Raw genomic sequence first — 288,358 nt, forward strand, 5'->3', positions numbered from 1 at the left:
TGCATTGTAATATTGTGTGTGAAGTGTGCACAGTAATACTGTGTGTGTGAAGAGTGCACAGTAATACTGTATGAAAAGTGTGCACAGTAATACTGTGTGTGGGAAGTGTGCACAGTAATACTGTGGGAAGTGTGCACACTAATACTGTGTGTGTGAAGTGTGCACAGCAATAATGTGTGTGAAGTGTGCACAGTAATACTGTTGTGAAGTGTGCACAGTAAAACTGTGTGTGAAATGTGCACAGTAACACTGTGTGTGTGAAGTGTGCACAGTAATAGTGTGTGTGAAGTGTGCATTGTAATATTGTGTGTGAAGTGTGCACAGTAATACTGTGTGTGTGAAGAGTGCACAGTAATACTGTGTGATAAGTGTGCACAGTAATACTGTGTGTGGGAAGTGTGCACAGTAATACTGTGTGTGTAAAGTGTGCACATTAATACAGTGTGTGAAGGTTACACAGTAATGCTACATATGTGAAGTGTGCACAGTAATACTGTGTGTGTGAAGTGTGCACAGTAATACTGTGTGTGTGAAGTGTGCATAGTAATATTGTGTGTGAAGTGTGCACAGTGATATTGTGTGTGTGATGTTTGCACAGTAATATTGTGTGTGTGAAGTGTGCACGGTAAAACTGTGTGTGCAGTGTGTAAAGTAATACTGTCTGTGTGAAGTGTGCACAGTAATACTGTGTGTGTGAAGTGTGCACAGTAATACTGTGTGTGAAGTGTGCACAGTAATACTGTGTGTGTGAAGTGTGCACTGTAACACTGTGTGTGGGAAGCGTGCACAGTAATACTGTGTGTGTGAAGTGTGCACCGTAATACTGTGTGTGTGAAGTGTGCACAATAATACTGTGTGTGTTAAGTGTGCACAGTAATACTGTGTGTGTGAAGTGTACTCAGTAATACTGTGTGTGAAGTCTGCACAGTAATACTGTGTGAGAAGTGTGCACAGTAATTGTGTGTGCAACGTGTGCACAGTAATACTGTGTGTGAAGTGTGCACAGTAATACTGTGTGTGGGAAGTGTGCACAGTAATACTGTGAGTGAAGTGTGCATAGTAATACTGTGTACGTGAAGTGTGCACAGTAATACTGTGTGTGAAGTGTGCATAGTAATAATGCGTGAGTGAAGTGTGCACATTAATTGTATGTATGAAGTGTGCTCAGTAAAACTGTGAGTGAAGTGTGCATAGTAATACTGTGTGTGTGAAGTATGCACAGTAATACTGTGTGTGAAGTGTGCACAGTAATACTGTGTGTGTGAAGTGTGCCCAGTAATACTGTGTGTGAAGTGTGCACAGTAATACTGTGTGTGTGAAGTGTGCACAATAATACTGTGTGTGGGAAGTATGCACAGCAATACTGAGTGTGTGCAGTGTGCACAGTAATACTGTGTGTGAAGTTTACACTGTAATACTGTGTGTGTGAAGTGAGCACAGTAATACTGTGTGTGGGAAGTGTGCACAGTATTACTGCATGTGTGAAGTGTGCACAGTAATTGTGTGTGTGAAGTGTGCACAATAATACTGTGTGTGGGAAGTGTGCACAGCAATACTGAGTGTGTGCAGTGTGCACAGTAATACTGTGTGTGAAGTGTGCACAGTAAAACTGTGTGTGAAATGTGCACAGTAACACTGTGTGTGTGAAGTGTGCACAGTAATAGTGTGTGTGAAGTGTGCATTGTAATATTGTGTGTGAAGTGTGCACAGTAATACTGTGTGTGGGAAGTGTGCACAGTAATACTGTGTGTGTAAAGTGTGCACATTAATACTGTGTGTGAAGTTTACACAGTAATACTACATATGTGAAGTGTGCACAGTAATACTGTGTGTGTGAAGTGTGCACAGTAATATTGTGTGTGTGAAGTGTGCATAGTAATATTGTGTGTGAAGTGTGCACAGTGATATTGTGTGTGTGATGTTTGCAGAGTAATATTGTGTGTGTGAAGTGTGCACGGTAAAACTGTGTGTGCAGTGTGTAAAGTAATACTGTCTGTGTGAAGTGTGCACAGTAATACTGTGTGTGTGAAGTGTGCACAGTAATACTGTGTGTGAAGTGTGCACAGTAATATTGTGTATGAGAAGTGTGCACTGTAACACTGTGTGTAGGAAGCGTGCACAGTAATACTGTGTGTGTGAAGTGTGCACCGTAATACTGTGTGTGTGAAGTGTGCACAATAATACTGTGTGTGTTAAGTGTGCACAGTAATACTGTGTGTGTGAAGTGTGCTCAGTAATACTGTGTGTGAAGTCTGCACAGTAATACTGTGTGAGAAGTGTGCACAGTAATTGTGCGTGCAACGTGTGCACAGTAATACTGTGTGTGAAGTGTGCACAGTAATACTGTGTGTGGGAAGTGTGCACAGTAATACTGTGAGTGAAGTGTGCATAGTAATACTGTGTACGTGAAGTGTGCACAGTAATACTGTGTGTGAAGTGTGCATAGTAATAATGTGTGAGTGAAGTGTGCACATTAATTGTATGTATGAAGTGTGCTCAGTAAAACTGTGTGTGAAGTGTGCATAGTAATACTGTGTGTATGAAGTATGCACAGTAATACTGTGTGTGAAGTGTGCACAGTAATACTGGGCCAGAAATTCCAGAACGGGGCTTGCAGCGCGTGCAAGCCCCATATTTGCACTTACCCCGCGCTCCTGCCGATCAGCTTCTGGGACGCCTGAACTTGGAGAAATAGAAAGCACATTCCCGGGCAGCGTATGACGTCACGCCGCCCAGGAGTGCAACCAGCGCGGACCCAGGAGTGTGCAGTGTAAGTGAGACACGCCCCTTGAGGTCTCAGTTTCACTGGACACGCCCCCAATGTTTCTGTCAAGCTGCTTTGCTTTTTTACATGCAAAGCAGCAGTTTAAATAGGTTTTTGGAAGTTTTTTGAAGATTTTGGTAACTTTTATAAACTTTTTGAAATGTTTACATTATTTTGAGTAATCTGAAGTAGTTTTAAAGAGAATTAAAGCAATTTAAAGACTTTTAAAAGCCCTAAAAGAATTTTTTTAATTCCATTTATTTATTTAGCAATGTCGTCGTCATACGTGTCTTCACACTGTTCCCTTTGGGGAACTGTATGAAGTGGTGGAAGGATTTATGGCCGTGATTAATGCTCATTCCGTGACCGTAACCATCTTTGAACCAGCCATTAGGGCGGTTAGTCCTATGGCGGGAGGGTTTTACGGGCTCCCACAAGCTATACAAGGAGGGGGGGCCACCCACACCCACGGACGCAAATATCCCACTGGATGTCAACCCAGAATTTAGAGCCGGAGCTCCGACTCCACTTGCCGGGACTGTCTGGAGCGGGGTTCGAAACCCTACCCTGATCTGGCCCAGCGGCGGGGATCCTACCGCTATGACAAACGCCCAATCCGATTAGCAACGTGAAATGGCAGCATAGGGCTCCAGTCACGGGGAGGGAAAAGGCGCAGGAAACGTATGGGTGTCACCTTTTGTGCGGAGTGGGCCTTTTGCGTAGCAGTAAGCATCCCCGCCGCTGGGCCAGAAGGAGTAGGGTTTTGAACCCCACTCCAGACAGTCCCGGCAAGTGGAGTCGGAGCTCCAACTTTAAATTCTGGGTGGACATCCAGCGGGATACTTGCGTCTGCGGGTGTTGGTGGCCCCCCCCACCCTCAGATGGGTTGTGGGAGCCCGTAAAACCCTCCCGCCATAGGACTAACCACCCTAATGGCTGGTTCAAAGATGGTTACGGTCACGGAATGAGCGTTAATCACGGCCATAAATCCTTCCACCACTTCATACAGTTCCCCAAAGGGAACAGTGTGAGGATACGTCCGATGATGACCTCTTGCGCAATGCACCTCCTTGGACCCTCAGTCGCAGATGCGAGGGGGCAAGTCGTGCAAGTGTTAAATTTTTTATTTTATTGACATGTAAAATGTTGGCCCAATAATTCCCTTCCAAATGCGCTAGTACGGTCGGGGTACTTACGCATCTGGCCGGATGAAATGCCGGTTTTCAGCATGCACAGTGCATGTGGGGAAAACCGGCATTTCCTGTCCTCTGAACGAAGGGGTTCAGAGGCAGAACGCATGCGACTGCACATGCAGCGCGTGCGCAGTATAATTCGCCGCTTTCATTAATGCTTTCAGTGAGGTCCAGTCATTACAACTTACACATGAAAAAAGCATGGGTACAGTTGCTACAGAGGCTGCGGAGGAAGATATTTCTTATCGTGGAGCTTCTGAAAGTATGTATGTCTGTATATATTCCTTTACTTATGTGTATGAATGTATTATTTAATTATGACTTTCAGAGAAAGTAACTTATTGGAAAATCATAATTAAAAACATACATTCATAGTAAAGGAATATAAAACATACATACATATACGTAAAGGAATATATGTGGACATACATACATAACTCATTCTCACATTCCATTCACACAGCCACAATTGCTCCTTCTACCTACCGTTCTGAAAACCCTTTAAAAAAAAACAAATTTTAACTTTAAAACTTACTTAAAATTTCTTAAAATAACTTCCCTCCCTTTCCCAAACAAAAATATTGCATTTCAAAAGCTCCACGATAAAAATATATCTTCCTCCGCAGCCAATGAACCACTTTACACTTGCTTTTTTTCAGTGTAACTTCTAAGGACTTAACCTCACGGATTTCATGAATGAAATCCACGAAGTTCACTGCGCAAGCGCTGCCTGTGCAGTCGCACGCGCTCGAGGTCTGGAAATGCCGGCGTTCCCCGCATGCGCTGTTCATGTTGAACGCCGGCATTTCCAACGGCCAGAAGCGTGAGTAAGCCAACCGTACTTAAGCTTCTGGCCTGGAATTTCTGGCCCACTGTGTGTGAAGTGTGCACAGTAATAGTGTGTGTGTGAAGTGTGCACAATAATACTGTGTGTGGGAAGTGTGCACAGCAATACTGAGTGTGTGCAGTGTGCACAGTAATACTGTGTGTGAAGTTTACACTGTAATACTGCGTATGTGAAGTGTGCACAGTAATACTGTGTGTGGGAAGTGTGCACAGTATTACTACATGTGTGAAGTGTGCACAGTAATTGTGTGTGTGAAGTGTGCACAATAATACTGTGTGTGGGAAGTGTGCACAGCAATAATGGGTGTGCGCAGTGTGCACAGTAATACTGTGTGTGAAGTTTACACTGTAATACTGCATATGTGAAGTGTGCACAGTAATACTGTGTGTGGGAAGTGTGCACAGTATTACTGCATGTGTGAAGTGTGCACAGTAATTGTGTGTGTGAAGTGTGCACAGTAATACTGTGTGTGTGAAGTGTGCACAATAATACTGTGTGTGAAGTTTACACAGTAACACTGCCTATGTGAAGTGTGCAAAGTAATACTGTGTGTGGGAAGTGTGCACAGTAATACTGTCTGTGTGAAGTGTGCACAGTAATATTGTTTGTGAAGTGTGCACAGTAATACTGTGTGCGAAGTGTGCACAGTAATACTGTGTGTGTGAAATGTGCACAGTAATACTGTGTGAAGTGTGCACACTAATACTGTGTGTTTGAAGTGTGCACAGTAATACTGTGTGTGAAGTGTGCACAGTAATACATAAGAACATAAGAAATAGGAGCAGGAGTAGGCCAATCGGCCCCTCGAGCCTGCTCCGCCATTCAATAAGAGCATGGCTGATCTGATCCTAACCGCCAATCTACTATCACAGAACCATCTCCTGAATCTAACAGATTTAGACACACGAAATAGGAGCAGGATCAGGCTACACGGCCCCTGGGCCCTCTCCGCTACCCACAGGGCCATGTCCGATCTGAACCTAGACTCATGTCCAAATTCCTGCCCGCTCCCCGTATTCCCTTTACTTCTAGGAAACTGTCTATTTCTGTTTTAAATTTATGTAATGATGTAGCTTCTACAGCTTTTTGGGGCAGCATATTCCATGGACCTACCACCCTCTGAGTGAAGTAGTTCCTCCTCATCTCAGTTTTGAAAGAGCAGCCCCTTATTCTAAGACTATGCTCCCTAGTTCTAGTTTCACCCATCATCGGGAACATCCTCCCCGCATCCACCTGATCCAACCCCTTCACAATCTTATATGTTTCAATAGGATCGCCTCTCATTCTTCTGAACTCCAATGAGTAGAGTCCCAATCTACTCTGTAGTGTATGTACCTTTAAGAGCCCCTGTGTACTGTAATACCGGTAGTGACCACTCGGGTATATAAACCTGTATAGTGTCTTGTATCTTTTAGTTCACCCCCAGACTTTGTTCAGTAAACACCTGTTAAACCAACTCCTGCATTCCGTGTCTCCATTAACACACGGATACAACAGTGGCGACGAATTGGAAACGGACTTACCTGCAATTCGGCAGCACCTCAAGGAGATCGAGTCCTCAGACGAAGGTCGAAGAAAAAAAAAAGAAAAAAAAAAGAAAAACTGTGGTTTCACCAGCTAGCCGGGCTGGTGGCAGGTACTGCACTAATCCTTCCTGGTCGGCGGGCTGGGGCTCGATCGGGTGGCTCTGCAGCGGGGCCGAGCAACAAGTTGGAAGGCGGAGGCAAACAGAGACGGAGGGTGGAGCACTCGGGAGACGGCCGGCGCTGCAAAGCAGGTCGGCGTTCGGACCAAGCAGAGGGAGGGAAACGTCCCAGAGAGTCCGGCGGGAATGAGTCTCCAACTATTAAAAATATCTGTGTAAATAAAAACTGCGGAGAACAGCGTTGTCAGCAGCGGCAGCGGCGGGAAAGCGCGGGAGGCGCCATTTTTTTCTCGGCAGGGAAGAAAGGAAAGCGCGGGAGGCGCCATTTTTGATTTTCAGGATGCCTAAGACTGGCAATATTACTGCTTTCGATAGTGATATAGAGGATTGGACCACATATGTGGAAAGAGTGGAGGTGTATTGCACAGTGAATGAAGTAGAGGATGATAAAAAGGCATCGGTACTTCTAAATCTGATGGGCGCAAGGACATACGGGCTGTTACGAAACTTAATCACTCCAACCAAACCGATGGACAAGAATTTTAAGGAGATTGTTGATACCCTACAGGAGCACTTAAACCCAACACCGCTGCTGATAGCGGAACGATTCAAATTCTTCTGGAGGAATCAGCACAAGAATGAAAGTAACGCTGATTACCTCACCGAATTAAGAAAGCTGTCAAAGCACTGCCAATTCGGGGCAGGACTGGCAGATTCTCTACGAGACAAATTCGTCTGCAGTCTCCTAAGTGAAGGAACACAGAAAAGGCTACTTTCTGAGAAAGATTTGACACTGGACAAGGCTTTCAGTGTGGCTGTATCATACGAAGCAGCAGCAAGAGGAGCTGCAGAGATACAGCAAAAGCCACAGGACTACGGCACCCATGAAATGACACGGGGTTTCGAGAGATGTTATCGCTGCAGCAGATCCACCCATGACCAGAGGGACTGCTGGTTCAAGGACAAAGCATGCAGGCAATGCGGAAAGATGGGACACATTGCACGTGTATGCCGATCTGGAAACAAAAAATCCACTGACAGAAAAAAATCAATAAGGAAAAGTACAGAAAGGTACAAATGATGACAGACAGTAGCTCCGAAGACCAGAAGAGCGATAGCGACTCCGGAAACAAGAGACTAAGCTGTCTCAAATTACATAATGTAATTGCCAAAGAAGATTACCAGACCATTTGGGTTATCCTCACGATAGCGGGGCCCCCAGTTAAAATGGAGCTAGATACAGGATCAGCTCTGACCGTCATAAGTCGACGGGATTACGAGCGGCTATTTCCGCACACACCTTTGAAAGACACATCCATTATCTTGAAGACATATACGGGGCAGAAAGTATACCCCAGAGGGAAAATAAGGGTGCCTGTTGTATACAACGGCAAGGAAATACAGAAGTTGTATTTATACGTTCTGCAAGATGGTGGTCCACCGCTGTTGGGACGTGAATGGATCAGGAAGATACGTTTAGACTGGCACTCCATTCAGGCACTGACGGTGACCAGTAAGAAAAAAAATGATGATGACGTCATACCTGAACGATTGAAAGACATCTTGGCCAACGCCAAAGAAGTGTTTCAACAGGAACTAGGAACCTTGAAAGGCGTCACCGCCTCAATAAAAGTGGAAGATGCGGCAATTCCCAAGTTTTTTAAGGCAAGGCCGGTGCCATACGCAATTCGTCCAGCAGTCGAGGCAGAGCTGGAGAATTTGGAAAAGGCAGGCGTGTTATCCAAGGTAGATTGGAGCGCGTGGGCAACACCCATCGTCACGGTCATGAAGAAAACATTGAATAATGATAAATCTGAAGAACAGAGAAAAATTCGCATCTGTGGGGACTTCAAGGTGACTGTAAACCCGGTCCTTCACACGGTACAGTATCCTCTTCTGAGGATAGAAGATATTTTCGCCTCACTATCCGGAGGGAAACGTTTCACCAAAATTGACTTGGCACAGGCTTATCTGCAGATGGAGGTTGAGGAGGCCTCTAAAAAGTATCTCACGATAAACACACACAAAGGCTTGTACCAGTACAATCGACTGGTTTTCGGAGTAGCATCAGCTCCAGCTATCTGGCAAAGAGCTATGGAGCAAGTCCTGCAAGGGATTCCGGGGGCTCAATGCTACCTAGACGACATCCTTGTAACAGGAGAAAAGGACAACGAGCACCTTGCCAATTTGGAGCAGCTGTTCAACTAGGCTGAGAGAACGGGGCCTACGAGCAAATCGCCCCAAGTGCGAATTTTTCCAGAAACAAATATCATATTGTGGCCATATAATTAATGAAGAAGGGTTGCATAAGTCACCTGAAAAAAATTGAAGCGGTCATAAAAGCCCCAGCACCTGAAAATGTCTCACAATTAAGGTCGTTCCTGGGATTGATAAATTACTATCATAAATTTTTACCGAACTTGTCAACTGTTCTGCACCCTCTTAACGCACTGCTACAAACGGGAGTAATTTGGAAATGGAGCGAAGACTGTAAACGTGCCTTCCATAAATGCAAAGGCTTGATCACGTCCAAGGAAGTGTTGGCTCATTACAACCCATCACTGCCAATCAGACTGGCGTGCGATGCATCCCCTTACGGCACAGGAGCGGTATTATTGCATAGATTTCCTGATGGCTCAGAGCGGCCGATAGCTTTTGCGTCACGCTCATTGAACTCAGCTGAGCGTAACTATGCCCAGATCGACAGGGAAGCACTCAGCCTGGTGTGGGGAGTGAAGAAATTCAACCATTACCTACACGGACAAAAATTTACCTTGTTGACTGACCATCAACCCCTCGTCTCCATATTCAACCCTAAAAAGGGCGTTCCCATTATGACAGCGCAAAGGCTACAGAGGTGGTCCCTTTTCCTAGGGGCACACCAATATGACATAGAATACAAAGGATCAAAACAGCATGGGAATGCTGACGGTTTATCGCGCCTACCATTGCCAACAGTAGAAGAGGCACCTACAGTGGACCCAGTGGAGATGTTCCACTCAACCATAGTGGAATGCCTACCAGTAACAAATTCTACCATTGAAAAGGAAACGAGAAATGACCCGACTCTCTCACGAGTCTACGATTTAACGGTGAAGGGATGGCCAGCACATGGTGAACCACTGTTGCCAGCATTCTCGCAAAGAAGAGAACAGCTGTCAGTGTGCCGAGGAACCTTGATGTGTGGATCCAGAGTGGTGATTCCACCCAAACTCCAGGATAAAGTACTAAAGGAGCTTCACGAGGGGCATCTGGGTGGAGTGAAAATGAAGAACCTAGCCAGAGCGTTTGTGTGGTGGCCAGGTATTGATGGAGACATCGAAGAAATGACTAAGAGCTGTCTAGGATGCCAGAAGGTCCAAAACGCCCCACCACAAGCCCCTCTACATCCATGGGAGTGGCCCTCATCTCCATGGCAAAGGGTACATATCGACTTTGCTGGTCCATTTATGGACTCAATGTTCTTAATCGCGGTTGATGCACACTCCAAGTGGCCGGAGGTAATAAAGATGTCCTCCACCACCACGGAAAAAACCATCACAGTATTAAGGACCATATTTGCCAGGAATGGGCTGCCTGAACAGATCTGTTCTGATAATGGACAGCAATTTGTGTCCGAAGAATTCAGGAAGTTCTTAAAAAAACAATGGGGTTAAGCACTACACGTCCGCCCCATACCATCCCGCCACCAATGGATTAGCTGAAAGGTTTGTCCAGACCTTCAAGAAGGCCATAAAGGCCATGGGTAATGAAGACATAAATCTACAACATAAGGTAGATAACTTCTTGTTTGCGTACAGGAATGCAACACATGTGGTTACAAACCAAACTCCCGCCATGATGTTTTTCAATAGAAGACTAAGATGCCGGCTGGATTTGATCAAGCCAAACATCAGAAGGGACGTAGAGAACCGGCAATTTCAAGGCATGAATGAAAGGCCAACTAGAACCTTCCAGATAGGTCAACAAGTTAAGGCCCGGGACTACCGTACCGAGAAATGGCAGCCTGGAACTATTTGCACACGACTAGGACCGCTGATGTATACCGTGGACATTGGAGAAAGTATAATAAGGCGCCATGCTGACCAGATCATAGAGTCATCCGAAAAGGGACAACCTACACCACAACTCTATACGCCTAATGATGAAGCAGAGATACCCATTGTATCTACCTCCAATCCGGTGATACTGGAACCAGATGAACCCGACACTGGCATTCAAGCCGAATCGACCTTGCCAAAAGAACCTACTACACCACCGAAAACAACTACACCACCGAGGCGTTATCCGGACTGAGTCAGGAAGCCTCCAGAGAGACTGACTTATAATTGATTAACTACAGCAAATATGTAGATTATTGTTCTTCTAAACATGTTAATTAATGATTACTTAAAATGTTATGTACCAATTATCTAAAAGGGGAGGAATTGTAGTGTATGTACCTTTAAGAGCCCCTGTGTACTGTAATACCGGTAGTGACCACTCGGGTATATAAGCCTGTATAGTGTCTTGTATCTTTTAGTTCACCTCCAGACTTTGTTCAGTAAACACCTGTTAAACCAACTCCTGCATTCCGTGTCTCCATTAACACATGGATACAACATACTCAACCTCTCCTCATATGTCCATCCCCTCATCCCCAGGATTAACCGAGTGAACCTTCTTTGTACTGACTCGAGAGCAAGTATGTCTTTTCTTAAGTATGGACACCAAAACTGTATGCAGTATTCCAGGTGCGGTCTCACCAATACCTTGTACAACTGAAGCAATACCTCCCTATTTTTATATTCTATCCTCCTAGCAATGAAAGCCAACATTCCATTGGCCTTCTTAATCACTTGCTGCACCTGCATACTAACTTTTTGAATTTCGTGCACCAGGACCCCCAGATCCCTTTGTACTTCAGTACTTTCCAGTTTCTTGCCATTAAGATAATAACTTGCTCAACGATTTTTCCTGCCAAAGTGCATAACCTCACACTTTCCAGTATTTTATTCCATCTGCCAAATCTCTGCCCACTTACTTAGCCTGTCTATGTCCCCTTGCATATTTTTTATGTCCTCCTCACTCACTACTCTCCCTCCCATCTTAGTACCATCTGCAAACTTTGATATGTTACACTCAGTCCCCTCCTCCAAATCGTTAATATAGATTGTAAAGAGTTGGGGACCCAGCACTGACCCCTGCGGAACACCACTAGTTACTGATTGCCAGTCTGAGAATGAACCATTTATCCCAACTCTCTGCCTTCTGTTAGATAGCCAATCCTCTATCCATGCCAGAATATTACCCCCAATCCTGTGATTTTTTATCTTAAGCAATAATCTTTTGTGTGGCACCTTGTCAAATGCCTTTTGGAAGTCTAAATACACTATGTCCACTGGTTCCCCTTTATCCACCCTATATGTTACTTCCTCAAAGAACTCCAGCAAATTTGTCAAACATGACTTCCCCTTCATAAAACCATGCTGACTTTGTCCTATTAAATTATGATTATCCAAATGTCCTGTTACTGTCTCCTTACTAATGGACTCCAGAATTTTACCTACCACAGATGTTAGGCTAACCGGTCTATAGTTTCCAGCCTTCTGTCTACTGCCCTTTTTAAATAAGGGTGTTACATTAGCAGTTTTCCGGGACCTTTGCTGAGTCCAGGGAGTTTTGGAAAATTATTACTAATGCATCCACAATCCCTACCGCCACTTCCCTGAAGACCCTAGGATGTAAGCCATCAGGTCCAGGTGATTTATCCGCCTTGAGTCCCATTATTTTACCGAGTACCACTTCCTTAGTGATTTTGATTGTGTTTAGCTCCTCCCCCCCTATAGCCCCCTGTTTGTCCAGTGTTGGGATATTCTTAGGCCTAGAAATTCAGTGGGCTTTGCGCCCAGTTACCGCCCAAATAGGGTTTCTGCGCCAGTGTCAGAGGGTGCGCTGATATTCAGTGCTGCGGTAATGGCGGTGGTAGCCGGTAGCGCTGCGCTGACACCGATGACGCCATCGGTGTGCGCAGTGCCCCGGTTCCGCCCCGCTTCCGGCCCAAACCCCATACTTAGTTGCGGCCGCCTCTTCTGCAGCGGCTGCAAACAGCGCTGGAAAAACGGGGCCGTACTGCTGCGCTACTGGGGCGCTTTAAGGTGGAGGTGCGGCCGGCCGCTTTTTCGGCGGCCGCCTGCCCGCACCTCCTTCCCCGGCCTCCTCCACCACCCCCCCCCGCGGCATTGCTGGCTGCTTTCCGCGAGCCCGGCACTTCTCCGTGGTGCCGGGCTCATTTACCGGCACAATCCAGCGGCGATCTCGCTGTTGCAGGCACCTCCCCCTTAAGAGAAGGAGGAGGCCTGCAGTACCGCAGCCTGCCGCTCCGCAGCGGGTGGCGCTGCGGCACCTAGCGCGCCGATATTCAGTTTCAGCGCCCCAAGCGGGGGCGCCAAAACCCTTGAATAGCGGCCGCCTTCGAGTTGGGGCGCTGAAACTGAATTTCTGGCGGGCGCAAGTGGCTCCGCGCGCAGTGCTAACTTTTGGGCGTTAGCCTGCTGGCGGGCCTTAACTGAATTTCTAGGCCTTAGTGTCTTCTACTGTAAAGACTGATACAAAATATTCATTCAGTGTTTTTGCCATCTCCATATTTCCCACCATTAATTTCCCGGTCTCATCCTCTAAGGGACCAACGTTTACTTTAGCCACCCTTTTTCTTTTTATATAAGTATAAAAACTCTTACTGTCTGTTTTTATATTTTTTGCTAATTTACTTTCATAATCTATCTTCCCTTTCTTAATCAATCTTTTTGTTATTTTTTGCTGTCTTTTAAAGTTTTCCCAATCCTCTATCCTCCCACTAGATTTGGCTACCTTATATGCCCTTGTTTTTAGTCGAATACTATCCTTAATTTCTTTACTTAGCCACGGATGGCTGTCTTTTCTTTTACACCCTTTTCTTCTCAGTGGAATATATTTTTTTTGGAAGTTGTAAAATAACTCCTTAAATGTACACCACTGATCATGTATCGTCTTACCCTTTAATCTATTTTCCCAATCCACTCTACTCAATTCCGCTCTCATACCTTCATAGTCTCCTTTATTCAAGCTTAGCACGCTTGTTTGAGATCCAACCTTCTCACCCTCTAATTGAATATGGAATTCAACCATGTTATGGTCACTCATTCCAAGGGGATCCTTTACTAGGACATTTTTAATTAATCCTGTCTAGTTACACAGGACCAGATCTAAGGTTGCTTGCCCCCTGGTCGGTTCAGTTACGTACTGCTCAATAAACCCATCCCTAATACACTCAATGAACTCATCCTCAAGGCAGCCCTGCCCAATTTGATTTGTCCAATTAATATGATTGTTAAAATCCCCCATAATTATAGATGTTCCCTTATTACAAGCCTCAACTATTTCCTGATTGATACTCCGTCCAACAGAGTTGCAACTGTTCGGAGGCCTATAGACTACGCCCACTTGTGTTTTTTTCCCCTTATTATTCCTTATCTCCACCCAAACTGTTTCATTATCCTAATCTTTTGACCCAATATCATTTATCTGTATTACAGTGATTCCTTCCTTTATTAACATAGCCACCCCACCTCCCCTTCCTTCCTGCCTGTCCTTCCTGATCGTTAAATAACCTGGTATGTTTAATTCCCAGGCATTGTCACCCTGCAGCCATGTTTCTGTAATGGCCACAAGATCATACCCATATGTAGTTATTTGTGCCATTAACTCGTCTATTTTGTTACGAATGCTACGTGCATTCAGATAGAGAACATTCAAATATGTTTTTTGACACTTAGTTCCTGCTTTTGCCCTTTTTATTACTTTACCTTTTACTCCATACCTTCTGCCCCTTCCTGACATGCTCTGGTTTTTAATTTCCCCACTGCTACCTAAGTCTATGACCTTCTCTGTTGTCATTTTTATTATTTGCTCTCTAGGAACCTCCCCCCCACTAGTTAGTTTAAAGCCCTCTCTACAGCCCTAGTTATATGATCTGCCAGGACTCTCGTCCCAGCACTGACCAAGTGAAGCCCGTCCCAACGGAACAGCTCCCTCCTGCCCCAGTACTGGTGCCAGTGTCCCAGGAAGCAAAACCCATTTCTCCCACACCAGTCTTTGAGCCACGCATTTAACTCTCTAATTTTATTTGTCCTAGCCAAATTCGCTCGTGGCTCAGGTAATAATCCAGAGATTATTACCCTTGAGGTTCTGTTTTTCAATTTGACCCCTAGCTGCTCATACTCCTTTAACAGAACCGGCTTCCTAGTCCTATCTACGTCGTTTGTACCAACATGGACCATGACAACTGGATCCACCCCCTCCCACTGCAAGTTTCTTTCCAGCCCAGAGGAGATGTCCTTAACCCTGGCACCGGGTAGGCAACACAGCTTTCGGGACTCTCGCTCTCAGCTGCAGAGAACTCTATCTATCCCCCTAATAATACTATCCCCTACCACTACATTTCTATTTACTCCCCCCTCTTGAATGTCCCCCCGTTCCACGGTGCTGTGGCCAGGTTGCTCATCCTCCCTGCAGTCCCTGCTCCCGTCCCCACAGGGAGTAAGAACCTCGAACCTGTTGGACATGAGCAAGGGCTGCGGCTCCTCCAACACTACCTCCTGGATCCCTGTACCTGCCTCACTCGTAGTCACACCGTCCTGTCCCTGACCATGGGCTACATCTGAATTAATTAACTTCATAGGTGTGACCACCTCCTGAAACACAGAGTCCAGGTACTTCTCCCCCTCCCTGATGTGTTGCAGTGTCTGAAGCTCAGACTCCAGCTCATCAACACGGAGCTGGTGTTCCTGTAGCAGCAGACACTTGTCACAGATGTAATCACCGTGAGCCTCAATGGGGTCCACCGGCTCCCACATCTCGCAACAGTAACACATCACCTGCTCCATTCTATGTAATTAATTAAATTTTTTATTGTTAGTTATGGACACCCTCTGCCCGATTTTAGATGCTAGTATCCCCTTTAATTAATTGGATTTAAATTAAATCAATCCCTCTAATTACACCAGTTAAATGGTTTACCAACAGTCACTCTGCACCAGAAAGGTCTTATTAACTACAACCCACAGAGTTAAAGTTTCAAAAGAGCACCTAACACAATGTGGTGATTATTTCCTATGTTTAATAAGAAGTATTGTGATTGGTGAATGGGGTGATTGTTCTCTGTGTTAGTAAGAAGTATTGTAATTGGTTGTTTGTTTCTACCTTGAGATGTATGTTGTAAACTCATTGGTAGTGGATGTCAGGTGATTTGTGGTGGCCATCGTAAATTCAGTTCTCTCCAGTTATGGTTGGAGACTGGTGTTGAAAGATGTGCTACTGGATTTTTAAAGTTAATAAAGCCTGGATTAGAAAGGCAAATCTATTCTTTATCTCAATTTATTAACTTTTTATCAGAATGGAGCGATATCTTCAACCGGAACGATTCAATGCTGACCCTAATTCTGCAGGAGTGGATGATAAATGGAAACATTGGTATTGTACATTTACAAACATTTTGGGTGTGTTGGAACAAGAGTCTCTGAATAAGCTGAATATGCTGATCAACTACATTGCTCCGGATGTGTATAAGTATATTTTGGACTGTAAAACTTACGAATTGGCTATTTCTACATTGGAGAAGATTTTTGTTAAACCAAAGAATGAGGTATTTGCACGTTATCTTCTATCTGCCCGTAGGCAGCAGGTGGGAGAATCTTTGGATACTTATTTACAAGCACTTCGGCACCTTAGTGCTAACTGTAATTATAAAGCCGTGACGGCCGAAGAATATAAGGAAGAATCAGTACGGGATGCTTTTATTAATGGACTACTGTCTAGATCAATTCATCAGCGGTTGTTAGAAAATAAGACTTTGGATCTCAAGAGTGCTTTTGAGCAAGCTTCTACATTGGATACGGCTCAAAGAAGTTCGGATTCTTATGCTCTTTCTAATCGGCCTGCGACTGTGGTTTCAGCAGTTCCGGACGAAAAGGAATTAGGTGGACTTAATGGGAGTGGTTTACTAGATTCTGAAACAGTTTCTACTTCGGCGGCTGTTGCCTCTAGGATTCAGAAGTGTTATTTTTGTGGGAACGTCCGGCATCCTCGTTTGAAGTGTCCTGCCCGGGAGGCTGTGTGTAGTAAATGCGGCAAGAGAGGTCATTATGCACGTGTTTGTAAATCATTAGGTTCAATTACCTCCTCTTCTGCAACTATTCAACCTGTAGAGAGGGCGTTTATTGCATCAATTTCTGCTGCATTTGCTCATGGCCTAAACAAAGCTATAGTTATGGCCCAAGTTAATGGGTTAGAAGTGAAGGCTCTCATAGATACGGGCAGTACCGAGAGTTTTATAAGTCTTCAGTTTGCGAAGGAAAAGTGTTTGAAAATCTTGCCTGTTACTTATCAGGTGTGTATGGCTCAGACGACCCTTACTTCACAAGTAGCTGGTTGTTGCCTTGTGAAATTGATTCTTCTAGGTAATACGTATACTGATATACGCCTATCTGTTTTGCCTAATCTTTGTGCGGATATTTTGATTGGTCATGATGTGCTTAAATTACACGAGTCTCTCAGTCTTTCGTTTGGAGGGACTAAGCCACCCTTATCCATTTGTGGATTAACTTCTTTATCCATTTCTCCATTATCACTTTTTTCCAATTTGATGCCGGATTGTAAGCCAATTGCTACCAAGTCAAGAAGGTATAGCAATCAGGATAGAGAATTTATTAATTCTGAAGTCCAACGTCTTTTATTGGAAGGAATCATTGAACCTAGTTGTTCGCCTTGGCGGGCTCAGGTAGTTGTCACCACTAACGAGAGGCCTAAGAAACGAATGGTGATAGACTACTCTCAAACTATTAATAGGTATACTCAATTAGATGCGTACCCTTTGCCTAAGATTGATGAGCTTATCAACAAAGTATCTCAGTATAAGTTTTTTAGCACTATTGATTTAAAGAGTGCTTATCATCAGATTCCTATTGTTAAGAGGGATCAACCATATACAGCCTTTGAGGCTGGTGGAAAGCTGTATCAGTTTTGCCAAATACCATTTGGTGTTACTAATGGTGTTGCTTGTTTTCAACGGGCGATGGATGCTTTTATAAGTGATAACTCTCTCTCTGACACCTTTTCATATTTAGATGATATCACGGTGTGTGGTCAATCAAGGGTGGAGCATGATTCTAATTTAGAAAGATTCCTTCAAGCTGCGGAAAAAGTTGGTTTAACTTTTAATAAAGAGAAGTGTATCTTTTCGACTACTGAGGTAAATCTACTGGGGTATATTATCTCGGGAAATAAGATTAAACCAGATCCAGAACGTCTGCGACCATTGATCGATTTACCTTATCCTACTAATTCTAAGGCTCTGCAACGAGTTGTTGGACTGTTTTCTTACTATTCTAATTGGATTGCAAACTTTTCGCAGAAGATCCGGCCCCTTATATGGGTTACAACATATCCTCTATCATGAGAGGCCAGGACATGTTTTGATAAATTTAAAAAGGATATCCTAGGAGCAGTTGTGCATTCTATTGATGAGCAGGTTCCCTTTGTGATTGAGACGGATGCTTCTGATTTTGCAATTGGGGCTACTCTGAACCAAAATGGAAGACCTGTGGCCTTTTTCTCACGTACTTTGAACAATAGTGAAAAAAGACATTCTTCAATAGAGAAAGAGGCATATGCAATAGTAGAAGCACTGCGTAAATGGAGACATTATTTATCGGGGCGACATTTCACGTTGGTAACCGATCAAAAATCTGTGTCCTTTATGTTTGATGTTAAACATTTTGGAAAGATCAAAAATGATAAAATAATGAGGTGGAGGATTGAGTTGGCATGTTACCATTTTGATATAGTTTATCGTCCGGGGAAGGATAATGTTGCTGCTGATGCACTGTCGAGGGCTTATTGTTCTGTGATTCACGGAGATACGCTTATTAATCTTCACAATGCCTTATGTCATCCTGGGGTTACGAGGATGATACACTTCATACGCAGTAAGAATTTGCCCTTTTCAGTTGAAGACGTCAAGCGGATGACTTCATCATGTTCTATCTGTGCTCGGTGTAAACCGAATTTCTTTAAGCCTCAACGAGCTCATCTTATAAAGGCTACTTCTCCTTTTGAACGTCTGAGCGTTGATTTTAAGGGGCCTCTTCCTTCAACGACTCAAAATCGAAACATATTTACTGTTGTGGATGAGTTTTCAAGGTTTCCTTTTGCTTTTCCTTGCGCAGATGTATCAGCTGCTACAGTTATCAAATGTCTGACTCAACTTTTTGGTCATCTTTGGGATGCCTGCGTATATCCATTCGGATCAGGGAAGTTCTTTTATGTCTTCCCAGTTGAAGGAATACCTTCAGAGTCAGGGAATTTCTACTAGTAGAACTACCCCGTATAACCCCCAGGGTAATGGACAGTGCGAACGATACAATGGGGTGATCTGGAAGGCAGTTATGTTGGCTTTGACATCCCGGAACCTTAAGAATACACAGTGGGAAATGGTACTGCCTGATGCCCTGCATTCCATTAGATCATTGCTTTCAACGGCTACTAATGTGACCCCCCATGAAAGGCTCTTTAATTACCCGTGGAGATCTACTACGGGATATTCGGTACCTTCATGGCTTACTATGCAGGGACCTGTGCTGCTTCGACGCCATGTTAGATTGTCAAAATATGATCCTTTAGTGGAGGAGGTGGAGCTGTTGGAGGCAAATTCCCAATATGCTCATATTCGATTCCAAGATGGGAAAGAAAGTACTGTTTCAATTAAAGACTTGGCTCCTTGTGGTGGCCAGCCCTCTTCTGAGGATACTAATAATAGTCATGATTCAGATAATGTGGATGTTGTTATAGATACTACGAATATTTCCAATCCTACTGCAGATAATTATACTTCTATTAGTCAGCCTTTGATGGATGTTCATGACCGTCCTAGTTTACTTCCTGATGGGATTTCCAATCCGGAAACCGTTGATAATCGGGATATGGATAGCCTTCCTGCAGAAGATACTTCGGTGTCTCCGGGTGTGGGAGGGCAAGGAATTTCACCAAGGTTAAGAAGGTCGACACGAACAAGATATCCGGTCAACCGATTGAAAATGGACTTTTAAATTGATAGTAATGTTTTAAAATTGTTGAAATATTATATTTGTATTTTAGTTGTAAATAAATTAATTATAAATTGTAAAGGTTGTTTTAGGTTGGAGCATGTTTTAAAAGGAGGGGTGAATGTGGTGATTATTTCCTATGTTTAATAAGAAGTATTGTGATTGGTGAATGGGGTGGTTGTTCTCTGTGTTAGTAAGAAGTATTGTAATTGGTTGTTTGTTTCTACCTTGAGATATATGTTGTAAACTCATTGGTAGTGGATGTCAGGTGCTTTGTGGTGGCCATCTTAAATTCAGTTCTCTCCAGTTATGGTTGGAGACTGGTGTTGAAAGATGTGCTACTGGATTTTTAAAGTTAATAAAGCCTAGATTAGAAAGGCAAATCTATTCTTTATTTCACACCCCACTTACCCTAACTCACACTTACCCAAACTCACAGCACTCTCTGCTGACTCGCACTCAGTGCTTGCTCACACTAGGACTGCTCTTTTTATACTGTTTGTTTGTTTACAGCCAAATGAGTCACCCCTGCTGATTGGTTAGAAAACTGGGCCTAGAAATTCACTATGGCCCCGCCAGCTGGCTAGCGCCCAAAAGTTAGCGCTGGGCGGGGAGCCATTTGCGATCGTCAGATATTCAGTTTTTGCGCCCCAATTCGGAACCGGGCGCTATTCCAGGGTGTGCCTGCCTCTGCTTGGGGCGCTGAAACTGAATTTCAGCGCTCTTGGTGCCGCTGCGCCAGCCACTGCGGAGCGGCGGGCTGCGGCACTGCAGGCCTCCTCCTTCTCTTAAGGGGGAGCTGCCTGCAATGGGGAGATCGCCGCTGGATAGTGCTGGCAAATGAGCCCGGCACCACGGAGAAGTGCCGGGTTCGTGGAAAGCAGCCGGCAATGCCACGGGGGGGGGGGTGGAGGAGGCCGGGGAAGGAGGTGCGGGCAGGCGGCCGCCGAAAAAGCGGCCGGCCGCACCTCCACCTTAAAGCGCCCCACTAAGGCTACAGTACGGCTCCGTTTTCTGGTCGCTGTTTGCGGCCGCTGCGGAGGAGGCGGCTGCAACTAAATATGGGGATCGGGCCGGTTTCGGGGCGGAACCGGGGCACTGCGCACACCGATGACGTCATCGGTGCCGGCGCAGCGCTAATGGCTACCGCCGCCAATACCGCTGCGCTGAATATCAGCGCAAACTCCTTTTTGGCGCAGAAGCCCTCTTTAGGCGGTAACTGGCCGCAAGGCTGACAGCGCCTTAATGAATTTCTAGGCCCTGGTTTCCACGGCCTGCTGTGCCAATTTACTCCTCCTGCAGTGTAACCTTGTTTTACTTTTCTTAAACCAACGGAATCCCAAATATTTAACTTTTCCCCTTTACTTAAACTGCTTAAGTAATCTTATCAACAATGATTTAAAGAGAAATAACAATTAAAGAACTCTCACACTTGCCCAAACTTACAGCACTCTCTGCTGACTCGCACTCAGTGCTTGCTCGCACTAGGACTGGTCTTTTTATACTGTTTGTTTGTTTACAGCCAAATGAGTCACCCCTGCTGATTGGTTGGAAAACTGGTTTCCACTGCCTGCTGTGCCAATTTACTCCTCCTACAGTGTAACCTTGTTTTACTCTTCTTAAACCAACAGAATCCCAAATATTTAACTTTTCCCCTTTACTTAAACTGCTTAAGTAATCTTATCAAGAATGATTTAAAGAGAAATAACAATTAAAGAACTCTCACACTTACCCAAACTCACAGCACTCTCTGCTGACTCGCACTCAGTGCTTGCTCGCACTAGGACTGGTCTTTTTATACTGATCGTTTGTTTACAGCCAAATGAGTCACCCCTGCTGGTTGGTTAGAAAACTGGATTCCACTGCCTGCTGTGCCAATTTACTCCTACTGCAGTGTAACCTTGTTTTACTCTTCTTAATCGAACAGAATCCCAAATATTTAACTTTTCCCCTTTACTTAAACTGCTCAAGTAATCATATCAAGAATGATTTAAAGAGAAATAACAATTAAAGAACTCTCACACTTACCCAAACTCACAGCACTCTCTGCTGACTCGCACTGTGTGTGTGAAGTGTGTACAGTAATACTGTGTGTGTGAAGTGTGCACAGTAATACTGTGTGTGTGAAGTTTGCACAGTAATACTGTGTTTGGGAAGTGTGCACTGTAACACTGTGTGTGTGAAGTGTGCACAGCAATACTGTGTGTGAAGTGTGCACAGTAATACTGTGTGAAGTTTACACAGTAATACAGCATATGTGAAGTGTGCACAGTAGTACTGTGTGTGTGAAGTGTGCACAATAATACTGTCTGTGGGAAGTGTGCACAATAATACTGTGTGTGTGCAGTGTGCACAGTATTACTGTGTGTGAAGTTTACACTGTAATACTGCATATGTGAAGTGTGCACCGTAATACTGTGTGTGGGAAGTGTGCACAGAAATACAGTGTGTGAAGTGTGCATATTAATACAGTGTGAGTGAAGTGTGCACAGTAATTGTGTGTGTGAAGTGTGCACATTAATACTGTGTGTGAAGTGTGCATAGTAATATTGTGTGTGAAGTGTGCACAGTAATAATGTGTGTGTGAAGAGTGCACAGTAATACTGTGTCTGATAAGTGTGCTCACTAATACTGTGAGTGGGCAGTGTGCACAGTAATACTGTGTGTGAAGTGTGCACAGTAATATTGTGTGAAGTGTGCACACTAATACTGTGTGTGCAAAGTGTGCACAGTAATACTGTGTGTGAAGTGTGCACAGTAATACTGTGCATGTGAAGTGTGCACAGTAATACTGTGTGTGTGAAGTGTGCACAGTAATACTGCGTGTGGGCAGTGTGCACAGTAATACTGTGTGTGTGAAGTGTGCACAGTAATATTGTGTGAAGTGTGTGCACTAATACTGTGTGTGCAAAGTGTGCACAGTAATACTGTGTGTGCAGTGTGCAAAGTAATACTGTGTGAGGGAAGTGTGCACAGTAATACTGTGTTTGAAGAGTGCACAGTAATACTGTGTGTGTGAAGTGTGCACAGTAATACTGTGTGAAGTTTACACAGTAATACTGCATATGTGAAGTGTGCAGAGTAATATTGTGTGTGGGAAGTGTGCACAGTAATACTGTGTGAGTGAAGTGTGCAGAGCAATACTATGTGTGAAGTGTGCACAGTAGTACAGTGTGTGAAGTGTGCATAGTAATACTGTGTGTGTGAAATGAGCACAGTAATACTGTGTGTGTGATGTGTGCACAGTAATACTGTGTGTGTGAGGTGTGCACAGTAATACTGTGTGTGAAGTGTGCACATTAATACTCTGTGTGTGAAATGTGCACAGTAATACTGTGTGTGTGAAGTGTGCACAGAAATACTTTGTGCGTGAAGTATTTATAGTAATACTGTGTGTGAAGTGTGCACAGTAATACTGTGTGTGATAAGTGTGCACAGTAATACCGTGTGTGTGAAGTGTGCACAGAAATACTGTGTGTGTGAAGTGTGCACTGTAATATTGTCTGTGTGAAGTGCGCACAGTAATACTGTGTGTGTGAAGTGTGCACAGTAATACTGTGTGTGTGTGAAGTGTGCACAGTAATACTGTGTGTGTGAAGTTTGCACAGTAATATTGTGTGTGGGAAGTGTGCACAGTAACACTGTGTGTGTGAAGTGTGCACAGCAATACTGTGTGTGATGTGTGCACAGTAGTGCTGTGTGTGAAGTGTGCACAGTAATTCTGTGTGTGGGAAGTGTGCACAGTAACATTTTTGTGTGTGTGAAGTGTGCACAGTAATACTGTGTGTGTGAAGTGTGCACAGTAACACTGTGTGTGGGAAGTGTGCACAGTAATACTGTGTGTGTGAAGTGTGCACAGTCATACTGTGTGTGAAGTGTACACAGTAATACTGTGTGTGTGAAACGTGCACAGTAATACTGTGTGTGAAGTGTGCACAGTAATACTGTGTGTGGGAAGTGTGCACAGTAATACTGTGTGTGTGAAGTGTGCATGGTAATACTGTATGTGAAGTGTGCACAGTAATACTGTGTGTGAAGTGTGCATATTAATACAGTGTGAGTGAAGTGTGCACATTAATACAGTGTGTGAAGTGTGCAAAGTAGTACTGTGTGAGTGAAGTGTGCACAGTAATTGTGTGTGTGAAGTGTGCAAGGCAATACTGTGTGATGTGTGCATAGTAATATTGTGTGTGTGAAGTGTGCACAGTAATACTGTGTGTGAGAAGTGTGCACAGTAATACTGTGTGTGTGTGAAGTGTGCACATTAATACTGTCTGTGAAGTGTGCATAGTAATATTGTGTGTGAAGTGTGCACAGTAATATTGTATGTGTGAAGAGTGCACAGTAATACTGTGTGTGGGAAGTGTGCACAGTAATACTGTGTGTGTGCAGTGTGCACAGTAATACTATGTGTGTGAAGTGTGCACATTAATACTGTGTGTGAAGTGTGCATAGTGATATTGTGTGTGAAGTGAGCACAGTAATACTGTGTGTGTGAAGAGTGCACAGTAATGCTGTGTGATAAGTGTGCACAGTAATACTTTGAGTCGGCAGTGTGCACAGTAATACTGTGTGTGTGAAGTGTGCACAGTAAATCTGTGTGAAGTGTGCTCACTAATACTGCATATGTGAAGTGCGCACAGTAATACTGTGTATGAAGTGAGCACAGTAATACTGCGTGTGAAGTGTGCACAGTAATTCTGTGTGTGAGAAGTGTGCACAGTAATACTGTGTGTGAAGTGCGCACAGTAATACTCTGTGTGAAGTGTGCACATTACTTGTGTGTGCGAAGTGTGGACAGTAATACTGTGTGTGAAGTGTGCACAGTAATATTGTATGTGTGAATTGTGCACAGTAATACTGTGTGTGTGAAGTGTGCACTGTGATATTGTGTGTGTGAAGTGTGCACACTAATACTGTGGGTGTGAAGTGTGCATAGTAATATTGTTTGTGAAGTGTCCACAGTAATACTGTGTGTGAAGTGTGCACAGTAATACTGTGTGTGAAGTGTGCACAGTAATACTGTGTGTGTGAAGTGTGCACAGTAATACTGTGTGTGTGAAGTGTGCACAGTAATATTGTGTGTGAAGTGTGCACAGTAATACAGTGTGTGTAAAGTGTACTCAATAATACTGTGTGTGGGATGTGTGCATAGTAATACTGTCTGTGTGAACTGTGCCCAGTAATACTGTGTGGGAAGTGTGCACAGTAATACTCTGTGTGTGAAGTGTGCACAGTAATATTGTGTGTGGGAAGTGTGCACAGTAATACTGTGTGTGGGAAGTTTGTACAGTAATACTGTGTGTTAAGATTACACAGTAATACTATGTGTGAAGTGTGCACAGTAATAATGTATGTGAGGTCTGCACAGTAATAATGTGTTTGGGAAGTGTGCACAGTAATATTGTGTGTGTGAAGTGTGCACAGTCCTACTGTGTGTGAAGTGTACACAGTAATACTGTGTGTGTGAATTGTGCACAGTAATACTGTGTGTGAAGCGTGCACAGTAATACTGTGTGTGGGAAGTGTGCACAGTAATACTGTGTGTGTGTGAAGTGTGCAGGGTAATACTGTGTGTGAAGTGTGCTCAGTAATACTGTGTGTGAAGTGTGCATATTAATAGTGTGAGTGAAGTGTGCACAGTAATATAGTGTGTGAAGTGTGCATAGTAATACTATGTGAGTGAAGTGTGCACAGTAATTGTGTGTGCGAAGTGTGCACAGTAATACTGTGTGTGCAAAGTGTGCACAGTAATAGAGTGTGAGTGAAGTGTGCACAGTAATATTGTGTGAGAAGTGTGCACAGTATTACTGTGTGTGTTAAATGTTCATAGTAATACTGGGTGTGAAGTGTGCACAGTAATACTGTATGTGAAGTGTGCACAGTAATAATGTGTTTGGGAAGTGTGCACAGTAATATTGTGTGTGTGAATTGTGCACAGTCCTACTGTGTGTGAAGTGTACACAGTAATACTGTGTGTGTGAATTGTGCACAGTAATACTGTGTGTGAAGTGTGCACAGTAATACTGTGTGTGGGAAGTGTGCGCAGTAATACTGTGTGTGTGTGAAGTGTGCAGGGTAATACTGTGTGTGAAGTGTGCTCAGTAATACTGTGTGTGAAGTGTGCATATTAATAGTTTGAGTGAAGTGTGCACAGTAATATAGTGTGTGAAGTGTGCATAGTAATACTATGTGAGTGAAGTGTGCACAGTAATTGTGTGTGTGAAGTGTGCACAGTAATACTGTGTGTGAGAAGTGTGCACAGTAATACTGTGTGTGAAGTGTGCACAGTAATTGTGTGTGTGAAGTGTGCACAGTAATACTGTGTGTGAAGTGTGCACAGTAATTGTGTGTGTGAAGTGTGCACATTAATGCTGTGTGTGTGAAGTGTGCACAGTTATTGTGTGTGAAATGTGCACAGTAATACTGTGTGTGTGAAGTGTGCACAGTAATACTGTGTGTGAAGTGTGCACCGTAATTGTGTGTGTGAAGTGTGCACAGTAATACTGTGTGTGAAGTGTGCACAGTAATTGTGTGTGTGAAGTGTGCACAGTAATACTGTGTGTGTGAATTGTGCACAGTAATACTGTGTGTGAAGTTTTCACAGTAATACTGTGTGTGGGAAGTGTGCGCAGTAATACTGTGTGTGTGTGAAGTGTGCAGGGTAATACTGTGTGTGAAGTGTGCTCAGTAATACTGTGTGTGAAGTGTGCATATTAATAGTTTGAGTGAAGTGTGCACATTAATATAGTGTGTGAAGTGTGCATAGTAATACTATGTGAGTGAAGTGTGCACAGTAATTGTGTGTGTGAAGTGTGCACAGTAATACTGTGTGTGAGAAGTGTGCACAGTAATACTGTGTGTGAAGTGTGCACATTAATGCTGTGTGTGTGAAGTGTGCACAGTTATTGTGTGTGAAATGTGCACAGTAATACTGTGTGTGTGAAGTGTGCACAGTAATACTGTGTGTGAAGTGTGCATAGTAATATTGTGTGTGAAGTGTGCACAGTAATACTGTGTGTGTGAAGAGTGCACAGTAATACTGTGTGATAAGTGTGCACAGTAATACTGCGAGTCGGCAGTGTGCACAGTAATACTGTGTGTGTGAAGTGTGCACAGTAAATCTGTATGAAGTGTGCTCACTAATACTGCGTATGTGAAGTGCGCACAGTAATACTGTGTATGAAGTGAGCACAGTAATACTGCGTGTGAAGTGTGCACAGTAATTCTGTGTGTGAGAAGTGTGCACAGTAATACTGTGTGTGTGAAGTGTGCAGAGTAATACTGTGTGTGATAAGTGTTCACAGTAGTACTGTGTGTGTGAAGTGTGCACAGTAATACTGTGAGTGAAGTGCGCACAGTAATACTCTGTGTGAAGTGTGCACATTAATTGTGTGTGCGAAGTGTGGACAGTAATACTGTGTGTGAAGTGTGCACTGTAATATTGTGTGTGTGAAGTGTGCACAGTAATACTGTGTGTGTGAAGTGTGCACAGTAATACTGTGTGTGTGAAGTGTGCACATTAATACTGTGTGTGTAGTGTGCACAGTAATACTGTGTGTGTGAAGTGAACACGGTATTCCTGTCTGTGTGAAGTGTGCACAGTAATACTGTGTGTATGAAGTTTGCACAGTAATTCTGTGTGTGAAGTGTGCACACTAATAATGTGTGTGTGAAATGTGCCCAGTAATACTGTGTGTGAAGTGTGCACAGTAATACTGTGTGTGTAAAGTGTGCACAATAATACTGTGTGTGGGAAGTGTGCACAATAATACTGTGTGTGTGCAGTGTGCACAGTAATACTGTGTGTGAAGTTTACACTGTAATACTGCATATCTGAAGTGTGCACAGTAATACTGTGTGTGGGAAGTGTGCACAGTAATACTGCGTGTGAAATGTGCACAGTAATACTGAGTGTGGGAAGTGTGCACAGTAATACTGTGTGTGTGAAGTGTGCACTGTAATACTTTGTGTGAAGTGTGCACGGTAATACTATGTGTGGGAAGTGTGCAGAGTAATACTGTGTGTGAAGTGTGCACAGTAATTGTGTGTGAAGTGTGCACAGTAATACTGTGTGTGAAGTGTGCACAGTAATACTGTGTGTGAAGTGTTCACAGTAATACTGTGTGTGGGAAGTGTGCGCAGTAATACTGTGTGTGTGTGAAGTGTGCAGGGTAATACTGTGTGTGAAGTGTGCTCAGTAATACTGTGTGTGAAGTGTGCATATTAATAGTTTGAGTGAAGTGTGCACAGTAATATAGTGTGTGAAGTGTGCATAGTAATACTATGTGAGTGAAGTGTGCACAGTAATTGTGTGTGTGAAGTGTGCACAGTAATACTGTGTGTGAGAAGTGTGCACAGTAATACTGTGTGTGAAGTGTGCACAGTAATTGTGTGTGAAGTGTGCACAGTAATACTGTGTGTGAAGTGTGCACAGTAATTGTGTGTGTGAAGTGTGCACATTAATGCTGTGTGTGTGAAGTGTGCACAGTTATTGTGTGTGAAATGTGCACAGTAATACTGTGTGTGTGAAGTGTGCACAGTAATACTGTGTGTGAAGTGTGCACCGTAATTGTGTGTGTGAAGTGTGCACAGTAATACTGTGTGTGAAGTGTGCACAGTAATTGTGTGTGTGAAGTGTGCACAGTAATACTGTGTGTGTGAATTGTGCACAGTAATACTGTGTGTGAAGTTTTCACAGTAATACTGTGTGTGGGAAGTGTGCGCAGTAATACTGTGTGTGTGTGAAGTGTGCAGGGTAATACTGTGTGTGAAGTGTGCTCAGTAATACTGTGTGTGAAGTGTGCATATTAATAGTTTGAGTGAAGTGTGCACAGTAATATAGTGTGTGAAGTGTGCATAGTAATACTATGTGAGTGAAGTGTGCACAGTAATTGTGTGTGTGAAGTGTGCACAGTAATACTGTGTGTGAGAAGTGTGCACAGTAATACTGTGTGTGAAGTGTGCACAGTAATTGTGTGTGTGTGAAGTGTGCACAGTAATACTGTGTGTGAAGTGTGCACAGTAATTGTGTGCGTGAAGTGTGCACATTAATGCTGTGTGTGTGAAGTGTGCACAGTTATTGTGTGTGAAATGTGCACAGTAATACTGTGTGTGTGAAGTGTGCGCAGTAATACTGTGTGTGAAGTGTGCATAGTAATATTGTGTGTGAAGTGTGCACAGTAATACTGTGTGTGTGAAGAGTGCACAGTAATACTGTGTGATAAGTGTGCACAGTAATACTGCGAGTCGGCAGTGTGCACAGTAATACTGTGTGTGTGAAGTGTGCACAGTAAATCTGTATGAAGTGTGCTCACTAATACTGCGTATGTGAAGTGCGCACAGTAATACTGTGTATGAAGTGAGCACAGTAATACTGCGTGTGAAGTGTGCACAGTAATTCTGTGTGTGAGAAGTGTGCACAGTAATACTGTGTGTGTGAAGTGTGCAGAGTAATACTGTGTGTGATAAGTGTTCACAGTAGTACTGTGTGTGTGAAGTGTGCACAGTAATACTGTGAGTGAAGTGCGCACAGTAATACTCTGTGTGAAGTGTGCACATTAATTGTGTGTGTGAATTGTGCACAGTAATACTGTGTGTGTGAAGTGTGCACTGTAATATTGTGTGTGTGAAGTGTGCACAGTAATACTGTGTGTGTGAAGTGTGCACAGTAATACTGTGTGTGTGAAGTGTGCACATTAATACTGTGTGTGTAGTGTGCACAGTAATACTGTGTGTGTGAAGTGAACACGGTATTCCTGTCTGTGTGAAGTGTGCACAGTAATACTGTGTGTATGAAGTTTGCACAGTAATTCTGTGTGTGAAGTGTGCACACTAATAATGTGTGTGTGAAATGTGCCCAGTAATACTGTGTGTGAAGTGTGCACAGTAATACTGTGTGTGTAAAGTGTGCACAATAATACTGTGTGTGGGAAGTGTGCACAATAATACTGTGTGTGTGCAGTGTGCACAGTAATACTGTGTGTGAAGTTTACACTGTAATACTGCATATGTGAAGTGTGCACAGTAATACTGTGTGTGGGAAGTGTGCACAGTAATACTGCATGTGAAATGTGCACAGTAATACTGAGTGTGGGAAGTGTGCACAGTAATACTGTGTGTGTGAAGTGTGCACTGTAATACTTTGTGTGAAGTGTGCACGGTAATACTATGTGTGGGAAGTGTGCAGAGTAATACTGTGTGTGTGTCGTGTGCACAGTAATGCTGTGTGTGTGAAGTGTGCATAGTAATACTGTGTGTGTGAAGTGTGCCCAGTAATACTGTGTGTGAAGTGTGCACTGTCATACTGTGTGTGTGAAGTGTGCACAGTAATTGTGTGTGTGAAGTGTGCACAGTAATACTGCATGTGTGAAGTGTGCACTGTAATATTGTGTGTGTGATGTGTGCACAGTAATATTGTGTGTGAAGTGTGCACAGTAATACTGTGTGTGTGAAGTGTGCACAGTAATAATGTGTGTGGGAAGTGTGCACAGTAATACTATGTGTGTGAAGTGTGCACAGTAATACTGTGTGTGAAGTGTGCACAGTAATACTGTGTGTGAAGTGTGCACTGTAATATTGTGTGTGTGATGTGTGCACAGTAATATTGTGTGTGAAGTGTGCACAGTAATACTGTGTGTGTGAAGTGTGCACACTAATAGTGTGGGTGTGAAGTGTGCATAGTAATATTGTTTGTGAAGTGTCCACAGTAATACTGTGTGTGAAGTGTGCACAGTAATACTGTGTGTGAAGTGTGCACAGTAATACTGTGTGTGTGAAGTGTGCACAGTAATACTGTGTGTGTGTGAAGTGTGCACAGTAATATTGTGTGTGAAGTGTGCACAGTAATACAGTGTGTGTAAAGTGTACTCAATAATACTGTGTGTGGGATGTGTGCATAGTAATACTGTCTGTGTGAACTGTGCCCAGTAATACTGTGTGAGAAGTGTGCACAGCAATACTCTGTGTGTGAAGTGTGCACAGTAATATTGTGTGTGGGAAGTGTGCACAGTAATACTGTGTGTGGGAAGTTTGTACAGTAATACTGTGTGTTAAGATTACACAGTAATACTATGTGTGAAGTGTGCACAGTAATAATGTATGTGAAGTCTGCACAGTAATAATGTGTTTGGGAAGTGTGCACAGTAATATTGTGTGTGTGAAGTGTGCACAGTCCTACTGTGTGTGAAGTGTACACAGTAATACTGTGTGTGTGAATTGTGCACAGTAATACTGTGTGTGAAGTGTGCACAGTAATACTGTGTGTGGGAAGTGTGCACAGTAATACTGTGTGTGTGTGAAGTGCGCAGGGTAATACTGTGTGTGAAGTGTGCTCAGTAATACTGTGTGTGAAGTGTGCATATTAATAGTGTGAGTGAAGTGTGCACAGTAATATAGTGTGTGAAGTGTGCATAGTAATACTATGTGAGTGAAGTGTGCACAGTAATTGTGTGTGTGAAGTGTGCACAGTAATACTGTGTGTGCGAAGTGTGCACAGTAATAGAGTGTGAGTGAAGTGTGCACAGTAATACTGTGTGTGAGAAGTGTGCACAGTATTACTGTGTGTGTTAAATGTTCATAGTAATACTGGGTGTGAAGTGTACATCGTAATATTGTGTGTGAAGTGTGCATAGTAACACTGTGTGTGTGAACAGTGCACAATAATACAGTGTGATAAGTGTGCACTGTAATACTGTGTGTGTGAAGTGTGCACAGTAATGCTGTGTGTTTGAAGTGTGCACAGTAATACTGTGTGGAGTGTGAACACTAATACTGTGAGTGTGAAGTGTGCACAGTAATTGTGTGTGCGAAGTGTGCACAGTAATACTGTGTGTGAAGTGCACACAGTATTACTGTCTGTGTGAAGTGTGCACAGTAATACTGTGTGTGTGAAGTGTGCACAGTAATACTGTGTGTATGAAGTTTGCACAGTAACACTGTGTGTGAAGTGTGCACACTAATACTGTGTGTGTGAAGTGTGCCCAGTAATACTGTGTGTGAAGTGTGCACAGTAATACTGTGTGTGTGAAGTTCACACAGTATTACTGTCTGTGTGAAGTGTGCACAGTAATACTGTGTGTGTGAACTGTGCCCAGTAATACTGTGTGAGAAGTGTGCACAGTAATACTCTGTGTGTGAAGTGTGCACAGTAATATTGTGTGTGGGAAGTGTGCACAGTAATACTGTGTGTGGGAAGTTTGTACAGTAATACTGTGTGTTAAGATTACACAGTAATACTATGTGTGAAGTGTGCACAGTAATAATGTATGTGAGGTCTGCACAGTAATAATGTGTTTGGGAAGTGTGCACAGTAATATTGTGTGTGTGAAGTGTGCACAGTCCTACTGTGTGTGAAGTGTGCACAGTAATACTGTGTGTGAAGTGTGCACAGTAATTGTGTGTGTGAAGTGTGCACAGTAATACTGTGTGTGAAGTGTGCACAGTAATTGTGTGTGTGAAGTGTGCACAGTAATACTGTGTGTGTGAATTGTGCACAGTAATACTGTGTGTGAAGTGTTCACAGTAATACTGTGTGTGGGAAGTGTGCGCAGTAATACTGTGTGTGTGTGAAGTGTGCAGGGTAATACTGTGTGTGTAGTGTGCTCAGTAATACTGTGTGTGAAGTGTGCATATTAATAGTTTGAGTGAAGTGTGTGATATACCTATCAATTCGTCCAATGAAAAGCGACGAGTTAAGAAAGTAACTATAGGTTTTTATTGACTAAATAACAGAGCCCACCCTCGTGGGTGATCGGATCCAAGAAGGAGGAATACCAGCCAGTCGACCACCTTTATACCCGGGCAGGTAGGTGGAGCCATGGGCGGAGTCGGCAGTGGTCAGCCCAGGTATAGCAGCGTGACAAGAGGCGACCTCGTACAGTGATACAACAATGTGAACAGTGATAACTATAGGGAAACGATCTAACAGTGATAACTATAGTGTAACGATAGTGAACGGTAAAAGTGGTTTACCACATTCACCCCTTGTTTAGATTTGAGTCCGGCGGGGTGAAGTGTACTACCAGTTCTGGTATGTCAGTCTGTCCGGAGGCCTCGTAAGCCTGTCTGATCGTCGCAGCGGCGGTGTTGCGTTCTCCGGTGTTAATGCTGGCGTCTGCGAGGTAGGCGAGGGCTCTTGGGGTTCCGGCGTACCGTCTACCTGGGCTGGAATTGGGGGGGTGGTGGGGGGGGGGTAGCGGTGGTGTCTCCGGAGTGCCCGAGGGTGCGAGGTCTCGTAAGGAGACTGTGTCCTCCCGCCCGTCTGGGTATGCCACGTAGGCGTACTGGGGGTTGGCGTGCAGGAGGTTCACCCTCTCGACCAGGGGGTCCGTTTTATGGGCCCTCACATGCTTTCGCAGCAAGACAGGCCCCGGAGAGGTCAGCCAGGTTGGTAGCGTGGTTCCCGTAGTCGACTTCCTGGGGAAAACAAACATTCGTTCATGGGGGGTGGCGTTAATGGCAGTGCAAAGTAGTGACCGGGTGGAATGCAGCGCCGCCGGGAGGACCTCCTGCCAGCGAGAGGTTGGGAGGCCCTTAGACTTTAAGGCTAAGAGGGCGGCCTTCCATACCGTCGCGTTCTCTCTTTCCACCTGGCCGTTCCCTCGGGGGTTGTAGCTGGTGGTCCTGCTAGTGGCGATGCCTCTCGCTAGTAGGAACTGACGGAGTTCCTCGCTCATGAAGGAGGTGCCCCGGTCACTATGTATATAGTTTGGGAACCCGAACAAGGCAAAGAGGTCGTTCAGGCATTTAACGACCGTGGTGCTGGTCATGTCTGGGCAGGGTATGGCAAAGGGGAAATGGGAGTACTCATCAACAATGTTGAGGAAGTACACATTACGGTCAGAGGACGGGAGGGGCCCCTTAAAATCGATGCTCAAGCGCTCGAAGGGGCGGGTGGCCTTGATCAGGCTTGCTCTGTCCGGCCTAAAGAAGTGCGGTTTGCACTCGGCACAGGTCTGGCAGTTCCTGGTCATGGTCCTGACCTCCTCGATGGAGTAGGGCAGGTTGCGGGCCTTAATGAAGTGGTAAAGCCTGGTGACCCCGGGGTGGCAGAGGTCGTTGTGGAGGGTCTGAAGTCTATCAATTTGCGCGTTGGCGCATGTAATTCGCGATAGAGCGTCAGGGGGTTCGTTCAGCTTACCAGGCCGGTACAAGATATCATAATCGTAGGTGGATAGCTCGATTCTCCACCTCAAGATCTTGTCGTTCTTGATTTTACCCCTCAGCTTGTTATTAAACATAAAAGCGACCGAACGCTGGTCGGTGAGGAGGGTAAATCGCTTGCCTGCGAGGTAATGCCTCCAGCGGCGTACCGCCTCCACAATCGCCTGGGCCTCCTTCTCGACCGAAGAGTGTCGGATCTCAGGGCCCTGTAGGGTCCTTGAGAAGAAGGCCACCGGTCTCCCCTCCTGGTTGAGGGTAGCGGCTAGGGCGAAGTCGGATGCATTGCTCTCCACTTGGAAGGGGATGGACTCATCCACTGCGTGCATAGTGGCCTTAGCAATGTCTCCCCTGATGAGGGAGAAGGCCGCGTGCGCTTCTTCCGTAAGGGGGAAGGAGGTGGACTTCATGAGGGGTCTGGCTTTGTCCGCATAATTCGGCACCCATTGGGCATAGTAGGCGAAGAGCCCCAGGGTTCTCTTCAGTGCCTTTGGACAGTGGGGAAGGGGTAGCTCCATGAGGGGACGCATTCTTTCGGGATCGGGGCCGATGATTCCGTTCTCTACTACGCAGCCGAGGATGGCAAGGCGCGAGGTGTTAAACACACATTTCTCCTTATTGTAGGTGAGGTTCAGCCGTTGGGCCGTACGGAGGAATCTTTCCAGATTAGCGTCATGGTCTTGCCGGTCGCGGCCGCAGATGGTGACATTATCTAGATAGGGGAACGTGGCTTGCAGCCCGTTCTGGTCAACCATCCGGTCCATCTCCCTTTGGAAGACCGAAACCCCGTTGGTGACGCCGAAGGGGACCCTAAGGAAGTGGTAGAGGCGGCCATTCGCCTCGAAGGCGGTATACTGGCGGTCCTCGGAGCGGATAGGGAGTTGGTGGTAGGCCGACTTAAGGTCGATGGTAGGGAATACCCGGTATTGAGCAATCTGATTGACCATATCAGATATGCGGGGAAGGGGGTATGCATCCAGCTGGGTGTACCGGTTTATGGTTTGGCTGTAGTCGATGACCAGGCGGTTTTTATTGCCGGTCTTAACGACTACAACCTGGGCACGCCAGGGGCTGCTGCTCCCCTTGATGATGCCCTCCTTCAGGAGACGCTGCACCTCAGAGCTAATGAAAGCTCTGTCCCCGGCGCTGTACCGCCTGCTCTTGGTAGCGACGGGTTTGCTGTCGGGGGTGAGGTTAGCGAACAGGGAAGGTGGCGGGACCTTGAGGGTGGATAGGCCGCAGGTGTTACGCGGTGGGCGATTTAAAGGCTGCTGGTTGTCGACTGTGAGTGGGGGGAGGGGTCCACCGTATGCTAGAGTGACGCTTTGGAGGTGGGATTGAAAATCCAGCCCTAGTAGGACGGCAGCGCATAGCTGGGGCAGGACGAGGAGTTTAAAGTTTTTATACTCCGTGCCCTTAACCGACAGGGTCACAACACAGTAGCCGCTGATGTCTGTGGCGTGGGACCTCGATGCCATCGAGATCCGGTTGCGCGTTGGCTGGACAGTGAGGGAGTAGTGGCTCACCGTGTCTGGATGTATGAAGCTCTCCGTGCTTCCGCTGTCGAACAGGCAGGTCGTGGCGTGGCCGTCTACTTTGATGTCCATCATTGACTTGGACAGCTGATGCGGGCGAGCTTGGTCTAGCGTGACGGAGGCTAGTGTGTGGCTGAGCGGGTCGCTGTAGTCTGTAGGTGAAGCGGTCGTCAGGTCTGGAGGTAAGGTGGCGGTCGAGCGTGGTGGGTAAAATGGAGGCGCCCACGAGGTGGGGCAAAATGGCGGAGAAGATGGCTGCCCCCACAACCCACATGAGGCACTGCTGGCGTCGGTTGCCTGGATCAAAGATGGCCACCCCCATTGCTCATCTGTGGCCTTGATAAAAGATGGCCGCCCCCACAGTTCGCATGAGGCACTGCTGGCCTCTGCTGCTCTCCCTCTGCAGGCCTTCGCGAAGTGGCCTTTCTTCAGGCAGCTGGAGCACGTCGCGTTTTTGGCTGGGCAGCGCGACCTCGGGTGTTTCGCCTGCCGACAGAAGAAGCAGCCGGCGGCCCGGTCGCGGGGGTCTGAAGTCGCAGCCGGTACCGGGGGTGGCGGTCCCGATCGGGTCCGGGACGCCGACGCTGAGGTAGGTCCCGGGGGCGGTGCTACGAGGGGTATTGCGGTCGGGGTCGGGCCCGAGTCCCAGAGTCGCGAACTGTACCTGGAATACACCTCGAGGTCCCGCTGGGTCACTTCTAGGGAGTAGGCCAAGGCTGCAGCTGTGTTCAGGTCGAGGTCCTTTGATTCCAGCAGTCTCTGCCATGAGTAGTCGGACCGAAGGCCTTTCATGAAGGCATCGCGGATGTTATCTTCAGTATTTTCTGCAGCCGATACTGCTTTAAAGTCACAGTCCCTGCCGAGTGTTCATAGCGCCCGTAAAAATTCAGCTACAGACTCTCCTGGCTGTTGCGGGCGGGATCTTAGGAGGTGTCTGGCATACATGGAATTTACCGGGCTCCGGTACTGCTGTTTCAGTAGGTTGATAGCGGCCTCGTAAGTAGTAATGTCCTGGATGAGTGCGTATACTTTAGGGCTCGCTTGGGCAGTCAGAACTCTTAGTTTGGATCTCTGAGGGACGCCGGATTCTTCCAGGTAGGATTCGAAGCAGCACAGCCAGTGTTTGAAGTCGAGGGCTGCGTTCGTTGCTTGTGGGTTTAGATCCAGGTACGGTGGTTTGAGGGCTCGCAGCCAAGCCGGCTGCTGTGGCTGTAGTAGCTGGGCGTCTGGCTGGTCGTTTGGCTGCTCCGTTGACTGGTTGTTTGGCTGCTCAAGTGACGACATTTTAAAATTTAGTCAATAAAATTGATATACCTATCAATTCGTCCAATGAAAAGCGACGAGTTAAGAAAGTAACTATAGGTTTTTATTGACTAAATAACAGAGCCCACCCTCGTGGGTGATCGGATCCAAGAAGGAGGAATACCAGCCAGTCGACCAACTTTATACCCGGGCAGGTAGGTGGAGCCATGGGTGGAGTCGGCAGTGGTCAGCCCAGGTATAGCAGCGTGACAAGAGGCGACCTCGTACAGTGATACAACAATGTGAACAGTGATAACTATAGGGAAACGATCTAACAGTGATAACTATAGTGTAACGATAGTGAACGGTAAAAGTGGTTTACCACAGTGTGCACAGTAATATAGTGTGTGAAGTGTGCATAGTAATACTATGTGAGTGAAGTGTGCACAGTAATTGTGTGTGTGAAGTGTGCACAGTAATACTGTGTGTGAGAAGTGTGCACAGTAATACTGTGTGTGAAGTGTGCACAGTAATTGTGTGTGTGAAGTGTGCACAGTAATACTGTGTGTGAAGTGTGCACAGTAATTGTGTGTGTGAAGTGTGCACATTAATGCTGTGTGTGTGAAGTGTGCACAGTTATTGTGTGTGAAATGTGCACAGTAATACTGTGTGTGTGAAGTGTGCACAGTAATACTGTGTGTGAAGTGTGCACAGTAATTGTGTGTGTGTAGTGTGCACAGTAATACTGTGTGTGAAGTGTGCACAGTAATTGTGTGTGTGAAGTGTGCACAGTAATACTGTGTGTGTGAAGTGTGCACAGTAATACTGTGTGTGAAGTGTGCACAGTAATTGTGTGTGTGAAGTGTGCACAGTAATACTGTGTGTGTGAAGTGTGCACAGTAATACTGTGTGTGAAGTGTGCACAGTAATACTGTGTGTGAAGTGTGCACAGTAATACTGTGTGTGTGAAGTGTGCACAGTAATACTGTGTGTGAGAAGTGTGCACAGTAATACTGTGTGTGAAGTGTGCACAGTAATTGTGTGTGTGAAGTGTGCACAGTAATACTGTGTGTGAAGTGTGCACAGTAATTGTGTGTGTGAAGTGTGCACATTAATGCTGTGTGTGTGAAGTGTGCACAGTTATTGTGTGTGAAATGTGCACAGTAATACTGTGTGTGTGAAGTGTGCACAGTAATACTGTGTGTGAAGTGTGCACAGTAATTGTGTGTGTGAAGTGTGCACAGTAATACTGTGTGTGAAGTGTGCACAGTAATACTGTGTGTGTGAAGTGTGCACAGTAATACTGTGTGTGTGAAGTGTGCACAGTAATACTGTGTGTGAAGTGTGCACAGTAATTGTGTGTGTGAAGTGTGCACAGTAATACTGTGTGTGTGAAGTGGGCACAGTAATACTGTGTGTGAAGTGTGCACAGTAATACTGTGTGTGAAGTGTGCACAGTAATTGTGTGTGTGAAGTGTGCACATTAATGCTGTGTGCGTGAAGTGTGCACAGTAATTGTGTGTGTGAAGTGTGCACAGTAATACTGTGTGTGTGAAGTGGGCACAGTAATACTGTGTGTGTGAAGTGTGCCCAGTAATACTGTGTGTGAATTGTGCACAGTAATACTGTGTGTGTGAAGTGTGCACAGTAATACTGTGTGTGAAGTGTGCACAGTAATACTGTCTGTGAAGTGTGCACAGTAATACTGTGTGTGGGAAGTGTGCACAGTAATACTGTGTGTGAAGTGTGCACAGTAATACTGCGTGTGAAATGTGCACAGTAATACTGTGTGTGTGAAGTGTGCACAGTAATACTGTGTGTCTGAAGTGTGCACAGTAATACTGTGTGTGAAGTGTGCACAGTAATATTGTGTGTGTGAAGTGTGCACAGTAATACTGTGTGTGTGAAGTGTACACATTTATTGTGTGTGAAATGTGCACAGTAATACTGTGTGTGTGAAGTGTGCACAGTAATACTGTGTGTGAAGTGTGCACAGTAATTGTGTGTGTGAAGTGTGCACAGTAATACTGTGTGTGAAGTGTGCACAGTAATTGTGTGTGTGAAGTGTGCACAGTAATACTGTGTGTGTGAAGTGGGCACAGTAATACTGTGTGTGAAGTGTGCACAGTAATACTGTGTGTGAAGTGTGCACAGTAATTGTGTGTGTGAAGTGTGCACATTAATGCTGTGTGCGTGAAGTGTGCACAGTAATTGTGTGTGTGAAGTGTGCACAGTAATACTGTGTGTGTGAAGTGGGCACAGTAATACTGTGTGTGTGAAGTGTGCACAGTAATACTGTGTGTGAAGTGTGCACAGTAATACTGTGTGTGTGAAGTGTGCACAGTAATACTGTGTGTGAAGTGTGCACAGTAATACTGTGTGTGAAGTGTGCACAGTAATACTGTGTGTGGGAAGTGTGCACAGTAATACTGTGTGTGAAGTGTGCACAGTAATACTGTGTGTGTGAAGTGTGCACAGTAATACTGTGTGTGAAGTGTGCACAGTAATACTGTGTGTGAAGTGTGCACAGTAATACTGTGTGTGGGAAGTGTGCACAGTAATACTGTGTGTGAAGTGTGCACAGTAATGCTGTGTGTGAAGTGTGCACAGTAATACTGTGTGTGGGAAGTGTGCACAGTAATACTGTGTGTGAAGTGTGCACAGTAATACTGTGTGTGAAGTGGGCACGGTAATACTGTGTGATGTGTGCATAAGACACTAATACAGTATTCTGTACAAGAAGTTCATTCTCACAGCTATATATAAAACTGGAAGCTGAATGTCGTGATGCAGATTGGCAGTCCTCCCTCCGCACACTGGTTAATCTAAGAAAGCAGCCAGGGTGTGTCGAGTCATTTTTTCTGCTTTCGCCGAGCTCTTTCCTCCTTCAAACTGCTGATAACCCGGACCAGTTGCTCGGCTGTCGGCGGCCGTGTGTGTGTGTCTGTCTGTGCAGGGGACCCTGCAGTTCAGCCACTGAACTCTTCTAAAAAAAAGAGTTGGCTGGGCTGCCTGTGCCTGGGCGTTTCTTCCCCGTGTAGTGTGCTGGCTGGCTGGGGGTTAACAGAAATGCTGCTGGGGGAACCAAGGCGGCTGAGTTCACTTTTTTTTAGAACTGAGTCGGATGGGGAGAGACGCAGGGAGGGTTTTGAGTGACTTGCGCCGTCATCACTTGGAGCGATTCCCCACCTCTCTCTCTCTCTCATCCCGAGTACACTTCCAGACCCGCTCCATTATACTGAAAGAGTCACGCCAATCTTCCTTCCCCTGTGAGAATACACTTAATAGGGAGCCTCAGCCACCAGAGTCAATTAATATCCATTTCTGAGTGCAGAACTGGCGACTGGAGAGCGACTAAGATCAGAGGTACAAGAGTGCATCATCACTGCTGAGGTTATTTCAACACTTCGCTTACCTTTACCGGGGCTAATCGCCTTCTGTTTTATTATTTATACTTTTTTTATGTATGCGAATGTGAGCAGAATGTTGTTTTGCTGTCTCGAACTTACAGAATGTTTCGGGTTAAGTGCTTTGTGGGTTTGACTCGTTTTTAATCTCTCTAAAATATTTAATGGGAACCTCCTGACTCTTGTTCTCCTCCCAGCAGAGAATCGTTGTGTTTTGCCGCTGTGATGGGCTGTTGTCTGTGAGGAGTCTCCCACTCTCTCTCTCTCTCGGTGTGGAGCCTGTGGAAAGCCTTTTATTGGCTCGGGACTTCTAGGAAATGGCAACGCCAGACATTGGAACAGGAACAGTGTATCCGCAAGCGGCGAGAGGAAATCGGAGCTAAATGCTTAGGATGCAGGTCGCTCAGATCCCCCAAAGTAACGAATTCCGCTAAGTCCGGGACTCCCTTTTTGATTCTGTCAGCCCTTCTCCTCTCTCTCTGCTCGCTGTTTTCCTAGGAGCTGCAGTGCCATGAGGAAGCACCGGGTCTCTCTGCTACACCTTCTGGCCGTGGTCGTCGGGCTGTCCCGGGCGCACAGGAGTGGTGAGTATCGCCGTTTCCACCCAAAATACAAGCGGGCGCAATGTTCGCGGGTGTGACTCCCTCCCCAGGACACCTCAGACCGGCGACCTGAGCCATGAGACAACAGCTTGCTGGCTGGGGAGGGGCGGTGGGGGTGGGGGGGGGGGGGAGCAGCGAATTAACATTAACACCGCTCTCCAGGGCGCACGGGACAGAGTAAACCTTGATAGAAAGCAGGCTAATCTCAGAGATGGCTGCACATGAGTGTTATTTCATTTTACAATGAAGAGAATTGACAAGCGCGGTGTGGGATTCCTGTGAGGCGCGCAGCAGAGAGAGGGAGTGAAGTGGGCGAGAGGTGTCCTTTCCACAAAGTGAAGTTTCTCACTGATCTGGACGGACACATTCTCACCTTAACACTCCCGAGTTTCGCGGGATTGCCGAGTGCGGGGTCTGAACACTCGGCAACCACACAACTCACCTCCAAGCCTGTAATCGGGGCGTGAGCCGGGAAACCTGAGCTCGGAAATGTGGGAAAATGTGGGATTCGCCGACAGTCCACACGAACTGTGTCGGGCGGACCTGTCGCGTTGTATTCGCTGCAGTCGAATCTCTCCATGGGCGACTCTAGTGCAGGTTTGCCCCAGTACATCGCTGGATATTGGAGAACGGGCCAGCGTTTCGCTCTTGCTGGAACGCGGTTATACTTCACGTTGGCCAAGGGCGAGAGTTACAACGTTGCCCCGACAGTTGCTAGTCTCGGGAAAGGCAATCGTTTCCCTTTGCCACTGGTTGCCCGGATCGGCGGGGGGTCACATCGACCAGCGGCTCTTTTTTAAACTTAAGCTGAGCGAACGTCTGCCTCGATCGCAGTAAACGATCGTGTGAGTGTGCCCAGGACTGGCCAAACAAGAACTCTACAAACACAGATCCAGAGGTGGGGGCTCGGTGCTGTTAAATTATCCCAGTCTACAGAAAGCGCTTGAGAATGAATGCATTATCCCCGCGCCTGGGCTGATATTCGCTTGTTTTTACAGCGGGGGAGGGGGAGAGATCTGTATCACCGCACTCAGCTGTTGGTGCGCGGTGCCGCTTTTAATTTGAAGGATAACCCAGGGTGCAAGTGAGGGGCGGCAGCCAGTGATCTGCGGCTGAAGACAAGCTGGTTCCCTCTTATCTCCAGCGCCCCTCAGACAGGCTTGGCCAGATCATAAACCGCTTGGGGTTTTTTTTTAAAGACGTGCCGCCAAATATATTAACCTTGTCTCGGATGCAAGGAAGCGAGCAGAGCCCTCTATCTCAGACTGACTTCATTCATTAACCTCGGGTCCACCATGAGGGGCTGCCCAGCATCCCCCCCCCCCCCTTGACTTGGTTTGAGATCGCTGCGATCGGAGTTGCCTGGTCTTGATAAATACAACTGGCAGCCCCGAAACTCGGCTGTCATTTAGCCCCCCCCCCCCCCTCCCTCGCCTGAAAAAGGAAGGGAAAGCCCAATAATCGGAGGGGAAAGAGACCTGACTATAACTGGAGAGGGGAAATAACACAGACATGGCATAAAATAATGAAGGGGGATTGGGGGGGGGGGGGCGTTAAAGACAGAGTGATGGCATAAAATTGTAAAATATAAATTAAAAGTTCTGAAAAGTTTTATAGCAAAATACTCCACCGTGCTTTAGTCGCATGGCAGGTCGTAAATGTAAACATCGAGACCCGAGAAAGTGAGAAGTATGGCATGGAAATTACTCACATTTATAAAAATCAAAACTTATCCGGAATGGAGACGCGGAATATTAGAGGAACGTTTGCATTGTATGGAGGGTGGAATAACACGGCACATGTCACAGATCCGCAATAATACGCTCCTTTCATCTTAACCATCGCTGCTCCAACGGTGACACCCCTTGGGTTTCGGTGCATTTGCCAAGAGGGAGAAGCGAAGAGCACCTCGACAGTCTGACCAGCCTCCTTAACGCTGCGCTCCATCCATGAGTAATTCCACTTAACTTATCAAGGGCCCATTAGTCTATTATTATTTTTTTACCTTTGTTATTGGAGACGAGTGAGCATGACCTGGAATCCCATTTTACACCATGGATGGATTGTGTAGGGGGGTTGAAGTGAATTGGGGGAAATACTGAAACAAGGCGACCTCTGATCACCCAGCCCGACCTGGTGCGATCCAGCACTCGCGGGGAAAAGGGGGGAAAAGGTTCAAAGAAAACCGCTTTCCTATCGCGACCCCAATCTGCTCAAATTGCCGATAGACCGAAATACTCGAAACACGTTAAGAGTCGCGTGACAAAGCTATTGTGTGAAATTAAAGATCTTTTATATGGCGCTGGGTGCGGCGCGATGTTAAAAAACCTTCAATCCTCAGAATCCGCTCCCCCACCATTCTCGCTCTGGTCACTGACGCCCCTCCTTAAGCAGCGAGTACAGACTGAAGAAAATCAGGTTTCCGAATCACACTACAGCCTAACGCAAACATGAATGTGTCATTCTCATTGTGTAACAGAAACGGCTATGTCTTTAGAAAACGAATGTTTGAATCAAATGTATGTATGAGATTTTCAAATGTCACCTAGTATTTTATAGAATAGAGTAAGATTTTGACCAAGTATTTTACAGAAAAGGGTAAAATTCTGACCAAATGTTTTATATAATAGAATAAGATTCTGACGAAGTATTTCACAGAATAGAGTAAGATTGGAGAACCTGTAACCCATGCGCAAAGCAGCTGCCTCCTTGCTGAGATTAAGATGTGAAATTTTAAAAATCCATTAGTTTGGTTTGAATGAATATATGTGCTTTTCCTGTGTAGATCGATGTGGGGATACTATACAAATCACGAGTCCTGGGTACCTGAACTCTCCTGGATATCCAAACTCTTACTACCCCCGGGAGAGCTGTGCCTGGGTGATCCAAGCGCCCGAAACTTACCAGCGAATAATGATCAATTTCAACCCTCACTTTGATCTGGAGGACAGAGACTGCAAGTAAGTCCGATAGATTGGAAACAGGTTCGACTTTATGTACAGTGACCTCTAGTGGTAACAAGACATTTACCGGCGAGGAGGAGAAATGATAAACCCTCCTTTACTGTAAGCAAAGGTCAAAATTCCACTTTACTGTAGAAATGCATGCATGACAAATATCGCACTTGCTACAAAATGTCAGCTACTTTACAACCTCTTTTTATCGGACGTATTTACCGCGCGTTTCTACTCGTAACAATCACTTGGGTATCAATGAGGATTGTTACCATTACAAAACGGTGATTCCTTTATCGATGAAAGCAACCGCACAACCAGGCGAAGAAATAATTTCCCAAGGAGGCAATAGGAGTGAATATTGTGTCATTGTTATTGGTGTATTTGTGATTCAAATAATGAGAACACGATTTTAGTAAAGCCTCATACCACAATTGATCATCATAAGTGTTACAAACATATCCATTATTACTGATATCTATGGAATGTGAAGCGAGTAACTTCCCACTTTGTCAATAAGATGCTGTTCAGGTATTTGAAATTTAATATAAACTATAATAACCTTCGACCTACAAAACATAGGGACAATGTGCCTCAGAGCTTAATTAGTATAGACAACCCTTTGCATAAATGTTGAACTCTATTTTCCTGTTGTTTATATTAATAATTCTACTGCTACACATTATTTAGAAGGAATGCCGTGACCTAATGTATAGCTAAATGTGTTGGATTGAGAATAGCAGTTTTCAAACCTTGACCAGTACAGTTGCCATGCATGTGTTGTGTTCAGTAGCACCAGCTATGGATCGAGTGAGTTGTGACAGACAATGTCTTGTGCAATACCTTAGCACAGGTTGTAAATAGCATTTTGACAGTTTATGCTTTTAAGTTTGAATGTCGTTTAATGCATTTATAATATGTTTGATACTAATGGAGAAAATGTTGTCTAATGGGCCACTTGAGAAGCTGACAACCCACTGATCAGTGTTTTGGTTTTTGCTGTAATTTGTCGCATAAATGACTGTTGTCTGAGATGTTTTGAGTTTTAGTCATTTTGTTATTCATTCTTTATTTAGCTCCTTTGTTGCAGTCATGTTTGTTGGTAAAATCTACATTGTTACTTGCCCCAAGCCTCACTGCTTTTACTGTTAGATGTGAATTGTGTGAATTCCTACTGTATTTCAAAATATACTTCACTTAAATACTTAAGCTTTCTCCATCCATAATAATAATAATTTAAAATGAGCCTTAAAATTAAAGTTAGGAATTTAATATTACAGACACAAATATTTCCTGCAAAATTTATTCTGGTTGCATTCTCCTAATTCCTAAGAATGGAATATCTAAATAAAGCTGGGTATCTGACGGTGAAATTCTAATTTATAACAATAAGAGTTTACACCACTATTCCTTCTGTGTCTTTCAAGGGGGAGTACCCCTGTCACAACAATGTTTTCCAATTTAGTTGAGAAGCCTTTAAGAAAATTTGGTTCAATTGATTTTCTTGCTTTTGATGGTATGTATTACTTATGTTGCTGATAGAAACAATTATATATTTTTCAAGGTGATCAGTCACAAAATGTACTGGACTGTCAGAAGGCAAATCAGAAAATTATTATTGCTGTATTATTTGTACTGTGCATTGTCCAAAGGAACTCACTGAAAGGAGGGACACTGGCTCTGAACAAGAAAGAGTAAAGTGATTTGTTTGGATGATGAATGTATACCTGAATGGCTGAGCAAGCAGGAATGGTCCAACACTGCCACTTTCTTATATGTTCTTAATGCCTTCTAAAAATATGTTTACAGCCATGTAATCTTATATATATCTACATAGTCTTGCTCCTCCTTGTATCCTCGCTATGTTGAAATTAAGTCTTATTACACAGTCTCCTACTCTTATTCTTTCACAGGTCTTCTAAACTGTGTAATACTTACCGTCAGCCCATCCCCAGTGTTTCCTCATGCTACAGTCCACAGGCTTTTAAAATCCAAGCTTGCCGTCATCTAATCACTACAGTACTTCCTGATTTACCTCACCTTCCATTTTACTCTTTTAGCCTAAGTAATATCCTGCAGGACTTGGCTGTTCACTTTGTGTAGTATTTAATACGAGCGCAGCAGGATTGCTGGTAGCCAAACCCACATGGTATTTCTTTGTTTCGCCGAATTTGGGAGCGGTTCAGGTTATACCCATACCACAAAGAAAATTCCTTGCATGCTTATACATGGAAAATATCTTGTGCAAAGTAAAAAGGAAATGCCTGAAAAGCACCAAACAAAATCTGAAATCAGTAACAGGTGCTGTAAAGTTCACGGGGGGGCGGGGGGGCGGCTGTTGTATATTTTACTTGCCGTTGGTAACCTTGATATCAAAATTTGAAAACGTCTATGGGAAAAACATATTGTGTCACTGTGGTTTATCTGATCAGAAAATAATTTTAAAACACAGTAACTGGAACATTGTCTGGTAAATTGGGTATCGTTACATTTTATTTTTGTGGAACACGGTTAAGAGGTTCAAAACCAACCTAACTGGAAATTTGCAATTGTAGAGTTTCTGTTGGGTCTGATATGGTGTGAACACCCCCTGGAAGAAATAATTCATTAAGTACAAAAAGCTAAGGCACAGGTTGACACGAGCCAAGGCTTAAAGAATCCTAATCCCGCGATTTCGCCAGACGTGGTGAATCCGATGTGACCGGAGTCGACAACGGCCTTAAACCCTGTACTCCTCTTCATCCCGCCTCCTCCAAGTGATTTTGCCCTGATTGGGCTTGTTAAGCCCACCCTGCGAGGTTCCCGGCCAATTAAAAGGAAGCGGGTCTGATGACGTCATCTGATGATGCATCATCAGCCGGTTTCCTTAAAGGGACCATGTCTACATTCATTTTGACATTTGTGCTCAGTGTTCTACAGCACTGAGGTGTTGCAAACACTGACAAACACTGCACAAAGATGCACGGCTGTACCAGGCTCTTCCACAGCTCCACACAGCACAGGGAGGTTCTTTTCCCTTCCAATGGACAGTAGAGACCTCCCCAAGACACCAACGCAGCCTGGTTGCACAGGAGGACACAAGCAGGGATGTTGTCAGGAGGACCAGGCTGCAGTAGCACAAACCTTTCAATGATCACAGTAGATCACGAAACGTTACTGCAAAGCCACACTCAACCTCATCCAGCTATGCCTCTCATCACATCCCCATCACTCTGCCTTCCCTACCCTACTCATCCTTACTCATGAGCACCAACTTAACTTGCACCTCCACCCATCCCTCTCTATCTATATTATCACTTCCCCATCTCATTAGCCACCCCTCACACTCACCCTCATCCTAGTCCAATCATACGAACTAACAACACACAAGGGTAGGCACTTGGGTGTTTTACCCAATGTTTGTGTAAACTTTCTGTTATTGTGTTGTCAAGCATTGAAATCCTTATTGTCACCACTTTGCCTTCTTGGACTGATTTGTGTGCACCTTTGAAAGTGTCTTAGTGAGTTCCAGTGAATGGTGAGACATAACATCACCCCCCCCCCCCCTCCACTCCCAATGGTGACGAGTGTGAAAGGAATGGCTTGGATATTGTAGGGATGCTTTATGGTGCTGGTGTGGGGTGGTGCCAACTTGGTGCATCATGTGGCAGCCAGGGTGTACAGTGTTAAGTGCAGCAAATCTGGACCATGGTGAGGCCATCGCTGGCATCCTGAGCAGCAATGTGCATGGGTGATGCTGCCCTGTGTCCAGTGCAGCATCAGTTGATTGCGTAGAAGGTTGGTGTGGATGTTGGTGCTGCTGGTGTGCCCGGTGATGCTGGTGTTGGGGCTGATCATGTTGGGATTCTGAGGACCAAGGTGAGATTTTTTCAAGGGCACCAATGCTGATGGAATAGATGACAGGTGAGGTTGAGATGACAAAAGTAATCTGTCAGTGTTGAGATAGGTTGTTCCAAAGAGTTGACAATGGATAGAGAGATTACTCCAAACACTTCAAAAGTGCATAAAGCTCAAAAGTGGGTTCTAAATCATTAATGCTCCAGCTTCTAAGATTGGGAAGTGAACAGCTGTGAAATGGTAGGTTTTATACCACTTTTGCAGCTTTCACCTATTCACAGCAATCCACAGTCATTGCGAACCCGACATACTTACCTGACGTGATAGCCGCTCTCCGGGAACCTCGTTGAAAACCTGGTAAAATGGTAAGTACATGGGCAAATGGTTCTTAACTACCTTTTAATAAGCTTTTAACTATCTAAATTGGCTGATCCACTGCTTGGTGTCAGGTCTGTTCAGGGATGACAGACCCAACACTTGGAAAACAGAGAAGGAGGCGGGTTTACAGCGGGATACCGATCTGCTGTCAACCTTTGTGATTTTGACAGCAGACCCACCTCCAAACCCGCACTCTGAGCGCTGGCAAAATTCAACCCTAAGGCCGCGAATTTAATACCGCTGAGGGGGGGGGGGGTTTGAAGGCGGGTCCACTGTCAAAATAGCAAAGATTGACAGTGGGTAGGAAACCCGCTGTCAACCCACCTCCACACGAGTCTCCCAGGTGTCGGGTCTATCAGCGGAGAACTGACTCGACACCAAGTGGCGGGGGATACAATTCAGCCACTTATATGGCTTGTTAAGAGCTAATTTAAGACCATTTTGAGGCTTACTTCTAATTTTACCTTCTCCCCCACTGGTTATCCGCTGTTCGGGGAACACGCCAGCTCACCCTGGCGTGTTTGGAGTCTGCTCTGATGTTTGTGAAAAGCTGACAGCTGCAGAAGTGGTGTCAAGGATGCCATGTTGCAGATGGTCAGTTTCAGAGTGCAGAAAATGTTGGTTACTGCATTTTTAATACATATAGAGATTTCTTTAGCTTACAAGGTTTTAGATCCAACTGTATGTCCAGTGCCACCTCATTGGGAGAACCTCTCTCGCCATTGACAGATCGCTTCTGTCATCTCACCTGCAGCTGCCATCTATTGCAGCAACTTCGGAGCCATTGAAACAATCAGACCTTGGTCCTCCGAATCCTTCCACGATCAGCCCCAACACCAACATCACCAGGCACACCAACAACATCACCAACCTTCTCCGCCATCACCTGATGCCGCACTGGATACAGGGCATCAGACACTGACAAAATTGCTGGCCGGGAGGCCAGTGATGGCATCACCATGGCCAGATTTTCTTCACTTGATGCTGTAAACCCTGGCTGCCACATGATGCACCAGGTTGACACCATCCCACACCAGCACCATGAAGCATCCCTTTAATGTCCGAGCCATTCCATGCACACTCATCACTATAGCTGGGAGAGGGAGTGGGGGGTGCGGGGGGGAATTATGACTGAACAATCACTGGAACTCAGTAAGACACTTCTCGAGGTGCGCTCAGATCTATCCAATAAGGGGCACCTTTGGAAAAAGAGATTTCACTGTATGACAACACATTACCAGAAACTTCACATGGACATTGGCTAAACCTCTCAAGTGCTTACCCTTGTGTGCTATTAGTTAGTATGCTTGCAGTAGGGTGAGTGTGAGGGGTGGCTAGTGAGATGGGGAAGTGATAAAATAGATAGAGAGGGTTGGGTGGAGGTGCAAGGTAAGTTGATGTCCTGGGGAGGGCTCTTCTGCCTTTGGAAGGGAAGAGAACCTCCCTGCGTACTGTGACTTATGGAGGGAGTCTGTGGAAGGTGCAAGCGTTCACCTTTGTGCAGTGATTGTCAGTGTTGGCAGCACCTCAATGCTGTCAAACACTGACAGAACAACTGTCAAACTCAATGTGGGCGTGGTCCCTTTAAGGAAACCAGCTGATGACGCATCATCAAATGACGTCATCAGACCCACTTCCTGTTAATTGGCCGGTAAGCCCACAGGGCGGGCTTAACAAGGCCAATCAAGGGAAAATCACGTCTGTAGAGCGGATGCAGCTGGGAGCGGGACCAGAACCCGGAAACCAGCTCTCCCGCCCTCATCCCACCTCCTCCATTAAATTTGTAGCCTAAGTGTGTGGAAGAGCACTGTTGAGTCTAGCCAGCTAAAATAGCACAGCTTATCAGTAGAAAGCACTGATAAGCTTCCTGTTGCTTATCTAGCAAGAACCACCCAACTCATTAGGACATTTATTTGCCTGCAGGGTTATCTGGACCTAAATGGGAAAAATCCCACCCCCCAGGGACAAGTCTACCCCTTCAGATGCCACTAATGATGCATGCTGGCTGGTCAATCATCAACAGTGCCCTGGAGTATTGTAGATCTTTGTGACTCCGCTATCTGGTTACTGTCACAGAGCATTGACTCCGTTTCAGCATTCCATTGTGAGGTAGAAGCCAACTTGATGCTAAAGTGACTGTTAATCGCCCCAAGAAGGTTAGCTTCAAGTTGGTCATAAAACAACTAACAAGGCAAGTTTGAGTCCTTGCTAGGCAGACAGTAGGAATTCCTCATCAACACCATAACCTTCCATTTAAAGCATGTGTTCATTGGTACATTCCTTCTGACCACAGTATGGACACACCATACCATATGGTTCAAGATGGTATGGTGTACCTACCAATCATGGTAGGTACTGAACCCTTGATATTTTACCATGGTTTCTAATGCCCAACCTCCAGGTAATATCTCTCAGAAGCTATTGTTAAATATCAAGTTTCTTCATTAGTGATACAACTTCAGTATCATGGAAGGTCCAATGCAGGACAGCTTGCTGTGTGCCAACCACTTTAATGTCCTGGATATACCAATCTTACCCAGCACTAACTGTTAATCCAGCTGCTCTTATGAGGGGCTTTGACAATGTGATAGGCCCATTTTGTGGCTGACTCCCCATCCAAGATACAGAGTAACAGGTCAATGTAAGCCAGAGTCCTCTCTCCAATTATATCCCCTTTTTGCCACAAATCCATCTCATAGATTGGTCCTGGAACTTGTACATGGGTTGAAGGAAGCCCTTCCATTACCTGCTTTGGAGTTCTGAACCACAAAGTTTTGTCACTCCTAGTATGCACGTATGAGGATATATTTGCCAGTTTAATCAGAAATAAAGAAAGAAAGAGAATAGAAAGAACTTACATTTATATAGCGACTTTCATGTCCTCAAGATGCCCCAAAGTGTTTCACAGCCAACAAATTATTTTTGAAGTATAGTATTCATTGTTACGTAGGAAAAGGAAGTGGCAAATTTTCACACAGGAAGGTCCCACAATCAACCATGTGTTAAATTATCAGTTAGTTGTTTTTTGGTGGTGTTGGTTGATATAGGCCAGGACATTATATTAACCAGAAATTTTTACTCAGCCATTCAGAAAAACTTTAGAAAAAGACATCATTCAGAGAAACATTAAAAAAGGCTTGGGTAAACAGATGTTTCAAAAACAACAACAATAACTTGTATTTATATAGCACGTTTTACATAGTAAAACGTCCCAAGGCACTTCGCAGGAGTGTTATAAAACAAAATTTGACACTGAGCCACATAAGGAAATATTAGGGCAGATAAAGAGGTAGGTTTTAAGGAGCGTGTTAAAGGAGGAAAGAGGTAGGGAGGCAGAGAGGTTTAGGAAGGCAATTCCAAAGCCTAGGGCCTTGGCAGCTGAAGGCACAGCCACCAATGGCGGAGCGATTAAAATCAGGATGCTCAAGAGGCCAGACTTGGAGAAGTGCAGATATCTCGGAGGGCTGTGGGTCTGAAGGAGATTACAGAGATAAGGAGGGGAAGGCCATGGAGGGAGTTAAAAACAAGGATGAGAATTTTTAAATTGAGGCATTGCTTAACCAGGTTAGCGAGCACAGGGGAGATGGGTGAACGGGACTTTGTGCGAGTTAGGACACGGGCAGCAGAGTTTTGGATGACCTCACATTTAGGGAGGGTAGAACGTGGAGGGTAGAACAAGAAGTCTAATCTTTCTTAAATTAACTTATTATTTGTGGCACCAAAAAAATGAGAGGATTCTGATGGAGTTAGTCAAAAAAGTGTTTTGCACTTGTAAGTTCATCTGAACTGAGATAACCCTGAACCATTGACGTCGCTGTTTCTCATTGCTGCTGAAACTGCTTTGATTTTGTGTCAACTATGGATTCCTATTATAATTTTAATTCATGTTCCATGGAATGCAATGAAAGACGCTGCAGACATTCAACCAGTTTTCTCAGTTTTGCAACAGGAGTTAGAATGTAATGTGCATTTTCAAATATAGTTTGCAAATTACCAAGCACTTTAAACACGGCTTAATCTACAGTTAGTTATAAAAGCCAGTGGTATACCTGAATTATTGATGCTGTTTAGAGCTCCATTGCTGTGGAGAACCTTTGTAATATTCTGGTTATACTACATTTCGGGAGTTGGATCAGATCCTAAGCTTTGTTCTAATCCACCACAATCAAACCTCCAATCAGGGTATACTTGGAATAATTTATGTGTTCCCAAATGGTGCTGATATAGACAAATGTTACCTTAAAAGCTGGTTTCAGACTAGTGCCAATTCTGATGTGTGCGGGTATAACCTTTTGCCAGACCCAAGGCCAAATCCCCTGCTCCCTGTTGCAACTGTTGAATCTTTCAGTCCCACTAGTTGCACCCCTTCCAATGCTCCGTAAAATGGTTCCGTGTTCTGCCCTCCATCTGCTGTTACTGCTGCTTAGTATTAAACAAAACTCTTAAATTTTAGGAATTATTTGTGCATGTAATTCATGCTGTAGAGGTGACGAGTGAGAGCACAGAGCATAACTCCATTCAACCAACCTCACACATTTGAAATACTGAATAAGACTGAACCACATGGGACTAAAGCACATGACTTATACTTGCCCTGCCAATTTATAGCAGACTTCCCTTGACTTTGACATGCACCTATCATAAATATTGTGATTTCCACTGGCTCAGAACAAGATAGCTGCGGAGACCTAGATGCACTGTTACAATTAGGATCAAATGTCTTCAGTTGGGGAGCGATAAAGCTAAAAAAAAAAGTCAAGACAAAAACTCATGGAAGAACTCAGTCCACATGTAGGGAATAGGTAAAAAGGTCAAAACAATTGAATATATTCTTTCTAAATTTATATCGAGAGGATGAATACTCACTTCAGTGAGTGAAGTTGATCATATAAGGTGAACTAATTTCAGTTCAAAAGAAACAGTCTCCAGTTTTGTAAATAAGTAAGGAAAATGGTTATTAATTTCACATTTTTTTAATGCTTATTTCTATTTTTTTTGAATATTTTTATTTAGTCAGTGAGTTACTGGGGATCCAGCTCAGTGGAGTGACTTAACCCAGCTGTGCAATAAAGCTAAATTCACAGCAATAGGGTTGTGGCGCAGAAGGATTGGGTACTTAAGTTCAATGTTTTCCTTCTACTTCTTAAATGTTTTTTAAGTCACATATTTTCAGCTGGCCCTCCACAATGTGGCTAAGGCAAGTGGAAGAAATATGATTGTGCAGTGGTATGACCTAGCAACAGGAGGGCAGAAGTAGTCAGGAAGGAGATGGCTATATCTAAAGGCACATTTGGTTCAGGAGTGAGGCCAGTCAAATGCCCCAAGTGCTTTCCATAGGGGAAAGAAAAAAAATAGAAGAAAGGAACACAGAAGCAGATGCTGATCTGCACTGCGAGGGTTCGGAGAGGTGGCTGAAAGCTTGATTGAAAATATGGGTTTTGAGAAGGTTTTTAGAGTGGGAGAGAGAATTGGAGAGACAGAGGGATTTTAAGAGGGAGCTTCAAAGTGTAGGGCTGAGGTATCCTGAAGGTTCTGCCACCAACATTGGTGCAAAGGGAGGGTCTGTACAAAAGACCAGAGGGCATCTAAGGCTGTAGATACAATGGGGTTTGGCCTCAGAGAATTTGATATCAAGGCTGAAGATTTTAAACTTAAAATAAGAAGTAAAATGCTGCAGATACTGGAAATATGGAACAAAAACAGAAAATGCTGGAAGCACACAGTAGGTCAGTCAGCCTCTGTGAAGAGAATAGACAAGTTAACAGACATGCTGTGTGTTTCCAGCGTTTTCAGTTTTTTGTTTTAAGTTTAATGTGTTGGGCGACAGGAAGCCAATGTACGTCAGCAAGGATGGGAGTAATGGGCGAGTGAAACGTAGTGCAGGCCAGTTGCTGAGTTTTGAACAAGTTTGAGTTTATGTAGAATGTAGGATGGGAGGTCAGAAAGGATAGCATTGGAGAAATTGGATAAAGGTTTCAGTGGTCGTGAGAGTGAGGTAGGGGCAGAGGCGGGCGGTATTTCAGAGGTGCAAATAACTGGTCTTGGTAAAGAATAGGATGTAGGGTTTCAAGCTCAGCTCTGGGTCAAACAGAACACTATGGCTTTGCATGGTTTGGTTCAACCTGAATCGGTGGCCAGGGAAGAGGATGCAATAAGTTTGAAGTGAACGGCGTTAATGGTGGGAACCAAAAATGATGGCTTCAGAATTCCCAATGTTCAGTTGGAATTTTTTTTTGGTTTATCCACAGCTTGATGTCAGAAAGGTAGTCTGACAGTGCAGAGGTGGTTGTGCGTCTGGGGAAGTGGCTGAGAGTACAGTCCTGATCTGACTCTAAAGTGCACCATTGGGAGACCTTCTTGAAGAGGTTGCGTCATAGAAACATAGAAACATAGAAGATAGGAGCAGGAGTAGGCCATTCGGCCCCTCGCGCCTGTTCCACCATTTAATGAGATCATGCCTGATCATCCAAATTCAGTACCCCGTCCCTGCTTTCTCCCCATATCCCTTGATCCCTTTAGCCTTAAGAAATATATCTAACTCCTTCTTGAATATATTTAATGAATTGGCCTCAACGGCCTTCTGTGGTAGAGAATTCCACAGGTTCACCACTCTCTGGGTGAAGAAATTCCTCCTCATCTCAGTCCTAAATGGCTTACCACTTATCCTTAGACTGTGATCTCTGGTTCTGGACTCCCCACCATCGAGAACATCCTTCCTGCATCTAGTCTGGCTAGTCCTGTTAGAATTTTATGAGTTTCAATGAGATCCCCTCTCATTCTTCTAAACTCTAGCGAATGCAAGCCCAATCGACCCAATCTCTCTTCATGGTCATTCCTGCCATCCCAGGTATCAGTCTGGTGAATCTTCGCTGCACTCCCTCCATGGCAAGAACATCCTTCCTCAGATAAGGCGACCAAAACTGCACACAATACTCAAGGTGTGGTCTCACCAAGGCCCTGTACAACTGCAGCAAGACATCCTTGCTCCTGTACTTGAATCCTCTCACTATGAAGGCCAACATACCATTTGCCTTCTTAACCGCCTGCTGCACCTGCATGCTTACCTTCAGCGACTGGTGCACAAGGACACCCAGGTCTCGTTGCACTTCCCCTTTTCCCAATCTATTGCCGTTCAGATAATAATCTGCCTTCCTGTTTTTGCCGCCAAAGTGGATAACCTCGCATTTATCCACATTATACTGCAACTGCCATGCATCTGCCCAATCATCCAACCTGTCCAAATTATACTGGAGTTTCTCGGCATCCTCCTCACAGCACACACGCCCACCCAGCTTTGTGTCATCTGCAAACTTGGAGATATTACATCTAGTTCCCTTGTCTAGATCATTAATATATATAGTGAATAGCTGGGGTCCTAGCACCGATCCCTTCGGTACCCCACCAGTCACTGCCTGCCACTCGGAAAAAGACCCGTTTATTCCAACTCTTTGCTTCCTGTCTGCCAACCAGTTCTCTATCCAAGTCAGTACCTTACCCCCAATCCCATGTGCTTTAACTTTACACGCTAATCTCTTATGCGGGACCTTATCGAAAGCCTTCTGAAAGTCCAACTACACCACATCCACTGGTTCTCCCTTATTATTCTACCAGTTACATCCTCAAAAAATTCCAGTAGATTAGTCAAGCACGATTTACCTTTTGTAAATCCATGTTGACTTTGATGGATCCTGTCACTGTTTTCCAAGTGCTCTGCTATTACATCTTTTATAATGGACTCTAGCATTTTTCCCCACTACCGATGTCAGGCTTACCTGTCTATAATTCCCCGTTTTCTCTCTACCACCTTTTTTGAATAGTGGGGTTTCATTAGTTACCCTCTAATCCATGGGAACTGTTCCAGAGCCTATAGACTTTTGGAAGATGATCAGCAATGCATCTACTATTTCTAGGGCCACTTCCTTAAGTACCCTAGGATGTAGATTATCAGGCCCTGGGGATTTATCGGCCTTCAATCCCGTCAATTTCCCTAACACCATTTCCCTACAAATACTGATTTCATTCAGTTCCTCCCTCTGATTAGTCCCTATGTTCCCTGACATCTCTGGGAGGTTATTTGTGTCCTCCTTTGTGAAGACAGAACCAAAGTATGTATTTAATTGGTCCGCCATTTCTCTTGTTCCTCATTATAAATTCCCCTGATTCTGACTGCAAGGGACCTACGCTTGACTTCACCAATCTTTTTCTCTTCACATATCTGTAGAAGCTTTTACAGTCAGACTGCCAAGGCTTGACTGCACGTTCAAAACATTTAAAACTTATCATTCATGAGTGTTGCTTTGTGCATGCATATAAGCATACATGTGCGGTGCTCTCTCATGGCGATGGGAATGGGATTTATTTGCACCCAACAGTATAAATTGGTTCTGCTAGTTGCAAACCATTCTTGGCAGCTATGACAGGTAGCATGATATAGCCTCAATCTCAAAGTACAAACAGAGCTATTGAATTTAATATTCCAAACTGACATTGGATTCAGCACCGTTACCATGCAAATCTAATGTGCATTTAGAATACTGCATGGGGTAATAGAGTCATTAACCTGGAGTGTTTCACTCTCAACTGAATATGTTAATTCAGCTCCTTTCACAGTCAGGTTCAGCAGTTCCTCTATGTCAGTTCCTTCAACAATGTCATTAATACTCGGCGTTTTTAAAACAAATATATAAAAACATTTGTACTTGACAAATGGCATACTCCTTGAAATTACACCACTGAACGCTTCATATGTTGGTGGCTTTCTGTTTAAAATAAATGGGTTAACAGCTCCACTGAAATAAAAGAGAGAAGAATTTCAGACAATTGTGTGCTAGTATCCCACACTATGATTTAGGGCCATAGTTTCTTTTTTTTCTAAAGATGGTTTAAGTTTGTCTGTGTTTAAATACTAGTGCTTTGTTTCCCAAAATACTCAAAGATAATGGTTTGTTACTTACATAATACTTGCAAGTAAAGCTGCCACTATATCAATATATACAGAAGAATTACAATTTAAAAAAAAACTTCCATAGATATGTTACTGTCTGATACCGCAGACCAAAAGTTAATATATTAACTATAAAGATTTACTAAGGACTGGGTTCTTCCAGCAAACACTAACCCAGGCTTTATAGGCTTTGCTAATTGGGTGTGACATTGGATTTAGCCATAAATCACATGAAAGTGCTACAGTTAGCATTCCGTAAGGTTTGCCTGGGATGTTGGCCTCTTGAAAGTAAACCGATGCATGACTGCACATCCTTCAAGGGAATCGTCCCCGTTCACCTGAAGTTAACAATTTATAGAGGCTGCATTTAGAATTTGACACTGTTATCTCCTTGAACCAAATTGGCCAAAACAGGACTCAAGCTCAGGACTGAGCTTGTGGCCCTTTGAGGTTCATCAGGTTAGGAAGGAATTTCACCATGTTAGTTCTGTTGAATAAATCATAGAGAAGGCAACCTTGACCTTCTGCAAACAAACGATTTAACCGAATGCACTCACAAAGCATTCTTTCCTAAGGTAATGTCATTGGAAGGCCCAATTCATTTAAGAAAAACTCTGAATTTAATTTAAAGCCAGATCATTTAGAAAGAATAAAATCAAAGATTAGGCTGCTAATATAGTTTTGTTAGTTACATCTTCCTCTCTACACACACACACACATTCTTTTCTCAAATCACAATTGTCCAGCTCCATGGATCCTTTCTTCACGTGAGTGTCTCCTCATTGTCTCAAATCATAGATCCACCCCTGAGCATAATACATGACCTCAGAAACATCAACTTGAATTTATATAGCGCCTTTGAGGTAGTAAAGCATCCCAAGGTGCTTCACAGGAACGTTACCAAACAAAATTTGAAACCGAGCCACAAAAGGAGATGTTAGGACAGATGGCAGAAAGGCTTGGTCAAAGAGGTAGGTTTTAAGGAGTGTCTTAAAGGAGGAGACAGAGGCAGAGAGGTGTGGGGAGGGAATTCCAGAGCTTAGGGTCTAGGCAGCTGAAGGCATGGTCGCCAATGCTGGAGCAATGAAAATCGGGGATGTACAAGAGGCCAGAATTGGAGGAGCGCAGAGATCTCGGCGGGTTGTAGGGCTGGCGGAGGTTCCAGTGATAGGGAGGGGTGAGGCCACGGTGGTATTTGAAAACAAGGTTGAGAATTTTAAAATCGAGGCGTTACCGGACCGGGAGCCAATGTAGGTTAGCGGGCACGGGGTGATGGTTGAATGGGACTTGGTGTGAGTTAGGATACAGGCAGCAGAATTTTGGATGAGCTCAGGCTTCTGATGCTAATACTACATTGTGGTTCAGTTGACATAAAATGTGCTTAACAAGGATGAGGTAGGTTAACTGTTGATCTTTTGGCTAAAGTGGAGATGTTACTTTGACTGACTCAGTTAAGAATTTGTACAACATGTATGGATGGTGAAATTGAGCAGCAGGCCTGCTAGTAATGAAATCCATGACCATATCCATTGGAAGAGTCTACAGTTTACTATCCAGTACACTACTCAGTTAACATTTATTTTTAATTCTTTCCCACTTAAAAGTTGTCTGAAACTGCTTGAATTGCCAATGAGATAGATAGAAATGACTTTTAACTAGATTATGTGGTCAAAGTATAATTTGGACTAATGCATCAATAAATCATTCTAGGGTCAATAATTAATTTAACTATGCACAATAAGCCAGTGATATGCTTCATGAGATCAAAGGATCTAATATATGTGAAATATGGGGAAGTAGCTGTAAAACAGAATCCTGAAAAGGAAGGCTGTGAGAAGGCGCATACTTCCAAAGAAACTTTGGTCCCACATAACAAAGCATGACAGAGCAGAGAAAATGACAAAGATAGTATTGAGAAGGATAATAAATAACATAATTTTCTTTGGCCATTATGGCATTTCCAGCCCTAAGGGGGTCGTTACTGCTCATCAGGTCAATAATAAACACTTCAGCACCGGTAATGGCTGTAATGTGCTCCAAAAATTAAGCTAGAGGTCTTCCAGAGAGACGGCACAATGGGGTGGAGATACCAGACTTCAAGTTGCTGAGAACAACATAAATCTTGCAAGAGTACAAAACACATATCATTTACTAAGGTTCTCAGGCACTCCATTTGTGAATGGGCTAGCTAACTGGTTCTTAACTGGCGAATCCTCTGGCTTTTGAGCCAACACTCTCCTTTGTTTCCCAGTTAGCGAACAGCTACCATTGTCAAAATATTAAGCACTCTAACAGCAGACATCTGTACTGCTGGCTATCCATGCACACCATCCATTAGAGTGTGTTTCAAATTTCGCTAGCAGTAGCGAATACAGGAAATCTTCACAAACAAATTTATGATGTTGCTACATACATACTTACGTTGAAGAATTTGGCAGTACAGGGAAAAAAAGGTCAATCAACTTCAACGAATGTGAACTGGAGAAAAAGGTGGATAATTTGGAAATGTTATGTTTTACCAAACCTTACGGCCAATAGCACCTAGTTCACCTGGTAACCCAACAATGTCATAATGCTACGCTTCTACTTATTGCTACTTCAGTTTAAGGAAAACAGATGGGAATTTCCTCAGAGCTGCTTACGATCCGCAGCCGTAACTTTGCTGGACGTGCGGCGGGAACCCTGCTTATGTCACACTTCCAGCGAAACTGCGGCGTTGGAGTGAGAGCAGCTCTGAGGAAATTCCTGGTATGGATGTGTTTTTTTGAGCATGGCCTCTGTGACCTCCTCTATTAACATGCCATTGCTGGCTTACGAATTCCTGCAGAGTTCTGGAAGGTGATTGGAAAAGGTAGTGGTATAGAAGTTAATGGCCACTGGTAAAGCGGTGCCAATTATACATTGACTATGCAACTTGGCATGGTTGACTTGCTAATTCCTGCATTGTTGTGGAAGGTGTTTAGAAAAAATGGTAGTGTAGAGTTAATGGCCACAATCAGTCTCCTGGCTAATGGTAAAGCAGTGCCAATTACACATTGAGCATACAATTCCTGACATAGGTCAGGGAGAAATTTCAGGCATTGCATTTACAAAAGAGGAAGATAATTGATTCTTATCTGGTACACCTCTACTCTTTATACAATACTACCGTCTTCTCCAGTTTTTCAATGGTTGCATTTTGAAAGCTGTTTGTAAAGTAATCGACACCACGTCAGCGAACATTTCAACAAACTGAATCGTTTCTTGTGAAAGCTGGCATCAAACTATCCCGTTCAAAAATACCTCCAGTGTCAATGTTGGAATTTGGCTGATTTTCAAGTTGCCTCAGCCTTTAATTATCAGTTGAATTGCCTCTTAATGACATTGACGGTGATCATTACTGCAAGCTATCAACCTGCTCAGCAAAATGCAAACAGCTGGTAATTCTACCCAAACACTATCACACATAAGAAAATCCAGCTCTAAACATTTCCAGGTTTTCATGTATTGAAGTCTGTCGAAGCATTCCTCTGATTAGATGATTTCTTTTTCTGTCACACTATTCTGGTAAAAGACTGCAAACAATGACGGAGAACAAAAAGGATATTTACAACTGTAGAGAAAGGGGAAAGAATATTCTGCCTTTTAAACAATTTTTTTTAGGTAAGGGGTAGGCAGCTGTAGAAAGAGAAATAACAACAGAAAATGCTGGAAAAACTCAGCAGGTCAGGCAACATCCGTGGAGAGAAATTTGAGTTGACGTTTCGGGTTTGACCCTTCTTCAAAACTGGAGAGAAAAGGAACTAGATCGAAGGCAGGGCTGCGATCGGACAAAAGAACAAAAGAACAAAAGAATAAAAGAAAGAGAAAACTATCTGAAGTTCATGAGCTTGTTTTGAGAATCACTAAAAGTGTCATAACTTGCAGCAGGTGTGTGCTGAAAAGGGGCCAAACTTGTCACCTGAGGCAGAGAAAGATACACATCTGATGTTCCATGATTTATTTTTACTAGTTTTTCAGAGACATTTCAAGCAGCTTTATTTACAAGTGCTAGACACTTGAGACTCGCAATTAATTATCCGAGGACAACAAATAACAACTTGCATTTATATAGCGCCTTTAATGTTGTAAAATGTCCCAAGACGCTTCACAGGAGCGTTATCGGACAAGAATTGGCACCGAGGCGAAGAAGGAGATATTAGGACGAGCGACTAATAGCTTTATCAAAGAGGCAGGTTTTAAGGCGAGATAGAGTAGGGGAAAGAAGAGGGGTGACAGTATTAACCACAAATCCAATTACTACTCAAGAATGTAAGGATGATATAGGGGATGGTGAAAAAGGTGAATCTATTAATGAAAAAGAGAATGGCTACTCTGTTAGAAGTTTATTATACACTGATGAACATTAGACTGGAGACAGAGGAAGTAATATGTAGACAAATTAGAGAAAAACACAGAAGCAATCACACTATAGTAATGGTTAATTATCAAAAGATAAACCCTGTGCCTGCTGACCTACATGGACTCCTGATCCAGCAACACCTTGATTTTAAAATTCTCACCCTCGTCTTCAAATCCGTCTATGGCCTCATCCCTCCATATCTCCGGAACCTCCTCCAGCCCTACAAGCCTCCAAGAACTCTCGTTCCTCCAATTCTGACCTCTTGCACATCCCTGATTTCCTTCACCCCACGATTGGCGGCCGTGCCTTCAACTGTCTAGGCCCCTAAACTCAGGAATTAACTCCCTAAACCTCTCCACCTCTCTACCTCATTGACCAAGCTTTTGGTCACTTGTCTTAATGGCCTAGAAATTGGCCTGAGGCGCCCAAGCGGCGCAAAGTTCGCCTGGGTGCTGGAATTTGCGCCGTGATCGCCGCATTAGCGATCGCCGCAAATTCAGTTGAAGTGCCCCTAGAGGGAGACGGGGCGCGGCTCGAGGCGCTCCGCGTCCCTCTTAGGGCACTGAAAGTGCTGCGGCATGGCACGCTACGGTACTGCAGGCCTTCCTCCCACTGTTAAGGGGGAGGGGCCTGCAACAGCGCGAGCCCCGATCGCGAGTGCCGGCAAAAGAGCCCGGCACCAAGGAGAAGTGCTGGACTCTCGGGAAACAGCCGGCAATGCCGCCGGAGGGGGGGGGGGGACCAGGAGGCCGGGGACGGAGGTGCTGGCAGGCGGCCGCCGAAAAAGCGGCCGCCCCGCACCTCCACCTTAACTTGCACCTCTGCCGGCGCAGCAAGGCCCCGTGAACCGGGCGCGGGTAGCAAACGGCGCTACAGTGGCGTTCGCTACCAAATATCGAGATCGGGGCGCGAATGGGGCGCTACGCACACCGATGACGTCATCAGTGGCGGCGCAGCGCAAAAGGCTAACGCCACCATTAGCGCCCCTGCTGAATATCGTGGGAGGCGCAGCCAGTGGCGCTACAGCCACTGACTGCCTCTTTAGGCGCTAACAGGTGGCGCTACTCACCCAATTTTTCCCCCAATATCTCCTTTTGTGGATCGGTGTCAAATTCTGTCCGGTAATGCTCCTATGGAACACCTTGGGATGTTTTATTATGTTAAAGGTGCTATATAAATTCAAGTTGTTGTTGATGCCTGAGCAAAAATAACACGCAGGCACGTAGTGCAAGGGCATTAAACATTCATCGTTGAAATTTGTCATTCAGAAGTTAACCCTATGATGCAATAAAATTTCAATTATTTGAACCTAGGACGGTATGTATTGAGATTAGTATTTGAACCTAGAATTGACAGTTTTTGAAGCTGATTACTGGAGCCATTGAGCTACAGTAGCTTTTATGAGCTCTATGTGCCAGAAACATGGTTGGGACTATGGGACTGTTACCTGTGGAATGCAGTTGTATCAGGGTGAATAGTGCAGGCTGGAATGCTGGTGTTTTTGCCCTATTATGGTGGTATAATGAATTTCACAGTCTCCAACTCCAGGAGGCGATAAGCTGTAGCTGTCCCTCTCCCTCGGGGCATTAAGGTGGAGAGTTTATGGCAGTGCAAGTTCGTGCATAGTCTGTCGGAAGAAATGAGCTCCCAGGCTGACTGACTTTTTCCTTGTTTCTGTTCTTCTGTTCTCAAGCATTGGCAGAAAATAATATCTTTCAGCATTTTGGTCCAACGTAGTGGCCTCAGCATTTCTCAGACCATACTGGAAGATGTTCTTAATACTCTACTGGCTTTTTTTTCACTCAATCCATTAATGTTTTTAATGAAAATGGATAAATAGAACCCAAGTCTTGCGGGGGGGAAATTTGTTTGCTTTGTGCCTCCTGTTAACGCCCTAAGAGGGCGTTAACGGAGTGCAAAGCAACTAGCGCCCGGGCGTGACACCGCCAACGCCTCCCGCGAAATTCAGCAGGAGGTTAGCGGCGGCGCTAACTGTTAGCACCCTGCAGCCCTGCGCCGCCGGCGATTACGTCATCGCCATGCGCAGCGCCCCGCTCGCGCCCCGGCCGCGATCTTCGGGAGCGCCCACTGACTTACCGCCGGATGCTATGTCCGAAGGGGTCAGGGGGGCCTACCTGTGGCCAGGGTGGCGCTATTTAAAGGCGAGGCGCCAGGCGGACATTTTTGTTGCTGGCCGCCTGCCAGCACCTGCCTCCGCTGCCGTCCCCGGCCTCCTGACCCGCCCCCCACTCCCCGCGGAGTGCCGGCTACGTTCCATGAGCCCGGCACTTCTCTTGAGTGCCGGGCTCTTTTGCCAGCACTCCGATCCCCGGTGGCCCAGCTGGGCCTCGGGTCATGCTACGCTAGGCCCATCCCCTTTAAGAAGGGGAGGAAGGCCTGCAATACTGCGGCTCGACATGCTGCAGCACATGGCACTGCGGCACGTAGCGCCACGATATTCCCTTGCAGCACCCCAGGAGGTTGGCGGGGCACTTCCAGTAGCGCCCACCTTCCCTCTTGGGGCGCTACCACTCAATTGCGGCCATGGGGGCGCTAGCGCCCCGGCGATGTTAGCGCCCCAAAGGGGGCTCGACTCAATTTTTCCCCCTTGGTCTCTGTGTAACAATAATGGTTTCTTTGCACAACCTGATTCTGTTGTGCCCTTGGAAGCCATTAATTTTCTGTTTGAAGATAAATATCTAAGGTTTCACATTGTGTATAAGCTGTTCTGAATTTTGTTTGTTGCTTTCCGGTTGATTTTTTACATAAACTAATGAAATAATTTGGAGAAGCAAAATACTGCGGATTCTGGAAGTCTGAAATAAAAACAGCAAATGCTGGAAATACTCAGCAGGTCAGGCAGTTTCTGTGGAGAGAGAAACAGAGTTAACGTTTCAGGTCTGTGAGTTCTGATATAAGGTCACTGACCTGTTTCTCTCTTCCCAGATGCTGCCTGACCTGCTGAGTATTTCCAGCATTTTCTGTTTTTATTTTTTTAATAATTTGGAGAAGTTGGAGTTCATGCAGGGTGGGGCTTGGGTGCTGAGTGAGGAGAATATTGGACAAATTAAGCTGGAAGAGACAAAGGCATGAATGACCATTTCAGGGTGGTAGGGCTGAGGTTTAGATTTCTCCGTGGCCTTGCCCCTCCCCCTCTCTGTACATCTTACAAACCCACACCTCCATCCCGTCCCCCAACCATTCTGTTCTTCTAATTCAGGTCGTTTGTGCATCCCCCTCTTCCTTTGCCCCACCATTGGTAGCTGTGCCTTCAGCTGCCAAAACCCCATGCATTGGAATGCTCATCCTGAACCCCTCCATTTCTGCAGCTCCCTCTTCTCCTTTAAGACCCTCCTTAAAACCAAGGTCTTTGACCATGCTTTTGGTTATCCCTCCCAACAACTCCTTCTTTGGCTTGGCATCCATTTTTATCCTTTCACTAGTGTAAAGTGCCTTTGGACATTTTACTATGTTAAATGTATGAGAGATGTATAAGTGCTATATCTATATGTGCTTTATAAATGCTTGTTGTTTTTGAGGTAGGGACAGAAATAGACCCCAATATTCTGTGATCTGGAGCAGAACAATGTGAGAACTAGCAGTTTCAATAATCAATGGGGATGTTAGGTAGAATTAATAATTGATTCAAAAGGACTGGAATGTAATCAATGCACTGATATAAGATCATGAAGCAGAAAACTATTGTTTATAATACTTAAGTAGCATAGAATGCATTGGAGAGCGGGAATTTAGGGATTATGCTCTCTGGTTTGAGAAAGGGGTGGGTAGCAGGATAGTTGGGCATTACAGAGTCATTTCCCTCTGGCTACCTCTGGCTGTCTGATGAACTTTGATGTTTGAGATTATCATCTATGTAATACTTCTATCTCTTCCACTTAGAAAATGATCTATGACGAATTATCGCTCTCCTCTAAGCCACTCATCTTGGGCACGCAATCCATTGTTATATTTGACTTTCTATGGGAATCAATCTTGCATCAAGCTGAAGCAGCTGGTTTTTACCAAGTGATAATTGTAGCATTATTATATTGTTACTTATTTAATTGCCCCTATTTATATTGCTGATGATGGCAGCCAGGAATTGCTAACAGTGTTGTATTACCTGATGTTAATCTTCAGTCTCCATCATCAGCAATAATTAAATAAAGTGCTGCTGAATGAGAATACTTTTATTACCAAATTCACTTCACTTGCGACCTGTCCCCGCCCCCCATTTATCTCCCCTCCTCTGTTCAGTCTCTGACTTGCGCTATCGAGTTGATTTGAGAGAGATGGTGGGAAAGTCCAACACAGGAACAACCTTCACAGACCCTGTTGATTGCATTCCTTGACTGATCCAGTTGGGGAAGTGACCTTTGAATAATAATATTGCAAAGGGTTGCACTGTTATGAGCAGATGTGAATTATCCCACTTCTTGGATGTTCACACATAAATAAATCTTGAAAAAGAATTGCATTTGGAATGTGATTTTGTTTTTTTCCATAGCTAACTTGGCTTAGCTAGTAGCAACGTATGAAAAAATAATTAAATGCCGATTATGGGGCAGTGCCTTTACAGTATCATTAATGCTATGGTTACAGTTTATCTTACAGCTGGGCTTAGCTTTCGGGTTCGGGTGCATTTTTACTTTGAGGATTTTCCTATTTTTTTGTCTCCATAGAGGTCCGTCAAGCTCTTTGTGTCGTTTCACCACGGGATTTTAACTGTAGCATAACTGGAATATTTGGCGGGCTTCACAGTAAAATCCCAAAATACAATCAGCCAAATCAACAGTTGCCCACTGTTCTAGCTGATAGCAGCATTGCTACTGTTCTACGGTGACATACCAGAAATAAGTTCCTATAGGACTCTGAGAGCCTTTGACTTCTTGGGCTGACTCTATGGATTAGGCCGCATCAATTAAAGACATTTTCAGTACTCTTTGTATTTCCATCAGCACCTGGGTCCCCCACTGACTTTTCATTTGAATGCCGTTGTGCAGGTTTAAAAACTATTAGCAGCAATGCCTGACCTTTACCCCGCGGGGCAGGGCACCCTGTGGAGGCAAAAAACACAAAAAATAGCAAAGAATAAGATCAAAAAGGTAGTAAAATGTCAAGTGACTGGGCCACGTTTAAATTATTAAGTGAAGCTTTCTGTCGCCATTTGAACAATGGCGTGGCATGCCAATAAATGTTCCTTCTCTTCCTGTTTTCTTTCATGTTTTTTTTGAATTATTTGGTGATATTTACAGCAATTGAGGTATTTTATAATAATACAGTCGTGTTTCAATCATGACATATTCACTTTTCAGTCTCTACAGGAGATACTCAGTGAGAACTCGTAGAATATGGAATTTAGCTCACATGCGAGTGAAACTGAGGCAATTCTGACTTGTGTAGTTCCCGCTTACCATTTTATAAATACTACTTTCAATGTCTTGCCATTAGGTACTCAGAATAGAGCACAAGCATGATATATATATCTTACGATTTTATATATATCTATATATGTATGTATATATTTATTTATAATGTATGTGTGTGTCGCTCTCCTGTGGTTTTCAACACAGGGAGTCAAGACTAATGCAGTATTCAGTTCAGGTAGGTTTAGAGGACGGGGGCATAATGGACCAAGGCAGAGAGAGGAGGAGGCAGATAGGAGGGGAGGGGAGAAAGCAGCGGGAAGAGACAAAGGGGGAGAAATTCAGTATCGCCCCATTTGGGGCGCAATTATCGGCCGGGCGCAAAGTTCAGCGCCTGGCGCTAATTATCACCTCCGACTGCAAACTTGGCTTCTGTCGCCCCTGGAGGTGATTTGAGCGCTAAATCAGGCGCTACACACCTCTCTTAAGGTGCTAACGCCGAGGAGTGAGGCATTAACTCAGAGTGCTGGTGAAGCTCATGTGATGTCAGTCAGCAATGGAACACAGACACACTGGTGTTGGCCAGTTCTTAAAGGGGAGGGTTGATCTTGCTCTCCATCCACACCCTGCTCATTGCAGCCTTGAATCTCGGCCTGGAGAGACCTGTACATCAATTCTGCTGGAAAGAACAATGGAGAGGCCCAGGGAAAGAGCACAGAGTGCAGCCCCCATAGTCTCTTCTAAATTGATGCAAGGAAGGTCAAATCAAAATGAACCTGCAAAGTGCTGCTCAGTACCCAAAACTCCTTCACACAGTGTTGAATCTCTCCAGAAATCTCTCTCTCTCTCAGAATGCGAGGTGCAATAATGTCGCTGACAAAAAAAGGCAGGAAATGGCCGCCTTTAAATAGCGCTCCCCCAGTCCCTTCCTGACTGCAAAACGTTCCCCTCTACCTGTCGCTGCTAGCGGCAGGCGGAAAGGCAGGGCGCGCCACTCAATATCTGGTCCGGGGCGCTACTGGGGCATTACACGCTCGACTGACGTCACGATCTGTGGGCGCAGGAGATCATGGCGGTAGTGTTTAGCGCCGCCGCAAAATATCTGGTCAATTTAGGGCACTAACAGGAGGCGCTAATCAACTGAATTTTTCCCCCTTAGAGTGGTGGGGAGGGAGGGTGAAAAAAGGGAGAGGAGTGGAGAGGGAGAGAAGGGGAAGTTGGGGAGAGGGAAAGAAGAGAGTGGGAAAAATGCAACAGGGTGTTCAGCGAAGTCAGGACAAAGTTTGGCAGGGATGTTGGGCGTGGCTGAATGGGACCATTAGGCCAAAGTGTGGCAGTGCCATTGGGATGCAGTTTGGCAGGACCATTGAACAGATATGATTCAGTTATGAAAATCAGAAAAATTAGGAGAGATTGAAGTCCCTAAGTTATTTTTGTGGGCAGGATAGATTGTAAGGGGAAGACAGATGCGGTTAAAGCAGAAAACGCTTAACTTTCCTTACTCTTATCAAAATGTCCGCCATGCTCCAACAAATTATTTGGCGCAGCACCACACAATGACAACTGTTAGGAATTGCAGTGAAAGTTCAATTAAACAAATTAACAGCAGTTGATTGACAGTTGTGTAATGTTAGGGGAGTCCCAATCAAGTTAATGAGTCACATAATGTCAAGCTCCAGTGCCACCTACAAAAGTGATACCATTAGAGTGTTACAACTACTCACCACCTTTAATATATAATAGACCTATATTGCTATATCAGTTGTGTTTTAGTTAGGGGCTATTCTAAAGAGAATTATTATAAATACCTCTCTAGCCTTTATGAGAAGTACCTTTCTTTTTCCAGATGGTATCAGCTACTGTCATGAAATCTTGTTAGCTGGGATCATGCTTTTTATCCAATTTTCTATCCCATTTCCCTGCCTCAGTGTTTTATGTTGGGAGCTGATTCTATGAGCAGTGGCAACCCTCCAGTACCTGACCCAGACACCCATCTGGCATTATAGTTAAAAATTATGGGCAGGTACAGGTCCAACATTCATGCGTTTTGATAATTTGCCATGAAGTTAGTTTAAAGTTCTAACTCTGACTTTTTGGCATTTATCAACATTACTAGAATATATAAATAAATGAATCCTGTCCTAGAAGGTGGCCTTGTTGCTAATCCCTGGTAATAGGGATACTCCTATTTCAGTTCGTTTCCAAACCTACTGACTTTAAGAGAAATTTACACTTACAATATTGATGAGTGAAATAGGCAGAAATTATTTTGGAGATTGATGGAGTTCTGTGCACCAGGTGGAGTTGCCATAGTTCCCCTATCCAAATAAATTGCCTAAATAAGCCTCAGTGCATCAAAAAATATTCAATGGTCTCTACCTCCAGCACAAGGGATAGAAATGTTTTTGTAATACTGTATATATTAATATTGCTTTCACAGTGTTAACCCATAAGTTTTTGCACAAAATAGAAATATTACACATGAGTAAAATGGTCAATTAATTGAATTAATTCAATTCAATTCAATTTTATTTGTCATATATGCAGCAGACGTGTGTACTGCACAATGAAATGTTGATTTTTACGAGTCCTCCCAACATTGGAATAAATATGGCATAACAATGATAAAAATACTAATAGAAATACTAATAGAAAGACAGTAATAATAAATAAAACAACAGTAATAAATAATAATAAATTAATCGTTCATGAGTCTTATGGCCTGGGGGTAGAAGCTGTTTCAAAACCTGTTGGTACGAGACCGTATGCTTTGGTATCTCTTACCGGACGGGAGCAGGGCGAAGAGGTTGTGGCTGGGGTGACTCGCCAGAAGGCAGACTGGGGAAATTTGAGCTTTTTATATTTGCATTAAGGGCAGGAAAGATACTTTGTAAAGGGATTAAATGAAATACAATAGGTAAATTTGGGGCAATCATTCAAGTAAAGCCAAGACAGTAGAACAGGAGGTAGAAGCGACAACTAATGAAAGGTCAATTTAAGACTGATGTCAGGAAAAACTGATGTCAGTGATCAACATTTGGAGTTGTCTTTAGGTAGGGAAAAGGAAAGCAAAATAGGGTTGACTAGACTTGACTATTCCAACGCACTCCTGGCAGACCTCCCACGTTCTACCCTCCATAAACTTGAGGTCATCCAAAACTCGGCTGCCCGTGTCCTAACTCGCACCAAGTCCCATTCACCCATCACCCCTGTGCTCACTGACCTACATTGGCTCCCGGTTAAGCAACGACTCGATATCAAAATTCTCATCCTTGTTTTCATATCCCTCCATGGCCTCGCCCCTCCCTAGCTCTAATCTCCTCCAGCCCCACAACCCCCCGCGATATTTGCACTCCTCTAATTCTGCCCTCTTGAGCGTCCCTGATTATAATCGCTCAACCATTGGTGGCTGTGCCTTCTGTTGCCAAGTCCTTTAGCTCTGGAATTCCCTGCCTAAACCTCTCCGCCTCTCTACCTCTCTTTCCTCCCATAAGACGCTCCTTAAAACCTACCTCTTTGACCAAGCTTTTGGTCATCTGCCCTAATTTCTCCTTATATGACTCGGTGTCAAATGTTTTGTCTTTTAATACTCCTGTGAAGCGCCTTGGCATGATTTACTATGTTAAAAGTGCTATATAAATACAAGTTGTTGTTGTTGTACAGTCAGGATCATATATGCCAACCCAGAAAAATAACAAAAGCTGACCAATGGCTTTGAAAAAGCTGACCCCCCTCCAAAAAAAGCTTCTGAATCGCCTGAATATAAGCCTGTAATTGCCAAAACAAGTAATTACATTGAAAGCACAACCTTATAACTCAAATTATAGGTATCCCAACATTCTTTAACTTGTATTAGAGGAAATAAACCTGTTGTGTTTGTACCGCTATACACAACTACATAAAATAATAAAGTAGCAGAGACTGAGAGTAACTTCAAGTGATCTTTACTGGGTAACTGGAACTTCGGCACTGACTACACAAATCGATACGCGTCTGTTATATACACTCGCAACTAAGGATGTACATCCACAAAACAATGTTGTATACATTACAAAACCAAAAGTATGTGAATATCAGAAGGGAATGGAAGTGTTGAAGTCACACAAATTATTTTCTCGGATAATGCTCCCCCAGAATATTTTGTATTTTACATAAAACATTATGCACTCTGGTTAATTTTAAACTCTGTTTTACTTCACAGTGAATAGATTTTTAATCTAAAAAAAAATAAAGTAAATGACAATTGGGTTTACAACAGACTAATCAGACTATCACCTCCACCAAAATCTATCTCACCAATGATACTCCACCTGCTCTTGAGGTGAGGTTATACAATCTCCAAGGTATGGGGTGTTGCAACTTACCCTTGAGAGTGATCTAAGATATCAGATCTGAAATAATCTAGGATAAGAAGGTTGAAAAAGACCCAAAACATCCTTGCCGCAGATGGCATAGCTCTGCATCTGCCTTTCTGCCATCACAGACCCTCAGAGCACAGCTAGTTACCCAGCGTCATTGCCAGGTGGGTGTGCCAAGGCCTGCAGAAATATTTGGTGCCATTTTAACAAGTGCAGCCAATCATACCATGCTGGTTGCTGATCACCCTTGCATGCCTTTTTATGTAGTACCACTGAAAGAATGGCATGGGATGTGTTCGCCTATCATAGTGGTGCTTTTGGGTCAGGAAGCTGAAGAAAATCCACACTTAAGTTTAGATTAAAATATAATCATTTTCAGCAATTACAAAGTTTATTCAGAAAATATTTTAGAACATAAGACGTAGGAGCAGGAGTATGGCATTTGGCCCCTCGAGCCTGCTCTGCCATTCAATAAGATCATGGCTGATCTGATCTTGGCCTCAACTCCACTTCCCTGCCCACTCCCCATAACCCTTGACTCCCTTACCATTCAAAAATCTGTCTATCTCCACCTTAAATATATTCCATGACCCAGCCTCCACAGCTCTCTGGGGAAGAGAATTCCAAAGATTCACGACCCTCTGAGAAAATAAATTCCTCCTCATTTCCGTTTTAAATGGGTGCCCCCTTATTCTGAAATTATGCCCCCTAGTTCTAGATTCCCCCACGAGGGGAAACATCCTCTCTGCATCTACCCTGTCAAGCCCCTTCAGAATCTTATATGTTTCAATAAGATCCCCTCTCATTCTTCTAAACTCCAACGAGTATAGGCCCAACCTGCTCAACCTTTCTTCATAAGATAACCCTTTCATCTCCAGAATCAACCTCGTGAACCTTCTCTGAACTGCCTCCAATGCAAGTATATCCTTCCTTAAATAAGGAGACCAAAACTGTACGCAGTACTCCAGGTGTGGTCTCACCAACACCCTGTACAGTTGTAACAGGACTTCCCTACTTTTATACTCCATTTCCTTTGCAATGAAGGCCAACATTCCATTTGCCTTCCTAATTACTTGCTGTACCTGCATACTAACTTTTTGTGATTCATGTACAAGGACCCCCAGATCCCTCTCTACCTCAGCATTTTGTAATCTCTCCCCATTTAAATAATAATTTGCTTTTTTATTTTTCCTACCAAAATGGATAACCTCACATTTTCCCACATTATACTCCATCTGCCAGATTCCTGCCCACACACTTAGCCTATCTATATCCTTTTGGAGATTCTTTGCGTCCTCCACACAATTTGCTTTCCCACATATCTTTGTATCATCAGCAAATTTGGCTACATTACACTCGGTCCCTTCATCCAAGTCGTTAATATAGATTGTAAATAGTTGAGGCCCCAGCACTGATCCCTGCGGCACCCCACTAGTTATAGTTTGTCAACCTGAAAATGACCCATTTATCCCGACTCTCTGTTAGTTAGCCAATCCTCTATCCATGCTAATATATTACCCCCAACTCGTGAGCTCTTATCTTTAGTGGCACCTTATCGAATGCCTTCTGGAAATCCAAATACACGACATCTACTGGTTCCCCTTTATCCACCATGCTCGTTACATCCTCAAAGAACTCAGCAAATTTGTCAAACATGATTTCCCTTTCATAAAACCATGCTGACTCTGCTTGACTATATTATGATTTTCTAAATGACCTGCTGCTACTTCCTTAATGATGGACTCCAGCATTTTCCCAATGACAGATGTTAGGCTAGCCATGACTTTCTAGGGTACATTCAAATTATGTAAATAAGGAGATGCATGGCAAAGGAACCAGAGGCGACACGAGGAAACATGCTTTCACGCAACAAGTTATGATCTGGAATGCACTGCCTGAAAGCGTGGTGGATGCAGATTCAATAGTAACTTTCTAAAGGGAATTGGATAAATACTTGAAGGGGAAAATCTGCAGGGCTATGGGGAAAGAGCAGGGGAGTGGGACTAATTGGATAGCTCTTTCAAAGAGCCAGCACAGACATGATGGGCCAAATGGCCTCCTTCTGTGCTGTATCATTCTATGATTCTATGAAGTTGAGGTAGCTAAGTTTCACTCTCTCATCTTCCTTCCCTACTGGTGAGAAAGCTCTTTAGTCAAGACAGCATGACTAAGATTAGGAGTCTATTGTGCATTCATTGCAATGGATCTGTATCCTACTACTTCTGGCATTTTGTGTTAATACACAGCGCTTTATGACTTTGGCCTATTTTTTATATATATTTTTATTTTTATTGTGGTATCTTGGTGATAAGCGAAGAAGTGATCTCCATAGCAACTCAGCAGGATGTGATACCAAACATGCCTGTTTACAACTGGGCTGTAAACGTTATATTAAGTAGGATTAGTCATCAGGAATGAATAAAGTAGCTGCAAGTTATTGTTTTCAACTTTCTGTTAACTTGAAGGTAAACTGCACCTTCATTTTATAATTGCAGTCAGCCTGAAAGTCCACTTTCCATTATAGTTAGTTTTGGCCACTTAATAAGTTAAGCTGCTGGAACCAGAAATTGTGCACAGTCACCCCAGTGTTGCACACAGGATAATAGATGGCTGGTACTGAGTTACAAGACAGTAATTCAATCAAGCAGTTCCGATGACATCATAAACCACGAGAGCAAAGCTCAAGCAATTTTATGAAAGTCAGTAAAAAGGCAGAGATTGAATTGCAGCCTTAAACAGACCAGAAGCTACTTGTTGTCATATATAACATACAGTGAATGGATTTTAGTAATTAAACTTTTTTGTTGTTGTTGTTGTTTTTATATGGGGCTAATATTAGTCAGTGTAGAAATCACTCAATTTTTCACTTAAGGCAGTGAACAACATTCACGTACCGGGCACACAGTAATTCTGATTCATTTCTTCATCTTTGATTAATCCGTAAATTTTATATTCTACTTTATTAAAAACTTTTTTTTGTTCTCAAGCAATGGGCACGCTGAGAGCAGTTTCTGATCGAGCCAGCATGACCTGGCTGAAAAGGGAATAAAGTGTATAGTCTGAAAATGTATGTTATCACAAGACAAGTACAAGTATTCGAAGGTTACTTTTGGAGAGTTTGTGAGTTATCAAATAAATTATGTTATTTAGATAAGCAGTTTCATATTCATGTGATATTTTACATAAAAAAGTGAGGGTACAGGATCAAGATTTGGCATTGCGTTTATGAAGATTAATACCAGATGTGCAATGCTGCAGACTGTCTGTTTGACATTAGTTTAAGGTCACTGTCACTGAAACCTGTGCAGTCTGTTAAGTAGCATATTTGTTCCTTATCTACTAAGTATGGAGGCCCAGTGAATGTGGCCATGGCAGTGGAAGACTTTGCCACCGATGATAGAGTGAAGGGCAAGAGGGAGTGGAGACCACACAGAAGGCCAGAGTCAAGGGACTAAAAGGTGCAGGGAGGAGATATAAAGCTGAAGGCAGTTGCAGTCATAAGGTGGGGCAAAGCCCATGTAGGGATTTGAAGATGATGACAAGGAGTTTAAATTGGGCTACAGGGAGCCAGTGTAGGTCAGCAAGGATTGGGTGGTGAGAAAGTAGGAAATAGGTGCAGGATCAGATACAGGTGGCTGCATTTTGGACAAGTTAGTGGTGGACATCCAGGTAACTAACAGGAGAAGGATGATCCATGAATGTCCCCATCCTCAGAAGATGAGTGCAAGAGATATGACTGAAGTGTTTGTAAGTGTCTTCAGCCAAAAGTACTGAGTGTATTATCCTACCATCCTACCAGTGTCTAGCCAATTCAGTCTACTCCACATGACATTAAAAAATGACTGACGGCACTGGACTCAGCAAAGACTATGGGGGAAAAATTCGGTGGCACTCCCTTTGGGGCGCTAACATCACCAGGGCACTAATTTTAGCACCCCGAAAAAGTTAGCGCCACTGTGCCGTAAATCCAGTAGAAGTGCCCCAATCAGGAGGCGGGGCGCTACTGGAAGCGCTCCCCCTCCTTCTTGGGGGCGCTACCAGTGAATTTTGCAGCGCTACATGCAACAGCACCACGCACGCCATTGCAGGCCTCCCTTGCCGATTAAAGGGGAAGGGCCTAGCGCGGCGCGCACCGGGGCCCTGCTGGACCATCGGGGAGCGGGGTGCTGGGAAAACAGTCCGGCACTCAAGAGGACTGCCAGGCTGAGCGATCGCGGCTAGCACCCCGAAGAAAAAAGGGGAAGGGGGCAAAAACACCACCTTGACCCTGTCGGACATATCGTCCGGCGAAAAGTCAAGGGGCACAACCCAAGTTTGCGGCTGGGGTGCTAGCGGGGCGCTGTGCATGGCGATGACGTCATTGCCGGCGGCACAGCGCGTGGGGCACTACCACCTACTGGCGCCACTAACCTCCCGCTGAATTTCGCGGGAGGCGTTAGCGGCACTGCACCCGGGTGCTAGGGGCAAAACAACCCAATTTCCCCCCTTAGGTCCCGACAGCATCCCATTGGTAGTGCTGAAGATCTGTGCATCAGAACTACCTGCTCCCTTCGCCAAGCTATTCTAATACAGCTATGACACTGGCATCTACATGATAATGTGAAAAATTGCCCAAGTATATCCTATCCACAAAAAACAGGATAAATCTAACTGGCAAATTACTGACCTCTTAGCATCCTCCCAGTCATCAGTAAAATGATGGAATGAATCATCAAAAGTGCCATCAAGTGACACCTACTCATCAATAACCTGCTCCTTGACACTCAGTGCAGCTTCTGCTAGAACCAGCCAGCTTCAGACCTCAGCCTTGATCCAGATATGAACACAAGAGCTGAATGGCAGAGAAGTGGTGAGAGCAGCTGGAGGATTCAACCGAGTTCAACACTAAGGAATTATGGCAAACCTAACGACATTGATATGATAGTTAAGGTTTTACACACCGCCTCATTATACACTCCATGGAGGCCAGAAAGTAGAGCATTTGAATAGTTGAGAGGTGACAAAAACATGGATAAGGCTTTTAGTAGTAGAGAGACTGAGGTATGGGTGGAGGGAGACAATTTTGCCTAGGTGGAAAGAGGCTATCTTGATGAAGGGCAGGATGTGGTGTTTGAAGTTCTCATCTTCAGATTTCGCTGGTGTTGTATGTTGCTCAATAACAGTCTGCTGAACATGCAGCATTTACCTCATGTCATTGTTCAATTGCTAAAATCAGCAACTATATCCAGAACAGCTTCTATCATCTCCTGAGACAAATGCTTTGTTCACCAGTTTCCGCTCAAAAAGTACCCTCAGTTTCATTGTTGGCCCCTCATGAAGCAGGATCCGTATCCTTGCTAAACCTTTACTCGCACAGCAGCCAGGTCTTCTTCATCGGTCACTATGCCTCATCCTCATCAGTTTCCTCCTCAAATTCATATATTCATGTGTAATATGGGTCTAGTGTTTGTTTCAGGTGGTGTGACTGATGCAAAGTGCTGCAGTGATCGTATCATTACTGAAGAAGCAGATTCATTCTTTTGGACTTCTGTGGTGTGAAATTAGACTTGGATGGGGACGCAAAATGGTGGAATTACTTTCGCCGGCCATTATACGCTCCGCCCGACATTCACTCCTATTGAAGCCAACGGAACTGAATATCAGGTGGAGCATATAACAGGCGACCAATGCGAAACAGCATAGAATTAGCTCATGGGCATTGTTAATACATATTATTGCTATGACAACAGCAGAGCATAAGCATTGTTTTTAGACAGCTGAAAATCAGAATCTTTGGCACTGCGTGAACATATGTGATTATCTGTGCATAAAGCGGGGGTATTGCAGTCTTCATAAACATCAGCATTCCCAGGCCCCTGCACAGTTTCTCATTTAGATTTCAGAAAGCACATATCACATACCACGATCAGTTCTATCCCATCGACGCCTGTTGAAAGCCATCTTCTTCAGCAAAGAAAAGAACTATGTATTGCTTGAGAGAATATTTTGCATGGAAGGCTGCCCCATGTACATCTTTCTGGCATAGCAAAATAAAATGTCAAATACCTTGCTAGCTGCAGCTCGAAAAGCAGAGTGAGTATTTTAAGATTTCAGGTCTTTGTACACATAAAGAATATTCATGAAATATATTTATCTGCCGTCACTTCGTGTATGTGATTTTGTAACCTATTGTAATATTCTGAAATATTCTCATTACCTGTCCTTTCATGTTCCATTTTCATCATGCTAGTAGATACAATTGGGTTTACAATAGTCCTTTGTAAAAGTATTCAGTCAAACACACTGACACTCACAACCTCCTTGGTTAGCCATCTGAAGCATTGTGAGATAGTTGCCAGTCAGACCGTATATAGCCCTTGTAAGAGAACTGACTGTCATCTCCATTGCTTAGCTTGGCACTTTCCTTCTTGCAATCATCTGCCATGGCTGTTGGACCAGTTATTTGTATTGGAGCCTACCCTTCAGAACTGTAGAAGGCATCTGTGCTTTTCACTGATACGATCAATAATCACATGAAGTGACTCGTCCGTGAAATGGGCCTTTCTGCACCTGATTCCTTCTACCAGTACTCCAACGTGTGCACTCCATAACTGGACAGATGCACTTACTTGTCCATTACGATAATTAACAAGTGATTCAGTGCCATTATTGCAGATGCATCCTGAGCAGCCGTTCACTTATGCATTGGTTATAATGCGTGCGACCTCCAACAATGCACATGGGGTAACCTTGTATATTCCTGCAAGTGCACCAAAATATGAACTGTCATTAATCAACACATAAGCAGTGCACTGAGTAAATTGACCCCCATGGAGTCATTATCAAACAAAATAATATAGTTCCATTCATGACCTTTGGCTTTTGCAGAACTTATATATGTTGCACTTCCAAATGACAGATTTTTAAATATCTATCATCATAAGGGAATAGCATTTTTTTTTAAAAGCACTTTTTATTGTTCTGAATTAAAACTTACTACTAATGTTGCTTTTAACTGCTTTGTAAATATTGCTGAGCATCTTCTCCACGGCTGGTATTATTTTGCTATTTATAAAATGGTTTGTATAAATGATATTAGAAAAGGTATTGGCAGGTTTTTTTTTGCATTATATATCTCTAATCTTCCTGGGTACTTGTCCTTGAGAAAGCATTCAAGCAACCTGCTCCCAGACTAATGTCATCAATGCCCCTGTGGTTAGCTACCAGGACACGTTATTCAGGTAGGTCTCTCCCTTCTGATTCCTAACTCCGCCACCTCCCCCCTCCCCACCACACTTTTGGTGGATTGAGAGGTACCACAGCCTCCACTAGACACAGGTCAGAAACTGAGAAGAACAGAGCAGGGGGGGGATTTTAACTCCAAAAAACAGGTGGGTTGGGGTCGGGCGGGAGGCTAAAGTGTTAAAAAATGGAATCCCGACCCCAATCTGCCTCCAACCCACCCACTTCCAGTTTTAACGGAGGCGGGACAGGGGGCGGGCAGCCAACTCACTCCCAGGAGGAGGATTGGCACTTTAAATATGTTAATGAGGCTGGAAGCCTCAGATTTAACCCACTGTGCAGATTTAACTGTGGCCGGATGGAGTCCCCGGGCCTGGGGATTCCCGGTAGCTGCAGCGAGAGGAGGATAGCTTCGGGGAGCACTCGATCGGGCTGGCTTCCGGGCGGGGAAACCGTCCGTGATGTCACACGCACGCTTCCACAGCTTGCAGGGAAACCCGGACTTCTGGGTTTTCCGTGCTCTATTGGCCCTCTCCTGCTCCCAGCGGGTCAAAACCTTAACATTTCAGCCCAAATCGCTGTTCATCTCACTTTGTGACATTGAGTGTTTATGTTCTAATCCGCAGTGACACCAACCCGCTGTGAAGGTGTACGTTGTAAATCCAGCTGATGTATTGAAGAACTGGTGTGACTTAACTTGTGTTGTTGGCAATGGAATTACCATTTCCACCGCCAACACTTTTCCAATTAAAAATAGATTAGAAATTGTTTAAAACACTGCAAGGTTGTAATGTTAAGCATGGGGAGGGGATTCTGAGATGACAGCTTAAGTGATTTATAGTCAAAGCTTTGGGATCACATGATAGTCTTAAAAAGTCTCATTGCAGCAGTTTTATATAAACATTCTTCCAGTATCTCCATATCTCTTATAGGTGTCAAAATTTGACATGCTGCTGGCTATCATCAGCTTTTGCCACTGAAAATTTGTGCTTCGCCTTTATATCTTTGACTTCCACCACACCTACCTCCACTGCCACAGTACTGCAGCATGAGTGCTTATTTCCCCTTGCCACGACCAATTACTGTCATTTTCAGCTGGTATCTCCTGCTTCTGTTGAGTTTACTCCTCCAGCTGTTGCTACTGAGTTTCCTCTGCACGTCTAACCTCATGTGACAGGAAGTGCCTGTTTATTTACAGCATTCAAATTCAATGACTGTCTTGCGAAACAATCCTGGGACAGTTTAACCAAAAAAGTTAAATATGTTTTGTTCAAAATTGTCTTGATCACGTACATAGTATTTACAGAATATATGTTGCACGGTTGTGATACGGTTGAGGGGTTGCAGACGATTGTGAGAGTACAGCTTGTGAGGTCTACCAGTCATCTGAACCCTGAGGTTGTGTTCTAGGCTTGTGGCAAACAATCAAGGATCTGTCATTTTATATAACACACTAAATCCTCACTACAGCACTCCCTGTTACACCATAACATCTGATGTAATGACTCCCCTCTATAACAGGAAACCACACCAAACACTGTGCAGCTCAGTCCTTGCACTCCCTGCTATAACATGCCTTTCGTATGATCTCTAAAAATGGCACGGTATAGATGATCTGCTGCTTTTGAAGTTCTGATCCTTTTTTGACTTTTTTTTTGTTCCATGCATTTCACATTTGATTTTCCATGTTATATTTCTGCTTTCATACTTCAAGATTACTGAGAAGATACTTGCAGAGACCTGAGGATGTTCCTCCATTTTTCTGAGGTCACCTTTACTTGCAGGGTGCAGTACTGTGCTGGCAACTTTTTAAATAGTTAACAATGTTCTAAGTCACCGGGGAGTGACAAAGCAAATCAAATCAGATAGCATCATGTGACAGTCACTAGGGTGCTACTTAACTATTTTTTCTGGTGCGATATCAGGCGTTTCACTCTGTTGTATATACATTGCAGTTCCTTCTGTCAATACACAGCAGTAATTGCTCAGAGCTGTTAGTATGTGACTGGAAAACATCAGCTTAATGCTTACACTCTATTACTAGCAAGCTGCAAAAGTCACTATTTCCTCGATGTATATTATAAGGCTGTATGTGTAAGGTTTTTCTCCCGGCAAGGAGCCTCGCCACCAGCATTGCATATCAGGAATTTGGGCAGCCCTCTCATAATATTCTCTTCATGAGCAGAACAAACATTCTCAAATACCACAAATGCACTCCCAGTAGGCGAGGCTGCATTCCAGCAGTACAATTGTAAGTTGGCTTATATAATTCATTATAAAAGTGACATTTCCTTTTCTTACGCGCACACACATACGCACATACATATACACACAGGTGCATCCACAAACCCGTCCACACCTAGTGAGCTTGGCTTATTTTAATGTGGCTGCTTATTGATTTGAGTGGACTAAATGTGAAAACATTGGTTTGTAGGACTAGAATAGCAACAGATGAGGCCTTCACAGTACAAGTGCAATAGCTGGTCAAATTTGATCTTGTAAAATATTCTTCTAATTATTTCAATTTCCATTAACATTGAAAAACCGGGTACAGAAATGTCCACAATAACACTCCTGCCCCATTGTCACTGCTGATCTGACGGATGGGAATTTAATAGTAACACAGAAAAAAGAAAGACTTATTAGCACCTTATCACATCTCTCAGAAAGTGTCTCACAATTAATTACATTGCAGTGCAGTGACTGTTATTATGTAGACACTTAGCAGCTGTTACAATAACAACATAAAATTATATTTATAGTGTGCCATTGAGGTAGGAAAATGTCTCAAGGCTCTTCACAGAACCATTACCAGGCACAAATTGACACCGACCCACAGAAGGAGATTAGGAGGGGTGACTAAAAGCTTGGTCAAAGAAATAGGTTTTAAGGAGGGTCTTTAAGGAAGAGAGAGCGATGGAGAGATGGTTTGGGGGAATTCCAGAGCTTAGGGCCTAAACAACTGAAGGCACAGCCATCGACGGCGGAGCAAAGGGAGTGGGGGATACAGAGAGGCCAGAGTTGGAGGAACGCAGAGTTCTCATAAGGATGTAGGACTGGAGGTGGTTACAGAGATAGGGAGGGGCCAGAACATGAAGGGATTTGAACATGAAATGCAAATTTTATATTTGAGGCATTGGGCGACCGGGAGCCAATGTAAGTTAGCGAGCATAGGGGTGATGGGTAAATGTGACTTGGTCTGAGTTAGGCTATTGGCAGCAGAGTTTTGGATGAACTGAAGTATATGGAAGGTGGAGGTTGGGAGGCCAGTCAGGGGAGCATTGGAATAGTTGAGGCTGGAGGTGACAAAGGCATGGATGAGTGTTTCAGCAACAGACGGTCTGATGCAGGAGCAGAGATGGTCGATGTTATGGATGGCCTGAATAGATGATCTCAATCAATGACAAAGAAGTCTGTAAGAAGATGTTGTCACCTTGGGCTCTCCCTCTGACATGCAATGTTTGGTGCAATACTGAACCATACAGACCTTGAACCATACAGTACCTTGATCTCTACTGAGATAGCTAATCTCAGCCAGGTGAAGGTGGGGGCTACAATTGCCCTCGGTGTCCCTGGGCTAAGGAAGGAAAAAACTATTCAAGGTCCCTGCTCCAGATTAGTGTCCAATGATATGACTCATCATCCTACTGATATTGCCTAACTCAGCACAGATGAAAAATCGAACATGGGACCTTCCAGGCCTGTATGACTCAGTACCCCAACACAGGCTGCATTTTCCCCTGCTATAATGTGTGTTCATAAGGATGCCAGGTGAGGATTGGATTAGGCTCAGTTGTGATGCCTGCAATGCTCAATGTCCAAGCTGACACATGAAGAGCAGCTGGAAGGCTGATGAATTTGCCATTCAACAGGTTGAAGTAAGGGAAGAAGAAAAAATGGAATTACTTTCAAATTCTGTTGTAATTTTGGTCTGTGGTAATTCAGGTATCCACATATCAGATGTATAGAACAAAAAGGAAAGAGAATAAAGGTTATTGAATGCATTAATAATAGAATGCTTCTAATTGAATTCCCTGTATTTTCCCTCAGGTACGATTATGTGGAGGTACGAGATGGTGGAGATGAGAAAGCAGCACTACTGGGAAAGTTCTGTGGGAAGATTGCACCTTCTCCGCAGATCTCCACAGGACCACTGCTGTTTGTGAAGTTTGTGTCCGATTATGAAACACATGGAGCTGGATTCTCCATCCGCTACGAAATCTTCAAAACAGGTTGGTTGCACTGACTTTGTGGCACTATTCCCATTGGTTTTACCCAGATTTTTTTCTCCCAAATTGGCCATTGGGTTTTTTATCTGGTTTTTCGCCTCTCCCGGGAGATCACATGGGTTCGGGTGGGCTGGAGAGTGATAGAAGATTTGAGGTTAGGATCAGATCAGCCATGATCTCGTTGAATGGCGGAGCAGGCTCGAAGGGCCGAATGGCCTACTCCTGCTCCTAACTTCTATGATCTTATTGAATGGTGGAGCAGGCTCGAGGGGCCGATTGGCCTACTCCTGCTCCTATTTCTTATGTTCTTATATTCTTATGTTCTTATATCTGAGTTTTGCAATTGGGCTGAAAGATTCAGAGTTATCACAAAATTAGTACCATCTATATATTGTCAAAAATCTTGCATAGAGTGCACACTTACTGTCAACAAACAGTTACTTCCTGTTGAACTGCAATGAACAAGCCTAACTCTAAGCAAGTACATTTTGACAGGCTTGCATTTGCACCAACAAATGTTAAATTGAAATGTAAAATAATGGATTTGTGAAGGACTTGGCTTTCAGTCTAACTTTTCAGTCTTTTGGCCCATCCGCACTTTGTTCAAACAGTAGAGTGATATGCTTTGATGCCAAAGCAAGAGCGAGATGAAAATGCTCTTAGTGGACCCTTTACAAGAACCTTGGGCCCATAGCCTTTCCTCATTCACATAACATCTGTGATTAATCAAAAGTACCAGAGGAATTTTTATGGGCACTCATGCAGCTAAACCTTCACTTCTTGGCGCAGTTCCTGCTTCAGTTTTCACATTCACCTTGGCAGGCCTCAAGAAACTGCCACCATTTCCTATAGACAGCAGCTCATTCTGGTAATAAGGTTAAAAATAATTCTTTACAAATCATGCATTTCTATTAAAGCAAGTGCAATTGTAACTAGCTAGTACCACACATTGGTCTTTTTAAGATAGTAATTGGTCAGTTTGAGGTTACAATTAGAGCTTACCACTCTGTTAAGTCCAACATAGATTACTTCTTGTGGTATTGTGAACCTTGCTTTAAATACATATACAAACAGTGTAGCTGAAAACAAAGCCAGAAAGGTCGCATTGTCATTACTCTCAGAATTACAAAGGCAATTATAACAATGATGCACTTACAGGAGTAATGGCCTTCTCCCTTTTCTAGCTTCTCATATTGCTCTGGAATTAGATCAATTGTACATAGATTGTATTTGAAAGATATAGAAAATATATCAACACAACAAACTTTTCCTCTTATCTGAATTTCCTGGTAAACATCTATGTACAGTACGTGCCAGTTAATCACTATCCAATAGGTAACAGTATTTGGTTAAAGGAACCTGTGTTTAGGCACTAATTCATTCCATTTATATAAGCTGCTGCTTTGTCGGAAATATTTAGGATACCTGGGAGCATTCAGAGTTGCATCATAATGTAGTGTCATGTGCAGCAAAAGCGAGTGAAATGATTCCCAATCTTTTGACATTCATTTTCTAAAGCACCAATCCCTTTCTGACTACTCAATTTCTGTGTCTTGCATGTGCCTTGTCCCTCTGAACTTCAAGTTGAGCGAAATACAGAAATCCTCAGGTCTGCCTCCAATATAGAGCCTGAGGGCACTGTTTTTAGTACAAATCTTGTTCACTGAGGGCAGAAACCTGAGGGCTGTTCAATTAACTCTAACCCCCAAAAACAATAGTCTGATTTCTGTTTGCAGGTCATTAACCCCGTGGTTTTGTCTCCTGGAGTTCCTCATAAACAGATGTATAAGTTGGCATGATCTCTGCTAAAATGTTGCTGTCCTTGCTGCTAATACAGTAGTTTCAGTCTTAATGAGTTCAGCAGGACAATTATACACCTCACTGCTGTCAGAGATGGGTTAATGACTTTAATTCCAGGACATTTATAGGACAGGTTTCTGAGAATTGGGTTTTGTACAGATATGTTTTAATGGTTTGCTTAATAGGATCATTTGGATAAAAGCACTGTTTTGGTTACCATGGAGGTGGCCCCATAAGAGGCCTGTACTGTACTGCTTGTAAAAGTTCATTGAAAACGATGATGTAAAAACCAACTCCAGCCATTTTTACTGCCTCATATAAATTACCTTGGAATGCTAGAACCGAACATGTGGTGGTGGCTTCCTAGCAATAGTGCTTCTCTTGTGCTTTTTCTTTGCCCTGGTTGCAAAGTCTGTAGTTTGTTTGTTAACCCTTTATGACTCAAACATCAATGGGGGATGATGCCAGGATCACAAATGATTTTAGAGAAAAAATTTTGTATCAAAATTTGATTGTGAGGCAATCATCCATATTGATGAGGATTCCATTTTCTTCAATATTCTGCCTGAGCCAAACATGGGTATTTGTGTAGTGTCCACAATCCATTTTGAATTATGGTCCATTGATTGGAGAGGAACAGACCAGTTTTCCAGGCACTCGACCCTCTCCATGCTGAAGTCCTAACGAGTGCATGGAGGCAAAAATAATGAATGAACTTGCATTTATGTAGCACCTTCTCATGTCCTCAGGGTATCCCAAGGCACTTCACAGCCAATGAATTATTTTTAAAGTGCAGACATTGGTTTTGTGTAGGCAAATGTGACAGCCAAATTGTGCGCAGCAAGGTCCCACCAACAGCAAATTCGATGAATATTCATAGTTGTGTTGTTGAAAGAGGAACATTAACCAGGGCACTGAGAGAACTGCTTCCTCTTCTTCGAGCGGTGGGATGGGATCTTTTATTTCCACTTAAACGGCAGATGGGGCCTCAGTTTAATGTCTCATCTAAAAGAAGGCACATCTGACAATACAGCAACCCTTCAGTGCAGCAGTGAAGTGTCAGCCTAGATGATATATTCAATTTGATATGAGGGATTTCTATTATAAAGCCATTTATCAACCTTTCCACAAGACTGCAGGGATTGAACAGATGTATAACTATCACACAGTCACGTTAGTTCCCATTAACCTATCAGAATCTGGGAAATGACTACAAAACACAACTACAAGCCCCCACCCTTACCACTACACTACCAAGGATCAGCTATAGGCCACCAGGTATTCAACATCCACATGTAGATTACTGGCTGCCAGATACTTTTAAATCACTCGATCACATTCCACTATTGTAGAACAGGAATAAATGACGAAGTGCAGAAAACGAAAATACCCACGGTCAAAGAGACATGTTGGGCTGGATTTTCATTGAGGAGTCGGGTAGGAGGCGGGACTACAACTTTTGGGGTTGTAGTCCTGCCTCCATCGAGTTCTAGCCAACCCACACGATTTAGACTTGATTGACCTTGTTGAGCCCGCCCAGCGGGCTCAGCAGGCCAATTAAGGGGCCACCCGGCAACAGATGACGTCACAGATTGAAATTTCATCTGTCAAGACCTTTTGACAGATGAAATATCAGCATTTCACAGCTGTTTGAAGCTGTCAAACGCTGACAATCTGTACTTCAGGTTAATTCCTTCCTCTCAGGATGATTTAGAGATCTCCCTGGAACAGAAAGCAGAGGCTGCAGATTTTGACAGCTGGCGGCCATTCTGCTTTCTGTGCCAGTGAGGTGAGGGACTCCCGAGACCTGAAGGAAGGAAGGCTGTAAAGGTAAGTAAAGGTTAGTAGAACTTCTTTAAATACTTTACACACACCAAACACACTTACCTCTGCACTCATGCACCCATCACTCACCTGAACTCCGGACATCTCGACCCCTCCAAGCCCTTCAGCCCGACGGCCCGCCTCACTAACTTGGCGTGGTTTGGAGCCGTCAGGAATTCCACATTTCAACAATGAAAATAGGGATTAGGCTAAAAACTGCCTGTTAACTACCTGTTAACAGGTAGTTAATTGACACTAATCCCCTTCCCGCCTCGGGGAGACAGGTCCCAGTGTGGGGCAGGTACCCGCCTCTTTTGAAACTGGCATGGAGGCGGGTTGGGGGCGGGATGGGGTCGGGACCCCCGATTTTGGGATTTTAAACCCCCACACACCTCCAATCCCGACTCCATGGCCCAATGAAAATCCAACCCGTTGTGTCCCTGTGAACGACAACCGACATTTTAAAGGGCGTGACTAAACAAGAGCTAAAATTTGGACATTCATAAAAAAGATCCATAATTAAGCAATTTGGGGCCCTTCACATTCTCAATTTGTTACAGATCTCACAGCTAGTCGTCAGGGACATTGAACTTCAGGCCTTCTGGTCATTGAAAAGGATCAGACGATCTGTTTTTTAATTATTTGCTTTTGTTTATGTGCTGTTGATTTAATATATGCGGCAAAGCAGCAATGTAAATGCAGCATTTGGATCTGGAACTGGCTCCTCTCGCACGTACAGAGTATGTGACTCTGACACATGGAGGAGAAAAACAGTTGATGCATCCTGTATGGGTTTGTAGATAGTAACACATCGACATTACAAGCAACAGCCATTTCCGCATGGTATTCGCTTACTAAGCGGAAACAGAATTTTACCTCCTGTTTACTGGTGGGGGCAGGGAAAGAACTGCTTCCAAAGCTGACATGCAGAATTTATTTATCCATGCATTATTAAAATTGCAATCTCCATATGAAGATTTTCGTGTTAGTTGCGTCCACACACCTGTCATGTCACATTTCCAGTAGGATTTTCCCATTAAAGTGACACCCTGTAATGCTGCAGTTTCTTGTCCCTCCCTCCCGCTCTTCAACATGACTCCCTCTCACACTCAACCCCCTCTCCCTTCCTCCCCTTCCCATAACTCCTCATAACTCGCCCCTCCCCCTCCCATTCCTCTCCTCATCCTCTCCCCCTTCTCCTCCTAGCCTCTCCCAGCACCCTTCTCCCTCTTCTCCTCTCTCTCCCTCCACCCAGCTTGAGCTAACGATTTTGAAGCTAAAGACTAATCGCTTAGTTTTGACTCCCATGCACAACAATATGGATCATCACCTAGTAGAGGAAAACAAATGTAGGAATCTCAAAATGGAGTTGGAAAGAAAATGCATAATAAACAGGAATTGGATATCGAAAGGCCTTGGTCTGGAAGAATTGCAGGTTAGCTCAGATCCATTTAAATAACCTTAATTCAGCTTTAATTAGTAGAGTTGACAGTTGGCAGTTATTCTTTGCTTTCTTCCCTCCCTCTAATTGGCTCCCCTCGTCTGAAGGTACTGACTCATGCTGGGGTACGGTTCCATTGGTGCTATGAAACCTCATCCAAGTGGCTATTCTTCATGTGTGAAGGACATGAGCATCAGAGCTGAGGCCAACCCCGTTCTTCCCCCAATGCCTAAACATGCGTTTTTCACCAGGGGGCCACTAAAAGAAAAGAAGGAACTTGCATTGATATAGCGGTGGAGAACTCCTCTGCTCTTCTTCGAAATAGTGCCATGGGATCTTTATGTCCACCTGAGAGGGAAGACGGGGTCTCGGTTTAACGTCTCATCCGAAAGACTTTGACAGTGCAGCACTCCCTCAGTGCAGCCCTCCTCAGTGCAGCCCTCCTCAGTGGAGCACTCCCTCAGTACTGCACTCTCTCAGTACTGCACTCCCTCCCTCAGTGCAGCACTCTCTCAGTGCAGCACTCCCTCAGTACTGCACTCCCTCAGTACTGCACTCCCTCAGTGCAGCACTCCCTCAGTGCAGCACTCCCTCAGTACTGCACTCCCTCAGTGCAGCACTCCCTCAGTGCAGCACTCCCGCAGTGCAGCACTCCCTCAGTACTGCACTCCCTCAGTGCAGCACTCCCTCAGTACTACACTCCCTCAGTGTAGCACTCCCTCAGTACTGCACTCCCTCAGTACTGCACTCCCTCAGTGCAGCACACCCTCAGTACTGCACTCCCTCAGTGCAGCACTCCCTCAGTACTACACTCCCTCAGTGCAGCACTCCCTCAGTACTGTACTCTCTCAGTACTGCACTCCATCAGTACTGCACTCCCTCAGTGCAGCACTCCCTCAGTACTGCACTCTCTCAGTACTGCACTCCATCAGTACTGCACTCCCTCAGTACTGCACTCCCTCCCTCAGTGCAGCACTCTCTCAGTGCAGCACTCCCTCAGTACTGAACTCCCTCCCTCCCTCAGTGCAGCACTCTCTCAATGCAGCACTCCCTCAGTACTGCACTCCCTCAGTACTGCACTCCCTCAGTGCAGCACTCCCTCAGTACTGCACTCCCTCAGTGCAGCACTCCCTCAGTGCAGCACTCCCTCAGTACTGCACTCTCTCAGTACTGCACTCTCTCAGTACTGCACTCCCTCCCTCAGTGCAGCACTCTCTCAGTGCAGCACTCCCTCAGTACTGCACTCCCTCAGTGCAGCACTCCCTCAGTGCAGCACTCCCTCAGTACTGCACTCTCTCAGTACTGCACTCCATCAGTACTGCACTCCCTCAGTACTGCACTCCCTCCCTCAGTGCAGCACTCTCTCAGTGCAGCACTCCCTCAGTACTGCACTCCCTCAGTACTGCACTCCCTCAGTGCAGCACTCCCTCAGTACTGCACTCCCTCAGTGCAGCACTCCCTCAGTACTGCACTCCCTCAGTGCAGCGCTCCCTCAGTGCAGCGCTCTCTCAGTACTGCACTCCATCAGTACTGCACTGGAGTGTCAGCCTCATGAACACATGAACATGTGTTCATGCTTCTGGAGTGGGTCTTGAACCCAGAACCTTCTGACTCCGAGGCGAGAGTGCTAACACTGAGTCACGGCTGACACTATGAAGTAATCACAAGATAGTGATCAAGAGTGGGAGCCTTGCTGATTTCCCCCCTCCCTTCTCCAGGAGCACTGAACACCATTGCAGTTTCCTACTGTCACACCAGCTGAAATCAGCTAGCTCAGCACAGACCAGGAATCAAACCTGGGACCTCCCTAGTCTAATGGTCTCTTGTGCTGTGTTGTTTTCCTAAGTTAACAGCTTTGATACTTCTTCTCACATGCTTAATCAAGAATTCCTCTGCATTTTTAACATTTTTAAATGAGGGAATGGTGTATTCCTTTCTTGACCGATCACCTCTACTAAAAATTAACGATGCAAAAAACCCTTTAATTTTCATATGCCTTCCCTTTAGTTATCTGTTTATTGGACTGTCAGCCATACATGACTGCACTCTTCCCATTGCTCCATACACACAGACACAACCATGCTAACTCGTTTGCATCAAAATACTTGATGTGCATATGAAAATTACATAATGACAAGGGCTATTTCCTGATGGGTGATTGACTGAGGTGATCATTATTAAATGACCTATGCACAGGGAGCAGGGCGGGAAATACAGCCTGCAGCTGAACATCATTCCATTTAAAGGGGCTATGGGTTAAGTGTAAAGGAGGGCAGACACATTTTGGAAGTCACACTGATTGTACACGCAGTTAACATCCAGACAAAAGCTCTTTGTGTTAGGGTATTACAGTTCAAAGTGCAAGATTGACTGTCAAGTTTTTGAAGGCTAAATGAAAGAAAGTACCCCTTAAGCATGCTAAAAGTTAATCTTAGTCTTAATTTGATTTTATGACACCTGGTGATATGATTACCATTGCAGTAATAACAATGCAGAGTGAGAGTACTGTCAATGAATATTACATGTCAGGATTCATTTAGTCAGAGTGCAAGTTGAAAGTTTAATATTAATTCAATAATAATACAAGCTTTCTCTTTGAGTATTGTCAATTAGAACAAATCACATTTGTTCTCTACGCAGCTAATCTCTATAATTTCTTCCTAATTATCTAAAATTACTGGTCAATAGTTCTGAATGCAATTTACTTACTTTGAGAATTATGCCACATACTTTGAAAATCTGTCAAAGTGTATAGTTATCACTTATACATACTTATGTCACTTTACATAGATAATCATTATCAATATACATCATTTTTTAAAAGTTCGTTTTTATGGGATGTGGGCATCGCTGACAAGGCCAGCAATTATTGCCTATCCCTAGTTGCCCTTGAGAGAAGGTGGTGGTGAGCCGCCTTCTTGAACCGCTGCAGTCCGTGTGGTGAAGGTACTCCCAGAGTGCTGTTAGGCAGCGAGTTCCAGGATTTTGACCCATAGTCTATGCATACGCCCTCATCTGTACATACATACCTTACTTTATATACACAACCAGTACCACAATACGGCCCGGAACTTGCGGTCCTGATGACGGCGAACTGGCAGCGTTCGCTGTCACTTCGCCGTTGAAACTGACCGTAACTTCAGGATTTAGCGCGTGCGCAGTCAAACGCGGAAATCCGGAAGTTGCGGTCTGTCAAACACTGCTCCTCCACAGGCTGTGCCCACCCGCCCCCAGAGCCAGAAATCGGTGAAATCACTGATCTGACAAAAGCTTCTCTTTTCTGAACAAATATCGCAGTTACAAACCCCAACTGAGTTCATCTGAGATTAACTGGGTTTTTAACAGCGATCCGAGTGATAACTACTGATAAACAACCATGCTGGCCCTGAAAAACTAATTTTATATTGGTGGAATGTCAAATTTCTCCATTAAGTAAAGAATTATTAGATTTTAAAATTAATTTAATTTTTTTTTTAAGGTTTGTTCATGATAGTTCAGTTTCTACCTTAACCCAATGTGTACGCCCCAATCTTTATTTCGCCCTCTGTAAAAAATGTTTTAAAAGTGATTGATTATTAGTGCTTTCTATTTCCTGGTTTCCTGTCTATGAGAATCCTGCATTGTGATTGGCTGCTTGGACAGGTTGTTGACGTCACAGCAACTCACACTATGGGATTCCCACGTTGCTTTCAACTGCACATCGGAAAAGCCGAACTTCTCGCCACAGAGATCGTGAGATCTTTGTGGGAACTTTACTTCAGAGCTAGCAGCGAATGCCTTTGCTTCGCCGTTGACTGCAAATTACGGGTCATTATCTATACAGACATGCCCTATATTTACATACTCACCTGACGTCCACAAATGTACATCACCTAAACCTACCTCACAGCTACATACATAACCTACACATTCACTGCCTATACATACAAGTATGCTTACATTACCTGTACCAACATACATCACTTATACATACATTCTCAATGAAAAATCACCCCTACATTCATCACCTCTGTGCACATTAACATATGCAATTCAGCTTGTGAACCTTGTACAGAAACCAGTATCAACATATGCTATGTCTCTAAAATTATACACAGGCTGTGTGTTAAAATACTATTTTCGAATAGCTCTTGTAATGCTGTAGATATACTGCATGCAGATTGTGTGGCAGCCCCTTTTATAGTGCGAGTAAATGATCTTCCATTTGTGGCCATTGGCTTGGAATTGAAATTGGAATAAAACATTTCCTGAAGCTTTATAGGAGGTGATTGAGGTGGCACTTCCCTCTTCGGTTTTTATTTTTTTTAAAGCAGAAGCTGGAGTATTATGGTCGCATCTATTTGCAACACCCGATTTCTGATTAGTCCCCTTGGAGGACAAGACCAGATTTCTGATTGGTCCCCTTGAAGGACAAGACACACCCAGCAGTTTATCTAGAACGTGCAATTAGATCCTGCCTAAGTAATCAAGTACTTTGCAATGTGTAATTCGAACCATTCATTCTGATTGCCAGGCTCCAGACAGAGCTCACAGAGAACAGACAGGGCTCACCCTCGCAGGTTCGGACCTTCTCCCCTCCCCCCCCGCAAACACGTTCCTGCCCCACCCAACAAATTCCTAACTTCCCCCCCGCCCCCCCGTGGTTTCTGACCTGTCCCCCTGCCCAAGTTCCTGACCTTAAACCCCTCACCCCCCCGCCCAAGTTCCTCAGCTTCCCCCCCCCCACCGCCCAAGTACCTGACCTTCTCCCCCTGCCCAAGTTCCCGACCTTCCCCCTGGGTTCCGACCTTCTCCCCAACAAGTTCCTGACCTTCTCTCTCCCATAGATGGGGCATTGTGTGTGGGTCATGGATCGTTAACAGGTGTATTGGGTATGAAGTGAATAGTGACAGTGTCATGACTTCTGTATTTCATCCAGTCCAATGATGTCACTTGCCACACATGCACCGAGCTTTCCGAGTAATCAACCAGGTCTGGGGGGAGGAGAGAGAGAACGTGGTGCGGGTGTAAAGGGGCTGGGGGTGGGTTTGGAAGAACGTGATCTGTCTTCCCATCTGGATCACGTTCTTCCCCCATCCCCACTGTGCTCTCCGTGCTCTTTACCTCACCCCGAGTTCTTGACTTTCTCTCCCCCCCCGAGTTCCTGATCTCTTCTCCCCCCCCCGCCCGAGTTCCTCTCTCCCCCTCTGATCCTCTCTCTTCCTCCCTTCAATCCTCTCTCTCCCTTCGATCCTCTCTTTCCCCCCTCTCTCCCCACCTTCGATCTCCTCTCTCTACCCCCTTCGATCCTCACCCTCCTCCGATCTCCTCTCTCTCTCTCCGATCTCTCTCTCCCCCTTTCGATCTCACCCCCCTCCGATCTCCTCTCTCTCTCCCTCCGATCTCTCTCTCCCCTTCGATCATCTCCCCACCTCCGATCTCTTCTCTCACTCTCCCCCTGATCTCTCTCTCTCCCCCTCCGATCTTCTCTCTCTTTCCCCTCCAATCGCCCCTCTCTCTCCCCTCCTCTCTCTTCCCCACCGATCTCCTCTCTCTCCCCTTCCTCTCTCTCTCCCTCCTCTCTCTCCCCTTCAATCTCCCCTCTTCCTCCCCATCATCTCCCTCTCCTCCTCCGATCTCTCTCTCTCCCCTCCTCTCTCTCTCCCCCTCCTCTCTCTCCTCCTCCTCTCCCTCTCCGCCTCCGATCTCCTCTCTCTCTCCCCTCCTTCTCTCTCTCTTCCCCCCTCTCCCCTCCTCTCTCTCTCCCTCCGATCTCCCCCTTCTCTCCCCTCCTCTCTCTCTCTCCCTCCGATCTCCTCTCTCCCCTTTAATTATCTCCCCACCTCCGATCTCCTCTCTCGCTCTCCCTCTGATCTCTCTCTCTCCCCCTCCGATCTTCTCTCTCTCTCCCCCTCCAATCTCCTCTCTCTCTCCATCTCCGATCTCCTCTCTCTTCCCCTCCTCTCTCTCTCTCCCCCCTCCTCTCTCTCCCCCTCCACTCTCTCCTCCTCCTCTCCCTCTCCGCCTCCGATCTCCTCTCTCTCTCCCCTCCTTCTCTCTCTCTTCCCCCCTCTCCCCTCCTCTCTCTCCCTCCGATCTCCCCCTTCTCTCCCCTCCTCTCTCTCTCTCCCTCCGATCTCCTCTCTCCCCTTTAATTATCTCCCCACCTCCGATCTCCTCTCTCGCTCTCCCTCTGATCTCTCTCTCTCCCCCTCCGATCTTCTCTCTCTCTCCCCCTCCAATCTCCTCTCTCTCTCCATCTCCGATCTCCTCTCTCTTCCCCTCCTCTCTCTCTCCCCCCTCCTCTCTCTTCCCCTCCTCTCTCTCTCTGACCTCTCTCTCTCCCTCCCCCTCCTCTCTCTTCCCCTCCTCTCTCTCTCTCTCCCCTTCCCCTCTCTCCTTGATCTCTCTTTCCCTCACCTTCCTCTCTCACTCCGCTGATCTTCTCTCTCTCTCCCACCTCCGATTCCTTCTTTCTCTCTGTCTCTCTCTCCCCCCCTTTCGATCCTCTCTCTTCCCTCCACCCCAGGCCACCAACGGATTCCCTGGCCTTCTCCACACAGAGCCGAGGAAAGCGTGGCCCACGGTGCAGGCCGCTGTTGGGTACTGCGCACGTGCGGCTCTAGTATACAGCGTGAATGTACAGCAGGGGATCGGGTGCGCGTGTGCGGCTCCAGTATACCATGCACATACGCAGAAGGCCACAAAGGTGTTCGTTCAAATAATCATAGCGGAGTATTATTGAACAACAGTATGGCAACATAGAGTGACCTACCTTCTCAACTAATAGGCCAACCATTCTACTTTAGGGTGAGACTGCATTTGTTTATTTCCCTTCTCCACTCTGGGGTTTCTCTTTAACACTCACCATCCCTGGCCGGAAGAACAGGCAAGCAGGTAACTGGGTTGCTCCTGGCCCCTGCAATAGTTGAGCCCATTTTATCTTTAGGTTCCAAGGGATCAGGTACAGGGCGTGCGACTTGTGTGCACCACTCCTCTCTGTTTGTACTGCTAGCTCAATTCCCTTAGCAGAGCACAAAAAAAGTTTGAAACCAAAACAGAAAATGCTGGAAAGTCTCAGGTCAGGTCAGGCAACATCTGTGAGAGAACAGACAAGTTAAAGTTCAGGTGCTGACCCTCGTTCTAAACAGCAAGAGTTTGTTATTCCAATGGAAGATCAGGTGCGGCCCTAAATAGTGCCATCAGCTGGTTTTATTTGTTCTCGTGATGTAGGCGACACAGCCAAGGTCGCATTACTTGCCCATCCTTAGTTGCCCTGAGAAGTTGGTGGCCTTTCCTCCTTCACCTGCTGCAGTCCGTTTTTTAAAATTCATTGATGGGATGTGGGCGTCACTGGCTAGGCCTGCATTTAGTGCCCATCCCTAATTGCCCTTGAGAAGATGGTGGTGAGCTGCCTTCTTGAACTGCTGCAGTCCATATGGTGTAGGTACACCCACAATGCTGTTAGGAAGGGAGTTCCAGGATTTTGGCCCAGCGACAGCGAAGGAACAGCGATACAGCTCCAAGTCAGGATGGTGTGTGGCTTGGAGGGGAACTTGTAGGTGGTGATGTTCCCATGCGTCTGCTGCCCTTGTCCTTCTAGGTGGTAGAGGTCGCGGATTTGGAAGGTGCTGTTGAAGGAGCTTTGACGAGTTGCTGCAGTGCATCTTGTAGATGGTACACACTGCAGCCACAGTGCACCGGTGGTGGAGGGAGTGAATGTTGAAGGTGGTGGATGGAGTGCCAATCAAGCGGGTTGCTTTATCCTGAATGGTGTTGAGCTTCTTGAGTGTTGTTGGAGCTGCACTCATCCAGCCAAGTGGAGAGTATTCCATCACACTCCTGACTTGTGCCTTGTAGATGGTGGAAAGGCTTTGGGGAGTCAGGAGGTGAGACACTCGCCGCAGAATTCCCAGCCTCTGGCCTGCTCTTGTAGCCACAGTATTTACATGGCTGGTCCAGTTCAGTTTCTGATCAATGGTAACCCCCAGGATGTTGATAGTGGGGGATTCAGCGATGGTAATGCCATTGAATGTCAAGGGGAGATGGTTAGAGTCTCGCTTGTTGGAGATGGTCATTGCCTGGCACTTGTGGGGTGCGAATGTTACTTGCCACTTGTCAGCCCAAGTCTGAATGTTGTCCAGGTCTTTCTGCATATGGACACGGACTGCGTCAGTATCTGACGAGTCTCGAATGGTGCTGAACAGTGTGCAATCATCAGCGAACATCCCCACTTCTGACCTTATGATGGAGGGAAGGTCATTGATGAAACAGCTGAAGATGGTTGGGCCTAGGACACTGCCCTGAGGAACTCCTGCAGTGATGTCATGTGATTGAGATGAATGACCTCCAACAACCACAGCCAACTTCCTTTGTGCTAGGTATGATTCCAACCAATGGAGAGTTTTCCCCTTGATTCCCATTGACTTCAGTTTTGCTAGGGCTCCTCGATGCCACACTTGATCAAATGCTGCCTTGATGTCAAGGGCAGTCACTCTCACCTCACCTCTTGAGTTCAGCTCTTTTGTCCATGTTTGGACCAAGGCTGTAATGAGGTCAGGAGCTGAGTGGCCCTGGCGGAACCCACCTGGGCCTTGTGGCAACAGTACCCCCACACTGGTGTTAGATAGGAAATTCCAAGATATTGACCCACCGACAATGATGGAACGACATTTAGGATGGTTTGTGACTCAGAGGGGAACTTGATGGTGTTCCCATGACATTACTGCTTGTCCTTCTTGATGGTAGAGCCCGCAAGGGAGGGAAGGTTGAAGTAACCTTGGTGAGTTACTGCAGTGCACCTTGTAGATCATACATACCACAGCCACCGTGCACCGGAGATGGAGTGGGTGGATACTGAATCTACTCATATGGGGGCTGTTCAAGTGAACTGCTCTGTCCTGGATAGTGTTGAGCTTCTTTAGTGTTGTAGTGGCTGCACCCAACCAGGCGAGTGGTGAGTATCACACTCGAGAAGCACCGTTGGCACACGATCAGCATGTCAGCAGTAGATAGGCACTTCAGTGAGGCAAAAGCATATCTGCCATGGTTGCCAGCACCTAAGAAATTAGCAAGACTGCCCTGTACTGATCCTTCTTCTGGTTTTCCCTTCCACGCTGCAAGAAAGCACTATTCCACCCTTCAGTGCCTCCTCACAATAACACAACTGAGTTCGGTGGCCAGGATGTGGAACATCGCGGGAGTACACCCTATATCCTTTCCTTCTGTGTCGCAGGGCGTCAGGGCTCCAATGGCCTGTGCCACCCTGCACAAAACTGATCTTCAGGTTTTAGGTTTTTCCCATGTTGATGGATGTTTTGTTGATAAAGTAATTTATTCTGTGGGTGTTCTTGCTCATTTCACAGCATCAGAACATGATAATTAACTCCAGCAAGAATGAAAAATGATAACCAACTGCATTTAATTATCACATTATGTTTGGCACCGTGCGATGCATCCAAACCATGTTTAAAAACAAATCTCAGCTCCCCGATAGTGCATCTGGCAAATATGCTGTCCAGTGTGGAACAGGGCCATCCAGACCAGGAGGTCCCGGGTTCAATCCGGCCCTTTATTTAGCCAGAGTGCCCCTGGGCGGAGAGGGGGGAAAATTCAGGAAAAGTTCCCTCCCCGCTCCTGATTGCTATCCAGTGACTTCAGCTGTGAAAGTAAGCATGTGCGACATCAGGTGAGAATAGAATCATCTCCAGCTGTGATGTCCCTCATGCCCAAGAAACCTGTTGACACTCCCTTTGTGGGCCCATGTGTGAAGAATGGCCGCTTGGGTGAGGTGTCATAGGTCGGCTAGCACTTCCGGAACTGTGCCCGGCAAGCGTCAACATTTTCAGGAGAGAAGGGAAGGAAATTGGTGGAAACTGGCAAAGCAATTGTAAATCCATAGAATAGATAAAGCATTGCACCATGGCCAATCCTTGGTTAATGTGAAAGGCCAGCATTAGTTGGGATTGCTCTCGTGTACCCTCGCAAAAGCCCTCTGACGCCATATTGCTGCTGCTGGTCTTTATACTTGAAATGGAAATGGCTGTCGTCACTCTCTGGAATTTTTAATTTTTAATTCCTCCTTTCAAGCTTCAGAGATTTAATGATTCTTTGAGCTATTTCTGAGAAAAGTGATGAGGCTTTATATAAATACCAGTGCTTTTTTTTTTCAATGCTGCTTAGGATAAGGAGGAAAAAAATTAATGCATGTGTGCAAAACTTGCACTAACTAGTGCTATTTATCATTTCATTTCATTACAACACTTTATAGCAACACCTGTGTCAACACTGTTCGACCTGGATCCCAATGGCAGGCACACGCTGTATGCATTAACTCTTATACCCTGTGTGTCAGCGCATGATAGGTCGCATCTGGTGTGCAAGCAGAATCACTCCCTGTGGAAACATACGCCAGGACTCCCTCAGCTCGCAGAGACTTGTGCATCCCACTGGTGTTAGTAAAATACTGCCATTCTCACATAAAACCTTCTTTAAAATTTAAATTAACAACAGGAAAGGTGCAATTACTGTTTCTCCAGTGGGCAGCTGAAATTCCTAAACCATGCACATGCCTATCCCTTACACTGTGCAGTATCAGGAATGCCATTATATTTAGTGCTGGAAGTCACATAAAGCAAAGCTATTAAACCTTAAAAAACAGGCTTTTATGTCAAAGGCCACAATTATTGTTAAGCAAGAAGGCTGCATTGGTCTCTATTTGATCATAATGTGCTCCAATTAATGATGGGTTGCCACAATTACCAGGTGTGATTATTACAGCTACCCCATGGACTTGCACAAGGCCAATGTTGACAGCGATAGCGTCTCCTGTCTCACCTATTTTCATCTGCACTACCCCACTGATAAAGTGCTGCAGGTCATCGCTTGGTGCCTGTTTTCCAGCAGGGTTGTTAATGTTTACATGTGGCAACAGTTAAGTGAATGAAAACTTTGCCAGTAGTTACTCTTTTTAAGCTATCGGTAGGAATGCTGATGATATTCAAGACTGTAATTGTGCATCATCAGAGGCAACAAAATAATTGCAGAGACGCACAACGCACATGTATCAAGTAATCATAGCTTTTGGGATGAAAGCCAACACCAACTGACATATATATTTACTACAACTGATGTTACTCCCAGAGACACACTTGCGTTCACAGAGCCGGAAATCCACGGCCCTTCCAGAGCATTTCCGCTGTATGTCTGGTGGGACTGCAGTGGAAGGGCTGCAAATTAGGACAGGACCTGGCAATGTCAGGTCCTGGCATTCCATGGCGGTTTCTGCAGGGCCTTGTCTGGGGCAGAGCTGTGAGGTAGAGTCCAAAGCGCTCATTCCTTTTCTAAATTTAGTCTTGACTTGCTCTGACTGATGTACGTCTCAGAGGTGCTTCGGTGATGTTTTCGGTGGAGAGAGTGGGCTTTGCTGTAGTAGGGAGTACAGCTCCTTACCAAGAGCCACAAAAATTGTTACAGTGTATTCATTGATTTTTTTGGGGGGTGGGGGGAGTGGAATGTGGTGGCTCATTTCATGGGTTAACTCCAACAGACAAGAGAGCTGGACAGAGGAGATTATGGGGTAGAAATTCGTCTTGGTCAATATACATAGGATTACATAGGATATACGGCACAGAAACAGGCCATTCGGCCCAACCAGCCCATGCTGGCGTTTATGCTCTACTCGACATATCGCATGGGCTGCTTATTATACACCCCACACAGTATTCAGTTCCTACCCCTATATGTTTTATTGATTAATAATTCATTGTTCTGTATTTCAGGGCCAGAATGTTCCAAAAATTTCACTGCACAAAGTGCAGAGATAAAGTCGCCTGGATTTCCTGAGAAATATCCAAATAATTTGGAATGCACCTACATGATCTTTGCACCAGCGATGGCAGAGATCCTTCTGGAGTTTGAAAGCTTTGACTTGGAACCAGATAGTAATCCACGGGAGGGAATGTTATGTCGCTTTGACAGATTGGAAGTCTGGGATGGTTTTCCAGGAGGTAAGAAGAGATCAGTAATTTATCCTGAAATTGAATGTTTTATAGCAGTTTTTATTTGAGAAGCTGTTGAAGCCACATACTTAACAATGCACCGATTAACCATTAAACTGAAGTATGTAACTCATTTTCATTATATACTGCAAGTTATAATTATAAAGTTGTTGTTAAGCAGAATAACGCACAGGATATTAAACTGAATGTTACAGAGTTCATTCATAATCTGCTGGAACATCTAGACGGGAAAACTTACTACATTTTATAAGTTATCGCTTTAATCCAACAAATACTTTTAAACAAAAGCTTGTAGTTAGTTATTATTGTGCTGGACCTTTGGGTACTGTCTGGAGCTGATATAATTCCACAGAATTTTAATGGTTGTTTAAATGAATGGAAATTTTGAATCGCAACAACATTTATCTGTAGTTAAAATCAACTGTGCTTTTCATCGTAAGGCAGTGAACCCATTGCCACTAAATCATTCTGTGTTTTGATATCAAGAAACCGAAGTGAGAGGCCAAGGCCCTTCTTGCAGACATGAACAAGGTTGCAACAACAACAACACCACCACTAACCTCCATTCATATAGCGCCTTTAAAATAGTAAAACATCCCAAGGCACTTCAATGGAGTATAATCAGACAAATATTGACACTGAGCCAAAGCAGGAGACATTAGAACAGGTCACCAAACACGGTCAAAGAGTGGTTTTAAGTTGAGTCTTAAAAGAGTAGAGTGATGGAGAGGCGAAGAGGTTTGGGGGAGGAATTTCAGAGCTTAGGGCCTAGACAGCCGAAGGTACAGCCACCAATGGTGGGGCGAAGGAAGTAGGGGATACACAAGAGACCAGAGTTGGAAGAACGTAGAGTAAAGAGTAAAAGGGAAGAGGTGAATCAGGTAGTAGTAATTCAGTGATACCAAGTTTGGTTTTAAAACCTGAATATTCTAGGATGGGAAAGTAGTTTCATAGTTTTGGGGCCCTGCGAAAGAGTTAAAGTAGGAGACTGTGGGGGTGAATTTCTGCGGAGAATCTCCCGCTTGTCTGGCATAGCTTTGGAAACCATCGAAACCAGTATGAACGGGTTTCCACGGCGCATCCGCCAAAGTTACGGTGGACAAGCAGGAGAACCCCCGCAGAAATTCACCCCCTATGTGTGATGAGTATTAATTTCATCACAGTGAGAACGTAGGGAGGGGCAAAGGCTTTTAGGATGGTAATTTGAATTTGGAAGGCTTTAATCTTGGTAGCATTGATAAAGTAGAGAGTTTTGAGATGATATTATGAGATGCAGACTGTTCATTAATTTTAAAATAATAGTTCTCTTTTGGGTGTCTGGTACAGTGATTTAGAGTATTATAGAAATTAGAATTTGGCTCAACGCTCCTGTGCTGCTGCTAACTCTTCATCTGAAGCTATCTACTCTAATCTGCCATTTCTCTGTCCTTTCCCCATATCCTTCAACATGCTTCCTTTTCAAGAATGTATTCAATTGCCTTTTAAATGATGTTAGAATCTTGGCCTCAATAGCCACTTGTTCATGTTCTAATAATGTGTCAAATAATTGCTTCTAACTTCCCTTTGTTCATCTAGTAGAAATCTTTGTTATCAATTCACCAACCAGTGGAAAAAAATTTCAACTATTTACCCACTCAAATCTTTCATTATTTTGAACACCTTCCCCCATATCCTTCTCGGTTCAAGAGAAGAAAGCTACAATATTTCAAGTCTTTTCCATAACTATAACTTTTCATTCCTGGTATCATTCTAGTAAATCTTCACTGTACTCTTTCCATGGCTCCAATATCCTTGCTTTAATGGAATGCACACAATAATTGAAAGTGGCCCAGCCACATTCACCATCACTTCCGTGCTTTTCTATTTAACGCCCCTATGTATTAAATCCAGAATCCCATTATTCCTTTTTATGATATTGCTATCTGCACCCTCATTTTTAAAGATCTATGCACCTGCACCCCTAGATTTCGCTGTTTCCCTACTTTGTTAAGCATCTTGCCATTTAGGGTATACTTACTTTCACTATTATTTGGCCCAAAATGTATAACTGCATATCTCTTTGCATTGACCCGCATCTGTCACCTATCCAGGTCATCCTGCAGTCTCCTGCATTCATTTGCCATGCCCCTTAATTTGATATCAGCAAACTTTGATAGCTTTCCTCTTGTACCTATGTCCAAATCATTTATATAAATGGAAAACAAAAGAGGTCCCAGCCAATGTTCCCGCTAATATTTTTTTTGGGTGCGCGGCCCATTCAAATTTCCGCACATGTGTGGTTTTTCTATTTAAAAGCCACTGAGTGTCCTGCACAGGACCTCCAGACTGCACAGTTTAACGGGAACATTGGTCCCAGCACAAATCCCTGGGACACACCACTACTCGCAAGCTGCCAATCCGAGAAACATTCATTCACCCCTACTTTCTGCTTTCTATCCCGCAACCATAGAATGTGTTAATCGTCTAAAATTACTATATAATAAAGAGCAGTAACTTTGGGAGACACCAAAGAAAATGAAGGTCAGAATACCATTATTCAGGGATGCCAATCAGATATATTTTCCAGAGCTTCTCTTTGTGGATATTTCTAGGATTAGCACAATTGCAATAAACATATGGGGGGAGAAATTGAGTCGCGCCCCCTTTGGGGCACTAACTTCGCCGGGATGCTACTCTTAGCGTGCTAACAGGAGGCGCAAAGCAACCAAATTTTCCCCCCATGGTCCATTGTAGGAGATAAGCAATGAATCAAACAATTTTGTAAAATTGCCTTTCTAAAATAACTGTGAAATAATTTATTTTGCTTACAACAATTATTTGTAGTTACTAAATTATGAAGATTCCTGTATCTTTATCTGAAAGTGCCAGAATCTGCAGCAATTGGCAGCAAAATAATCTATTTCTCATACGACTTAGAAATCTTTCAAACATGTGCCTATACTTTGGCATAGTAATTAGCCTCCAAATTGAGCTGAGTAAGTAATTTAAACTGCAACACAAGGCAGTGTTTGATAACATTAGACCTGGTCGTCTACTAAATTACAATCACTTGACTTGTGTGTAGAATGGAAGCAAAGGCAATCTGACCATAACTGGGACACCTCCCAAGTCAAATGTTTCCCACCAGCTGGCACTAGGACTTTCAAACCAGTTTGTTACACAGCCCTGCTCAACCCTGATGTTAAGGCCAAGGACAGTTGGTTATGAGAAAAATTGCTATTTAGTTTTGTTTGGAGAGTCAATTGGATTTTGCATTTTAATAATTGTCTGAACCCAAAATAAATGATTTCACAGTTAGTTTCAGAAAGGTAATTTTACAAAAGTGTTTGATTCATTGCTTATCTCCTACAGTGTGCCACATGTTTATTGAAATCCTGGTTACCCTGGAAATATATTCAGGAAATATTACCTGATTGGCATCCCTAAACACAACCACTTTGACCTTATTTTCTTTACTGTCTCTTATATTACACATCCTGGCACTATAACAGACTGACTGGTCTCAGACCTCAACTCTTTGCTATCTCCTGAGGTATCATACCATTTTTGTATTGATGTGCACCCAAACTGTTTTCCATCGAATAGCCAGGGCTGTAGATAGGGATTTAAATTAAATAGTGCGGTTGGGGGGGGGGGGAGCGGTTCAAGCGAGGGTAAATTTAGAAAGTTAAAGAGAAAGGACAGAGCAATAGTACAGGGTAGTGATATGGGCAATGAAAACCAGAGTGTGACAGGAAGGGACAGAGCATACAAACATAAGAGTGCACCAGCAAATAGGGTCAGAGTAGGGAAAAATGATAAAAAGACAAAATTAAAGACTCTTTATCTGAATGCACGCAGCATTCATATAACAAGATAAATGAATTGATGGCACAAATAGAAATAAATGGATATGATCCAATAGCCATCACAGAGACGTGGTTGCAATGTGACCAAGGCTGGGAACTGAATATTCAGGGGTATTTGACATTTTGGAAGGATAGACAGAAAGAAAAAGGAGGTGGGGTATTTCTGTTAATAAAGGATGAGATCAGTACAATAGTGAGAAATGATCTTGGCTCGGAAGTTCCAGATATAGAATCAATTTGGGTGGAGGTAAGAAATAGTAAGGGAAAGAAGGCACTGGTGGGAGTAGTCCATAAGTCCCCGAACAGTAGATACACTATAGGACAGTGTATAAATCAAGAAATAATGGGGGCTTGTAAGAAAGGTACTGCAATAATCATGGGCGATTTTAATCTTCATATAGATTGGACAAATCAGATTGGCAAAAGCAGCCTTGAGGATGAGTTCATAGAGTGTATTCAGGACAGTTTCTTGGAACAATACCTTGTGGAACTGACCAGGGAACAGGCTATTTTAGATCTGGTAATGTGTAATGAAACAGGACTAATTAATGATCTCATAGTAAAGGATCCTCTAGGGAAGAGTGATCATAGCATGATAGAATTCCACATTCAGTTTGAAGGTGAGAAACTTGAGCCTGAAACTAGAGTATTAAACTTAAATAAAGGCAATTACAAAGGTTTGAGGAGAGAGTTGGCTAAAGTGGACTGGGAAAATAGATTAGAAGGTAAAACGGTTGAAAAGCAGTGGCAGACATTTAAAGAGACATTTCATGACTCTCAACAAAGATATATTTCAGTGAGAAAGACAGACTCAAAGAGAAGGATGAACCAACCATGGCTAACCAAGGAAGTTAAGGATGGTATCATATTGAAAGATATTTCATGACTCTCAACAAAGACATATTTCAGTGAGAAAGACAGACTCAAAGAGAAGGATGAACCAACCATGGCTAACCAAGGAAGTTAAGGATGGTATCAAATTGAAAGAAAAGGCATATAATGCTGCAAAGATTAGTGGTAGGCCAGAAGATTGGGAACATTTTAGAAATCAGCAAAGGATGACTAAAAAAATAATAAAGAGGGAGAAAATAGCTTATGAGAGTAAACTAGCAATAAATATAAAAACTGACAGTAAGAGCTTCTACAAGTATATAAAAAGGAAGAGAGTAGCTAAAATAAATGTTGGTCCATTAGAGGACGAGACTGGGGAAATAATAATGGGAAACAATGAAATGGTAGAGGCTGTGGTAAACCACTGTTTGTATTCCTGTTTGTCCTGTTTGTATTCCACTGTGTACATGCCTGGACATGCCTCGGCTGACTCCTCCCACAGGTCCTAGTATAAAGGTGACTGCTCCCCAGCCCTTGGTATCCTGGACCGGTCGACCACTCGAGGCAGACCTCCATTCTGTTGTTAATAAAAGCCTTTAGTTACTCTTCTAACTCTCAGTCTTTTATGAGTAATTGATAGCGCATCAATTTTATTAACAACATTTTTATAATGGAGAAGATCCTCACACCAGCATGCCTGGACTTAGATCATCGGGAGGCGGACTCATCCACCAAGTTTACTCACTGGCTTAAGTGTTTCGAAAAATTCCTGACCGCCTCCGAAGCAATCAAATCGGACGAGGACAAACTGGATGTCCTGACCTCCAAAGTGAACCACCGAGTGTACTCGGTCATCCAAGACGCGACCTCGTACGCGGATGCTATCAAGCTCCTCAAGGACCAGTACACGCGCCCAATGAACGAAGTGTACGCCAGGCACCTCCTGGGGAGTCGTAAACAACAACCTGGGGAATCGACCGTGGAATACCTTCAGGCACTGTCTGTGCTTGGCCGGGCCTGTGGTTGTAAGGATGTAAAGGCCGCCGTGTACACAGAGGAACTTATCCGGGACGCTTTTGAAGCGGGCCACAGATCCAATTACACACGACAGCGACTGTTGGAGCAGAGTAACCTCGACCTCAACAAGGCCTCTGAACTCGCACTATCGTTGGATGCAGCCTACCAGGGCATGGATGCCTACTCCTCTGCACCGTGGACGCCGTGGGGAATGACAGCCTGGGACACGGTAGGACCGCCTCATAGCGCCGTGCCACCCCAGCCACACCCCAACAACGGCCCAACTACCGCAGCAGTGTCCCAAGGCCAGACAGCAGTGCCCCAAGGCCAGAAATGCTACTTCTGTGGCCAGGCAAAACACCCCAGAGCGCGCTGCCCGGCGAAAAACGCGATCTGCTCGGGCTGCGGGAAGAAGGGACACTACGCTAGCGTCTGCAGGGCCAAAGCCACCCCGAACCCCAGCAGCGCCGCGTGTGGGCCATGCGGGCCGCCATTTTGGACCTCCCCGGCCGTGTGCGAATCACCGGTACAGCAGCCATTTTGGACGCCTCCAGCCACATGGGGATCATGGACGCCGCCATCTTGGACGACAGCCGGGACGCAGCAGGCCCCCGACACCGCCTCATCTGATACCCGCAGCGACACACCGACCCCTACGCTGGCATCCGTTACACTGGACCAAGCGAGACCGCACCAACTGGCCAGTTCCACAATGGACATTAAGGTAAATGGTCACGATACAATCTGCCTTTTTGACTCTGGGAGCACGGAGAGCTTCATCCACCCCGACACGGTGCGGCGTTGCTCTCTCCCAGTCCTGCCTGCGCAACAGCGGATTTCTATGGTCTCCGAGTCCCAGTCGGCGGACATCGGCGGCTACTGCGTGGTGACACTCGTAGTAGATGGGACCGTGTACGATCATTTTAAACTTCTGGTCCTGCCTGACCTCTGCGCTGCCGTCCTGCTGGGGTTAGATTTTCAGTGCCACCTTAAAAGTGTTACGATGGCGTACGGTGGACCCCTACCCCCACTCACAGTCCGCAGCCAGCAGCTTCCAAATTGCCCGCCGCGCACCAGGTGCAACCTCTCCACACTCAGAGTCACCCCCCCACCACTGTTTGCTAACCTCACCCCCGACTGTAAGCCCATCGCCACAAAGAGCAGGCCATGATCTTATTGAATGGTGGAGCAGGCTCGAGGGGCCGATTGGCCTACTCCTGCTCCTATTTCTTATGTTCTTATGTTCTTATACAGTGCCGGGGACAGGGTTTTCATTAAAACCGAAGTGGAGCGGCTCCTGAAAGAAGGGATTATTGAGGGCAGCACCAGCCCCTGGCGAGCCCAGGTTGTGGTTGTTAAGACCAGCGAGAAGCAGCGCCTGGTCATCGACTACAGCCAGACAATAAATCGCTACACCCTGCTGGACGCCTACCCACTCCCCCGTATAGCTGATATGGTCAACCAGATCGCGCAGTACCGCGTCTTCTCGACCATTGACCTGAAATCAGCGTACCACCAGCTCCCCATCCGCCCTGAGGACCGCCAGTACACTGCCTTTGAGGCAAACGGCCGCCTCTACCACTTCCTTAGGGTTCCCTTTGGCGTCACCAACGGGGTCTCCATCTTCCAAAGGGAGATGGACCGGATGGTAGATCAAAATGCGTTGCAGGCCACTTTCCCATATCTGGACAATGTGACCATCTGCGGCCGTGACTTGCAGGACCATGACGCAAACCTCGAAAAATTCCTCCGCACCGCCCAACTCCTAAACCTGACATATAACAAGGAGAAGTGCATATTCCGCACAAACCGCCTCGCCATCCTTGGCTGTGTTGTGGAACACGGAGTCATCGGCCCCGACCCCGACCGGATGCGTCCCCTTATGGAACTTCCACTGCCCCACTGCCTCAAGGCCCTGAAGAGGTGCCTAGGGTTTTTCTCCTATTACGCCCAGTGGGTCCCCTACTATGCGGACAAGGCCCGTCCGCTGATCAAGTCCACCTCTTTTCCCTTGACGGCAGAGGCCCGCTTAGCCTTCCACCGTATCAAGGAGGACATTGCCAAAGCCACCATGCACGCAGTGGACGAATCCATCCCCTTCCAGGTGGAAAGCGACGCGTCCGACTTTGCCCTGGCCGCTACCCTCAATCAGGCGGGGAGACCCGTGGCCTTCTTTTCACGAACCCTCCAAGGCCCGGAGACCAGACACTCCGCTGTTGAGAAGGAGGCCCAGGCGATTGTGGAGGCTGTGCGTCATTGGAGGCACTACCTGGCCGGAAAACGATTTACCCTGCTCACTGACCAGCGTTCAGTTGCTTTTATGTTTAACAACAAGCAGAGGGGCAAAATCAAAAATGACAAGATCTTGAGGTGGAGAATCGAACTTTCCACCTACAACTACGAGATCTTGTACCGGCCCGGGAAGCTAAATGAACCCCCGGATGCGCTATCGCGTGGCACCTGCGCCAGCGCGCAGATCGATAGACTACGGGTCCTCCACAATGACCTCTGCCACCCGGGGGTCACCAGGTTCTTCCACCTCATCAAGGCCCGCAACCTGCCTTACTCTATTGAGGAGGTCAGGACCATGACCAGGAACTGCCAAGTCTGCGCTGAGTGCAAACCACACTTTTATAGACCAGACAGGGCCCACCTGATAAAAGCCACTCGCCCCTTCGAGCGCCTGAGCGTTGATTTTAAAGGGCCTCTCCCCTCCTCCGACCGCAATGTGTACTTCCTCAATATTATTGATGAGTACTCCCGTTTCCCGTTCGCCTTCCCCTGCCCGGACATGACCAGTGCCACGGTCATTAAATGTCTGAACAACCTCTTCACCCTGTTCGGCTTCCCCAGCTATATCCATAGCGACCGGGGCTCATCGTTTATGAGCGACGAACTCCGTCAGTACCTGCTAACTAGGGGTATTGCCACAAGCAGGACCACCAGTTACAACCCCCGGGGGAACGGACAGGTGGAAAGAGAAAATGCGACAGTTTGGAAGGCCGTCCTGCTAGCCTTAAAGTCTAGGGGCCTTCCAACCTCCCGCTGGCAGGATGTGCTCCCCGATGCGCTCCACTCTATTCGGTCACTGCTCTGCACTGCCACTAACGCCACCCCTCATGAGAAAATGTTCGTCTTCCCAAGGAAGTCCACATCAGGGACATCGCTACCGCCATGGCTGACGTCCCCAGGGCCGGTCCTACTGAGAAGACACGTGAGGACCCATAAAACGGACCCCCTGGTCGAGAGGGTCGACCTCCTCCACGCCAACCCCCAGTATGCTTACATCGCATACCCGGACGGGCGGGAGGACACAGTCTCCATAAGAGACCTTGCACCCTCGGGGACCACAGTAACCCACTACCCACTACCACCCCCCCCCACGATCCGATATCCAGCCCCAGCAGACGGCAGGCCTGGGCCCCGCGACCCGCTCGACATCTACGAGGACGACACGCCTGTGCCACAGCCTACGCTGGACTCGACGCCGGAAGCTTCACTACCCCTGCCGTCGCCACGCCGATCACAGCGGCAGACAAGACCTCCGGAGAGACTCCAATACACTAACTTTTAATACACTTCACCCCGCCGGACTCAATTTTAAACAAGGGGTGAATGTGGTAAACCACTGTTTGTATTCCTGTTTGTCCTGTTTGTATTCCACTGTGTACATGCCTGGACATGCCTCGGCTGACTCCTCCCACAGGTCCTAGTATAAAGGTGACTGCTCCCCAGCCCTTGGTATCCTGGACCGGTCGACCACTCGAGGCAGACCTCCATTCTGTTGTTAATAAAAGCCTTTAGTTACTCTTCTAACTCTCAGTCTTTTATGAGTAATTGATAGCGCATCAGAGGCATTGAACAAATATTTTGTATCTGTCTTCACAGTAGAGGACACTAAAAACATCCCAGTAATAGTAGAAAATCAAGGGGCAAAAGGGAGGGAGGAACTTAAAACAATCACTATCACTAGAGAAAAGTGCTAGGCAAACTTATGGGTCGAAAGGCTGACAAGTCCCCTGGACCTGATGGCCTGCATCCTAGGGTCTTAAAAGAAGTGGCTACAGAGATAGTGGATGCATTGATTGTAATCTTCCAAAACTCCCTTGTCTCTGGAAAAGTCCCTGCGGATTGGAAAACCGCACATGTAACGGTTATTCAAAAAAGGAGGGAGACAGAAAGCAGGAAACTATAGGCCAGTTAGCCTAACATCTTCATTGGCAAAATGCTTGAATCCATTATTAAGGAAGTAATAGCAGGACATTTAGAAAATCATAATACAATCAAACAGAGTCAACATGGTTTTATGAAAGGGAAATCGTGTATGACAAATCTATTAGAGTTCTTTGAGGAGGTAACAAGCAGGGTGGATAAAGGGGAACCAGTAGATGTAGTGTATTTGGATTTCTAAAAGGCATTCGACAAGGTGCCACATAAAAGGTTACTGCATAAGATAAGAGCTCATGATGTTGGGGGTAATATATTAGATTGGATAGAGGATTGGCTAACTGACAGAAAACAGTGAGCCAGGATAAATAATTTTCAGGATGGCAATCTGTCACTAGTGGGGTGCCACAGGGATCAGTGCTGGGGCCTCAACTATTTTCAATCTATGTTAATGACTTGGATGAAGGAAGCGAGTGTATTGTAGCCAAATTTGCGGACGATACAAAGATAGGTGGGAAAGCAAGTTGTGAGGAGGACATAATGGGCTGGATTTTGATACTGGAGGCGTGATGGAGGCGGGACTACAACTTTCGGGGTTGTAGTCCCACCTCCATCGAGTTGAGGCCAACCCACGCGATTTTCACTTGATTGACCTTGTTGAGCCCACCCAGTGGGCTCAGCAGGCCAATTAAGGGCCGCCTGGCAACAGGTGATGTCACAGATTGATATTTCATCTGTCAAGAGCTTTTGACAGATGAAATATCAGCGTTTGACAGCTCTTTGAAGCTGTCAAACACTGACAATCTGTACTCCAAGTTAATTCCTTCCTCTCGGGCTGATTTAGAGATCTCTCCAGAACAGAAAGCAGAATGCTGCAGATTTTGACAGCTCGCGGCCATTCTGCTTTCTGTGCTGGTGAGATGAGGGACTCCCGAGACCTGAAGGAAGGAAGGCTGTAAAGGTAAGAAAAGGTAAGTAAAACTTCTTTAAACACTTTATACACACCAAACACACTTACCTTTGCACTCATGAACCCATCACTCACCTGAACACCGGACATCTTGAACCCTCCAAGCCCTTCAGCCCGACGGTCCGCCTCGCTAACTTGGCGTGGTTTGGAACCGTCGGGAATCCCATACTTCAGCAATAAAAATAGGGATTAGGCTAAAAACTGCCTGTTAACTACCTATTAGCAAGCAGTTAATTGGCACTAATCCCCTTCCCGCCTCGGGGAGGCGGGTCCCAGCACAGGTCAGGTATCCGCCTCCTTTGAAACTGGCATGGAGGCGGGTTGGAGGCGGGATGGATTCGTGCCTCCCGATTTCGAGATTTTAACCCCCCACATGCCTCCAATCCCGCCTCCACGGCCCAATGAAAATCCTGCCCAAAGTGTCTGCAAAGGGATATAGATAGGTTAATTGAGTGGACGAGAATTTGGCAGATGGAGTATAATGTGGGAAAATGTGAAGTTATCCACTTTGGTAGGAAGAATAGAAAAGAAAAATATTATTTAAATGGAGAAAGACTACAGAATGCAGCGGTACAGGGGTATTTGGGTGTCCTCATACATGAAACACAAAAGGTTAACATGCAGGTGCAGCAAGTAATTAGGAAGGCAAATGGAATGTTGGCCTTTATTTCAAGGGGAATAGAGTCTAAAAGTAGGGAAGTCTTGCTACAACTGTATAGGGCGCTGGTGAGACCACACCTAGAGCACTGTGTACAGTTTTGGTCCCCTTATTTAAGGAGGGATATACAGTACTTGTATTGGAGGCAGTTCAGAGAAGGTTCACTAGGTTGATTCCTGGAATGGAAGGGTTGTCTTATGAGGAAAGGTTGAGCAGGTTGGGCCTATACTCATTGGAGTTTAGAAGAATGAAAGTTGATCTTATTGAAACATATAAGATTTTGAGGGGGTTGGACAGGGTAGATGCTGAGAGGATGTTTCCGCTCGTCAGGGAATCTAGAATGAGGGGGGCATAGTCTCAGAATAAGGGGTCGCCCATTTAAGACAGAGATGAGGAGGAATTTCTTCTCTCAGAGGGTCGTGAATCTTTGGAATTCTTTACCCCAGAGAGCTTTGCAAGCTGAGTCATTGAGTCAAGGCTGAGATGGACAGATTTTTGAGCAACAGGGGAGTCAAGGGTTATGGGGAGCAGGCAGGAAAGTGGAGTTGAGGCCAAAATCAGATCAGCCATGATCTCATTAAATGGCGGAGCAGGTTCGAGGGGCTGAATGGCCTGCTCCTGCTCCTATTTCTTATGTTCTTATCAAAGCGAAGTTGGAAGTTTAACTGGACCCAACGTAAAAATTCTTCATTAACAGCACTATAGTGTTACATTTAACAAGAGCTGAGTGTGTTAGAAAGACAGGGAGGTAGAGAAAGAGAAAATGTTAACGAATGGTTACTTGAAGCAGCTGGTCACATGATGCATCCATTGTAAAGGCAGCTTATTCACATTATCCCTCACAGCACTGAAGCCTGATTAAACATTCACAAAAGTAAACTACAATTTATTGTACATACTAACAGCTGGTTTAGATCATGGATTTACACGTGTGTAACACAATCTCAGCATCTAGATGACTTTTTAAACTGCTTGAGCGATTGTTTTCATAGTTTATGAGGTAATCTAAACTCTTCAATAGAGCTACATCTACAGCCTTGTTAATACATTCCAAGCCAGCAATTATAGAAAGCGTAGAAAATATTATGTCTTTGTCACATTTGGGTTTGCTGTTGCAATCATAATCCTTTTTGGAAGTCATATTGCCCTGTGTATCTGAAGAAATAAGTATGGAAAGCAGTGGAGATTTTTTTTTTAAATGATCTGTCTGAAAGCAGCCCTCTGAGGCACAAATGTTTCTATGCATCTGAGAGCGTGGAAATGTCATCCCAAGGAAAGCAACCAGTCTCAGATTAATGATGAATAATGTAGGATGTAAGGTAGAATGGATATTCTGTAGTTCTTTTCATTTACTTTTGGAGCCAGGGAAAACCTTTACAGAGTCTTTTCTCAGGAGATGAAATGGATTGGGTAGAATCCATGATAGAACACATTGTGCATGGTCTGTGATGGGATTGGGATTGAAGAGTTGAACGGTCCTTTCTCTTTCTATGTTTTATGTTGCTTTTAGTGGCATCAAATGGATTACATCAATTCTATTGTATTCTTTGTTGTTCTATCACCATGATTTAATGCTCTATTGCTGAGGCAGAGGTGGGAGCAGTGTAATGAATGACATCGCCAGTTGATAAGTGATTTGACCCTAGGAACATTCCTGGAGCTGTCCCGTCACAGTGAAATTGCTCCCCAAGTACTAGCAAAGAAAGAAAGGAGACATGCAGAATTAAAAAAAAAGAGAAATGAGATATAGAAACAGAAGGATACAGAGACAGAAAGGATATTGGAAAACTGAGAGGAACTAGACGCACACACAAAAGAAACACAGCAATGAAAAGAGAAAAGAAATACAGAAAGGACATGGAGAGGGCTAAGATAAAGTAAGGAGATACATAAGAACAATCAAGGACAGGGACAGGTTATTCGGCCTATCAAAGCTGGTTTCTCTAGTTCACCCATTCTAATATCCCACTGCGTTTTGCATGCCACCTGCCTTATCTCTACTATCTTCTCTGGCAGAATATTTCAAACATTGATCACACTTACTATATTGATAAATATCTATTACTTTTTTGAATAGCTGCTATTACACAGAGAGAAGTGAAATGGAGAAAAACAGAAGGCACTGACACACACAGAGAAACGAAAATAGAAAGAGAAAGAAAAAGAAATGTAGAAGGGCAAAGTAAGGAGACAGAAAGTGAAATAAAGGAAAGAAATGAGACATGAGTGTTTCTCTCATAAAAAATATTTGTTACCCTCCAAAAAGTTTATCAGATACCAAAAGCTTATTATCCGTCTCAATTTGTTTTTTGTAATAGTACCACTTTCTCTTCAGTAAAGTGGTTTTGGGCGCACATCGATTTGAATGGAAGAATAATTTAGGACTCTGACTCCATTCTGAGTCCTGAACGCACTAAAACCAAGCAGTCCTTTGGATTTCTTGAACTTTTGAAACTTTGTCCAGAATCTTTTTAATGTTAGGAGAAAGTGGGCATTCCTCTCTGTGCTCTTTTAATATTAAAAGCTAACCACCTGGGGAATTAAGCCCTGTGCATGGCCAAGCATGCATGTGTGGAGGTCCCTTTGTGACTGACTCAGTGTGACCTGCAGAAAGGCGCACTCAATAATACAACTCTAATAGTGGGCCTGGACCAACAGCGGCCCATAGCATTATCGTGGAACACTCCTGCTCCTCCTGGCTCCACAGAAACAAAAGTATAAAAAAAGTACCTTTCTGTTTACAGTCTCCATTTATGGACTCGAAAAAAGTGAGCAGACTGCCTCAGTTGATGACGAATTTAGGGCAGGGTCCTGAGACAGGCTCTAAGACCCTGATTTGCATATTCAGGGTGCCTAACGCCTATTTCAGATGGGCATCATGGACACTTGGAAGTCACTGGCTTCCAATTTTGGCAGCTGGCACAATTCTGGGGGAGATTGGCCGCGAGAGATCGCGATCCAAAATTGTCCCCTTCCCTCTCCACATGTTTAGGCCAAAACTGGGCATGACGAGGACCAATTTCTCCCCTTGGATACTACTGTACTACTATTCGCCTCCAATTAGCATTCAATCTTCTTAACTTAATACATTCCTATTACAATCCCCTATTCCATTTGATAACCTGTGGGAACCTTCTAAATACTCACAGGGGACATCACATATCTGCCAGACTTCCTTCCATAGATTCATAATAAGTCCTTCAATTTCCCCAGTGTATAAACAGTCATCAGTCTTATGACACACGCTATCTAATATTCGTCAGTGCTGCATCTCAACTCCCATTTATCCCCTTCCTTTCTTCTAATGAGCCATTATATGAGACAACAGTAAGAACATTTTTGGACGCAGAACTACTTAAGTGGTGCCAGATATTTATTCCCTGTATAAATGTTTTGTGCGTGTGAACTGACTGTCATGTATCATTGTGCTTCCCTTTTCTGAAAATATAACAATTTATGTGCTCTCGAACCTAATCTGCCATTCCGCCTATGTGCTCCCAGCAGTGGCTTAAGTCAGTGACGTGTCTGTTTTTGAGTGTCAGTTGAAGATCCTTGGGGCTGAGGTGGCCCACTGCCTCCTTGAGCTGGGTCTTGAGGTGACCCAGCTCTTGGCCGCACTGTGCCCACTGCTGCTAGGGCAGTCTGGTAGTGCCCATTTTCTGGCACGTGTAGAGTAATGAAGAGGGATGCTGGGTGGTTAGAGTCATAGGCCTAGAAATTGGGCTGGTAGCGCCGGCGCTGAGCGCCTAAAGAGACCTAGAATTGGGGCGAAGCCCTATGTTGGGGCGGACGCTATGAAGATAGCGACAACTCAGATATTGACTATACATTTAGCGCCTGCGCTAAGTGTTTGCGCGCACCCGCGAGCGCAAGCAGTTCATGACGTCATTTCAGTGTGCAACGCCTTCTAGGATCGCCTGAGCGCATAGTGGGTGGCGCCCGGAGCCTTAGCACCCAGCGCTATTAGTGACAGTTCGAAGGAGGGCTAACAGGCCCTTCTCGGAGTAGAGGGGCGCTATTTAAAGGGGACAGCTTTAGTGCAGAATCTTCTGCCACTTGGCCTGCTCATTGCGATCGTTGCTAGAGAGAGTTGGCGAGCTAATGTGGAGCGGAGTTCTGGGAATTTAGCTTTAGAGTACTTGGGTCCTTCAAACCTGTCCGAAGCACTTGCAGCACTACACCTAAAAGCCTTTTGACCAACTGGCATCGGAATGAGAGTTTGTTTGGAGGGCGACGGCCTCATCGCCCAACACTGTGAAGGGGCAGAGAGACGGCGGGAGAGAGGGCCGGGATTGGCCAGAAGGAGGAGGGGCAATGGAGGTCGGCCAATCCGACGGGAAGCTGCGAGTGTCTTTAGGCAGCAGGTGACAAGCCTTGACATGTCGGAGGAGCAGTGTTTGGGAAGGCTCCGATTCTGGAGGGACATTGTTACTGATCTGTGCCACCTGTTTGGTCAGGATCTGCAGCCGCGTGAACGCTGCAGAACCTCTCTGTCTGTGATGGCTAAACTGACTGATGGCCTCCATTTTTATGCCAACGGATCCTTTCAGTCAGCCATTGGGGACATTGCAACTGTCGCTCAGGTTGCAGTCCACTGTTGCATCCGACAAGTTACAGAAGCCCTTTTTTGCGAAGGCGTCAAATCATGACCTTCCCTCGGACCCTGCACAAGCAGGCGGAGGGCACGCAGGGTGTCGCTTCTATTGCGGACTTCCCCATGGTGCAGGGGACGACTGACAGCACACACGTGGCTTTGAGGGCGCCATGCCATCATCCTTAGGACTTCCGCAACCGCAAGGGGTTGCACTCCCTCAACATGCAGCTGGTCTATGACCACCGCCAAATCATCATGGCAGTCACCGCGCATTTCCCAGGGTGCAGCCACGATGCCTTTATCCTGCGGTTGACCTCAGTTTGTAACCTTTTTGAGGGGCTGCCTCGAAGACGAGGCTGGCTTACTGGGGACAAGGGCTATCCTCTCTGGCCATGGCTGATGACAACACTCCGTGTGGCCGACACCCCAGCAGAAGAGCTGATCAACAGCGGCTATCAGGCGACCAGGCACAGTAAACAGCACACTATTGGTGTTGTCAAAAAGCGTTTCCAATGTCTGGAACATTCGGGGGGATCCCTGCAGTACTCGCCGCAGCAAGTGGGACACATCGTCGTTGTCTGCTGCATGCTCCACAACTTGGCGAATCGACGCACCCAGCCAATTCCAGCTGTCCCTCAACGACCAGCAGAGCAGGCGGAGGAGGAGGAGGAGGAGGAGGAAGATGGAAGGGCTGCTGAAAGTGGAAGGGCCATATGTCAGAGGCTCATCTGGACTCGTGTCGAGACCCCTGTGGCGGAATGATGAGAGTCTTAACTCATGCACACTTTGGATGTTTGAGGGCCTCTGAATGCCAGCATCACTGAAACTAATCACATGCACCATGCCACATTGAAACTTCTGTTTATTGGCACAAAAGTCTTTCATTACAGCTAAACAACGTAATGTCAACAGAAACCATAACTTTCAAAATAACTGTGAACTGTTCGGCAAAGCCGCAAAACTCAACAAACCTTCTGCAAATATAACAACAGGTGAGGGTGTCCTTGAATTTGGACAAACAAATGTCTCAGCACCTCCCTCTACAACTGGCCCCTTGAGGGAGAACGACTTCTCTTTCGCGCCCGGCCCCTTCCCTCCCTGCTGCTCCTACGTAATTGGACCCCAGTGGTGGCCTCAAGGCTGGGGGACGCCTGCTGACTGTCTGGAAGCGCAGAAGCCCCTGAGGGACGGCCTGGCCGACCTCTGGGCTTGGAGGGTGCGGACGCAGGATGCTTGATGTGACCATGGCTGGAAGCAGTGTGGCCTGCAGGTGGTGGCAGCTGCAATGCAAGCGTCCCAGCGCTGGCATGTGCAGTGGTCTCCTGCCGAGAGAGGACACCTGCACCATGGTCGGACGACACACTGGCTATCTGAGGGGAGCGGCTCGGCTCATCCGCCACAATCGCATGCTCCACTGATTGCTGGCCTTGTATGGGACTGGAAGGGCCCGGGGTGATCCTAACTGATGCAGAGAGGGGGCTACAGTGAGAGATTGCGTTGCGTCAATCTGGCTGTGGAGGAGCCCAGCAAGTGACTGCGTGGCAACAGTGAGGACCTGTGTGCCAGGTGCCAGTGCTTCGGAGAAGGCCTGGACAGTTCTTCCCATTGCTTCGGACAAGCCAGGTGCCGACCGCTCCACTGCCTCGGACAAGCCCTGCACAGACCTTTCCAGGGATTGTCCGAAGCCCTGAACAGTCCTTTCCATAGCCGACTCAAAGCCGTAGACAGTCCTCTCCATTGTTGGGCCGAAGCCCTGGATAGTCCTGTCCATTGTTGCCCCGAAGCCCTGGATAGACCTGTCCATTGTTGCCCCGAACACCTGCAGGGTCCTGTCCATTGTTGCCCCAAAGCCCTGGAGAGTCCTCTCCATTGTTGCCCCGAAGTCCAACATACTCTTAACCAATGAATCTATTGACTCAGGCATCTTCTCGACTGCAGCCATCAGCTCCGTGTGTCTGACCCGGGCCTGTTTGCTCATCTCAGCCAGGCGACGCACCTCATCTGCACTCTGTGCAGCAGTCATCACGACCTGCCTTGCCCTCCGGGGAGACGGTGGCCGAACTTGCCTATCCCCCGTGCGTTGCTGCATGCCGCTTGGTCCGGCAACTGGTTCATCCTCAGAGCCCCCCCCCCTCCCCTCCAGGGGACTACTATCCCCAGTCTGTAGATGTGTCAGCTCCCCGGATTCTGCAACGGCTGGTCCGGATTCCTCCTGGTCCTCGCCTCCGGTGGCACTGGCACTGGCAGCTTCAGCGCGTTGTGCCCGAGTTGGTGCTGCTTCATCTGAAAGTGGGAGGTGGAAGAGTGGCTTTAGCAAAAGGGCAGGTTTGCTGAAAGGCATGCCAGATTGCGGCAAGGCTCTGACATGGCTGCACACTGAGGATGCATGCTGGCGGGGGGACCAAGTGGAAGGCAACAGGTGAAAAAGGTGAGAGTCTTACCCTCGCTGTCGGTAATGGGGTCGGCAGATGCAGTGGTCACAGGACCAGACAGACATCCTCCACGTATCTGGTGCACTCTCTCCTCCAGATCCGTCAGAGTGACCACTTGTGGAGGTCCGCCACCGGTTCGACGCTGCTCCTTCCGGATCATCGCCAGCTTGGACTGCAGGGGAAAGAAGGGGAAGTTCTGTAACATGATGCCTTGAGAGATCATCGCATGCCCCCCATGGTGCAAGAGCCCTTACATGAGGCCTTGAGACATCTGTCCATGTGTGTGCCCAGAAAGGGCCATGGGTGCATGCTGACAGATGGCCATGGGGCATCATTGCAGCAGGGTGCCCGAAGTCAGCTGCAGATGGAGGGAATCAGAAGATTGCTAAACCATCACTCACCCTAACGATCTGTGTGAGGTCGTTGAATTTCTTCCTGCACTGAACAGGGGTCCTGGTCGCCATGCTGCTGGAGTTGACCCTCACAGCAAACTCCCTCCAAGATCGTCGGTAAGCCTTCTGATTCGGCCTCTTGCCATTATCCGGATACAGGACCTCTCGACGGCGTTCAACTGCAGCCACCAAGTGGTCCAGAGCCTCAGTGCTGAAGCGCTCTGCTCTCTGTCTAACCTTCTCCATGCTGAACAAGTTTGTACCGCCAGACAAGGGCGAGCGCCGAATCTGAAGCTTAGGCTGACTGACCCACCCCTTTAAGAGCCGGCCGGCGCCTGGAGGTCTCGTGGTTTCCCGTAATTGAGATCACCTGCGCTGCGCCCGTCCGCGTCGATATTGAGTAGCGCCTGAACCTTTGCGCCTTAAGAGCACCGTGCAACAGCTGAATTAGCGCCTCAATCCCCTTTGGGGGCGATGCAACCCAATATCTCGCCAGGCAGCGATAACTTTCGTCTGGCTATAAACCTAGCGCTCCGCCAGTTCTAACGCCTCAAGCAAGGCTATACCCAATTTCTAGGCCATAGAGTTATACAGCACAGAAAGAGGCCCTTCGGCCCATCGTGTCTGCGCCCCATCAAGCCCTATCTATTCTAATCCCATTTTCCAGCACTTCCAGGTGTGTGGCAGCATATTCCTCTCTGCAAGTTCCAGCCATGCCCTGGTTGCTGGGCCCAGTCTCGCCGTGCCCACTAATTTACATGACAGCCAACCCAGTAGCACTGATGAGATAAGTGAAGCCCTTGGCCGTGATTCTTTTAATTTGATCTGGCAGCATCTGAAAACCAGAGCAGGGAGTCGGTTGGATAATGGAGACCAATATGCCTTATGGGGTCTCCACTGCAGTGTCCTTGGAGTTTCAACACATTTCAGGGTGACTCTTCAAAATGCCCTTCAGCTGTTTCAGGCTGTTTGCCAAATTGTCCACCAACTGTATGACACTTCTGTGCTCAGAAAGCCTCCTTTTTTAAAGCCAGCCCATTGAGGTCTGCATCCATTAGCTCCAGAATGACTCAAGCTGGCCCTTTGGAAGGCAGGGCTCCAGCTTCTCCTTTACCTCCATCACCTCCCGCTCACCTGTGCTTTGTGACTAACCCAATGCTGTCACTGTCAATGGACAAATCCCTCGGGTTGGGTATATCTGAGCTGGTGCTTTGGAGTTCCAGGCCAGTGGCCTGGCAAAAATGCTCCTGTTGCACGCCGAGAGAAAGGGAATGAGAAGAGATACTACAACAGCTGAACCACACGTAAAACGAGTTCCATTAGAATTTAACATAAGAACATAAGAACATAAGAAGTAGGAGCAGGAGTAGGCCAATCGGCCCCTCGAGCCTGCTTGTGCTTGAGTGCATTTATTGGTGGCAGTGAGTGGGCGAGTGCATAGACAGAGTGAATACTTCAACACATTTATCTCTGAAACACAACATTGAGATGACGAGGGCTCCTCGGCCCATTTGATCGCATCCTTCCAGGATACCTGAGCAGGCCGTCTTCCCATTGCAGCATCAAAAATGTGTCATAAGTAAGTCCAATGTCCTGACATGACCGACCCTACCTGGCGACTGTGTTTGGCTGTCGATCACCCTCTGTGCAAAGAAATACTTCCTGATATCGGTCTTTACCATCCAGCAGTAGATTTCACAAATATAGTCAGAACAATTGCCCCCTCGGTAGGTGGGAGATAAAATGGTTGTACACAGCTCAGAACAAAGAGTTAAGCAGCAGGGTGAGTGAGATGGGTTGAATGACTACATCTCTTTTTGTTTACTTGGCCCTGTTCTTTTTCATGTGTTTGTTAATGCAAACTCCCCATCTTGTCACAGAAGCACCAGTTACGCAGGTAGTCACCGCTGGAAACAGTTGCTGAAATTTTCTGCAAGGGTTGCTTCAATTAAAACAAAAGCGGCATCACGGAGTACAGATTATATGGGCGGTATGGTTAAAAACCACAGGAAAGCTACAAAAAGCAATCAAAATAGATCGACACACGACAAGCCACTCAAAGACGTTAACCTACATCACTTGCAATAATCAATTATGACCAGGCTGACAGTTTCTTGTGCATCTGAGAAAGCCTAATGCTGCTGTAAATTTAGACTTCATTTTAAAATCAGGAGCAGCCGTCATAGTCTTATGTTCTATTGTCTTCTAATGTCGCCTGGCGAAGGCGAGAGCCCCTGGAGTGAGGTATTTCAGGCAGTAGAGCATACCTTATAATGTGGAGTGAAGAGCCCCTGTTGCTTTGCTGTATTGAAGTGCGTTGGTAATTGTGTGATGTTACAGTTCAGTGGCTTATGAGGATTTTCTTTCTTAAAACTGTCTCCAATTGTATATGATAAACAAATTAAAAATGTAATTCTCTAATAACACTTGTGTAGATATTTTGCCATGCTATCTTGATGTTTTGCCTTGTATTGTGGTATGTACATACCCGACATACAGCTCCATTACTCAGTGTGGCACGGGAGGTATCCCAATATTTACCTGATAACTATGGTGATTATATTGAAATGTTGTTTTTAATGTAAGATTGTTACATTTTAGCAAATTATGACCAGGCTATTTAGGTGTAACAGCACCAGTAGTACAAGTGGTGAGAGTACTTTGAATGTCTGGACATCACTGAAATAATTGCAAATAATTTAGTCTTTCTGCTTGGAACAGTGAAATAAACCTACTTGGGATAGGAATATTTCATGATATTCAGAAAGAGAGTGCAAAAACACTGGAGGAAGCTGATCACCGTTGCCACTAGGTTAGAAAACAGAGCTGTAACAGCATCAAACTGATTGGCAAACATCTGCGCTGCGAATTGTCAATTTCATATCATTCATGAATATTCTATCAGGAGTTTCCAATTTGGGTCACGCGCAGTCCTTCACTCCACATTATGAGGTATGATCTAATGTCTGAAATAACTCATTCTAGTTGCCACCGAGTCAATGGCACAAAAGACAATGCCCATGGCTCCTGCTTTTAAAATGGAGTCTAAATTTACAGCAGCAGTAGGTTTTATGGGATGCACAGGAGGTTGTCATCTTGACCACAATTGATTAGTGCAAGTGAGGTAGGTTAGTGTCTTCTAATGGCTTGTCCCTGTTAATGCATTCTTATTGTATTTTATTGCTTTTCATTTGCCGTTAACCCGCGCAGACCTGGTAGTCTGTACTTTGTATAATTAATTAATTTTAAAATAAATGGCAAAGGAGTTTCATGTGAATGCATTAACTAATGTTGCAGAGCATGCTTTCAATCCATTATAGGCCATATTCAGGGCTCTGGGTAGAACAGCTGGTTCGACTAATTCACTTATCTGAACATATTGTTCACTCCTATGTATAAGGGGGCTGCATAGCATATGTGTCCCTTTAGATGCACTTCATTTGGTGTAAAACTAATGATGTTTCAGTTACTTTAGTCCTACACAATTAGGTCTCTATACTTTGGGAAACATATCCCTGCGTTTTCTCCCACCTCTCCTCAAGGCACTAATGTTTATTGGGGTACAACTCCATCTGCCCCAGCCACCCTCCAGAATCGAACCCCCATTGACTATTCTGTCCCTAGAATGGACTGGACGAGCAGATGCTCACACCTCGTCCAGGCCTCGAAATTCGTTGACCCAAGTATAATTTGATCAGCGCTTAGGACAAAACTTCTGCACCTTGACTAATTTAAGGTCAAACCTGGTGTGGGCCTGTAACCAGTTTTCCTCTGGGTGCCCATTTTGAAGTTGGGCAAGAGAAGGCAGCTTCCAACCTTCACTCTGGTTAGTTTAAAACAGTATAAAAGACTGAAGTTTTCCCTATTTGGTGCAGTGAAAGAGTCGTTTTTTATCACATCATTTTATAAACTGTTGGCCTGACCCTGTGCTGTACTGCAACATGTTGCCGTTTTTCTATTCAAGAATTATATATAGCATCACTAATACACAAAGAAATCTAAATTTGTAAATTAGAAGCAGACACGATACAATAAATTACAACACAGAATGAAGCCTACACCACAGCATCCACAACATTGTAACTGAGTGGGCAGAGGGGGCTTTAGTTAACATGAACAATCAGCAGTTGTGTATCACTTGATTATATTAAACAATGACTAGGCCATGGCTGCTTGAACTTATTTTGATCTATACCCCGTCTCAGCCGTCACTTTAACCTGTTTCCTGGGCTGCTTTAAATGGAGAGCTTGCTTTAGGAAAGGATGAGATCCTAATAATTCTAGCTGTCAAGTGTACCTTCTCATTCCAACGGCCTTTAAATCATTTTTCAAAAAATATGTAGCATGCCCAAAGACAACATTGAACGGCAAGCTATTACTAAACAGTGACACTGTACCGTGTGCGGCAACACTGTATTTTTGCACCACTCAGCTTTATTTATCGAAGAAAACTTGCGGCAGTGACATGACATTGTTGCTCTTTCTGTCTCAGACAAAAAAAACATTTCTTTCTTTGAAAACTGATGAGGGGGAAGGGACGGTTATTTTTGTAAAAGCAGGATTTTAATTTCTGATAAAACTGATTTTAAAGTTATTTGGATGACCTTACTTAAAAGGATGCGAGGTCTTTTCATTTTGCAGGTTGCCTGCCAAAACCGCCAAGACAGATCCTGTTTTCAAGCACCAAATGCATTTTTGACATGCCTTTTAAGTGCATGCATAATAAACACGTCCAGCATTGTTGAAGTTACTTCCTTTGATATTCTTTGTCATGAACGTGGGGAAATTATATCGCCATGTACCATGGTCAAGTAACAAGACGCTGTTGGACATGTGACATTATATTCCTGCATGTTGAAAAAGACTACAAAAGAAACCTTGTTTTAGCTATCAGCCAAAATGCTCCCACTGAAAATACTTGATCCATCTTGCATAGGCTCATTTGGCCGAGACACAAAAGTTTAGTAAAAATTGAAACGAAAGCAGCTGTTGGAGCTGGACCGTGACACTGGCTGCAACTCCTGCGAGAGCTCTCAAAACATCAATGAACTTTAATTAAGAAAAAAAATGTTGGCGAGAATTAAAAGTAGTTTCGGGACGAAATGCAAAGTTTAGTAACAACTGTTGCAATTTATAAAGCAAGTCATTCACTTGCTCCGACTTCAACTGATCGCCATTTGGCAGTTACGCAACTTTTCTAAAGTGGTTGCAGGCAACTATCCAGCAGGCAGGCAGGCAAGCAGGACATGTCTTCGGAACTCATACATCCAATCAGGCAGCGGTTCCAACTTCACATCACTGCAAAGTACAAAAAGATTAGCTTTGTGACCGGTTTATTTAAAACTCAATTTATGGCAGCTTTACTCCATCTCAAAAAACTGATGTGTATATTTTGGCTACCAAGGTAGCAATACTGGGAAATTAATATAGGAACAGGGTGGAAGATAATTACTAGCAGGTCGCGGACATTGAAAAAGGGTTGGTATTAATTGATGTATGTTGTAACAGAATATTTTGACATGATTCAATTTTAGCTTATTGGCTGCAAGGATGAGAGATTTCCTGCGATTTCTTCTGATGCTCCTCTCAGCTTTGCAGAATCTGCCGCTCAGAGTCTGAGTCCAGGTGAACTTTGGGTCAGATAAATTAATGCTCCTCCTCTCAGAGGTTCTTTCCCTACCCTGAAGCAACCTCTCCGTGTGACAGCGTTCCACTGCAAGGAGATCTGGATATAAGAATGAAAAATGATGAGGTTCTTAAGGCAAGAAGAAAGTGAAGTCGGGGAGAAGGAAAGGAAGGACATAGAATGCAGAAGAGGACTAGAAAGTTAGGGAGGAAGTAAAGGAAAAATGAAGCAAAGTCATAGGGAAAAGGTGCAGTTATATAGCACCTTTCGCATGCTAATGAGCTCCCAATGTATTTCATAGCAAATTAATGACTAGCGAAGTGTAGTCATTGTTCACCTGTTGACAAACATGGCAGCCAATTTGCACTTAGCAAAGTCTCACAAGTGAGATGAATGGTCTGTTAAGCTGTTTCGATGGCACATGATGAGGGATAAATGGTGGCCAGGAAAGCTTTTCTGCTCTTCTTTGAATAGTATCATGAGATATTTTACCTGAACAGACAGACAGGGGGGAGGGGGCCTCAGTTTAATGTCTCATCTGAAAAATGGCACCTGCAGCAATGCTGCAGTCTCTCAGCGCTGCACCGAAGTATTTGCCCGCCAGTCCTAGAGTGAAGATTTAATCCACAACCTTCTGAATTAGCCACAAGATGTGTTACCACTACACCAAGCTGACACTCTACTATTACTTCCAGGTGTTTTTCTAAGTCTGCTTGCATTAGTTCAATTCCAGTCATTGTATATTTATGTGGTGTCCCACATTTTTCAAACCTATCTCTAATACTTTACATTTGTCAGTGTTAAATTTCGTTAGCCACATGTCTGTCCAATTACAAAATCTACAGATCCATTAGTCTAACCTTAACAATTGAACATTACTGGAACCAGTAATCTGAAACATAATAGAAAAGCGCCTTATGAAAATATTCTAATATGACAGTTAACATGACTTTAGAAGGAGTAGATTTTGCCCGACCAACCTCAGACACATTTCTAGATGACGTGACATCCCAACTTGACACTGGGAAGGCATATGATATTCTGTACCTTAACTTCTGAAAGGTTTTCAATAAATTACTGCATGGGAGACTGATTTACAAACTAAGCTCAGTAGGTAGCAAAGGTAGGACACAGACATGAATTCATAACTGGATAATGGGAAGGAAGTAGAGGTGTCCCAAGGGCCCATGCTGGATCTCCTCCTATTCCTGGTATATATAAATGATTTGTAATCACAGCCTCAATGCAAAGTAATTCATTTCACAAGCAGCAAACTGGGGGTAGGGGGCACAGAGAATCGAAGTAAGAATTTACAAGGAGAGCGTGACAGGATTTGAACTTGGGCCGATCAGTGATGAATGAAGTTTAATATGGATAATGCAATGTACTGCATGTTGGAAGTAAAAATAGACCAATTAATTTGCTTTAAGTGGTATTGGTTGAGGGATTAATATTAACTTGGACACTGGGAAAACTTAATGCTTTTCTTTGAATAGTACCATGGGATCTTTGACGTTCACCCGAACCACTTAGATTAACATCTCGCTCACAGAACGGCGGCACGGGGGGGGCGGGAGGGGGGGGACTGTAAACTCTCCCCGCTTGGCGGGAACAAAGTAGGCGAACAGTTAAATGCTGTTGGCTTTGGCGGTTGATGTGCGCCCGCCTCCCCCTCCCTCCCCACCGCCCCATGGACTCAGGCAGGAGCCTCGTGCGTAAATGCTAATCGGGTTCCTATGATGTCAATAGGACACAATGGCATTTTAACTGAGATGGGAGTAGGAAAACTGTCACCGTTTCTCCACTGGCATAAAGCAGTAAAGCCGAAGACCCCTCCAGGTAAATGGAAAACTTTCCTGTGTGGGGCCCGGAAGAGCAGGTGTGCTTCTCCAGGCCCCACAAGGAAAGCCGCAGGAGATCCTCTGCCCCAATCTCCACAGCCTTCCCTCCTGTGAGACCCTCCAGAAACCCCCCTCTCCGGCCACCTACCTGCAATCTGGCAGGTGGCCCTTAGCTGCCCGATCTTCTCCTGCCAGCAGCCGCTCTTCACCTGCTTCCTGCCTGTTTCAGGCGGGAAGTGGGCCAGTAGTTTTTAAATGAGGCCCAGGAGTTAAAATACCCAGGCTTGAAACTTAGGCCAGAGAAAGCCTCTCGCTCACCCAAAATCTGCTTGGGGTTAAAATCAATCCCACAGAATATAAAATGGCCGTAAGAAGCTCATTACAGTAATAGATATAAAGGTAAATTCACCGATTCTGTGCTCTTGGAGGGGAGCCATGGTAGAAGGGGGTGAGTGGGTCAAGTTAGGGCTACAATACTGTAGTGCCAAATCTTCATTTGAGTGCAGCTCCCTAATGGGAGCATGAGATCAGTGAATTTAATCTATAGATATTATTTTGGATTCAATACTGGCTCGGGGACAGGAAGCAGAGGGTAATGGTTGATGGGTGTTTTTGTGACTGGAAGGCTGTTTCCAGTGGGGTTCCGCAGGGCTCAGTACTAGGTCCCTTGCTTTTTGTGGTATATATCAATGATCTAGACTTGAATATAGGGGGTATGATTAAGAAGTTTGCAGATGATACTAAAATTGGCTGTGTGGTTGATACTGAAGAAGGAAGCTGTAGACTGCAGGAAGATATCAATAAATTGGTCAGGTAGGCAGAATAGTGGCAAATGGAATTCAATCCAGAGAAGTGTGAGGTAATGCAATTGGGGAGGGCTAACAAGGAAAGGGAATACACATTAAATGGTAGGACACTGAGTAGTGTAGAGGAACAAAGGGACCTTGGAGTGCATGTCCACAGATCCCTGAAGGTAGCAGGCCAGGTAGATAAGGTGGTTAAGAAGGCATACGGAATGCTTGCCTTTATTAGCCGTGGCATAGAATACAAGAGCAGGGGGGTTATGCTTCAACTGTATAAAACACTAGTTAGGCCTCAGCTAGAGTACTGCGTGCAGTTCTGGTCACCACATTACAGGAAAGATGTGATTGCACTAGAGAGGGTACAGAGGAGATTTACAAGGATGTTGCCAGGAGTAGAGAATCTTAGCTATGAGGAAAGACTGGATAGGCTGAGTCTGTTTTCCTTGGAACAGAGGAGGCTGAAGGGAGACCATATTGAGGTGTATAACATTATGAGGGGCATAGATAAAGTGGATAGAAAGGACCTACTTCCCTTAGCAGAGGGGTCAAAAACCAGGGGGCACAGATTTAAAGTAATTGGTGGAAGGTTTAGAGGGGATTTGAGGGGAAATTTCTTCACCCAGAGTGTTGTGGGGGTCTGGAACTCACTGCCTGAAAGGGTGGTAGAGGCAGGAACCCTAACCACATTTAAAAAGTACTTGGATGTGCACTTGGGATGCTCTAACCTGCAGGGCTACGGACCAAGAGCTGGGAAGTGGGATTAGGCTGGATAGCTCTTTGTTGGCCGGCGCGGACACGATGGGCCGAAATGGCCTCCTTCCGTGCTGTAACTGTCTATGATTCTATGATTTTGACAACACTTGCTGTAATGCCAAGCACCTGTAGGCCTCAGATAGACTCCAGGATGTTCCTCGGGTTTCTCCTGATTGGCCTCTGTAATTTCAGCAGATCGGTAGAACCTCCGGACAGATGTGGGTTTCCGCCAATCATACGCTGATGTTTCAATGGCTGATCAGGAGAAACCCCCAAGGAAATTCCAGATACAAGTCTCTTAGTGCCATGGTTTACAACAAGCTTTAATTATTTCCCACCTGCTGCAGGACTTTACCCAGGCCAGTATCTTTAAACCCAGCCCCTCCAAAGGTGATGTTAACCAGGTACTATAGGATGTCTCCCATTGAATGCTGTCACTCAATGTGGTAAATGCACAGTGCTCAATGGAACAGCGCAGAAAATCATTAAAAATCTATCCATGTAGCTGGAATGAAAAGACTTCAAAAGTTCTAGCAAGGTTAAGTACCATGCAAGTCTTTCAAGGTTAAACGGTGCTGTTTTTCAACAGACTTGAAGATTAGCCAAATGTACAGTAGAGAAGCTTTTATTATTAGAGACATGCAAAGAACCAAGGGCTACGTTCTGTAAGTCATCAGCAATCATTTCTTCATTATAATTACACTTTCCAGTCATTAATAATTACTGTTTTTCCTTGTGATACGAGAGCTGATTGAGGAGATAAAATACATCACGTCTCCTTGTTCAGCTTTCTTGTCCATGTTCCTCTTTCAAACATAAGCGTTCTTATGCTTGGCCGGGGCAAGCTTATTAATAATTCCATAAATAAAATAATATAAAATCTTATATTGTGAAAACTGCGGTGAATTCTTTTACCTTTTTTCTTCAGAATCTCATTTGTACTTTAATAGTCAGCAGGGTGTCAAACATGTGTAGGTATATTAAAGATATCAAGTCAAGCCATTGAAGTCAATGGAAAAGAAAATTGGCAGTGTGTATAAGTGGTGTCCCCTCCAACATCACCTGTATTACATTGTCGACGAAAGTTAAAATGACCCCCATTTTCTGTGAACAGTTGTTTCAGAAATACCTGGATCAGACACTCCAAGTCTACCCCTTCTGTTTTTATTCCACACATCACTGTGATGGAGACATCAAATAGGATGATGGATGGCACTTGACAACTTTCCCTCACTCCCCTTTTGAGAGACATAGGCTTGTGAGTCTCCCATTTACCCTTGTGTAGGTTTTGCAGCTGACCTGCATATCCTGGATAAACTTCTCGTTTCACCTGCCTCCCCCCCCCAAAAGCTTTAGGTTTAGTCTTGAGAACTGCGTGCAGCACAGGGTGAAAGCCATATGGAAACCAATGCAAGTGGGTTCCCCCGACCCCCTAACCAACCTGCAGTCTTGTATAAATCCAAAGCCTGCTCTATGCACGCCTAGTTCTTTTCTGATTACCTGTGTCCAATGTTGTGGTGATCCAAGGAACCAATGTAAGAGCCACTGATATAAGCTAGATTCCTCGGGATCACCCTTCTTGTGAATGAACTTCGCAATTGTGCTCTCGAATACCGAGGGTGGCATGCCTCAAACTAGATATTATTCCCCATCCTCTTTCCATAAAATTATTGGGTCATGGCAGTATTATGATTATTTTCCTTTCAGTTATGCCTTGTAACAAAAATCTTAGGGTTATATTTTCCTCCGCTTGTTGAATTTAGCAGAGAACAGCATGTACTTCTTTGCTAAAATTAAAGAATTGAGGAAAATAAATGCAAAACTGAAAAAGGGTGAGGTTCTCCACTCTCAGGTTAAGCTGTTGCAGGATATGAATAGATTATTAATAATGAATCCAAGTGAGTTAATGAAAAAAAACTTTAAAAAATTATAACCTAAAACCTCCGCAGACCATTGTGAGGGGGCAGAATTGCATTGGGCTGGGACCTCATTGCCATAATAGGATGGGTAATTCAGAGAAAGTGATCTATGTTTTAGCTGCCTCTGAAATCTTTGTGTTGCTGTTTCTCTCTGTCTCTCCAAGTCTGCCACCCACAGGAGTAAAAGGTACTGCAGGTACTTACAGTTAGTTTTTCAATAAAACGTGTACCTCACATAGCAAATTTTATATATCATTAGTCGATGTTCCATTGTGTTGCTCGCTGGAGTTGAGACCAAGTTCAGTATTCAGGTCAAGCAGGTTAGAGAGTGGTGGGATAGCTGGACCCAGGCAAGGGAGGAGACAAGAGGGGAGGGAGAGAGGAGAGGAGTGGAGGGTGATGGGGAGGTGGATGGAGAGAGGGGGAGGAGAGGGAGGAAGAGGAAAGGAGTCAGGCAGGAGGGGACGGTGGAGGAGATGGAGAAACAGAAGACAATGAAGGGGTGCATGGCACTGGGCTAGGGGCCATTTTTTCCCCAGTGGCGGGAGAAGGGAGAAACAAGAGAGGAGGGGAAAGGAGAGGTGGACAGGGAGGGGAGGGGGCAACGATTGAGTGACACTGGGTCAGGGCCAATTTTCTTCTCAGCTGGCGGGGTGTGGGGGGGTCTGCACTGCACCAGGGTCCAATTCCACTTCCGTGGGGTGGGGGGGAAAGCTTTTTTCTTCTTTTGTGGCAGGGAGGAATGTTGCAGAGGTTTTTGGTTCAGGGTGGGTGATGGTGCTGAGCTACATCTGGGTGCAGGGCTGGAAGAGGCACAAATTGTTTCTTATTGGGTGAGGGGTGAGTTACTGCACATGGGGGCCAGGAAAAGACACAAATTTGTTCTATAGGGGGTGGAGAGGCCATCCTCAGATGCAAACTTGGCATTTCCCATCCCCGACTGAGGACAGAGGCTTGATCCCCCCACCACCCGGATAAATCATTCCTATTAGAATACATACATAGAATTACACAGTACTTACAGCACAGAAACAGGCCATTCAGCCCAACTGGTCTATGCTGGTGTTTATGCTCCACACGAGCCTCCTCCCACCCTACTTCATCTCACCCTATCAGCATATCCTTCTATTCTTTTCTCCTTCATCTACTTATCTAGCTTCCCCTTAAATGCATCTATGCAATTCGCTTCAACCACTCCATGTGGCAGTGAGTTACACATTCTAATCACTCCCTGGGTAAGGAATTCTTATTGGATTTATTAGTGACTATCTTATATGTATGACCCCTAGTTTTGGATTCCCCCACAAATGGAAACATTTTATTATGTCTACCCTATCAAACCCCCTTCATAATTTTGAAGAAAAAAGAAAAGAAAGACTTACATTTATATAGCGCCTTTTCACGATCACCGGACGTCTCAAAGCGCTTTACAGCCAATGAAGTACTTTTGAAGTGTAGTCACTGTTGTAATGTGGGAAACGCTGTAGTCAATTTGCGCACAGCAAGGTCCCACAAACAGCAATGTGCTAATGACCAGATAATCTGTGTTTGTTATGTTGGTTGAGGGATAAATATTGGCCAGGACACCGGGGATAACTCCCCTGCTCTTCTTCGAAATAGTGCCATGGGATCTTTTACATCCACCTGAGAAAGCAGACGGGGACTCGGTTTAATGTCTCATCCAAAAGACGGCACCTCCGACAGTGCACTGCACTCCCTCAGCACTGCACTGGAGTGTCAGCCTAGCTTTATGTGCTCAAGTCCCTGGAGTGGGACTATGAACCCACAACCTTCTGACTCAGAGATGAGTGTGCTACCAACTGAGCCACAGCTGACACTTTATTAGGTCACCTACCAACCTTCCCTTTGCTAGAGCAAAGAGCCCCAACCTTGTCAGTCTTTCCTGATAGTTATAACCTCTCAGTTTTGGTATCGTCCATGTAAATCTTTTTTGCACCTTCTCCAGTCGGGGATATGGGGCTATTATTTCCAGAATCAAGGCTTAGAAAACTGATGGGTGGTTAGGAAGGGTAGGCAAGATAGACCTATCTTGTGCTATAGTTTTCTCTGCCCCAGAACATTGCAATGTTACTATCATTTTAGTGGCTTAAGCCTTTTACCCATTCAGAAACATTCCTGTTAATATTGCTCTTTCCATGCATGTTCTGGGGTAGGTACTTTTATGAGAAAGGAGGTTTTTTTTGCAGTATGCGAGCCATGGCCTGGAAAATCCTAAGATTTGACAAGGTTCAAAAAGAAGCCTTTGTAGTAAATGTGTTTCAGATTGGGCAGGATGGGAACCATGTGAAAAAGTAATTGCAAACAAGCTATTAAAAAAAAAACGCTAGCAATAATTTCCGAATAAAAACATGCACCAGGCTTACCAGATCTCGAGGAAAGTGCTTCATAGAACTCATAACTAACATTTGGTATTTGCACATTGACTTATTTAGAAAATATAAGCAAATAAGCAATGTATAAAATTGCCAGTGACTGGATTTTTCTTTTACTTGAACAGGTAATTGTAGAATATGAAATGTCCAGTTAAACACCCAGAATCCCAGCTGACGTGCGTTATTTTAATAGCTAGCAGTATAACTGCTGACAGTTTATACTGTACTGCTTCTGAACAGCTTGCTGTGTGAAGCTGAGCCCAGAAGTGAAAGTTTCTCTGTGCCAGTATCAGTCTAAAGACAGTTTGAATGGCGGACACCAGCGGGACCGAAATTCTTGAGGTGGGGGAGGGGACAACACGGGCAAGGGATAGGGACAGGAATTTGGAGCGGAACCTAAATCTGCACTGTTTCCGCCATGAAATCCTAAGGGGAATGGGGGGTGCTTCTCTGGAGCTGGTCCTGGGCTACCCCGGGAATTCCACCCAGGAAGCCATTTTTAATCCAAGCAAATTCCACGCCTGCTAAAGGCAAACATGGGCTCCATACGGGACTTCCAAAGGCCCCTAAAATGTTGCAGTGCAGCGAGAGGATCGCTTACTTCCAAATGGAAAGCCTAGTTTTCACTCAGGGAATGAAAAAATATTGTCAGTTTCTTCTTCGGTCTGTTATAAGTATCTTGCGCCGCTCAGCATTCCAATTTTCCACTGGGCGCTCGGGACAGGCACCTCCGTCACACTTCTAGAGCCGTGGGACACCCATTACAAACATAGCAAGGGTATTAAGGGTTATGGAGCCAAAGAGGATAGATGGAGATAAGATACAGCTCACCCATGATCTAATTGAATGGTGGAACAGGCTCGAGGGGCTGAATGGCCTACTCCTGTTCCTATGTTCCTATTGTGATGACCCAGTCCCCAGGATTTGCGATGGCGTCAGTAGCCAGATGAGTCAGTGGCTGAAATATCTGACCTGCTGCACTCCTAGTGCCATCTTGGGATCCCAGCGATTCCAGGGCCAGTGAGTTTATACTGGCAATTAAAGGGTGGATTTATGCAGCTGTCTCTAATGCCAGTGTACAAGGGGATTGGAATACACTTTCTCAGTGCGTCTTCTTTCTATATTCTCTTTTTCCAGAACACAGCTTCCTGGGTAATAAAAGCATAAATGCATCTTTTATGGGTCACTCCGGGTCCAGAACATTCTCTGGGATTTACATCATTACATATGTCTAATTGTGCTGACACTTATTGCAGGGGATAGCTTCCTTGGCAATATTTTCAAATCCACGTCTTTTATAGTTGATTTCTAATTTATAGTTCTTGGGACTGGTTTATGGGACCCCTGAGGACTGCCTGAGACACATGAGCTGAGGGCCATGGTGGTGTCTTAGATTGACACCATGCACTGTCTGACAGTGGGTTAGGGCTGTCACTCCTAATTGCACTCTCTTAACTTGATAATACAGGACATATTATTCAACACGTATAGAAATTAAAACCAGACCTGCTGTGTGGACTGGTGCTCAAGGCATACTGACAAAGCAGGAGCACAGGACGAGCTATACAATCTGCAGTAAGGTCACTGTAGCCCTGAGCTAAAGACTCCCCCATTTCCTCCCAGCTCTACTGCAGGCAGTGATTCATGCTGAGGTATGGTTCCACAGGTCCCAGTCGTTGTCTGATACCTCGCCTAAGTAACCCTTCTTTGCGTGTAAACCTCGAGTGTCACCATGACAGGCATCATAGCCTAGCCAAACCCACCTGAAGTCCAGCAGGGGTTATTCAAATTGGCATCAGGAGGGGAACCCTAGAAGGTTTTTCTCTACCCTAGCTCACTGCTGTTAAGGGTCAATTGAACACTTTAAAGGCAAGCGGAAACTCCCAGTCATGACATGATCCAGCAGATCCTGGTCCCAGCAGATCTTTGGGCCCTTTTAGCTGCACTCCTGCTGGAGGTGTGCTGGAAGTGCACCAGAGGGCTCAAGCAATTTTGGTCCCACAGAGTTTCTCCTGCCTTTCAGGAACATCAACCAATCTCTTCTGAGACTTTCAAACAGCTCCTCTGCTTCTCTGAGATTTCAAAATCAGTCCCTCGCATCGGATTTTTCATCAACGATTAGATTTGTCCAGAATCAGTCTCTTTTAATATCACTGAAAACAATACTTCCAGGAATTAAGAATGACCAGCCATTCAAATTCATAAAGGAACTGTCAGTCAAATACAAACCGAGCCGAGCACAAAGTCTGTACATGTATGAGAATTGTGTGTTCGGCTTCCTCTGTAGTCTGTTATGACAATCTATAAAGATAAACTTATCATATTGTGTCAGGATAGATTTGGTGCAAGACTGTGGCAGTTAAATTCCCTCTGTATAATACCTGAGCTTTAAAGGGGCAGCCAACAAACCAAAACCGAGACATTTCAGACTTCTCTCGATCACCTCTTCTGACTCTCCGACCTTGGCTCTACATCCATTCCTTTATTCCCTTGCATCTGTTTGTTTCAACCCCTCTGTAAATTACCTTGGAATGCTTTTTATGTTAAAGGCAGTTGTTGAAACTGTTTGGTCTTTTGCAGTGGAGCAACAGTGAGCGGACTGGGATAGGCAATGGAGAAACAGTGAGTGGACTGGGATAGGCAATGGAGCAACAGTGAGTGGACTGGGATAGGCATTGGAGCAACAGTGAACGGATTGGGATAGGCAATGGAGAAACAGTGAGTGGACTGCGATAGGCAATGGAGCAACAGTGAGTAGACTGGGATAGGCAATGGAGCAACAGTGAGTGGACTGGGATAGGCATTGGAGCAACAGTGAGTGGACTGGGATAGGCAATGGAGCAACAGTGAGTGGACTGGGATAGGCATTGGAGCAACAGTGAGCGGATTGGGATAGGCAATGGAGCAACAGTGAGTGGACTGCGATAGGCATTGGAGCAACAGTGAGCGGATTGGGATAGGCAATGGAGCAACAGTGAGTGGACTGGGATAGGCAATGGAGCAACAGTGAGTGGACTGGGATAGGCATTGGAGCAACAGTGAGCGGATTGGGATAGGCAATGGAGAAACAGTGAGTGGACTGGGATAGGCAATGGAGCAACAGTGAGTAGACTGGGATAGGCAATGGAGCAACAGTGAGTGGACTGGGATAGGCATTGGAGCAACAGTGAGCGGATTGGGATAGGCAATGGAGCAACAGTGAGTGGACTGGGATAGGCAATGGAGCAACAGTGAGCGGATTGGGATAGGCAATGGAGCAACAGTGAGTGGACTGGGATAGGCAATGGAGCAACAGTGAGTGGACTGGGATAGGCAATGGGGCAACTGTGAGCGGATTGGGATAGGCAATGGAGCAACAGTGAGTGGACTGGGATAGGCAATGGAGAAACAGTGAGTGGACTGGGATAGGCAATGGAGCAACAGTGAGTGGACTGGGATAGGCAATGGAGCAACAGTGAGTGGACTGGGATAGGCAATGGAGAAACAGTGAGTGGACTGGGATAGGCAATGGAGCAACAGTGAGTGGACTGGGATAGGCAATGGAGCAACAGTGAGTGGACTGGGATAGGCAATGGAGCAACAGTGAGTGGACTGGGATAGGCAATGGAGCAACAGTGAGAGGACTGGGATAGGCAATGGAGAAACAGTGAGTGGACTGGGATAGGCAATGGAGCAACAGTGAGTGGACTGGGATAGGCAATGGAGCAACAGTGAGCGGATTGGGAAAGGCAATGGAGCAACAGTGAGTGGACTGGGATAGGCAATGGAGCAACAGTGAGTGGACTGGGATAGGCAATGGAGCAACAGTGAGCGGATTGGGATAGGCAATGGGGCAACTGTGAGCGGATTGGGATAGGCAATGGAGCAACAGTGAGCGGATTGGGATAGGCAATGGGGCAACTGTGAACGGATTGGGATAGGCAATGGAGAAACAGTGAGTGGACTGGGATAGGCAATGGAGCAACAGTGAGTGGACTGGGATAGGCAATGGAGAAACAGTGAGTGGACTGGGATAGGCAATGGAGCAACAGTGAGTGGACTGGGATAGGCAATGGAGCAACAGTGAGTGGACTGGGATAGGCAATGGAGAAACAGTGAGAGGACTGGGATAGGCAATGGAGAAACAGTGAGTGGACTGGGATAGGCAATGGAGCAACAGTGAGTGGACTGGGATAGGCAATGGAGCAACAGTGAGTGGACTGGGATAGGCAATGGAGTAACAGTGAGTGGACTGGGATAGGCAATGGAGCAACAGTGAGCGGATTGGGATAGGCAATGGAGCAACAGTGAGAGGACTGGGATAGGCAATGGAGCAACAGTGAATGGACTGGGACAGGCAATGGGACAACAGTGAGTGGACTGGGATAGGCAATGGAGCAACAGTGAGTGGACTGGGATAGGCAATGGGGCAACAGTGAGAGGACTGGGATAGGCAATGGAGCAACAGTGAGTGGACTGGGATAGGCAATGGAGAAACAGTGAGAGGACTGGGATAGGCAATGGAGCAACAGTGAGTGGACTGGGATAGGCAATGGAGAAACAGTGAGAGGACTGGGATAGGCAATGGAGCAACAGTGAGTGGACTGGGATAGGCAATGGAGAAACAGTGAGAGGACTGGGATAGGCAATGGAGAAACAGTGAGTGGACTGGGATAGGCAATGGAGCAACAGTGAGTGGACTGGGATAGGCAATGGAGCAACTGTGAGTGGACTGGGATAGGCAATGGAGAAACAGTGAGTGGACTGGGATAGGCAATGGAGCAACAGTGAGTGCACTGGGATAGGCAATGGAGAAACAGTGAGAGGACTGGGATAGGCAATGGGGCAACTGTGAGTGGGCTGGGATAGGCAATGGAGAAACAGTGAGTGGACTGGGATAGGCAATGGGGCAACAGTGAGTGGACTGGGATAGGCAATGGGGCAACAGTGAGTGGACTGGGATAGGCAATGGAGCAACTGTGAGTGGACTGGGATAGGCAATGGGGCAACAGTGAGTGGACTGGGATAGGCAATGGGGCAACTGTGAGTGGACTGGGATAGGCAATGGGGCAACTGTGAGTGGACTGGGATAGGCAATGGGGCAACAGTGAGTGGACTGGGATAGGCAATGGAGCAACAGTGAGTGGACCGGGATAGGCAATGAGGCAACAGTGAGTGGACCGGGATAGGCAATGGGGCAACAGTGAGAGGACTGGGATAGGCAATGGAGCAACAGTGAGTGGGCCGGGATAGGCAACGGAGCAACAGTGAGTGGACCGGGATAGGCAATGGGCCAACAGTGAGTGGACCGGGATAGGCAATGGGGCAACTGTGAGTGGACTGGGATAGGCAATGGGACAACAGTGAGTGGACTGGGATAGGCAATGGGGCAACAGTGAGTGGACCGGGATAGGCAATGGGACAACAGTGAGTGGACTGGGATAGGCAATGGGGCAACAGTGAGTGGACTGGGATAGGCAATGGGGCAACTGTGAGTGGACCGGGATAGGCAATCGGACAACAGTGAGTGGACTGGGATAGGCAATGGGGCAACAGTGAGTGGACCGGGATAGGCAATGGAGCAACAGTGAGTGGACTGGGATAGGCAATGGGGCAATAGTGAGAGGACTGGGATAGGCAATGGAGCAACAGTGAGTGGACTGGGATAGGCAATGGAGAAACAGTGAGTGGACTGGGATAGGCAATAGAGCAGCAGTGAGTGGACTGGGATAGGCAATGGAGCAACAGTGAGTGGACTGGGGTAGGCAATGGAGCAACAGTGAGTGGACCGGGATAGGCAATGGAGCAACAGTGAGCGGATTGGGATAGGCAATGGAGCAACAGTGAGTGGACTGGGATAGGCAATGGAGCAACAGTGAGTGGACTGGGATAGGCAATGGGGCAACAGTGAGAGGACTGGGATAGGCAATGGAGAAACAGTGAGAGGACTGGGATAGGCAATGGAGCAACAGTGAGTGGACTGGGATAGGCAATGGGGCAACAGTGAGAGGACTGGGATAGGCAATGGAGAAACAGTGAGAGGACTGGGATAGGCAATGGAGCAACAGTGAGTGGACCGGGATAGGCAATGGAGAAACAGTGAGTGGACTGGGATCGGCAATGGAGCAACAGTGAGCGGATTGGGATAGGCAATGGGGCAATAGTGAGTGGACTGGGATAGGCAATGGGGCAATAGTGAGTGGACTGGGATAGGCAATGGAGAAACAGTGAGCGGACTGGGATAGGCAATGGGGCAACAGTGAGAGGACTGGGATAGGCAATGGAGAAACAGTGAGAGGACTGGGATAGGCAATGGAGCAACAGTGAGTGGACTGGGATAGGCAATGGAGCAACAGTGAGTGGACTGGGATAGGCAATGGAGAAACAGTGAGAGGACTGGGATAGGCAATGGAGAAACAGTGAGTGGACTGGGATAGGCAATGGGGCGATAGTGAGTGGACTGGGATAGGCAATGGAGCAACAGTGAGTGGACTGGGATAGGCAATGGAGCAACAGTGAGTGGACTGGGATAGGCAATGGGGCAACAGTGAGTGGACTGGGATAGGCAATGGGGCAACTGTGAGTGGACTGGGATAGGCAATGGGGCAACAGTGAGTGGACTGGGATAGGCAATGGGGCAACTGTGAGTGGACTGGGATAGGCAATGGGGCAACAGTGAGTGGACTGGGATAGGCAATGAGGCAACAGTGAGTGGACTGGGATAGGCAATGGGGCAACAGTGAGTGGACTGGGATAGGCAATGGAGCAACAGTGAGTGGACTGGGATAGGCAATGGAGAAACAGTGAGTGGACTGGGATGGGCAATGGAGCAACAGTGAGTGGACTGGGATAGGCAATGGAGCAACAGTGAGAGGACTGGGATAGGCAATGGAGAAACAGTGAGTGGACTGGGATAGGCAATGGAGCAACAGTGAGTGGACTGGGATAGGCAATGGAGCAACAGTGAGTGGACTGGGATAGGCAATGGGGCAACAGTGAGTGGACTGGGATAGGCAATGGGGCAACTGTGAGTGGACTGGGATAGGCAATGGGGCAACAGTGAGTGGACTGGGATAGGCAATGGGGCAACAGTGAGTGGACCGGGATAGGCAATGGGGCAACTGTGAGTGGACTGGGATAGGCAATGGGACAACAGTGAGTGGACTGGGATAGGCAATGGGGCAACAGTGAGTGGACCGGGATAGGCAATGGGACAACAGTGAGTGGACTGGGATAGGCAATGGGGCAACAGTGAGTGGACTGGGATAGGCAATGGGGCAACAGTGAGTGGACCGGGATAGGGAATCGGACAACAGTGAGTGGACCGGGATAGGCAATGGGGCAACAGTGAGTGGACCGGGATAGGCAATGGAGCAACAGTGAGTGGACTGGGATAGGCAATGGGGCAATAGTGAGAGGACTGGGATAGGCAATGGAGCAACAGTGAGTGGACTGGGATAGGCAATGGAGCAACAGTGAGTGGACCGGGATAGGAAATGGAGCAACAGTGATTGGACTGGGATAGGCAATGGAGCAACAGTGAGTGGACCGGGATAGGCAATGGAGCAGCAGTGAGTGGACTGGGATAGGCAATGGAGCAACAGTGAGTGGACTGGGGTAGGCAATGGAGCAACAGTGAGTGGACTGGGATCGGCAATGGAGCAACAGTGAGTGGACCGGGATAGGCAATGGGGCAACAGTGAGTGGACTGGGATAGGCAATGGGGCAACAGTGAGTGGACCGGGATAGGCAATGGAGCAACAGTGAGTGGACTGGGATAGGCAATGGAGCAACAGTGAGTGGACCGGGATAGGCAATGGGGCAACTGTGAGTGGACTGGGATAGGCAATGGGGCAACAGTGAGTGGACTGGGATAGGCAATGGGGCAACTGTGAGTGGACTGGGATAGGCAATGGGGCAATAGTGAGTGGACCGGGATAGGCAATGGGGCAACAGTGAGAGGACTGGGATAGGCAATGGAGCAACAGTGAGTGGACCGGGGTCGGCAATGGAGCAACAGTGAGTGGACTGGGATAGGCAATGGGGCAACAGTGAGTGGACCGGGATAGGCAATGGGGCAACAGTGATTGGGTTTCACTGGTAGCCGATGGGATTATGAAATTGTTATCTTCTCACACGAAGCTAGGGATGTTACAATATATTGACACTTGCTGATATTTTAATATAATTGCATATCATTAGTTGTGTATGAGAATGTAGTGATTGAGGAGAAATTAAACAGAAATATATGATATCAAGTCACTAAATGATGCAAATAGGCTGATATTAAGAATCTTCCCAATCAGCAGAACCTAAGAACAGGAAGATAAGCAGAGTTATTTTAATATGGAAAGAAATCTGATGATTATGGTAATATCCCCAGCCCTGTGCATACACAGTCTTTCAATAAAAGTTGCAGACAGTCAATGCTACAGATTGCCTGAAGAAATCTTGTCTGATGTAGCCCAAGAGTGTAATAAAACCAAATAGTTATGACTTATATCTGCTAGCATAGGTGTAGGATTTCCCCACAGGCCCCTGCAATAGTCTTAAATGTACAACAATACCTGGAGTAGCTGGTTACTGGTTAGTCTAGCAGTTCTCCTTGACAGTGTTATCCTGGAATAAAAGTGTTATCCTGGTGTTGTTTTCAGAAATACTACTTTTCACAGGCCAGGGATGGCTCTGTTTGGAACCTGAATTTAATACGAGCTCCAATGATGAAAACAAGATGGCATTCATTACAAACATGCAGACTTCCCACTATTTGTTTTGATCCAGCCCTCGCTGTATCGTGTGGGATGCCTTACCGGTGCTGCTGTGCATGTGTCGTGCTATGAGGAGAGAAACTGTGCTGAATGTTTTGAGAAAATATCAATCTCATGGAAATAATCAAGGCCGTTTACTGAGTTTGGTAAATAATAAGCTGGTTAAGTAACAAGGGGGGAATTTTGACTTTTTGCGATAGTGTAAAACAGGTGATAGCGAATCGGCAGACCGTTTTACGTCACACCCTATTGAAGTCGACGGAAATAAAAATCGGGAGAGGCGTAAAGTGGGCTGTCGATTCGTTATCACCTGTTTTACACTATCGCACAAAGTCAAAATTACCCCCCACCCCGCATTTTTTCGTGGGCAATGTTAGCCCTTTTAAAATAAACGGGTTAATGACTATCAAACACTATCAATGTCTCATATGAACATGTTAAGCGATCATGTGCTAAATACAGCAATTTCTACGCTTCACTGTTTCTGCTGTGGCATTTACCATCTGCTTTAAATGCACATGGCCGAGTTAGGACAGTAGCGGGTGCACAATCTTAAACATTACCATTCCTCATCATTGTTCCGCTTTCCCTCAGTAGTTCAACACGCCTTAAGAAACTAGCCAAAAAAAAATGAACTCGCCTTACTGGGTTTGCTTGATAACCCCAAAACCCAAGCAAGAAATTACAATGACTTTCACTTAAATTGAGTGCTACCAAAGCATCTTTAATCTAAACCTTTTTACTGGGAAAAGGAGGGGGGGATTAGAATTCAAAGAGACTGTGAAGTATTTTAATAAACTTTCAGGCAGTGCTTTTCAAGCAGAACAGTACGTGACCAGAACTATCAGTGTTTGTTTTTCTACAGCCCTGAATCTCCAAGGCGGCTTTGCTCTTTGGAGCCTTTCGTTGGCAGCCTTCAGCACACAGCTCTGATGTGACATAGCTTCTCTTGGGTCTGAAGAGTCACCCGCACCGTGTGTACTGATGTTGCCCTTTTCAATGAGCGTACACTTAGAATTTTGCAGGCCAGGAAGAATCCTCCATAAGTCCATAAGCCTTTTAGGTATCTTCTTTACAACAGACAAAACAAAAGAGTAATTTAGTGACTTCTGTGTCCACACTGCCTCACTGGAAAACTATATTATGGATAAACGTCATCCACAAAAGCATTGCATCATGGTTTACATGTCAGCCTCTAGAGTTCAATACTTCTAGGTTTTCTCATTTCTAATTCCTGACACATTCTTGTTTATGTGACCCTTTGCAATGCTGGGAGAAGTTCTGGAAATAAACAGTAGTTTCTGGGATATTTAGTGATTTCTTTTCCCCTTACATTTTTAACAATTTTTTTCATCCCACCATTATTATTTTTCCTCCTCTTTTAATTTCTTTGGATTATGTACCATTTCCTGCCCAGGAGGGGTGGGGGGCGGGGACAGTGGGGAGGCAGCTGATCTGCTCTCAGTTTTCTGCCAGTGTCACTCTGGAACAGTCTCCTGATGTGCGCGTTAGAGAGGCCCCAGATGATCTACCATTTAATTTTGCTTCTTTCTCTGTGGGGATGTGCCTTACCGCAACTCAGCAATCCCCACTGATGACCAGGGAGGTTGTTGTCTGAGGGAATCTTGAACTTAAACTCACACTTTGCTGCGCCATTGATGCACCAATGCACTGCCCCACCTCTAGCCAAAGGTCTGGCCTGTACTTTCATTGTGTAATGATCAAATGGACTAATTTTCTTGGAGCTTCTCCTGCTCCGCCATCGTAACTTCGGTGGAAACCCCTATTACACATGGCGGAGCGGGAGAAGCCTTGAGCAAATTCCCGGCGTAAGACTCATTGTACAATCTCCTTCTCTAAATTGTTATTTCCCAGGACTTCAAAACTGTGGAACTCCTTATTTTTCTTAGATTGCCTTCCCTCCTACAATCTGCAGTCTTTTAAAAGACAAGCTTGGTAACATATACTGCTTCATATCTCTTCTCTCTTACTCTTTGCAACCTTGCTGATGCTGTGTTAATGGGCCTTGGCTTTCACTCAACGTTTCTCAATTTAAAAAAAGTTCTGACGTTTATTTTCACGCCCATTAAGGCTATTTTGGACAGTTCAATTATTCATCCTAGATGATGAAAACATAACACTACAGGAGAATGTTGCTCCATTAAGAATCAGTTAAGAAAGATTGAACACGTTGGGGCTTTTTTCTCTAGAGAAGAGAAGACTGAAGCGTGACCTGATCGAGGTCTTTAAGATTATATACTTGAGCTACAGGGGAGTCAAGGGTTATGGGGAGTGGGCGGGAAAGTGGCATTGAGGCCAAGATCAGATCAGCCATGATCTTATTGAATGGCGGGGCAGGCTCGAGGGGCCAAATGGCCTACTCCTGCTCCTGTTTCTTACGTTCTTATTATGAAAAGGTTTGATCGGGTAGATGTAGAGAAGATATTTCCACATGTGGGTGAGACCAGAACTAGGGTCCATACAGAGAGTCGCTAACAAATCCAATAGGGAATTCAGGAGAAACCTCTTTACACAGAGAGTGGTTAGAATGTGGAACTTGCTACCACAAGCAGTAGTTGAGGCGAACAGCATAGATGCATTTAAGGGGAAGCTAGATAAGCACATGAGGGAGAAAGGAATAGAAGGATATGCTGATGGGGTTAGACGAATCAAGGTGAGCATAAACACCGGCATGGACCGGTGGAACGAATGGTCTGTTTCTGTGCTGTAAATACTTTGTAATCAGCTAATTAAAGAAAGGTTGTTAACCATACAAATGGAAGTTGTTATTAAATGCGTACTGCTGCAACCTCTCCACCCACCCCACAAAAAAAGCTCACCGGTATAACTGAGAATCTGAACGCTGATTTATTCATGTGTTTTTCTCACTCTATTTCAGTTGGTCTTCATATAGGACGCTTCTGTGGGCAGGTCGCTCCTGAACGTATTCAGTCACTCACGGGCATTCTGTCTTTAACGCTGCACACGGATACTGCAATCGCTCGGGATGGTTTCTCTGCAAACTATTCCATTGTCCAGAAGAATTTATCAGAAAGTGAGTAGAAATTGCTCTATTGGCATAAATTGTTTTGGGTGGACTCCTTTGTTCAGAGTCTGAAGGTGTCACTACATTGACATGCTAACTAGAATTACACGGCGAAAGTGTTACTGTAATGTTTATTCTAGGTCATGTACATACGCCCGTGTTCAACAGCATTCCTTACAGACCAAACTAAACAGTATGTTGTCAGCAGCATTGATGGCAAGGTAAATAAAATGCAGTACTCTTCAACAACAACAACTTGCATTTATATAGTGCCTTTAACTTAGTAAAATGCCCCACTGTGCTTCACAGGAGTGTAATCAGAGAAACTTTGATACCGAGCTAATGAAAGAGATAATAGGACAGGGGACAGGTGACCAAAAGCTTGATCAAAGAGGCAGCTTTTAAGGAGAGTCTTAAAGGAGAAGAGAGAGGTGGAGAGGCAGAGAGGTTTAGGGAAGGTTCAATACAAAGGATTTTAATCCTACCTGACGGAAACCGGGTGGAAAGGCAGTTAAAATTCCCGAAGCTACTTGCCGGCCCTGGAGCTGCCAGAATCCCACCATCCATGATTTTAACCTGTTTTCCTGAGCAGTCGGCAAGGACACCAGACCATAGCCAGTGGGGTCCTTCTTTACATATGCAATTTTAATTCAGGCCTGAGTGGGGAGGCTGCTGTGACTTTCCTGCCAGGGGAGCCTGGAACAGAAGAGGATCAGCTCCAGAAGCTGGAAAAAGGTAGGTGTTTTTTTCTTTCCTTTCTGGGGCTGGGAAGAGCCTCCGGACTATGTGATTTTGTTTTGTGTTTCCCACCAACTTCCCACCCAGAACAGGCAGGAAGTCGGCCAGCGGGATTTAAATGAGGCCTGGCCATTAGAACAGCCCGGGCTTCATTCTGTCACGGGCAAGCGGGAAATTAATTCGCCAGCGTGGTTCCTTGCCAGAAACCTGCTAGCAGTTAAAATCCGTTTCAACCTGTAAACAACGTACAAAAATGATGGACAGAGAAAGACCCACTGGCCCATCTCACCTGTCCCATATAGTTGTGGTGTCCAGAGCATCACAATACATACACTCCCCACCCACCCAGAGCCAGGTAATCCACTGGAAGAGGCGAAAAAGTAGTCAAAGCCCAGGCCAATTAGGGGTGGGGGGGGTGGAATCTGGAAATTTCCTCTCACACCGCTTTAGGCGATCAAAACTAGTCCAGGAGATCATATTGAGCCTGATTTATATTACAGGATTCCTACCTCTTTCACGAGATGATCTCCGTCTCAGCCAGAAACAGGTCCAGCTTTCTGGTGAAGGAATGCCGCGAATCAGTGTTCACCGTACGAGCCGGCAACCTGTTACACAGGTCCACTATTCTCTGGGAAGAGAAGATCTGCCTAACATCCAACCTAGTTCTGCCCTTCTAACTTGTATGCGTGACCCCTGCCAACCTATTCAGTAGAAATAATTGGTCCATAGAAACACAATCTAGTCCCTTCGTTATTTTATAGCCATCGCTCAAAAAATGAATTGGATGTCAAATGGTCGCCTTCAGCTCTGATGGGCAATCCACCAAAAACCCTTGCACTAATTTGTACAAATCACAAGAATGGAAAAATGTGGATTTGAATCCATTTTGTTTCATGGTCTGTGTTGAGTTAGCTGATCTCATCCATGGTGTCAATAGAGGGAATGTAATTAGCAGCAGCCAGGCTAGAGGATGTGAAAAAAGCACAGCCAGGGCTTTTGTTACTCAGTGACATTTGCAGGAAAGCACAGGGTTATGAACTTGAGATGAACTGATGACGGCATATCCACTCCATCACCAAGACTGCCTACTTCCACCTCCGTATCATCCCCCGAATCTGCCCCTGCCTCAGCTCTTCTCCTGCTGAAACCCTCATCGATACCTTTGTTACCTCGAGACTTGACTATTCCAATACTCTCTTGGCCGGCCTCCCATCTTCCACCCTACATAAACTTAAGCTCATCCAAAACCCTGTTGCCATATACTACCTTGCACCAAGTCCCATTCACCCATCATCCCTGTGTTCGCTAACTTACATTGGCTCCTGGTCTGGCAATGCATCAATTTTAAAATTCTCATCCTTGTTTTCAAATCCCTCCATGGCCTCACCCTTCCCTATCTCTATAACCTCCTCCAGCCCGACAACACGCCGAGATTTCCGCGCTCCTCCAATTCTGGTCTCTTGAGCATCCCCGTTTTTAATTACTCCACCATTGGTGGCCATGCCTTCAACTGTCTAGGCCCTAACGCTCCAGAATTCCCTCCCTAAACCTCTCCGCCTTGCTACCTCTCACTCCTCCTTTAAGACGCTCCTTAAAACCTATCTCTTTGATCAAGCTTTTGGTCATCTGTCCTAATATGTCCTTATGTGGCACAGTGTCTAATTTTGTTTGATAACGCTCCTGTGAAGCTTTACTACGTTAAAGGCGCTATATAAATGCAAGTTGTTGCTGTTGTTGACTACAAGATTGGGCTTGGCTGTGGTGCCTCCTGTCACAGCTGAATACTGCACTCACTAACCAATTGCTGGAACCTCTGGATCAGTAGTCTAACATAGGGACATCACCTTCAGGAGAGGAGGGAGAAAAAACTGAAATGGTAAATCCAATTTGAGCAAGCATGGCCTGTCTCCATGGCAATGTATATTTGTATGTTGAGAGCACTGCCATAAGAAATGCTGGAGGTAAGAAAGGCTTCTCTATAAAACGTATATTTTTAAATGTTATTAGATTTGTTTAGTTTTGAATTTAAAATATCTTGGTCGATGTTTTTGAGTTTTTGCATTACTGGGGAAGCAGTATATATATACAGTATATATATATATATATATTATATTTATAGAGAGAGAAAGATAATTTTTATTACTGGTCTTTTCAGCACTGTAGTTAGGTTTGCCAACTCAAGGGCAAAATTGGATATTGAATTACAGGAAATATGAACCCACTGTGATGTGGACTGCTGCATGTCTGTCTCCGTGTGTTTGGCAGGAGAAGCCCATAGTGGGCATAGGGCAACTATCAGTGCGACTGATAAATAAAGAGTGAACTTACATTTTCTAACATCTCATGACGTCCTCGGGACAACGCAAAGCGATTCAGAAGCAACACATTATTTTTTAAAGAAAGTATCCAGTCATTGCTGCTTTGAGGGAAAGTATAGCAATTAATTAGCAAGCAGCCAGCTTCCACAAGTACAGTAGTGAATGAGATGAATGGCCAATTACTCTGTTTATGGTGATATTCATTGAGAGAGAAATGTTGGCCTGCTTTTCTTTGCTGCAATGAGATCTTTTACATCTACCTGAATCGGCAGTCAGGGCCTCAGTTTAATGTCTCAGCCGAAAGACACCACCTCTAGCAATGTAGCATTGACTCGGTGTAACGCCTGGGGATGTTTTACCACTTGAAAGGTGCTATATAAGGGCAAGTTGTTGTTGTTATATACGACAAGGGTCATGGTTCATTTGAGCAGTGAGTACTGTAACTGCCCATTTTTTCTGCCTCCATCTAGTGTCCCAGGGGAGAATTGACAAAAAAGCCTCTTAATGCCGGCCAGATTCAGCTAAGACTGGGATTCAAAGTAGAATTTTCAGGCAAAACATATGAAGTTTCAGATTCTGACAGCATTAATTATGACCTTTATTGAACAAAAATTACAGTGAAAGCTTTTAACGCCGTCGACCAGGAAGGACTGTTTCTTTTCTGACCGCCAGCGACATAATGGATCATGTCGAGGTGACAGAAATGGTGCAAATTGTATAAACAGCCGTTTCTGATGTGCAGGTCCAGCCGTCTGACAAGCCAGCTCTTTGAAACTACATATGGTTAGGCATGACAGTTTAAATATGTACCTGGGGCTGTGTCATTCTCAATATTGTTAGAAGGTTTATATTACAACACCATGTGGAGGATTTTTAACATTTATCCTTTAATTCTTTCCGTTTGATTTCTTTGGCGCTCCTCTGATCAGAACAAAGAGTGTTGCTGGTTGTTCTACTACACGTGGCTACCGTGCACTGTGAACGCCATCTGTTTCTGTCATTTTACCACTCACCATAAAACTTTTTTTTGTTTCAGTGTGGAGAGAGGCTCAGAAAGGATTTTTGACAATTGGCAATAAAACTAGGAAAGAATGTTTCTGTGGAACTATAACATTAACAGTCAAAAGATTGGGAGACTAAAAACCTGTATTACTGCTGACAATATTGTGTGCCTAGTTTACCTTTTAAAGCCACAATATCCCTTTTCTGAGGAGATGCTGTCAGTTCCAGAGATAACCTCAGAAATGCCAGCACAGAGAACAATCTCTATAAACAAAGATAGATTTGATATATGCATGAAGAAAAGAGCATTTCTTCTTTTATTATACTTAAGATGTCAACGTCTGTGTCTTGTTTGTTATTTCTGAGGAAAATATTACCACACTTCTAAAAGGATTAAAAGAAAAATAACCTGATGGCTCAGTTGGTAAATATACTGTAGAACTGACCCAGAAGGATTTGGGTTTAGCCTCCAGTATGTGTTGACTGATCTGAGCTGGGTCAGTAGTACTTGTGCTACAATTGGCTTCTATATGCCCCTGAGCTAGGGAAGGGAAAGTCATCCAAGGTTCCTGCTCTTGATCGCTATCCAGCACTCCCAACAACAACTTGCATCTAGATAGCATCTTGAATGCAATAAAACATCCCATGGCACTTCAACTGTACACAAACCAAAGAAGGAGACATTAGGACAAGTGACCAAAAGCTTGGTCAATGAGTTAAGCTTTAAGGAGTGTCTTGAAGGAAGAGAGAGAGGTGGAGAGGCGGAGAGGTTAAAGGAGGAAATACCAGGGCTTAGGACCTAGTGCAAAGGAAGTGGGGGATGCATAAGAGCCCAGAATCGGAGGAACGCAGAGTTGTCTGGGGGATGGGGGTTGTAGGGGGTTACAGAGATAAGGATGAATGAGGCCATAGATGAATTTGAACACGAGAATGAGAATTTTTAAATCGATATATTGCTGGTCCAGGAACCAATGTAGGTCAGCTAGCACAGGGGTGATGGTTGAAGGGGATTTGGTGCGTGTTAGGATATCACAGAATCACAGAAACCCCACAGTGCAGATAGAGGTCATTTCGGCCCATCAAGCCTGCACCGACACATATCCCACCCGATCCCCATAACCCCAACACATATCCCACCCTATCCCTGTAACCCCACCTATTTAATCCCCCTAACACTAAGGGTCAATTTATCATAGCCAATCAACCTAACCCGCACATCTTTGGACTGTGGGAGGAAACCGGAGCACCCGGAGAAAACCCACGCAAACACGGGGAGAATGTGCAAACTCCACACAGACAGTCGCCCAAGGCCGGATTCGAACCCGGGTCTCTGGCGCTGTGAGGCAACAGTGCTAACTACTATGCCACCGTGCTGACAGAAGAGTTTTGGATGAGCTTAAGTTTATGAGAGTGGAAGAGGTTGAAACTGGCCAGGAGACTGCTCCCTTGCTGGAATGTGGGGATGTTGGATGCGAACCTGTTCAAGCTCAGCTGTGAAGCTCCCCACAAACAAACAATCAGCCCAAACACATTGGCTGGGATATGCTCCTGGTCCAACGACATTGCCGCGCCGGAATTGCGGGGGAAACCTCGTTTCCGCGCGTCAATGAGGTTACTGCAGCACGCCCGGCGAAGTAACGCCAGTGGAATGAAAGCAGCTGCGAGAGCTTTCCTGGCCATTCTCTCGGTCACCTGGGCAAGGTGCCAGAGGACAGTTCATACCTGTGGAATTGCACCCGTGTGTGAATCAGCACAATGAGGAGAGGAGTGGAGAAATGATAACTGAATGCAAAACATACTTTATTAGTTTTACAGCAAATTCAAATATGATAATATAAAGAAGGAAACAATCAGTCTCAGAGATAGAATCATACAGAGCAGAAGGAGGCCATTCACCTCATTGTGCCTGTGCCGGCTCTTTGAAAGAGATGTCCTATTAGTCCCACTAATAAGCTATGATGAAATATTTTATATTACAGTATTGTGTTTTCTGTTTTATTTTTCCAGACATTCACTGTAATGAATCACTTGGCATGGAATCGGGCAAGATTCACGCAGATCAAATTTTGAGTTCCAGCAATTATAATTTATTCTGGTCCTCAGAAAGATCGAGACTAAATTACCCGGAAAACGCATGGACACCATCAGAGGACTCCAGCAAAGAATGGATACAGGTAAACACAATGATGAGATTTATCTATGCTCAGAATGTCTTTAGTAGTTTAAGGTCATTGTACCTGCTGTCATTCGAGAAAGCTTGTGGCTGGGGAAAATTTCTAGCTTTGAACTGCAGAGTAAAATGCGTTTCTTTAATCTGAACATCAAACAAATCTTCTGAGCTGGTAATTTCCTACCATCACAATCACTAAACTGGGGCCAATGGAAGGTTCCAGATACAGCTTCCTTCCCAGTAGATGTACTGACAGAATGCAATATATCTGCATGCTGTTATCAGTTCCATGTTTTTTGTCTGTTTTAACTGGGTAAAATTTGTGTTCATCGTGTTGAGGAATGTCAATGTTGGGCCATGTCAGCATCAAGCACTCCTAGGTCAGGTACTGGTGGCACCGTCCGATGCAGATTAAAACTACCTCTAATCTGCCCCAACAAATGTGACGTTTTATCATTTTCTATATCTCCTCTGGGGAAGAGTTGCTCTGGTCGCTCTCTGTAGTGACATCGTAAATGTATTCAAGAAGAACGTATTTACAGTTCATTTTGACTTTGTGGTGGTGATAGCAAATCAACAGCCCCTTTTTAAAAATTCATTGATGGGATGTGGGCGTCGCTGGCTGGCTAGGCCTGCATTTAGTGCCCATCCCTAATTGCCCTTGAGAAGATGGTGGTGAGCCGCCTTCTTGAACCGCTGCAGTCCATATGGTGTCGGTACACCCACAATGCTGTTAGGAAGGGAGTTCCAGGATTTTGGCCCAGCGACAGTGAAGGAACGGTGATACAGGTCCAAGTCAGGATGGTGTGTGGCTTGGAGGGGAACTTGTAGGTGGTGATGTTCCCATGCGTCTGCTGCCCTTGTCCTTCTAAGTGGTAGAGGTCGCGGGTTTGGAAGGTGCTGTGGCGAGTTGCTGCAATGCATCTTGTAGATGGTACACACTGCAGCCACAGTGCACCGGTGGTGGAGGGAGTGAATGTTGAAGGTGGTGGATGGAGTGCCAATCAAGCGGGCTGCTTTATCTTGAATGGTGTCGAGCTTCTTGAGTGTTGTTGGAGCTGTACTCATCCAGGCAAGTGGAGAGTATTCCATCACACTCCTGACTTGTGCCTTTTAGATGGTGGAAAGGCTTTTGGGAGTCAGGAGGTGAGACACTCGCTGCAGAATTCCCAGCCTCTGGCCTGCTCTTGTAGCCACAGTATTTACATGGCTGGTCCAGTTCAGTTTCTGATCAATGGTAACCCCCAGGATGTTGATAGTGGGGGATTCAGCGATGGTAATGCCATTGAATGTCAAGGGGAGATGGTTAGAGTCTCGCTTGTTGGAGATGGTCATTGCCTGGCACTTGTGTGGTGCGAATGTTACTTGCCACTTGTCAGCCCAAGTCTGAATGTTGTCCAGGTCTTGCTGCATATGGACACGGACTGTGTCAGTATCTGACGAGTCTCGAATGGTGCTGAACAGTGTGCAATCATCAGCGAACATCCCCACTTCTGACCTTATGATGGAGGGAAGGTCATTGATGAAACAGCTGAAGATGGTTGGGCCTAGGACACTGCCCTGAGGAACTCCTGCAGTGATGTCATGTGATTGAGATGAATGACCACCAACAACCACAGCCAACTTCCTTTGTGCTTGGTATGATTCCAACCAATGGAGAGTTTTTCCCTTGATTCCCATTGACTTCAGTTTTGCTAGGGCTCCTTGATGCCACACTCGATCAAATGCTGCCTTGATGTCAAGGGCAGTCACTCTCACCTCACCTCTTGAGTTCAGCTCTTTTGTCCATGTTTGGACCAAGGCTGTAATGAGGTCAGGTGCTGAGTGGCCCTACATACATATCCTCCGATTTTGTAGTTCCAATGACTTCAATTCTTTCATTTTACCATTTAACATGGGGAAAATTTTTGAATCTTTAATTAATTATGAAATTGGCGCATTTCTAGAAAATGAGAAAATAGAAGTAGCCCGCACAGATTTTAAAAATGACGATCATGCTTAGCAAAGCCCATAGAATTTTTTGAGGTGGTAACAGATATGGTAGATGCGATAAATGCAGTGAATGTAGTGTCCATAGACTTTAGGAAAGCTTTTGACAAGGAGATTATTAGAAAAGATTAAGGGGTATGGAATTAGGGGGACAGTAGCAAATGAGATTAAAAATTGGTTGGAAGGGAGAAAATAGCAAGAAGCAGGCTGTTTCCAGGATTAGTGGTTGAGGCAGAAACTATGGGGGGAATTTTCTGGGGGTTCAGCGGGTGCAATCATTGGCTGGTCGGGTGGGAAAATTGATTTTTTTGACAGCGGGTTGAAACCCCACGACTTTCCCAAATGTCGGGTCTGTCCAAGCTCAGAAGCTGTTGCTTACTGCATTTGGAAGACAGATTGAGCTTTATGCAGGTTGCAAGTGTTTGGAGCAAACTCTCTAACCAGTGTCACCTCATTGTAACAACCTCTCTCACCATTGACAGATCGCTTCTGTCATCTCAACATCACCTGCCATCTATTCCATCAGAATGGGTACGGTTTATACTGTCTCTCAACTTGGTCCTCAGAATCTGACCACAATCAGCTACAACACCAGCAGAACCAGGCACACCAGCAGCACCAATAATATCACCAACCTTCTCCGTAATCAACTGATGCTGCACAGGACATAAGGCATCTGCACCCGACCACATTGCTGTCCGGGACACCAGGGATGGCCTCACCGTGTCCAGATTTGCTTCACTTGACACTGTACACCCTGGCTGCCACATGATGCGCCAGGTTGGCACCACCCCACACCAACACCATAAAGCATCCCTACAATGCCCAAGCCATTCCTTCCACACTCATCACCATTGCGGGGATACCGTTATATCTCACCATTCACTGCAACTCACTAAGCCACTTCCAAAGGTGCACACAAACCTGTCCAAGAATGCAAAGTGTTGAAAATAAAGATTTTAATGTTTGACACCACATTAACAGAAACTTTACATGAACATTGCATAAAACACCCAAGTGCCTACCCTTGTGTGTTGTTAGTTGGTATGATTGGACTAGGATGAGGGTGAGTGTGAGTAGTGGCTAGTGAGATGGGGAAGTGATAATGTAGATAGAGAGGGATGGGTGGAAGTGCAAGGTAAGTTGGTGTGAGTAAGGATGTGCAGGAGTAGGGTAGGGAAGGCAGAGTGATGGGGATATGATGAGAGGCACAGCAGGATGAGGTTGAGTGTGGCTTTGTACTAAAGTTTCGTGATCTACTGAGATCATTGAAAGGTTTGCACCACTGCAGCCTGGTCCTCCGGACCACATCCTTGCTTGTGTCCTCCCGTGCAATGTGCAACCAGGCTGCGTTGGTCTCCTGGGGAGGTCTCTTCTGCCCTTTGGAAGGGAAGAGGACCTCCTTGCGTGCTGTGACTCCCTCCATAAGCATATGGAGGGAGTCATTGGAGAGCCTGGGTGCAACCATGCACCTCTGTGCAGTGTTTGTCAGTGTTTGCAGCACCTCAATGCTGTAGAACACTGACAGCACAAATATCAAAATCAATTTGTGCATGGTCCCTTTAAGGAAACCGGCTGATGACGCGTCATCAAATGACGTCATCAGACCTGCTTCTTTCAATTGGCTGGCATACACGCTGGGCAGGCTTAACAAGCCCAATCAGGGGAAAATCATTTTGAACAGCAGACTGCAGCCAGCAGCGGGGTCGGGACGTGCCACTGACGTCACCCGCCACAGACCCGCCGAGGTTGGTAAAATCCAGTCCAAGGTCTACATTCAAAATCAGATTGAATTGGTGGAGATGTCGTTAACGGAAAAATGGATGAAGGAAACAGGTTGGGTAAATGTAAATAGAATTATTTGCTGGCGTGAAGGATAAACACCGATACAAACTAGTTGGGCCGAATGGCCTTTTTACATGTTGTAACTTGAAGTGCAACATTATGTTGATTATAGAATAACAGTGATTTGAAAAGGGGACTATTGACCTAATGGATTATTAGATTGCATGTTATACCAACCCTTATATACACATTTACACACGCAATGAGCTTGAGGCCTGAGGTGACATTGACAAGTTTTATTGCTTAGATTTGAATGTGATTATAAATGCATGACAAGACACAGTTAGAGAATGAAAGACTAAAAGTTAGATATTTTTTAATAATTTGTGCAGTGAAGAGTAATCCAAAAGATAATAGGAGATAACATCATATTTTTCTGCCTTTGGAAAAGAACAGACATTATTTCCACTGGGAATTTCTGTCTGAAAATTCTTAAATTTGACCGAGAAAGGCAAACGTGCTACTGGGAAGTCTGTAGGTGTCAGTATCTGTGCTATTCAAAAATCAGCTATTTCACAATACAGTGAGGGTAAAGTTCCACAAGGGTTATCCTGACCATCCGCCGTAACTTTGACACAGAGCCACGGAAAGCCCAGAAAAATGGCGTAAAAACCATTTTCCTAAGGTTTCTATGGCTTTTCTGGTGAAGTTACACCGGTCGATCGGGAGAAGCCTTGTGGAAATTCACCCCCCTAAAGTCTTTGGGGGTTAAATTTGGTTGATTTGTGCCTCCCATTAGCGCCCTAAGAGGCAAATCAACTAACACCTGGGCGCGGTGGCGCTAATGCCTCCAGCGAAATTCAGCGGGAGGTTAGTGGCGGCACTAACTGTTAGCGCCGCGTGGCGCTGCGCCGCCGGCAATGACGTAATCGCCATGTGCAGCGCCCTTCTCGCACCCCAGCTGTAACATTGGATTGGTGCCCCCCGACTTACCGCCGGACGCTATGTCCTCCGGGATCAGGGGGGCTTACCTGCGGCCAGGACGGTGCTAGTTAAAGGGGAGGTGGCGGGCGGGCATATTTGTTGCTGGCCGCCTGCCAGCACCTGCCCCCGTTGCTGTCCCTGGACCCCATGAAGCCCCCCCGCGGGGTGCCGGCTGCTCTCCATGAGCTCGGCACTCCTCTTGAGTGCCAGGCTCATTTGATGGCACTCCTGATCCCTGGTGGCCCAATTGGGCTTCAGGACGCACTGCGCCAGGCCCCTCCCCTTTAATAAGGGGAGGAAGGCCTGCAGTACCGCGGTGCAACGTGCTGCAGCACATGGCATTGCAGCACGTTGTGGCGTGATATTGCCTCGCAGCACCCCAAGAGGGATGCGGGGCGCTTCCAGTAGCGCCCCTCCTCCCTCTTGGGGCGCTACCTGGGAAAATCGGCTGCGGTGGTGCTAACTTTTTGGGGGCACTAAAATTAGCGCCCTGGTGATGGTAGCGTCCCAAAGGGGGCGCTACCCAATTTTTACCCCTTTGAGCCCAGTGAACCTTCTTTATAGATAGCTACGGTGACACAGTGGGTGCTGGTGATGTCATCACATCACTGATTGTACCCTGGCCTCAGTTTTACCTTAATATTCATCAAAATTAATATATATATATTTTTTTTTTAAAGGATTGGATCAATTCACATTTTCTGTTGCCTCATGAATTCACTCTCGTGCCCAATGTGGCGGTATGGCAGTGAGGGTTTTGTAACAGGCTGTTGCTGACTGTTCCTGGAATTCAGCCTGTTTTAAACCTTCCCGCTGGGGTGACAGCAGCCCTTTCAATCATTTTGCAACAGCTTTGGCCTCATAAATAGTATCATTATCATAAATAATCTTTCCGTGCATAGGTTGGCCATTTTTTAAAAACTGAGCAAGTAATTTCACTGGGAAAAATAAATGTATTTGTATTTATACATATCTCAAAGAACAAAGAATCGTAATAGCTCTAATGTCATAGGCCTAATCCCCAGAACCAATCAGCTGTCAGGGTAAGAGGTCCCACATCTGTTTTTAGTCTAAGGTCTAATTCTGCTTTTTGTATTGACTTTATAATTTAAAGCACCATTATTATTAATCCTATACTGGAGGCCCAAGGAAGGGTAGACATGAAATTCATTACTGAATTATTTTATATTGATTCTGATTTAAGGCCATTCTTGACATGCCAGATGATTATCATTTCTTTACTGTCGGCCATTTATGCAACATTTTGTAAAACAGACTTTTTAACTTGTTATGTCCTTTCCCATTACTAATACATTCAAAGCATGTGGTTGTGGAACCGCATTTTTCTATCCACACCAACACTATTTAAAGGGATACCATCTTTGTGAAAAAGTGTTTGGCAACTCTTTTTAAAATTTGCTTACAAACACACACGTAATGACATAGATCACATCCAAACACATCTTTGTGCCACTTGTGTGTTTTTGAAAAATCAATTTTCGGGGTGAGCGTCACTTATTGCCCACCTCTAGTTGCCCTTGAGAAGTTGGTGGGCCGCCTTCTTGAACCACTGTAGTCCATGTGGTGAATGTGCTCCTATAATGCTGTTAGGTAGGGAGTTCCAGGAATTTGACCCAGCGACAAGGTAACGTCATCATGAGACATCTCTTTTAACTCTTCTCCCTGCCCAGTTAGCCACACACCTCTTCATGAATAGAGTGCCCTTTAATATAAGTAGTCAATAAATATAAAACACTGTGTCCAATATACTTCCTTTCATCTGAAAAAACCTGAAAGAGACCACCTTCCTTTTATCAGCCTGCCTGTGTTATATTATTGAAGAAAAAATATCTCTAAATGGTTGCAACAAATGCAATTTCCTACTTCAAGTAGCTTTTAGAAATGCATCGATCTTGTATGGCTTCAAAGAATAAGGTTGCTAGGTGAAGGATACTGACTGTGCAATGATCAGAAGGAGCAAGACCTTTCACTCTAATAACGGTGTCAGTGGCGTTATGAGAGCATCGTAGAAGGAATCTACACCAAGGAGTTTAAAATCTTGCAAGATTTTCCCAACTTATTTTTGGATTCAACTGCCTGTATGTTTGGTCAAAATGTGCTGTAATCTAAAATTTAACTTAAATATTATTTAAAAAAACGTACCTTGCATTGGCATCGCAGGGGCCGCTGAAGAGTTCTGAGTGGGCAGGATTGGCACCTGCTCCGTTAATGGTAAACTAATTTACCGAGGGGCCCTTAATTAACATATGGCAGGGGCCTAAGACCTGTTTTAGGTGGCCACCCAAAACGCCTGCAAAGCCGCCTACACCAACGTGGGCAGCACCTATAACGCAGGCGCTGATTGGGCGTAGATGATTGCACCCCGAAATTGGGTCTTTTATGCTTCCATTTTCTGCCCATAAAACGGGCACAAAGAGGACCACTTTCTACCCCAACGTGTTTAAAACTCCCTATTTTTAAGTAGACCATTGCAAACCAATTCACGGCAATACACAATGCTCTTCGAACTGGTAATTCACAGAACAACTGCTTCCTTCTTTGGCTAAAGTTATTGAAACGTCTTCAAACATCAATGGCAAGCTTATGATGAGTGAAAGAGAAAGACTAATGTTAGAGTTTGATATCTGATCGCTTCTATATCTAGGCTGCACAAAAGGGATGTCGTATCTTTAAGGATTGTAAGATGAACTAAGTCCTGTGTAGGAATTTGATATGGCTGGAACGCTTTCCAGAGAGCAGGATGCTGGAAGCTTGAGGAAATCCCAAGTTGATTTATTCTGACATCCAGATGAATCTTGTTTGACTACAATAGTGGAAGTTTGGATGAAATAGATTTTCCTCATCATCCCTTTTCCCTACACAGCTGTAGCATATTGCAGCATTTCATATTTCACAAGCAGTTTACTCCCACGCTTATTCTGGTGGGTGTTTGTGAATTTAATCCTTTAAGGACCACATTTTGAGAGTCAGACACCCTTATATTTTTCTTCTCTCTCTCTTGGGTCACCACGCATTGTTTCCCACTAAGCGAAGGCCATTGATCTTTTCCCTACCCTTCATCAATGCTACTTTCAAATTGCTTGCTGAGAATTGCACAAGAACAGCCTGTGATGGTGTTTTTTTTTCTCTTATAACAAAATGCCTGGCCTCTCGGTCAGAGGCTTTAACCATCCGCACAGATGATGGTGCTAATCCAGAGTATGGAGGATCGCAAATATGAATCCAGGCTCTAACACTCTGCCATGTAGTAGGCTGGCACATTTTGGTTTGCATTTTCACTGTTTAAAGAAAATAATAGTAACACAGGGAGGTTTTTGTCTTCTTAGTGGCTCAGTAATATAGAGGTAAAATTGTTTTCTCATATTATACTGGTTCAAGTCTCAGCTGTGAGACAGCCCAGAAGTCTGTTCTCATACCATCCCAGAGGGGATTGAGGTCAACTCAAAGCCTCAGCGTTTTATTTTATCTGGCTTCCTTTGGCTGCAGTTGGACCATTAGATGGAGTACTATGCAGCATTAAAATGCCGCTATTTGGGAAGTACTTCCTTAGTTGAAGGAATTGGGAGGAAATGAGAGGGGAATAAATAATTAAAACTCGGTGGTTAAAAAGGCTTCATAATCATAGAATCAAAGAATCATACAGCACAGAAGGAGGCCATTTGTCCCACGTGCCTGTGCCGGCTCTTTGAAAGAGCTATCCATTTAATCCCAAGACCCTGCTCTTTCCCCATAGCCCTGCAAATGTTTCCTTTTCAAATATATAACCAATTCCCTTTTGAAAGTTACTATTGAATCTGCTTCCACCACCCTTCCAGGCAGTGCATTCCAGATCATAACAACTCGCTGTGTAAAAAAAATTCTCCTCCTCTCACCTTTGTTTCTTTTGCCCGAACTGGTGCATTGCCTTGAAAGGCAATTTAGCAAGTTACAGAAGAATGCAACAATGTGTTACCAATCAAGTGCTTATATTTCAGCAGCAGACGTCTCTGCCGCTGAACTCAATCTCCACCACCAATGTACTGTGGCTGCAGTACGTACTAGCTACAGGATGCACTGTAGCAAGTCGCTAAGATTACTTCCACAGCACCTCCCAGTCCTAAGACCGCTACCACTGAGAATGACAAGAGAAGCAGGCTCATGGGAACACCATCACCTGCACGTTCCCCTCCAAGTCAAACACCATCATGACTTGAACATATACTGCCAGTCCTTCATTATTGCTGGGTCACCATCCTGGAATCCCATACCTAACACTAGCGTGGCAGCAACATGGGCACAAGAACGTGCAGCAGTTCAAGGAGATGGCCCATCCCCACCTTCTCAGAGTAACTAGCTACAGCTAATAAAGTGCAGCTTTACTGGCGACACTCACTTCTAAGAACAAAAGAAAACAGTACTTTTTTGAAAGTTACGGTGGAGATTTAAAGGACATGTTGTAAATACTGCAGCAGATACAGCACCTGCTACATGAACAAAGTTGCCATGGCTTCCAAAATGGCGTTGGAGTCTACGAGCCAGGCATATGTTGTCAGACACCCCCCTCTGCTGAGGTGATAACACCCCTTTAACACTTGAATCCACGCACCGGATGTGTGTCTTGTCCCTTATTATCTGGGCCACTAAGTGGAGCAGCCTTGAGGACAAATTGGCCGTGGTAAATGCAACTCCTATTTGTTGCATTTTGGAATGGCAAAAAGGGGTCAGAAGTCAAAGAGGAGTCTGTGACCTGTTCATCCACCCACCCAGCTGAAAAAATAATGCATTCATGTATTTGGCTGTGGTAGTTAAGAGTTAACAACACGGAATAAGTGATTCAGACAATACTAAAAGAGGTACATTGCTTTAATTGATTTAATTCTCTCATATGACGTTCTCCGTTTTAATTTTCAGACTTGCTTTTGAACAGGTGAAAGCTCTAAAATCAAACCACACAAAGAAAATTCAGCACGCAAACAGGAATTCTTCCAAAAATTCACCAAACAAATGGAGTCCAGCTCATACCCGTGTGACTATATAAAAGCTAACTGCTGTGAGGCGCCACTACATAAAAAATCTTTAGTTCAGTACCCACTGTGTCAAGGTGATGGATTATCCACTTGGCCTAACCACAAATATCTTTATTAGCTCCGATTATATTGTACTTACAATTTATTTTCCCTGCCTTACAAAAGTTGAGGTCCAAAGAAAAAGATGCATCTTCTGGGTTTGTTGACTGGGCTCTTATACGGTCCGGTTAGTTAACATTATGTTGCATCTTGAACCCTGCAAAGGGAAGGAATCAGTAGCATTTATGTTTCATTTCCCTTGTATGTGAATCCAAATCATGACCAGATGTGTGACTCACACAACTCAGCCAGAAGCAAGACTCCCACTAAACTCCTTCTCAGGCCAAATTTGAACTGCGTTTTCTTACTACTATTTTAATTAGAATTTTACGTAGAATCATATGTTTAGGCTTTGTCAAAGGCAGATGAAGTGTAGAATATTAGAGGAGACAGTAAATAAAGAGAAATAAAATCAGAACAATACACTTTTATTAACATGCTGCTGCAATATGGCATGTACCTACATTATAATATAAAAGTCCTGTGTTTACCGTTTCCCATTCCCTTGTTTTGAGCTCCCCATGGTCACATTCCTCTATATTGCTCCTTCCCCTACCATGAGGGGAGCTGATTAGTCGGCTTCTTTGTAGCTTTTCTCATTATGGATCTTCTTTACTCAGCTGCTTAAAGGTGTCTTTTAATATAAAAGGGGCAGATGTGAAGCTAGATTATTCCAGTGCTGGGATATCTGTCCAACCTTTTGGAATGTGCCTTTCATTTTGAGTTCATGAACTGCTGCGGCTTTACTTGAACCAGACAGCTGAGCCAAACTCCAGCTGAAAATCTTGAGTGGCCTCCTTGCATAAATAATCTGGGAAGATTTAATCTCCGGCACACTGATGTCAGTTAAGAAAAAAAGGTCTTGGAGCACACACATACCTGACAATCAAACTAACATTGAATTCATGAATAAATAAACCAGGGCTTCCAGTGAATGAATAGTTCCATTACAGAAGCGCAAACTGCACATAAACACATAAACATTGTACAGTAGCACACTCTATATTCGGCCAGGTGATTGCACACACTATACCAAACATACATGAGTAAGAAATATAAACTCTTATTTCTGCATCACCCGACAATTTTGTTTCAATATTTAAAATTTCACTTGCCTGCTTGGAAACATCAATAAGAGTTGGCACTGCATTAATGTTTTTTCCCTCACTCGATGACTAGCACTATTGTGTGATGTAACAAGTTATAATAATCTCTAACAAGCTCTGGCTGGTTCTGAATGTTGCAGGTGGACCTGGGGTTCCTGCAGCACATCTCTGCAATAGCGACGCAAGGTGCTGTCTCCAAAGAAACTCAGCGGGTGTATTTCATCCAGACATACAAAGTGGATGTGAGTTCAAATGGGGAAGACTGGATAACTCTGAAGGAAAGGAATAAGCAAAAGGTATGTTGTTGAAACAAAAAAAATATTTTACTTTAAATGTGTCACAAAATCATCCAAAAAATTTATTTTTCCCCATTTGTCAAGATCAGTCACATTTACTAACACGAACAAGGAAGAAAACTTTGTCTGTGAGACGATACCGCATATCACACGAATCTTCAGCCCGTAAGGTAGTCAATAATTGTACTCACGTGAGTTTCAAATTCAACTCAGAGTTTGATTCAGAAATTCTAACACACAGTGGGCTAGAAATTCAGTTGGTTGCGCCAGCCGTTAGCGCCTTAGGAGGAGTAGATGTCGAGCGCTAGGCGGCTAGCGCCCGGGCGCTGCGCGATCTGCGCCTCGCCCCAACTTCAGTAGAGATTTAGCGCCGGCGCAAAGTCTTTGCGCGCGCTCAGCTGCGCGCGCAGATCATGACGTCATTTCCTCGTGCAACGCCCTTTGTGCGCCCCAATCCGGAACTTGAGTTGCGCCGCCCCATTGTGCGCCTGGCACCCCTAGCGACTGTTGAGTGGAACGGTGCTCAGCCGATGCGGGGCGCGGGGGGCGCAAATTAAAGGGCACTCCTCCTGCAGTAGAAACGGCAGCCGTGTTGCAACACTCCTTCTTTGTGGGAGACGGATCTTCTGGTTTGGCACAACGAGGAGGAGGAGGAGGAGGAGGAGGAGGAGGACTGCCCGTACCACATAACAAACTAATGTCGGCCTTTCAGAAACACAAATGCACCCTCCCCCTTTAAGAGCTGACCGGTGGCAGAGTGTCTGCCGTCAATCAGCAGCTCGTCGCACCTGCCCTGCGCCCAACTTCCGGGGTTTTGCCCCGGCCCGCCGGCTTAGCGCCTAATGATAGTCGTGCATCGCCTGTTTTAGCGCAGCAGCAACCTCTTAGGGCGATGCGACTGAATATCGGCGAAGGGGGCTCGACTTTGCGCTGGGCGCAAACTTTAGTGGCCGCCCGACTTTACCGCCCCAAAAGTGGCTATACTGAATTTCTAGGCCAGTAAGTCCTAACTTCAAATCAGCATCAACGGCAGGAAAGCCTTTTCAATTGATGACAGAATTAATTAGTCAGTCTCTTTCATCAGATCGTGAATTTACATTGTTCGAATTTTGCCAATATATTCATAATAGGTCAATCAGAGAAAGGGCTGAGGAAGCTGATTAGTTATACAATAAAAGAAGAGGCCCTGTCCAATGTTCCCGTTACGTTTTTTTTGGGTGCATAGCCCCTTTAAGGGGTTGCGCAGCCTATTCAAAATACCGCGCATGTGTGGTTTTTCACATTGAAAAGCCGGCGAGCCGGCTGCACGGGAGGTCCAGAGAGCCATGCGGCCTTGCAGTTTAAAGGGAACATTGGCCCTGTCCCTTTGTGATTATGTACAGGAAACACACTAAGTTCTCCTCCAATTCTGGCCTGATGCTTACCCCCGATTTTCTTCACTCCACCATTGGCGGCTGTGCCTTCAGCTGCCTAGCCCTAAGCTCTGGCATTCCCTCCGTAAACTTCTCCATCTCTCTACCTCTCTCTCCTTCTTTAAGACATTCCTTAAAACCTATCTCTTTGACCAAGTGGTCACGTATCCAACTATCTCCTTATGTGGCTCGGTGTCAAATTTTGTTTGATAATCGCTCCTGTGAAGCACCTTGGCACGTTTTACTCTGTTAAAGATGATATCTAAATGCATGTTATTTTTGTTGTAAGTTGTCTTTAGATGATAAAGCCAATCAGTAAACATTGGGAAGGTGAGACAATAGAACCAAGATTCTTTACCTTAGGATTCACGTCAGTGCCATTATCAAAGATCATAATGTTTGTAATAAGCTAAGCACCACAGAGAAGAAGTCTTCACTTGAGCTGAGATGAAGCCCCTTAACCAACCCACCACTACTACATCAGGAAAGTGTTGGCTACTGAACTCCTTCTTGGTCAATAAGGCCTATGCAGCTGTACTCAGAGAACTCCGGTAGGACATTCCTTTATAATCAAATGAAAAAGCCTGGAATTATTGGGACCTGGACAGTTCTCTCAAGACAGAATGGAGAAAGACCATTCTGGTTCTGTAATAAAAACAGAAAATGCTGGAAATACTCTGCAGGTCAGGCAGCATCTGTGGAGAGAGAAACAGAGTTAACGTTTCAGGTCGATGACCCTTCGTCAGAACTGGAAAAAGCTGGAGATCGAACAGGTTATTGAGCAAGTGCAGGGGCAGGGAAAGGGGGGAGGGGAGGAAAGAAAAAAAGGGAAGGTCTGTGATAGGATGGAAGGCAGGAGACATTAAGAGACATTAAGAGATGGTGCAAGGCAAAAGGAGGTGGTAATGGGATATATTAAGAAACAAAAGATGGCTCTAGATGAAGTGTAAATGGCAGAATGAAAGACAGCTGCCATGTGGGAGAGAGAAAAAAAAATGAAATAAATGGAAAAAAAAGAATAGGGGCAGACGTTATGGTCTGAAATTGTTGAACTCTATGTTGAGTCCAGAAGGCTGTAAAGTGCCTAATCGAAAGATGAGGTGCTGTTCCTCGAGCTTACATTGAGCTTCATTGGAACAGTGCAAGAGGCCGAGGACGGTGCGGTCTGAGTGGGAGTGGAGCGGAGAATTAAAGTGACAGGCGACCGGAAGCTCGGGGTCACCCTTACGGACTGAACGGAGGTGTTCCGCAAAGCGGTCACCCAATCTGCGTTTGGTCTCCCCAATGTAGTGGAATCTGCATCGTGAGCAGCGAATACAGTATACTAAATTGCAAGAAGTACAAGTAAATCAGTGTTTCACCTGGAAGGGGTGTGTGGGGCCTTGGACAGTGGGAAGGGTGGAGGTAAAAGAGCATGTGTTGCATCTCCTGCGCTTGCACAGGAAGGTGCCGGGCAAAGGGGAAGGGGTGTTGGGGGTGATAGAGGAGTGGACCAGGGTGTCGCGGAGGGAGCGGTCCCTTCGGAATGCTGAAAGGGGAGGTGAGGGGAAGATGCGTTTGGTGGTGGTATAATGCTGGAGGTGGCGGAAATGGCGGAGGATGATCCGTTGAATGTGGAGGCTGGTGGGGTGAAAGGTGAGGACAAGGGGAACCCTATCGTGGTTCTGGGAGGGAGGGGAAGGGGCGAGAGCAGACGTGCGGGAAATAGAACGGACACGGTCAAGGGCCATGTCAACCACAGTAGAGGGGAATCCTCGGTTGAGGAAAAAGGAAGACATGTCGGAAGCACTAGTATGGAAGGTGGCATTGTCAGAGCAGATGTGGCAGAGACAGAGATACTGGGAGAATGGAATAGAGTCCTTACAGGAAGTGGGGTGGGAGGAAGTGTAGTCCAGGTAGCTGTGGGAGTCAGTGGGCTTGTAGTGGTTCTGTGTCCTTTTGGTCCTCTGTACTGGCAGACATAAGACAATTTTTTTATGATCAAAGAACTAGCGGGCCAGCTTATCAAGGCTATTCCCTGGGATGGAGACCAGTCCAAACAAGGCCGATGTCTTAGTGGTGGTATATTGGCCTTTTGGGTCTCTCAGTGCCCACCAGCACGAGTTAATTTGAAATCCAGCCTCTGGAGACCAAACATGCCAGGGAAGAAAAAGGCAAGGGGCTGGGAATGGGGTCCAGATGTCAGGCAATCAAGGAAGAATTTAACAAGTTTAAACATATATTTTGACAAGACTTGTGGAGCTACAATTTCTTATACTCTAGAGATAAGAATACGGATACGTCCAGAATTTACACTAAAATTGTTTAAATTGTCAATATCTTGTTACCCTGTTAATTTTTTCTTACAAATGTGTATATAGGAACATTACCTCATTGGTGGACCATGAAAGGGGGTTATTATTAAGACTGGAAATCGGCCATTTTGGTCTACAGCAAAGAACATTCAATCAATTTAATGCGCAGGAGTTATTCACTCTACAAACCAAGAATCCATCAGATTTCTAAGTATGAGGACATGAAGACAGTAACAAGGAACGTTTGCTGAAGAACAGCATCCTGATTTAAAACTGATCACATCTCTACAATAGCTACTTGGAATAGTATCTACTTGGAAATTACTGTTGCCAATATTAGTCAGCGGGTACTTAATCCATTCACATGACCTCCCTCTGTTTGCTGTTTTAACAGAGGCATTAACACATTTAAAATAATCTGAGGCAGTAATCTGAATAGTTAAACAGCTCATACACTAATCCTTTAGGTTGAATAAACTTATGCCACCTGTAAACCCCTAACTTAACTGTAATTAAATGAAAGTTAGTCTCAACAGAAATGTTCTATCCAGTAATGATTAAATTATTACCAAAATGTATCTTAAAACAGTTTAAGAAGTCTTGTTGCATACTCTTGGGTGTTAAAAGCTTTCATGTGATACTCAGAATCACTTTATTGTATGAGAAGGCTCAGTGGGACTGTTTTAATCAATTTGAATTATTTTCAAACACGTCCATATCAAATGGTAATTGTTTCAAACAATCCCTGGGTGTAGCAGTCTGCTATAAAATACAATTGTCATTCTCTTTGTGTGAGATTCATGCTGCCTGCTATGGAATATGGAAATGTTTCTGTCATTTTGCTGTTGGTTGAGGGAGGAATATGACCAGGACACCAGGAGAACTCCCGGCTCCTCTTTGAATAGTGCCATGGGATCTTTCTCATCCACCTGAAGAGGCAGATAGAGCCTTGGTTGAACATCTCAACCAAAGTCAGCACCTTTGGCAACACACCTTAGCACTGTACTAAAATGTCAGCCTGGATTACGGGCTCAAGTCCTGGAGTTGGCCTTAAACCCACAACCTTCTGACTCGGAGGCGGGAGTGTGGCCAACTAAGCCAAGCTGGCACTATGAGCCAACTAACATGATTATAACTAATCTTTTTTTTAAAAAGTAGTCTGAATGAACTTCTCTCTCTCTCTGCTCATTCTGTGGTAATTCTGTAACTTCAGTACATGGGCAGTAATCTGGTGGAGTGGACCTCCGAGCCATTGTGGAACCTGAACAATTTTCATTCAATTAAAATCAAGGCCAACGTTTATTGTCCACCCCATAGTTGCCCTGAGAAGGTGGTGGTGGGTAGCTTGGTAGGCCACTTAAGAGTCAACTATGTTGGTGTGGAACTGGAGTCATATGTAGGCCAGACTGGATAAGGATGGCAGGTTTCAGTCCTTCGAGGATGTTAGTGAACTAGTTGGGTTTTTAACGACAATCTTAACAGCTTCGTGGTCACTTTTACTGATACCAGATTTTTATTTCCAGATATCTTTTTAAACTGAATTCAAACTCTCAAAACTGTCATGTTGGGATTTGAACTCAAATTCCAGGCCTCTGGGCTAATACTAGTCCAGTAAATTAACCACTATACTACCCTACCCCAATAATTGAGACTCCCTATAATTCTGTATAATAAGGTCCAATACAGTGAAAGATTTTATTCTATATTCATTGAGGAGCAAAGTCACAACAGTTGGATACAGTCTCAATTCCATGGGTCTGTGGTTGGCAGCAAAACAATGTACTCCCCTGGCTTACTCACTTAGTAAATTCTTTTGACGTTTCTTCAATTTTCGGTATTTTTGAGGTTGCCTGGGATTGGGAAGATCAATTTTAATTTTTCTTCCTGTTGTTACATTATGAGTATAATCACCAAATAACTCAAATTGTTTCCCGTAAAAAGTTTGCATTGAAAATCAGGTCCAAAATTATGTTAGTGACATCACTGTGCACGTTATGTGCCTATGTCATCACACAATGTGTGTGATGCGCGCTTATCTCAGGATCCACTAGGATCTGAGTGGTTTCTGAAGGTGAGAAATGAGCAGAAATTGTTTTTTTTTGCTGATCTACCAAACCAGAGGAATTTATCAGTGAAAAATGGTAAAAAAAACTGATTGTAAGTATATCTCTATATATGCCTTATTCATGTTCGAAGTCAAGCACCAGCCCCCCATCCTCAAGAAAATTATGATCTATTCAAACTCCATTTCAAATGACCTATTTATATCTATTTCAATATTATAGTTAATTTTACTTCATCCATAGGAGTGTTTCCTGATCAAGAAAAGACAAATAATTAGCTGGTCTAATTTATAACAAAAAAGACTTGCACACTGCCGATGTGACTGCTGCCATTTTGTTGAATTAGTGCTGCACCTCACTACTCCAGTACCATTTACAGCTGTACATAGAAGTAAAAGTCAACTGTTGAGTGGTTGGAGTTTCTTGCACGTCTCCGCAGGAACACAATTAAGTATAAATAGCGATCTTTATCCAGCTTGGGATTTGAGTTCCGCCACAGCTGATAAAGCTTCAAGATAGTGGACAATATATCCTGAAGTAATCACACTTCAACAACATACTCTAAAGACATGAAAAATGTTGAGAATCCTCAGTGCTGATTGTACAAAGAAACTATTTTAGTCCTAAACACCGTTCTCCCCTCTGGAGACTAAAATTCAAATCAAGTCTTAGTGGTGACTGATAAAGATCTAATTTCTTACTGCTGACTGTTAAATATCTCAAACAAAAAAAAAATCTGTTAGCCTCAGGGTAGACTTCAATAGATCTTGGTCTACACAGCAAAATTGCAGTCTGAGCTGAAATACATTTGGAGTGAAAGATTGAGATTATCAAAGAGTGGTTTGGTGCATTGAAGGGCATTCTTCTTAGGCCTGGTTTGAACCTCACAGAATAGACATAGCAAAAATTAGTATTGGCACCAAGTTAAAACTAATAAGTTCTCTAAGTTTTTCCTTTCCCTGAGTCTTCTCTCCTTTTCTTTCTTCCTCTCTTAAATACAATGATTCATGCTTCATAACATTGCATAGAATTACATAGAATTTACAGCACAGAAACAGGCCATTTGGCTCATCTGGTCTATGTCGGTGTTTAAGCTCCTCCCACTCTAGCTACTTCAGCTTACCCTATCAACATATTGACAGCCCTCATTTGATAACGTTTGACATCACTGGTAGTTGGTCTACATTTTCCACATACAGGTCTACACAGTGGGGTGGATTTCCAGCGTGCTGCCCGGGCGTAAAACTGACATTGCGGATTGGCCACCCGCTTTAGAAACTGCTCGATTTTCATTGGTTTCAACGGCAATGTAAATCAGGTGGTTTCCAAAGCGGGCGGCCGATCCGCAAGCGCCAGTTTAACGCCTGGGCCGGCACGTTGAAGATCTACCCCACTGTGTTGATGGGCTACTGATCATGTGAGACGTCACAGCCAAGCCCAATCCAGGTACACGTACTTTCCAGCACGGATCACAGGACAGCAGTCAGGAGTGGAAATCCCAGGCGAATTTCCCCTTTGTAGCCTGGACATGAGGGTAGCTGTGGTGTACCCACTGCTGCCCCAGCTAAGATCACTTAACTCAACGTAGAAGAAATATGAAGTCTGGAACTTTCCTAATGAGCCACTCCCCTCCCCCATTCTCTAACTTTATTAACATTCATTTTATCAACTCTAGAATAAGACAGTAATTATTAATGTGATTTTCTTTGGAACCATGACCAATTAAATAACTTACTACTAAATGCCTTAAATTAAAAAATACCATGTGGGTCATTGCATTGTGTGGTGCTCAGCTGTACAGATTAAGATCGGCCCAGATTCCATCCCTTCTCTGTGGTGAGTTATCGGATGGCAGCCAAGGCCGTGATACGGGCACTGCAATTTGGCCTTCATGTTTTATTGTAGAGAGGGGCAAAGACAGTTAGGATTCCTGATCCTGGTTACTATCGGGTGATTCCTACTGGAAAGTGTGGATGTTGGGTGAGGACAGGCTTGGCTGAAGTGTTCCTCCACAGTCAGAAGGTTGCTGGTGTTCAAAGCACTGCCAGTGCCCGTGAAACCATATCTAGACGTGAGTCATTGTGGAGCAGAGCAAAGCAAATTCACAGAATGAGTAACTTGCCTATTGTGTAGTCTTTTGATTTTGCCCTAAAGTGATTGTGGTCTTTAATGTTTGCAGATATTTCAAGGTAACAGAAACCCCAGTGAGATAATTATAAGGCAGTTTCCTCAGACAATCCTGACACGATATGTTCGCATAAGACCACAGACATGGGAGAACGGTGTTGCTCTTCGGTTCGAACTATATGGATGCAAGATCACAGGTAAAGAATCAGCTTGTGAGAAAGCTAACTGTTTTAATCCACTGATAAACCATCGGCTCTATTTACCATGGGCTGGATTTTGCGGGCAGTCAGCGGCCATGATCGGTGGCGGGTCGGGTGGGGAAGTGTTTTTTCCCCCCAGTGGGTAGGGACCCTGCTGTCAACCCGCTGCCACGCGCCTTTACCAAATGTTGGGTCTGCCATTGCTGAGCAGACCCGACAGGCAGCAGCGGGGGAGGCAATTGAAATCATTAGTGGTTTGTTTACAGCAACTTATCCATGGTTTTTCCCAGCTTTTTGGATTTTATAGGACGCCCACCGGTTTCCCGCTGTGCCTAAACCTCGTCTGTGAAGCTGAGGCGGGAGGTCAGTGGCCATTGAATCAGCTGATGAGTCGACAGCTTCAGATGTCAAGTCAAAGCTCCCAGCTGATTGAGAAATCTTCCCCTTAACCACTAGCTTCTCTAAATCGCATTTCCACAATAGATTCAGGATACTGCAAGTCTTTACACAAGTCTCCATCCAGTCTGACCTCATTACTTTTCCCACCATTGATAGATCGCTTCTGTCTTCTCTACTTCACCTGCCATCTATTCCATCAGCATGGGTGCCCTTGAAACTCTCTCACCTTGGTCCTCAGAATCCCACGACAATCAGCCCCAACACCAGCAGCACCAGGTACACCAGCAGCACCAACAACAACACCAACCTTCTCCGCAATCAACTGATGCTGCACAGGACACAGGACATCAGCAGCCGACCACATTGCTGCCCGGGAGGCCAGGGATGGCCTCACCATGGCCAGATTTACTTCACTTGACTCTGTACACCCTGGCTGCCACATGATGCTACAGGTTAGCACCACCCCACACCAACACCATTAAGCATCCTTACAATGCCCAACCCATTCCCTTCACACTCATCACCATTGCGGGGGGTACCGTTATGTCTCACCATTCACTGCAACTCACTAAGCCACGTCCAAAGGTGCACACAAATCTGTCCAAGAATGCAAAGTGTTGAAAATAAAGGTTTTAATGTTTGACACCACATTAACAGAAACTTTACATGAACATTGGCTAAAACACCCAAGAGCCCACCCTTGTGTGTTAGTTGTTTGATTGGACTAGGATGAGGGTGAGTGTGAGGAGTGGCTAATGAGATGGGGATGTGATATTGGACCAGAAATTCCAGGCCAGAAGCGTGAGTACGGTCGGCTTACTCACGCTTCTGGCCGTTGGAAATGCCGGCGTTCAGCATGAACAGCGCATGCGGGGAACGCCGGCATTTCCAGACCTCGAGCGCGTGCGACTGCACAGGCAGCGCTTGCGCAGTGAACTTCGTGGATTTCATTCATGAAATCCGTGAGGGTAAGTCCTTAGAAGTTACACGTGAAAAAATCAAGTGTAAAGTTGTTCATTGGCTGCGGAGGAAGATATATTTTATCGTGGAGCTTTTGAAATGCAATATTTTTGTTTGGGAAAGGGAGGGAAGTTATTTTAAGAAATTTTAAGTAAGTTTTAAAGTTAAAAATTTTTTTTTAAAAGGGTTTTCAGAACGGTAGGTAGAAGGAGCAATTGTGGCTGTGTGAATGGAATGTGAGAATGAGTTATGTATGTATGTCCACATATATTCCTTTACGTATATGTATGTATGTTTTATATTCCTTTACTAATGTGTATGAATGTATGTTTTTAATTATGATTTTCCAATAAGTTACTTTCTCTGAAAGTCATAATTAAATAATACATTCATACACATAAATAAAGGAATATATACATAACACGCAAAGGAATATATACAGACATACATACTTTCAGAAGCTCCACGATAAGAAATATCTTCCTCCGCAGCCTGTGGAGCAACTGTACCCATGCTTTTTTCATGTATAAGTTGTAATGACTGGACCTCACTGAAAGCATTAATGAAAGCGGCGAATTATACTGCGCACGCGCTGCCTGTGCAGTCGCACGCGTTCTGCCTCTGAACCCCTTCGTTCAGAGGACAGGAAATGTCGGTTTTCCCCACATGCACTGTGAATGCTGAAAACCGGCATTTCATCCGGCCAGATGCGTAAGTACCCCGACCGTACTAGCGCATTTGGAAGGGAATTACTGGGCCAACATTTTACATGTCAATAAAATAAAAAATTTAACAATTGCACGACTTGCCCCCTCGCATCTGCGACTGAGGGCCCAAGGAGGTGCATTGCGCAAGAGGTCATCATCGTACATATCCTCACACTGTTCCCTTTGGGGAACTGTATGAAGTGGTGGAAGGATTTATGGCCGTGATTAATGCTCATTCCGTGACCGTAACCATCTTTGAACCAGCCATTAGGGTGGTTAGTCCTATGGCGGGAGGGTTTTACGGGCTCCCACAACCCATCTGAGGGGGGTGGGGCCACCAACACCCACGGACGCAAGTATCCCGCTGGATGTCCACCCAGAATTTAAAGTTGGAGCTCCGACTCCACTTGCCGGGACTGTCTGGAGTGGGGTTCAAAACCCTACTCCTTCTGGCCCAGCGGCGGGGATGCTTACTGCTACGCAAAAGGCCCACTCCGCACAAAAGGTGACACCCATACGTTTCCTGCGCCTTTTCCCTCCCCGTGACTGGAGCCCTATGCTGCCATTTCACGTTGCTAATTGGATTGGGCCTTTGTCATAGTGGTAGGATCCCCGCCGCTGGGCCAGATCAGGGTAGGGTTTCGAACCCCACTCCAGACAGTCCCGGCAAGTGGAGTCGGAGCTCCGGCTCTAAATTCTGGGTTGACATCCAGTGGGATATTTGCGTCCGTGGGTGTGGGTGGCCCCCCCTCCTTGTATAGCTTGTGGGAGCCCGTAAAACCCTCCCGCCATAGGACTAACCGCCCTAATGGCTGGTTCAAAGATGGTTACGGTCACGGAATGAGCGTTAATCATGGCCATAAATCCTTCCACCACTTCATACAGTTCCCCAAAGGGAACAGTGTGAAGACACGTATGACGACGACATTGCTAAATAAATAAATGGAATTAAAAAAATTCTTTTAGGGCTTTTAAAAGTCTTTAAATTGCTTTAATTCTCTTTAAAACTACTTCAGATTACTCAAAATAATGTAAACATTTAAAAAAGTTTATAAAAGTTACCAAAATCTTCAACAAACTTCCAAAAACCTATTTAAACTGCTGCTTTGCATGTAAAAATCCTTAGCAGCTTGACAGAAACATTGGGGGCGTGTCCAGTGAAACTGAGACCTCAAGGGGCGTGTCTCACTTACACTGCACGCTCCTGGCTTCGCGCTGGCTGCACTCCTGGGCGGCGTGACGTCATACGCTGCCCGGGAATGTGCTTTCTATTTCTGCAAGTTCAGGCGTCCCAGAAGCTGATCGGCACGAGCGCGGGGTAAGTGCAAATACGGGGCTTGCACGCGCTGCAAGCCCCGTTCTGGAATTTCTGGGCCAATGTAGATAGAGAGGGATGGGTGGAGGTGCAAGGCAAGTTGGTGTGAGTAAGGATGTGCAGGAGTAGGGTAGGGAAGGTAAAGTGATTGGGATGTGATGAGAGGCACAGCAGGATGAGGTTGAGTGTGGCTTTTCAGTAATGTTTCATGATCTACTGAGATCATTGAAAGGTTTGTGGCACTGCACCCAGGTCCTCCTGACCACATCCCTGCTTGAGTCCTCCTGTGCAATGTGCAACCAGGCTGCGTTGGTCTCCTGGGGAGATCTCTTACGCCCATTGGAAGGGAAGAGGACCTCCCTGCGTGCTGTGACTCCCTCCATAAGCATATGGAGGGAGTCATGGGAGAGCCTAGATGCAGCCCTGCACCTCTGTGCAGTGCTTGTCAGTGATTGCAGCATCTCAATGCTGTAGAACACTGACAGCACAATTGTCAAAATAAATCCAGAGAATTTAGGTACAGGTTGGCTTAGGGAACTCCAAGTATGCACAGGGCACTGCTGGAGTTTAACAAGCTAAAAATGTGCAGCTTGTCACACAGAGCGCTGGTAAGCTTCCCACTGCTTGTCCAGCCAAGACTAGCTAATTGTTAGAGCATTGGCCTGTAGGGTTATCTGGAGCTGAGTGGAAAGAATCCCAGTCCTCAATTGTGTTGCAGAATATTTTCAGAAAGTGCTATTTTACTGTTTTCTTAGCATTTGTGGAAGTCGGGGCACTTTTGTAAATGTGCACAGCAATCTCATCGAGTGAGTCCATTGAGGTGACTTTTAATGTCTTGAATATTGATTCCTAAATTAAGTTGTGAGATCTGATCTCTCAGATAACTTTGTAACTGAAACAGAACTGCTATATTGCACTGCTCCGCTTTGTGTGTATGATTAGAAAAATTAAAACTTCCACGGAACTGGATGATCCAGCTGGTTACCCCACTGCACTTTCATCTCTAGGGTCAGCCTTGGTTCAATGGTAGCACCCTTGCCTCTGGACCAGAAGATAGGTTGTTCAAACCCCACTCCAGGGACATGAACACATAATCTAGGCTCCAACTTCAGTGCAGTACTCAGGGAGAGCTGCACTGTCAGAGGTGCCGTGTTTTGGATAGTGTGTTAAATAGATGCCCTCTCAGGTGGACATAAGCGTTCTCCCAGTGTCCTGGTTAACATTTAACCCTCACTGCTGTTTGTGGGACCTTGCTGTGCATAAAGTGGCTGCCACATTTCCCTACATTACAACAGTGACCACTTCAAAAATACTTCATACTGTGAAGCACATTGGGAAATCCTGAGGTTGTTAAAAGTGCTATATAAATGCAACTTCTTTCTTAGGTTCCAGGTTTAAATCCAGCCTAGTTTGATGGGGTAAAAGTCTCCTCTGTCTGCCAGTTGTAAATGTGCTATGTGTCTTATACATGCCAGCAAAGCAAATTCGCAAAATCTGACAGTTTCAAAAAAGCTGACACAACCTTAAAAAAAGCTGACAACTCGAAAATAACAATCTGTAACTTTCAATACAAACCTGAGATCACTACATGCACACAAGCATGTGGTGTTCTGCACATACGCACAAAAAGGCTCTTTGGCAATCTGGGGTGACTTGCACAAAAAGGCTCTTTGGCAATCTGGGGTGACTTTCCCGAGTAAGAACACTGTGGGTGAACTTCCGCAGGGGTTCTCTTGTTCATCAGCCATGTGGCGTAAATTCACCCCCACTGACTTTCCTCAGCAGAAGTGAACTTGCAGGCAACACTGGTTGTCAGTGTGAAATATGGATGGTCGGCATCCTTGGGGTCCAGGCAGACCCAAACCAGTTCCTTGTGGGTGTGGGTCCACTGAATAAAACTACTCGTAATCAGGCACAAATAGGAAATCTCAATCAGGTTCTCGAAGGATGACTGATGGGGAAAACAGACATGTTTTGATCTTGGGAGTTAGCCATCATATTGTGGATCAGACGGTTGACATTGGACCTCCTGCACAATTCTAGATCGGAGGTGTTCTTGTTACGGCCATGTACATCAGATAACGTGTGTATACAGTTAGTTACCTGCAGGATATTTGTAATGGCTTTTATTCAGAAGCCATGTTTGACTTTTCGTTGGTGCTGGGCTACCTGAGGAAAACAAGGATATCGATCTTATAAATATGTGTCTATACTTAATGCAATAATGACGAGACAGCTTGGAAGATTCAACGTAGGTCTTTATTTAATACCAACAGGCGGGAAACTGAGGGGAGATCAGTACCCACAGTACTATTTATACCCCTATGGCCAGGAGTGGTACTACGGTATCACTACGCCCTACAAAGTAGTGCTGCCCTGGCCATAGGTTTAAAGTAACATACCTATTACATACACAACAGATCTGTTCTCCTGAAAATAGATACACACCAGGAGAAAAGTGGCTGGCTGATGTCGGAAATGTCCCCTCTGAGCAACTAAGAGGATATTGAGACAAAAGGAATGTTACAGTGACCTTTAATGTACAAGTCAAACATTATTTTGGCATGTTCTAAGAAATCTCTTCTGCAAAGCCTTTCTACCAGATGCCTTTCATTTTTGCCTTGAATTAGGTTTTTATTTACCTGTGTGTACTATTTTCTAAATTATTCTTCAATTCAAGGATTTATGACTGCTGGCTAGCCAATCGAAATCTTAAGCTTTTGCTTAGTCCAATATTAATGACTTGTCAGTTAATCTCCTCCATTGGCGTAAAGATTGAGGGACGACGTTTCAGACAAGCAGCTCAGGCAGGGCCACTGAGAGCCAATACTGATGCATGCAACAAGTACAGTGAAATGTAAAGACCATTTTTACATTGTTCCTTCTGGGATACAATCAGTGGTTTTGTCCTCATTACAGCCTGTTTGTGACACACCTCGGTCAAACAGTTTAACAGTTCATAGAGGCAAGGGATTATGTGAATTTGTGATATAATTATTCGTATATACACACATAAAAGCTTAGATATAATTGATTCATAATGAAGTACCATTTATATTGCAAACCTCCAATGTAATTAATCATTTAAACAGCTCCAGATATAATGTAGCTCTTCTCATAATGAAGCATTGTCACGGAAAATGGCCGTACTCAACATTTAATAAAGAACGCCTCAATCAGCAGTCAAAACCAACGAAATGTGCCGTTAATGTATGAGAAGAAAAGAAGCAGCGGATAGCATGGGGTCTGGTAGCAGCAGCAGCCGCCGAGGAGCTCATCTCTGAACCGTCTCAGTGGAGTCAGAGATCTCAGCCCGTGCAGCAAACCAGAACTAAGGATCAGATGCCTTGTAGAAGGTTAAAATGACAGGACGTACTTGCCATGACTAATTTTTGCCCACAACTGCATTATCGCATTTGAAGGCAAAGGTTCATCTTTAATATTTAGCCTTCAAGTAACTGGTTAGGCAGTAATACCGTGCCACAGAATTGTACAGCTGGATGTGTCTTCCATGTATTTACCAATAAGGCTGCACCCTGCTTTAATTCAAGACTGTTCATTTTTTTGTTATGATTTTTCATACTGCACTGCCACTACACTACTACCGATAGATTGTTTCTCCGTACATTGTAAGTATATCTTTATAATAAAATATTACCTCATTCCTCTCGAATGACCATTAACTTTTGTGCTGCAGATTACCCCTGCTCTGGAATGCTAGGAATGATATCTGGACTCATCTCTGATAACCAGATCACGGCCTCGTCCTCCATGGACCGTTACTGGGGTCCCGAACATGCTCGGCTTCTCACCAGCCGAGCAGGCTGGGCATTACAGCTGGTCCATCGACCTTATAATAACGAATGGATACAGGTAGACCTGGGAGAGGAGAAAGAGGTGCGGAGCCTAATCCTTCAGGGCGCGAAGCAAAGGGAGAATAAAGTGTTTATGCGGAAGTTCAAGCTTGGGTACAGCACAAATGGATCAGACTGGAGATTGGTAACAAACCCTGGCAGCAGCAAACCGAAGGCAAGTAGACCGTGATCACAGCTTTAGACATGGATATTTCTTTTTGAAATGGAAGCAAGACACCGAGTTCAGCATGTGCCATCATGCTGTCACTAAAATTAACGTCTCAAGCGCTACAGTACAAAAAAACTTAGCATATATGCAGCACTATGCCAAGAGTCTTGTGTCACATTTGCCACATTCCCAAGCATATAAAACAATGAACATTTCAACATTAAAAAAAATTAATGTGTTTTTTTCTCTTTCCCAGTCAGAATATATTAGTCTCAATTTTCCCTGCAGCAGAACACTGCTACCACGCAAAGTCAGCATTTTGTCTTTGTAGATTACACTTAAGATGCAAAAGTGTTTCTGGAGAATCTTTGTTTGGCAAACAGGAAGACTCCAAATCAATTAAACGGCAAAAGATTTGCTTCATGAAAGAGTATCTGGAGAATCTTTGTTTGGGAAGCAGAAAGACTCCAAAACATTTTCATCGTGGTGGCATCAAGCATATCGTGCACAATGTTGCATTTCAATACAATTTGCACGACTGCATCACGTGTTCATAAACAAGGGGAAAAAGGTTTGCCGAACACTTTTAAGGAAAGACAGATTTTAGGCAATGTGATGCCATTTAATTTGAATGTCATCAGTGTGGATTGGGTGCTGGAGTTATTCAATAGGTAAACGGTCTGGTTTTCTGCTTTTTTTTAATCATGTGTGGCCAGTTTACAGTGTTACATGGCTTGACTCTTGCACTCGACTCCAGTAATTGGCAATGGGAAAGGCATGACCAATACTCTTCACCATGGTGGTGTTAATGACTAGGGAAAGCCTGAGAAAAGAACACAAAAGAAAGCTGCGCAAAAGGAAACAATTGCAGGGCAGGCATATAAGTGCCCCTAATTCTTATGTTTTTATGCAAAAACATAAGAACATAAGAAAATAAGAGCAAGAGTGGGCCATACGGCCCCTCGAGCCTGCTCCGCCATTCAATAAGATCATGGCTGATCATCGACCTCATCTCCACTTTCCCGCCCGCTCGCCATATCCCTTGATTCCCCTAGAGTCCAAAAATCTATCTATCTCAGCCTTGAATATACTCAAAGACTCAGCATCCACAGCCCTCTGGGGCAGAGAATTCCAAAGATTCACAACCCTCTGAGTGAAGAAATTCCTCCTCCTCTCAGTCTTAAATGGCCGACCCCTTATCCTGAGACTATGAAACGTCAGCTTAAACAAAATTTTTACGATAATGTAAGTACCTGGTGTGATTACCTACAAACGTCTCAGTGATATGAAAGTACCTCATGTTTGAATTTTTGTGGCAGTTTATTAAATCGCAGGAAGTTTCCATATATAGGGGTAGAGATTGGTCTGCACTGTGTCCATTTTGTGGATGTAAAACGGGTGTAAAGTATACCGGTTTAGCAGTGGGACTGCGTTGGTTCCACTGCTAAATTGGTGGGGCCCTTTTTTAGATTTGAATTTTTAAGAGGGATCTTTGGCACCACACTTGTTGATTTACAGTGCTTATTAAAAAAATAAGACAGGAAGAAATTGCCATTTGATGTATGGCTTTTCTACCCTGTGTCAGTATTCAGTTCTCAGTTTACTTTTGGTTCTTGAAACTATTCTTAGTGGAAAAATCCTATCTCGAATTGCATAAACTCTACTGAATTACTACATATTCCAGGTGTCTACATCTATTGTACATAATTCCAGAGTTATATTGGAACTGTCAATTTTTGAATGTTTGGGAGCAGTATTGTAATTACAAGTGCTGCTAAGTTATGAAAATATAGATGCAGCCCATTATATTTTGGTTTGATAAATGAGCGTATTTTGTCTGTGGTGTGCGTTTCTGTTAATGGATTCAACTAATGTCTGAGTATTTTTTCCATGTTGTCTAGACATTTGAAGGAAATACCAACTATGATACGCCAGAAATTCGGAAATTTGAACCACTGTTAACACGATACATTCGTATCTACCCTGAGCGAGCATCTCCAGCTGGGTTAGGACTACGTATGGAGTTGCTGGGCTGTGATATTGAAGGTACCGTGACTTTTAAAATGCTGCGTGGCTTCACTGCATAGTGTATCCATCAACAGGAACAGCCCTTGGGGGTGGGGTGGAGGAGCGAAACAAGATGAAACACTTGGGCCTAGAAATTGGGTATAGCCCCGCCAGCACGTTTGCGCCGAAAATGTTGCGCCCGCCGCGGAGCCAGTTGTGCCCGCCCCATATTCACTTTCAGCGCCCCAAAGCGGAACCGGGCGCTGGTACAGGGTGTGTCCGCCCCGCTTGGGGCGCTGAAAGTGAATTTCAGCGCTCCCGGTCCCGCTGCGCCACCTGATGCGGTGCGGCAGGCTGCTGTACTGCAGGCCTCCCCCTTCTCTTAAGGGGGCGGTGCCTGCAACGGCCGGAGCCCCGATTGCAAGTGCCGGCAAAAGAGCCCGGCACAACGGAGAAGTGCCGGGCTCCACGGAAACCAGCCGGCAATGCCGCGGGGGGGGGGTGGAGGAGGCCGGGGAAGGAGGTGCGGGCAGGCGGCCGCCGAAAAAGCGGCCGCCCCGCACCTCCACCTTAACTTGCGCCGCTAAGGCTGCAGTAAGGACCCGGTCTCCCGATGTTGTTAGCGCCCGCCACGGAAGAGACGGCCGCTACTGAAGATGGGGATCGGCGTGGTTTCAGGCGGTACCGGGGCACTGTGCACACCGATGACGTCATCGGTGCCGGCGCAGCGCTACCGGCTAACGCCGATGTTAGGGCCCACCTAATTTCGGGCGCGACGCAACTTCCGGCGCAACCCACTCTTTCGCCCCTAATTGGGCGCAAACGCAACTGAATTTCTAGGCCTTGAAATATAAAGCTGCACTCCCTGTTAAATCTTCATTTAGTTTTTTTTCTGTCAGTAAGGGCTGAAGATTTGCAATCAACTTTCATCATTCACCAGTATTCTTTTGGTAGTACTAAGAGAGCTTGCCTAGGGGACATATATTTCAGTAGATTTATTTTAATGGTTACAATATTGTTGTATGAGCACCCATGTAAACCTTACAAATAGATTAGAGGATATTTGAAAAGCAATGTCTGGCTTACACATAACATTTTTTTGTCTTTTTTAATACTACAATCATTTACAGCAGTGAAAGAAATATAGAATAAGATCCAGTTTGCACCAAAAGATGCAATTTATCAAACATTGACTAAAAATATGTTGTATATTATTAGTAAAACAGAGCACTACCACCAATACAAAAGCAAAATACTGCGGATGCTGGAAATCTGAAATAAAAACAGAAAATGCTGGAAACACTCAACATCTGTGGAGAGAGAAACAGAGTTAACGTTTCAGGCCGATGACCTTTCATCAGAACTGGAAAAAGTTGGAGATGGAACAGGTTTTTAAGCAAGTGCAGGGGCAGGGAAAGGGGGGAGGGGAGGAAAGAACAAAAGGGAAGGTCTGTGATAGGATGGAAGGCCGGAGAGATTAAGAGACAAAAGGGATGATGGTGCAAGGCAAAAGGCGATGGTAATGGGACAAGTTAAGAAACAAGATGAGTCTAGATGAAGTGTAAATGGCAATGGCAGAATCATCAACAGCTGCCATGTGAAAAAAAATAGGGGCAGAGGTTATGGTCTGAAATTGTTGAACTCGATGTTGAGTCCAGAAGGCTGTAGTTCCTTTGTGTGTTGCCTCTAACCACCCTATCGGCTGGTATAAAGATGGTTATGGCCATGGAAGGAGCGTTAACGTCACGGCCTGTCAGACTGTTAATCAGTCTGCGGATCCTTCCACTACTTCACACTGTTCTCCAAGGGAAGAGCGAGAAGATATGAAAATGATGATGATGTGTGTTACCCCACTTATGGGATACAATTGCACTTATGCGATACTAACATACAAAAATGTTAATGCAATTGTATGAAATTCCAGTGGACACTATTTTAACAAAGGTGTTAATCTGTTCAAAATAAATGGGTTACTGCTTTCATTAAAATAGCATTTATATGCTAATATGGCAGTGTGATCTCACCCCGTTGAACTGCACAATGCCAATGGGTTTAACCACAGAAAGGTCTTTGTGATTCACAAACCTGGCTAATTGAACCTACGCTTCTAAAGATAACAAGAGAAACACCCAAACCATACCAGTGTTTATCTTATGTCCTTTGCTTCTCTTCCCTATTATTGAGTAACAAAAATGAATGATATAATTCTATTCATCCAGCTCCAATATTAGATGTTAAGTTATGGAGACCTTCCCTTTCATTCTTCTGGTGATGACTTTGATTTTATGCCCTCTTATTACACTTCACCAATCAGCATAGAAACATAGGAACAGAAGTAGGTCATTTAGCCCCTCGAGCCTGTTCCGCCATTCAATGAGATCATGGCTGATCTGTGACCGAACTCCATATACCCGCCTTTGCTCCATATCTCTTTAATATCTTTGGGTAACAAAAGTCTATCAATCTCCGATTTAAAATTAACAATTGACCTAGCATCAATGACCATTTGTGGACGAGAGTTCCAAATTCTACCACCCTTTACATGGAGAAGTGTTTCTTAACTTCATTCCTGAAAGACCTGGCTCTAATGTTTAGACTCTGCCCCCTTGTCCCAGACTCCCCAACCAGATAGTTTCTCTCTATCTACCCTATTAATTCCCCTTAATATCTTGAAAACTTCAATCAAATCACCCTTTAACCTTCTAAATTACAGGGAATACAACCCTAGTTTGTGTAATCTCTCCTCTGTTTGCCGTAGCATAACTGCTACCCTCTTGTATTCTAGTCCTAAAGGCCAGCATTCCATTAGCCTATTTGATTATTTTCTAGACCTGTCCATGACATTTTAATGATCTATGTGCATGGATCCCCAAGTCTCTTTGGACCTCCACTGTTTCTAGCTTTGCACCATTTAGAAAATACTCTGTTCTATCCTTTTTTAGGTACAATGTGGATGACCTTACATTTGCCTACATTGAAATCCATTTGCCAGAGTTTTGCCCATTCACTTAATCTACTAATATCTCTTTCTAATTTTATGCTTCCATCTACGCCGCCTATCTTTGTGTCATCGGCAAACTTGGATATGTGGCTTTCTTTCCCATCATCTAAGTCCCTAATAAATACGGTGAATTGTTGAGGCCCCAACACAGATCCTGCGGGACACCACTAGTCACGTCCTGCCAATTAGAGTACCTGCCCATTATCCCTATTCTGTCTCCTGCCGCTCAACCAATTCCCTAACCAGGTCAATAACTTGCCTTCAATTCCATGAGCTTCAACTTTAGCAGCAGTCTCTTAGGAGGGACTTAATCAAATACCTTCTGAACATCTATATAAATAACATCCATAGACATTCCTCTGTCCACTACTTTAGTCACTTCTTCAAAAAATTCAATCAGGTACGTCAGGCATGACCTACCCTTTACAAATCCATGCTGGTTCTCTCTGATTGGTGGAAAATGTTCAAGGTGTTCAGTCACTCTACCCTTAATTATAGACTCGAGTAATTTCCCTAACAGATGTTAGGTGAACCGGCAGAAACAATATTTCACTATTTACTCTCAAAACCTTTCCTAATTCTGAAAATCTCCTTTAACCTTCTCTTCATAACTGTAACTTATCTTTATAACTGTTTTGATGGTGTCAGCCTTGGCTTAGTGGTAGCTCTCTCACCTTGATGCAGGTGCAGGTTCAAGTCCCACTCCAGAGGCATGAGCACATAATGTTCGGCACCAGGGCGGTGCTGTCTTTCGAATGAGATGTTAAACCCAGGCCCTGTCTGCCTTCTTAGGTGGATGTAAAAGATTCCACTTCACTTTTTGAAGAAGAGCAGGGGAGTTCTCCTGGTGACCTGACCAATATTTATCCCTCAACCAAGACCTAAAACAGTTGATTTGGTTATTTATTTCATTGCTCTTTGTGGGAGCTTGATGCGCACAAATTGGCTGCTGCACATCCTACATTACAACTGTAACTGCACCTCAAAAGTTGTCAAGTGCTTTGGGATGTCCCAATGCCATGAAAGGCTCTACATGTTCTTCCTTTCTTTTTCTTTTTAAACTCTCATTCCTGGTATTATTCTAGTGATTCTTTGCTGCACCTTCACTGGATATAACTAAGAGTAAAGGGCCTAGAAATTCAGTTGGCTGCGCCAGCCGTTAGCGCCTTAGGAGGAGCAGATCTCGAGCGCTAGGCGCTTAGCGCCCGGGCGCAGCGCGATCTGCGCCTCGCCCCAACTTCAGTAGACATTTAGCGCCGGCGCAAAGTCTTTGCGCGCGCTCAGCTGCGCGCGCAGATCATGACGTCATTTCGTCGTGCAACGCCCTTTGTGCGCCCGGAACCGGAACTTCACTCGCGCCGCCCCATTGTGCACCGGGCGGCCCTAACAACTGTGAAGTGGAATGGTACACAGCCGAGGCGGGCCGCGGGGAGCGCAAATTAAAGGGCACTTACCCTGCACTATAAAGGGCAGCCATTTTGCAGCATTCACTCTTGCGCAACGGATTTTTGGAGAGAGACCAAGAAAGAGAGCTTACTGCTTTGGCCCAACACTAGGACAGGCCTTTTTGGCTTCAGGCCAGAGCTTTGCCATTATCTTTGCCTTCATTGAGATCTCAGTGTTTGCCTGCATATTATGGGGGCTGCATTGGGTGCCAACGCTGAGATTCAGCCTTATGTCGGAAGGGCTTACAGATGCCGTGAGAGAGTGGCAGCCCTGGCTAGACGCAGAGGGGGCAACAGGCGTCGCCAAGTGAGGCCTTACCCACCCAGGGTATACCACCAGCAGTTCTCCTATCTCAACATGTCTGCCGCGCAGTGTGTTAGGAGGCTGCGATTCAGAAGGGAGGTGGTCACAGAGATCTGCCAGCTGCTTCACAGAGATCTGCGTCCACAGCTGATGCGCAGGACGTCTCTGTCGGTGGCAGTGAAGGTGACGGTGGCTCTCAACTTCTATGCCACCGGCTCCTTCCAATCCGCTGCTGGGGACATCGCTAACATCTCCCAGTTCGCCGTGCATTGCTGCATCCGCCAGGTGACCAATGCCCTTTTCAGAAGGAGACGTCAATTCATCTCCTTCCCCATGACCCTGGACAAGCAGCAGCAGCGTGCAGTGGGATTTGCAAGAATAGCGGGCTTCCCCATGGTGCAGGGCGCCATTGACTGCACGCATGTGGCTTTGCGGGCACCTCTGGAGCATGCCGAGGATTACCGCAACCGGAAGGGCTACCATTCCCTCAACGTACAGCTGGTGTGTGACCACAGGCAGCGCATCCTAGCTGTCAATGCCCGCTTTCCAGGCAGCAGCCACGATGCCGTTATCCTGCGACAGACAACTGTGGCTGACATGTTCCAGGCACAGCCTCACCCAAGAGGATGGCTTATCGGGGACAAAGGCTATCCTTTGTGTACCTGGCTCATGACCCCGCTCCGCGCGCCCACGACCCCTGCTGAAGAGGCATACAACGAGAGCCATCAAGCGACCAGGAACCTCATCGAACAAACAATCGGCGTCCTGAAGCAACGGTTCCGCTGTCTGGATCGCTCCGGGGGAGCCCTCCAGTATTCGCAGGAGCGAGTCTCCCAATTCGTCGTCGTTTGCTGCATGCTGCACAACCTGGCTATCCGCAGGACTCAGGCACTGCCACCTCACGTTGGACCACCACCTCAGGAGGAGGAGCAGGAGGAGCATGAGGAGGAGGAGGATGAGGAGTACCAGCCCAGGAGGGAGGCAGAAGGTCCAAGGGCCGCCCGTCAGCGGCTTATTGAACGTCACTTCTAGGCCCCCTGTCAGGGAATGGCTTGTGCCAATGAAAGAACATGATTGCAGCCGCTGCGCAAGCCCTCAGCTGGTTAAGGCAACAAACACTTCAAAGATCAAACATGGACAATGTGAATAAATAAAATGGTTTATTGTACAAACTCAGGGCCCTTCCCACATGAAAACCAAGAACACACGAAACCCCCCAAAAACACTCACACACATGAGTCACTCCCACAACCTGGGGAGGATTAACCAAAGATGTAAATAAAAATGGCCTCATCCTCGGCCTTCAAAAAACAACCATTCCACAAAACACAACATTTGGACACACCCTCTACTTTGTGTCCCGCGAGGGCGATGCCCTCTGCAAACTTTGCCGGCCCCTGGACGCCCTGCTGCTCCTCCTCAAAGTGAGGCCAGTGGCTGCTGCAAGGCTGGGGGAAGGCTCCTGAGGGGCACATGTCGTGACGGCAGATGCCCTTGGGGGTCGGCCTAGACGAGGTCTGGCCCTCAAGGGGCCGGCTGGTGAATGCTGCAGCTGTGGCTGGCCAGCATCAGTCGCTGCAGCAGCTCGTGGCAGCTCCACTGGGGGAGTGGCAGTGGCGGCTGGAGGAATGGGGGCAAGCTGGCGGATGGCAGGCGCTCGCTGGTCGCCTGAGACACTGGCACTCGCCCGGGCCAGCACTGCAGCATGCGCAGCAATCTGCCGAGGGACAGACCGCTGTGCTGCTGCAGCGCGCCGGGTGCCCTGGCGATGCCGGGCTGACACAGCGAGTGTGGCAGCAGTGAGTGCCCGTGTTGCCCTGTTCTGAGACCGCATCAGAGCAGCCAGTGACTGCACGGCACCACTGATCACCTGGCCAGTCGCTGCCAGAGAGGCTCCGAATTCGGTGACACTCCGAGACAGGGACTGGATGGCCTCAGGCATCCGTCCCACTACCCCCATGAGCTCCGTGTGCCGGCGCTCCGAGTCCGCGGACATGTCCTCGAGGCGGCGCATCTCCTTGGCGTTGACCGTCTCCGGACTGGAGGCCGGACTCTCCCTCTGGGGAGAAGGCCGCCGAACTGGCTGACCCTTCCTGCGTTGCTGGACGCCGCTGGGCCCAGCAACTGGACTCCCCTCCGACCCTTCCCCCCTCTGGGGAGAAGGCCGCTGAGCTTCCACCCCCCTCCCGCATTTCTGCAGGCCGCTGGTCCCAGGAGCTACATTCCCCTCCGACACTTCCGCCACGCTCCCCTCCAGGGAAGATGTCTCCCCTACAGTGGCATGGCTTGCCGCGGCTGAGTGTTCCCCTGATGGGCCGCCTTCCTCTTGCTCCTCCTCCTCCTCCTCTTCTGAGGGGCTGTCACTGGCAAGTTCAGGGACCTCCTCCTCACCATCTGAAAGCAGGAAGGCACAAGAGTAGCTTTAGAGTGAGGAGAGGGCATCAGTGAGGGATGCATGAGTGGTGGCATTCAGCGCATTGGTCGGACAGTGGCAAAGGATGTAGATCTGATGCGCAAGTGGGACGAGAGAGGTTCAAAAGGTGATGCCCTTACCATTGGTGCCCAGAACAGGGTCGGCATCTCCAGATGCAACGGGGCCAATCACCCGGGCACCCATGATGCGCTCCATGCGCTGCTGCAGCTCGGTGAGCGGCTGGATCTGGGGTCCGCCTCCCCCGGTCACAGTCCGGCTCCTCTTATTATTGGCCAGCTTGGCCTGCAAGAGAAAGGATGGCCTCTAAGTACAGTGTGTAGCCCTGATCTGGTGTGCACTGCCTCCCATGGTCGAATAGCCTGGCCAGTGTGTAGCCCTGATCTTGTGTGCACTGCCTCCCATGGTCGAATAGCCTGGCCAGTGTGTAGCCCTGATCTTGTGTGCACTGCCTCCCATGGTCGAATAGCCTGGCCAGTGTGTTAAGTGCAGAATGTGCAATTGATGTTCATGACTGTCCCATAGCTGCTGCGTGAGGGCTGGCCATTAGGGCTTTCAGGTCCCTTTGCCCATAATGTGAGGTGCACATGCAAGGATGAGGAGGGCACTGGAAAGGGTACTCACCCTGACAATCCTGGCGAGGTCATTGAGCTTTTTTCTGCATTGGACAGCGCTCCTGGGGACCTCACTATTGGATGTCACCCTCGTGGCGACATGCCTCCAGGCTCTCCGGTAGACGCGGGCCGGCGGCTTCCTCCCATTGTCTGGGAACAAAATATGGCGTCTCTTCTCCACAGCGCTAACCAGCACCCTCAGATCATGCTCTGAGAAGCACTGCGATCGTTCACGGGCCTTCTCCATACTTTGAGACGCTATTTGGGTCCAGCAGCAGTGTTCAGGCCTAGCTGGAGGGCTCCAGTGTCCAGGGCGTGGTAGCAGACCAAGTCGACCCTTCCCCCTTAAGAGCTGGCCGGCGCCAGGGTGTCTGCTGTCAATCAAGAAATGGCCGCACCTGCGCTGCGCCCGGCCTCAGCGGTATCGCTCAGCACCTCCGGCTTAGCGCCTAAAGAGAGCCGTGCATCGCCAGTTTTAGCGCTCGAGCAAACTTTTAAGGCGAAGCTAATGAATATCGGCGATGTGGCCTCGAATTTGCGCCGGGCGCAAACTTTAGCGGTCGCCCGACTTTACCGCCCCAAAAGTGGCTATAATGAATTTCTAGGCCAAGATGTCTTACTGCAATTATATAGGGCCCTGGTGAGACCACACCTGGAGTATTGTGCACCGTTTTGGTCTCCTTACCGAAGGAAGGATATACTTGCCATAGAGGGAGTGCGACAAAGGTTCACCAGACTGGTTCCTGAGATGGGGGGATTGTCCTACGAGGAGAGATTGAGTAGACTAGGCCTATATTCTCTAGAGTTTAGAAGAATGAGAGGTGATCTCGTCGAAACATACAAAATTCTTACAGGACTTGACAGGATAGATGCAGGGAGGATGTTTCCCCTGGCTGGGGAGTCTAGAACCAGGGGTCCCAGTCCCAGAATAAGGGGTCGGCCACTTAGGACTGAGATGAGGAGAAATTTCTTCACTCAGAGGGTGGTGAATCTTTGGAATTCTCTACCCCAGAGGGCTGTGGAGGCTCAGTCGTTGAGTATATTCAAGACAGAGATCGATAGATTTTTGAATATTAAGGGAATCAAGGGACATGGGGATAGTGCAGGAAAGTGGAGATGAGGTAGAAGATCAGCCGTGATCTTATTGAATGGCGGAGCAGGCTCGAAGGGCCAAATGGCCTACTCCTGCTCCTATTTCTTATGTTCTTATGTCTCTAATATCCTACCTAAATGGAATGGCTAGAACTACACGCAATGCGCCATAAGCAATACTTGGTATATTGTATGTCACTGGATATAACTAAGTCATGCGTGTTTTGTTGCATATTCATTTTAAGTGAAAATAGAAAATTACAAAACATATATAAACAAAATCCCCAATAAAGCAGACTGTAAGTGTTAAGTCAGTGCACAACTGAGATTTGCAACTCACAAACGCCCAAATATTTTCCAAATCTATTGCTGGCTGTAATTGAGGTAAAAATAAAGCCGAATTCAGGTACTGTTATTGCAGCTGTCAATACTTCATGACTCACTAAAATGCAGTATGATTCTATTATAAAACAATAATGTAGGTCAGGTGCACAGCAGCTGAGTGTTCTGCATCTTTTCAATGAATGTTCTGATAGACCGGTGCAGCCACTTTGATTTATGGCTCAATGCAATTACTGTAGAGGCAGTATTGTAGTTAAATCCACAGCTTTTTACCAATAGATTCCATATTCCAAATCCCATCTGGTATCAGAACACACTGCTACGTGAGCTGCGTTCTCAGTACCTCTGCTCACTACACTGGGCTGTGCATCGCTGGGATAATTGTGTAATCCAACCCACTTGAGGATCCTTTTCTTTGGAGACCTACTCAAGTGAGACAGTGTCACAGAGTTTTAGTTGCAACATGTTCCGCTGGGGAAAGTAGTGTGACTGTCATCCAGGCACAGTTCGTTGGCCTATTTAATGAGCACATTAACACCGGCAATTATGAAAACATTAAACAGTAAAATAACAGTATGATATCAGTGCATTTGCTCTAACTCTTTACCATATGGTTCATTCCACTAAAATCTTAAAAACGGTAATTCATGTTGACATATTTCTGATATTTCAGCAGGCAGGTACAATTTAACTCTCAACAATCAAAACTGTCTGCTAGACTGCACAGTCTATTATACCAATACACCTCTGAACAATGCAACTTCTCAAGTGTGAAATGTTCTCCAGTGTTGCTTTCTTATTCCTAACCAATGAGGCCAGAGTACATTTATATTCAGGGAAGTAACTAGCACCTCAGTCCAAATGGCTTTCAGAATTGAAAACAAGTGTACGTACAGGCTATTTACTGAAGGCTGGAGTTTGACCTGAATGACAGCCCTCATTGAACTCATATACAGGCTCCACTGATGGCTGAGTAAGTTTATCTAGTGAGTAGCTGAACCATGGAGATCAGGAAGGTCCCAGATTTGATCTCCAGTCCATGGTGAGGTAGCTGATCTGAGCCAGGTGGCAGTGAGAGGCTTCAATTAGAAAGAACTTACATTTATATAGTGCCCTTCATCACCTCAAGATGTCCCAAAGCACTTTACAGCCAATTAAATACTTTTGAAGTGCAGTCACTGCTGTAGTGTAGGAAACGCAGCAGCCAATTTGCACACAGCAAGGTCCCACAAACAGCAATGTGATAATGACCAAATAATCTGCTTTTTTCGTGAGACAGTCTTGACAAAGGGTTTTCACCCGAAACGTTGACTCTATTTTCTCTCCATGGATGTTGCCTGGCCTGCTGAGTTTTTCCAGCATTTTCTGTTGTTATTTTGCTTTTTTAGTGATGTTGGTTGAGGGATAAATGTTGGCCAGAACACCGGGGAGAACTCTTCTGCTCCTCTTTAAAATAGTACCGTGGGATCTTTTACGTTCACCTGAGAAGGCAGACAGGGCCTTGGTTTAACGGCACCTTCAACAGTGCAGCGCTCCCTCAGCACTGCACTGCAGTGTCAGCCTAGATTTTGTGTTCAAGTCTCTGGAGTGGGGCATGAACCCACACCCTCTGACTCAGAGGTGAGAGTGCTACCATTAGGAAGTAAACCACAGATCTTGCTCCTGTTTAGTTGTTCAGCAGCCTTTGCTTGAAGTAGGCATTTGCAAACAGTGGGTGAGGACAGGACTGGGCTTGGCGGTGATGCCCCATAGCTTCTAGTCAAATAGCCTGCCAGCAACCACCCTGAAGGCTCACACATGAATAATAGCAACTTAGGCAAGGTGAAACTGTAATCCTGTCCTTTAGAAAAGAAGACGGGAGAAAAAACAATGTTGAAGATGGCCAATGTTGTCTATGGTTTACAATGATGATGGTCTATGCATATAGTGTGTTTTTAGAGATATACGCATATGTTGCAAATTCTTATTACATTGATCTTTCAATTACAGTCCCAACATCCCCTCCGACCTTGGATTCAGATGAGTGTGATGAGGAGTTCGGAAACTGCCACAGTGGAACAGGTGATGGCTTCGACTTTACAGGTGCATAAATCATCCTCCTAACACCATAACTAACGTCCTTGCTCATTTCCTGTGTGCTCTGCTGTTAATGAGCCAAAAATCAATAAAACACATGTCTCTCATCCAACTAATAAACAGCTTATCCTTACAAATCTGCCACCATCATCACCTTCCTTCAACTAATTGGGACTAATCTTTTAGTGTTCATTCTTCCTTATTAGGAACTGCAGCACCACTTTGGAAGAATAAATAAACAAGCAGTGAACTGACAGTGAAACATTTGGTACAGGCTTTGACGTAATAAAGACTCACTACGCACTTGGTTGTACATAAAGCAAGGCTTTAATCGACTTGTAACAAAACATGGAGGTCTAGTTAGTAGTCACTAGCTTCCTGTTTCCAGACTGTCTCTGGCCAAGTTGGGCCCACGCCCGAGTATTTATACTCCTCGGGCGGCACCCTCAGCTGGCCGTTCAGTAGTACTTCCTGAGTTACTTCTTGTAGAAGTTGCGATTTATGACAGGCTTATTTGGTACAGCAATGTATGCTTTGGATTAATATTAACATTTAGTGGAGGCACTGGATGAGTCCAAATTCACATTTGGAGCTTTGTCTTTCAGATCTCTGATCTGAGCTTCCACTGTCAGACTCCTCATGTCAACTGCAAAGCATCAGCTTCTTTAAAACCCAAATTTTGTGGAACAATCCCCTACAAACTTGCACTTATCAGTAACGATGTTGTCTGATGTCTATGTTGTTACCTCAGTTTGGACCATGGAGCTTAATTAACCCTGACAGGAGAGTTAGTTCTCTATTCATTTTCAAGTTTGTGCTTCCAGCAAACACCAATATCAACTCCATGAGACCTCCATCTGATCCGTCTTTGTTACAGTTGTCTCGGGCTGCACCCTCTTTTTATGCCCCCTAATATACAGAACGGCAATCACAAGTTCTGTGTGTTGGTATTTCTGTTGGGTACAGACAGATTTTTAAGAACGGGTGGGGGGGGAGGGGTTTGGATAACAATCAGGAGTGAGAACATTGGCTGATTTTGTTTTGTTCTCCTCCAGTTGTGGCTCCGTGTCTGCAACCTACGCTATGGGCACCTTTCATGTTGACATCTGCTTGCTTTTTTTTGCAGTTTCCCTGCTGTTGGGTAAAAATCTGTCCTCATCTGTGAAATGCAGAATGACAGAAAATAGGGTCGATATATATTTTTTTAGTGCTGTAATTTTGAAGGTATCACTTTGCTGGCAGGTTTGTTGGTAATGTGGCCGCTGACAGCGGTACTTCATGGCAGCCAGAGCAAGTTATTGAAGCTGCTGATGGTGTTATTGCTGCAGCTTTACGGAGAAATAATCTCCAGCCGACTGCAGAGCGACGTTATGCTCAATAAATATTTCTTTTGCAGGAATATATTTTAACAAGTTACAGTTTTGCTTGAGAAGGGCCAGCACTTGAAAAATCTGTTACCAATTCTTTCTAACTAAAGGCGTAGAAACAAAGGAGCCATTTCAAAAATTCTTCAGCTGCATCATTGATGTTTCAAGGAGATCACAGTCTCGGAGAAGCTGTTATTTTATATCATGGGCAAATAACCCAGTGACATTTTTGCGACAAAATGATTCGTTCTAATAAGAATTATGTTACTGTTCTATACATGTGTATACAGAACATTGGAAATACCTTTCCCTTCAACTTTGCACTAAAATAAACAGTAAAGCAAACAATCGGGAAGGGTTTTAAAGATTTTCTCTTTTATGTTGTTGGCCTTCTCTACTAATTCAGTGTGATAAATAATGTCTGTAAGAGTTCAAGAAAATGCAGTTTTAATCCCCAGGAGACCCCCATTCCACCCCCCATCCTCCCCCAGTCAATTAGTCCTCTCCCCTGCTGCTTACTTTTATATTCCCTCTACTCAGTCAGTCTATATATAAAACAAGTCCATCAAATTAGATGCAGATATTGAATCATTTACTAATAATAGAACTGAGACTGCGAGAACTCAGAATTCATTTCCATGGTGATCCTTAACTTCAACTAACAAGACAACCTTCCTCCCCTTTCAGTGCTGTGGTTATGGTATACTAATTAGCATCAGATACCACAGACTGGAAGTGAAGCCCTTGGATGGTGTGACACCAAGCCATGGCCCAAGCCCCATGTGCGCGCTCTTCAACTGATTTGTGACCTTATTCCTGTTTCGCAGGTGGCAACACTGCTCTAGGAACAGAAGAACCAACGTTACCTGAATTACCAGGGTTCCCAGGTATGGAGCATTTTTGGTCTAAGTTAATATGCAAATAATTAGGGGGTCTGGCATCCTCTTAGATGCACATATTGGGAGGTTGATGTTTTGAAGCACATGATGGCAAAATGAGAAGGGCACAGCAGAAAAGACCCCAAAAAGGTATTCCAGGATTGAAGGAAGATTTATTGGATATTGCAAAATCTTAACATAACTGCTCCCCAGATCTTGGCGGCTGAAATTTTTTTGAGCTTATCCCGCTCCGCCGTCGTTACCTCAGCAGAAATTGGCGGAAAACCAGGTTTACATGCATGAACAAGGTTTCCGCTGAATTTCAGCAAAGGTTACAGCAGTGGAGCGGAAGAGGCTCCAGTAAAATTGACTCCCTGGTGTAAGTGTAGGGTCAATCTTTCAGTTATGGGTACTCAGTGTCGGCATCAAACACTCGCAGGGTAGGTACAGTATGAGTCAAAGTGAGCAAAGATCTCCTTGCTCTGCCCCGACAATGAACTTTTCTTAATTCCGACCTCAGGAAAGCAATTCCTGCAGGACTAGGTTGGTGATTCCGTTTTATAGATCTATTTATAGTTGTAGGAAGGAGCAGAAGACCAGCAGTGCCCTGGTGGTGGAATAACGAGATTCATGTTACTATGGTTACGGATTCAACTCCTGTTGGAGACTCAAAGTTGCTAATAAAATATTATGTGACTTTCATTTGTCCTAACCAGGTTTCTAGCAGGGAAATTATGGAAAACTAAACCTTCTCTGTCCTTACTCCATGGAAGCACATCTCCTGTTTGTCAAACTGTAGGATGTCAGACTCCCTGGAAGCTGCCACATTTACATCCAGGAGATATGTGGACTTTAAATCATGTCGGCTCAACCAAATGTGACTTACTTTAGTATAAACGGGTAATGCATTAAATGTAATCCTATGAATGATTTCAGTTTGCACTAATCTAGCTGATTTATCTGATACCTACGTGTGTAAACATTTATGAACATATCCAAAATCAGCGACCAACAAACAGTGTAGTGTAAATTTGCCGTGTATAAAATAAGGCTGTTTCTGATGGTAAGTCTGAGTTATCTGTGCGGTGAAAAACCTGTGACCTGTTTGCCTGTGCATCTGGCTGATGATGCTGTGTGTTGAAGTGGGGAGGGTGAGTTGATAAAATAGAGAGAAATAAAAACAAAAAATTGCATTTTGCAAAAACTGGGGCTGATAACAAAGCCACTGTGAGCTTAAACATTTCTATCTATTTTTGTACACTGTATGAAGCTCTTAAAGGCTTAAAGGCAGTGATCACACATCCTTTTGTGTGGAGTGAATTATTTTTCCAACAGAATTTATTTCCGTGATTTTAATTCATTGAAGTTAAATGGGACCAAGGTCATTGCTCCATTAGCTGCCGCCATGTTGGCCGTGCTCCTGCCACTGGTCATCAGCACACAGATCTCGCACAGCCAACAGCAAGCCCAAAGCCATTTCGCTGAATTTGTGACGGCCCGTGCCAGGGAAGATAGAGTTTTTAAAAAAACATGCAAGTCTTCCCAGCTGCGGATCTCAGTGAATCTGTCAATTTGACTGGGGGGTAGCTGCCAGCTAGGTGAGTCCTGTGCGGCAGGATCTGACAGCACCGGTGTGGCACAAAATCATCGGCCCAACGATTGCTGTCAAAGTAACGGCCAGGCTAATAGCACTCACCACAGCAACTTCAGGCGAGCGGCAGATGCGCGGGTAAATGCGGAAATCGAGAAGTGGCTGTCTGTTAGCTTCGCAAATAACGGCATCTCGCTGTCTGCCTCCCCATTCATGAATGGCATGAAGTTGCTGTATTTGCGTGGTAGATACGCAATAAACTCGCAGTCAAGTCATTTCAAGTCAAAATCTTTCGACCAATATAAAAGCGACCAATATTGGGATTACTCGCCATCATTTTTTTCAGCACCTCTTACTTTTATGCTTTCTCTCTGTGCTGTTAGGCTGCAAAGGAAGTCTGAGAGACGAAAAGGGTAGAAGTTACTGCCACCGATGTTATTGTACGAATGCTCTAATATCAGATTCCTCTCTCCGCTGTGTCACCACAGGCATTAGTCCAGTTGCAGGCCTTCTAAGGGTCACAGGTGATGAGGAGATAGGCCGTAAGTTACCCCAGGGCCGCATTGCCTGAGTGCCAGTGCCTACATGAGCACATGTTACTCTTTCTCCTTTTAGCATTTATCCTTCTTCTCCTTGTCCTTCCTCAGCCCACCTTTGGGTATTATATTTTAGGCAGGAGACTGGAAGGAAACCTGAATCACATTTAATATAATCAGTATCTTACCTGAGAACATATAGCTATCCTCTGTTTAAAGCAACGCTATGGGGGTAATTTGAAGCTAACCTACCCGGAGGGAAACTGACAGGGTCAGATCGGCTGTCCGTTTTATATCCCGACCGATTTTACTTTCCATTGACTCCATTGATTTAAAAAAATCTCCTAAACTTTAGTGAGTTAAGAGTTACTTCCTGCCAAGTATATACTAAATGGAAAGTCAGAATGCAATTAGCTTTTAGCTTTGACTAAAAAATAAAGAAGTGACTACATTTATTGCTGATCTATCAATAAGCTTGCCATGTCTACCATTTATGTTGTTATCTCAGTCAGCAGGGCTGAATTTGCTGAGTGTCTCATCCTTACTGCATCCTCCCTCTCAAACAGCTGGAATGTTTGTTTCCAAGGATCTGGTGTGGGCAGAAAACAGAAATAGCTATTTTGCTTTTTCTGCACTTTTTTTCCCCCCCTACAAAAGAAAAACAAAATCAAATGCTCTGTAGGTGGAGTGTTGGTCTAATGTAACAAAAAGCCTTTCACGAGAAAGGGCCCAGCAGATGAGACAGGTTTGTACTTTTTCAAGAAGTGGAAGGTGGTGGTTAGAGAGTAACCTCGTGTACAAAAGTTAGGTATGTAGAGACTGAGAAAGAATTGACAGGGAGGAGACCTCACCAACTACCTGACATGTTGAGCAGTGCTCCCTTTCTGGGCTTTTCCATTGTTAAGTTTCGCGCATGTGCGAAACTGATTGGTCCACGCAGTCCCTTAAAGGGGCCGTGCACCCCCCAAATAATTAGCAGGTACATTGATGTTGGGTCCTTGGTATAGAGAGGGTACATTCCAACCCTGAGAGTAAGCAGCTGCCCACAGTTTCGTGGTCCTGGCACACTTCAGGCACAGCACGGCCGCTGGCTGGGAAATTGCTCCGGAAAGCAGCAGTCAGAAAGGCACCCCGCGCCCCCCTGTGGCCTTTAGATCATTTTGTGTGTGGGGGGGGAATGGTACGAAAATGAATTACTTGGCTGCACGTTCTTCAGCCTGCCCCTGGTACTGCTGCAGACCCACGAGTCCACCAGGGTCTGGGGACAGGTCGCTGCGTCAAAGCTTTTCAGGCGCTCTTCCGCTGGGGTACTAAACCAGTGTACCTGGAGCTGGACGGAGGTAGGAGGCCGAAAATGCCTCCTTCCATCTGGTTAGAATGGTGACAGTGAGCCTGTTACATTGGCTGGGAAAGCCCCAGGAAATTTCAGGGCAACACAATGAGGGCAGAGGCATGACTTAACAGATTGGCGCTCCATTTTCCTCTTCCTTGTGCCAGAGAGGAGCTCTGGGTCAGCTGTACATTGTTCCTATTATTTCAAATAATTCAGACAGTATCTCCTCTCACCAATAAAGGAGACGCAATGTTCTTTTCTTTAGAACTTATTGAAAGGCATAGGAGGAGATTCATACTCATCCTTATCTTTCACATCAGATTGGTAAGTTGGGTCAGCAGTAGTATAATCACCCATGGAGTCTTTCAGGCAGATTGGGCTGATTAAAGAGCAGACTGAACTAAACTCTCTTGTTACTCATCAACACCAGAAACATCTTCAGCAGCTGCTGTTCAGTGATAGTAAACCATTATCTCAGATGATCACTTTCAGCTGTTAAATCGCAACGGCATTTTCTAAACCTTGTCTATAAACCATTGCAGTATTCCTTACTATTCCTGAACATCATCTGAGTCTCGAGTCCCAAACAACAGAGGTAGCTCAAAGAACAGTGGGTCCTCCATGGCCGTGACTCTCAGTTCTCTTCACCAGTCTCCTTCAGTATGAGTGGCATCAAAATGGAGGATTCTATTTCTCCATAGTATGCTTGTTAATCATAGAATAGTACAGCACAGAAGGAGGGTATTCAGCCCATTGCGTCTCTTTCAAAGAACATAGCATCATAGAATATCGCTGTTTGAATGCAGCAGGAATGAAGAAATGCAAAGAAGATGTTTAAATGCTGCCAACTTATAAAACGCAATATGTGCTATCAGTCAGAGTGAGTTCAGCTCGCCCAATTTGGAATCTGCTGGTAAACCAGACAGAACTCCATTAACTGATATTACCATTTTATGTCCGAGAACATCCTGGCATGAGTGCCAGCATGCACCTGCCCACAGCCTCCGGGACTGGCGGGGACAAGTATTCAAGGCCAGAGGGAGGGGCCACAAGTGGCAGTTTGAGGAAGCTTATTGGTGCAAGGGGGAGGGTGGCAGAACCCTACTATTTCTAGACAGGGGAACATACTGCCTCCCAGTGGCCCCTCGTGTCAGGGAGCCGGTTGGAATATTAAAAAAAAAATTGCACCCCTCATCTCAGGAGGGGTCTAGACCCCGATCCCAGCCTGGATCCCCAGGTGGTCCCCGTTCAGTAAACTATTCAATTGTTCTCAAAAATAGATACAAAGCAGGTAAAATTCGGTTGCTTTGCGCCTCCCATTAGCGCCCTAAGAAGGCGCTAACGGGGCGTAAAGCAACTAGTGCCCGGGCGCAGCGCCGCCAACGCCTCCCGCGAAATTCAGCGGGAGGTTAGTGGTGGTGGTAACCTTTAGCGCCCCGCGGCGCTGCGCCACCGGCGATGACGCCATCACAGCGCCCCGCTCGCCTCCCGGCCGCGATCTTCGGTAGCACCCCCTGACTTACCACCGGACGCTATGTCCGACAGGGTCGGGGGGGGCCTACCTGCAGCCCTGGCGGCGCTAATTAAAGGCGAGGTGCCATTTTTGTTGCTGGCCGCCTGCCAGCCCCTGCCCCCGTAGCCGTCCCCGGCCTCTTCTGCAGCCCCCCACCACGGAGTGCCGGCTGCGCTCCGTGAGCCCGGCACTTCCCTTGAGTGCCGAGCTCTTTTGTCGGAACTCTGATCCCTGGTGGCCCAGCTAGACCCTGGGTCGCGCTGCGCAAGGCCCCTCCCCTTTAAGGAGAGGAAGTCCTGCAGTACCACGCGTGACGTGCTGCAGCGCATGGCGCTGCGACACGTAGCGCCGCGATATTCCCTTGCAGCACCCCAAGAGGGAGGTGGGGCACTTCTAGTAGTACCCCGCTTCCCTCTTGGGGTGCTACCGATGAATTTCGGCTGCGGGGCCGCAAATTTTTTTGAGGTGCTAAAGGTAGCGCCCCGGCGAAGTTAGCGCCCCAATGGGGGCGCGACTCAATTTTTCCCCCAAAATATCAAGTGATCATTTCCATTCACAGTGAAGTTTGGAATACAGAGTAGAATTTCTAAATTTGCCGATGACACCAACTTTGGGGGTGTGGCGAACAGTGATGATGATACCAATCGACTGCAACAGGACATAGAAAGGCTAGCAGAATGGGCAGACAAGTGGCAGATGGAATTTAATACAGAGAAGTGTGAGGTGATGCATTTTGGCAGAAGGAACAGGGAGAGGCAACATTTACTTAATGGCACAGTTTTAAAGAGTGTGCAGGGACAGAGGGACCTGGAAATTAATGTGCATAGGTCCCTGAAGGTGGCGGGACATACTGAGAGAGTGGTTAGCAAAGCATATGGGATCTTGGGCTTCATAAATAGAGGTATTGAGTACAAAAGTAGAGAAGTTACGCTAAACCTTCATAAAGCGCTGGTTAGGCCACAACTGGAGTATTGCATCCAGTTCTGGTCACCACACTTTAGGAAGGATGTGAAGGCCCTTGAGAGGGTGCAGAGGAGATTTATCAGAATGGTTCTGGGAATGGGGGATCTTAGCTACAAGGGTAGGTTGGAGAAGCTGGATTTGTTTTCATTAGAGCAAAGGAGGTTGAGGGGTGATTTGATAGAGGTGTACAAGATTATGACGGGTTTGGATAGGCTAGACGGGGAAAGGCTGTTCCCACTAGTTGATGGTACAAGGACTAGGGGACTCAGATTGAAGGTTTTGAGCAAGAGATACAGGGGGGATGTGAGAAAAATCTTTTTTACGCAGCGAGTGGTGAGGACCTGGAACTCGCTGCCGAAGGAAGTGGTGGAAGCGGAGACACTCAATGTTTTCAAGGGGAGACTGGATAGGCACTTGAGGGAAATAAACTTGCAGGGCTACGGGGATAGAGCGGGGTAATGGGACTGACTGGATTGCTCTACAGAGAGCCAGCACTGACTCGATGGGCCGAATGGCCTTCTTCTGTGCCATTATGACTCTAAGGCCTAGAAATTGGGTTGAGGCGCCAAACTGGCGCCAAGTTTGCCTGAGCGCAGGATTTAGCGCGGCGTTCGAGGCTTTAGCGATCGTCAGGTATTCAGTTTCATTGCCCCTAGAGGGAGATGGGGCGAGGCTCGAGGCGCTCTGCGTCCCTCTTAGGGCGCTGAAACTGAATATCGCAGCGCAACGTGCCGCAGCGCCACACGCTGCGGCACGGCACGCTGCAGTACTGCAGGCCTTCCTCCCATTGTTAAGGGGGAGGGGCCTGCAACAGCACGATCCCCGATCGCGAATGCCGGCAAAAGAGCCCGGCACCGAGGGGAAGTGCCGGGCTCTCGGGAAACAGCCGGCAATGCCACGGGGAGGGGGTCAGGAGGCTGGGGACGGAGGTGCTGGCAGGCGGCCGCCGAAAAAGGCGGCCGCCCCACACTTCCACCTTAACTTGTGCCGCTGCCGGCACAGTAAGGCCCCGTGAACCGGGCATGGGTAGCGAACGGCGCAGCTGCGGCGTTCGCAACCAAATATCGCGAACGGGGCGCTGCGCACACCAATGATGTCATCGGTGGCGGCGCAGCGCAAAAGGCTAACGCCACCATTAGCGCCCCAACTCAATATCGCGGGAGGCGCAGCCAGTGGCGCTACAGCCACTGCCTGCCTCTTTAGGCGCTACCAAGTGGCGCTACTCACCCAGTCTCTCCCCCTATGACTTCTTGTATTTTTTAAAACCATGTACTGCTCGCGAATAGCTCACCATTAAATGTAGCACATGAATGCAAAACAAAGGTCCAAGGCATTTACACTACAGATTGTGCTACCTTCTACTGTACAATGCTGGCCGTGTGTCTGCCTGTGTTTCCTTCCTATGACATTTTAAGTGTGTTTCGAATGATTTACACAAACTCCTCTATCAGCACCTTTCATGGTGCGTGCTGCTCACGTTTCTAGCCCGCACGCCGGAATGCAGCCAGTAATTCGATCTGACTCAGTTCATTGTTGGAGCATTTTTTTTTGCAAAGGTCTGGTAAGGGTACCACAGGTGACCTTGGGCTGAAAAGTAAACATTGACACAGTAATCGTAGAGCGCTCAAAAGAATGCACTTCACAATGAGCTGCTGGCACTATCTGGCTTAAAAGTAGCACTTGTCACAAATTCTATCGCTGTGTTGCAACTCATTGTTGTCCATTTCTTGATCAGCATTGTAACTTCGTGAATACTAAATGCAACCCGAGTCATTCATTGATACTGATGATACCAACTGAAAGAATGCCGTTTTCTAATCTGTTCTTGTTCAGTATAGAAATGATAAAGGCCAGTCCCCCTTCTTGTAAAGGTATTCAGCCCAGTTTTACAGTTTGCACTGGTTTCCCATATCTTTCAAATAAAAAAAAAACTGGACCTGGTTTTACTGATTTAACAGTTAAATGTAGTTTCTTTGAAATTGTTGTCTAAAACAATGCTGTAAGACTTTTATCCAAGCTGTAAATCTCTTCACCATTTTGGGGGAAAGGGTCCTGAAAACCCAGGTTTAATTTTCACCATGTCATGCACAAATGAAGCCATTGGGCTGGATTTTACCTTTCGATGCGGCTTGGGGGGCGGGACAGCTGCCTTCTGGGTTCTGATCCCGCCCCCAACGACATCCGACGTACAGATGCAATTCTGTGTCAATTGGCTTTGTTAAGCCCGCCCTGCGGACTTGCCGGCCACTTAAGAGAAAGCCGGTGTCAGATGACATCAGTTGATGACGCGTCATTTGCTGGTTTTCTTAAAGGGGCCACACAATTTTTTGTGACAGGTGATTTTTCAGTGTTTGACAGCATTGAGGTGCTGCATACACTGACAATCACTGTACAAAGGTGACCTCTTGCACCCAGGCTCGCCAGTGACTCCCTCCTTAGGCTAGAACAGATGGCAGCTGCAGGTGAGTTTACAGAAGCGATCTTTCACTGGTGAGAGAGGTTCTCCCAATGAGATGGGACTACACAAACACTTCAAAAATTGTTACCTACAGAAAAGTCTAAATACTTTAAAAATGATTTTCCCAACATTTCCTTACCTCTGAAACTCACCAGTGCACCATTGGATCCTTCACACCACTTCTGCAGCTGTCATCAACGAAGAAACATTACAGTAGACCCACAGCACACCACACTTACCCTGGCGTGGTGTCTGGACGTTGGGAAGCCCGCAGTAGACCTGTCAAAATTGGAAAAAGCCTCTTAACTGCCTGTTAACAACCTGTTAACAAGCAGTTAAGTGCCTATAATCCTCTTCCCGCTGCTAGGTGTCAGGTCCATGTGTGAATCGGGGAAGATTGTTTGGAGGTGGCTTGACTGTGCGTTCAGGACCCGCTGTCAATCTTTGCGATTTTGCCGGATGTCCCGCCTCCAAACCCGCCCCCTGAGCGCCGGCAAAATTCCGGCCATCATGTTTTACAACATGGTGTTTTCTGATGGGAATGACATCATGCATCTATAAACAACAGCTGTAAAACTTGCATAACTTGGAGCTGCTGCCCCATTATACTGAGGGTCCATCTGACTCGCTATTTTTCAAACAGTTGGCACTGTTTGAACTGTTGGTACTGAGACGGTCTGATTAGAGTTGGGATTTTATTTTGCAGTTTGTATGATTTCTTTTTAGATATTAAGGCCCGGATTTTGTGGTCAGCAGCGAACAATAAGGCCCGGATTTTGTGGTCAGCGGCGAACAAACACACCAGCCACAGACATCCTTTCGGCTTTTACACTGGAACTTGCAGTTATTAGAAATCAAAAACAGCCTCCTGGGTTTCCCAACCGCCTTGGAGCCCAACCCCCGCCCGACCCCCCAACCCGACTTCCCCATGAAAATCCAGCCCTAAAATTCCATTTTTGATGACCAAGAATTATTTTTAAAAGGCCACTTAGCTCATCCTTTGGACTGGATTGTATTTTTTTTAAATCAAACCTGTGGCACTTTTACTCTTGCTGAAGAGTGTAGGCTTTTAAGAGATATGGAGAAAAGGCAGGCAATTTTCCTAACTCTTATCAAACAGATAGCTGCCGTGGTTAGCAAAATGGAAGAGCAGGCTCGATGGGCCGAATAGCCTACTCCTGTCCCTATGGGTGAAAGCTGCCTCCGGTAGCATGAAACTACCTTTAGTCCAGACAATCGAGAGAGAGTGCAAGCAGAAGCAACCCAGCTAATAGGATGACGGAAGAATCCGAAATGCGAGCAGCAGCAGCAGCAAAAACTAGGGCCTGGTGCAGACAACGAATCACAAATCTGCAGAATAAGAGCTTCCTAATGATGACAATAATCACCCTGCACTGTGACTTGGTATTGCCAGCGCCAGTAGCTAAATGCCACAGTTGATTTTTAAATCAATTACATTATGGTATCTTGCACAATGCAGGACACCTGAGAGGTTTAGCAATATGTGTAAGATGATGTATTCGCTTATCTTCAGACCAGTCAGCCAATCTTAGGGGTGTGACTAGGATCACTGGCTCCAGTGTGACAGCAGATAATTCCGATGCTAAACAAAATCAGCAGACAATACAACTATATCTCGATAATCAATGGATTGGAGGCTGATTTTCTTCCTTAAGTTAGGAGCTTTAGAATTAAATAAAGTAGGTCATGATGCTTCAGTCACCCAGACTGGCATAGAATATAAAAGCAAAGAGATCATGCTAGAACTTTATAAATCACTGGTTAGGCCTCAGCTGGAGTATTGTGGACAATTCTGGGCATCACACTTCAGGAAAGTTGTGAAGGCCTTAGTAAAGGTACAGAGGAGGTTTACCAGGATGTTACCTGGGATGAGGGACTTCAGTTATGAGGAGAGGTTGGAAAAGTTAGGACTGTTCTTGGAACAAAGAAGGTTAAGAGGTGACCTAATAGAGCTTTCCAAGATGATGAGAGGTTTTGATAGTCAATAGTCAATAACCAAAGGTCATAGATTTAAATTCATTGGTTAAAGATCTAGAGGGATAAGAGGAGAATTTTTTTCACTCAGTGAGTTGTCGGGATCTGGAACGCTGTACCTGAAAAGGTGGTGGAAGCTGATTCCATAAATAATTTTAAAAGGGAGTTGGACAGATACTTGAGGATGAGGAAATTACAGGGTTACGGACAAAAAGTGGGGATATGGGATTAAGCACGACTGCTCTTTCAAAGAGCCAGCACAGACACGACAGGCCGAATGGCCTCCTTCTGTGCTGTCAGCTTCTATGAAGAAGGGTGAGGTAGGCAAGAGAGAGCGATCGATAAGTTTGATATTTCTAAAATCAGTAGAAGAGACACAATAAACAAATACACTTTAGTACCTGATGTACGACAAATACACTTTAGTACCTGATGTACGACACAGCACATGTTCTTTACCCCTCTCTTAGCAGAGAGTTGCATCTTTAAAATGTAGATTTTATGGGGCCCCCACAAACAATGCCATAAAGCTACTATCTTAAGAGATAGTAATGTTTATATGGCATCATGCTTTATGTTATAACATTTACTTCAAAGTTCTATCAGCAGATTCAATCAAGTTTCAAGTATCATGTCCCTCTTGTTATTTGGAAAGTGTAATAAAGACATTATCTACATTTGTTTTGCAAGTTTGGAGGCTAATAGGGAGCAGGATAAGGCCAGGGTACAGGCTGGATTGATGGTTATGCTTCTGATGTTCTCTATGCTGCTGATGAAATTCTTTAAAAAGCTTAATAAAGGATGCGTGCAGATCATAACACACATCAGTTGAGATTGAGCTGTGCAGTATTAGTAATAAAGGGCTTTAAATAGGTTTTCAGACAAAGAGATTTTAAATGGACACATTTATATGTTTGTTACCATAGTCACACGACACGATTTCAACCCTAAAGTGTTAAGTGGAAGAAACAGATTGTCCATCCAAACCCCAGCTGTAACCCCTTTGGAATGTAAAGCTTCATCAGCTTCAGTAAACTAGTAAAAGTGAGAATGTACTTGAAAGCCAGTGAATCCACCCCGCATTAAAAAAAATAATTGAGGCCAGGTCATTAAAGGGGCATCAGTGTGTCTTGAGGGAGTCTCAGCTTTGTTCATGGAGCAGCCCACTGCAAAATGTGATTCCAGCTATCACACTGGGTGCCAAGACAGTTCATGTCGCAGCACATGTGGAGTCTGCTGCAGACACACTGTTGTGGATTGGGGATCTTTGAATTTTAAAGCAAGTCCATTTTTGAGTGCAGGTACACTCCGTCTACAAACCCGATAAAATGATAGCTGGCCTCCTTTAAACTGTTCTGAAACGGTCTGCAAAATCAGAGACTCGGCCAATAATATCTTAATGCTAATTTCTGCAGAAAGCAAGCCATTTGCCAAAAATGCATGCAGCAGATGACCCCTGCCTCCCCCCCCCCCCACCCCCACCCCCGCCATGTTGGCCATAAGTGAGCATTTTTGGGTATTTTCAAAGTGCCGCAACATGAACTGAGGATTTTGCTTCAAACGTTGGGTCAGGCCATGGTCAAGAGATTTTTGCGAGGCTCAGAAAACTGCTTGAACCAACAAGTACAGATGCTGTCTGTTGATGATGGAAGGGCACTGACTGCCTGAACCACACTTGCTGAAGTGAAATTCTGAATAGCTGCCAGTCAATGTATCGCAGTGTTTAAGGAATTAATTTTTGGTGGTGTGAAATATTCTGCAAGTTTTTTTTTTATCTTTGCAATTAGGTCTCGTTGTGCCAGAAGCAGCGACTGTGTGGTTGGTGGGATTAAAGCACCACTCCAGGCACTTTCAAGTTTCAATAAGCAAGACTCACCAGTGATGCAAAGTAGTCTGTCCCATATGTCTAGCTCCTTGTTTCACTGCAAGAAACAACTGCTTATTGAAATGTGCAAGTGCAGCCTCAAGTCAATTCATATTCTTTCAGCAGGATATAGTGGAGCAGACTGTGCCCTATATTCCAGCTCTCCACTGCCCCCACGTGTACAGAGAGAGACAGAGATGTGCTTTCCCCAAGGACATGGATGAGAGATCCTGCTTATTCGGACATTTAAACAAAATCCATGCAATTCTCAGCACATTAGCAAAAAAAAAGTCTCATGCCTTCAATTAGTAGGTATTTTTGAATATAAATTGCCCATTTTTCATGGTAACTTTCTTCAAGATGTTGATGACAGTTACAATTGAGAGTGTTGAAAATATTCCTTGTGCCACAGTATGTAAATCTAGAAATGATCATCTGTGATACTAGTGAACACACATTTAACAGGTTTGTATGACATTCCTCTGTCCTCTATTTAAGGCAGGAAGTAACATATTTTAAATGGCTCTCTGTCTCTGCTAAATAGCAGACATATCAATGTCCTATGAACAAGATCGGCATTTCTCAAATATCAGAAATGGTCATTTCCACCCTATATTTTGGTTACAAGTTGAAATGGAAAACAGAATCATGAACACCCAACTCTGAAAAGTTAATGAATTGAGCATATGGGAAGTTTCATGCAGTGTAAATATGCTGGAGTCTTGCATGTTTTTTCTGGTTAGGAAAGTGTCTGACACTTAGAAACCCACAAGCTTGCTTAAGAGTCTCCAAATCAATCCAGTGAGAAATTCATCCAGAGTTTCTGTTTGCCTGATATGAAGTACGTACTCTTCTCACCTGATAGGGCATAAGTTTTCAAACAATCGTCTCTGCACCCAAGGTGTCCACAATGGGATCTCAGAAGTCGTGAGGTCACTAGATTCCTGTCTCTCTGTCATCAGCTTTCTATGTTTGTTGACTTACCAGCACGGTATACTAATAAAAACAACTTTTGCCATGACAGCATTGTTATCCTTTGGGTAGCTAACATTGTCTTTTGGAAGTTAGGCCAGGGGGTCCTCGAAAGTTTGAAAAGCAAGTTGTAGGAACACTCCCTACTTACCCTAAGCCCAGAGAGTTTGGGAGCAGTTAGGAACTAGCCAAGGTTTAGGGACTCCCGGTTGTGCACTGTTTAGGATTAACCAGCTAAAACACAAGAATACGAATACGTTTCCCCACAACTTGTCCAGCAAGGACCACCCTACCCATTAGGACACTTCTTTACAGGGTTATCTGTAGCCAAGCAGGAAGAATCCCCGGCCCCAGTGATGGGTCTAGTCCTCCAGGTGACTGCCGCAGAAAGTGAACTCTGTTCCAATCTTCCATTGGCAGTTCTGTCATCTTGGAACCAACTCAACCCCAAAGAGACTCTGCTTACATTTAGAAAGGTTTCTAAAGTTAGTGATGGGACTGCCACTAATGTATATATTAACTGGAAATACCTGAAATTAAATATAAAGTACTTAAAAACATCTGGCTTTGGAATTGATTTTGATCCAGGCCAACCTTCATGCTGTATTAATGATGCATTAAACATAATCTATTACTTGTTTAAGAAAAAAATCTATTAAAATACAGATGATATGAGAGATCCTTCATTTTTATTAGTTTGACGTTGGAGGTAAATGGACGTTAAATTGTTTTACAGTTGGTCGCTCGCTGATGGAAATAATTTATTGCTTTTTAAGTTAAATATATCTCTTACATTACATAAATTTCCAGAAATTTCTGCTTAATTTGACCAGTAGCTTTCTGGGAAAGGAGTAATATTTTATGGAGTAAAATAAATGAGTTATCCTGATGCAAAGAAGGAGACAGTCTGACTTTTAGAGATGTAAGGGGCGGGCGCGGTTAACTCCCTCCACCCAGCTACCCAGCACAAACTGATGGGAGGGTTGCGGGACTTAATATCAAAGCGGTAGACTTACCGCTGGTTTCTTGCCCCGTCGCCACCCACCATGCCGCTGGTTTAATAGGTGGCTAAGGCACTCCCCTAACCCAGGCAGGAGTCTCAGGAATATATTTAAATTGAGGTCCTCTTATGCCCATTTTGTGGCTTGCTGGGAGGAGCATTCGTTGTGGACGCTCTGCTCACCAGAGCCTGTTGGCCAAGAAGTGCAGGCCCTCAAAGGTAGGTGTATAAATTAATTTTGTGGGGCCGTGAGCAGCAGGATCCCACAAAAGAAATCTGGGTTGCTGCCATCCTGGGCTCCGACCCCCACCCCAGTCCGCAATTGCGACCCCCCTCCCGCCTTGCTGCTGCGGGGGTCGCCCGATGTTGCGCTGGCACGAATCCAGCGAGCTGCATCGGGGACGCCCATTTGGGGTGGGCTGCTCACCAATTCCATTTAAATGAGGCCCGACCCTTAAAATGGTGCAGGCCTCCCCGGTGCACCTCCCAGGAATTCGGCCTACACGTTCAATCGGCCATCGGCCCAACTGATGGGAATAGTCCAGTAGAATCACGGGATTATAGGATTTGCAGCACAGAAGGAGGCCATTCAGCTCTTCATGCCTGCGCCAGCTCTCTGAAAGAGCTATCCGTTTAATCCCCTGCCTTTTCCCCATCCATTTAAAAAAAAATTGTACCACGGTACAATCACTGTGGGACTCTCGGCTTGAGTCGGTCTCTAAGTCTCACATTTTTCTCAATCAGAGCTGCTGCTGTGAAGTGATTCAAAAATCAATTCAACACCTTATATTAAAACTAATGGCAATAATGAACTCCAGCATGTGCTTGGTGCCCAAGTGTTAGCACACCTGCCTCCTCCATGCTAAAGCAAGGCTGTGGCACCTTCATGTTCATTATTGGCTCAGTAAATCTGTGTGCATACATTTTTATATATGTACTTTTTCCACACAATACGCATCAGTCCTAACACCAGGGGGTTAAGAGCATGGGAGTAAGAATTCTTTGGGTCATGTGTCTACAATTTCACTCAAAATAGTCAACAGAGCAAATCTTCACATTCTCATTTATATCCCAACCAGAAGAATTCTCACCCTCAGTAATCTTAATTCTAAATCTAACAGAATGTGATTATAATTTCACAAGTAACACTGAACAGTGAGACTCTTCATCAACAACAGTGCTACACATAGTCACCAGAGGAATTCTCGTCCCAGTCTTTATCGGGACTCTTTTCCTGGTGGTCCCTTAGCAAATTGATTTAGATTTATGAGTCTATACTACGGGTAACTATCAAGCTATCCTTTCACTGTACTATCGACAGCCCTGAGAGGCTGCGAGAAGCTGTAATCACCAAAGGAGAGAAGGTCACGGGAGAGCCAATCAAAGTTTTGAGAGGGTTTGAACATAAAAAGTGAAAGATTTTTCCCCACTGATCAGTAAATCAGGAACGGGGGGACGTAAATTAGGATTAGCACTAAAAGCATTAAGGGGGAGGTTAGTAGATGTTTTTGTTTCACACAAGCAGTTATTAGAATCTGGAATGAATTAACATCAGTGGGAGTTGAAACTAAGTCAATCATTACATTTAAGAGGGAATTTGATGAACAGTTGAAGAAAAGTAGTAGTTCCCTGGTCTCACTTCAGTTTTGTAAAATTATTATGATTAAGAATTTTGTCGATTGTACAAATTAGGATCATAGAATAGTAAACCACAGAAGGAGGCCATTCAGCCCATCGAGTCTGCGCCAGCTCTTTCGAAAAGCAAACTAGTTAGTCCCACTCTCCTGCTCTTTCCCCATATTCCTGCAATTTTTTCTCCAAGTATTTATCCAATTCCCTTTTGAAGGTTACTATTGAATCTAGATCCACCACCCTATCAGGCAGTGCATTCCAAATCCTAGCCACTCGTTGCGTAACAAAGTTTTTCCTCATGCCGCCTCTGGTTCTTTTGTTAATCACCTTAAATCTGTGCCCTCTGGTTCTCGACACTTCAGCCATTGGAAACAATTTCTCTTCATTTACTCTGTCTAAACCCTTCATGGTTTTAAATACCATTATCAACTCTCCTCTTGGCCTTCTCTGCTCTAAGGAGAACAACCCCAGCTTCTCCAGTCTATCCACGTAACTGTAATCTCTCATCCCTGGAACCATTAAGGTAAATCTATTCTATACTCTCTCCAAAGCCTTCATGTCCTTCCTAAAGTGCGGTGCCCATAATTAGACACAATGGCCCAGAAATTCGGGTCTCCACGGGTGAGTACGCACGGGGTACTCACCCGTAAGCCCAATGGAAGTGCTGGTTTCCTGCATGCACTGCGCATGCGCGGGAAGCCGGCACTTCCATTCCCTTGAAGGAAGGGGTTCAGAGTTCGAATGCGTGCGCGGGAGAGGCTGCGTGTGCGCATCGAACTTAGGTTTTTTTTGCAGGTTTTCCCGGGAGGGTAAGTCTGCAGAATTTACACATATAAAAAGCAGGTGTAAGGCCTGCTTTTTACAAGGTACTGTGGCCTAGAAATTCAGTGGCCTGCGCCACCAGTTTGCACCCAAAGAGGGCTTTTGCGCCACTGTGCAAACCTACCGCGATATTTAGCGGGGCGCTAATGGCGGCGTTAGCCAGTAGCGCTGCGCCGCCACCGATGACGTCATCGGTGTGCGCAGCGCCCCGCTGGCCATATTTGGTTGCTGCTGCCTCCCCCGCGCCGGCCGCAAACAGCGACCGGTACACGGGGCCTACCTGTGCCCGTAGTGGGGCGAGTTAAGGTGGAGGTGCGGCCGGCCGCTTTTTCGGCGGCCGCCTGCCCGCACCTCCGTCCCCGGCCTCCTTCACCACCCCCCCGCGGCATTGCCGGCTGTTTCCAGAGAGCCCGGCACTTCTCCTTGGTGCCGGGCTCATTTGCCGGCACTCGTGAGCGGGGATCGCGCTGTTGCAGGCACCTCCCCCTTAAGACTGAGAGGAAGGCCTGCAGTACCGCAGGCTGCCGTGCCGCAGCGGGTGGCGCTGCGGCACTTTGCACGCCGATATTCAGTTTCAGCGCCCCAAGCGGGGCGCCGAAACCCTTGTTTAGCGGCCGGCTTCCACTTGGGGCGCTGAAACTGAATATCCCGCTGGCGCAAGTGGCTCCGCGCGCAGCGGTAATTCCGGAGCCCAGGCGAGCTGGGCGCCCCTAACTGAATTTCTAGGCCTGTAAGTGGTGAATTAATGCAAATGAAAACATTTTTTCCACAGGTTTATTATTTTTAAATACTTTAAAGTAAGGTAAGTTTATTTTTAGCCCCGTTAGAAAATAAAATTATTTTTTTCAAAAATTTAAATTATTGTTTAAAATAGTTATTTCATGTAATTTATAGTTTATTTAAAAAATGTGATTTAAAAAAAAAATGTATTTGAAGATTTGGTGATGTTTTGGGGCCTGTAGTATTTATAAGTTTTGACGGCTCTTCCTGTCAATCTTATGAATGGAGCATTCCCTGCTCCGATTGGCTCCCCATAGCCCACGTGATCCCAGGGGCCGCATCGAACTAACTGCGCCCCTGGGATACGCAAGCACTGCGCGCCGGCAGCTGGAGCAGGCCCAGGATCGGAATTCCACGGGGGCCCACAGCGCAACGGCCGGTGTGCTAGGTAAGTGCAGGTCGGGGGCTTACACCCGCGGGAAGCACCCGACCCGAATTTCTGGGCCATTAAGCCAGCTGGGGCCGAACTGGAGTTTTATATAAGTTTAGCATAACTTCTTGGCTTTTGTACTCTATGGCCTGGATTTTGGCTCGGAAGCGGGGAGGGAGTGTGGGAGGGTGGGTGTTGTTTTGAGGTCAGGAAACCTGGCAGTCTTAAAAAAAATTTCTGTAGGTTTCCCGCCCACAGCCAGCCTGATTGACAGGCTGGAGGCCTGTCGGGGCAAGAACTCCTACAGCACAAGGCTGCAGCCGAGCTGGCCTGAGAGCAGGTAGATCTAGTGGCGGGGTGGGTGAGAGAGCACGGGGGGGATCCAATCGCGGGGGGGCGGGGCGGGAGGGGGACAGTCACTGGGGGGTCCGATCGCATGGGGGTTAGGATCCAATCATGGGGGGGGCTCTGATCGTGGGAGGGGGTCTGATCATGGTGGGGGGGTCCGATGGTGGGGGTTGGGAGCGGATGGTGGTCGGGGAGCAGATGGTGGTCGGGGGGTTCCGATGGTGGTTGGAGGAGGTCCAATGGTGGGGGTGTGGGAGCAGACAGATCTCTGGGGGCGGGGAGGGTTTACTGGTTAGCTTGTTAGGCCTGCAGGAAACACTCCTGCTCCTCCTGGCCCACAAGCAGTGCTGTAAGGGCACTTACCTCATGGATTTAACCCTTCTCGCCTCCTTTCACCTGCCGGGTTTCCTGAGGCCTGGGAAAACCAGCCGACACAAGTAAAAAATAGAATGACTGTTAAAATGAAGGCACACAGCCTCATAATATTTAAATGACCAACCCACCCCCTGTGAGCAGATTGGTCACCCACCCCTGTTAAAACCGGAAGTGGGCAGGTTCGAGGCAGGTTGGGTGCCTGTTCAGGTTTGTTGAATTTTAATCTCTAACCCGACCGCACCCACCTGTTTTGGGGAATTAAGATTCAGTTCTATGCCTCTATTATAAAGCCCAGGATCCCATATGCTTTATTAACTGTTTTGTTAACCTGTCCTGCCACCTTCAAAGATTTGTGCACAAAAGCCCCCAGGTCTCTCTGTTCTTGCACCCCCTTTAAAATTGTACCATTTTGCTTGTATTGTCTCTCCTCATTCTTCCTCTCCAAATGTATCTCCTCACACGTTTCTGTGTTGAATGTTTTGTTTAAATCTTTTTTACTGAATGACCACCGCATGAGCTGAATTCTGACTTTTCTGGGTGTGAGATGATGCAGCATTTTACAACCAGTCCTTCATGTACTCATTATTACGATTAGCCTGTCCCGCCTCTTTAATTGTAGCTACGGATGGAAATAGTAAAATTGTCTTATTATCAATGAAATATGGTGCATCAATACAAAGAAAAGGCGAGTTAAAACTTTCAGGAGAAAAATAACATTGTAGCAATGAAAATCTATAATGCTGAATTTGTGCCGCAGATCTATTTGTGGTTGCCATGGTTACATTTGCCATTAAAGACACACAGCTTCCTGTCTGTGAGTTGGCCGAAATCTAACACGTTCTTGGTTGAGCTGTATTTACACAATCAGATCAATGACTGCTGGGATCCTAGGGAGACCATGTAGCATTCACTATAGATGCAGCATCAAATAACCCGAGTTCTCCAGTAACCCAGATTTTGTTCCATGTATGTTGATGTTTTGAGCTGCAATAACTACCTACTTTCTTCACTTACATGAACTATAAAGTCCTGTCTGTATTGCAGGTGGCTTCTCTCCCTTCGATGAGGTGCCCGGTTTCAACTGTAAGTTTGGGAGTACTGCCCTGAAGAGTTTCTGTGACTGGCACCTTGATAAAGCCGCAGACTTTTTGTGGAAAGTACACTCGGGGAAAGGAGAATCCCCGAATACAGGGCCGAGTGGAAATTACACAATGGGTAAGAAGTGTGAAGTGACGTTCTTTACATCATGTTCCATTCAACACACTTTTTTCACTACCAGAAAACTCTCCCGGGAGAATGTTCAGAGCTGCCTCAGCTCATCTGCTGCTGAAACCCTCATCCATGCCTTTGTTACCTCTGGACTCGACTATTCCAATCTTCTCCTGTCCGACTTCCCATCTTCCACCCTACATAAACTTGTGCTCATCCAAAACTCTGCTGCCCAGTTCCTAATTCGCCGTTCACCCATCACCCCTGTGCCCGCTGAACTACATTGACTTCCGGTCCGGCAATGACTCATTTTTAAAATTCTCATCCTTGTTTACAAATCCCTCCATGGCCTCGCCCCTCCCTATCTCTGTAATCTCCTCCAGCCCTACAACACACCGTGATCTCTGCACTCCTCCAATTCTGGTCTGTTGTGCATTTCCAATTTTAATGGCTCCACCACGCTTTCAGCTGCCTGACCCCAACGCTCTGGAATTCCCTCCCTAAACATCTGCGCTTCTCTTCCTCTCTCTCCTCCTGTATGATGCTTCTTACCTCACCTGCCCTAATATCTCCTTATGTGGCTCGGTGTCGAATTTTGTTTGAGAACGCTCCTGTGAAGCATCTTGGGACATTTTACTACGTTAAAGGCGCTATATAAATACAAGTTGTTGCTGTTGCTTAACAAGAACATCTGATTGAGTTTGAGCTTTTGTTCCGGGAACCTATCAGATATTTGTGTTACTCTTGACCAATCAGGAATGAGCTTTATATTAGTCAGAATATGCTCTATTTTATAATGAAAACATTCACATTTGCAAGACCCAAATCAAGACAATTGCAGCTTCCCAACTAACTAGTTGCTGCTAGTTGAGTTTTCTTTTTTTTAAATTCAGTATTGAACTGAAAAGATAATTATTTTGGGCTGCACCAGTGGTTCAGCTGGTTAAGTGACTGGCTGATTCATACAGATGAAGAATGTGTCAGGTTTGATCCCTGCTCTATGCTGAGTTTACTGATCTCACCTGGGAACGGGAAAGCAACCCTCAGTGCCCCTGGTCCATGAGGGAAATTGCTGATCACGAGCCAGCAATGCCTGCTCGAAGTGAAGGTGTGTGTATGAGAGAGAGTGAGGGCAGGTCAGGCTTAGCTGGGATACCCTCCGCCCCCGCCTGCCGCCCCTCACAAGATTGATTAGTCCACCAGCACTCACTGTCTAGGCTCACACATGAAGAATGGCCAGTTGGGAAAACGTTTCCAGGATGCAATTGACACCCATGGGACCGTAACTCAGCAAGGAGTAACCTTCAGAGAGGGGGAGAGGAGATAATATTGGTGAGAAAAATAAACTTCAAAACAACTAGTTGACCTCCTGTGGCATTGCACGGGGAGGGTACAGAGGAGAGGGGACAGTTGTTAAAATCTTCCATTTCTAATCTGTTTTTTCTGTCCGAGTCAATGTTCTGATCTCAGATTTTACCGTGGCTGCTCGAGTCTCACTCCTGTGTTTTAGAACTGCAAAGTATCACAGGAGGCAATGCTGTAAAATGTGAGGCGAGGCTCTCCAACCAGATATATGAATCTGTGATATCATGTGTTGCTTCAACCCCATAAGAATTGTATGTGATAGTTTGAATAGTAAGGGTAGCTTGCTTGACTAAGAAGTGTGTGAGGCGTGTCTGCAGTTCATTCATGCACCAACAACTTGCAGAGCATCACAGAGGTGGTACCAAGTGATGAGCAATTAGAGGAGGAGAATTGGGGAGGCGGTCAAAGGCGTGGTTAAGTTTTCAGAAGGTTTTAAAAGTGGAGAGAGAGGTAGCAAGGCAGAGGGGTTAGTGAGAGAGTTTCAGATTCTAGAGCTTAGACGTCTGAAGAAACAGCTCCTGAAGGTGGAGCAGAGGGAGGAGAAAGGCACAGCAGGTCCCAGTTAGAAAAGCAAGAATGCGTGTTAGCACATCGGGCTGAAGGTGGTTGCAGCGATAAGGAGTGCTGAGGCCTTAGAGAGATTTGTAAATGAGAATGAGCATTTCAAAATCAATGGATTAGGGAAGCAGAAGTCAGTGGAGGGAAGTGAGTACAGGTATGATAGGGGAGTGAGACTTAGTGCGGGATAGGATATGGGCCGTGGAGTGTTAAAGTTTATGTAAGGTGGAGCTCAGAAAGCCGTTGAGAAAAGTATTGGAGAAATCGAGCTTGGAGGTGATAAAGATGTGGGTTTTGATGATGATGATGATGATGATGGGGATGAAGTCAGACCAGTGGCACGCAATGTTGCAGAGGTGGAAATAAGTGTCCTTAGTGATGGATAGGTTGCAGGGTTTCAAGGGCAGCTCAGGATGAAATAGGGCAGTAAGATTGTGCATTACTGCGTTCATCCAGAGCAAGCAGCTTGGAAGGGAGATGGAATCACCATGCTACTGGATTGTTGGATGTGGTTTTTTTTCCAGGGTTACAAAAATGGAAAATTCCTGATCTTGGCTGGTTTGTCGACAGAAGCACTGAACAGAGGTTAGGCACTTTCTCACAGTAAATGAGGAAAAATAGTTGCAGTTGTGTTTCTAAGGTGCAGACCAAGGTTCAAATTTAGAAAGACTCAAGTGAGGTTAGGAATAGAGGATATGTAAGAAAAACACCCAGCAGAAACAGTTAAAGGTGCTGATTAACACCATTAAGAAGGTGCAAGATATCTGATTGGGAGCAGCATTGAAATTTCCAGAAATAGGTATACTGAGATGATCAAATACTCCATGGTTTACAATGGATCTATACGGCTGAGACAGAGAAAGAGGGAATATTCTCTGTGACAAGCAAAGGACCGGGTTGAATAGAGAACAAATAGAGATAGGTAAGTGTTCTGGAGTTTTGAGAATCAGGGAGCATGTAGAACTTTCTTTCAAGACCTTAACTGGTGGCTATACAGTTATTGATAGGGTAGCTGGTACAAATATGTGGAAGCAGGAGGATTGTTGGGTCAGTGGCCATTTCTTGTTCTAGGCTTTCTTATGCATTGTAACTGAAAGATGTTTTGAAGGAATTAATATTTTCTTGGTCCTTGCAGAAAAAGACCATTTTATTTATACTGAAATAATTGGACGAGAAGAGGGACAAGTTGCACGACTATGGAGCCCTTCATTGTTACCTGCTCATTATGGACGTTGTCTGGTGTTTTGGTACCAAATCCGTGGAACTTACGGCAGCAGTTTAAATGTGATTCAGAGGAAGCCATCAGATGGTTTCATGACAGATGTCCTTTGGACCCTGAGTGGACCACAGGGCAACTATTGGCAAGAAGGTCGGGTGCTCCTTCCTCGATCATCAGGCATCTTTCAGGTAACTTCAAGAGTTTGAGTTTGAATGTTTGGTTTGAGAAAGGATCATCAGTTTGTGACAGAGTGACTACAACATATAGTTTGCTCAGGCGGTTAAAAAACTTCTATTTTCAAAGGTGGGCCTGGAAGTAATGGTCGGAAAAGGAAACCGGGGAGAAGTGGCCGTGCACGATGTGGAATTAGTGAGCAACCGAAATGCAAATGAGTGCATGGGTAAGTTTTCTGCAAAGTGTGTTACTCTGGTTTATGTTCAGTGCAGAGCATTAAGGCAAAACCCTGCCAGACGCTGCACCACTGGCAGAGCCAACTCGGTGGTCAGTTTATCGGGAAATCATAGATGCCCGGCCTGCAATTTTCCATTCATTAATTGCAATATAAAGAATATAATGGGCAGTGCACCCACGATTTTCCAATAAACCACCCACTGCACGAGAGAGACAGGGGCAAGGGCAGGGTCAGGCACTCGGAATATTCCACCCTTAGTTAAATGTAACCTTGCCGACTCTCTCATTGATCAGCGACAATAATCTTCAGTGCCATCTCCAGACAGCAGGAAGAAGATTTTACTTTGGGTGTTTTATTCCTTGTTTGCTCTAAAGTATTGTGAATGTCATGTGTAGCTCCCATTGTTCTTTATTTGCATCACTGTGTGAGGGTGACTCTTGCTGTCTAAAGCATCGGTAAAATCATAACTTAATGCCTGACCTAATGGGAAACAAAACCACACTGCCTGGGTCCAGAAAAATGGAAATACAGGAAACTTTTGTTTATCCGGAGGTTAAATGTCCGGAAAGCTCTATCTACCGGCAAAATTCAGGAGTCGGTTCAGATAATTTTTTTTCTTTTCGTTGCTTCTTTTCTCCAATCCTGGCTCTGCAAGCGTCTCTGTAGCTAAGCAACAGTTTCAGCTAGACGCTTGCAAGCTGCGCCGACTGTTTTGAAGCTGTTGCTAAGCAACAGGGTTTGTTGCTTCACACGGAGCTCTGAGCTCCGTATGTTTTAACATTAGCGCTGGTTTCTACGGCAGTTTTGATCTAACGGCACCAGCTCGGTCCCGTCGGTGCTGGATACCAGAAAGTTTCCTGTACTGCTTTGTACTCAATTCATGTAGAACAGACTTCCAACAAAAGCAGTTTGGGAGTCTGGCTGAGATCAGGATTGAAAGGTTATAGAGATGAATATAGCCTGAGACTAAATAGTCCTCAGCCGTGACGTGGAAGAATGTAAGTCTGGAGGATAGTAGGCCAGGTTTGAATAGTTTAGATGTACGGCTGGATGAATATTCCAGAGGTTTTGACTGATACAATCTTTGTGGATCAGGGAGTATTTATGCAGGAGATTAAATCGACGGAATAGAGTCCATGATTAGATAGATTGTACATGGACCGCATAAAAAATTAGCATGTGAATCTTTTACCGGCACTAAATTAGCTGTTGAATCAGAAACTCGTGCTAATCGGGCCCTATTAAATGTCATAATTTATACTGAAATATAATTAGAGAAATTTACATGGTGGTTCTGCAGAGAGAAAATTCAAGATATGAAGCTTTCAGAAAATCTTGCTTGTGCTTATCAAGTGTTTTAACTTTCTATAGCTCCCAGGGATGCATTTCCAGGTCTGGATGGTTCCACATCTATCTTTCCCACTGGTAAGTCACTTTATCAGTTGCTGTAGCAAATGAAACAGAACATTAACATGTTTATTACCCAAAGCCACAGGCAGTGCAAGATGAAGATCTGTGTCGGTGCTTAGAAACCGGTTTTAAATGTTCCTCAACACATGGCCAGTTACATTTTCTTTCGCTTGTCAACCTGAACATTAGTTACAGGAAATTAATCCTGAAAAAAAATCCAACAATGCATCTTAGACCTACGGGCAAGTTAGTCAATGGGGTAGGGAAAAGCTGCAACAGAGCCATGAAGAATCAATTGTGGTGAGAAAGTAGAAGGAAAATCCAAGTCATTAGGGTTCATTGTTAAATATGTGCAAGCCCTGTCCCCACTTAATGAATGCTATGCGTTTTCCCCAAACATAGCGTTCCCAATCTTGGGTAGGCCGCTGGGGAAACAGTAATTTGAGCAATCCATGGCAGGAAGAAAGAGAAGGACATGTTCAGTCATTCCTACATAGGGACAGGAGCAGGTCATTCAGCCCCTCAAGCCTGTTCCGTCAATCTATTAGATCATACTCCAATTACCCGCCTTTGCTCCAAGGCAACTAGTTTTGTTACTCGTTGGATGTTGGAATTTTAATGAGCTCTCAACAAAAAATGTGACAAAATGATTGAAGTTAAATTGTGTTTTTAAAGTTGTTAAAAACACAAGGTGTGCTTCTAGGAGTAACTGGGTGCTGCAATGAATTAGACACCATTCTAACACTTCTGGGATCTGGGGGGAGGGTTTCCTCTGATTGCTATATGTAGTGGGCATTGTAAACAAACATGAGCAGATTTCCTCTGGTTTGTACTTGTAAATGTTTTCCCTTTGAACATAGCTGAACATGTTGAAAAAGATAAAGAGCTGCTATGGTTAATGAAATGGTGGAATAGGCTCAATAGGTTAAATGGCCTTCTCCTGTTCCTATGTTTACAATTTCACTGGAAATACCGAGCAGAGGAAATGTCATTTGTTTACAATGTCACTACATACAGCGACTGGGAGAAATCATCCGCACAAGTTTCAAATCCAGCCTGGAGTGATCGTTTGATAATTTAACACGACTGTGGGGATTGAAAGTCTTGTCTGTGCTGGCTGTAAGGATCATACAGGAAGTGAGCTTTGGCAGTCTCAACTGAATGGGTGTGGGCCTACGCTCAAAACTGACCGAATTTGGCTTTCATTTGCATCGCGCTCAAAAAGTGAAGCTGGTGTGAGAAATGAAAACAGCTTCAATGGTGCAGTAATGGGTGTCTCTTCTGCGACTGGGGTTTAAAGCACATTTCTGGAGCAGGGGGGACTTCATTCTGCATCCAACCTGTGCTGTAGCTGACCCAGAAGTGATTGATACTGATGCTGAGTGCCTGAACTGGAATAGTGTTCTGTTTTCCAGCACTGTCATCCTTTACCTTTATCAATACAAAAAAGCACCCCAACAAAAGTGAAATGTTGTACTTTACTGTTCTCTAAAAATTTGACAATATAATACAGTATAGCCCTTCACTGTGCCGAATGATATATATATTGCTAATGTAAAAACAAGTAAATAACCCAAAAGACTAGGCTTTTAAAAGGTTATTAACACACTTTTTATTTCAGCTGAGGACCCTGAGGATCCCACTGACAAAACCTTCTATGAGAATTCTGGAGGTCCTGGAAACGTACTGAAGACCCTTGACCCTATCCTTATTACCATCATAGCTATGAGTGCACTGGGAGTCATTCTGGGGGCTATCTGCGGGGTTGTCCTGTACTGTGCCTGTTGGCACAGTGCGCTGGCTGACAGGAATTTATCTGCCCTCGAGAGCTACAATTTTGAACTTGTGGATGGAGTGAAACTGAAAAAGGACAAACTGAGCTCACAGAACTCGTACTCTGAGGCATGAGAAAGAAGCACTCGAGGGGTTTAAAATGACTGCGGAAGAATGCCTGAAACTGTGGAATTCTTTGGAGGTTTTTTTTGTAATTGTTTGTCTTAGGAAAGACATGAAGAGCTCTGGATAATGCTGGTCTGTGACTGAGCCAAGCTTTTCTCAGGAGCAACTGTTAAAGCAATCAAACGGGATGCTATGTAAAAAAAAATGAATTATGTACAGTCTGCTTTTTAATTTTTAAATTAAAGTTTTAAATAAACAAATGCTGGTGTTGAGACCAAGTGAGATCATTTTACAAGTATTTATCATTTTCTGTAAAGAGTTATAAATTTGTATCATTCTATTTGTATAATGACTTAGCTTCATAAAATATGTTTCCAAAGGGCTTTAAATACCTATGTTTTTGTATATTAGTCCAGATTTTATACTTTGAGTATACAGTATTTTGATTTTTTCCCCCCACCCCCTTCCCATTTGGAAAACAATTAGCATAAAGCCTGATTGGATACTGAGGGGGTCATGACCTTTATAACAAGGGTAAATAATATGATTTGTTAACATGCTACACACAGCAACTGTCTGTACGCTGATAACATTGTGATTGGCTTCAGGCCAGTGGCCTGGGTTAACAATTGCTTGCACTGAAACACGCGCTACAAAGTTGATTTTCCTTTCTTCTCCATTAGACAAGTGTGCTGTAAGATCAGTGTTAGAGACAGATTTGATTTTACGTTATTTCTGTTTATGCAATATCGGTTTAAACTTCAAAAAAAAAAGGAAAAAAAAGTTTTTGTTATTGAAAAATTATTAAAGATATCTATTAATTATATGGTTGACATGTTTCTTGTATGGGTATTGTTTCACGTTTTGTATCGCTGTGAGAGTTTCTCTTCTGGATTTTTTTCCTAAACTTTTTTATTGGCATTATTGCTTGTGTAATTTGTTGCTTTAAAAATGAAGAGAAAAAAAAGCCTTAACTCAAAATGTTTGTATTCTTGACACACAGAAAGCCTAGACAATTCACACTGTTGTGTTGTATCTTGTACTCAAATCTATGACTACTGCCTTCCAAAGATTCAATTAAATTTAATCTTTTCCTACAGTACTCTATTTGTGGTTTCTTATGGTGGGACGCCGGAGTACAGTCTACTCGTGAGCTGCAGTGTCCCATAATTCCCTGTATTAACCATTAAGGCTGTGCTAGTCGCCACACTAGCCGTGAGCAATTCTTCTTTATTCAGCATTTCCTGTTTATTCAGCAGGGTCAGAGTTCATGATATGTGACAGTAGCACCAAGTCACTCAACCAAAATAAATGAGCAATGGGAGATGTTACTGTATCAATCCTCCATAAACAGTGAGGCTGTTCTGGTCCCACAAATCAGTACTTAAATCGGTTAAGTATTGTAATACTCAACGAATAGTAAAGGAATCTGAAAATACGTTGACAGTATTTTTTTCTGAACCTAGTAATTATGGAGCACTGCAGATTTAAATGAATAACTGTCAATTTGCATTGTGTGATTGCAAACAGCATTCCTGTAACAGGAATTTAGATCCAAGTAATCTATACTGAAATTCCTGTTGCATTGGTGTGGAAAGCTTTTAACATTATAAACCATTGTATACTGTTAGGTCATCCTATTGGGTGGAAGGCATGATTCAGAATGAGATGTATGGCGTAAATTTTAAAAAATTGATGTGGAGAAAGGAATAATTTATTATTTATGACTGAAAGCAGTATTCAGATAGCATTCTGTAGGATTTGTAATACAGTTAAGGGACCATTAATGTTCAACCTTCTCTCCATTTATGTAGAACATGGTAGACTTGTTTCCCCATATGTCTGGCCCACCATTGATGGCTTACCTGACTGTTGAATGTTGAGAGAGCTGGGATTCAGTACGGTTCCCTCTCTCCCTCCCTTACAGTGCAGTGAGTGAAAGCAAAGAAATGCGATTAGGAGACAGGGCTATCTCATTCCTCCACAATGTAATCAAAAGGGTCCCTGTGGGAAAGTGCTTGGCCTCCATCTTACAATTGCCTGGAGTGGTACAACTGAAACTGGGAGCTCAGCATGTGGAACAGGCTTCTATCACATGACTGTGTGGTGTAAAAGTGGCCCTCGAGCAAAACCTTGCTTGAGATGACTGTCCTCAGCAGAAAGTTAGTAAAGAACATTTGAGTTTATAGGAAATACTACTATGCGAGTGGAAAGGAAATGGCTCTAAGGATTTCCATTGATGTTTGCAGAAATCGGACATCCAGTTATGTTTTATTTGTAATAGCAACTTCAATATGATTGGATATATAATTCTGAACTAGAATGCAATTAATTCAATGTCCCATAGCAATATAAATACTTACAGTAAGTTAACACTGATTGAAAATGTAAAACCACAGCCCTTCTATATCTTACTACTTGATGTTCCGACAATTATTTTGGAAGTGATATTCCATAGTGTAAAAAAGAAATATTGAAAAAGATGTCCCCACAGCATAACCCTTTCCTACTCAATTTTGGGCAAAAATGTCTGGGAAGTCTGAATGAAAATAGTGGAGACTCCTGAGAAAGTTTGGATGTAAAACAGTTAAAACCACCTTTAAAGAAAAGTTGAGCATTCTTTCTTTGTAATTTTCATATTTGTTTGTATTTTATCAAAGGAAGATCTGCTATATGTATATATTTCTCTGCTGTGTATTAAACAAAAGGGTTTTCACAATGGCGTTCCTGCCTTTTATTTATTTCTACTGTATTCCTGCAAATTTCACACAATTGGGAGTACCTTCATCACATGGAGTTCAGCGAAGATTCACCAGACTGATACTTGGGATGGCAGGAATGACGTATGAAGAGAGATTGGATCGATTAGGCTTATATTCATTAGAGTTTAGAAGAATGAGAGGGGATCTCATTGAAACTTATAAAATTCTAACAGGACTAGACAGACTAGATGAAGGAAGGATGTTCCCCATGGCGGGGGAGTCCAGAACCAGGGGTCACAGTCTAAGGATAAGGGGTAAGCCATTTAGGACTGAGATGAGGAATTTCTTCCACAGTGGTGAACCTGTGGAATTCTCTACCACAGAAGACAGTTGAGGCCAATTCATTAAATATATTCAAGAAGGAGTTAGATATATTTCTTAAGGCTAAAGAGACCAAGGGATATGGGGAGAAAGCAGGGTCAGGGTACTGAATTAGGATGATCAGCCATGATCTCATTAAATGGCGGAACAGGCTCAAGGGGCCGAATGGCCTACTCCTGCTCCTATCTTCTATGTTTCTATGCAGCGGTTCAAGAAGGCGGCTCACCACAACCTTCTCAAGGGCAATTAGGGATGGGCAATAAATGCTGGCCTTGCCAGCGATGCCCACATCCCATAAAAATGAATTTAAAAAAAATGTAACTAGTAAATTCAATTAAGTACATTTTTCTGGAATATTCAAGGGTTATTGCCAGCAGATAAGTTGTTGGTTTGCCAGATTGGCAAACAGAAGAGTGCAATGTTAATTGGCAATGCAATGATGCCATTATATCACCAGCTGCCTCTGCTGGTCCTTCCCTACACCACAAACTGGTGGGTTTTCGATGCTTTTAGGCATTTTCTTCCAAATGGTCATGGCCACCAAGCAAAGTGGCAGCTTGGTTGTGAGTTTGCTGCCATTGAATTTCTGCAAGAGAAATTTGATAGCAGAACTGTCAGAAAAAACAGCCAATCACTGCACTTAAAATAATATTGTTCTCAGTCACATAATTGCTTGTTATTCTGAATAACAGACAAAAGGGTAATGCAGAGTGGTGCAATGTGCCCACTATGCCCTGCATGTAGAAAGAATTCCATGATCACGAGCTAAATACAAGTGAGGAAGGGCATTTGGCCCATCTAAGTGCATACATCCAGAAAGCCCTTACAACAACTTACATTTATATAAGCACCTTTAACGTAAAGAATGTCCCAAGGAGCTTCACAGATAGGCAGAGAATAGATACTGATCTGGGAAAGGGAAAATTAGGAAAGGTAACCAAAGGCTCGATCAAAAAGATGAGTTTTGGGGAAGTTTTTAAAGAGGAGAGAAAGGGATTCCAGGGACTAGGACCAGATGGCTGAAGGCTTTACCGCAAATGGTGGGATCAAGGGCGAGGGGTTGCACAGCCAGAGTTAGCGGAGACTGCAGAGATAGAGTGGAGTGAGGCAATGGAGGGATTTAAAGAAAAGGATGACAATTTAAAATTTAATGCATATGGGGGTCAATGTAGGTCAACAAGGATAGAGTGATGAGCAGGCAGAACTTAATGCAAGGCAGAAGGCATGGACAGGAGAACAGACTTTTGTACAAGTTAAGAGTTTATAGAAGGTGGAGATGGGAGGCTGGCAAGAAGAACATTGCAGTAGTTGAGGCTGGAGATGATGAAGGCATGTATGATGGGGCAGAGATAGGAATGGAGGTGGGCAATATTGCTGAGGTGGGAGAGGCCTACAATACTAACATTGAACCATTTATTTTTTTAAATCCAGATTTTGTTCCCTCTGCTCTACCCTGAAGCTCACTTTACACGTGGACCACTTTTTAGTGTGAAGCACTTCCGGACATCAGCCCTAAGTTTGACCTTTACTAGTTTGAGCCTGTGTCCCCTTTTCCTAGTCTCACAACTTAAATTGAAGTAATATTTCAGATCAGCCTCTTTCCATTTTGATTTTCTATCTTACTGACCTCGATAAGATCACCTGTCAGTGACCTTCCTTCAAAGCGGAAGGGCCCAAATTTCTCCAGTCTTTCCGCAAACTCTGGTGCTAGGAATCAGGCCGTGTAGCTCTTCTCTACGCTGTCTCCAATGCTTGGATGCCTCCCTTATGTCTCAAGAGGACCAATAATGTGCTCCTGTGTGCCAGCAATGGTGTTGCACTACAGGTGCTGGCTTACCTTATTATCTGGTGCGGATGCCCCAGGCCTGCTGTGCCCCTGTTGCACACAGGGTGATATAATGTGGTAATGAAGCACCAATGGAGTTCAGGGATTACATCGAAGTAACACATGTCAGCTTGGCTCAGTTCGTAGCTTTCTCATATCTGAATCAGAAGGTTGTGGGTTCAAGCCTCATGGCACATAGTCTAGGTTGACAGCTGCGTGTAGTACTGAAGGAATCCTGTATTGTCGGAGGTGTCATCTTTTGTTTGGGGCTGGTAAATCTAGGTCCCATCTGGTGGTTCAGGTGAATGTAAAAAATCCCATGGCAGTATTCAAAGAGCAAGAAGTTTTCCTGGTGTTCGACCCAGCACCAGCAAAATGGATTATTTGGTATTTCATTTCATTTTCTGTTAGTGGGATCATGGAGTGTATAAATTGGCTTCAGCATTCACCTATATAATAGCGACTCACTTCAAAAAAGCCATGAAGCACTTTAGCAATTCTAAAGATGTGATAAAGTGCACATAAATGTAAATTCATATTTTCATTCACGAACAAGCCTCATTAAGGCCTCAGATTTCATTTAATACATAACACCAAAATATGATATTTATGCCAGTTTTGCTTTTTCTTTCCTTCAGCACCCAGTTGGAATGGGAGCAGCTGTAACTCCATGGGTGGAGGCAGCCTTCAAATAGCAAGAGCTTTGTATTGTGGTCAATATTTATGGAACATTTTTAGTGCAATGTTGCTATTGTTACAGATTTTCCTCATATTTTTGACATTTTAATTTATAATATTTATTTCAGAAGAATGTTGATGGGTACAATTTCCTTTAACTTCTTGAGGTAAGTTTATTTTAAAAGTGTCTCAAATACAGCATTTTGTGGATTAGGCAGGTACAAGATAAAAGCAGGATGCCACCGAGCTCAGCAGGGCTTAGAGCATGGGGCTGAAAATGGTGGCGGTAAACAGGCGGTAGTGGATCAGCCGCCCGTTACACGCCCCGCCTGACTCTTCTCTCCATTGGCTTCAGCGCATAATGAGCAGCTGATCCACTGCCACCATTTTCCACCACCGCCGAAAGCTAAAATCAGCCCTCATATGTTCAAACCTTGACCAGCTACCTACCAGTGATTGAGGAGAACCGCCTCATATTCTATAGGTCAGCAGGGCGCAAGTTGCTAAGTGTTGCCATCTGCAGCACACCTGCAGGGAAATTGGAAAAGACAAGGTTGAGAGGTGATATGATTGCTATTTTTAGGATTCTAAAGGGTCCAGATAATGTTGACCATAGCAAGCTGCTTCACCTTGTGCAGAACAGTAGAACCAGAGGACACGGCCTTCGCTTGACCGGGGGGGGGGGTTGATTCAAAACTAACCTGTGGAAGCAACATTGCAGTGAGCGAGTGTTCAATCTATGGAACAGGCTGCCTAGGTAGATGGTGGAAGCAGTTAGTATTGATTCATTCAAATGCAAAATAGATTTATTTCTTTCAGAAAATGACATTTTGGGATACAGTATGTGAGTAACTTGAGACATAAAATGCGGTAAGTGTAGCATGCTTGGGAAGAAAAAGGTGACTTTGGACCTATGGTTCACAAAGCTCTCCACCAATGGGGTTTTCCTCGTGTCATTTCCGGGTCGGTTAGACTAATTGATAGATATTGATTGCCATGATTAGTCAACAGCTCTATTATCGTATCATGCGACTACCAGAATGGTAGATGGCGAACTAGATGGACCGTGGTCTTTTTTCGTCTAGCAATTCCTATGATCCACTCAGAAACTGGCATTTTCACTGCCTCCACAACCTATGATGCAAATCTGTGATAGCTGTGAAATGCACTCCACACACACTTAAGTGTAGAACTTTACATGATTTCTCATGGGATGTTGTGCCACACTGAATCACTTATCCTGGTAATAAATCCACGCAGAGGATGATTTAAATTGTATCAGAGCTCATCCATAACACATTTAATGTTTTTGGCTTTGTTACAGAGGACAGCAGGGTAAAGACTTCAATTCCTGACAGTGCCATTCACTGCGACAACAAAATGCAATTCAATCTCCGCGTCACCACAATTGTCTTCCAAAGCTTTTTGCTTCTTTCCTACACTGAGGTCTTATTAACCTGAGGTGGCATTAGCTGCACTTACAATGAACGTCGTAACCTTACTGAACAGATTTAAAAACACATTCACCATGAATTTCTGTGGGGATTGTCTCGATCTCCTGAAATAACTTTGGCGCGAGATTGGCAGAACCCCCAGAGAAAAGGCATAAATGACCATTTTCGCCATTTCTCCGGGGGATCCACCGATCTGCAAAAGTTATAGCAAGGGATTGAGACAATCCTTGCAGAAATTTGGAGTCATTATATACGTTCAAAAAATGACCATCTATGTTTGTACTCAGCAATAGTTTAAAGTATATTTAATTTAAAATCAGACTGTAGGACACTGAATATGCCACACATCCATTCGGCAGTCACAAACTCCTCCTCCTTTCTTGCACTGGTTTCATCTCAGGAGAACTTTTCTTTTCTTACGTTGTTTCTATTCGTCATTTATTATACTCATATAAACTTATTTCTCCCCTCTTCTCAATGTAAGTAATTCTTTTTGATAACTCCAACCTAGGCTCATTTTAATCTAGGAGATTCGAGGAGGTATACTGCAGGAAAGGCGAAAAAAATGTATTATTCATTCACAGGATGTGAAGGCTGGCATTTATTGCCCATCCCTAACTGACCTCAAGAAGGTGGTGGTGAGCCATCACAGAAACCACAGAATACAACTGAGTGGCTTGCTGGGCCATTTCAGGGGAGCAGTTAAGAGTCAACCACATTGCTGTGGGTCTGGAGTCACATATTGACCAGAATGGGTAAGATTTCCTTCCCTAAAGGACATTAGTGAACCAAATGGATTTTTACAACAATCCAGTAGTTTTATGGTCACCATTACTGATACTAGCTTTTTATTCCAGATTTATTTAATTAACTGAATTTAAATTCCTCAGCTGTTGTGACAGGATTTGAATTCACATCTCCAGATCATTAGTCCCAGTCTACTGGATTACTAGTCTAGTAACATAACCGCTATGCTACTGTTCCTATCACAGTAGGATATTCGAGAGAATGATTTTAGAGCAGGAAAGTGGTGGGAAACGCTTCCCCTCTAATTTGCTGCCCAGAAAAGCTACTTAACCCTATGTAATGCTGGAGACCCTCCTAGAACCGCCTGGAATTTCAGGGCCAAATTATTCTTTTAACAGAGATCACCCTATACTGTAATAAGCAATTTAATCCACACAACTACTTTCAATGTTCTATCCGACATCCCAGTTATGCCAGTTAATGGAGTGTGAACTCTTTAAAATCAGCTAGAGTTTCACCTCAAGTGCTCAATATAATCCACAGGACCTATGAGTACTGGATCAGTGCTCACACAAACCAGGCCCATGGGTGTAGTTCACTTCAGCACCAATTTGTATATGTAACAACAGTCAAAGGGATCTGCACAAATTAAGTGGATGGTCTAAGGAGTGGCAGTGGCCTTTAAAAGTGAATAATGTAGGTGTCAGCCTTGGCTTAGTTGGTAGCACACTCGCCTGAGCGGAAGGTTGTGGGATCAAGTCCCGCTCCAGAGACATAACCGCCTTGTCTAGGCTGACACTCCAGTGCAGTACTGAAGGAGTGCCGTCTTTTGGATGAGACGTTAAACTGAGGCCCAGTCTGCCTTCTCAGGTGGATGTAAAAGATATCATGGCACTATTTGAAGGAGAACAGGGACATGGTGTCTTAGCCAAAACAGATGATCTGGTCATTTATGTCATTGCTGTTTGTGGGACCTTGCTGTGTGCAAATTGGCTGCTGTGTTTCCCTACAACAGTGACTACACTTCAAAAGTACTTAATTAGCTGTAAAGTATGTTAGGACATCCTGAGGTCATGAAAAATGCTATACAATTGTAAGTTACTTCTAACGCAATGTAAAGCACAGTGGAACAGGAATCAGAAACTGTGTGCACACGGTCAAAATTAGAAAAGGAAATGATTTTGATGTGATAATTGATTATTGATAGAAATCATAGTGTTATGGTGAGTTGCTTATACATAAAATTGATTGAGATGCATCTTGGGATCATTTGATTGTAAGTCAAAACTGGTTATTTTAATTACACATTTAGAATTTTGCAAACACTTTTGGGCATCCAAACTTCAACAAAAATTGGACCTATTGAAGAACATTCTTAGAAAAGCAATAAAGATAATTCCAAAGTTTTAAAAGTACAATAGGTTGAAATGTGTAATAATTAATAAGGAATGAGTTGTGCTCATTAAATTCCTTTGTTTTCTATTTTATAGAAGGTGTTAATGCATTTAACCAAGGTAACATGGTCATTAAAATAGTGTTATTATATTACAAATGTAATGTTAAATTGTATAGGAAAATGTTTTTATTTCTGTGTTAAAGATTTTTTGAATGTGGTTTCATTGAGATTTGATTCAGCTCCTAGGTGACAGTTTCAATTACAACAAAAGACTGTGACAAGACTAATGCTGATTGGATACACTCAATAATTAGCTATGTTCCATTATAACTGGCTAGATTGATACTTCCAGACAATGTGAAAAACAGTTTACAGACAAAAATTAGAATGGAAATTCCTGCACAAACTTGTTCAATTGACAAAAAATTAAGAGGAGAATTACTGACACCTGAAGAATATCTCTTATTAAGAGTCTTCCACTCTTTTTCAGCTTTCCAAAGAGGCTGTTCTGGCGAACGGTCATCGACCTGGAGCGTTGGCTCTGTTTCTCTCTCCACAGATGCTGCCTGGCCTGCTGAGTATTTCCAGCATTTTCTGTTTTTGTTCCGAAGAAGCTGTCTGGGCTCAGGCAGAACACAGTTGGCCAGTCGCGAGATTGCTCCATTGCTACTAATGAGACACTGAAGAAGATCATTGGTTGGCCTGACATTAGTGTGGATAACCTCCATGAGCCTGACTAACCTCAAATTGAACTTTAAAGTGCAGAGAGCAGACAATCAGGATTTTGTATTGCCAAGCACTGTGAGTGAATTCTGGTATGGTGTGGGATCGAACTTCCTGCCTTAACGGTCAAATCCCTTGATGTGGTTGCATTGATGTATTGGTTTATTTATTTATTTTCAAACTGGAAGTTGTTCTACCTTGTCCTGTATTTTCATCACTATTTTAAAAACAATTTCTCTGCATAAGGATGACTTTATTCAAGTAACATTTATTGACTAAGGACACATGCATGAGAGTTTGTACTTGGCACCCGAGAAGTGTGTCAATCTTTCTACACAGTGGAGGAAAACATCTGTTGGGAAAACGTCCAGTTCTCCCAATAACAGAGAAAAATAAGAGGCCAGGTGTTGGGAGTTCTAATAATAGAGAGAAAGCAAGGGGAAAGAGGAAATTAAGGCAAAAACTATTGTGAGATTCAAAGTCCCCCTCCCCTCCTTATAAACATTACTGTTATCAAAGTTTCCACTTGAAGCACCAGAAATCTTATACAAAATGCATATGTTCCTCTGAGTTTCTTTCCTGGCCACAGAACTTTAACATTTTCTTGTTTCTGTCACCGATTACTTCCAATATCTTTTTCACATAAAATCTAATGGCATTGGGAATTGGATTCATTGATCCGGGGACATTTGAACTAAAATTGCACCAGACGGTATTAAAGGAGTTTGGTGATTAGCTGATTATATTGTCAACAGAATTGGAGTGTTGACCATTTCCACCCCACACTGAAGAAAGAAAGAACTTGCATTTCTATAATGGCCCAGAAATTCGGGTCGGGGGCTTCCCGCGGGTGTAAGCCCCCGACCTGCACTTATCTTGCGTGCCGGCCTTTGAGCTGTGGGCCCCCGTGGAATTCTGATCCGGGGCCTGCTCCAGCTGCCGGCGCGCAGTGCTTGCATATCCCAGGGGCGCAGTTAGTTCGATGCGTCCCCTGGGATCATGTGGGCCATGGGGAGCCAATCGGAGCAGGGAATGCTCCATTCATAAGTTTGACAGGAAGAGCTATCAAAACTTATAAATACTACAGCCCCAAAACATCACTAAATCTTCAACTAAATTTTTTTTTAAATCACATTTTTAAAATAAACTATAAATTACATGAAATAACTATTTTAAACAATAATTTAAATTTTTGAAAAAAGTAATTTTATTTTCTAACGGGGCTAAAAATAAACTTATTTGCTTTAAAGTATTTAAAAATAATAAACCTGTGGAAAAAATGTTTTAATTTTAATTAATTCACCACTTACCTTGTAAAAAGCAGGCCTTACGCCTGCTTTTTAAATGTGTAACTTCTGCAGACTTACCCTCCCGGGGAAACCTGCAAAAAAAACCCGAAGTTCGATGCGCACGCGCAGCTTCTCCTGCGCACGTGTTCGAACTCTGAACCCCTTCGTTCAGGAGAACGGAAGTGCTGGTTTCCCCCGCATGCGCAGTGCATGCATGAAACTGGCACTTCCATTGGGCCTACGGGTGAGTACCCCGTGCGTACTCACCCGTGGAGACCCGAATTTCTGGGATTATCTTTCACATCCTCAGGATGGCCCAAAACAATTCACAGACAATAGATTACGTTTGAAGTTTCGCCACACTTGTTATTAGGCTAACACGGCAGCCAATGTCTGCACAAACAGAAATGTGATAAAAATTAATTTAATCGTTTTGTTGGTGGTGTTAGTTGAGAAAATAAATGTTGGCCATGACAGCGGGAGAACTCTCCTAGGCCTCTTTAAATAGTGCCATGGGATCTTTAATGGTTTCCTGAATAGGCAGACAGGACCATGGTTTAATATCTCAACCAAAAGTCAGCACTTCTAATAATGAAGCATTCCTTCAGTACTGCAGTGAAGTGTCAGCTTGGATTATGTGCTGAAGTCCCTGGAGTGGGACTTGAGCTGATGACTGTTTAGCTCAGAGTTAAGAATGCTACCACTGAACCGAGCTGATACTAGAAAGATCTTATTTGAAATAAGTTTGGCAATCTTAATCCTGTATAGGGCATCGTATAGGACAGGGTGATGGGGAGCTTTATTCTCCATTGTTTCATGCTAAGCTTGACCTGCCAGTGCTTGATGCTGATACTGCGTACTGAAAATAGAAAAGTACTTCATTTTTCAGCAATAGCATCCCTTGCATACAGACTGACCCAATATCCCTGGTAGTGTAAGTTGCTGAGGCAACTGGGTGAATGCAAGGGCTGATTTTTCAAGTGTGTGTTACAGGCAAGGAGCCCGACTTGCCGGCTGCGTATATTGGGAAAATTCCGTGATTTTCCAATATGTGTGGCCAGTGAGCTAGGCTCCCTGTCAACAACATGTACTTAGATAATTGGCTCTATTGTGCCTGGAACCATACCAATGATTTCAACGTGCAGTCAATCTCAATTCGTCCCAATTAAGAGTGCATTACTCCAAATACTTTATGGCCCAGAAATTCGGGTCTCCACGGGTGAGTACGCGTTGGGTACTCACCCATGGGCCCGATGGAAGTGCTGGTTTCCTGCATGCACTGTGTATGCGCGGGAAACCGGCACTTCCGTTCCACTGAACGAAGAGGTTCAGAGGTCGAATGCATGCACAGGGGAGGCTGCACGTGTGCATCAAACTTAGGTTTTTTTTACAGGTTTTTCCGGGAGGGTAAGCCTGCAGAATTTACGCATTTAAAAAGCAGGTGTAAGGCCTGCTTTTTACAAGGTAAGTGGTGAATTAATTAAAATTAAAACATTTTTTCCACAGGTTTATTATTTTTAAATACTTTAAAGCAAGGTAAGTTTATTTTTAGCCCCGTTAGAATATAAAATTATTTTTTTCAAAAATTTAAATTATTGTTTAAAATAGTTATTTAATGTAATTTATAGTTTATTTAGAAAATGTGATTTAAAAAAAAAAAATTATTTGAAGGTTTAGTGCTATTTTGGGGCCATAGTATTTATAAGTCTTGACAGCACTTTTTGTCAAGACTTATGAATGGAGCATTCCCTGCTCCGATTGGCTGCCCATGGCCCACGTGATCCTAGGGGACGCATCGAACTAACTGAGCCCCTGGGATATGCAAGCACTGCACGCCAGCAGCTGGACCAGGCCCCGGATCGTAATTCCACAGGGCCCTACAGCTCAACGGCCGGCGCGCAAGGTAAGTGCAGGTCGGGCGCTTGCACCCGCGGGAAGCCTCCGACCCGAATTTCTGGGCCTATAGTTTGAAGAGACATATAAATACTTTTATAATTGTATAAAAATTATATCTATAAAGCAAACAATAAAATATGACAGTACCGTTTCTTTAAAGCACAGATCAACAACATGTTCCATTCACTGATCTGATGCAAAACATTTGCATACTCATGATGTCAGTACATGCTATAACATACCCTGCTGCTGCAGATTGGAATACAGAAATTTATTGCAGTTTATTTGAATCCAGGCACATAACAAAAACCACGAGACTTCAAAAAAGGGAAATTCCTTGTTTGAATCATTGTGATATCATAAAATGTTATATAAAATATAAGCATCACAATATTTAAGCTGAATGGTGAAGTAAGAGTTTTGGCTCTTGATAAAAGGTAAAAAGGAAAACTGCAAATGCTGGAAATCCAAAATCAAAACAGAAAATGTTGGAAGTGCACAGCAAGGTTGTTCAGCATTTGAGAGAAAAAGATAGGTTAACATTTTGATTTGGGATCCTTCCTGTCTTTTCTCTTTTGGATGCTGGCAGACCTGCTGTGCATTCCCAGCATTTTGTGTTTTCATTCCTGTTATACTGCACTATTTAAATTGTGTATTTTGATCTGGAACAACTGTAAATTTAATCCACTTTTAAAGCTGTGGTGTGGACAAGTAGTTCAATATTTAAAATAGTATTTACAATATATGTTTTATCTCCATCCTGGTCCAGTGCTAGCACTTTCACCTCTGAGTTAGAAGGTTATGGGTTCAAGCTCCACTCTAGAAGCATAAGCAGGCCTGGGGCTAGGACTACGGCTTATGTGAAGGATAAATCTCAGCATGGACTAGTTGGGCTGAATGGCTTGTTTCCATGTTGTGATCGCTATGTAATGTAAATCATATTGTTTAAGCTTTTGTCGGAGATGTTATACTGAAGTCCTATCTGCCCGTTCAGATGTTTGCAAAAGATCCCATGGCACCATTTGAAGAAGGACGTTGTGAGTTGCTAGCCAACATTTATCCCTTGATCAATACCATCAAAAAAGGGTCCAAATATGTGCAAATTGTCTGCCATTGTTGTCCACAAAACAACAGTGACCACACTTCAAAAGTCATTAATTAGCTGTGAAGTGCTTTGAGACATGCTGAGGGTATGAACATAAAAACATAAGAAACAGGAGCAGGAATAGGCCACTTGGCCCCTCAAGCCTGCTCCGCCATTCAATAAGATCATGGCTGATCTTGGGCTCAAAGCCACTTCCCCGCCCGCTCCCTTCACTCCCTTATTTTGCAAAAATTTGTCTATCTCCACCTTAAATGTATTTAATGACCCAGCCTCCACAGCTCTCTGGGGCAGAGAATTCCACAGATTTACGACCCTCAGAGAGAAGAAATTCCTCCTCATCTCAGTTCTAAAAGGGCGACCCTTTATTCTAAAACTGTGCCCCCTTTCCCCACGAGGGGAAACATCCTCTATGTATCTACCTTGTCGTGCCCCCTCAGTATCTAATATGTTTCAATAAGATCTCCTCTCATTCTTCTAAATTCCAATGAGTATAGGCCCAGCCTGCTCAACTTTTCCTCATAAGTCAACCCCCTCATCTCTGGAATTAACCTAGTGAATCATCTCTGAACTGCCTCCAATTCAAGTATATCCTTCCTTAAATAAGGAGACCAAAACTGTACGCAGTACTCAAGGTGTGGTCTCACCAATACCCTGTTCAGTTGTAGCAGGACTTCCCTGCTTTTATACTCCAACCCCTTTGAAATAAAGGCCAACGTTCCATTTGCCTTTTTGATTACTTGCTGTACCTGCATGCTAACTTTTTATGTTTCATGCACAAGGACCCCCAGGTCCCTCTGAACTGTAGCATTTTGTAATCTCTCTCCATTTAAATAATAATTTGCTTTTTTATTTTTCCTGCCAAAGTGTATAACCTCACACTTTCCCACATTATACTCCATCTGCCACATGTTTGCCCACTCACTTAGCCTGTCTATATCCCTTTGCAGGTTCTTTGAGTCCTCTGCACAACTTGCTTTCCCACCCATCTTTGTATCATCCGCAAACTTGGCTACATTACACTCGGTCCCTTCATCCAAGTCATTAATGTAGATTGTAAATAGTTGGGGCCCCAGCACCGATCCCTGTGGCACCTCACCAGTTACTGTTTGCCAACCGGAAAATGACCTATTTATCCCGACTCTCTGCTTTCTGCTAGTTAGCCAATTCTCTATCCATGCTAATATATTACCCGCAATTCCATGAGCTCTTATCTTATGCAGTAACCTTTTATGAGGCACCTTATCGAATGCCTTCTGGAAATCTAAATACACCACAGCCACTGGTTCACCTTTGTCCACCCTGCTCGTTATTTCTTCAAAGAACTCCAGCAAGATTGTTAAACATGATTTCCCTTTCATAAAACCATGCTGGCTCTGCTTGACTGCATTATGAGTTTCCAAATGCCCTGCTACTGCTTCCTTAATAAAGGACTCCAGCATTTCCCAACGACAGAGGTTAGGTTAACTGGTCTATAGTTCCCTGCTTTCTGTCACCCTCCTTTCTTAAATAGGGGTGTTATATTTGCGCTTTTCCAATCCGTTGGGACCTCTCCAGTGTCCAGGGAATTTTGGTATATTGCAACCAATGCATCCACTATCTCTGCAGTCACTTCTTTTAAGACCCTGGGATGCAGGCCATCTGGTCCAGGGGACTTGTCATCTTTTAGTCCCATTATTTTACCAAGTACTATTTCCTTAGTGATAGTGATTGTCTTTAGTTCCCCCCTCCCTGTGGCCCCTTGATTATCCATTATTGGGATGTTGTTAGTGTCTTCTACCGTGAAGGCAGATACAAAATATTTGTTCAGAGTCTCTGCCATTTCTCCGTTCCCCATTATTAATTCCCCAGTCTCATCCTCTAAGGGACCAATGTTTACTTTAGCTACCCTCTTCCTTTTTATATACCTGTAGAAGCTCTTACTATCTGTTATAATGTTTCTTGCCAGTTTACTCTCATAATTCATCTTCTCCTTTATTATTTTTTAAAAATTTCCCAATCCTCTGGTCTCCCACCAATCTTGGCAACATTGTATGCCTTTGTTTTCACTTTGATACCATCCTTTACTTCCTTAGCCACAGATGGTGCTCCCTTCTCTTAAAATCTTTCTTTCTCACTGGAATATATTTTTGTTGAGAGTTATGAAATACCTCCTTAAATGTCCACCACTGCATTTCAACTGTCTTACCCTTTAATTTATTTTTCCAGTCTACTTTTGCTGCCCTCAGGCCACTGTAATTGCCTTTGTTCAAGATCAGGACGCTGGTTTGAGATACAACTTTCTCACCCTCCAACTGAATTTGAAATTCAACCATGCTATGATCACTCTTTCCTAGAGGATTCTTTACTATGAGATCATTTATTAATTCTGTCTCATTACGCAGTACCAGATCCAAGATAGCCGGCTCCCTGGTTGGTTCCATTACATACTGTTCTAGGAAACCATCCCGGATGCACTCTATGAACTCCTCCTCAAGACTACCATGGCCAATTTGATTTGTCCAATCAATATGGAGATTAAAATCACCCATGATTATTACCATACCTTTTATACAGGCCTCCATTATTTGTTGATTTATACTCTGTCCAACAGTATTGCTACTGTTCGGGGGCCTGTAGACTATGCCAACCAGAGACTTTTTCCCTTTATTGGCCCAGAAATTCGGGTCCCAACGCGTGAGTACGCACGGGGTACTCATGCGTGGACCCGATGGAAGTGCTGGTTTCTTGCATGCACTACGCATGCGCGGGAAACCGGCACTTCTGACCCTCTGAACGAAGGGGTTCAGAGGTTTAACGCATGCGCGCGGGAGTCTGCGTGTGCGCTTTGAACTTATGTTTTTTTTACAGGTTTTTCCATGAGGGTAAGTCTTTAGATATTAGAAATGTAAAAACCAGGCATAAGGATTGCATTTTAAAAGGTAAGTGGTCAATTAATTAAAATTACAACATTTTTTCCACAGGTTTATTATTTTTAAATACTTTAAAGCAAGGTAAGTTTATTTTTAGCCCCGTTAGAATATAAAATTATTTTTTTCAAAAGTTTAAATTATTGTTTAAAATAGTTATTTAATGTAATTTATAGTTTATTTAAAAAAATAAAAAGTGTGATTTAAAAAAAAAAAATTATTTGAAGGTTAACTACTGTTTTGGGCCCTCAGCATTCATACGTTTTGACAGGTCTTTCTGTCAATCTTATGAATGGGCTTTTCCCTCCTCCGATTGGCTGCCCATGGCTCACGTGATCCCAGGGGACGCATCGCACTAACTACGCCCCTGGGACACGCCAGCACAGCGCGCCGGCCTCTGGGCCAGGCCCCGGAGAGGAATTCTACGCAGGCCCAGAGCTCAACTGCCGGCGCGCTAGGTAAGTGTAGGTCGGGGGCTTGCACCCGCGGGAAGCCCCCGACCCGAATTTCAGGGCCATTATTTTTTATCTCCACCCAAACTGATTCTACATCTTGATCTTCTGAGCCAATATCACTTCTCACCACTGCACTGATCCCATCCTTTACCAACACCCCACCTCCCTTTCCTTTCTGTCTATCCTTCCGAATTGTCAAATACCCTGGAATATTCAGTTCCCAGCCCTGATCACCTTGCAACCACGTCTCTGTAATGGCGATCAGATCATACCCAGTTGTATCTATTTGTGTCGTCAACTCATCTATCTTGTTACGAATGCTGCGTGCATTCAGATATAGAGCTTTTAACTTTGTCTTTTTACCATTCCTCCTTGTTTTGGCCCCATTTTCTGTTGCACTCTTATTTTTAAACATTCTGTCCCTTCCTGTCACACTCGGGTTATTATTTCCCCCATCTCTATCCTGCTCTATTGCTTTCCCATTTCTCATTGACTTTTAAAATCCCCACTCACCTGGATAAGGTGCTATATAAATCAAAGTACTTTCTTTCTTCTTAAAACAGAATCCAAACATTTGATTAAGAATGCGATTGAAGTTTCTAAAGACAATCAAAAGGTGATCAAATATATTTAGGGACAAGATTTATTCTATGCTAAGAAGACCATGAAAATGTCATTTGTGGAATGCAACTGATCTGGGTTGAATAGTGTGGGTTGTAATGTTAGCTTGGTATCCTGGAGTTTATTCAATTACCCAGAAGAATTTGTTGGATGGAAGTTTCAAAGAGATTTATCTGAGGTTTTAACCTAAGCTTGTTTGACCCTCTCAGGATATTGAATGGGTTTGGTAGAGTCTATGATAAGACAAAATTGTATCTGGCCTGTGCAAATCAAATGAGCTTTTCCTAATTCATACATTCCTTTGTTCCAGTTAGGTGATAATTGGCCATAATTTGCTGTAGCAGGGCCTCTAACGGCGTCTGCCATTAGTTAGACTTGCCCTTGCACGTTTAGGTTTAAAATTTTTTGCAAGGCAAGTTGCTGAAAGCGCGAACTGATAATGGCGCAGCGAGGGAAACAGGGCATCTGGGACCTGAGTGAACAGGGAAAGCAACTGTGTATCTTTTTAACCAATCAGATTGAAGGATTGTGAAATAAACAGCGCAAGGACTGAGAAGGAAGTGTAAGTTAGAGTGGGTGAATTCAATGTCAAATCAGGTGCAGAAAGAGAAATAGAGAGGGAAAGAAAGGTTGGATTGAGAGAGAAAAAAGAGGCCGAAAAGGAAAAGCTAAAAACAAACGCATTTTACATTTTTAAAATCTCCAACAATAATTAAAACCTGAAGGAATGAGACTCCAGACTTGCAATAGTTAATTTTCAATGCCAGAGAGGTTGTTTGGCAGTAATTAACACTTATCATGTCATTAAAAGGGTACTTAAACTGGAATGGGCAGGACTTAACTTTCTGTGGCAAGTTTAGTTTGTGTCTACCATTCAATGCATTTCAATGGTGAGGCAGACAAAGAGATGCCATTTTCTCGAAACCAATAGCGGACCAGCGCAACTCAGAAAGCAACTTTCGGATATCCATGTTTTACTGCGCATCAGTCCCTTGCCTGAAGTTGCTGTACCATTTACGCATAAATAACGGGGACGCCATTAACCTCACCACTATTTTGACAGCAAAATCTGGGCCAATAACTTTTTCATCTGATGTTATGAACCTATTTAAAACACAAAACTCTGTCCCATGATCTAATACGATATAGCAAAAATAAGTGCACTTACTTTTTTTTACTATGTTTCCAAGAGTGCAGCACGCTGCTCAGCCCAGAAGACATTTCTAACCTATTTAGAGTTTCATTCTTATAAGTTAATGTCAGCAACCAAATGCCTGCAGCAGTTTATTAGTAAAAAAATTAAATCGCCTTTTAACACACACTCAGCCAATCGCCATTTTCTATGTTGACTAAAATAATAACAGCAGAATGTAATTGATGCACAAGAACCTGAGAAAATCTGGGTCAGAGCGATCATAATATGATCGAATTCTTCATTAAGATGGAGAATGAAGTAGTTGACTCAGAGACTAGGGTCCTAAATTTAAATAAAGGAAACTATGATGGTCTGAGGCATGAGTTGGGTAGGATTGATTGGGGAATGTCACTCAAAGGGTTGACAGTGGATAGGCAATGGCAAACATTCAAAGACCGCATGGATGAACTACAGAATTTGTTCATCCCAGTTTGGCATAAAAATAAAACAAAAAAGGTGACTCAACCATGGCTAACAAGGGAAATTAGGGATAGCATAAGATCCAAGGAGAGGACATATAAATTGGCCAGAAAAAGCAGTACACCTGAGGATTGGGAGCAGTTTAAGATTCAACAAAGGAGGACAAAGGGATTAATTAAGAAGGGGAAAATAGAATATGAGAGTAAGCTTGCAGGGAACATAAAAACTGACTGTAAAAGCTTTTATAGATATGTGAAGAGAAAAAGATTGGAGAAGTCAAGTGTAGGTCCCTTGCAGTCAGAATCAGGGGAATTTATAATGGGGAACAAAGAAATGGCAGACCAATTAAATACATATTTTGGTTCTGTCTTCACAAAGGAGGACACAAATAACCTCCCAGAGATGTCGGGGAACATAGGGTCTGATGAAAGGGAGGAACTGAAAGAAATCAGTATTTGTAGGGAAATGGTGTTAGGGAAATTGATGGGATTGAAGGCCGATAAATCCCCAGGGCCTGATAATCTACATCCTAGGGTACTTAAGGAAGTGGCCCTAGAAATAGTTGATGCTTTGCTGATCATCTTCCAGCATTCGATGGAATCTGGAACAGTACCCATGGATTGGAGGGTAGCTAATGTTACCCCACTGTTCAAAAAAGGTGGTAGAGAGAAAACGGGGAATTACAGACCGGTAAGCCTGACATCGGTAGTGGGGAAAATGCTAGCGTCCATTATAAAAGATGTAATAGCAGAGCACTTGGAAAACAGTGACAGGATCGGACAAAGTCAACATGGATTTACAAAAGGTAAATCGTGCTTGAGTAATCTACTGGAATTTTTTGAGGATGTAACTTGTAAAATAGATAAGGGAGAACCAGTGGATGTGGTGTATTTGGGCTTTCAGAAGGCTTTCGATAAGGTCCCGCATAAGAGATTAGCGTGTAAGGTTAAGGCACATGGGATTGGGGGCAAGGTATTGACTTGGATAGAGAACTGGTTGGCAGACAGAAAGCAAAGAGTTGGAATAAACAGGTCTTTTTCTGAGTGGCAGGCAGTGACTAGTGGGGTACCACAGGGATTGGTCCTTGGGCCCCAGCTATTCACAATATATATTAATGATCTAGACAAGGGAACTAGATGTAATATCTCCAAATTTGCAGACAACACAAAGCTGGGTGGGCGTGTGTGCTGTGAGGAGGATGCCAAGAAACTCCAGGATGATTTGGACAGGTTGGGTGATTGGGCAGAAGCATGGCAGATGCAATATAACGTGGATAAATGCGAGGTTATCCACTTTGGTGTCAAAAACAGGAAGACAGATTATTATCTGAATGGTAATAGATTGGGAGAAGGGGAAGTGCAACGAGACCTGGGTGTCCTTGTGCACCAGTCGCTGAAGGTAAGCATGCAGGTGCAGCAGGCGGTTAAGAAGGCAAATGGCATGTTGGCCTTCGTAGCGAGAGGGTTTGAGTACAGGAACAAGGATGTCTTGCTGCAGTTATAAAGGGCCTTGGTGAGACCACATCTTGAGTATTGTGTGCAGTTTTGGTCGCCTTATCTGAGGAAGGATGTTCTTGCCATGGAAGGAGTTCAGCGAAGATTCACCAGGCTGATACCTGGCATGACAGGAATAACGTATGAGGAGAGATTAGGTCGATTGGGCTTGTACTCGCTGGAGTTTAGAAGAATGAGAGGGGATCTCATTGAAACTTATAAAATTCTGACAGGACCGGACAGACTAGATGCTGGAAGGATGTTCCCGATGGTCGGGGAGTCCAGAACCAGGGGTCACAGTCTAAGGATAAGGGGTAGGCCATTTAGGACAGAAATGAGGAGGAATTTCTTCACCCAGAGAGTGGTGAACCTATGGAATTCTCTACCACAGAAGGCAGTAGAGGCCAATACATTAAATATATTCAAGAAGGAGCTGGATATATTTCTTAAGGCTAAAGGGATCAAGGGGTATGGGGAGAAAGCAGGGACCGGGTACTGAATTTGAATGATCAGCCATGATCGCATTGAATGGCGGAGCAGGCTCGAGGGGCCAAATGGCCTACTCCTGCTCCTATCTTCTATGTTTCTATGTTTCTAACCAGTGTGAGAAAAGGCCATTCAGGCCATCAAGTGAATTCCATCCAGAGTCCATGTGTGGTTATTCTATCATGTACTTCTCTCGCACATCCCTTGTAATTTTCTATTTTAGGGAACACGTATTTCTTTCCCCAAGCTGGGAAAAAAAAATCAAACAGTGTTGTTAAATATATCTTTAGAATCCCACTTTTCAACAGATAGCGATCCAGCTCCTTTCTAAAGATGATAATGAGCCCCAAATCAACTACAATCACTTCGAACCTGTTCCATATCTCCACTATCCTGTGAGGAAATTATTTTTTCTCTAATCTTTAACCTTATTCAGGGTTAGTGAATTTTTTTACCTTGTCCTTGTCCTATGTTCACTGTCCAAGATAAATATCTTGATTATTTTCATGTTATCTATGCCCTTTGTTATTTTGATGACCTGTATCATGTTTTCCCTTAAGCTTATTTTCTCCCGTGAAAATAAGTTCAGCTGCTTTCCTAACTTAGTCCACCAAGTCCTTTGAAATCATGCTGGTCACTTGTCGTGGAACCCTTTTTTAATGTATCTATATCCTTTTTGAAACTGTCAGGCTCCACTGCTGACTCGAAGTCTCGTTAGACACAAGCGCAGAATTGGGCCTACAATATAATGGATGTAGAATCATAGCTACAATAGCTACAGTGGAGTTTCACAATTTCTCTGTATCTCTATCACTTCTCCACTTTCTGGTCTCATAGCCTCACCCCCATCTCTTTCTCTGTGTCAGCTGTGGCTCAGTTGATAGCACGCTCGCCTCTGAGTCATCAAGGTTGTGGGTTCAAATCCCACTCCAGTGACTTGAGCATAAAAATCTAGGCTAACACTCCAGCACAGTACTGAGGGAGTGCTGCATTGTCAGATATGCCGTCTTTTGGATGAAACGTTAAACCAGGTGGCTGTAAAAGATTCTATGTCATTATTTCGAAGAAGAGCAAGGAAGTTATTCCCAGTAATAACAACAGAAAATGCTGGAAATACTCAGCAGGCCAGGCAGCATCCGTGGAGAGAGAAACTGAGTTAACGTTTCAGGTCTGGGACCCTTCATCAGAACTGGAAAAAGCTGGAGATGTAACAGATATTAAGCAGGTGCAGAGACCGGGGGGTGGAGGGGAGGGAGGAATAGAAAGAACACCCTGTGCTTTTGTAAGAGGCAGGAAAGATAAAATGTTGCAAATGGGAATGGCAAAAATCATACTGCATGAAAAATGGGGGCAGGGATAATTATCTGAAATTGTTAAACTCAACGTTGAGTCCGGCAGGCTGCAAAGTGCCCAATCGAAAGATGAAGTGCTGTTCCTCGGGCTTACGTTGAGCTTCATTGCAGCAATGCAATAGCCCGAGGACAGAGAGATCAGAGTGGGAGTGAAGCAGTGAATTAAAGTGACAGGCGACCGGAAGCTCAGGGTCACCCTTACGGACTGAACGGAGGTGTTCCGCAAAGTGGTCACCCAATCTGCGTTTGGTCTCCCCAATGTAGAAAAGACCGCATCGTGAGCAGCAAATACAATATATTAAATTGCAAGAAGTACACGTTTCACCTGGAAGGGGTGTTTGGGGCCCTGGACAGTGGGAAGGGAGGAGGTAAAAGGGCATGTGTTGCATCTCCTGCGCTTGCACGGGAAGGTGCCAGGTGAAGGAGAAGGGCTGTTGGGGGTGATTGAGGAGTGGACCAGGGTGTCGCGGAGGGAGTGGTCCCTTCGGAATGCTGAAAGGGGAGATGAGGGGAAGATGTGTTTGGTGGTGGGATCACGTTGGAGGTGGCGGAAATGGCGGAGGATGATCCGTTGAATGTGGAGGCTGGTGGGGTGAAAGGTGAGGACAAGGGAAACTCTATCGTGGTTCCGGGAGGGAGGGGCAGGGGTGAGGGCAGAAGTGCGGGAAATAGAACGGACACGGTCAAGGGCCGTGTCAACCACGGTAGAGGGGAATCCTCGGTTGAGGAAAAAGGAAGACATGTCGGAAGCACTAGTATGGAAGGTGGCATCGTCAGAACAGACGCGGCGGAGACGGAGAAACTGGGAGAATGGAATAGAGTCCTTACAGGAAGCGGGGTGGGAGGAAGTGTAGTCCAGGTAGCTGTGGGAGTCGGTGGGCTTGTAGTGGATGTTTGTTGAAAGCCGATCGCTAGAAATGGAGACGGAGAAGTCAAGGAAGGGAAGGGAAGAGTCGGAGATGGACCATGTGAAGGTGAGGGAAGGGTGGAAATTGGAAGTAAAGTGAATGAACTTATCTAGTTCAGGGCGAGAGCAGGAAACGGCACCAATACAGTCATCGATGTACCGGAAAAAGAGGTGAGGGAGGGGACCTGAGTAGGACTGGAACAAAGAATGTTCCACATATCCCATGAACAGGCAGGCATAGCTAGGGCCCATGCGGGTTCCTATAGCAACACCTTTAATTTGGAGGAAGTGAGTGGAGTCAAAGGAGAAGTTGTTCAATGTGAGAACAAGTTCAGCCAGGCGGAGGAGGGTGGTGGTGGATGGGGACTGGTTGGGCCTCTGTTCAAGGAAGAAACGGAGCGCCCGAAGGCCGTCCTGGTGGGGGATGGAGGTGTAGAGGGATTGGATGTCCATGGTGAAAAGGAGACGGTTGGGGCCAGGAAACTGGAAACTGTTAAAGTGACGGAGGGCATCGGAAGAGTCGCGAATGTAGGTGGGAAGAGACTGGACAAGGGGAGAAAAAATAGAGTCAAGATAGGAAGAGATAAGTTCCGTGGGGCAAGAACAGGCTGAAACGATGGGTCTACCAGGGCAGTCCTGTTTGTGGATCTTGGGAAGGAGGTAGAAGCGGGCTGTGCAGGGTTGGGGGACTATGAGGTTGGCGGCCATGGAGGGAAGATCTCCAGAGGAGATGAGGTCAGTGACACACTTGGAAACAATGGCTTGATGTTTGCTAGTGGGGTCATGGTCCAGGCGGAGGTAGGAGGAGGTGTTGGAGAGTTGGCGTTCAGCTTCCGCACGGTAGAGGCCGGTTCGCCAAACAACAACAGCACCACCCTTACCAGCAGGTTTAATGATAATGTTAGGGTTGGATCGGAGAGAACGGAGTGCTGCAAGTTCAGAGGGAAGTAGGTTGGAGTGAGTGAGGGGAGCAGAGAAATGGAGACGGCTGATGTCACGTCGGCAGTTGGCAATGAAAAGATCTAGAGAGGGTAAGAGGCCAGAGGGAGGGCTCCAAGTAGAACGAGAATTTAGAAAGCGGGAGAAAGGATCAGCCGTGCGGGGGGAAGACTCCTGGCCAGAGAAGTGGGCACGGAGACGAAGGCGACGGAAGAAGAGCTCAGCATCGTGCCGAGCTCGAAATTCATTAAGATGGGGGCATAAGGGGATGAAGCTCAGGCCTTTGCTGAGGACTGATCGTTCGGGGTCAGAGAGGGGAAGATCAGAGGGGATAGTGAAAACACGGCAGGGGGTGAGATTGGAAAAAGGGATGGGATCAGAGGAATGTAACCGGGAAGAAGGTTCTGGGGGGGCGTTGGTGTCCACGAGTTGATGAAGCTTGCGATCCTTGACATCAGAAAGGAAGAAAAGTTTTTTGTTGAAGCGTCGGATGAGTCGAAGGATGAAATGGAACTGTGGACCCGGACAGCATTGAAATAGAGTGCGTCGGTGCTGCTGAAGAGAGAGGTCGTGGTTGTTCATGTGGCGGCGCATGGCGTTGAGCGTGGATCTCAAGATGCGGCGAGAGCAGTAGTTCGAAGAACGATGAATATCGAGGAGATATTTGTAATCCTGGGTGGATCCGAAACATGAAGGGTGGAAGTTTAGTTGGAATCCACGCGGAATAACTCTGAACCAGAGACAGTTACTTAGGAAAGAGATGTGGCTGTGAAACCAAGTCTTGGCAGATACTTGATCAAACAGGAGAAGGGAAACTGAAAGCAATGAAGATGAACAAGGTTGAATAGATAAACGGAACTCCCGTCGGAGAGAAGAGCAGAACTTCTTCAAGGTAGGCATTCCTAGAAGAGAGGTGGCAGTGAACCAAACACTAATGTAATAGCAAAATAGTGCGGATGCTGGAAATCTGAAATAACAACAGAAAATGCTGGAAATACTCAGCAGGCCAGGCAGCATCCGTGGAGAGAGAAACAGAGTTAACGTTTCAGGTCTGGGACCCTTCATCAGAACTGGAAAAAGCTGGAGATGTAACAGATATTAAGCAGGTGCAGAGACCGGGTGGGGGGAGGTTAGGAGGGGAGGAAGGAATAGAAAGAACACCCTGTGCTTTTGTAAGAGGCAGGAAAGATAAAATGTTGCAAATGGGAATGGCAAAAATCATACTGCATGAAAAATGGGGGCAGGGATAATTATCTGAAATTGTTAAACTCAATGTTGAGTCCGGCAGGCTGCAAAGTGCCCAATCGAAAGATGAGGTGCTGTTCCTCGAGCTTACATTGAGCTTCATTGCAGCAATGCAATAGCCCGAGGACAGAGAGATCAGAGTGGGAGTGAAGCGATGAATTAAAGTGACAGGCGACCGGAAGCTCAGGGTCACCCTTACGGACTGAACGGAGGTGTTCCGCAAAGCGGTCACCCAATCTGTGTTTGGTCTCCCCAATGTAGAGGAGACCGCATCGTGAGCAGCGAATACAGTATATTAAATTGCAAGAAGTACACGTAAATCGCTGTTTCACCTGGAAGGGGTGTTTGGGGCCCTGGACAGTGGGAAGGGAGGAGGTAAAAGGGCATGTGTTGCATCTCCTGCGCTTGCACGGGAAGGTGTCAGGTGAAGGAGAAGGGCTGTTGGGGGTGATTGAGGAGTGGACCAGGGTGTCGCGGAGGGAGCGGTCCCTTCGGAATGCTGAAAGGGGAGGTGAGGGGAAGATGTGTTTGCTGGTGGGGTCACGTTGGAGGTGGCGGAGGATGATCCGTTGAATGTGAAGGCTCTCTCCACGGATGCTGCCTGGCCTGCTGAGTATTTCCAGCATTTTCTGTTGTTATTTCAGATTTCCAGCATCCGCAGTATTTTCCTATTAGACAAGTTATTCCCAGTCTCCTGGCCAATATTTATCCCTCAACCAATATCACTAAAACAGATTATCTAGTCATTATCACATTACTGTTTGTGGGAGCTTGCTGTGTGCAAATTGGCTGCTACGTTACAGTGACTACACTTCAAAAAGTACTTCATTGGCTGTAAAGATCTTTGGGACATCCGGTGTTTGTGAAAGGTGCTATATAAATGCAAGTCTTTCTTTCCTGCTCTTAATGTTTCTCTGATCTTGTGCTCTATCTTTCCCTTTTGAGTTATTCCTAAAGTCTGCAACCTCCTCCTCCCAACCCCGCCGAGCCTCAGCTTCTATATCCCTCGTCTCACTGAGTCTCCTGGTGCATCTTTACATTAGAACCCACCCCTCCTGCACATATCTGCTTCAGACTCAGCCATACCATACGCCTCAACTTTAAACCTGGAATGCACGGCCAGAGTATAACTGCAAAGCTTGTGATATGCCAATTCTTTCCGATAAACTATTCACTATGTATTGTATCGAATATAAAGTAGCTGACAGTGAGTTTAAAACTTTGTATGGGAAAGGGCTTTGCTCTTACAGCTTATGACATAATCAGGATCCGAATCACTTGATTGAATTACATCTTTACTGGCAGTTGTTTATTATCCAGTGTTTCCAGTAATTCTACTGTCTGACAGTCCCTCATTCTGATTGCTTTCAGCAGACAGAGTGCACTAATTGGTTAATTTGTATTGTTAATAACCATCAGGAAAAAAAACCCTGCAATTTCTTTTATAAACTTAGGCCAAGTGGATAAATCTACCTCCATGTCGAACTAGCTGCCCATTATACACCACGCCCAATTTTCCTTTCCATTGAAGTCAATGGAAGTAAAATCAGATGGGGCGCAGCTTTCATGGTCATTTTCTGGTACTACCTCTCAAATCAAAGTCGCAACTTTCCTTAGTAGGATTATTAACTCTCAACCTCTCGGGTTCACTAATCCAGTACATTAACCATTAGGTTGCTGCACCTATACATAGAGCACACAGGGAAAGACTACCAACTCGGGCTGGAGAGTCAGTGACAAGGTGTCATCAATTTAATAATGCCACGAAGTGAGTGAGGAGGTTAGGAGAAATGTCTTTACATGTAGAGTTGTTGGAGCGTGGAATGCTTTGTCACAGGATGTGGTTGAGACAGTGACTATTGCATCTTTTAAGTGAATATTGAATACATATTGGAAGAAGAGGAAAATACAAGGCTATGAGGAGAGACAGGGCAGGGTGGTTTGTTTTGGATTGCTCTAGCGCGATGTTCTGAATGGCCACTTTCTATGCTGTATACTTTTATAGTTCTATAGCCAATATAAAAGCACCTTTTGGTTACTGAGAGATGAGCTTCATTAGGCTGGAATGTCAACTCTTGAGATTTAATCGTGAGACACGCAATTTCTAGTGAAAACTCACCCCAACTAGCGACCTCGCGATTCCACTCAGATAAATCACGATTTTATTTTGTTCGTCACCACCTCCTGTGATTGGCTGCTGGGGACACGTGGGTTGGGTCAGAGGTTCTCAATGGGGGTGTCCACGGCCCCCTGGTGGTCCGCGAGAAGATTTCAGGCGGTCCCCAAGTTGGTTTGTCCCATAGCTACTGTCTCCCATTGGCTTTCCATCAGGAGTCTCCCTCCTGCTCCCCTGTGTGATTGGAAATATCTGAGATACAAAGACTGCATGTGCACAATGGACACCGTTGCATCGAGGTTGGGTGAGTTGGAAAGTTGAACTGCGGTGTATCAGTGAGTCGCTGGCTTCTTCAAGATTTATCTTCACAGAATCACAGAAATCACACAGTGCAGATAGAGGCCATTTCGGCCCATCGAGCCTGCACCGACACATATCCCACCCGATCCCCGTAACCCCTACATCAACACATATCCCACCCTATCCCCGTAACCCCACGTATTTAATCCCCCTAACACTAAGGGTCAATTTATCATAGCCAATCAACCTAACCCGCACATCTTTGGACTGTGGGAGGAAACCGGAGCACCCGGAGAAAACCCACGCAAACACGGGGAGAATGTGCAAACTCCACACAGACAGTCACCCGAGGCCGGATTCGAACCCGGGTCCCTGGCGCTGTGAGGCAACAGTGCTAACCACTATGCCACCGTGCTGCCCTAAGTAAGTAAAGTTTTTTTTTGATTTAGGGGAACCAATTGCAACCCCTTTTTTACATAATCTATATATAAAAAAAAACATTTAAAACGAAGAAAGGAAAAAAATCCTCGTTTGTGAGCCACGGGTCCAAACATGGTTTGTTTTTAAAAAATAGAAGAAATTTGATTGAATTCGGTCCCTGGTGATACATTTCAGGCTGTTCCAGCCAGTGCATTGTATTATCCAATTAATAATCAACTGAACTGGTAGCATTTCAGTGGCGGGAGGGAACGTAAAACGAAGAATTAGGAAATGCTTTGAAGATCCCACGGCAGATCTCGCTTGTTGCTTTCCTCGTTTACCTCTTTCTTTTTCATCGATTTTGGACGTGGTCCGCCAGAAAAAAAAATCGCATTGACAAACTTGTGTTGCCTTAGCTTTGGTCTGTCCTGTTGTTTCTGTGAATTGCAAATGCAACGGGCCTTTTGTGTAGATGCGATCCCTCCAACGATTGACTAGACTGGAAAAGAAAATGAGGTTTAGTGCCTGCAGTAGTGGGAATGCCGGAGATAAAAGAGTTTTCCAGGGCATGCCTCCAGGATCCCAGCCTGTCCTTTCTTCATGGCCCCGCCTTCTCGAGTGCCTCTATAGGGGGCATAGTCTCAGGATAAGGGGTCGGCCATTTAAGACTGAGAGGAGGAGGAATTTCTTCACTCAGAGGGTGGTGAATCTTTCGAATTCTTTGCCCCAGAGGGCTGTGAATGCTGACTCTTTGAGTACAGTATATTCAAGGCTGAGATAGATAGATTTTTGGACTCTGGGAGAATCAAGGAATACAGAGATCAGGTGGGAAAGTGGAGTTTGTAGTGTATGTACCTTTAAGAGAGAACTACTTTTACAGCTCCTGTATACTGTAGTACCGGCAGTGACCACACCTGTATATAAGCCTTGAGCAGGCATCTGTACTGTTAGTTTTTAGACTACCCTCATCCAGTAAACACCTGTTGATTGTTGATCTACAGTCTCCGTCTATTTATTGAAGAACACCATACCTTAAGATTCACGGATTCAACAGTGGCGACGAGGTCGATTCGAATCTGCCTGCAACTCTGCATTTCCTCCCAAGGATTCGCTCCGGGAGGACAGTGGAAGAAAGTCAAGGCCAGGAGCACGGGCGTCGACCACGAGGAACCGCCCAGTCATCCGGCAGAGAGTGAACATTGCAGGGGAGGCTGTTGAGAGCTGGGCTTGGTTCTCCAGCCACGACGATCCAGCAACAGGCTGGCAACAGGTACAGCACAGACCCTTCCCGGACAGCGGCGGCTGGAGCTGACCGACGGCACAGAAAAGGCCGAGCAGCGTCGACGGGGTAAGAGAGAGGGTAAAGCGCACAGGGCGCAGCCGGGGGTTGAAGACCGAGCGGCGTCGACGGAAAACAAAAAGAGAGAGAGGGTAAAGCACAGCCGGGGTTCAGGACCGAGCGGCGGCAACGAGAGAGGCGCACAGGAGAACGCGCAGAGCGCAGCCAGGGCTCAAGGGCTGAGCAGCGTCCGCGGGGAAAGAAAGGAAGCGCGGGAGACACCATTTGAGCCGCGGAGAAGAAGGGAGAGCGCGGGAGACGCCATTTTTGAAGCCACAGCGGAGAAGAAGGGCGAGCGCGGGAAGAAAGGAAAGCGCGGGAGACGCCATTTTGAGCCAGCGGGGAAGAAGAGAGAGCGCGGGAGATGCCATTTTAGCCAGTCTAGCCACACCCAGGGATGCAGAAGAGTGGCAGTGTCACAGCGTTCGACAATGAAGTCAAAGATTGGGTGACATATGTGGAACGCATTGAGGTGTACTGCAAGGCGAATGAAGTGCCAGATGCCAGGAAAGCACTCATTTTGTTGAATTCCATGGGTGCAAAAACATATGGCTTACTGCGAAACCTAATAACCCCAGAGAAGCCAGTGGATAAGGATTTCGAAAGCATAGTGGAAATCCTACAGGACCACTTAAACCCCACACCGCTGCTGATAGCAGAAAGATTTAAGTTCCACAAAAGGAACCAGCATAAAGACGAAAGTAATGCTGAGTATTTAACGGAACTGCGCAAGCTATCGAAACACTGCCAGTTTGGAATGGGACTAGCAGGTACGTTAAGGGACAAGTTTGTGTGTGGGCTTCAAAGTGAAGGAACCCAGAAACGGCTTCTATCAGAAAAGGATCTTACGCTGGACAAGGCTTTCAGCATGGCAGTATCTCACAAAGCAGCCGGACGGGGTGCTGCAGAGATACAACAGAGACCGCAAGAATATGGCACCAATGAAATGTCATATGGAGCAGGGAAGTGTTATCGCTGCGGCAGAACAACACACGACCAGAAGGATTGTTGGTTCAAGGACCAAGTGTGCACACAGTGTGGAAAAGCAGGACGCATTGCAAGAGTCTGCAGGTCAGGGAAGAAAACCAGCAGCAAGAAATCGCCACAGGAGAAGTACAAAAAGGTACATAAGGTGATGGACAGTAGTTCAGACGAACAGAAAAGTGATACAGACTCCGGAAGCAAGGAGCTGGGTTGTCTGAAACTACATAAGGTAATCAAAATGGAGGATCACCAGACTATCTGGGTCACGCTCAAGATAGACGGAGTCCAAGTGAAAATGGAATTGGACACAGGATCAGCCCTAACAGTCATAAACCGAAGGGACTACAAGCGGCTATTCTCACATATACCCTTGAAAGCTACAGAGATTGTCTTGAAGACGTACACGGGGCAAAAAGTCTACCCCAAAGGAAAAATAAGGGTGAACGTGATATACAACGGCCAGGAAATACCAAAAATGGACCTATATGTATTGCCAGATGGAGGACCACCACTACTAGGACGTGAATGGATCTGGAAGATACAATTAGATTGGCATTCCATACAGGCACTGAAGGTTGAGGCCAAAAAGGATGACGACGTCACACTTGGACGACTGTCAAAAATGCTAACTGATGCACAAGAAGTGTTCCAGGAGGGACTCGGAACACTAAAAGGCATAACAGCGATGATTAAAATAGAGGAAAATGCAAGCCCAAAGTTTTTTAAGGCCAGACCAGTGCCTTATGCGATCCACCCAGCCGTTGAAGCAGAGCTGGAAGGTTTGGAACGTTCAGGAGTACTGTCCAAAGTGGACTGGAGCGAGTGGGCTACACCCATCGTTCCTGTAATGAAGAGGTCGTTGAGTAATACGCCTGGGGAACCAAAGAAGGTTCGCATCTGTGGGGACTTTAAGGTGACAGTGAACCCAATCCTTCACACGGTACAATATCCGCTTCCGTGGATTGAAGATATTTTCGCCTCGCTATCTGGAGGAAAACGCTTCACTAAGATTGATCTGGCCCAGGCGTACCTGCAAATGGAGGTAGAAGAAGCCTCGAAACAATACCTCACGATCAACACTCACAAAGGTCTCTACCAATACAACCGGCTGGTGTTCGGGGTAGCATCGGCTCCGGCTATTTGGCAAAGGGCAATGGGTCAAGTCCTGCAAGGGATTCCAGGGACCCAGTGTTATTTGGACGACATCCTGGTCACGGGCGAAAATGAAAGTGATCACCTCGCCAACCTGGAGAAGTTGCTCACTAGATTGAAGGAATATGGGCTACGAGCTAATCGCCACAAGTGCGAGTTTTTCCAGAAGCAGATCTCGTATTGTGGCCACGTTATTGATGAAGAGGGGTTAAAAGATTGAGGTAGTAGTCAAGGCTCCAGCACCGGAAAACGTGTCACAACTGAGGTCGTTCCTCGGGCTGGTGAACTACTACCATAAGTTCTTACCAAATTTGTCGACAGTATTACACCCACTGAACACCCTACTGCAAACGGGGGTGCCATGGAAGTGGAATGACGAATGTAAACGAGCTTTCCAGAAGTGCAAAGAATTGATCACATCAAAAGAGGTGTTGGCCCATTTCAACCCAGCACTACCAATTCGGTTGGCGTGTGATGCATCACCCTATGGTATTGGAGCGGTGCTGTCGCACAAATTCCCAGACGGGTTGGAGAGGCCAGTAGCCTTTGCGTCTCGGTCACTAACCTCAGCTGAGCGCAACTACGCCCAGATTGACAGGGAGGCCCTCAGCCTAGTATGGGGAGTAAAAAAATTCAACCACTATCTGCATGGGCAGAAGTTCACCTTGCTGACTGACCACCAACCACTTGTCTCCATCTTTAATCCAAAGAAGGGCGTTCCGGTGATGACTGCACAACGGCTACAAAGATGGTCCCTTTTTCTAGGGGCGAACCAATATGAAATAGAGTATAAGGGCACGAAACAGCATGGAAACGCTGATGGGCTATCACGCCTGCCACTGCCTACTGTGGAGGAAGCACCAGCAGTGGACCCTGTCGAAATATTTTATTCGTCGATAATTGAACGCTTGCCAGTAACTAACGCGGATATAGAGAAGGAGACCCGAAATGATCCGACACTGTCTCGGGTATATGATTTGACGGTGAAGGGATGGCCAACACATGGTGACTCACTGTTGCCAGCATTCTCATCCAGAAGAGAACAGCTGTCAGTATGCCAGGGGACAGTGATGTGTGGATCCCGAGTGGTAATTCCACCCAAGTTAAGGGAGAGAGTGCTCAATGAGCTTCACGAAGGCCATCTGGGAGGGGTGAAAATGAAAAGCCTTGCTAGGGCTTATGTGTGGTGGCCGGGGATCGATCAACAAATCGAGGACCTAACAAAGAGCTGCTCAGGATGCCAGAAGGTCCAAAATGCACCACCACATGCCCCTCTACACCCATGGGAGTGGCCCTCCTCTCCATGGCAACGGGTGCATGTTGATTTTGCTGGTCTATTCATGGACTCAATGTTCTTAATAGCAGTGGATGCGCACTCGAAATGGCCTGAGGTGATCAAAATGTCCTCCACCACCACGGAGAAAACGATTGCAGTCCTACGGACCATATTTGCCAGGAACGGCTTGCCAGAGCAGATTTGCTCTTATAACGGACCACAGTTTGTGTCCAAAGAGTTTCGGAAATTTATGAGAAGGAATGGGGTAAGGCATTACACATCCGCCCCGTATCATTCAGCCACAAATGGATTGGCTGAGAGGTTCGTACAAACCTTTAAAAAGGCAGTAAGGGCCATGTGCGATGATGACATTCCACTACAGCATAAGGTGGACAATTTCCTGTTAGCCTACAGAAATGTGACACATGCAGTTACCAACCAAACCCCGGCCATGATGTTCTTTAACCAAAGGTTGAGATCTTGTCTGGATTTGCTCAGACCAAATGTGCGAAGAAATGTTGAGAATAAGCAATTCCAGCACATCAATGAGAAGCCGACAAGGAGCTTCAATGTAGGACAACCAGTCTTGGCCCGCGACTACCGAACAGAGAAATGGCAACCCGGAATGATATGCACACAGCAGGGGCCACTAATGTACACAGTGGATGTCGGGGAGAACATTGTGAGATGCCATGTCGACCAGATCCTAGCGTCACAGGAACGAGTCAACCCCATGTCTCGCGTACCTGGGGATGAACCCGACATACCGGTAGCATCTACCCCAGAAACAGTAGCAGCGGAAGCTGATGAACTAACCGACGACAGGGGGCCAGAATCGCCTCCGCACCAAGAACAAGACACTCAGGAAAGGCGCTATCCAGAAAGGATCAGGAAGCCGCCCCAAAGACTGAATTTATAAATGGACTATTTCAGTTAATGTGCATGTTAAAGTGTTAACTGTTATTTGAATGTTATGGTACTGTTAATCTAAAAGGGGAGGAATTGTAGTGTATGTACCTTTTAAGAGAGAACAACTTTTACAGCCCCTGTATACTGTAGTACCGGCAGTGACCACACCTGTATATAAGCCTTGAGCAGGCATCTGTACTGTTAGTTTTTAGATTACCCTCATCCAGTAAACCCCTGTTGATTGTTGATCTACAGTCTCCGTCTGTTTATTGAAGAACGCCATACCTTAAGATTCACGGATTCAACAGAGTTGAGGTCGATGATCAGCCATGATCTTATTGAATGGCGGAGCAGGCTCGAGGGGTCGTATGGCCTAGTCCTGCTCTTATTTCTTATGTTCTTATGTTCTTACCCACTGATTGGACGGCTCGCTGCTAGCTCTCTTCCCGTTGATGCGTTTGAAAAACAACCTGCTCGCTCATTAGTCCGCCCAGCTGTGAAACCAGGAAGTTGTATATTCAAACTCTGATCTGCGCTGATTAAGCTTCAGTAAAAACAGGCAGTAGAGAGGGGAGCTACCATTGAGCTCAAATCAACACAACCATAAGCCAATGCTGGGGAGAAAATAAGGAGAAAATATATTGTCAAAAAACACAAGTTAACAAAGGCCCAGAAATTCGGGTCCCAACGCGTGAGTAAGCACGGAGTACTCACGCGTGGACCCGATGGAAGTGCCGGTTTCTTGCATGCACTACGCATGCGCGGGAAACCGGCATTTCCGATCCTCTGAACGAAGGGATTCAGAGGTCGAACGCGTGCGCGCGGGAGTCTGCGTGTGCGCGTTGAACTTCCTTTTTTTTTACAGGTTTTTCCGTGCGTGAAGGCCTCTACATTTTACACATTTAAAAACCAGGCGTAAGGACTTCATTTTAAAAGGTAAGTGGTCAATTCATTAAAATTAGAATTTTTTTTCCACAGGTTTATTATTTTTAAATACTTTAAAGTAAGGTAAGTGTATTTTTAGCACCGTTTTTTTATAAAATTATTTTTTTCAAAAATTTAAATTATTGTTTAAAATAGTTATTTAATGTTATTTATAGTTTATTTGAAAAGTGTGATTTTTTAAAAATATTTATTTGAAGGGTAGGTACTGTTTTGGGGGCCGGAGTTTTCATTAGTTTGACAGTTCTTTCTGTCAATCTCATGAATGGGCTTTTCCCTCCTCTGATTGGTTGCCCATGGCTCACGTGATCCCAGCGGGCGCATCGCACTAACTATGCCGCTGGAATACGCAAGCACAGCGCGCCAGGAGCTGGACCGGGCCACAGAGAGGAAATCCACGCGGGCCCAGGCCTCAACTGCCAGCGCGCTAGGTAAGTGTAGGTTGGGGGCTTGCACCCGCGGGAAGCCCCCGACACGAATTTCTGGGCCAAAGTGTTTATTCAGATGGCTGAAATCATTTATTGCCTTGGATGTGCTTCAACGTAGAAGAAATTTGACTGAGTTCCATCAGTAATGGGAAAGGGCACTGGAGATAACGGCAGAAATGTGCAATTCTGTAGCGACAGCCCCCACACGCGCTTGTGCAATGGTTTACAATTAAATGCTCAGTCAGCTCACAAGCTGTCTTATTTAACTTTGGAAATCACCTGAGATGAAAATTTAAATGTTTTCAAATTTTTTTCATCTCCGCCCGAGTGGAGTTAAAATTTGGCGGCAAAACCCTCCACCATCTTGGTGAGCACAGTACAGGAAGGCGTTCCACTCCTGAAATTTAAAGCATTTTTGTAAAGAGCCGTGACCTGTTAGAGATTAAATAAAGCCACTAATGAGGTTTATAAACCAACTGCCAATCTATATTGATTATGTCGGAAATAAATAGCAGCTATGATTTCTTACCAAATCTCATGATATTTTAAGAGTTTGTCTCATGGTTGGCATTACTGTGGATGGCTTTTTCTTTCCTTACTTTTCCTTTATTTGTATGGCAGCCAGCAATGCAGCTTTATTGGCAGTGCTGAATGCCATGTGTGGCTGATACACCACTACACGCAATGTTTCACTTCCTAATAGTGACTCCTTCCAAAGTTGCACATAAAGTATTACTAAACGTTTGCAGTAGCAAAGTTAAAGGAGAATGAACAGCGAGGAGCGGATTTTCAGTACAAAGTACTCACCCAGGTCAGAAATGGGGATGTTCGCTGATGACTGTACAATGTTCAGTGCCATTCACAACTCCTCAGATAATGAAGCAGTCTATGCCCACATGCAACAAGACCTGGACAATGTTCAGGCTTGGGCTGATAAGTGGCAGGTAACATTCGCGCCACAGAAGTGCCAGGCAATGACTATCTCCAACAAGCGAGAGTCTAACCACCAACACCTTGACATTCAATGGTATTACCAATGCCAAATCCCCCACCATCAACATCCTGGGGGTCACCATTGACCAGAAACTTAACTGGATCAGCCACATAAATACTTTGGCAACAAGAGCAGGTCAGAGGCTAGGTATTCTGTGGCGAGTGCCTCACTTCCTGACTCCCCAAAGCCTTTCCACCATCTACAAGGCACAAGTAAGGAGTGTGATGGAATACTCTCCACTTGCCTGGATGAGTGCAGCTCCAACAACACTCAAGAAGCTCAACACCATCCAGGACAAAGCAGCCCGCTTGATTGTCACCCCATCCACCACCTTAAACATTCACTCCCTCCACATATGTCATCTTAACCACATTATCTACCTGTCCTGCTACCTTCAGGGATCTGTGGACACGCACTCCAAGGTCTCTCTGTTCCTCTACACTTCTCAGTGTCCTACCATTTATTGTGTATTCCTTTGCCTTGTTAGCCCTTCCCAAATGCATTCCCTCACACTTCTCTGGATTGAATTCCATTTGCCACTTTTCTGCCCAGCTGACCAGCCCAGTGTCAGCCAATGAGTTTGAGGTGGGGCGAGACTTATGGCCGAACTTACAGCAAACAGAGTCTATTTACTCAGCAAACAGGGTCTATTTAAATAGAGTCTCTACAAACTACAGCAACCAAAATTCCTGACTGAAACTAGAGCAGTCTCCCAATAAAATACGGATTATTTCTCTGTCAAAAATGCAGTGAATGGAGGATGATTACGTAATACAAATTACGTGCGTAAAATTAATCCCAGTCACTTACAGCAGTGCGGTCACCAGGCGTGATTGATGGGGGAATTAGCCAATCATCTCCATTCTGGCCGAGACTATATGCAGCCAAATAGAAAACTGTTAGGTGATATAAAAGACCATCAGTGAGATAAGGCACCTGCTCTTTGAAAGAGATTTCCAATTACCTCACTGCCCTGCTCTTTCCCTGTAGCCCTGCAAATTGTTCCATTGCAACTATATATCCAATTCCCTTTTGAAGTTATTATTGAATCTGCTTGCAGCAGCCTTTCAGGCAGTGCATTACAGATCATAACAACTCTCTGCCAATGGTATTCAATCCAGGAAGCTTTACCAGCGGTGCTGAAAACAAGACCAATTTTCCCCCGGTGTCTTTCTGTTTGTTTTTGCTGCATTTGTAAAATGAAGTAGTAGGTCAGCGTTATCATGGTTACTCCATTTTCTGGTTGATAATGACAGTGGAGCTGTTCTCAGCCTTCTTCCCTCCTTCTGAGCCCTGATCCCCAACAGCAGCTCAGGTCCAATGACCTACTGAGTTTGAAAAACATTGCAGTGTGATCAATCCTACTCTAGCTCCAAAAAGCCCAACTACTTTCACGTGAAAAATTGCTGAAAATTACACAGGCCATCAAAAAGTAAAGAAAATGTTCCCTGTTTTTTCAGTGGCTTCAATTCGCCGTCGTGTTACAGGAAGCCGCCCTAACATGCTGGCAAACCCAGGTAATTGATTCGAACAACACACTTCAATACCGCACACTCTGACCAGAGTAGCAAGAAAGAGCTGATAAAACAACCAGAACAAAGTGGAGAGAACGATGTGATGAATAAGAACATAAGAACATAAGAAATAGGAGCAGGAGTAGGCCAATCGGCCCCTCTAGCCTGCTCCGCCATTCAATAAGATCATGGCTGATCTGATCCTAACCGCCAATCCACTATCACAGAACCATCTCCTGAATCTAACAGAATTAGACACACGAAATAGGAGCAGGATCAGGCTACACGGCCCCTGGGCCCGCTCCGCTACCCACAGGGCCATGACCGATCCGAACCTAGACTCATGTCCAAATTCCTGCCCGCTCCCCGTAACCCTTAATTCCCTTTACTTCTAGGAAACTGTCTATTTCTGTTTTAAATTTATGTAATGATGTAGCTTCTACAGCTTTTTGGGGCAGCATATTCCATGGACCTACCACCCTCTGAGTGAAGTAGTTCCTCCTCATCTCAGTTTTGAAAAAGCAGCCCCTTATTCTAAGACTATGCCCCCTAGTTCTAGTTTCACCCATCATCGGGAACATCTTCCCCGCATCCACCCGATCCAACCCCTTCACAATCTTATATGTTTCAATAAGATCGCCTCTCATTCTTCTGAACTCCAATGAGTAGAGTCCCAATCTACTCAACCTCTCCTCATATGTCCATCCCCTCATCCCCGGGATTAACCGAGTGAACCTTCTTTGTACTGACTCGAGAGCAAGTATGTCCTTTCTTAAGTATGGACACCAAAACTGTACGCAGTATTCCAGGTGCGGTCTCACCAATACCTTGTACAACTGAAGCAATACCTCCCTATTTTTATATTCTATCCCCCTAGCAATGAAAGCCAACATTCCATTGGCCTTCTTAATCACTTGCTGCACCTGCATACTAACCTTTTGAGTTTCGTGCACCAGGACCCCCAGATCCCTTTGTACTTCAGTATTTCCCAGTTTCTTGCCATTTAGATAATAACTTGCTCTACGATTTTTCCTGCCAAAGTGCATAACCTCACACTTTCCAGTATTGTATTCCATCTGCCAAACCTCTGCCCACTTACTTAGCCTGTCGATGTCCCCTTGCAGGTTTTTTATGTCCTCCTCACTCACTACTTTCCCTCCCATCTTAGTATCATCTGCAAACTTTGATATGTTACACTCGGTCCCCTCCTCCAAATCGTTAATATAGATTGTAAAGAGTTGGGGACCCAGCACTGACCCCTGCGGAACACCACTAGTTACTGATTGCCAGTCTGAGAATGAACCATTTATCCCAACTCTCTGCCTTCTGTTAGATAGCCAATCCTCTATCCATGCCAGGATATTACCCCCAGTCCCGTGATTTTTTATCTTAAGCAATAATCTTTTGTGTGGCACCTTGTCAAATGCCTTTTGGAAGTCTAAATACACTACGTCCACTGGTTCCCCTTTATCCACCCTATACGTTACTTCCTCAAAGAACTCCAGCAAATTTGTCAAACATGACTTCCCCTTCATAAAACCATGCTGACTTTGTCCTATTAAATTATGATTATCCAAATGTCCTGTTACTGTCTCCTTAATAATGGACTCCAAAATTTTACCTACCACAGATGTTAGGCTAACCGATCTATAGTTTCCAGCCTTCTGTCTACTGCCCTTTTTAAATAAGGGTGTTACATTAGCAGTTTTCCAGTCTGCCGGGACCTTTGCCAAGTCGAGGGAGTTTTGGAAAATTATTACCAATGCATCCACAATCCCTACCGCCACTTCCCTCAAGACCCTAGGATGTAAGCCATCAGGTCCAGGTGATTTATCCACCTTGAGTCCCATTATTTTACCGAGTACCATTTCCTTAGTGATTTTGATCGTGTTTAGCTCCTCCCCCCCCCTTTAGCCCCCTGTTTGTCCAGTGTTGGGATATTCTTAGTGTCTTCTACTGTAAAGACTGATGTAAAATATTCATTCAGTGTTTTTGCCATCTCCATATTTCCCACCATTAATTTCCCGGTCTCATCCTCTAAGGGACCAACATTTACTTCAGCCACCCTTTTTCTTTTTATATAACTATAAAAACTCTTACTATCTGTTTTTATATTTTTTGCTAATTTACTTTCATAATCTATCTTCCCTTTCTTAATCAATCTTTTTGTTATTTTTTACTGTCTTTTAAAGTTTTCCCAAGCCTCTATCCTCCCACTAGATTTGGCTACCTTATATGCCCTTGTTTTTAGTCGAATACTATCCTTAATTTCTTTACTTAGCCACGGATGGCTGTCTTTTCTTTTACACCCTTTTCTTCTCAGTGGAATATATTTTTTTTGGAAGTTGTAAAATAACTCCTTAAATGTACACCACTGATCATGTATCGCCTTACCCTTTAATCTATTTTCCCAATCCACTCTACTCAATTCCGCTCTCATACCTTCATAGTCTCCTTTATTCAAGCTTAGCACGCTTGTTTGAGATCCAACCTTCTCGCCCTCTAATTGAATATGGAATTCAACCATGTTATGGTCACTCATTCCAAGGGGATCCTTTACTAGGACATTTTTAATTAATCCCGTCTCGTTACACAGGACCAGATCTAAGGTTGCTTGCCCCCTGGTCGGTTCAGTTACATACTGCTCAAGAAACCCATCCCTAATACACTCAATGAACTCATCCTCAAGGCAGCCCTGCCCAATTTGATTTGTCCAATTAATATGATAGTTAAAATCCCCCATAATTATAGATGTTCCCTTATTACAAGCCTCAACTATTTCCTGATTGATACTCCGTCCAACAGAATTGCCACTGTTCGGAGGCCTATAGACTACGCCCATTAGTGTTTTTTTCCCCTTATTACTCCTTACCTCCACCCAAACTGTTTCATTATCCTGATCTTTTGACCCAATATCATTTCTCTGCATTACAGTGATTCCTTCCTTTGTTAACATAGCCACCCCACCTCCCCTTCCTTCCTGCCTGTCCTTCCTGATCGTTAAATAACCTGGTATGTTTAATTCCCAGGCATTGTCACCCTGCAGCCATGTTTCTGTAATGGCCACAAGATCATACCTATATGTAGTTATTTGTGCCATTAACTCGTCTATTTTGTTACGAATGCTACGTGCATTCAGATAGAGAACTTTCAAATATGTTTTGTGACACTTAGTTCCTGCTTTTGCCCTTTTTTATTACTTTACCTTTTACTCCATACCTTCTGCCCCTTCCTGACACGCTCTGGTTTTTAATTTCCCCACTGCTACCTGAGTCTATGACCTTCTCTGTTGTCATTTTTATTATTTGCTCTCTAGGAACCTCCCCCCCACTAGTTAGTTTAAAGCCCTCTCTACAGCCCTAGTTATATGATCCGCCAGGACTCTAGTCCCAGCACTGGCCAAGTGAAGCCCGTCCCAACGGAACAGCTTCCTCCTGCCCCAGTACTGGTGCCAGTGTCCCAGGAAGCAAAACCTATTTCTCCCACACCAGCCTTTGAGCCACGCATTTAACTCTCTAATTTTATTTGTCCTAGCCAAATTCACTCGTGGCTCAGGTAATAATCCAGAGATTATTACCCTTGTGGTTCTGCTTTTTAATTTGGCCCCTAGCTGCTCAAACTCCCTCAGCAGAACCTCCTTCCTTGTCCTATCTATGTCGTTGGTACCAACATGGACCACGACAACTGGATCCTCCCCCTCCCACTCCAAGTTTCTCTCCAGTCCAGAGGAGATGTCCTTAACCCTGGCACCGGGCAGGCAACACAGCCTTCGGGACTCTCGCTCTTGGCTGCAAAGAACTCTATCTATCCCCCTAACGATACTATCCCCTACCACTACAACATTTCTTTCAACTCCCCCCACTTGAATGGCCCCCTGCTCCACGGTGCTGTGGCCAGGTTGCTCATCCTCCCTGCAGTCCCTGCTCCTGTCCCCACAGGGAGTAAGAGCCTCGAACCTGTTGGACAAGTGCAAGGGCTGCGGCTCCTCCAACACTACCTCCTGGATCCCCGTACCTGCCTCACTTCTAGTCACACCATCCTGACCTTGGCCACGGACTACATCTGAATTAATTAATCTAATTGGTGTTAACGCTGAAGTTTATTTCCTCTTTTAAAAATGAGTATCAACATAGCAATGTCTGTTTCAAAGATTTCAGGGATTTTTCATTCTTCTGTGTTCTTTAAAGCTCTAGTTAATTTGGCTTTGGTTCTGAACACACCATATTTCATATGAAATACAGGCCCGAACAGTATGCTCCTTACACCCAATCGCACACAGTTGTTGATATATTAATATAATAATGCAATTTGTCAGGAATGTTGTTTCTCACTGTGCTTAATTTACCTATCTATAGAGACAGCAATGGAGCTTGAAGTAAAAAAAATCTAAGATTTGGCGTCATTATCCAAGGAGAAGCCATGAATAATCTACATGAGTGAACGATACTGCTCTCCAAGTCCTAATACTGATCTGCATCTATATGTCCTCCCGCATCATTTTTGGAATACAAGTGAAAAGCAGCAAGGCAACCACTGTGGTATTTTCAAAAGAGCCTCACCCTCTCCGTGCCCCCCACCATAAAAATAGCATCCAGAGACAAGGCTTGAAATGGGAACTGTAGCCTGTACAAACAAAATGAGTTCTGGGAAGATTGAAAGTTGAATGAATGCTTCAAATTAAGACTGCTGGATGTTGTTGAGCGTCCCATTGCTTTGTATGGCTCTGAATGCTGGATAAATCTCAGAACTGACTGCAGCATTGAAATTACTCCAGTGCTAATTCCCCAAAGCTGTGCACAGGAGAGTTATAATAAGGGTCACATTACCATCGAGCTGATTGTACATTCAGCATTTAAAAAATGAGGTTTCAATGTTTAGACTTCACAGGGGACAGATCACAATACAACCCCGAAACGTCTGCGCACACTCTGCTTCCTGTTACATCCAACACAACATAGTAACACTTCACAGTGCGTCTGTCGACCTCTGCAATGATAATAATAGCAGATGGATGATGGAAGCAGAGGACCGAGGGGCATGAAGGAACACGATCATGTGGCCACCAGGGGACGTACACAATACCATGGTCCATAATCACTCTTCCTGAGGATGATTGGCCACCACTGTCACATACTCACACACACACAGAGCAATGTAATAGATAAGGGCAATGAGCATACACATGTAGGCTATCATTTTCGTACATCTCCTGAGGGGATAACCATTAGCTCTGGTACATGGTGTTATGAAAATCTGAGGGGAAAAGAATAATTCGCACAAGTTGCAGCCTCAGAAATTCTATCGTCAAAATTACTTTTTTATGTTTTGATTTACAGTTATACGGATTGAGAGCTGAAATAAATGCATATTATTTTTATGCCTAAAGCACAAAAATAAATGAAATCTTTGACACCAGATATGTGTTATATTTATGCGCTCAATCGAGCTATAATCCAATCTAGTACAAAATTACACTGAAGCCCTGAAACTCCGAGGGGTCCGCTCCACCAGCGTAACTTCAGCGGGACCGAGCCCCCATTTGTTCTAATCTGAAACTAGAAACCCCCCCTCCCAAATTCTGGAGACGGAGTCATTTGCTTGGCCAAAGCAGGCACCTCAGCGACGCCCGCTCCAAACCGCTGATGAAATAGCAGCCTGATGCCGAGGAGGTCCTGAAGAAGTCTCCTCTTCGGTCCTGCTGCTCCCAATGAAGCAAGCAGGCTCCTTCAGGAAGGGGAGGAGATCAGTTAGAATTATCTTTCCTATCAAAATTATATAAAGCCTTTTTTTTGCGGACCTCAGCGGATCTTATGCCAGCTCTCGGGGTGTTAAGGGCGGAATTGCCAAGGGGGCCCGGGAACTCCCCGGCATGGATGATGTGCAAAACTAAACCGCATTGCGAGGCTCTGCGAGTTCTGACGAAAGGTCATCGACCTGAAACCTTAACTCTGTTTCTCTCTCCACAGATGCTGCCTGACCTGCATTTTCTGTTTTTATTTCAGATTTCCAGCATCCGCAGTATTTTACTTTTGATTTAGCGTTGCGAGGCTATTCGACTGTAATGGTATCCACATGGAGCCCACTGCTGTTCCCACCCAATGTCCGCACACGAACTTTCCAGTGGGAGTTGCTCGACAGCAATCAAGAGCAGCAACCCTGGCTAACTTTTGCCTTCCCTTGTCCAAAGGGTGCTGAGGCCAACTGCATGCTGCAGCTATGATTAGCAAACTCAGAACAGCCTGAGAGTTCAATCTGAAACCTTCTGATTGGTTTATTTTAGCACTCTACCATAGTGTCTTTACCCGTTAGACCATCAAGAGAGCTACTGCTCAAGTTTTTCTGGATGACCGCATTTGCTTCTCCTCAAATCAGGCTGTCCTATGGGAAAGGAAGTGTCTTCAACTGAGGAATTCACCCTTGTAACAGAAGACTTAGCCATAGTTAAGCCACTCCACTGTAGTTATAGGATGAATGTAAGAGCTGCTAAAGCTGCACCTCAACATTTAATATCATTTCAAAAATTCTACACAGAATATCAAATCTAAGGCTTCACACAATATTTCTCCAGCCTGTGGCACACTCTTCGAATGGTGTCATCATCTGGAACTCTGTCCCTTATATTAAAATGATGAAGAATTCGTCACCAGTTCCTGATTGCAAGAGAATGTGTTGGGCAGTGGGAAATCTATGACTCACCCGTCGATAACCTTGCACAATTTTTCAAACTCTTTCTGTGCCATCATTCATCATCAGAGTCAAATTCATGAGACCTCTGACTAATTACAGATGTAATTTGGTTGAATCCTGTTGTTAAGTCGCCTCACATTGTTAAAACACAGATGGGTGGGAATCAATAGACTAGCACCCTAGTTCCTCTCAGAGTTGAGGCCTGAGTTACCCCAACAGCTCAGTCGCTAGATACTCCACATAGTGTAGTACTGAGGCAGAAGATCCCAGATTCAGTCTCCGGTCTATGCTGAGTTAACAGTTGGTGGTAGACATATTACAGTCGGTCATAGCATTCCGAGATTAAGAAAGGGGGAAAATCAGCTAAAATTCTTATTCCAGACCCATCATCTTGTGACCCTGGAAATAGTATATATAGGCCTGATTTTAATCCCACGTCCAATGAAATCGAGTCGTGTGGGGGGTTAAAATTGTGGCAGCTTCGTACTCTCCCAATATTCGTTGACTCGGCGCCCCATGCAATTTTAACAGGCTCATTTTGGGCTGCTTGCAAGGCCCTTCCCCCAGCCTCACTGTAATGTAAAATTTAGGTCTGATGATGTCATTCAGACCCCAATGTGATTTTAACATGCAGTCGCTCTTTCGGCTACCAGTGCCAGCCTCGCCAGGAAAGCATAGTGCCACGCAGGAAAGCATGGCACCATGCAGGAGCAGGTCCAGAAGAGGGTGGAGAAGGTAACCACATTTAATTCTTTACAGTTTCATGAAAACCCCATAAATCCATAGGACCTGATGGCATCTTATGCAATTCCCGGCAATAGCTCTATGGCAGGAAACTGGAGAGTTGTTGGTGTCTAAAATATATTAATCAACTTACTATGTATGTATGATGCTGCGGTTCTCACTGCTGCAGGTTGGCTAGTGCTGTGGTACGATGCCCGAGCTTGGCACTGCACCCTTGGTTGGCGAGCCGCAGAGATATATCCTTGTGGCCCTTGCTGCTGTTCTCAGTGATCAGCCATGATCTCATTGAATGGCGGAGCAGGCTCGAGGGGCCAAATGGCCTACTCCTGCTCCTATCTTCTATGTTTCTATGTGATGTGGGTCAGTCCCAAAGAAGCGGGGCTGGCCAATCGCCATGGGTGACGGAGGAAGCCAACCAGTACATCGTGCTGCAGAGGGGAAAGGGGCACGGAGAAGGGGGCAGAGGAGGACTGGCTGGCTTGCTTGTAGCAACGCTTGATATTGTGTTGGACTCCAGTTGCACCATGCAGAGTCTCTTTTACCAGACTCCTGACTCCCTAGTCTACTGGACGATTGCTTGTGGTGGCTCAAAAAAGGAAATAACTCAACACTGGGAATGGCTGGAGCACAACTTCTTCATCCAGAGTGTGGTGAGAATGTGGAGCTTGCTGCCACATGGAGCAGTTGCGGCGAATAGCGTAGATGCATTTAAGGGGAAGCTGGATAAACACAAGGTGGATGGGAATAGAAGGACGTGCTGATAGGGTGAGAAGAAGTAGGATGGGAGGAGGTTCGAGCGGAGCATAAACACCGACCGGGACCAGTTGGGCCAAATGGCCTGTTTCTGTGCAGTAAATTCTGTGTAATTCTACGTAATCTGCTATATCACTATATTTGTTATGGGGAAAATACAGGGTATAATTGCAGAATACACTAAAAATAATGATATAAAGGAGGATGATGACACAGATAAGTTTAAGGAAGCCATTTTGATGTTTTGCAAGCTCTTTTAGGATGCCAGAAGAAGAAAAGCTGGTTAACTTTTACTCTTAGTTATTGGAAAGGTCAGGTTCCACGGCAGACAGAGTTGGATGTCCCTCAGCACCAACCACCTCTGCTTTTAGTTCATTCTGCTGGGAAAACAGGCCAAGTTAGTAAACCGATGTGGTGGCCATGAGGCAACTTCTTGATAACAAAGGCTTTGAAGAAGACAGATCAATTCCAAACGAAAGGAAGCGATCTCATCAAAAGGTTTCCCGTGTCGAAACAGGATCTTGATCCTAAAGCAAAAAGTGAGCAATAGAGAGCTTTACTCCGACTTCCTAAAGATGGGCATCTGCACAGGCACAGACTGCACGCTCTGGGCACAGACTGCACGCTCTGGGCACAGACTGCATGCTCTGGGCACAGACTGCATGCTCTGGGCACAGACTGCATGCTCTGGACACAGACTGCACGCTCTGGGCACAGACTGCACGCTCTGGGCACAGACTGCACGCTCTGGACACAGACTGTATGCTCTGGGCACAGACTGCACGCTCTGGACACAGACTGCACGCTCTGGACACAGACTGCACGCTCTGGACACAGACTGCACGCTCTGGACACAGACTGCACGCTCTGGGCACAGACTGCACGCTCTGGACACAGACTGCACGCTCTGGACACAGACTGCACGCTCTGGGCACAGACTGCACTCTCTGGGCACAGACTGCACGCTCTGGGCACAGACTGCACGCTCTGGGCACAAACTGCACGCTCTGGACACAGACTGCACTCTCTGGGCACAGACTGCATTCTCTGGGCACATACTGCACGCTCTGGGCACAGACTGCATGCTCTGGGCACAGACTGCACGCTCTGGGCACAGGCTGCACGCTCTGGGCACAGACTGCACGCTCTGGACACAGATTGTACGCTCTGGGCACAGACTGCACGCTCTGGGCACAGCATGCATGCTCTGGGCACAGACTGCACTCTCTGGGCACAGACTGCATGCTCTGGGCACAGACTGCACGCTCTGGACACAGACTGCATGCTCTGGGCACAGACTGCACACTCTGGGCACAGACTGCACTCTCTGGGCACAGACTGCATTCTCTGGGCACAGACTGCACGCTCTGGGCACAGACTGCACGCTCTGGACACAGACTGCACGCTCTGGGCACAGACTGCACACTCTGGGCACAGACTGCACGCTCTGGACACAGACTGCACGCTCTGGACACAGACTGCACGCTCTGGGCACACTGCACGCTCTGGGCACAGACTGCACGCTCTGGACACAGACTGCACGCTCTGGACACAGACTGCACGCTCTGGGCACACTGCACGCTCTGGGCACAGACTGCACTCTCTGGGCACAGACTGCATTCTCTGGGCACAGACTGCACGCTCTGGGCACAGACTGCACGCTCTGGGCACAGACTGCACGCTCTGGGCACAGACTGCACGCTCTGGGCACAGACTGCACGCTCTGGGCACAGACTGCACGCTCTGGGCACAGACTGCACGCTCTGGGCACCGTTAAGTAAAATGCGCATTGTGGGTCAGCTGTTTGCTTCTACTAATGAAATCCGCTTCACCAGTAGAGCAGGAAAACCTGAGCCGTCTTCTTATGCCTCTGAGAGAGGTGTCAGCAGTGGAAGAAGCAGACAGCTCCAGTGTGCTTCTCAGCCCATTATCTATCAGCACCAATTTCTGACTTTTAACAGGAAACAACATCAATTTGACAAAGAAATGGTGGGAAGTTCCAGTTGTGATAATGAGGTATTTTCCAGAAAAAGCAGCATCGTTTCAAACATCCCACAGAGAAGTTTCAGTTCCACCCCAGGCACAGATGGTGAGCGCCAGTTCAATCTGATTGGAAATAAACAAAGTGTGCTCTCTGCTACCCTTATCTCAATTCATTGGTTAAACATTGAACAGCAGATCCTGAGCCTTTGATCATAAATGACTGGACTCCACAATCTGTCAGCTAATGAGCTATGTGCCATCCAGATAGAATGTGCACTTTTGCTCCTCCGGACCCAAGGATCCCGTCTCTCCCCTCCCCTCCTCCCACAACCAATATTGCGTCCACAACCCCCCCCCACCACCCCCAACACATTTACCTGACATGCGAGGGACCATTCCCGTGGGTCCCCAGCGGTAGCCTCCTTGGTGCCACTCATCGGCTTTCCCGTCATTCCCACCGGGTTTGGGTGGGAGTCAGACCTGGAGTATGGAAATGAGGCCCGGGAGTTATAATGACCTGTGCCTCATGTCGGGAGTTCGGGTTAAGCTGGCCAGCCCCATGCTGACCTCTCACCCCGAGTTAAAGACGGGCCTTCTAATATGTCTGAACATTGGGCGGGGCTCGGGCTTGGCTGTGATGTCTTCCCATGGTCCAATACCCGCCAACAGTCATTGTTTAGTTTACACCGAAGAATGGTTATTCGGATGAAATACTGGGAAAGTGGCAGCATCAGTGGAACCCTATCCCAGTGTGAGTCACTGACTTTGGAGGAGATGGGACAGAACTACGGGGGAAGAAAATGAGGGCTGCTGATTGGCCAAAGCCTGTTCTGGTTCTCTGTGGAATGTAAAGTGAAGGAACATTCATGTAAGTGACACTGCAGGCAATCTGAATATACTCAACTCTGTGGAACTATAGATAAATAAACAATAAAGACATATATGAAGTGACAAGTTAACAATTCGAATATTATTGAACTGTGACTGAGAGAATGAAAGGAACCAAGTAACCTTTGCATAAATCCAGAGGAATGGCCCACATAAACCAACATAAATATGATGTGTAAGTCACCTGCGGGTCAAAACAAAAATAAATCAGTCCTCCAGGCAGTAACACTATACAAACAAAGCACGTGGTAACAATGAAAAGACAATGGCCTAGAAATTCAGTATAGCCACGTTCGGGGCGCTACAGACGGGCGGCCGCTAAAGTTTGCGCCCGGCGCAAGTTCGCGCCACCTTCGCCGATATTCAGTCACATCGCCCCAAGAGGTTGCTGCTGCGCTAAAACAGGCGATGCACGACTATCATTAGGCGCTAAGCCGGCGGTCCGGGGCGATACCCCCGAGGGCGGGCGCAGCGCAGGTGTGGCGAGTTGCTGATTGACGGCAGACACTCTGGCGCCGGTCAGCTCTTAAAGGGGAAGGGTGGATTTGTTTGCCTGCCACGCCCTGCACACTGCAGCCCTGAAGCTAGGCCTGACCACTTCTGCTTCATCTGTGCAATGCCCAGGGCTATGGAGAAGGCCAGCGTTTGCACCCATTGCAGCCCCCATTATATGTTTGCAAACAATGATATGACACTGAAGGTAAAGACAATTGGAAAGCTGTGGCCTGAAGCCACAAGTACCTGTCCGAGTGTTGAGCCAAAGCAGAAAGCTCTCGACCTTTGTCTCTCTGCAAAGATCCGTCTCTCAAAAAGGAGTGCTGCAAAATGGCTGCCTTTTCTACTGCAGGAGGAGTGCCCTTTAATTTGCGCCCCCCGCACCCCGCATCGACTGAGAACCATTCCCCTCTACCAGTCGCTAGGGGCGCCAGGCGCACAATAGGGCGTCGCCACTGAATTTCCGGTTTGGGGCGCACAAAGGGCGTTGCACGATGAAATGACGTCAGGATCTGCGCGCGCAGCTGAGCGCGCGCAAAGACTTTGCGCCGCCGCTAAATCTTTACTGAAGTTGGGGAGAGGCGCAGATCGCGCTGCGCCCGGCCGCTAGCCGCCTAGCGCCCAACATCTCCTCCTCCTAAGGTGCTACCGGCTGGCGCAAACAACTGAATTTCTAGGCCAATGAGTAATACACAAGGACTTTCCTCTGAAATGGAATGGCTTGTTATTGAAGGAGACCAGTTAAGGTGGAGGAAGCTTCTGGCCACATATTAATAATGACCAAAAAAGTTAAGTAATGGCAACAATGGATAGGGGAAGAGACTGATTGCGAGACTTAATGTTAATAACTGTTAAAAGGCAGCAAGCTTTCAATTGTCAAATAGAGCACTTATATTTCTGTATGAGGGAGTTTTAAACATAGAAACATAGAAGATAGGAGCAGGAGTAGGCCATTCGGCCCCTCGAGCCTGCTCCGCCATTCAATGTGATCATGGCTGATCATCCAATTTCAGTACCCAGTCCCTGCTTTCTCCCCATACCCCTTGATCCCTTTAGCCTTAAGAAATATATCCAACTCCTTCTTGAATATATTTAATGAATTGGCCTCTACTGCCTTCTGTGGTAGAGAATTCCACAGGTTCACCACTCTCTGGGTGAAGAAATTCCTCCTCATTTCTGTCCTAAAAGGCCTACCCCTTATCCTTAGACTGTGACCCCTGGTTCTGGATTCCCTGACCATCGGGAACATCCTCCCTGCATCTAGTCTGTCCAGTCCTGCCAGTATTTTATAAGTTTCAATGAGATCCCCTCTCATTCTTCTAAACTCCAGCGAGTACAAGCCAAATCTACCCAATCTCTCCTCATATGTTATTCCTGCCATCCCAGGTATCAGCCTGGTGAATCTTCTCTGAACTCCTTCCAAGGCAAGAATATCCTTCCTCAGATAAGGCGACCAAAACTGCACACAATACTGAAGATGTGGTCTCACCAAGGCCCTGTACAACTGCAGCAAGACATCCTTGTTCCTGTACTCAAACCCTCTCGCTACGAAGGCCAACATACCATTTGCCTTCTTAACCGCCTGCTGCCCCTGCATGCTTACCTTCAGCGACTGGTGCACAAGGACACCCAGGTCTCGTTGCACTTCCCCTTCTCCCAATCTATTGCCATTCAGATAATAATCTGCCTTCCTGTTTTTGAAACCAAAGTGGATAACCTCACATTTATCCACGTTATATTGCATCTGCCATGCTTCTGCCCAATCACCCAACCTGTCCAAATCATCCTGGAGTTTCTCGGCATCCTCCTCACAGCACACATGCCCACCCAGCTTTGTGTCGTCTGCAAATTTGGAGATATTACATCTAGTTCCCTTGTCTAGATCATTACTATATATTGTGAATAGCTGGGGTCCAAGGACCGATCCCTGCGGTACCCCACTAGTCACTGCCTGCCACTCGGAAAAAGACCCGTTTATTCCAACTCTTTGATTTCTATCTGCCAACCAGTTCTCTATCTAAGTCAATACCTTGCCCCCAATCCCATGTGCCTTAACGTTACACGCTAATCTCTTATGTGGGACCTTATCGAAAGCCTTTTTAAATTACACCGATACAAATGTCACTGGGTCAGTCCTGCTGAAAGTTATAAATCCAGAAATCAAAATCAGTTATCCACCACGTGCTTATCCGAAAAAAAGACATTTTAATTATAGAGAAACAAGGTTCAGATCATTCATTTTTTTGCTCTTTACCTTTTTGTTTCAAGTTATATTCAGTAAAAAAGGAATGTTCTGAGCTGCAGTAGTACTGAATATTGGTGTATAATATATTTATAGCACAGTACATGAAAGTAATGGATGGTGTTTAAATTAACATACATGTTTCATTGACAATTTACCAGCTACATGTTTTCCCTTGTTTTCTCCCCTCACGCCTGCAATGTGTTCTCCAGCATTGATTTGAACCAGGACTTCACCCATATCTTTGACCACTAACATAAACGAAGGAGGCTGGGGAGTGGGAAGATCAGCAACATAGCACTCAATATACATCAAGGGTGGGGGAGAAAGGGGGTGGAATTAGACAGCAGCGGAAAAGTTAAGGTAGATGATGTGAGAAGATGTGGAGAAAACAGTACAAGCTGAAGTATTAATAACAAGTATTAATAACAAGTATGCCGAGAGAGAGGAGCAGCAAGAATGGGGAGATGGTCGTGTGCAAGTGAGTGGCTGCAGTGAGGAAAATGCATAAGCAATCAGCAGAAAGAGTGTGAAAGGCTTTCCAAGCATGGCCAGGTGAACACAGACTGCTGTTGGTACCTGTGGTGAGTGTAATGATCAGTAACCTGTCATTCTGGAATGGTACACTAGGTGGTGCTGTATGTATATAAGAGTGGGCCACTCAGGATGCACTAGGCTACCCACAAGGCAGCAGTCAAGATGGAGGCCTCTACAGATGCTGTACCTAGTCCACATGTGCTCAATAAAGTGTCTAGCAAAAGCTAGCTGTTCTTAATAAAAACGACTAGTTATTAATGAACATAACATAGGATAAACCTCAAAACAGTGCTGACAACCACACCTGTACTCACCTTCTTTGACCCAACAAAAAGAATCAAAGTGTCAACGGATGCATCAAAAGATGGCCTAGGTGCGGTCTTGCTACAAGCAGAGGGTGAAGATTAGAAGCCTGTTGCCTATGCCTCCAGGTCTATGACTGATACTGAGTGTCGATACGCCCAGATTGAAAAGGAATGTCTAGGCTTGGTAGTTGGACTAGAAAAGTTTCATGGCTACATATATGGACTTCCCACCTTCACAGTTGAGACAGACCACAGCCCACTGGTTGCCATCATAAAAAAGAACCTGAATGAGATGTCTCCAAGGATTCAACGACTCATGATGAAGCTGCAAAGATGTGACTTTGAACTGATCTACACACCAGACAAATACATAGTGTTAGCAGATGCACTATCCCGAGCACCCACAATGAGTCATGTGAGCTCTACTGAAGAAGACGTGGATGTTCATGTGAGTATGGTCACTGCTGCGCTGCCCGTGTCAGACACAAAATCAAAGCAATTAGCAGAAGAAACAGTAAAAGATACAGTACAGGTAGACGACCCTTTATCCGAACTTCCGAAAACCGAAACCCTCTAAAAACCGAAGGTTTTTTCGTTCAGCGTAAGTCGTGCGCACGACCCCGACCCCCGCCGACCCCCACCGCCGACCCCCCGCTGACCCCCCACCCTTTCGGATAAGGGATAGTGTATCCTTTATCCGCACTTCCGAAAACCGAAATCCTCTGAAAACCGAAAGGTTTCGTTTAGCGTAAGTCGTGCGCACGACCCCGACCCCCGCCGACCCCCACCCCCGACCCCCCACTGACCCCAACCCCCGCCGACCCCCACCCCGACCCCCCCGCCGACCCCCCCGCCGACCCCGACCCCCGCCGACCCCCCGCCGACCCGACCCCCGCCAACCCCCCGCCGACCCCGACCCCCACCGACCCCCCTGCCGACCCCCGACCCCCCGCTGACCCCCGACCCCGACGACCCCCCCGCCAACCCCCACCCCCGACAAACTTCCCAGTCTTATAAAATACCTCCTGAAATCCAAAATTTTCCGAAAACCGAAACACGGCTGGTCCCGAGGTTTTCGGATAAAGGATAGTTTACCTGTATTATAAACAGTAATAGAGAGCATTCATCATGGTTGGCCAAAAGGTTCCTGTCCAAAATATTTTCACATAAGGTCAGAATTGAGTGTCGCAAGTGGACTATTACTAAAACAGAACAGAATAGTCATTCCACAGGCTCTACGTCAAGACATGCTCAAAAGGATTCATGAGGGACACCTCGGAATTGAAAAATGCAAAAGGAGAGCAAGAGACACTGTTTATTGGCCTGGCATAAATAAGGACATTGAAAACATGATAGGCAAATGTGAGACATGTCAGAAACACCAAAACAAACAAGCAAAGGAACCAATGATAGTAGCTGACATACCAACAGCACCATGGCAAAAGGTTGGTATGGACCTTTTTCATTTAAATGGTAAAGGCTATCTAATAGTGATTGACTACTATTCTAACTATCCTGAGATGGCGCTGCTCTCAAGCACCACAGCAAGCAGTGTCATAATGCATGTGAAATCCATCTTCGCCAGACATGGAATTCCCAGGATTGCCGTTAGTGACAATGGTCCGTGCTTCAACTGTAAGGAGTGGCAACAGTTTGCAGCACATTATGACTTTCAACACATCACATCCAGTCCTTTGTATGCTCAGTCGAATGGTAAGGCAGAGAAAGGTGTTCACGTTCTCAAGCAGCTACTGAAGAAAGCGACAGAAAGCAAGTCTGATCCTTATCTCTCCCTGCTGAGCTACCGAGCCTCACCTTTAGACTCTGGTTCTTCACCTGCTGAACTCCTAATGGGTCGCAAGTTGCGTACCACGGTACCCTGCTGTGCAAAAGAAAAGCAGAGTAAGGAGCTGAGACAGAGACTTCAACTGTTAAAGCTGAAACAGAAATCATACTATGACAAGTCATCCAAAACTCTGAAACCATTGACAAGGGATGATGTTGTCAGGATTGAGGATCCAGATGCATGGAACAGGAAAGCTACAGTTCTTGAGGAAGTAGGACCAAGGTCATACACTGTTAGAACTGAGGAAGGACAGATTCTCAGGAGGAACCGCCGTTCCCTCCTAAAAACACAAGAGACTATCCAAGAGCAAATCGATGACAATGCCGCAACTGAATCTTGTCACTCACCACCAGAACAATCTAACACAAATACACATACAGGCTCTCATGAAAACACATCAGACTTACCTGTGCTGAGAAGATCCACACGTGAAGTAAAAAAGCCTGATAGACTTAATCTTTGAGTACAAAGAAAACTACATTGAAAATGTATTGACTGTTGAAGATGTTTATGTTGTTATTGATTGATATTGATTGATACTGATTTTGTTTAACCTCAAAGAAAGGGGGATGTAATGATCAGTAACCTGTCATTCTGGAATGGTACACTAGTTGGTGCTGTATGTATATAAGAGTGGGCTACCCAGGATGCACTAGGCTACCCACAAGGCCGCAGTCAAGATGGAGGCCTCTACAGACACTGTAACTAGTCCACATGTGCTCAATAAAGTGTCTAGCAAAAGCTAGCTGTTCTTAATAAAAACGACTAGTTATTAATGAACATAACAGTGAGGACATCAGCAGCAGATGAGTGTGTGATTGTAATGAGGAGAGATGGTGCTGTGACCTGATGTGTTTGGGGGAGAAACATGTGGAGTGGGGAAGAAAAGGGTTTGGAGTGTTGGGGGTGGGTGGGGGAGCAAAAAAACTGCTGTGGCAGGGTCTAATGCAGAGAGATGGAGGCAGCAAGACATCAATCTCACCTTTGTTCTTCTGGTCAGCCGTTGAACCTCTTGCGCCACTTCGGATCATGCTCTGGGCATTTACTATTCTAGCTGCCTCCCTCCAGGTTTGCTGAGGCTGTTTAGAGACCCTTGTGCCATCCGAGGGGAAGAGGATCTGTTTACGTGCCCTTACCTGCTCCACTAGGACCTCCACCTCTGTGTCACTGAACTTAGGCAGCTCTTGCCTTGGACACCCTGTGCTGCAGTGAATAAATCCCTGCACCAGCCACTATTTGCTCTGGGGATATAACATCTCTGCTTAAGAGGTGTATTCACACTTTAATTCTGCTTATAATATACTATAGCTCAATACAGGTAGTGAGCTTAGGAGAGAGAGGGGAAGGGAGGGGAGAGAGGGGGAGGGAAAGAAAGAAAGAAAGACTTGCATTTATATAGCGCCTTTCACGACCACCGGACGTCTCAAAGCGCTTTACAGCCAATGAAGTACTTTTGAAGTGGAGTCACTGTTGTAATGTGGGAAACGCGGCAGCCAATTTGCGCACAGCAAGCTCCCACAAACAGCAATGTGATAATGACCAGATAATCTGTTTTTGTTATGTAGCTTGAGGGATAAATATTGGCCAGGACATCGGGGATAACTCCCCTGCTCTTCTTCGAAATAGTGCCATGGGACCTTTTATGTCGACCTGAGAGAGCAGACAGGGCCTGTTTAACATCTCATCTGAAAGACGGCACCTCCGACAGTGCAGCACTGAGGGGGAGAGAGAGGGATTACCATGTATCTGGTAAATTGTCAATGAAACATGTATGTTTATTTGTATGTTTATTACCTCGGCGGTAATCTAGTGGAACAGATCACCGACTCTTTATAGCATCCGCCTGATTTTCATTCCATTGAAAATCTACCCCAATATTATCCACTGTTTTACTGGTCGAGTTCTGGGAGGCAGGACCCGACTTCAAGAGGGAATGATGAATCCAAAATGAATAATGTTACATTTCTATATACCGTGGGTAAGAGAACTGTAAGTGACTTCAAGAGAACATAGGTTAGTAGACTGGGCAGATAGGTGTCAGATGAAATTTAATGCAAAATAATGTGAGGTGATACATTTTGGGAGGATGGCTAAGGAGAGGACATATACACTAAATGGTAAAACTTCAATAGTAGTAAAGGAGCAGAGATATTTAAGGGTTCAATACACCAATATTTAAAAGTAGGACAAATGCATTAAAAAAAAACTTTTAGGATCCTAAGTTTCATAAACAGAGGTATAGAGTAAAAAACAAAAAACTATACAAATCATTAGTTAGGTCACAGTTAGTCCAGTTTTGGGTGCCTTACTTTAAAAAAGATGTTAAAGTCATGGCGAGGATGCAGAAGAGATTCACTAAGGTGGTACCGGAGATGAAAGGCTTTAGGTATGAGGAGAGGCTGGAGCTCTCTTCATTAGAACAAACAAGGCTTAAGAGTAGATCTGATCGAGGTCCTCAAAATTATGAGGGGTTTTGATAAGGTAAATTGGGGAAAACTATTCCCATTGGCCAATGCGTCATAACTAAAGGACACAAATTTAAGATAATCACCAAAGCAACAAAGGGAGAGGTTAGGAGACATTTTGCTTACAAAGGGTTGTTAGGACATAGAATGCTCTACCAGAAACTGGTGGAAGCAGAATTAATAGTAGCATTTAAAAGGGAAACAGATAAATATTTAAATATTTAAAAAGAAAATTTTAAATACAAGTGTGCAAGAAGTGTCTCCAGCTGCAGCTACTCGAAATCTGTGTTTTGGATCTGGAGTTGCGGCTGGAGTCACTGTGGAGCATCCGTGAGGCTGAGATCTACATGGATAGCACGTTTAACGAGGTGGTCACACCGCAGGTAAAGAGTGCACAGGCAGAAAGAGAATGGGTGACCACCAGACAGAGTAAAAGAACTCGGAAGGTAGTGCAGGAGTCCCCTGGGTTCATCTCCCTCTCCAACAAATTTTCCATTTTGGATACTGCTGGGGGAGATGGTTTCTCAGGTGAATGCAGCAAGAGCCAAGTCTGTGGCACTACGAGTGGCTCAGCTGCACAGGAGGGGAGGAAAAAGAGTGGGAGAGCAATAGTGATAGGGGATTCTGTCGTAAGGGGAACAGATAGACATTCCTGTGCATGCAGACATGACTCCAGGATGGTATGTTGCCTCCCTGGTGCCAGGGTCAAGGATGTCACTGAGCGGCTGCAGGACATCTGAAGGGGGAGGGTGAACAGCCAGAAGTCGTGGTCCATATCGGTACCAATGTCATAGGTAGAAAGAGCGACGAGATCCTGCAAGCAGAATATAGGGAGCTAGAAAAGAAATTATAAAGCAGGACCTCAAAGGTAGTACTCTCAGGATTACTCCCAGTGCCATGTACTAGCGAGAGCAGAAGTGAGAGAATAGACCAGATGAATGCGTGGCTGGAGAGATGGTGTAGGAGGGAGGGATTTAAATTCCTGAGGCATTGGGACTGATTCTGGGGAAGGTGGGACCTGTACAAGCTGGACGGGTTACACCTCAGCAGAACCGGGACCAATATCCTCGCACGGGGGTTTGCTTTCTGTTGGGAAGGATTTAAACTAGTTTGTCAGGGGGCTGAGAATTTAAGTGTGGGCCCAGAACAGAGAGAAGCAAAGCTGGAAGTGCAAGTTAGAAAAGTAGTCAGCAAAACTAGTAGGGAGCAGAAACAAAGGCCAACAGTAAAGAGGGTCAAAGTGCAGTAAAATATTAAACAGGCAAAGTTGAGGGCACTTTATCTAAATGCACGTAGCATTTGCAACAAGGTGGATGAATTAATGGCACTAATAGAAGTAAATGGGTATGATGTAATTGTCATTACACAGACATGGTTGCAGGGTAACCAAAGCTGGGAACTGATTGTTCCAGGGTACTCAACATTTAGGAAGGACAGACAAAAAGGAAAAGGAGGTGGCGTAGCACTGTTAATAAGGGATGAGATCGGTATGGTAGAGATAAAAGATCTTGGCTCGGCAGATCATGATGTAGAACTGGAATCAGTTTGGGTGGAGCTAAGAAACAGCAAAGGGCGGAAAACATTGGTGGGAGTTGTGAATAGGCCACCAAACAGTAGTGGTAATGTAGGGCACAGCATCAATCAAGAAATTAGAAGTGCATGTAACAAGGGCAATACGGTAATCATGGGGGACTTTAATCTACATATTTACTGGGCAAATCAAATTACCACTAATGGTGTGGAGGACAAATTCTTGGAATGCATGCGAGATGGTTTCCTGGATCAGTATGTGGAGGATCCAACCAGGGAACAGGCTATTTTGGATCTGGTACTGTGTAATAAGAAAGGGCTAATCAATAATTTTGTGGTAAAGGGGCCTTTAGGGACAAGTGATTGAATTTTATATTAAGCTTGAGAGTGATGTCGTCCAATCTGAAACTAAGGTCTTAAATCTAAACAGGGGAAACTACAAGGGTATGAGGGACATGTTGGACATGGTAGATTGGGAGACTACACTAAAAGGTATGAAGGTGGACATACAATGGCTAACATTCAAGGAAATAATGCATAATTTGCAACAAACATATATTCCTCTAGGGCATAAAAACCCAAAAGGAAAGGTGATCCAACCATGGCTAACAAAAGAAATTAAAGCTAGTATTAAGTCAAAGGAGGAAGTTTATAAAGTTGCCAGAAAAAGCGGTCAGCCTGAGGATTGGGATTTTTTTAGAAATCAGCAAAGGGGGAACCAAGAAATTGATAAAGAAAAGTAAAATGGAATATGAGCACAAACTAGCGAAAAACATAAAAACGGATTGTAAAAGCTTCTATAGGTATGTGAAAAGGAAAAGACTGGTGAAGGTAAATGTAGGTCCTTTACAGCCAGAGACGGGAGAATTTATAATGGGGAATGAGGAAATGGCAGAGAAATTAAATAAATACTTTTTTTCTGTCTTCACGGAGGAAGACACAAAAACCTCCCAGAAATACGAGAATGAGGAACTCAAAGAAATTATTATTAGTGAAAAAACAGTACTAGCAAAATTAATGGGACTAAAAGTCGATAAATCCCAAGGACAGAATGACCTACATCCTAGGATTTTGAAAGAGGTGGCCATTGGGATAGTGGACGTATTGGTTGTCATCTTCCAAAATTCTATAGATTCTGGAATGGTTCCTGCAGATTGGAGGACAGCAAATGTAACCCTGCTATTTAAGAAAGGAGGGAGAGAAAAAACGGGGAACTACAGACCTGTTAGCCTCACATCAGTAGTTAGGAAAATGCTGGAATCTATTATAAAGGATGCAATAACTGGGCACTTAGAAACTAATAGTAAGATTGGGCAGAGTCAACATGGATTTATGAAAGGGAAATGCTGTTTAACAAACCTATTGGAGTTCTTTGAGGATGTAACTATTGGAGTAAACAAAGGGGAACCTGTAAATGCGGTGTATTTGGATTTTCAGAAGGCCTTCGATAAGGTCCCACACAAGAGGTTGGTGAACAAAATTAGGGCACATGGAATTGGGGGTAATATACTAGCATGGATTGAGAATTGGTTAACAGACAGAAAACAAAGAGTAGGGATAAACGGGTCTTTTTCAGGATGGCAGGCTGTGACTAGTGGGGTACCGCAAGGATCGGTGCTTGGGCCCCAGCTATTCACAATCTATATCAATGATTTGGATGAGGGGACTAAATGTAACATTTCCAAATTTGCTGATGATACAAAGCTAGGTGGCAGTGTCAGTTGTGAAGAGGATGTGAAGAGGCTTCAAGGGGATCTCGACAGGCTCAGTGTGTTATGTCTTCTAGCGCTCGTAGTGCTTTGTAAAGACTACTCTGGACTCGGTAGTTTGTATTTATAACTACTATTTTATTTGTGTTGTAATGGCTGCCTGCCGCATGGTGCGGGGTGATATTTCAAAATCCTGTGCGGCGCCTGCGCACTACTTTCCCAGCATCATAGTGCTGCTACACTTGATTTGAGTGTTAGTACACTTGTACAATGTAGTCCCAACATAACTATGTAACATCCCTCTTTCCCAACAAAACTAATTACATCAATTTTCTATTTTACAATGTTTCCAGTTGAATAACGTTAACGAAATACAGAACGTGAGCTTTTTTTGCTCAATTTATATACAGATATTTGTCCATGTTGTTTTACTTTTCTGTGCGAATTATAATTGTCTTTATAATTATTCGCGATACCGCTCAGGTGGTTGTATGTTACTCCTCCATCTTGTGGACTTGGCTGTAACTATTCCTTTCTGCTGTGTTTTGGTGTGTTCTTTTCTTGTTGCCGGTGCTGTCGTGTTTGGCTCTGGAGAGTGCATGTTTGCAGTTGTTGTATTTGAGGTGTTTGTTTCTGGCATAATATTGTTTTCCGTGTCTGGTACCCTAACTGCTGTTAATGTTGTCCGCTGTTTGACAGCTTCAGGTGAGGGTCTGATATGGATCTGTTTCGCCTGTATTGGTTTCTAGGTTCTGTCTCTACCAAGTAAGATCTTGGAGTATCAGCTTTTCCAATAACCTTGGCTGGACTCCACGTTCTCAACAACGGATCTTGTATATGCACTGATTGCCCATTTAACAGCTCCGGTAGTGGTTTTGCATGCTTGTTATAGTGTGTGCTCCCCGTAGCTTGTGTTTCCATCAGCTTCTGCCGAACGTCCTCTTGGTCCTGGGGAGGATATACCTTTGCTGGTAGAGTTGTTTTGTATTTTCTACCGTTTAGTAGTTCTGCTGGTGATTTCGAGTCTGCTCTCAAAGGTATCGATCTGATTGCCAAAAGGGCGAGGTCTTGGTCTTCTCCCATCTCCTTGCTTTTAATGAGAGCTCTTTTGACTGTTTGGATCTGTCTTTCAATAAATCCGTGTCCTCTTGGGTAATGTGGGGATGAGGTAATTATTTTAAATCCGTATTTTCCAGCCAGTGCTCTGAATTCGCTGGAGGTGAATTGTGTCCCATTGTCGCAGATGACCTTCTCTGGGATGCCCTGTTCTGCGAATAAGTTTTTTGCAATTTTTGTGATTGTTGTGGCTCTCATGTCATTTATCCTTCTGACAAAAGGAAATTTTGAGTAGTAGTCTGCTACTATGATGTACCACTCCTGGTTGCACAGGAACAGATCTGTTCCGACCGTGTGTCATGGTCTTGGGGGTACTTCCATTTGAATCATCTCCTCCTTCTGCTGTGTGTTTCGGTATTTCTGGCATATGCAGCATGTGGAGACCATTTGTTCTATGCTTTTGTACATGCCTATCCAGTACACAGCTGATCTGGCTCTTAGTTTACATTTCTCCATCCCCATATGGCCTTGGTGTATTAAGCGGAGAAGTTCCGTTTGCATCGTTTTTGGTATTATGATTCTTGAGCTAGCAAGGAGAACACCGTCCTCCACCGAGATGTCGTCTCTGATTGTCCAGTACTGTCAGATTTGGTTTTGGACCTGCTGGATCTTCTCCGGCCACCCCTGTATTACCTGTTGCATGAGTAGTAGCAACTCCTCTTCTTTACCAGTCTCCTCTAGAATTTCACAGAAATCACAGAAATCACAGAAACCCCACAGTGCAGATAGAGGCCATTTCGGCCCATCGAGCCTGCACCGACACATATCCCACCCGATCCCTGTAACCCCTACACCAACACCAACACATATCCCACCCTATCCCCGTAACCCCACGTATTTAATCCCCCTAACACTAAGGGTCAATTTATCATAGCCAATCAACCTAACCCGCACATCTTTGGACTGTGGGAGGAAACCGGAGCACCCGGAGGAAACCCACGCAAACACGGGGAGAATGTGCAAACTCCACACAGACAGCCACCCGAGGCCGGATTTGAACCCGGGTCCCTGGCGCTGTGAGGCAACAGTGCTAACCACTATGCCACCGTGGCTATGCCAACAGTGCTAACCACTATGCCAATTTGGCTAAGCTTTGTGGGAGTAACATTTATGAGGTGGTGTATTTTTACTGTCAGGCCCTTCATCTCGTGTTTTTCGTGTGGTGACAATCGAGACAATGCATCTGCCAGTGCCATTTCTTTCCCTGGCCGGTATTTTAATTCAAAGTCGTAACTTTGGAGTCTTAATAGTAACCTTTGCAGTCTTGCTGGGGCCTTGCTTAGGTTTTTCTTGTACATTTGTTCGAGTGGACGATGGTCACTCTCTACCTCGAATTTTCTTCCGTATAAGTAGGTGTGGAACTTTTCGCATCCGTATACTACTGCCAATAGCTCTCTTTCGATGTTTGCGTATCTTGTCTCTGCTGATGTCAATGCCTTCGATGCGAAAGCTATTGGTTTTCCTTCCTGCATGAGGGCTGCCCCTAGCCCCCTGGTAGAGGCATCTACCTGTAGGGTGACAGGTTTTTTTCTATCGTAATAAGACAGGCTGGTTTCTTTACATAATAATTCCTTTAGGTGTTTGAAGTTCCTCTCATGGGATTCTGACCATTGGTATTTGGTATCTTCTTTTAGTAATTCTCTTAGGTTCGCTGTATAGTCTGACATGTTCGGGATGAAAGAGCTCATATACTGGACCAAGCCGAGGTAGCTTCTCAGCTCCTTCTTGTCGTTTGGAGGTTTCATCTCTGCTATTGCCTCGACCTTTTCGGGATTAGGCTTGACACCCTCCAGTGTGTAGATCATGCCAAAAAATTTGCATTTCGTACTTTTAACGATGCACTTCTCGGCGTCAGCTTGATGCCAGCCATTCTGGTGCGCTCCATGGCCTCGTGCAAGTGCACGTCGTGGTCTCTTTCATTTGATCCGTAAACTTGGATGTCATCAGCGATTCCAATGGCTCCTTCACAGCCTTTGTATGTTTCATCGATCTTTTGTTGGAAGATGTCTTGGCTGACTTTCAACCCGAATGGCAGCCGCAGGAATTTATAACGCCCCAATGGTGTATTAAAAGTCGTCAGGTTAGTTGATTCTTCATCCAGTTTTACGTTCCAGTAGCCGTTTCTGGCATCCAGTTTGGAGAAGACTTTGGCTCCTGCCAGTGCTGGTGTGATTTCTTCTAATGTTGGTGTGGTGTAGTGGTCCCGCTTTATTGCCTGGTTTAAGTCTTTGGGGTCCAGACAGATTCTGAGCCGCCCGTTCGGCTTTTCCCATACCACAATCGAGTTTACCCAGTCTGTGGGTTCAGTGACCTTTGCGATTATTTCTTTCTCTTCCATTTCTTTTAGTTCGGTGTATAATTTTTCTTTTAGCTCGATGGGTATTTTTCTTGGAGCGTGAATGATGGGTTTTACCTCTGCATCTATTGTTATATGGTACTTGAACTCCCCGAAGCATCCTACAGTGTCATCAAAACATTCTGGATACATGTCCATCAAATGTTTCGTGTCCATGATTTGTGGACGATTCTCCAGTGGGGTGTTGCTGTCGACTTTCAGTGATGTTTTTGTTAGTTCGTGGTTTACCGTGATTAACCCCAGCTTCTCGCAGCTGTTTAATCCGAGGATCGCCAGTCCCTCGGAATCGGTCACATAGAACATGCAGTTGATGTTTCTGCTTTTGTGTGTTCCTTTTATATAGGTTGTTCCGAGTTGTCTGATCTCGCTCCCCCCATACGCTGTCAGCGTGATGTTGTTTGCTTTTAAACATCCTCTTTTCGGGTATCTATCTTCGCCCAAGTTTTTGGGGAAGATCCTCTGGTATAGCCTCAGTGGAAGGATGTTGCTCTGAGCTCCTGTGTCCAACTTTACTTTTAGATTGACGGTTGTGGGCTGTCCTTCGATCCTCTTTTTAATCTGGATGATAGTGTGCCATTCTTTCTTTGGGGTGCTTTCCGCTCTGGATGTTTCGTGTAAGAGAACCTTTATGGTTTCAATGTTCAGAGCTTTGTCGTACCCGCAGTCTTCGTCATCTTGCTCACCCATGGTATGGATTTTGTTTTTCTTTTGTTGGTTCTGCTGTCCACCTCTGCTTTTGGTGTGTAGCCCCTCTCTTTTAGCTCTGCACATCTTTTGCCAGTAGTTTGCTTTACCACACGTGTTGCAGCTTGTTCCATACGCTGGGCATTTTCTTCTGTCTGTGTAGTCGTGTTGTCTTCCGCAGTTTCTACACGTATTCTTCCCGCTGTTATATACTTGTTTTTGTGTGCTGTGCTTTTCGCGCACTGCATCTACTCTGTGATCCAGTTCGGGAGTTGTCCGCACGTCAGCCGTATGAGTATTTAACGTTTTCATCTGTTGTTTTGTGGCTTCGTGAGCCCTCGCTGTATCTATGGCTTCTGATATTCTGAGCTTTTGTTTTCCTATTAGTTCTTTTTGCACTTCTGTATGTGCTGATCCCCATATTAATTGGTCTACCAGCCTTTCTTCTAGTTCCGTAAACTTACATTTGCTGGCTTCGTTTTTTAATCTCGTCAGGAAATTGTCAGCCGTTTCACCAGGTTCCTGTCTTAAGCTTTGGAATTTATACCTGTGTATGCGGTGGTTTGATTTAGGCTCGAGATGGTTACTGAACTTTTCATAAATCTCCGTAGGGTTCGTTTTATCCTCTTCGGATAAACTCCAGCTGTTATAGAGATCTAAGCCTTTTTCTCCCACCCACAGTAGAATGTAGCTGACTTTTTCCTCATCGGAGGAGCCTTTCAGGAAACTTTTAAATGTAAGCTCGCATTTTTGCTTAAATTTCCGGAAAGCTTCCACGATATCGTCGGCTTCCCAGTTCATGATGGGGAGCATATTCGCGGTCAGTGCATTGGACGCCGCCATTTTAGCTGCCCGTACGATTCGCGGTTACAACGCTGCAGAGTTTACTTTTAAATTTCTTTCTTCAATCTGATATCGTTTTTATTTGCGTAAGTTTTACTCACTTATACCGCTGCCACCATGTTATGTCTTCTAGTGCTTTGTAAAGACGACTCTGGACTCGGTAGTTTGTATTTATAACTACTGTTTTATTTGTGTTGTAATGGCTGCCTGCCGCATGGTGCGGGGTGATATTTCAAAATCCTGTGCAGCGCCTGCGCACTACTTTCCCAGCATCATAGTGCTGCTACACTTGATTTGAGTGTTAGTACACTTGTACAATGTAGTCCCAACATAACTATGTAACATAGTGAGTGGGCGAGAATATGGCAGATGGAATATAATGTGGATAAATGTGAAGTTATCCACTTTGGTAGAAAAAACAGAAAGACAGAGTATTTCCTAAATGATGAAAGATTAGGGAATGCAGATGCTCAAAAGGACCTGGGTGTCCTTGTACATGAGTCACTGAAAGTGAATGTGCAGGTGCAGCAAGCCATTAGGAAGGCAAATGGTATGCTGGCCTTCATTACAGGATTTGAGTACAGGAGTAAAGAAGTCTTACTCCAATTATATCGGGCCTTGGTGAGACCACACCTGGAGTACTGTGTACAATTTTGGTCTCCTTACCCAAGGAAGGATATACTTGCCATAGAGGGAGTGCAACGAAGGTTCACGAGATTGATTCCTGGGATGGCGGGGCTATCGTATGAGAAGAAATTGAGTAAACTAGGCCTGTATTCTCTTGAATTCAGAAGAATGAGAGGGGGTTTCATTGAAGCATACAAAATTATTACAGGGCTTGATAGGGTGGATGCTGGGAGAATGTTTCCCTTGGCTGGGGAGTCTGGAACCAGGGGCCACAGCCTCAGGATAAAGGGTAGGCCATTCAGGACTGAGATGAGAAGAAATTTCTTCACACAGAGGGTGGTGAACCTTTGGAATTCTCTACCCCAGAGGGCTGTGGAAGCTCAGTCATTGGGTTTATTCAAAGCAGAAGTTGATAGATTTCTGACTAGTAAGGGCATCAAGGGATATGGCGATAGGGCCGGTGAATGGAGTTGAGGCAGAAGGTCAGCCATAATCTCATTGAATGGCGGAGCAAGCTTGAAAGGCCGAATGGGTTACTCCTGCTCCTATTTCTTATGTTCTAATGTTCTTAAAGTGGTTGAGCAAAGGGCAGGGGATGGGATTACACGGAAAGCCCTTGTAAAGAGCTCGCACAGGGTCAATGAGTTGAATGGCCTCCCCTTTGTGCTGTAAAATTCTATGGTTTTATGGCTGTGAATTTCCTTGGAGCTGCTCCCGCTCTGCTGCTGTAACTTTGCCGGAAATGCGGCAGAAACCCCATTTACGCGCGTAAACGGGATTTCTGCTGCACTTCCGGCAAAGTTACGGCAGCAGAGTGGGAAATCTCCCAGGAAATTCACCCGCTGTGGCTCAGTGGGTAGCACTCTCGCCTCTGGGTTCAAATCCCACTCCAGGGTCTTGAGCACAGAAATCTAGGCTGACACTCCAGTGCAGTGCCCAGGGAGTGCTGCACTGTCGGAGGTGTCGTCTTTCAGATGAGACGTTAAACCTGCTCTCTCAGGTGGATGTAAAAGATCCAAAGACAGTATTTCGAAGAAGAGCAGGGGAGTTATCCCCGGTGTCCTGGCCAATATTTATCCCTCAACCAACATAACAAAAACAGATTATATGGTCATTATCACATTGCTGTTTGTGGGACCTTGCTGTGCGCAAATTGGCTACTGCATTTCCCACATTACAAAAGTGACTCCATTTCAAAAGTACTGCATTGACTGTAAAGTGCTTTGAGACGTCCAGTGGTCATGAAAGGCACTATATAAATGCAAGTCTTTCTTTTCTGTGATTCTAATACTGTAGTTTGGAGATCAAACTCCTATTTGTGAGCAATAAAACTCTACAACTATAATTATCATGTATGGTCACAGAAAAATAATACGTTTCCATTTTCCATATGAACCAGACTACTTGGCACAGTTTAACTACCCAGTGGACAGTAAGTTGGCTGTAATAATGTTATACTTCCCAGAATACATTGCATAAAAGAGATGCAATAGCTCCCCCTAGTGGTATAAAGTTGCACTGTCACAACCTGGATTCCTACAGCAAAACACAGCATCAGAGAATTTTACATCTAAATATAAACTAATAAAATGTTAAATGTTTTAAACAGTGCAGTTTAAATAAAAGCTAATAATGATCACTGGTGAACAAACATTGTACTTACACCGAACGTGGCTCAAAGTCATGAATTAAAATGACTATTTCAGGTGGCATTTAAGGCTAAGTATTTCATCTATGCCCTAATACTGTCTAATTTGTTGTCTCCTGACCCCAATGCTTCTGCTAATCATCATGGGTAGTGAGTGTTATAAATAGAATGAGACCCTCATTCATTCAGACAGATCTTCGTTCATACAATTAAATTACCATTTACATCAACAGACTACTGTTCATATGAAGAGAGTGTTTGTTCATTAAACGATCTATGTGCTCAGCACTGTTGCTATCTGTGCCTGACCAGTGTGGGTGGCTCATACTATTTCCATGCCAATAATACACTGTAGTAAAAATACTCTTTAAATACATACCTGCGTAATGCTGACCTTGGTTCCAAACTGTTGATTTAAAAAAAAATCATAATTCCACTCTTGTAACCTACTGGTACAGTATATTCTTTCCCCAAACATTCCTCCAGGAACCAATCACCACATAATTTCAACTGGCTCACAGACAATCGAATGAACAGCCTCTGCATGATCCCAGAACAGCTGTAGACCCTCCACATTCTTCCACGAAACACCCTTCTTGATGCTATCTAATCTTCTGACAACATTGACCATCTCTCTGCACGCTAGGAAACTCTATCAAAGAATGACATAGAATTCACAGCACAGAAACAGGCCATTCGGCCCAACTGGTCTGTGCCAGAATTTATGTTGCACACGAGCCTCCTCCCACCCTACTTCATCTAACCCGATCTGTGTATCCTTCCATTCCTATCTCCCTCCTGTACATGTCCCGCTTTCCCTTAAAGGCATCTATGCCATTCGCCTCAACTGCTCCATAGGGTAACAATTTCCATATTTTAACCACTCTCTGGGTAAAGAAGTTTCTCCTGAATTCTTTATTGGTGTTTCATCGTCTCTTACAGTCTGCCCTCCACACAGCAATTTCTTCAACATCTTTTATATTGTTGTTTAGTACTAAGCTGCAAACTGTATCATGTTTGAAAACCTGTGGTACTTGTTTTTCTTTATTTCCTCCAGCACTTGTGAGTTATCCGGCCAGTTCAGATGTAGAGTACTGGGAAAACATATGCTGTGGGTGCATTACCCTTTATATACAATCCTTAACACACATTGAAATATTGTGCATTTATTTTGCTAAATGTGGAAGCAACTTACAGAATAAACTGATAATTTTACTATCTTTCTCTTTTAAAGTGAACAGGAGGCACCATTGATGGTGGTGATTATATTATCTCCAATCTTAGGTAAAGATTGCATTGGTCTTTCTAATTCAATTCTAATTAAGGTCAATGCCATGAAATTTGAATGTAATAACGATGCACATTTAACTTCTCAAAGACCTTACTATAGCGATTCTGTAACGATATTATTAATGAACATAATTTGAAACCATGTCACTCACCGTAAAATGTTAAGACAGGGAATACAAAAGTATGTAAGTTCGACTAATTTCTAGAAACTGTCCAATATTTTTTTAGAGACTGGATAGTTTAACTCTGTAAAATCTCGCATTTATTTTTCAACTGAGCTATTTTTAAATTGGTAATTTTCCAAGATAAGTAAGTTCTCATTCTTTGGTCATCTTGGTCTTCACATGTCTGTTGCTGACAGGGCTGTAGGGCAGTCTCCTTGCAGAAATCTGTCAACACCCACTTTGATCCGTTGTGAGGAGTTGGGGTTTCTGCAAAGGCTGGACTGATATTCCCCTTCCTCCCTGCCACCACCCCCCCCAACCAACACAGGCTACAATTCTTTTTTTTTACAAAACCAAATTTCACTCCTGCTTTACTGAAA

The 288,358-nt window shown here is 45.0% G+C and overlaps 1 protein-coding gene across 5 annotated transcripts; it reads left to right on the forward strand.

The window, feature by feature from the left end:
• Nucleotides 1-39,619: 39,619 nt before the first annotated feature.
• Nucleotides 39,620-221,196, forward strand: nrp1a (neuropilin 1a). 5 transcript variants are annotated; one of them, XM_085987644.1, is made up of 18 exons: nt 39,620-39,897; nt 40,112-40,495; nt 43,299-43,473; nt 82,003-82,184; nt 99,006-99,233; nt 143,136-143,291; nt 149,348-149,514; nt 160,641-160,796; nt 168,745-168,889; nt 175,971-176,302; nt 178,198-178,342; nt 189,522-189,593; nt 191,803-191,862; nt 211,450-211,620; nt 214,673-214,944; nt 215,060-215,156; nt 216,540-216,593; nt 218,200-221,196. In XM_085987644.1, exons 2-18 carry the CDS (start codon nt 40,423-40,425, stop codon nt 218,484-218,486), a joined length of 2,772 nt encoding a protein of 923 aa, XP_085843770.1. In that variant the 5' UTR covers nt 39,620-39,897; nt 40,112-40,422; the 3' UTR covers nt 218,487-221,196. The 5 variants fall into 5 exon arrangements, with proteins under 5 accessions (XP_085843770.1, XP_085843767.1, XP_085843766.1 ...); XM_085987641.1 differs by having other exon boundaries at nt 39,621-39,897; nt 40,109-40,495; nt 189,522-189,614; XM_085987640.1 differs by having other exon boundaries at nt 39,621-39,897; nt 189,522-189,614.
• Nucleotides 221,197-288,358: the final 67,162 nt, after the last annotated feature.

Source organism: Somniosus microcephalus, chromosome 5, assembly GCF_052327205.1.
Source record: "Somniosus microcephalus isolate GS21.2 chromosome 5, FLI_Smic_1.0, whole genome shotgun sequence".
NCBI classification, from domain to species: Eukaryota; Metazoa; Chordata; class Chondrichthyes; order Squaliformes; family Somniosidae; genus Somniosus; species Somniosus microcephalus.

Coding starts and splice junctions, on each gene's coding strand:
- nrp1a (XM_085987641.1), top strand. CDS start 40,423: ATGAGGAAGCACCGGGTCTCTCTGCTACACCTTCTGGCCGTGGTCGTC. Junction 43,474..82,002: donor CTGGAGGACAGAGACTGCAA/GTAAGTCCGATA, acceptor ATTTTCCCTCAG/GTACGATTATGTGGAGGTAC. Junction 178,343..189,521: donor GCTGGGCTGTGATATTGAAG/GTACCGTGACTT, acceptor TTTCAATTACAG/TCCCAACATCCCCTCCGACC.